Source organism: Pelobates fuscus, chromosome 2 (genome assembly GCF_036172605.1).
Source record: "Pelobates fuscus isolate aPelFus1 chromosome 2, aPelFus1.pri, whole genome shotgun sequence".
In the NCBI taxonomy this organism is placed as follows: domain Eukaryota; kingdom Metazoa; phylum Chordata; class Amphibia; order Anura; family Pelobatidae; genus Pelobates; species Pelobates fuscus.
The window spans coordinates 289,691,869-289,894,982 of NC_086318.1; the positions used below are offsets into that span (position 1 = coordinate 289,691,869).

The 203,114-nt window shown below is 41.2% G+C and overlaps 1 protein-coding gene across 5 annotated transcripts; it reads left to right on the forward strand.

Moving 5' to 3' along the window:
* Positions 1 to 23,416: 23,416 nt before the first annotated feature.
* IPCEF1 (interaction protein for cytohesin exchange factors 1) lies at positions 23,417 to 166,649 on the forward strand. 5 transcript variants are annotated; one of them, XM_063443430.1, is made up of 11 exons: positions 23,417 to 23,603; positions 88,985 to 89,035; positions 103,903 to 103,939; positions 105,041 to 105,210; positions 131,510 to 131,583; positions 138,605 to 138,676; positions 139,548 to 139,609; positions 140,585 to 140,676; positions 156,159 to 156,426; positions 158,866 to 159,044; positions 165,256 to 166,649. In XM_063443430.1, the coding sequence occupies exons 2-11, from the start codon at positions 89,012 to 89,014 to the stop codon at positions 165,454 to 165,456; spliced, it is 1,179 nt and encodes a 392-aa protein (XP_063299500.1). In that variant the 5' UTR covers positions 23,417 to 23,603; positions 88,985 to 89,011; the 3' UTR covers positions 165,457 to 166,649. The 5 variants fall into 5 exon arrangements, with proteins under 5 accessions (XP_063299500.1, XP_063299503.1, XP_063299501.1 ...); XM_063443431.1 differs by lacking the exon at positions 23,417 to 23,603 and adding an exon at positions 65,498 to 65,561; XM_063443433.1 differs by lacking the exon at positions 88,985 to 89,035.
* The last annotated feature ends 36,465 nt before the right edge of the window (positions 166,650 to 203,114 follow it).

The window sequence follows — 203,114 nt, forward strand, 5'->3', positions numbered from 1 at the left end:
AAACTGTTTCTAATCTTTTAGCACTAAACAAGACTCCTTGCCAACCCATCCCCTTTGCACTGCTCAGGCTAATTAAGAAACATTCTGAAGAAACATTAGTCTGAGCAGCAATGGGTGGTGATAATTGGATGAGAGTGTCAGCTGACCATATTCAGCCCATCCAAGCTGCCCATTCCTGGTAGGAATGCATTCTCTGTCTTAGCCACACACCCTGGTCAGGGCCGGTGGTACAGCATTTAATGTTAAAGTGCTTGGAAATGGTTTAACATTTCAAGGAGAGATACTGCCAGGGGATTCCAGACACTATAGCCACACTATAAGACACTATAATGAGATAATATGGTTATAATGCCTTGAATGTCTCTCTAATTTTCACAATAATAAAAAAAATATTGATTCCTAAGCATCATGGGAAATATAATTCAGAGACATCAGGGATGTCAACGTTAGTCATTTTTACATTGGACCTTACCTTATAGTCTCATTTACTAGATGACGTCACCTCTTAATAAATGTAAACCAGCTGTAGTGGTCAATTTGATATGTTATGAGTCTAGCTCATTGTCTCCAAATGTATCAGTACAGAAACAATGTCAGTTTGTTCAAGAAAAATATGTGAACAAAGTAAATGTGACTCTTATATACCTAAACTACATGCTCAGAGTATAGGAAAGTTTCAAAAATCAGTTTGAAATTGTAATTGCTCATTGTTCAAATTATATCCATATCATCTAACTTTAAAAGGCATTGCAGGCTATTCATAATCTCTCATAAACTTTTTATTGATAGTTCTGCAAATGCTGTAGTGGGTTATCTCTAAACTAGTTAACCTGGTAAATTGAACTCATATAACAACTGCAATACCCATCCCTTGACAAAGGTTCCATTAGACTGGACTGAAGTAATCCTATTTGTACAGACAATGCTGCAAATCCTCCAACCTAGCTTAATTCTGACTACAACTACCTACAACAGATTGTGTTAAAACAAAAACAAAAATGGTTGTCTGTTATTTCTGTTTTAAAACATGGTGCATATGAGATACCTTTGGAATGGTTTTTGCCAGTTTTTATGTTGCTATGATATCTTTTTTTTTTTTTTTTTTTCTGTTTCATTTTAAATTGCAATAATATTTAGTGATAAATATTTCAGGACTGTTTACCGGAACTGCCTTTGTTAAACCTGACATTTCAAATTTTTAGGCATTTTATGGAAGAAAAATGTTAAAATAAAAATAATAAAAAAGATTTTATACAAAACCTTAAGTTGTTTTGTTTTATTCTATTGTACCTGTCTCTGTTGGTTGAAAGGGGTTCTAATAAACTTATAGTTACAGCAATACGATTGTCTCCAGAATTACTTTGTCACATTGCTATTTAATAAGAATTTTAGAAGGTAATCAACTCATGCTTTTTCTAAAATCAGTTCGAAGAGATAATAACATTTAGGAAGAACATTCAGATAGAGGTAGCGAGGAAGAAGAGTGTACAACAGGAAAACTAGAAAAGTATTGTGACCATGACTGGAGGATATTATATGCAAAACCGATGTCACACATATTGGAAGACCAGGTTGGTAGACAAAGGATGAGCTACAATCTTGTCATTACAACTTAGTGAACATTTTAGACGTATTATAGTGCTGAAGATATGAGGTTTAAATAAACACAGTGGTGGAACTACCACGGTCGCAGCTGCGACCTGGCCTGTCACTCCAGGGGACCCGGCTGCCCTGCAGACCCCTGCGACCGAAGTGCCTGCTGGCTAAGTAATGTGCTGGCTGGCGTGGTAGAACTGCTGGGGCCCATTGGGTCGGCCATTCTGTTAGGGCCACCCGATGCAAAGTACTTCCAGGGGGTCCGGTCTTCCTAGCAACCATCGGGAGGAGGAAGTAGAGGAGGGAGTCAGAGTGGGAACTCTGTCTTCCTTCAGCCTGAGCCACCACTGGACCACAGGAGAGACCACGGGGGGGGGGAGGGGGAGGAGAGACCACTAGGGGAGGGGGGAGGAGAGATGACGAGGGGAAGGGGAGAGGCCACGAGGGGAGGAGAGATGACGAGGGGAAGGGGAGAGGCCACGAGGGGAGGAGAGATGACGAGGGGAAGGGAGAGGCCACGAGGGGAGGGGAGAGAGGAGAGACCCTGAAGGGAAGAAAGGGAGAGGAGAGACCACTAGGGAAGGGGGAGGGGGAGGGGGATGATAGACCAGCAGGGGTGAAAGGAGTGACCACTAGTGGAGAGGGGAGAGGAGAGACCACCAAGGGGGGGGGGGGGGGCAGGGGAGAGCAGAGACCACTAAAGGGGAACGTGAGAGCTCTAAGGGACAGGAGGGAGAGCTCTAAAGGAAAGGGGGTAGGAGAGAGTACTAAGTGAAGGGGAAAAGCATCAATGGACATCAAAAGACATACAAAGAGGGGGGATAAGAGACAAACAAGCAGCTTGAAAGAGATACACTAAAGGGGAATGTAAGACACAAAACAAAAAAAATTATATTAACAAAATAAATATAATAAAAATAAAGAGTTGTTCCTTTCTTAGCCCCTATCCTACCCTACAAACTCTCTCCACGCAAACACACCATGCTTCCCTTACACACAGAGAAACACACAATGCACCCATTACACACAAAGACAATGCATCCCTTACATACACAGACACACACATTGCATCCCTTACACACACACACACACACACACACACTGCTTTCTACAACTTACACAAAAACACACTGCATCCACCACACACACTGCATCGCGTACACAAACTGGCATACCTATACACTACATTCGATAAGCACACACATTAGATCCTCAAGAATAACACATAACACATCCCCTACACACTCGACTCCCTGTGAGCGAACTCATGAGTGGAACATGTAGGTGGACTTATGGGTGGGCCTTATGGGCATACTCGCCGTCAGGACCTGGGGGCCCAGACCTTGAGCTGTGTAAGGGGCCCCAAAAATGGAGCTGCTTCCCGTTCCCCCAGAACATTGATTTTTGTGACCACAGTTACAAACAGCCGCCAGAGAGCCTATTCAACACCAGACCAGTGGAGCCAGACTGCATCATCATCCTCAACTGGTTGTAAGTAGGCAATCTAGTATATTATTCGTGACACTAATCTCTAATTTACCTCACATTAAAGGGACACTATAGTCCCCAGAACCACTGCAGCTTAATGTATTGGTTCTGGTGTCTATAGCCTGTCCCTGCAGGCTTTTTAATGTAAACACACACTGTGTGCAGCACTGACGTTGGTTCATATAGCAGATCATATGGGTGGGGCATTGTGATGTCACATGGTGGTCACCGCATATGGGGGGGGGATTTTTCTTTTGCCTAGGGCGGTAAAAATCCTTGCACCGGCCCTGTGTCTGAATGCATGTATGTGTGTTTGTATATATGTTTGTGTGTATGTGTGCGTCTGTGTGTAATTGTGTCTCTCTGTATATGTGTGTGTCTATGTGTGTGTCTGCATGTGTGGGGGGCAAAACGTATGGGAAGGTGAGGATAGACTTATGGGGGGCCGTGTGGTTTCTAGTTAAACCTCCGAATAAACATATGAAACTGTAATGTTACTTATAGTACTTCTAAAGTGTTTGCATTAGGTTTTGCGACCTTTCGTGCTATCAACTACTTAGCATATGTCCCAACATTTCAAATGGACAAAGAGGAACATTTTAATTTTAGGGCTGTGAGTGGTTGTGTGGCAAGGTGTGGGGCTGTTCTGAGAAAATGTTGGTGATTTTATTAATAACAATATACAAAGTGAAAATATAATTTAGAAAAAGAACAATGTATCTTATTATCGCATTGTTTAAAAACAAACAAACCTTTAATTTAAGTTTAAAGATACATTATTGTGGGCTGCTCTTACGCAACTCACATTTTTTTTGGTCATTTGTGCAAATTAGAAACAAAGCCCAAAGGCCTGATCACACTATTATACACACACTTATGCTCCAATACAACTGGCCTGGGACGACTACACTATATGGACCAATGGGAGGCAGAGCTGGGCGAGGTTCTGGTGGGTACAGACTGGCAAAATATGTAGGAATATATGGGAGGCAAATGGCAAAACTTCCACTGCATGACAATGCAGGAGCAATCTTACAAAACAATGTACACCACTCCCGTAAAACTCTATCACATGTGGAAAGTCCCAACAGATTTGTGTTGGAGACTGTGTTTAAATAGGGGAACATACACCCGTATGTGTGGAGTTGCCCACAGGTGGCGATTTTCTGGGAGAAATAGGGGAACTTGCTTTACAGATATTGCATAAACAAGTGGATCCAAACTCATGAACAGGCCCGGACTGGCCATCGGGCATACCGGGCAAATGCCCGGTGGGCCGCGATGGCCGTGGGGCCGAGGCCGGCAGGGGAGATCTCAGGATCTCCCCGGCCGGCCCATGCAGGGCCAGCGCTATCCGAGCGCCGGCCCTGCTGTGTGTCTCCATGGGCCGGTGGGGAGATCAAAGATCTCCCTCACCGGCCCAGAGACACTTCCAGGCGGCCGCTTGCTGGGGTGTGGGGGAGAGAGGCAGGAGAGAGGACCGGCGGAGCTCTATCCAGCAGCTCCGCCGGGTCCTCTCGCGAGGTCTGAGCGTTGCCGCGGTTACCGCGGCAACGCTCAGATCTCGCGAGAGTGAACTCTAGCCTGCAGGGGCTAGAGTTCACTCTCACCACTGGACCACCAGGGAAGGAGGGAAGGAAGCACGGCAGCACGGATCCCCCCATCCCCTCCCAGGATAAAGGTAAGAAGGGAGGAGGGAGGGGGGGGGGGGGAGAATATAACTTTTTTTTTTTTTTTTTAAATTATTAATAAAAAAAAAAATACATTTTAAATAAAAAAATCACACTAAAAGCCCCCTCACACACATCACCCCCAGACACACACAGCACCCCCAGACACAAACACAGCACCACATGTGTGTCTGGGGGTGCTGTGTGTGTGTGTCTGGGTGCTATGTGTGTGTCTGGGGGTGCTGTGTGTGTCTGGGGGTGATGTGTGTGTGTCTGGGGGTGCTGTGTGTGTGTCTGGGGGTGATGTGTGTGTGGCTGGGGGTGATGTGTGTGTGTGAGGGGGCTGTTAGTGTGATTTTTTTATTTAATACAAAAAATACTTGCATTTAAATAAAAAAACAACACTAACAGCCCCCTCACACACACATCACCCCCAGCCACACACACATCACCCCCAGACACACACATCACCCCCAGACACACACAGCACCCAGACACACACACATCACCCCCAGACACACACACAGCACCCCCAGACACACACACATCACCCCCAGACACACACACAGCACCCCCAGACACACACACAGCACCCCCAGACACACACACAGCACCCCCCAGACACACACACAGCACCCCCAGACACACACACAGCACCCCCAGACACACACAGCACCCCCCAGACACACACACAGCACCCCCAGACACACACACAGCACCCCCAGACACACACACAGCACCCCCAGACACACACAGCACCCCAACACAAACACAGCACCCCGACACAAACACAGCACCCCCAGGCACACACACAGCACCCCCAGGCACACACACAGCACCCCCAGACACACACAGCACCCCCAGACACAAACACAGCACCACATGTGTGTCTGGGGGTGCTGTGTGTGTCTGGGGGTGCTGTGTGTGTCTGGGGGTGCTGTGTGTGTGTCTGGGGGTGCTGTGTGTGTGTCTGGGTGCTGTGTGTGTGTCTGGGTGCTATGTGTGTGTCTGGGAGTGATGTGTGTGTGTGGCTGGGGGTGATGTGTGTGTGTGGCTGGGGTGATGTGTGTGTGTGGCTGGGGGTGATGTGTGTGTGGCTGGGGGTGATGTGTGTGTGTGAGGGGGCTGTTAGTGTGATTTTTGCATTTAAATAAAAAAATAACACTAACAGCCCCCTCACACACACATCAGCCCCAGCCACACACACATCACCCCCAGACACACACACAGCACCCCCAGACACACACACACAGCACTCAAACACACACACAGCACCCAAACACACACACAGCACCCAAACACACACACCGCACCCAGACACACACACCGCACCCAGACACACACACCGCACCCAGACACACACCGCACCCAGACACACAGAGCGCACCCTCACTCACACACAGCACCCTCACTCACACACATCACCCTCAGACAGACATCACCCTCGCTCACACACACACACATATATATATATATATATATATTATATAAAATAACCCTCAGTGAGTTAAAAGACAAAGAAAATTAGAAACCTAGAATGTGATGGCAGATAAAAACACCCTCACACACAGCACCCCTCTTACATACACACACACTGCGCCCCTCACACATACAATACGTCCAAATATATATATATATATATATATATATATATATATACACACACACACACACACACACTACAGCACCCCTCACACTGCACCACTACACACATTACGCTCCAGATACACGCTAGATCCCTTACCCTATATGCACTCTTAATCCTCTATATACACACACACACACACACAAACAGAATCTCCTATACACACTCTTGGTCATTTACACACTAGATCTCCTACACACACACTGCACCACCTACACACACACTACATTCCTTGTCAGCAAACACATACAACATTCTCTAAACACACCCTCTCTACAACCCCTACACACACTACGTCTCCTACACACACACTACAACCCGTATGCACACACTCTCTACAACCCCTATAACACTATGCCCCCTATACACACACATATTACACCACAAACACAAATTAAATTGACCTATTTACACAATACCACACCACACTCTACACACATGCAATCCCACATGCACCATACACTTTCCTGGCCCTTTTGTCCTCTGGTATCTCACCTGTGGAGACACCAGAGACAATTTAAAAGCAAACACAGCGCAAGCATGTTATTAAATTTGCTTGCCCTGCGCAGAACAAATACAGGGCCTTTTTCTAATGCCAGAGCTCTTCAGCGGGGCTCTGTGTATTGAACCAACATGCTCACTTTGAGAGGGGGCGTGATTGTCATTAGTGATGACAAAACACACCCTCTCTGGCCCCGCCCCCTTCTTAGGGGGCCGCTCTGATTGAAAAATGCCCGGGCCTAATTTTTTTCCCAGTCCGGCCCTGCTCATGAACCTTTCTGTTATCTAAACCACTCGATGATTTGACATGGAGGGAACAGTCACTTCTAAAAAATCACCTTAAGAGTAGAAGGGAAGAGTGGAGGTCTTAGAGATACTCCCCCACCAACCCCAAAGCCGTCCAGGCACTCTATCCTCTTCTACCTAATTCTTATGAACAATCTTCGCTTCTGCTCTCTTCCTTCCCTTTTTCCGTCATTCACTTCTGTATCCTCTCCGACACTATTCAAAAAACATTCTTAGGTCGTAGGCCCAGCAATAGCCCGTATGCAATGCCAGACAACAGCAGATACCTTGCTCTTTAATAGTAAGTTGAAAACAATAGAGAACTCTCTCCACGCACCAACAAATAGCTATGTTGGCTAAATTACCAGAAGGTAACCCCAATTGAACAGCTACCTTACACCTATAATAGTTTAATTGTTAAGATACAATACTTATCAATGTGCTACAATAATTAAGCACATAAATCCGATATTACACATTGATTCGATGCAATATAGATTGTTGGTGTATTACGCATTATTTCAAATGTCTACATGCATATGTAATGCTAACCTACTGCCTAAGACAAAATAAAGAAAGTTAAAAAAAAGATACATTACTGTGAGTATTATTGCTATGAAGCTCTGTTATTTACTCAGACATGCTAACAAAATGGAGCTCTGAGAAAAAAAAGGACTGTCCCTCCTAAATGAAACTTGGGAGGCATGATTTAAATATGAGTAGAAGGCATATAATGTAATCACAATATTCTACTTACATTTTATTCTACTTATATTTACTACTTATATTTTTATTTTCAACGTTATGAAAGTAGGGCAAATAGTTTTAAAGAAGTACAGAGAAAGTAAGAGCAAGTATAGGATAAGGTCATCTTCGCATCACAGGAATAGAAGGAAATATAAAGAGTTAAAAGGAAAAGAAAAAGGGGGGATAATGTTGATTCCCCAAATGCAGGCATGCCTCCAGCTAAGGAGTTTATATCTTGGAAAACTGAAAAGAACCTCAAAGTGAAGCCGAGATTTTTTTATAGTTAAAAAACACAAGATTTTATGTGAAATTTTAGTGAAGGCACAGGTGTGCTCAAAAGTTTGCATACCCTTGGAGAACTGGTAATCTATATACCATTTTTAAAGAACAGGCAAAACACATTTCTTTTATTTCTTATGGGATTCATATTCAACTGTAGGTTATAACAGAATGGCACAATTATAAAACAAAACATGGCAACCAAGAGAAAAATGAAATTACCCCTGTTCAAAAATCGGAATACCCTTAGTTCCTAATACTGTGTATTGCCCCCTTTAGCAACAATGACAGTGTGCCATCTTTTGTAATAGTAGGCGATATATTTGCATGTACTGCATGTTTGAGATATCCCCAGAGTGGCTCAATAATATTAACCCCTTAAGGACGTCGGACGCGTTATGCCGTCCTTGGGGACGCGGCTCTAAACATGTGCCGCTTCACTATGGAAACAGATACGATGACGGCACATTATAGCATCACGTGGGGGTGGAGCTTTACTTGCACATGAGCACTGAGCACATTACAATGCAGATGCACTCCCCAGGACATGACGTGACGTCACGTGGGGGTGGAGCCTTGTTTGCACATGCGCACGGAGCACTTTAGAACGCCGATCAGAGATGCACTTCACCTGGGGGTAAGCTAATTTAGTTTATGTATTTGTTTATATATGTTTTCCTTGTTGATTATGTAGTTATATTGATCCTGAGGAAAGTCCTATATAGAGGACTCAAACTTTTACTATGAGCTAATAAAGATTTTAACTTTTAATTCCATGAGTGCTGCTACCTCTTTGGATATTTATATATATACACACACGTATATATATATAGATATATAATAATTGTACATATATATTTATGTAATAATTTTACATATTTAGGTCTTTTTATTAATTACAATTTGCGGGACCTGCCTAACAACCCAGGCCGAAAGTTCAGGGAATTTAATTTGCTAGCACTATATTTAACCATGTAACTTTCCAAGACACCATACAACCTGTACGTGGGGGGTACTGTTTTACTCAGAAGACTTTGCTGAACACAAATATTAGTGTTTTAAAACAGTAAAATGTATTACAACAATGATATCATCAGTGAAAGTGAAATGTTTTGCATTTTTCACACACAAATGGCACTTACACGGACGATATAATTGTTGTGATACGTTTTACTGTTTTGAAACACTAATATTTGTGTTCAGCGAAGTCTCCCGAGTCTAACAGTACCCCTCATGTACAGGTTTTATGGTGTTTTCAAAAGTTACAGAGTCAAATATAAGGCTTGCGTTCAGTTTTTTCAAATTGAAATTTGCCAGATTGGGAGAATGAAAATTACCCCCATGATTGCATACCATTTGCAATAGTAGACAACCCAAGGTATTTCAAATGGGGTATGTCCAGTCTTTTTTAGTAGCCACTTAGTCACAAACACTGGCCAAAATTGGCGTTCAAATTAGTTTTTTGCATTTTTCACACACAAACAATTATTAACACTAACTTTGGCCAGTCATATGCAGACCTGGCAGCCTCTACCATGACCAAATGGTGAGGATTCGCTAAAATTACCAAAATACTGAGATTTCCCACCATATTATATAGATGGGGCTACTCAACTAAATTGCTACTATGGAAGAATGGGGTGATTCAAGTGTTCCACACACCCTTGAAGGGCCATAGAATTATCCACTCATGGAATCTAGAAACAGAACATCCTCTTCCGAATACCACTTCTTCACGCAAACTGAACCTGGAATAGAAAGCCATGCACTCCTCTCAAAGACCCAAATCAATCATGCTTCAAAAAAGACTCTTAGAAGGCACTAACATATAGTTTTGCCATGTTTATAACCTGTAGGATGGTATGCATGTTTCTATAAAGGAGGAGACTATATTAAAAAGAAGAAAAACTACCACCACAAGAGGACATAGTCTTCAATTAGAGTAGCAAAGGTTTAAAAGTAATATCAGGAACTATTACTTTACTGAGAAGGTTGTGGATGCATTGAATAGCTTTCCAGCTGAGGTGGTAAAGGTTAACACAGTGAAGAAGTTTAACCATACATGGGATAGGCATAAGGCTATCCTAGCTATAAGATAAGGTCAGGGAATAATGAAAGTATTTTAAAAATTGGGCAGACTAGGTGGGCCCATTGGCGGATCCAGGGGGGGGGGGCAACGGGGCAATTGCCCCCCCCGAGATTCTCCCCTGCCGGCTAGTGCAGGGCTGACATTGCCCAAGTGCCAGCCCTGCATTGTGCCTGCAGACCGGGAGGGAGATCGGTGATCAGTGATCTCCCTCCCCGGTCCGCAGGCACATTACTGACAGCCGACCGGCAGGGGAGGGAGAGAGGACCCGGGAGCTGTTACCAGCAGCTCCTCCGGGTCCTCCTCTCGCGAGATTTGGAGCGTTGCCGCGGTTACCACGGCAACGCTCCAAATCTCGCGAGAGTGAACTCTAGCCCTGGAGCGCGGGCTAGAGTTCACTGGAACCACTGGACCACCAGGGATTCCCCACTGGGACCACCAGGGATCCAGAAATGTCCCCCCTCCTCCTCAATAAAGGTAAGAAGGGAGGGGGGACATAATATATTTTATTAAATACATTTTTTTTTAATTTTTTTATTAAAAAGCCTCCCTTCCCTCCTCCCCTCCCCCATACACACTGCCCAACATACACTGCCCCCATACACACACTGACCCCATACACACTGCCCCACATACACTGCCCCCATACACACACTGCCCCCATACACACTGCCCAACATACACTGCCCCCATACACACACTGCCCCCATACACACACTGACCCCATACACACACTACACACACTGACCCCATACACACACTGACCCCATGCACACACTGACCCCATACACACACTACACACACTGACCCCATACACACACTGACCCCATACACACACTGACCCCATACACACACTGACCCCATACACATACTACACACACTGTCCCCATACACACACTACACACACTGTCCCCATATACACACTGTCCCCATATACACACTGTCCCCATACACACACTGTCCCCATATAAACACTGACCCCATACACACACTACACACACTGACCCCATACACACACTGACCCCATACACACACTACACACACTGACCCCATACACACACTGACCCCATACACACACCATACACACACTACACACACTGACCCCATACACACACTGACCCCATACACACACTGACCCCATACACACACTACACACACTGACCCCATACATACACACACTGACCCCATACACACTGCCCCCATACACACTGCCCCCATACACACTGCCCAACATACACTGCCCCCATACACACACTGCCCCCATACACACACTGCCCCCATACACACACTGACCCCATACACACACTACACACACTGACCCCATACACACACTGACCCCATGCACACACTGACCCCATACACACACTACACACACTGACCCCATACACACACTGACCCCATACACACACTGACCCCATACACACACTGACCCCATACACATACTACACACACTGTCCCCATACACACACTACACACACTGTCCCCATATACACACTGTCCCCATATACACACTGTCCCCATATACACACTGTCCCCATACACACACTGTCCCCATATAAACACTGACCCCATACACACACTACACACACTGACCCCATACACACACTGACCCCATACACACACTACACACACTGACCCCATACACACACTGACCCCACACACACACTACACACACTGACCCCATACACACACTGACCCCATACACACACTGACCCCATACACACACTACACACACTGACCCCATACACACACTGACCCCACACACACACTACACACACTGACCCCATACACACACTGACCCCATACACACAAACACTGCCCCCATACACACAAACACTGTCCCATACACACAAACACTGCCCCATACACACAAACACTGCCCCCATACACACACTGTCCCCATACACACACTGTCCCCATACACACACTGTCCCCATACACACACTGTCCCTATATACACACACTGTCCCTATATACACACTGTCCCCATATACACACTGTCCCCATACACACTACACACACTGACCCCATACACACACTGACCCCATACACACACTGACCCCATACACACACTGACCCCATACACACACTGACCCCATACACACACTACACACACTGACCCCACACACACTGCCCCCATACATACACACACTGCCCCCATACACACAAACACTGCCCCCATACACACAAACACTGCCCCCATACACACAAACACTGCCCCCATACACACAAACACTGCCCCCATACACACAAACACTGCCCCCATACACACAAACACTGCCCCCATACACACACTGCCCCCATATACACACTGTCCCCATACACACACTGTCCCCATACACACACTGTCCCCATATACACACTGTCCCCATACACACACTGCCCCACACACACACTGCCCCATACACACACTTCCCCCTTACACACACTGACCCCATACACACACTGCCCCCACAAACACTGCCTCCATACACACACTGCCCCACAAACACTGTCCCCATACAACACTGTCCCACAAACACTGTCCCCATACACACTGCCCCACAAACACTGCCCCATACACATACTGCCCCGCACACACTGCACACCTATACACACACAGTGCCCTACACACCCTGCTGCCCCCCCATACACACATTGCCCCAAACACACACACACGACCCCCCCATACACACAGTGCCCCCCATACACACACTGCCCCACACAGACATACAGTGCCCCCCATACACACACTGCCCCACACAGACATACAGTGCCCCCATACACACACTGCCCCCTAACACACACACTGCCACCCTTACGCACTCACACTCACTTCACCGCTCACACACACACTGCACCTTTCACACACACTTCACCCCTAACACACACCACTTCTCCTATGCCCTATATCCCAGCAGACCCCAGGTAAGTTGTCAAACTGTTCTTAAACGGTATGACTACTTACTCCGGGGTGGGATCCTGGCACTACTGGCACCATAACTACTACACTGAGCTGTAGTGGTTATTGTGCTAGGATTATTTTTTTTAAATAATCTACAAGTGCCCCTCCTGAGATCAGGCTCTGGATCCGCCACTGGGTGGGCCGTATGGTTGAATGTGGCCCTGTGTTGTTTGAATGTGGATATGTTCCCTTTTTAGAGCTCTGAAATGATCTAACAATTCATTGTGAGCTACACATAATTCGTCCATCTTCCCTTCTATGTGGTCTGTTCTGTCCCAAGGACCTCTTGGAGGAGCTCTTATAATATAGATCTGAAGTTCTCCCCAATTATATACCAGCGTATCTGCAGTATATTGCATATTACGTATTTGTTTCTCTGAAGATGGAGAGAATTTCCGAGTCTGACACTGTGTCCGAGAGAAGGAATGGCACTTGCTCACGGGTGCCAACTCCGATTTTGCGCGTAGCATCACGGTGGGCCTGCAGGTATTGGCTGTGCCCCTTAGACTATATCTGTGTTTGCCCCGATGCCATCTGAGTGAGGGTGATTTGCCACTAGGCTGGTTTGGGCATATGGATATAGTGGATATAGTCTGTTAAAGAGCAGACCATAGGTTAGTTGTCAGATGTCCCCAAATGACTATTTCCATGGTGTTCACCACATGTGAAGATATGAGCCTTCAGCTCTTCATCCACAGAGTGCAGAATGGGCAGGGAAGATGTAACATAGTCTAGAAAGTGAGAGGTATGAGTGTGTAAGTGTCTTTCTGCAAGAGATGTGCAAACAGTTAAGCTGAATCAACATCTTTGATTGTTATACTTTGGCTTTAATTTGTCTGTAAACCCATTGTTGGGATAACTGACAAATGACAAAAATGTACATTCTAAAATAAACTTCCAACTAGAAAAAGAGATGAGGTAGCTAATTTCTAGAATACAGGCATTTATGCCTAATTAAAACAGCAATGCTAGTTACTAAGAAGTAGTTAGGAATGGACCTCTATGACATATTTTTACACATTATCTGTCTGTCTATCTTCCAAAAACAACTGGAGTTTGAGTCCAAAGGAAATATTCTTAACTTTCTATGTTATTTCCTGTCCTATAAACCAATGAACAGTATACTGCTGATGCTATCTCACTCTCACTTAATGAAGACATAGCCAGACACAAGCACATGCCGCATAGTCAGGTATTTAATGCTGCACAGCCACTATGCTACCTACCTGAGAGTTCACCATTAGGGTGGATAAGCAGTAAAGTTCTGTACCCCAGCAACCCTTTCCTTAGTCATCAGGGGAACATAGACCACTCCCTCTAAATTACCTTGTGTAGCACTAATAGGAAACTAATAAAGGACCACTGAAGGCACCTAGGCCACTTCATCTTAACAAAGTGGTCTAGATGCAGTGGACCTTTAATTTTAATCTTGCATTGTAAAACAGTGTAGTTTTGTAGATACTGCAATGTTTCCATCACCTCTAGTGGCTGTCTTTCTGGCAGCCATTAGTTGTGCTTCCCCTGTGAGAACCAAGTGAGACTTGTTATCAATCAAATGCTGATCCTTGAGAGCATATGATTGAGGCAGCAATTTCCTGCACATGTGCATTAGCCTCCTATAGGGAAACATTGGATTGACTGAGATCATTAGTTGATCATCTCAACTGTACATACAGTATCTCACAAAAGTGAATACACCTCACATATTTGTAAATATTGTATTATATATTTTCATGTGACAACACTGAAGAAATGACACTCTGTTACAATGTAAAGTAGTAAGTGTACAGCCTGTATAACAGTGTAAATTTGCTGTCCCCTCAAAATAACTCAACACACAGCCATCAATGTCTAAACCGTTGGCAACAAAAGTGAGTACACCCCTAAGTGGAAATGTCCAAATTGAGCCCAATTAGCCATTTTCCCTCCCCGGTGTCATGTGACTCGTTAGTGTTACAAGGTCTCAGTTGTGAATGGGGAGTAGATGTGTTAAATTTGGTGTTATCGCTCTCATACGCTCTCATACTGGTCACTGGAAGTTCAACATGGCACCTCATGGCAAAGAACTCTCTGAGGATCTTAAAAAAAGAATTGTCGCTCTACATAAAGATGCCTAGGCTATCAGAAGATTTCCAAGACCCTGAAACTGAGCTGCAGCACGGTGGGCAAGACCATATAGCGGTTTCACAGGACAGGTTCCACTCAGAACAGGCCTCGCCATGGTTGACCAAAGAAGTTTAGTGCACTTGCTCAGCATCATATCCAGAGGTTGTCTTTGGGAAATAGACGTATGAGTGCTGTCAGCATTGCTGCAGAGGTTGAAGGGGTGGGGGGGTCAGCCTGTCAGTGCTCAGACCATATGCCGCACACTGCATCAAATTGGTCTGCATGGCTATTACAGTTCATTGAGCGAACCCTAAATGCCAACATGTACTGTAACCTACTGAAGCAGAGCATGATCCCCTCCCTTCAGATACTGGGCCGCAGGGCAGTATTCCAACATGATAACGACCCCAATCACACCTCCAAGTCAATCACTGCCTTGCTAAAGAAGCTGAAGGTAAAGGTGAGGGACTGGGCAAGCATGTCTCCAGACCTAAACAATATTGAGCATCTGTGGGGCATCCTCAAACGGAAGGTGGGGGAGCGCAAGGTCTCTAACATCCACCAGCTCCGTGATGTCGCCATGGAGGAGTGGAAGAGGACCCCAGTGGCAACCTGTGAATCTCTGGTGAACTCTATGCCCATGAGGGTTAAGGTAGTGCTGGAAAATAATGGTGGCCACACAAAATATTGACACTTTGGGCCAAATTTGGACATTTCCACTTAGGGGTATACTCACTTTTGTTGCCAACAGTTTAGACATTAAAGGGTGTGCATTGAGTTATTTTGAGGCTACACTGTTATACAGGATGTACACTTACTACTTTAGATTGTTGCAGAGTGTCATTTTTTCAGTGTTGTTACATTAAAAGATATAATAAAATATTTACAAAAATGTAAGGGGTGTACTCACTTTTGTGAGATACTGTACATACATACATACATCTACTTCTGCTATGTTGTTCATAATATGAATTTTAGAATTCAGCTTCTGGAATCCTGAAAATGTATCTTCTGTAATGCTTTATAGTGGACAGTAAAACTACAGAATGCAACTTAGAAAAAGCTGTAAATCTGGGTATTAGCAGATTGCAATAAAACAAATCTGACATTTCATATACAATAATTATCTTTTTAACATTAATACAGGCTTCACTGTGACATCCAAGAATTTCAGAGAAACCCAATATGTAGGTGTATAGGCAGGTAGCATAATTTTTATAGAAATAAATATGCCATCATTGTCAAAAGATTGTGAGGTGAGTGCTGTTTGAGAAAATGTAGACAGATCAGGCCAGCCAACAAGAAAAAAGAAAGGACAACTTATAGGGATTAAAAGCATTTCTAAACCTTTAACCAGCAAGAAAGTGTGATATAAAGTTACACTAGACAACAAATTGAAAACTTTTTTTTTTATAATGTTGGTCATATAGAATTTTGGGTACTATATTTAAATGACTGTGAAAAACAAGCTCTACAAAACTGCAATGTTTTTCATTGCAGAGTTAAGATAACAGGACCTTGTACATTTAGACCACTTCTTTGAGATAAAGTGGCCTGCGTGACTTTATTGGTCCGTTAAATTAAAATAAAAAAACATTATATATCATTATGTTATAATAGTGGTAGCAGACCACTGGATATAAAGTAACAAATTAAATAATGTTGTAACATATATAAAGATCTATTTAAGAATAAGTTGTTCGTTTTTTTACTTTATGTGTCTTCCTTCTACAAGAATTAGCAATAGCCACCCATCATTGCTGGATCCTACCTGCCTTGGTATTTCTCCTCCATAGTTTAAATATCCAGGTGAAATCCTTTCCCTTACTCATCACTGACAGCTACTTAATTCTCAGATAAATAGTTGAGCTTGAGTGCAAGAAATATATCTTTAAAAACATTCAGAATACAAGATTACAATCATTAAAAAAAAAAAAAAAGATATTTAATGTGTTGATGGTAGTTTTCTTCTTTGTGATCCCCCAGTAAACCTGGACCACAGACGTGAAGGATTTCCATGCAATTAACTCCTTCATATTCAGTTTTCTACATATACAGTTTCATTCGGTATCTTTCTGATCTAAAGACAAACAAAGATCCATTTAATTTTAAAAACCCATTAACAGATTTGTCTATTTTTTTTTTTTTTTTTTACAAAGTTTTTCATAAACCTCAGATTAAATGAAAACAACACAAATCTGATGTTAGGTTATGGTTTCATGTTTTTTCCACTTGGCAATCAGTACTAACATTGGTATAAAAGCATTTAAATCATTGTTACAATTTGCCTAAGTGCATGGCTTGTACTTATAGCCAACAATGTTTGCATTTATGGTCCAATGCTCTTCATAGAGATGCGCATGTGCGGTGCATTTAAAATTTCCCATAGGAAAGCACAGAGTCAGTGTTGTCCTATGGGGCTTCTACATCACATGATCAAGTTTTACTTTGCCGGGTTAAGAGGACAGGGACACTGAACCCAAACCAATTCATTGAGATGAAGTGTTCTGGGTGACTGTAGTGTTCCTTTAAGACTAGCAAGCATCTCATCAATACTCCAAGTAGATATAGTGAATCCCATATTCTATGTTCTAAATACCTGGCACTTTTACATGAGCTGAGCAATACATTGAGATTGCTCTCTTAATTATTCCTGAATCATTTTTATTTAAACATTTTTTACTAGATAGTTTTTAAAATGTCTCAGCACTTTTAAACAGTTTTTTTTTTTTTAAACTAGCCTTTTTCATTTAGATGGTAAAATGATACTTGAGCACACTCTAGTGGACAAACAATAAAATAACCTGAGTAGTAAGCATCAAGTGTTCAGTAAAATATATCTATATATCTTTAATAATTATTTTGTTGTGGATTTTGGGAATCTACAATTGCGATATTGCAATTCATCCATATGTAAAACAGGAATGAGGGATCTGGAGTCTCTGCTATTGAGAAAGTGGAGCACATCCATTTTGTGTTTTCATGTTTTCCTATGGAATAAAGAAGTAATTTGTATTAAGTCTTGTCCAGCCTTGGTATTCATGAAATTAAACTATCTTTATCCAGCTGCTCCTGACTATTTTCCTGCTAAAAGTGAATCTCTAGGGAAGTATGTATCGTAGGTCAAAGGTCTGTAAAGGCTGCATTAAAGGGCTCCGCTTCTATCAGGAAATTTAAACATTTCCTACAGCATCAGCTGAGCAATCAGAAAGGTGATTTTGTTAGCATGCTGTTTTGACATGCCCCTCTTAAAAGAAAATGGTCAAGAGTGGACTGGATGACACGTTCCTGTGATGATGTGGCATAGAGGTATGAGACTTTACCTCCCCTCTGCTCTCCTAAGTGTGGTAGTAGTGGATAAGGTGCCGATGCTGGTAACTGGTTGTGCTGAATCAGACACAGCACCAATAGGCCTTCTGCTTGTCCAACTGGTTTCATTAAATGCAGATAGAGTTGGACATGGATAAAGTGGTGAATGTACAGAGGGTGCATAAAATAGTGGACTGTTAGCTATTCTCTTGAAAATTCCTCTGTATCATAGTAGATTTCCTCCTGGGACAGATTTAAACAAATGTCTGGAGTGGTGAGAGAAAAAGGAATATGATCATCACTAGACTCCTCACCACCACCAAGAACATACATTGTGGACACTACTTGTGTACTCTGCTCAACCTCTTCAGGAAAGAGTTGCCCTGATGGCACAGACAAAGTCTCTGCTTAGTTTTCCCTAAGTTGTTTCTTGAGGGGCTACAAGAAATAGTGGGTAACACAGGCAATGGCAACAAGTCCACTGATTTCACCATAAAACACATATGCTGTAATGCTTGAACTAGCCATGATAGAAGGAGCTGAAGTGGCAGCAGAAGTTATTGCAACATGAAATGGCATAGAAAAATGTACCATAGTTGTGTCCTGGGTGGGAAATCGAACTAACGAACTAACGAATTAACATGGTGTTAATCCCACTATTCTAAGGCTGATTACTACTAATAGTGGAGGTGGTGGTGACGAGGGCAAGGTGGCGGAGGACTTGCCCCCCCCTGCATTTTTCAGCTTGTTCTGATGATTTTCGTGTGAAATTGAAAATACAGTGCAATACCAGTGTATGGAGAGAGACAGGGAGAGGAAGCTGCATCTTATCCCTGCATCTCTCTGACTGCATCCGCAGGGGAGCAACACATGCAGCCAGAGACAGCCTACAGATTAGGTAAGTGAGGGATGGGGGGAGATAGCATATAGATTAGGGGAGTGAAACATATGGGGGGGGGGGCAGAGAGAGCCTAGAGAGTGTAATGTGAGAGTGAGAGGGGGGTGATGTGAGAAGGAGGGGGTGATGGTGAGTGGGGGAGGCTGAGGGTGGTGACGGAGGGTTATGCTGAGGGTGGTGATGCTGAGGGTGGTGGGGGGTAATGCTGAGGGTGGTGAGGGGTGATGCTGAGGGTGGTGATGCTGAGGGTGGTGAGGCTGAGGAGGGTGATACTGAGGGGGGTGAGGGGGTGATGCTGAGGGTGGTGGGGGGAGTGATGCTGAGGGTGGTGATGTTGAGGGTGGTGGTGGGTGGTGAAGCTGAGGGTGGTGAGGGGTGATGCTGAGGGTGGTGGGGGGTTATGGGGGATGATGAGGCTGAGGGTGGTGGGGGTGAGGCTGAGGGTGAAGGGGTAATGGTGAGGGTGGTGGGGGTGAGGCTGTGGGTGGGGAGGGGTGATGGTGAGGGTGGTGGGGGTGAAGCTGAGGGTGGTGGGGGGTGATGGTGACAGTGGTGGGGGGTGATGGTGACGGTGGTGGGGGGTGATGGTGACGGTGGTGGGGGGTGTAGCTGAGGGTGGCGGGGGTGAGGCTGAGGGTGGTGGGGGGTGATGGTGAGGGTGGTGAGGGGTGATGGTGGTGGGGGTTGATGGTGGTGGGGGTTGATGGTGGTGGGGGGTGAAGCTGAGGGTGGTGGGGGGTGAGGCTGAGGGTGGTGATGGTGATGGTGGGTGATGGTGGTGGGGGGTGAGGCTGAGGGTGGTGGGGGGTGATGGTGACGGTGGTGGTGGTGGGTGTAGCTGAGGGTGGTGGGGGTGAGGCTGAGGGTGGTGATGGTGGGGAGGGGTGACGGTGAGGGTGGTGAGGGGTGATGGTGGTTGGGGGTGATGGTGGTGGGGGGCGAAGCTGAGGGTGGTGGGGGGTGAGGCTGAGGGTGGTGATGGTGATGGTGGGGGATGAGGCTGAGGGTGTTGGGGGGGTGATGGTGACGGTGGTGGGGGGGTGAAGCTGATGGTGGTGGTGGGTGTAGCTGAGGGTGGTGGGGGTGAGGCTGAGGGTGGTGGGGGTGATGGTGGGGAGGGGCGATGGTGAGGGTGGTGGGGGTGATGGTGGTGGGTGGTGAGTCTGAGGGTGGTGATGGTGGGTGATGGTGGTGGGGGTGAGGCTGATGGGGTGATGGTGGGTGATGGTGGTGGGGGGTGAGGCTGAGGGTGGTGGGGGGTAATGGTGAGGGTGGGGTGATGGTGGTGGGGGTGAGGCTGAGGGTGGTGGGGGTGATGGTGGTGGGGGTGAAGCTGAGGGTGGTGGGGAGTGATGGTGGTGGTGGGGGTGAGGCTGAGGGTGGTGGGGGTGATGGTGAGGGTGGTGGGGGTGATGGTGGTGGGGGGTGAAGCTAAGGGTGGTGGGGGATGGTGGTGCTGGGGGTTGAAGCTGAGGGTGGTGGGGGGTGATGGTGGTGGGGGGTGAGGCTGAGGGTGGTGGGGGTGATTGTGAGGCTGAGGGTGGTGGGGGGATGGTGGTGGGGGTGAGGCTGAGGGTGGTGGGGGCGATGGTGAAGCTGAGGGTGGTGGGGGTGATGGTGGTGGGGGGTGAAGCTGAGGGTGGTGGGGGATGGTGGTGGTGGGGGTGAGGCTGAGGGTGGTGGGGGTGATGGTGAGGCTGAGGGTGTTGGGGTGATGGTGGTGGGGGATGGTGGTGGTGGGGGTGAGGCTGAGGGTGGTGGGTGGTGAGGTTGAGGGTGGTGGGTGGTGAGGTTGAGGGTGGTGATGGTGGTGGGGGTGAGGCTGAGGGTGGTGGGTGTGATGGTGGTGGGGGGTGAGGCTGAGGGTGGTGGGGGGTGATGGTGAGGGTGGTGGGGGGTGATGGTGAGGGTGGTGGGGGATGAGGCTGAGGGGGGTGGGGGGTGAGGCTGGGGGTGGTGGTGGGGGTGAGCCTGAGTGGGGTGAGGGGTTATGGGGAGGGAGAGCCTACCTTTCCCTGGTGGTCCAGTGGGCTCCCTGGTGGTCCGGTGGCCACTGCTCCCGGTCTGCAGTTCCGCAGAGCTGCAGACCATGTAATCTCGCAAGATTTCAGAGCGTTGCCGTGGTAACCCGCAGCAACGCTCTGATTGGCCAATTCTCGCGAGTCACATGGTCTGCAGCTCTGCACACTGCGGAGCTGCAGACCAGTGTCTGCGATGGTGGCCGGGCAGCCAGGAGGGGCCTCGCACCCGGCGGCATACCGGGCAAGCCGCCGGGCCCCCTCCTGGTGTCAGGTCCTTGGTCAGTGACCGAGGACCTGACACACTCAGCCCTCAGGCGGTTTAGGCGGCCGCAAGGCCCCAGCCAGCGCGAGGCCTTAGGCGGCCGCCTAAACCGCCTGATTAGAGAGCCGCCTCTGCAACTGTGTATATGGGTAACCTAGTCTCACACTAGAATAAATGGCAAGATCCCTGCCAAACTCCTATATCCCACTCAAAGTTGTTTTGAGTGCCTCTGGCAGTAGATGCTAGCTAAATGCAGCTGCAAGCTAAGCCTAAGTCTCACACTAGAATTAATGACACAGGCTAGTAAAGAGGAACTTTTATTTCCTTTGTAAAAAAAACAAAACAAAAACACCACACTTCCTAAAAGAAAGATTTACTTTCCTCCAAGCAGTTAACAAAAAACAAATAATCAAAAAAGCAACTGTACATTGACACTAGTAACATTTCACACTAGGACTAATCACAAAATGTCTGCCTGTCTCGTATTTCCCACTCAATGTTGTTTCAAGTGCCCTTGGCAGTAACCAATAGCTAGATACCGCATAAAGCTAAACCTTGTCTCACACTAGCTTCAGTTACATATGCTATCTCCCACTCTAACACAGGCACAGCAAAAGTAATCACTGCTGATCTGCCACCCCAGTGATCAAAGTTTCTAGAATAATCCTGCTTTGGAGCATAGTTGATTTATTGTTCCTCACCTTTTCTCCTCTATTGGTCATGGTCACCACTTGATCTGTGAATAAAATCAACATTCAGTGGCTGTCCCCAAACCATCAATCATCTTTTTTGCTACCTCTTTGCTACAGCAGATGCAGCCCACATGGTTGGGTAGATCTCTTGTCCAACAAAAATATCTGCTTATTTGAACACAGTTTGGCAGTTCCTTTAAGATTTGGGGGGCTTGTAAATTTTTATTTTGGCAATCTATAGTCTATAGGTTCTTATCGTGTATAGCTTGGAGGAAAGATGAGACGGGGACAGGGGGGAACAGGGGTGTATGATAGAAACATTTAAATACATAAAGGGAATCAACACAGTAAAGGAGGAGACTATATTTAAAAGAAAAAAAAACCTACCACAACAAGAGGATATAGTCTTAAATAAGAGGGGCAAAGGTTTAAAAAACATATTAGGAAGTATTACTTTACTGATAGGGTAGTGGATGCATGGAATAGCCTTCCTGCTGAATAGGTAGAGGTTAACACAGTGAAGGAATTTAAGCATGTTTGGGATAGGCATAAGGCTAAACTAGCTATAAGATAAGGCCAGGGATGTAATGAAAGTATTTAGAAAATTGGGCAGACTAGATGGGCCGAATGGTTCTTATCTGCCGTCACATTCTATCTTTTTATATTTACATGTTTCTATAGGATATAAAAATCTAACCAATAACTGTAGCCAAGTCTTTAACACACATTTTATTAGCTTATTTATTTATAATTGACAGGGAAAAGTTTAGTGAGTAAGGTTAGTTTAATAATTTGCTTTACTTAACAGACTTTTGTAAACTGCGTTCACATGTCAAACACACAAAGGGAGTGTTATCTTCCTCTTTCTCAGCCTGCTGTGCAGTAAGACTAGTGTTTTAAGGTTTCCACAGGAAATTAACTTATGGTCAGTGATATATGAAAGGACAGATATGATACTTTGCTAAAGATTACTTGCTTTAAGGCTGCTGCTGGGAATATTTGGACATCTTACCTCAATATTGATGAGTCCAACTGCACCAGAAGTCCTATGACACAGGGAAGAGAGCATTGCTGGTAGGTATTAATTTTTTTTGTATAAACACAAGAGAAGCAATATAGAAATTGTTCTATAAGAGTAGGAAACTACTCTTAGAAAGGCAACATGAAACTGAAAGTAATGAAATGTATTAATTTATCTAGAATGTTAACATTTTTATAAGTATAGATGCACAGATATGCAGTCAGTTAGCAGCCACTGTATGTCATCGCTTTACTAATGGTCTATGTTTACAAGTGCTTATAAAACGGTTATAAAACGTATAAAACTGATAGCACAGAGAAGCATATTTAAAATAAACGTTTATAAAAAAAAGTTGATAAATTCAACTAACAAATTATTAATCACAGTTGACTTTGTCACACAATAACTCATTTTAAACATGCTTTTACTTATGAGTGAAAAGTAAACATTGACCGTTAAATAAAACATTGATGATCAACTATAACTTTGTTAACCCTCATTTTCTGATGCTCTGTTAGCTCTGAATGAATATGAAAGATTTAACAATTTACATTACATTCTAGTTCCGATCAAGCACATCTAGGGCACAGATTACATTGGGGGAGATTTATCAAAGTGCTCTGTTCTAAAACACAGTGCAAAAATATAAAACAGAAGTCCCCAATGAATATGTCAAGGATGAGAAATAAATGGTAGTGCATAAAAATAACTGACGAGGAGCAAAGTTGATGGCACCCAGTTCCAGGATAGAGGCAAATGAAGTGGTGTGGATTTCTATATTTAATTTTCAGACCTCTCAAACACACCTATGTTAAATGTAGGAGACAAGCATGATAATAGAAATTCTGGGAGTGACTTTTCCCTTTAAAAAATGTGATATATATAAATGTCACATTTCCTCCTAGTTGTCTCCATCTTAGTTCTGCTTATTCAAATTCCAGCCGCAATGCACAATTTGTACAGGAGTTTGTTTATACATGCATCATGGGCACTGTTGGTATAGGGATTGTTTAAAATAGGGAATAACGGGGTACTTAGGTGCTGACACTAATTCGTTGTCGAAGGTACAGTATTTCAACAGAAGTTTTTGAAAATAATAGACTAGGTCTGCTTCTTCTGTTTAGATGTTAAGTTTATTAGGTGGAACAGCAAAGAAGGCTGCTTCACAGAATTACATACAGCAGGTAACTTCACAGGATGGATGTCAATTGTAAACTCATTATGAGAAGCATCCACAACTACACTAATATACACTTTGCCACCGTATCTCACAGACACAACATTTTTTTCTTATGATTGAAAAAATTTATTTGAAAATCTCTTTTTTACTTAAAATATTTGCACTTTTTTACACTATGACAGTCACTAAATATTGATTTTATTCAAGTTAGAAAGGACCAATAAATAAAAAAAGGAGGATCAGTAAAAAAAATAAAAAATATCATAAATAAATAATAAATAAATATATAATAAATTAATATACATGTATAAATATAGATTTTTTTTTTTTTTTTACTGCTGCTTCTCTTTCCCCCTCTTTCGGTTACTTTTTCTCAGTTTCATCTGTGAACCAAGTGGCTGGAAATATTATATCATGTATATATTTTTCAGTATACTGGTCTATTTTTGTGCCTGTTGGTTTGTCTGATTCATTTTTCTGAAACTTTTTTTTTTTGTTAACAAAATATGGCCCAGCCAAACTGCCTTATGGTCAAGATTTGGTCATCCCAATTATTTTTTTTCGGGTGGTATGGCTGATTCAATTTTATTTCTCTCTGGCATCTGCATGAGTCTGTCTGCTTTAAACTGTAACAAGGCCGTTGACAGGGTCATTGATTTAATTTCAGCCTATCATGTTAACTGGCTCCCAATAAGCCAGTTAGCTGTTCGGATTGATTTGATTATGGCAGTTAAAGACTTATCAGGATATTCGTTTTGAATATCTGATTTACATTGAAAATATTGCATTTGGTGATTTAATTCTACTTATTATGTATATGTATATATATGTATATGGCCTCATTGAATCTGACACCTAAAACTTGTTGATTAATGCATTTTTTTTTAACTATTTGCTCACTGGCAGTACTAGCAGCCAGTGAGCAAATTCTTAAAAAAAAACAAAAAAAAACCAACAGCCAGTGGGGTCAGTATGACCACTTCATATTAGTATAAGGGAGGTTAACCGCCGTTATGCCCCCACTCATCATTCTGTAGGTGGTGGCATCTCTACTGATATGCAGAAATGCCTACTAATCTAATAACAGACCAGCAACTGGGCAGCTAATAACATTACTGCCCCCTCCAAGGGCATCAGGCAGGGGCTATAATTTATTTTATGGGATTTGAACAGGTCACTGTACTCCCACTTTTCGCTGACATATTAGTGTACCAACCTACCTAAGTTACATAGGCTGAAAACAGACATGTCCATCAACTTCAGCCTTCCTCACATTTGTTTTTTGCTGTTGATCCAAAAGAAGGCAAACAACCCAGTTTTAGGACCCTTCCAATTTTGTAACAAACTATAAAAAAAATCCCTCTTGACCCCAGAATGGCAGTCAGATTTATGCTTGGTTCAAGAAGCTATTACTCTACATTGAAAAAATGATATCATTGAATATTCTGTTTTTGCAAGTATGCATTTAGTTGCTGTTTAACCCCTTAAGGACGGAGGACGGTTCAGGACCGTCATCGGCATTTTTCCATTGCCGACTGAAGACGGTCCTGAACCATCCTAACTTTAAGATGTACTTACCCGATCGCCGTCGTTTCCCCGGCGGCGATCGGTGGTGCTCCCATTGTGGGGAGACTGTCTGCAGCCCAGACAGTCTCCCCATGGCGGATTAGGACCTCTGGGGCCATGTGATCGCTCAACAGGGCGACCACATGGTCACAATAGGTGTCCATGTGTCTGCCTGCAGGGGGACTGTCTGTGCTGACAGGCAGTCTCCCTGCAACTGTAAAATCAAAGAAAAAATAAAGTTAAAGTTAATAAAAAAATAATAATTATATATGTGTATATATATATGATATATAGACATATATTATATCTATATAATATATGTCTATATATCTATATATATGATATATAGACATATATTATATCTATATAATATATGTCTATATATCATATATATATAATGTCATACTAAGTGTATTTTTATATTAATATGTACATATATTAATATAAAAATACACTTATAATTAAATTACACACGTATATATATAATATATAATAACTATATATTGTATATATATTATAAAATAATAAGTAATTTAAATAAAATTAAACATGTAAAAATAATAATAAAAATTTAAAATAAAATGATATAACTATACGAAATTTTATTCTAACTGTAGTTTGATATTAATATATATATATATTTATATCAAAATACACTTAGAATGACATTGTAAAAATATCTATGTATATATAAATAAATTAAAAGAATACAAACTATTCATATGTCCATATACAAAATTACATAAATAATTATATAAATATACACGTAGACTTCAAATATATAAATATGCATATATATTTAAATTCTACGTGCGTATTTATGTAATATTTTTACATAATTAAGTTATTTTATTGATTGCAATTTAAGGGACCTGCCTGCCAACCCAGGCCGAAAGTCCAGGGAATTTAATTTGCTATCACTGTATTTTACCCTGTAACGTTCTATGACACCCTAAAACCTGTACATGGGGGGTACTGTTTTACTCGGGAGACTTCACTGAACACAAATATTAGTGATTCAAAACAGTAAAACATATCACAGCGATGATATTGTCAGTGAAAGTGACTTTTTTGCATTTTTCACACACAAACAGCACTTTTACTGATGATATAATTGTTGTGATACATTTTCCAGTTTTGAAACACTAATATTTGTGTTCAGCAAAGTCTCCTGAGTATAACAGTACCCCCCATGTACAGGTTTTATAGCATTTTTGAAAGTTACAGGGTCAAATATATGGGTTAAATATTTTTACATTGAAAATGGCCAGGTTGGTTACGTTGCCTTTGAGAGCGTATGGTAGCCCAGGAATGAGAATTACCCCCATGATGGCATACCATTTGCAAAAGAAGACAACCCAAGGTATTGCAAATGGGGTATGTCCAGTCTTTTTTAGTAACCACTTAGTCACAAACACTGGCCAAAATTAGCGTTCAATTTAGTTTTTTACTTTTTTCACACACAAACAAATATGAACGCTAACTTTGGCCAGTGTTTGCGACTAAGTGGCTACTAAAAAAGTCTGGACATACCCCATATTGAATACCCTGGGTTGTCTACTTTAAAAAAAATATGTACATGTGGGGTGTTATTCAGCGATTTATGACAGATAATAGTGTTACAATTTCACTATTGATACATTTTAAAAATGTATGTTTTGAAACCGCAATATCCTACTTGTACTTATAGCCCTATAACATGCAAAAAAATAGCAAAAAGCATGTAAACACTGGGCATTTTTAAACTCATTTAGCAGTTTTTTTCATTCGCTTTTGTAGATGAGTAAAAGATTTTTCACATAAAAGTAAAAAAACATATTTTTTTAAATTTTTCATCATATTTTTTTCATTTTTTTAAAATTCAATTGCATGAGATTATATAAATAATGGTATGTAAAGAAAGCCCCTTTTGTCCTGAAAAAAACAATATATAATTTGTATGGGAACAGTAAATGAGAGAGCGGAAAATTACAGCTAAACACAAACACCACAAAAGTGTAAAAAGATGCCTGGTGTACAACATCGCAAAAACAGTCCGGTCCTTAAGGGGTTAAACATCTGCACGGACTCTGATAAAACCACTTCTTCAGGCAGAGAATTCCACATCCTTATTGTTCTTGCGGTAAAAAAACTTTCCTTTGCCTTAGAGTAAATCTTCTTTCTTCCAGTCTAAAAGCATGACCTCGTGTCCTATGTAAAGTCCTGTTTGTGAATAGATTTCCACACTATGGCTTGTATTGGCCACGGATATATTTGTATAATGTTATCATATCCCCTCTGAGGCGACGTTTTTCTAAACAAAAGCGATTTACATTTGTTAACCTTTCTTCATAGCTAAAATATTCCATTCCTTTTATTAAATTTGAAACCCGCCTCTGTACTCTTTCTAGTGCCATAATATCCTTCTTTAGAACAGGTACAAAATTCAAGGATTTTACAATTATCATGACGGAAAGTTATGATTTTATTAAAGACACGGAGGCGAGTATTATCCTATTATGCTGCACTCTTTCTTTAATACCCTCAGCAGCAAAGAATACATTATTGAAGAAAAAGAAACAGTTGAGTTGAACTAGGTATAACATCATAGTGACAATGTCCGCCTAGTAATATGACCATCCAATCAGTGCCATCCTTCTCCTATAGTAGACGGAGCATTGATGACCATTTCCTCTTTCTTTCTTGCGTACCCCGAAGAATAAACTCAAAACTCGGAACAGGAAAACCGGATAAACCAACGAACCGTAACAAGGCATGTGACTCCGAGAGGTCTTTCAACCCAGTCATGCTAGAAGAGACAAGAAAATATGGTAATGTCTTGGACTCATGGGTTTTATCATACATAGAGGTCCACACGTTTGACTAAACAGTGACAATAATTCATAGATGTAGTAAGAGGAACTACTAATCTGAGGACAACCGTGACAATGAGTCTCAAATTAGATAATGTCCCAACACACGTGATGGCCTCAATATCACCAAGATTGAACTTACCATGGAGAGGTCTTTAACTTACCTTGCCCCACCTCTAAGCCGTCCAAGGGCGGGTGGGTGGGATAATACTCGCCTCCGTGTCTTTAATAAAATCATGACTTTCCGTCATGATAATTGTAAAATCCTTGAATTTTATTAAAGACCCGGAGGCTCCTATTATGCTATTTCAAAGCTGTGATATCACGGCTTCTGTGAAATGCTGGATTGGTTTGAAATAGAAATTACGGAAGGTAGATTCCGCGGACCAATCAGCCGCCTTCAATATATCCTCCAAACGACAACCAGCAAAGGAGGCTTTAGAGGCCATGGCACCAAGAACCAAATGGGGAGAGAAAATGGAGGTATCAATACCTGCCAAGGACATGAGCCATTTCACCCAGCGGGCCAAGGTAGGAGAGGAAACTAGAGCATGCGGTTTACGGAAGGAGATAAAGAGTTGGGGGTCCGACCCAGTCCGAAGGGGTGTGGTACGAGCTTCGTACGCCCGAAGGCACGCTGCTGGGCAAAGGAGCGGCTTCGCAGGAAACGCTGGGTACAGGACCGCCCGGGATGACGATTTCGTCCTCCGTGAGATGTCAAAGACTACTCCTTCTGGGGAGAAGGATCGGGCATTGACATCGAGTGCTCTAACGTCTGACACTCTCTTGCATGAGATTAGGCACAACAGCATAACTAGTTTAGCTGATGTTAGCAGTTGTTTCAAGGATAAAGACTCGTTGTCTGGCCACCTAGTCAAGAAATTCAATACTAGGGAGACGTCCCATAGGGAGGAATAGCGAGGTTGGGGTGGCCTTGCAAAGCGAATGCCTCAGAGAAGACGACAGACATTTGGGTGTCATCCTATCGGGGCCCCATCAACGCCGGCATGGCCGGCCGATATGGCTGAACGGTAGAGGTTTACTGTCCTGTAAGCCTTCCCGTTGTCATAAAGGGATGTTAAGAATTGCAGGACTGTTGTCACAGGAGTTGATAGGGGATCCATACCCCGTGCCACGCACCAACCATCCCATGTGCGCCAAGCAGACTTGTAAGACTGTCTCGTGCCGGGTGCCCATGCACCCTCGAGAAGTCGGAGAGTCGATTGCGAAACTCCCTCGATCGACCAGGGTCCCCGGAAATCAGCCACGCCATGAGGCAGAGGAGCCTCTGACGGATCAGGGGGTGGGGGTTCCCATCGGGGTCTCGTAGTAGAGATTGGGCATCCAGGAGGCCATCTATGGCCATCTCCAGTAGAGGAGGGAACCAGGGCTGTGACGGCCATAAGGGCGTTATTATCACCAAGCAGCCTAATTGGCGCCGTAGGTGGAGAAGACACCGGGGAATGAGGGCGAAAGGAGGGAATGCATAGTTCCTGGCGGTTGACCAGTCTTGGGAGAAAGCATTCGTAGCCGAAGCCTTGGGGTCTGGCCTCCAACTAAAGAAGGTCGGAAGTTGGGTGTTCAAACGAGAGGCAAACAAGTCTATTGCCAGAGGACCCCACAGATCCCAAATGTGCTGGAAGATTTGAGGATCGAGGTGCCAGTCGCTGGAGTCTTGCAGGTGGCGGGAGTACCAATCCGCCGTAGTGTTCAACAACCCCGGAAAGTATTCTGCCCTGACGGCCATGTTGTGTTGCAGACAAAACTGCCAAAAGTCCCGCGCCAAATTCGCTAGAATTTTGGATCTCCGAGGTGGTTGATATAACGGACAGCCGATATGTTGTCCATCTTCAGTAAGATTGAGCATTGGTACAGTGTCGGGGAGAGGCTGCGAATCGCTAAGGACCCTGGAGGAGTTCCAAGCAATTTATATGCAGTGTGGACTCCGCTTCCGACCAGCGCCTGCCTGTGGAAATATCTCTGCAGCGCACACCCCAACCGTAAGAGCTCGCGTCCGACTCTATGACTACATCTGGGGCCGAGCCGAAGATGGCTTTGCCATTCCACGCCTCCATGTGTAGGAGCCACCAGCGGAGTTCTTCTTTTGCTTCTGCGTCTAGAGTCAGAGTATCCTTGTATGAGGCGCCGTCTCTCAGGTATGACACCTGTAGGCTTTGGAGGGCTCTGTAATGAAGGGGGCCCGGGAATATAGCCTGTATGGAGGCTGCTAGGAGCCCGATCACACGTGCCAGATGTTTGAGAGATATATGTGGACAGGTAAGAACTCGTCTTATCTCTTTCTTGATATTTTTCATCTTGGGTGTTGGTAAATACAAGGTTTGCATAACTGAGTCCACCAAGAGACCTAGGAACTCTATTTGTTGAGTGGGGGCTGGGATGGACTTTTCCCAATTTATGATGAATCCCAAATTCTGTAGCAAGGTTGTGGTGCAACCGAGATGAATATGGAGTAGTGAGACTGACTGGGATAGCAGTAGGATGTCATCTAAATATATGATTAGGCGTATCCCCCGACTGTGTAGGAGAGCAATCACGGGCTTCATGAGCTTGGTGAAACACCAAGGTGCGGAAGACAGAACGAAGGGAAGGCAGCGGAACCGCCATTACCTTCCTTGCTACGTGAATTGCAGGAAATCTTGGTGCCTCTGCGCAATGGGTACCATGAGGTACACGTCTCTTAGATCGAGTTTGACCATCCAGTCTGCTGGTTGGAGCAAATCTCGTAGGCAATGAATGCCCTCCATTTTGAAGTGATGGTAGGTTACGTAGGTATTTAAGTGTTTGAGATTGATAACTGGGCGGGATCCACCCCCCTTTTTTAGGACAATAAATAGGTTGCTCACAAAACCCGGGGTATGCATCGGGATTTCTTGAATAGCACCTTTGAGTGCCAAGTCTCGGACTTCCTCGGAGACGAGGGTCGTGTCTAGAGGGGAAAAAGCAATCTCCCTGGGTGGGGAGAGTTGGGTGGATAGCCCTGAGTATCCAGGCATCTGAGGTAATGAGAGCCCAGACATGGGAAAAATGTGTGAGTTTGCCCCCTATCGCCACATGTGAAGAAAATTGAGAAAGGTAGCTTACCGCTTACGTCTTCCGGAAGGAGTGAATCGTGTACCTCTCGACACCCATGGTCTGCCTCGTTGAGGGAAGAAGGTCGGAGCGGACCTTTGGTCAGGAAAAGGGGATCTCCCCACATAGGAGCCTCGGCTCGGGCGCGAGCCTCTATTACCTCTGCCGGACAGACGGCCCCTTGCTCTGCCGGCCCCACAAAAAAACTTTGGGTGGAACACCCTTTTTAGATTTGATTGTGCCTTGTCTAAGGCCATGAATGTTTGTACATAAGATCCCAGGTCTTTTACAAAAGACTCTCCAAAAAGATACCCTTTTGCTTGGGCTCCTGGCTCAGTAATTGCCATATTTACGAGCTTGGGTTCTATTTTAATTAGAATAGATTTACGACGCTCTGTAGACAGAGCGGTATTGGCATTGCCTATGAGGCATATCACCCTCTGAATCCAACCTCGAATAGTGAGGCAATCTAAGGCGTCATCTTGTGCCAAGGATTCCTCCACGGCTTCAAATATTTTGGTCACTGGACCTAGGATATCCAGGACTTTGTCTTGGAAATTATAAAGCGAAAAGTCTAGACCTTTCTTAGGTTTCCAACCTGTCTTGCTTAGAAATTGTATGATCTTGGGATCGACTTGGGGTGTCTTACAGACCTCGTCTGGTATGGTGGGGCGTGGGCATTCAGCCCTCAGTTTATTACGTGTTGCCTTGTCCAGAGGCTTACGGACCCGTGAGGTGACATATTGCGCCACATGCTCGGCTGGTGACCATTCTGCAGAGTGGGGGTGACGTAAGTCATCCGGCTCAAACAGTGGTTCGCCCTGCGGGTCAAGGATTTTTCCCTGTTTGATCAAATCGGAACTGGACGTGCTTGTGGTATTTATTTTAGTAGAGGGATTACACACCTCATCAATGCCATACTCCGAATCTAGGACGGACAAATCGTTAGACTGATCTGAGTCTAGGGTAGGGGCACTCTCCTCACCTGAACTGAGTTCTGAATCAGTGGAATCAGGTTGGGCTTTAGCCCACTTCCAATGCCTAGCCGCTTTTGCCCGGCTAGAGGCTCTTTTGCGCGGTGGATCAATATTCGCGCCATCTGTGACAGGTGTTTTACTGTCCATCGTTAATTTGGAGGAGTGCTTGGTTTTTGCCGAGGCTTTGCGGCCAGGGGCGTGATGGGTGAGAAATGGATGGTATCGCGACTGGCATGGCGGTCGGAGGGACCATGCGTTGGGCCTGTCTTAGTGCCTGGGTAAATGATTTTGAAATAGATGAAGACATAATGTCCATGGCAGATGCCAGGGCTTTAGAGACAGACTTGGACACAATAGTGTCCATGATAGCCTGAATTTCCTCTGATGCTGGGAAATCCAGTTCATCCCCAGAAACTACAGGGGGAAAACCCAATGCTGTATGAGGGTCAGCTGTTGTCCCTGAGGGACCAGGTAAATCATTAGCAGATTGCATTAGTGCAGTGTAACTGACAGGCAGGATTTAGGCAATGAAGTTACTAGCAAGCAATTTAACTGACAGGCAGGATTTAGTCAATTAATTTAATAGTTGGGAGCAGGGTTAAGTAACCCAGCTGAAAATACCAGAACACAATAAATAGTAAAGTAAAGCAGTACAATCACTTACAGCTATTTATCAAAATAATGGGGGGGGGGGGGGGGAAGGGAACCGTTCGCCACTAATACTGGACACCAACTCCGATCAAGGGACGGAGTGGGCGTTCCAGAGTGAAAGAGCGGGAAAAAAGCGAAAGAAAATGGCCGCCGCGTCGTCAGGAACCAAAAAGATGGCCGCCGCGGTTAGAAGCAGAATGTAAAATGCGGATGCGAGGTTTCCGCCGGTAACGGTAACTTTGATACACCGCCGCACGGGGAGGGAGAGGTGTAGTGAGGCTGGATGCGCGGTCAGAATTAAATCCGACCGCAGCAAACAGCCGAGGCGGAAGATGGCCGCTGGGGGCATCCTGACTGGGTGCGCATGCGCGGACGGGCCAAATGCTGGCGAAATTAAAGTGGTACCTAAAGACAGACCCCCAGACTGGCCAAGTCCCTGAATATCAGGGCAGTTAGAATAAGGGGTCAAGTCATGACAGAGTGGAATAGTGGAATAGGTTTGCAAAGTATTTAAATGTACAATAGGGGCTTGAAAGTTTATTTAAAGGTACAATCCAGTCAGTACCAGTAAAAGGTACCCATGAATGTAGATTAATATAAAGAAACAATTAAATACAATGAAGTACAATTAGCATATTGAATAGAATTAGCATTAAAGAATCCCACAGTGTTAGAGAACTGTGAGAGGTTTACTTATCTCAGGGTAGCAGCAAAGAAAGAGGAAATGGTCATCAATGCTCCGCCTACTATAGGAGAAGAATGGCACTGATTGGACGGTCATGTTACTAGGCGGACATTGTCACTATGATGTTATACCTAGTTCAAATGTTTATTTTTCTTCAATAATGTATTCTTTGCTGCTGAGGGTATTAAAGCAAGAGTGCAGCATAATAGGATAATAGGAGCCTCCGAGTCCTTAATAAAATTGCACAGCATATTCAAGATGTGGTCTTACCAGCGACTTATAAAGAGGCAAAGTGATATTCTCATCCCGAGAATGAATGCCCTTTTTCACGCATGACAATACCTCACTGGCCTTAGTCACTGCTGATTGACATTGCACATTGTTGCATAGTTTGTTGTGTTTAACAATTCTCAAATCCTTCTTGTGTGTTGTTTTTCCTAATTCGTTTCTACTAAGGGTATGAGTTGCTTGTGCATAACTTTTCAATTTTCAACATTACACTTTATCTTCCATTTGAGTGCCCAGTCCCCCAGTCTATCGAAATTCCTCTGCCGCAAAGTAATATCTTGCTCACATTGTATTACTTTACAGAGTTTAGTGTCATCTGCAAACATTGAAACATGACTTTCAATGCTTTTTTTCAAGATCATTTATAAACATGTTAAATAGCAGGGGCCCTAGAACAGAACCCTAAGGGACACCACTTGCCACCTGTGTCCAGCTTTAATTTACCATTAATGACAACTCTCTGTACTCAATGTTCTGCCAAGAACAAGAATTTTCATCTGGACTGATTTCTTGAGTTCGAACACTAATCTATTGTGTGGGACTGTATCAAACACCTCTGTAAAAATTAGATCACATCCACTGCAACACCCTGATCTATACTTATACTTACTTATTCAAAGAATGCAATTAAGTTAGTTTGATATGACCTGTGCTTCATAAAACCATGCAGATATTTTCTGATAACCACATTCTTCTCAAGGAATTCCTGAATATTATCCCTTAATAACCTTCCGAATACTTTCCCAGCCACAGAAGTTAAGTATCAGTATCAGGTTTGAAATCTCCATTATGCCCCCACTCATCATTCTGTGGTTGGGGGCATCTCTATTTAAACAGTACGCAGGCAGTGCCTACTAATTCTCATAACAGACTAGCAACTGGGCAGCTATTGCTGCTCATTTGGTAATAACATACAGGGGGGCCAATTACTGCCTCCCATGGTCAACAGACAGGGACTTCGAATTAAATGATGGGGTGTGAACAGGTCACTGTCCACCCACTGTCCCCTGACATCATAGTGTACCACCCCACCTAAGTTATTAATACACAATGTCCCCCATCCCTATCAGTGCTCAAGATGTTTTTTTAGTAGAAAACACTAAGTGCCTCCAGCCCTCACCCATAGGTGGTGGGTGGTAGCTATCATTAATAGCCCAGAGCTAGCAAATGTTCCCTCCAGCCCCACCCATGTGCGGCAAATTAAAGCTATTAATAAAATATAGAAGGGTTAGACATGACATTGTCCACCTCCCAAAATTATGTCAACTGTCTACCCACCATGATGACTAGGAGTCCCAATGCTCATAGCCACACTGCATATAACATCATTACTGCATACCTTTTTCATTTTAATAATATTGAAGGCGCCCAAGAAATATAAAAACCTGTAAAACAAATGTTATTCTTACCACCAGATGTCTTCTTTCTTCTACTATCTTCTTTACTTTAGTCCAAAAACTGCCTTTAAAAGGGTTTTCACATAATGCAAGTTCAGCCTGTGTCACGCTTTTACCCATCATATTTTTTAACTATCCAATTCTCCATTTTTTTGCATCTAGGTGTAATGGAATTTTATTTGGCCTCTTTAAAAACAACCAACCCCTATAAAAGAGTTGTCTGTTTGAGAAAAAAAACACCAATAAGCGTGCACCAGGAGCACATTTATCTTTCTTCTTAATGACTAACCCTGCTGAGCAGATGTGTCCTAAATGAGCTTTGGAATTTTGGCTGGTTTTTGGTACTTAAAACCCAACTGAAATGCAGCTAAATCCAAAGGCCACTACTCCATACTAATTCTTCTTGACCTCTCAGCGGCCTTTGACACCGTTGATCATGCTCTCCTTCTTCAAACTCTTCAATCACTTGGTCTCTGTGACTCTGTCCTCTCGTGGTTTTCCTCTTATCTCTCCCAACGCTCATTCAGTGTCTCCTTTTCTAATGATACCTCCTCCCCTCGCCCTGTCTCGGTTGGAGTTCCCCAAGGCTCCGTCCTTGGTCCACTTCTATTTTCTCTTTATACTGCCTCTCTTGGCAAACTTATTACCTCTTTTGGATTCCACTACCACCTGTATGCTGATGACACCCAGCTATATCTCTCCTCCCCGGACCTCTCCCCTGCCATCCTGCAACGTGTCACTGCTTGCCTTTCTTCCATCTCTGACTGGATGTCCTCCCGCTTTCTGAAACTCAATCTCTCAAAAACTGAGCTCCTTGTCTTTCCTCCTCCTAATACTGATCCTCCTCTTTCACTCTCCCTTCAAGTTTGTGGTACCAACATCAGTCCATCCTTGCAAGCGCGCTGTCTTGGCGTCATACTTGACTCTGGTCTCACCTTTGAGCCTCACATCCAGCATGTTGCCAAATCCTGTAGATTCCATCTTAAAAACATAGCCCGCATCCGCCCCTTTCTTGCACCAGATACTACCAAGGAGCTTGTCCATGCTCTGGTAATCTCCCGCATGGATTACTGTAACCCTCTCCTGATTGGTCTTCCCAAAAGCCGTACTGCACCCCTACAGTCCGTAATGAACGCTGCTGCTAGACTGATTTTCCTCTCTAGTCGTTTCTCTCACACCTCACCCCTCTGCCAGTCCTTACATTGGCTTCCTGTATGCTATAGGAGTCAATTCAAGGTACTAACTCACACCTATAAAGCACTGAACAACTCTAGCCCCTCTTATATCTCCTCACAGATCCATAGGTATGTCCCTTCTCGGTCTCTCCGTTCTGCCCGTGACCACCTCCTGTCCGTTGTCCGCACTCGTAGGGCCAACTCGCGCTTGCAGGACTTCTCGCGGGCAGCTCCCTTCCTATGGAATAGCCTGCCTACCGCCATCAGACTCTCCCCTAGTCTTGCATCTTTTAAGAAGTGCCTTAAAACTCATCTCTTTAGGAAAGCATATGGCCTCCAAGACTAACCCTTACCTCACATACCTGTCTCTTGCCCTCTCCTAAAGGGCAGTCCACCTTATTTGATTGCAAATTCCTGTCCTAATGTGTTTTACACCCACCTCCTATAGAATGTAAGCTCGATCGAGCAGGGTCCTCTTCAACCTATTGTTCCTGTAAGTTTATTTGTAATTGTCCTATCTATAGTTAAATCCCTTCTCATAATATTGTAAAGCACTACGGAATCTGTTGGCGCTATATAAATTGCAATAATAATAATAATAATAATAATAATTTCAGGAAGACATCTAAACGTCTTTAGCCTCACACAGGCTCTATATAACGGTTACTTATCATGTGTGGTCACTCAACCGGAAAATCAACCGATTGATCTGCGGCCTGGGAAGCGAAGAGAGGCAGCCGATGTCCGGCTTGGACCACCCAGCGAGCTGCTTGAATCACCGGATGATGCCCCGTTTCCCCTCTGGACCAGTAGAGGTTATTCCGGTCTGCACCTAGGGGGCATCCCTGCTGATACAGGGCTTTATTGCACTGTGATTTACTTGGTCAGAAGGCACAGCAATCTACCCAAGATGGTGGAAGCCATGTGCACATCGGAGCCCAGCAACTAAGACTTACTTATGTCCACACTAGACATAGTTTTTACAGACTTTTGGGTGAAACTGCACCGCTGACTGCACACACCTGCCTTGCAGAAGCCGGGCTGTAGCCACTAAGCGCTCTCCCCTTCCAATGGCCCCAACTTCAGGTCAAGGCCCGAACATGGCAGTGCCGATCAGCGCGATCCCCAGCGAAGATGGCTGAGTACCATCCCTCAGTAAATAGAGCCCTTGGAGACCAGGATGAGAGTTTTCCCCGGGGTGGAGGAACCTCGGAGAGAACCCTGCAGTCATTACACCTACCGGGCAACTTATATCCCCCAAACCTGCCTCCAATCCGGCACTCACTAGATCTGCCTGGCCTGGAGCTCTACCTGCAATAGCTGGACTATGTTCTACCAGTGGAGGGCAACAGCTGAGCAGAGCTTTGCTACCATGATCTACTCTTGCAGTTAGTTAGTCTCTACCAATTAGGAGCAACTAAGGAGAAAACCATTTTATTTGCAGAGTTTTCAGTATATTGCTAGTACTTTATATTGTTGTTCAACTGAGGCCTATATTGAGTATTTGCTTATTATATGTATACCTCAGGGGCTTTCTGGGTGATATTTTCTGCCGCTAACACGTGCTACTAATCTTCTGTTTTTTTTTTTTTTTTCAATAGTGAATTTAATTTGACTGACACTGATAATTTCTGTTATTACCGTTTTATATTTCATGCTGTCATGTCTACATCAAGCGTGTGTTACTATCTAAGCACTAAAAAAAAATTAAAAGGAAATACAAAAAAGTCTATGGAGATAAGTATGACCCTCCCATATTAATATAAGAGAGGTTTTAAACTTGTGTTCACACAACAGTTTTCACTAAATAGATGAGCAACTGGGCAGCTATTGGCTACTGGCACAGGTCTCCCTTTAATACATAAACTAATGTGCATTGGGTGTGGGCTGTAGAGGTCATCCCCCCTGCCCCAAGCTGTGATCAGTGGCTGGGATGTATTAAATTAAAAGGATGGAGGCAGAGGCGTAACTAGAAACCACAGGGCCACGGTGCAAAAATTGCCCTGGACCCCCCCCATATGTCTATCCCCTCCCCTCCATATGTCTATACTCCCCCTCCCACACCTTCCCCCCACACACATGCAGAAAAACAAATACACATGCAGACACACACATAGACACACACAGATATACAGAGACACACACACATACACACAGACCCACAAACACTCACAGGCACATACATACAAACACACATGCATACATACAAACACACATACATATACACACATAAATACAAACAGACATACATACATACATACATACATACATATACATACAAACACACACACATATACAGACATACAGACAGGCATACACACACACACACACACACAGACAGACATACACACACAGACACACAGACAGACATACACACATACATACAGACATACATACAGAGAAACATTCATACAGACACACATACACAAACACATACATACAAATACACACACACACACACATATACAAAATATTTTAGTCACCCTCCTGTTTCCTACCTTTTAGGGTGACTTCCCTGTGGTTCAGTGGTGGCTCAGGCTGATGGGAGTCAGAGTTCCCACTCTGACTCCCTCCTCTCTTTCCTCCCGCGTGGCTCCCGGTGTTAGCTAGGAGGAGTGACCGGGGCAGTCACTTCCTCCCAGATCTGATGTCATCACAAGGGGACCAGTCGTGCTGTTAAAACGCAGCAGTGCTGACTGGGCCCCCTGGATATTCATTGCCATCAGGTAGCCCTAACAGCATGGGCCACCCGATAAGCCCCGCGGGTTATACCATGTGGGCAGTGGGCGCATTACTTAGCCGCCGGGCCCGTGGTGTGACCACGGTAATACCGCCACTGAGTGGAGGGACATCCTAGTGCCCCCATACACCCACTGTGGGGGATAGTAACTCAATAATCCACTGAGAGATTTAGTGTCCAACCCCTGACCACTGCCATGACCCACGGGTCGAGGCTCTAATTGAAAGAAATTGGAGGGAACCTAGTGTTACCCCAGGCCTTTAACCACAGTGGGACAGGTGGGAGCTATAATTATTATAATAACAGCTGAACAGGATCTAATGTCCACTCCAGGTCCTCCTGATAATAATTAATAAAAATATTTTTCATGCTGTCTGTTTATGTATTTCAGAAAATCTACTGTACCGAGTATAAGATGAGCAGGTAGACGGTACCAATCATAATGCTTGAATAATAATATAATTGACTAGTAAACAACACATAATAACATGGGCGTAGGAACCGGGGGGGATGGGGGGGACACATCCCCCCCAGCAAATCATGCGGGGGGGACAGGTTATGGGGAAATCCCCCCCAGCTCCGCCGGCCCCCCTCATGCTGCAGCCGCCCGAGCGCTCTGTAAAGAGCCTCAGGCGGCTGCAGCTTTGCCCGGGCTGGTGCATCCATGAGGGCGCACGGCCCGGGCACAGCATGAGGAGAGGGGCTGACAGGAGGGAAGCGCTCAGCGCTCCCTCCTGTCACTCCCTCACTGTAGCGTGGCCGAGCCCTGTATGGTCTGCGGGTACAGGTAGCATCTGTCGCCTGTACCCGGCCGGACTAACAGGAAGTGCACACTGAGAAACAAAAGCTCCCTGTACCCGTGGACCATAAAGGGCTCGGCCACGCTACAACAGAGGTAGGGGAGGGGGAGGAAGAGAGTAGGGATGGAGGGGGGGAGCAAAAAGAGAGTGACAAGAGAGGGGGGGATGGAGAAAAAAAAAGAGTGACAAGGGAGGGAGGGGGAGAAAAAAGAGAGTGACAAGGGGAGGGAGGGAGGGGGAGAAAGAGTGACAAGGGAGGGAGGAGGGGGAGAAAGAGTGACAAGGGATGGAGGAAGGGAGGGGGAGAAAAAAGAGAGTGACAAGGGAGGGAGGGGGAGAAAAAAGAGAGTGACAAGGGAGGGAGGGGGAGATAGAGAGTGACAAGGGAGGGAGGGGGAGAAAGAGAGTGACAAGGGAGGGAGGGGGAGAAAGAGAGTGACAAGGGAGGGGGAGAAAGAATGTGACAAGGGAGGGGGGAAAGAATGTGGCAAGGGAGGGAGGGGGAGAAAGAGAGTGGGGAGGTTGGGAGGGAGGGGAGAAAGAGAGTGACAAGGGAGGGAGAAAGAGAGTGACAAGGGAGGGAGGGGGAGAAAGAGAGTGACAAGGCGGGATGGAGGGGGAGAAAGAGAGTGACAAGGGAGGGAGGGGGAGAAAGAGTGACAAGGGAGGGAGGGAGGGGAGAAAGAGTGACAATGGAGGGGGAGAAAGAGTGACAATGGAGGGGGAGAAAGAGTGACAAGGGAGGGGGAGAAAGAGTGACAAGGGAGGGGGAGAAAGAGTGACAAGGGAGGGAGGGAGGGGGAGAAAGAGTGACAAGGGAGGGAGGTAGGGGGAGAAAAAGAGTGACAAGGGCGGGAGGGGGAGGGAGAAAGAGTGACAAGGGAGGGAGGGAGGGAGGGGGAGAAAGAGTGACAAGGGAGGGGGAGAAAGAGTGACAAGGGAGGGGGAGAAAGAGTGACAAGGGAGGGAGGGAGGGGGAGATAGAGTGACAAGGGAGGGAGAGAGGGGGAGAAAGAGTGACAAGGGAGGGGGTGACAGAGTGACAAGGAAGGGATGGAGGGGGAGAAAGAGAGTGACAAGGGAGGGAGGGGGAGAAAGAGAGTGACAAGGGAGGGAGGGGGAGAAAGAAAGTGACAAGGGAGGGAGGGGGAGAAAAAAGTGACGAGGGAGGGAGGGGAGAAAGAGAGGGACAAGGGAGGTAGGGGGAGAAAGAAAGTGACAAGGGAGGGGGAGAAAGAGTAACCAGGGAGGGAGGGAGGGGGAGAAAGAGTGACAAGGGAGCAAGGGAGGGGGAGAAAGAGTGACAAGGGAGCAAGGGAGGGGGAGAAAGAGTGACAAGGGAGGGAGGGGGAGAAAGAGAGTGACAAGCAGTATAAAGATTTAAATCTAGCAGGGTGGTCCTCCAAGATGTTGTTTTAAGTTGTCAACCATTGCCAGAGTGAGCAACAATATTGTACCTTTTTTCATCAATCCATAATATTTTTTAAGATTACACACTCGTTATTAGTGAATTGAAGGCTTAGCAGCACCTGATAAAAGTAGCAATAGGGTTAGAACCAGTTGGTAAGGTCTTCGTGGGAGCTCTTGGCAATTTTTTTTTTTTTTTGCAGCGGCTTTTGGTAACTTCCTAATGCTACTAAGGAAATTAACAGCTGTTAAACTGTGGTGGAATCTCGGTAAAAATACATTTAGTAGGCCGAGATTACCACGTGGCATGTGTACGTGCATATACTGGTGTATCGGTCGGTTGGTTGCACGTGGCAAAGATACAATCAGTAGTGTACGGAGCATTTGCGAGAATACCGGATGTAGTATTCCCCTCCTCCATTGCGCTGTGCAAGCCATGCGGTCAAACAGGAAGTTAGTTCTTATTCGATTGATTGGGGAAGAGAATGTGTGGGTGGAGCTACTTATGGGTGGAGTTACATGCTTATATAAGGAGCCTACACTATTGTCCGGGGCTCAGAACTTGTTGTATTTTGGTGACATTAGTCCCCCTGAGTCCCGATCGGTGAACCGAATAAAGAATCTCTTCCTTCCTGAAGAATCCTGTGTCCATCTCTCTGTGCTTGGCTTCCGTCAATTTCTCTGGTATCATTTGGTGCGTTGGCCGGGAAGCTCATCGTTCAACGGTAGCTGAGAAGCAGAGGCGTGAGACGGTCTATCTTTGCCCACGTTCTCTACGGCTGCACCCCTGAACTTCTGAGTGGACCTCCCTTCGTCTCGGCGCCACTGGTTTGTTGTCCAGGAGATCATCGGCCTCTACGTAGTAAGTGCTGGGGTGTCGCCGTCGATGAGTGTGAACTCAGGTTCAGGAACGAGGAGGTAAGACGACTGCTGTTCTAGACGGCGGACCCACTAGGGGTATTGGATACTGATTGTGCGGTAGGCCCATAAGGGGTTATTTGGAATCTGCCCCCTCCAGTGGAGGGAAGGAGCGAAGGCGCACCGCTCAATTAAACGCCCTGTAGTCAGCCCGTTTAATTTTGGTTTGGAGTCAGGCGGGGTTCTGGTGTAAATAGCCCTAGCCGGACACCGGTGTCTTGTCTAGACTAGCGTTCTAGGGTGTATATTTCGTTCGCTAGGTCGGAGGGACCGGGAGACTAAGCGGCGCCTGTGTAAATTCGGTTCGCTAGATCTCAACCTATCTTGGCTAAGTGGGAAGGCGTGTAAATTTGGAACCCACTAGACCAGTGTTCCCCAACCCCCGGGCCGCGGACCGGTACCGGTCCGTGGATCAAACGGTACCGGGCCGCCCAGGGGTGTGCGAGCCTGCCGGCTAATGCAGGGCTGGCATTGCCCAAGTGCCAGCCCTGCAATGTGCCTGCGGACCGGAGGGGAGATCAGAGATCAGAGACCTCCCTCCCCGGTCCGCAGGCACTGTGCTGACAGCCGGCAGGGGAGGGAGTGAGAGAGGACCCGGGAGCTCTTACCTGCAGCTCCTCCGGGTCCTCCTCTCGCGAGATTTGGAGCGTTGCCGCGGTAACCACGGCAACGCTCCAAATCTCGCGAGAGTGAACTCTAGCCCTGTAACTGGGCTAGAGTTCATCTCACCACCACCGGACCACCAGGGAATCCCCACCGGACCACCAGGGACTAAGAAATGTCCCCCCTCCTCCCAGTAAAGGTAAGAAGGGAGGGGGGACATCAATATATTATTTTTAATTAAATAAATTAAAAAAAGCCTCCCTACCCTCCTTACTCCCCATACACACACTGCCCCCATACACACACTGCCCCCATACACACACTGCCCCATACACACACTACACACACAGCCCTACACACACTGCCCCACAAACACACTACACACACTGCCCCATACACACACTACACACACAGCCATACACACACTGCCCCACAAACACTGCCCCATACACACTACACACACAGCCCCACAAACACTGCCCCATACACACACTACACACACAGCCCCACAAACACTGCCCCATACACACACTACACACACTGCCCCCATACACACACTACACACACTGCCCCCAAACACTGCCCCATACACACACTACACACACTGCCCCGCAAACACTGCCCCCCATACACACATCGCCCCAAACACACACACACTGCAACTCTCACACACACTGCCACCCTCACATACACACTGCACCGCTCACACACACATACACACAATTTTGAGTCTATGTCTTTATGTGACTGTGTTTGTGATTTTCTGACTATGTATGTGTCTGCGTGTTTTTTTAATATATGTGACTGTTTTTTTTTTTTTGTCTTATTAAATCAAAACAAGCGGGCCACGGAAAAATTATCAAATGTTTACCGGTCCGCGGCGATAAAAAGGTTGGGGAGCACTGCACTAGACTATTGATAGAGTAGATAGACTAAGAGTGTTCTGTTGTAAATTCCGCCCTCTAGTTCGCTATATGTGGTGCTTGGGCAGTGTGGCTAACCAAAACGTATGTAGATAGTTTTAGGTAGTCCATCAAGGTACTGGCCAATAGATTAGTTGGGAATTGTATATGTGTTAAAGATTGTTGTAGTAGCGTGTATATCTTGCTAGATAGCGTGAGCTCTGCCGTCTAGCAAGAGTGTGAATAGTGTGTAATTGTATTATAGCGCACGGTACCATAACCATGTATAATTACTGACACTGTAAATAAGTTCTAATAATTGTCGTCTATGTTGCATGTTTAACACCATATCCACTACTAATTGTACTGTGACTTTAAATTGTACTTTAACCTATGCTAACCGTACTGTAACTACTGTTTGTAAAGACGATGTTACTGGGGTATGTTATAGACGGGTAATTCAAATATAGGAAATTATAGCGTGGGTGACCGTATAGTTTCGCCAAAGGGCACAGTATTAGTTACTTAGTGACTGGTGTAACAGCTGTGTGTGTACGGGAATTCCCTGAGTGTTTTGTTGTGTGCGTTTCACTTAGTAACTGTACCACGTGGTGCTGTTGCCGAGGGAACGGGTGTGACCGTTGGTAGAGTGTTTGTATAGTTTCTGTTGGAAACAACGCTCCATTGTTAAGTATGGGCGCGTCAGATTCGATGATTTTGGATCGCTTAGGATGTATGATAAAGAATTTTAAAAAGGGATATACAGTATGTTATTTTGGGGTAAAGATGTCTCCAGCACGCTTGATTACATTGTGTAGTAGGGAATGGCCTACTTTGGTTGCCGCATGGCCACCACGTGGCAGTTTGGATCCTAATCTGGTACAGCGTGTACACGTGGCTGTATCAGGTAGGCCTGAACTTTACGGCCAGTTTCCCTATATTGATTGTTGGAGGCAGGCCGTAAATGACTCGCCAAAATGGATCCGAGTAGGCCACGAGGAACAATGTCGCCTCATGGTGGCCAGGACTCGCTTGTCCACTAAGGCCGTAATTACGCCCATTTTGGACACGCCCCCTGAGTCTGAGATCCCTATGCCGCCCCCTGCTGGAAACGCTCCTCCCCTTGCCCCGTTGTCCCCACCTACTTCCTCCTCTAGCTCAGAGCCCAGCCCCTTTGTTTCAAACCCTCCCCTTCCAATACCTGCTTCCGTTAACTCCACATACCCAGATTTGGCGCCATATCTAGCTTCCGGTCAGGCTCCCCCTAGCCCGGCCCGGAATATTCTACTCACCAACCTTCCCCATAGTAAAGCTTCCCCATCCCCATGCATTACTACCCCTCGACCGGAACCCCTAACTGACGCCTCTCTACGAAGGCCCATATTAACCCGACAACTGACCGGTACTCTCCAACCCCGACATTATCAAATGCCACTTCGATTGACTCCTGGCCCGACACACATTAACGATGATGGCCAGATACAATATGCTGATCCAGTCTACGTCTATGTCCCTTTCACAACCACCGATCTCTTTAATTGGAAGACCCATAACTCCTCTTACACCGAAAAGCCTCAAGCCATGACGGATCTGTTACGGACCGTTTCAGCATAAAAGGGGAAAAATCTGTTTAGGCGATAATCCCCTTTTCACAAAAAGGCACAGCTACTGTAAAAGCACCAAAACTCACGAATTGGCTATAGGTGAATGCATCAAACTCCCGAACTGCATACAAGGGAATAAGGTAGCACTCCAAACTCCCGAACTGGAACCTCACGAATTGCTGCTAGCAGACGAACAGGAAAAGCAGACATCAGCTTACACTCCTAGCAGTCAATCTCCAGCAGCATACAGTGAATGCCCCCAAGAACGAGACAAGGCTCCGTGTTGAAGGTCAAGCAGTGGTCTGTTTATTCAGGGCTACCTGCCCCTGTATTTATGCAGGTCTCCCACCTGGTGGACACTCCCCTAGGGGACCAGATGGAAGACTGAAACAGCAGACAGACATGTATCATTTTTGTACACACAGCCACAATACTTTCCCACCATGCATCTTGGTTTCCTCCTCCCTGCCCTGGAGATAATTAATGAAGTAATTCAATTATCTCCTAGGACAAAGGCCAGACTCCATTATGCACATGGTGACACAGAAACAGACTATTACTTTAAAATACATACAGACACATTTTATACACAAAACATAGACATGTAACATATCCCCAGATAGCTCAGGTCTGGGTGCACATTATTAGGTGAATGGCACCCAGATCACACAAATACATTTTAATTGCCATGGAGCCAAAGTCTTTAATTATACGAACAGGCTCCATGGCAGGCTATCTGGGTTACTACAGTTCACATAGATTGGGATAGAAATTCAAAGTCCCGAATAAGAACCAGGGGGCTGGAGGCTCAGCGGTGCCTGCACGCAAAAGTGTCCGCTTATAGTGCAGGAAAGCCGGGCAGACAAGCGCTGGCTGCCCGGGGAGCTCCAGAACACCGCCATCGTGTGGCGGCTAGGTGTAAACGCGACCACCCAGTAACAATCAATTAAGCTGCGGTTAACCGCAGCTACTGGGTGGTCAATTGCCGGCACACGCTTGTTAAGCCGCGGTTAACCGCGGCTTCAGGGAGGTCAATAGGAGGCACACGCCAGCTTCTGGGTGGCCCCTTAACAATGCCGGCCGGCTTCCCACGGCTCTGGGGAGGCTGAAAAGAAGCTGATTGTTCGGTAGATAGAACGGCTGTGCAGAAAGGGAAAAATAAACCTTTCTGCACAGTAAAATTAACACTTTAGCTGCCGGTCCAGAGGCAGCAGGCGGGCAACCAGGCTCCTCCAATACAATGTGGCGAGATTGGTTTCGTCACAGGATCTGTTTACTTCAATAGTCCAGACACACAATCCCACTTGGGCTGATTGCCAGCAATTATTAATGACATTGTTTAATAACGAGGAAAGGACTAGGATAAATCAAGCGGCAATTAAAGCGCTGGAAGAAGAGGCCCGTACACAAAATCAGGCAAACCCAGCAGCATGGGCCACAGCCCATTATCCAAACACCGATCCAAATTGGAATGTCAATGCTTATAGGGTTGCTATTATTGCTGGCATGAAAGCTGGAGGAAAGAAGGCGATTAACATGTCTAAGATGGCTGAGGTATTGCAGAAATGTGATGAATCGCCCAGTGTCTTTTATGATCGATTATTGGAGGCATACTGCTTGTATACCTCCTTTAATCCGGAGGCCCCTGAGAATTCCCGGATGGTTAACTCTGCCTTTGTCAGCCAAGCCTACGGAGATATAAAGCGCAAGCTACAAAAGTTAGAAGGGTTCGTAGGGATGTCCATAACCCAACTAATGGAGGTAGCGAATAAAGTGTATATGAACAGGGAAACAGAGACGAAGAAAGAGGAAGAGCGCAAGATGCGTAGAAAGGCAGATATGCTAGCGGTAGCGATCGCAGGCGTAGATAGAAGGGAAAAAGAGGTGTATAGGGGAACAGATAAAGGCGATAGTAAGTGGAATAGGGAAACCCTGAGTAGGAATCAGTGCGCGTACTGTAGGGAAGAAGGGCATTGGAGAAGTGAGTGTCCACAAAGGGAACAATATGAGAGAGACAGACCTAGGGCAGGATATGGTAATTATAGAGGCAGAGCGAGAGGTAGAGGAGGTCCTGGAGGGAATAATGGTAGCAATAGAGGAAGTGTTAGAGAAGACAGGTATTATCCAGCAGCGCAGAGATCCCGCGATAGAGAAGATAGGGACTTTGTAGGATTGGCTGACACGGTCATGGAGGACTATTGATATCGACCGGGCTCTATCCCCCTTGGCCGAGCGGAGCCTATGGTCGACGTATCAATAGGGGGAAAAAGGAGTGCGTTCATGATCGATACTGGTGCTGAACATTCGGTGGTGACTGACCTAGTTGCTCCTCCATCTGGAAGAACCATCACCGTAATAGGAGCAACTGGAAGGAGTGCTGCTAAACCGGTTCTTAAAAGTCGACTCTGTACATTGGGAGGCCACGTAGTAAAACATCAATTCCTTTATATGCCTGAATGTCCAGTCCAACTGCTAGGACGTGATTTGTTGTCAAAACCAGAAGCGCAGATAACGTTTCTACCAAATGGAACAACATCTTTAAAGTTCAATGGACCTTCAGGTATAATGACAATATCTGTACCAAAGGAAGAAGAGTGGCGACTTTATACAGCGTTGACTAGCCAAAACCCTAAGAGTGATGAATCCTTGTTTAATATACCAGGAGTGTGGGCAGAGAACAACCCTCCAGGACTTGCTCGCAATATCCCACCAATTCGAATCGAACTGAAACTTGGGGTCTATCCAGTGAGCTTAAGGCAATATCATATCCCACAAAAGGCCAAGAAGAATATACAATCATATTTGGATAAGTTCATAAGGTATGGTATCCTAAAATTCTGCACTTCCCCCTGGAACACCCCATTGCTGCCTGTTCAAAAGCCCGGTACAGATGAGTATCGCCCTGTGCAGGACTTGAGAGCAGTCAATGATGCGGTCGTAAGTATACACCCAGTTGTGCCCAATCAATATAACCTGCTTGCTTTAATTCCGGGCGGGGCTACCTATTTCACTGTCTTAGATCTCAAAGATGCCTTCTTTTGCCTTCGAATTGCTGCGGAAAGCCAGTGTATCTTCGTATTCCAATGGGAAAATGCTGTAACGGGCTCGAAACGCCAGATGACTTGGACAAGACTGCCCCAAGGGTTTAAAAATTCACCTACCCTATTTGGATCAGCTTTAAGTCAAGACTTACTGGATTTCAAGTCCATCCCAGGAGAGTGTGTACTATTGCAATATGTAGATGATTTGTTGATAGCGGCAGTTACTAGAGAAATATGTCAGCAAGCAACACACGATCTACTACACATTCTCTGGAAGGCAGGATACAAGGTGTCCAGGAAGAAAGCTCAGTTGTGTCAGCCAACTGTCAAGTATCTGGGATTCCATATCTCTGAAGGTCAAAGAATAATGGGGCCAGAGAGAAAAGAAGCTGTATGCCAAATACCAATACCCAAGAATAGAAGACAAGTGCGGGAATTCTTGGGGGCAGCAGGCTTCTGTAGGATATGGATTCCCAGTTATGCGATATTGGCGAAACCTCTTTATGCAGCTATAAAAGGTACAGAACACGATCCCTTCCTGTGGACACCTGAACAGCAAAAGGCATTTGAAGATGTGAAGAAGGCTTTGATGAGTGCCCCAGCATTAGGTCTACCTGATCATACACGTCCATTCTACTTATATGTACACGAGCAAAGAAGAATGGCTGTGGGAGTATTGACACAGTACTTGGGATCATGGCAAAGACCTGTTGCATATATGTCCAAACAACTGGATGCAGTGGCCAGTGGTCTTCCACCTTGTCTAAGAGCCGTAGCTGCTGCCTCCCTGCTGGTAGCCGAAGCTGATAAACTCACTCTGGGTCAGGAACTCTATGTGCGAGTCCCGCACGCAGTACAGACGTTGCTAGACTATAAAGGCAATCATTGGTTTAGTAACAGCCGCATGACTAAGTATCAAGCTATGTTGTGTGAAAACTCAAGAGTGCATTTAGAGACTGTTAACACCTTAAATCCAGCTACCCTTTTGCCACAACCTACTGAAAGTCAACATGATTGCCTGGAGGTGATGGATGAAGTATTTTCAAGTAGACCAGATCTTCGTGACTTTCCCATCCAGAACCCTGATGTCCAGGACTATACGGACGGCAGTAGTTATGTGAAAGAAGGGATTCGCTATGCAGGATATGCAGTAACAACCATAGACAAGGTGATAGAAGCTCGCCCATTGTCAAAAGGAACATCGGCACAGAAGGCAGAACTAATTGCACTAACACGAGCATTACAATTGGCTGAAGGTTTAAGAGTGAACATCTACACGGACTCCAAGTATGCGTTTTTAACCACTCATGCCCACGGAGCTTTGTATAAAGAAAGAGGAATATTGAATTCAGAGGGTAAAGAAATTAAGTACGCAGCTGAAATATTACAACTACTGGAAGCCGTGTGGGAACCGAAAGAAGTTGGTATTATACATTGTCGGGCGCATCTGAAAGGAGATGGTGATGTAACCAAAGGAAATCGGATGGCAGATAATGCAGCTAAGCGTGCCGCTGAATCAGGAAGACAGGAATATGTGGAACATATAGCTGCACTTATACCGACTCCACTGTCTCAATGGACTCCAGTTTATACAGCTCAAGAAGAAGAGTGGTTAAAGACTGAAGCTGGGAAGTACCTGGAGAACAAATGGTATCAGTTAGAAGATGGAAGAATAGTTATTCCAGCATCACTAGCTGTAGAAATTGTCCAGAACTATCACAACGGGACACATTCTGGAAGAGCTAGTATGGAAGAATCTCTCAGAAAACATTTCTACATACCAAGATTGTCCAACTTGACTCAAGCCATTGTACGAAGATGTGTAATATGTGCTAAGAACAACGCAAGGCAAGGACCAGTGAAACCACCGGGAGTCCAGTATATGGGGGGACTCCCTATGTCCGATCTTCAAATAGACTATACAGTAATGCCTAAATCCGGTGGACATCGCTACCTACTAGTAGTTGTGTGTACCTATTCAGGCTGGGTAGAAGCATGTCCTACACGTACAGAGAAAGCAGGAGAAGTTGTACGATTCCTGTTACGAGAAATAATACCCCGATATGGACTACCATGCTCTATAGGATCGGATAATGGTCCAGCCTTTGTTCATCAGTGCCTACAACAACTGACTCATATGTTTGGTATTAAGTGGAAGCTTCATACAGCATATAGACCTCAGAGCTCTGGTAAAGTAGAAAGAATGAATAGAACTATTAAGAACCAGTTGGCAAAGATGAGTCAAGAGACTCAGCATAAGTGGAATGTTCTTTTGCCTATAGCTCTGTTACGTATTCGTAGTACACCTACCAGAAGGATGGGTCTCTCACCTTTTGAAATCATGTATGGGCGTCCACCTCCCGTACTTGGTAACTTAAGGGGATTTGAGTCAGTTGGGAGAAGGAATTACCCGGCAGCAGGTTGTAGAGTTGGGTAAAACTATGGAGGAGGTACAGAAATGGGTACAAGATAGATTACCTGTGAATATTTATCCCCCTGTTCATAGCTATCATCCAGGAGATCAAGTGTGGATTAAAGAGTGGAACAGTATACTGTTAGGGCCTAAGTGGAGGGGTCCTTATGTTGTTCTTTTGTCTACCCCTACAGCAATAAAGGTGGCTGAAGTGACTCCGTGGATTCATCACTCCAGGGTGAAACCAGCAGCAGTAGATTCTTGGCAAGCTACACCAGATCCAGAGAATCCATGCAAGATCCGGTTAAAGCGCACGACTCAGTCGGAGTGACGAGGAGATATTGGGATTACAATTGTATTTAAAGAGATCAGTAAGTGAGTGTTTTGACGGCCATAATAAAGCCTGACCACTTACCCACGTGTCATAGCCAGGGTGTCTCGAAGGGACCTCTGTGAAGAGAAGAGCAGAACTCCATTCCTTGCAGCCCTTGCACCTGGAAGCTGAGGTGCCATCGCACGGACGAAGATTGAGGATGAAGACGTCGAAAGAAGTGTTTTTGATAATGTGTATTTTTGTGTCTTTAAATATTCAGGAAGGTAGAGGTACCGACACACCTAGCTGTGAGGTTTGCATTAAGACTACTATAACAGGTAATCATATTTCCCAGACCCTAATTTGGCATTCACAATATGAGTGTAAAGGATATGTGTCTAGGTGTAGATACTTAGGTATAGAATATAGTGTATGCCATTTAGGAGTAGGAGAACCTAAGTGCTTCAATCCAGAGTATCAACCCCGTACAATTTGGTTGACCCTCCGGAATGGAGATCCACAGGGGACCCTAATAAATAAAACAGTATTAGAAACCGTACATTCTTCGGGTGTTCTGCTATTTGATGCATGTAAGGCGATATCAAGTGGTAGAAAGACGTGGAATGTATGTGGGGATCTTAAATGGGAGAGAATGTATGGGTCTAACGATAAGTATATTTATCCCAGTAGTAAAAATAAGTACGTAAGTCCAAAATGCCCAGATAGGGATTATAATTATTGCCCATATTGGTCTTGTGTGGGGTGGGCAACTTGGGGACAGACAGTAGATAAGGATATGATTGTTACTAAGTTTCCTACCAAACCATATTGTAAGTCTATGGAGTGTAACCCAGTCCATATACTTATTAATAATCCTGAACAATTTTTAGATAGGTTTGGTAACTTATTTGGGTTCCAGATATATGGGACGGGTCTAGATCCTGGGACAATATTATTTATAGGGATAGAGACCGATACCGTAGCATCCCAAACTCATCAGGTTTTCCATTCTTTTTATGAAGAGATGAGTGTAGAATATAAGATCCCCCATAATGCTAAAAACCTGTTTATAGATTTAGCTGAAAGTATTGCTGGTAGTCTTAATGTGACCAACTGACATGTATGTGGAGGTACTAACATGGGAGACCAATGGCCCTGGGAAGCAAAGAAGGTAATGTCCGGTTCTGAGACAATTGAACAAATAATATCTTCTCAAGCCGATTATCAAATGAGTGTTAGAGGTAAATCTGAGTGGCGATTAAAGACCTCCATCATAGGTTATGTTTGCATAGCAAGGAAAGGAATAATGTTTAATACATCTGTAGGAGAATTAACTTGTCTAGGGCAAAAAGCTTATGATGATAATACAAAGAATACAACCTGGTGGTCGGCTTCAAATGTCTCAGAACCACCTAACCCGTTTGCAAGTTATGCCAATTTAAAGGATGTGTGGTTTGATCTATCTATCACATCTAGTTGGAAAGCCCCAGCAAATTTGTACTGGATCTGTGGTAAGAAGGCCTATTCGGAGTTACCACAGGACTGGGAAGGGGCATGTGTGTTAGGTATGCTCAAACCATCCTTCTTCTTGTTGCCTATTGAAACAGGAGAGACTTTGGGAGTTAAAGTATATGATGTGAATCATAGGAAGAAAAGGGGACCCCTAGAGATAGGCACCTGGGAAGATAATGAATGGCCTCCCCAGCGTATCATAGATTATTATGGGCCAGCCACTTGGGCAGAAGATGGTACTTTCGGATATAGAACCCCAATATATATGCTCAACCGCGTTATAAGGTTACAGGCAGTGGTTGAGATAATTACCAATGAGACATCACAAGCGCTCAATCTCCTAGCGAAGCATAATACTAGGATGAGGACAGCCGTTTACCAAAATAGATTAGCTTTGGATTATCTATTGGCAGTAGAGGGAGGTGTATGTGGGAAGTTTAACCTAAGCAATTGCTGTCTTCAAATAGATGATGAAGGGCAAGCAATAGCTGAGCTTACTAGCCATATGGTTAAACTAGCGCATGTGCCTACTCAGGTATGGAAAGGGTATAATCCAAGTAGTTGGTTTGGTAATTGGTATGAGCAGTTTGGAGGACTTAAGGCATTGGTAGGTGGAGTCATGCTAATCTTAATGTTGTGTCTTCTCCTACCATGTCTTGTTCCTTTGGTAGTTAGGTCTGTGCAGGTCATTATAGAAAATATAGCAGAAAGAAAGGCTGCTGCAAAGATAATGGCCATATATAGATATGAGGCTCTAAATCAGGGAGAAATAGTGCAGGAAGAGGAATGTTGAGGGATTCATGTCATTAGTCGCAAAGTCTGGTCTGGTTCATGGCAACCTGAGGTATATGCAAACTAAGGTTAAGTGATGCCTCCGTAATTGTGAAAATATCAGAGGCATCAAAGGGGGGAATGTGGTAAAATAAATTTAGTAGGCCGAGATTACCACGTGGCATGTGTACGTGCATATACTGGTGTATCGGTCGGTTGGTTGAACGTGGCAAAGATACAATCAGTAGTGTACGGAGCATGTGCGAGAATACCGGATGTAGTATTCCCCTCCTCCATTGTGCTGGGCAAGCCATGCGGTCAAACAGGAAGTTAGTTCTTATTTGATTGATTGGGTAAGAGAATGTGTGGGTGGAGCTACTTATGGTTGGAGTTACATGCTTATATAAGGAGCCTACACTATTGTCCGGGGCTCAGAACTTGTTGTATTTTGGTGACATTAGTCCCTCTGAGTCCCGATCGGTGAACCGAATAAATAATCTCTTCCTTCCTGAAGAAACCTGTGTCCATCTCTCTGTGCTTGGCTTCCGTCAGTTTCTCCGGTATCAAAACCGCCTCTACTTTCTAAGAGTAGTGACAGTTACTATAGTAATTAGTTCCACTTTTACTGATTAGATATGAATGCACATAAATGCCATTTTCTCGTAACTTTTACCTGGAGCTAAGCATTTTTTAATAAATCAAGGATCAAATCTTTCTCCTAATTTTTGGCAAATAAAAGTCAAATATTGCTCTGATAATTAATAACCGTCTTCGTAATTCTAACAATTTCTCATTTGGGGCTCAATTCTTTTCTTGGTGATGCATATTTTTTAAATGTATTTTTTAGATAGGTAATTTCAAAGTACAAATTATATCAAACTTATTGGTTGACAACAATGGAGAGTAGGTGAGTGAAATCTATTATATTTCCTTAACAACAATAACTAAACTGAAAACACATAGCTGTTAGAGTACAACAAATTATCTTATCCACAAACTCATGTGCCTATTACAATGTTAAATCTTTGTTGTATGAATATAAATACTTTCCCCAGAAGCCATTAAATTGGTTTCCATGAGTATAAATAAATAAAAACAAATGGCATATTACTGGCACATGATATAGACAGATTACATGTTAAAAGAGGAAGCCAAGATGTGAAATGTGCAGTATTAGCAACAGGAAATGTTGTCAGCTTGATGTGTGTTAGCATATTTCATAACAGAACTCATCTGTACACAGAAGAGAACCTAAATGGACACTCATAGCATCAGAGGCATAACTAGAAAACACCAGGCTCCGGTGTGAAAATTTCCCTGCCCCTCCATGTATCTCATTCTCTCGCTCCCAGCCCCTCCATGTGTCTCATTATTTTCCCTCCAAACCTCTCCATGTGTTTCATTTCCCCCCCAAAGTCTCTCCATATGTCTCATTTCTACCCCACTGCCCCTCCATATGTATAATTTTATCCTCCCCAGCCCCTCCATATGTCACATTCCCTCCTCCCCCCAGCACTCCATGTGTCCTATTACCTCTTCCGATCCCCTCTATGTGTCCCATTCCATCTTCCCCCACAGCCACTCCATATGTCCCATTCCCTACTCCCCCAGCCCCTCCATGTGATAATCCCCCCAGTCCATCTGTTGTGTCCTATTCCCTAGCCCCAGCCCTTTCATGTGTCCTATTCCCAAACCCCAGTCCTTCAATGTTTCCCATTCTCTAGGCCCCAACCCCTCCATGTGTCTCTTCACCTTCCCCCACCTGCTCATCGTTGTGGTACCTGTCTGACAGGAAGTACTTTCTCAGGGAGCACTTCATGTCAGACTGCTCACCCATTCTACACGCAGCAGAAGGAGGGGGGCATTACAGCACAGTGCTCCCCTCCTGCTGTAAACCAGGCAACCGCGGGATCCGGCTCTTGGAACTGTGCATCGGCCCTGAAGGTATGCTGTCAGTCCACAGTTGCAGGGGGCGACTCTGTGGCCTGGCCCTCTGGAGTGACGGGCCCAGTCACAGTGGTGATCCCTGCGAGTGTGGTAGGTATGCCACTGCATAGCATCATAAAACCATCTCCTTTGGTTATGGTGTAAGGAGGCACCCTGCCTCTGCCATTCTTTTCCCTATTGGCTTTATATGCGTTTTTCACAAATTATAGCTTCATCTGTAATCCCGTATTAGTAATAAAATAATTTATACAATTCGTTCATTTATTCAAACAAATAAGCATTTCAATCTCAATATGATCTCTAGGTTGATGTAATTCTAAAATCATTGATTCTGTTCTATACGTGTGTGAAGGCAAATGATTCAATTATGTATAATGCTGATTTTGTGGTTTCCTAGATGGCTTGCAAAATGTATGTTGGTATCAGGTAGAAAAAGAGACCCTAGACTAATATCATATAATATTTTATATTATATTACTATATTATATATATATATATATATATATATATATATATATATATATATATATATAGTCAAAGGTGAAATAGGAGCACTCAAAAGGACTTTTTCGATGAATTTAATGTGGTAGAAAAAGTTTACAACCAAGTGTAACGCATATCAATCGACGTTTCGACCCCTAAGGGTCTTTTTCAAGATCAAACAACAAGTGAAAAAGCAGCATTTAAATATCAAATACACATGTATAACTCACCAATCGTGTGCAAGTGATTAGCCAAACCCGGAAGTGCCCCAACGCCTCACGTGGTACTGGGCGTGCGTGATGACGTGCATCATAGTTGCTAGGCAACGAAACTATACCCGGAAGTGTCCGGTCTTCATTCAGACTACTGGGCGTGTATACTGACGTGTATCCCAGTTGCTAGGTGATGGAGTGTGAACTCCCAGGGCTAAAATACAGAAAGCAAACCCTCGTGAAAATGCTCTACGCAAAATTGTTGGAAGATCTCAGAAGACGAGATCTACAATTGAAAAAATTGAAAAGTAAATAAAAGAATACTTAGTACGTATTCAATAAAAACTATTCTCACTATTTGTAATGTAAGAATGAGACAGCCGAGGGGTCAAAAAGTGCTCCCGCAGTGAACCATGTGAAAGTGTGTCTATAGTGACAGTGACACACACAAAAAAAAGTTACAATTCTACTCGGCAATTATGTCTCTAAAAAATCAAGGACTGATATACTTGAGCAAAAAATTGACAGGATTAGAAATAATTAGAAATAAACAATTGGCTTACTTAACAACCAAATTCCATGTTGTGTAACAATATATAACTTAATGGTTCAGCTATAGAGATATCTGATGAGGATCAAGAACTGTACTTAACAACAATATTGAAAGCGGGAAATTATTCAAAGGAACATCGTAAAGGAAATATATTCATTTAGTCCTTTTGGAGTGACAGTGTCCAATCGATGTATCCAATAAGTTTCACGCTGTAACAGCATTTTGGACCTGTCTCCTCCTCTGGGGCTTGGTGGGACGTGATCGATGGCTATAAACTTTAATGTAGGGAGTCTGTGGTTCAGTTGAAGGAAATGTTTGGCAACAGGTTTATCCGATTTTTGGTCTCTAAATGCGGTGGTGATATTTGACCTGTGTCCGCGTATACGTTCTCGAAGAGTTAAGTCAGTTTTCCCCACGTATGAAAGGCCACAGGGACAAGTGATTAGGTATATCACATGATTGGTCATACATGTAATGTAGTGGGTAATTAGAATTCGAGTCCCACTATGAGGATGGGCAAACGAGTTGCCTGTGTTCATGTGACTACATGTGACACATCCGCTGCATCGGTGACAGCCTTTCTTACTGGGTCCCATGGTTTTCTGATAGCAAAACGTAGGGTCACTTTTGACTAATAAGTCTCTCAGATTTTTATTCCGTTTTAGACTAATATTCGGTTTTTGGGAGAAAATCGAAGGTAGGTTCCTATCTGGTAGGTCCCACAACATGGAATTTGGTTGTTAAGTAAGCCAATTGTTTATTTCTAATTATTTCTAATCCTGTCAATTTTTTGCTCAAGTATATCAGTCCTTGATTTTTTAGAGACATAATTGCCGAGTAGAATTGTAACTTTTTTTTGTGTGTGTCACTGTCACTATAGACACACTTTCACATGGTTCACTGCGGGAGCACTTTTTGACCCCTCGGCTGTCTCATTCTTACATTACAAATAGTGAGAATAGTTTTTATTGAATACGTACTAAGTATTCTTTTATTTACTTTTCAATTTTTTCAATTGTAGATCTCGTCTTCTGAGATCTTCCAACAATTTTGCGTAGAGCATTTTCACGAGGGTTTGCTTTCTGTATTTTAGCCCTGGGAGTTCACACTCCATCACCTAGCAACTGGGATACACGTCAGTATACACGCCCAGTAGTCTGAATGAAGACCGGACACTTCCGGGTATAGTTTCGTTGCCTAGCAACTATGATGCACGTCATCACGCACGCCCAGTACCACGTGAGGCGTTGGGGCACTTCCGGGTTTGGCTAATCACTTGCACACGATTGGTGAGTTATACATGTGTATTTGATATTTAAATGCTGCTTTTTCACTTGTTGTTTGATCTTGAAAAAGACCCTTAGGGGTCGAAACGTCGATTGATATGCGTTACACTTGGTTGTAAACTTTTTCTACCACATTAAATTCATCGAAAAAGTCCTTTTGAGTGCTCCTATTTCACCTTTGACTACATATCTCAGACGCTGGTAGCACCTAAGGCAAGACAACTGAAAGTTTTTTAAGGGTGAGTGCCTAAATTATCGTTATTTTTTTATATATATATATATATATATATATTTGTGGTCGGTTAATATCGTATAGTGAAATACCTTGTGATTGGAATTAAGTCGGTGTGGTGTGCCGGAACCGACGTAGAGGGTAGGCCTGAAAAAGAGGGCCCCCCTGAATGAATTGTTTAAGAGGGAGAGGTGGGAGGGGTGACCAGCGTGCGTACGGCAGGTAGGAAGGGGGGGGAGTAGCGTTTATATGGAACGCTTAACTCCTCCCACAAATACAGGCCTTACGGCCTTAAACTTGTGGTCGGTTAATATCGTATAGTGAAATACCTTGTGATTGGAATTAAGTTGGTGTGGTGTGCCGGAACCGACGTAGAGGGTAGGCCTGAAAAAGAGGGCAAAAGGAAATGGCAGAAAAACACACTTATAGCACTATATAAATCCGTTGTCTTGCTACTCATGCGTTGGGAATGATCCTGTATAATATAGCCGATTCCTAGAGCCTCTAATTGTTTGTTCCGGCGTACTGCTACTGGATGTCGTGCTTATCGAATGGATGTGAAAAAATAGGAGCCAGTGGTCCTACTTACTCTAATGACAGGAGTGTGAATGTAGAATCGTATTTAGAAGTAGTTAGGGAATGATTAGTAGGTCATGTGTCTTGATTGTCTGGTTCGAATTTTGACGTGACGCGGTGTAGTGTTTGTGCCTTCTTAAATTTCCCTTGGGGAGACATGACTTACCTGTCTGATTAGTTGTGATCGTGGAGTTGTAGGGTTCCCGAACCCTTGTATGGTTTCAGGCACGTAGATTTAAGAACTGGTTGTGTGGCGCGAATGCTGTTTTTAGGGAGTCTGATACTGCCCGGTATTCCCATCTGTGTACGTACGTTACTGTAGAGCGATAAACCAATTATCTTTTGATATCTTGTGTAAAAACGGGGTATGGTTTGAAAGGCTTGTCAGAAACGTGTATGTCAGTTTGGAATAGTGCGATCGTGTGCGTATGAAGGTTTGAATAAAAGGAGGCAAAAAATGTAGAAAAGACTACAGGGTGATCAGTATGCCTGTGGAAGTCATGCTCCACTGATTCTTGGGAAGAATGTCATGATTCTGTTATATGTATCTTAGAGCAAATGAATAATGTTCTAGATGATAACTTGTGTCGAGCCCCAACAGCCGAGTGACCGAAAGGGGATGATAAAATGCGGATTATGCTTGAGAGATGTGAGTTGGGTGAGGTACGAGACTGAGCGACTCTTGGATAGTCGGCCCTAATAGACACGAAAATGCTGCAATCCCTCGTCCGACGTTGCCTTTTTAGGACATCCTGAAAAAGAACATGACAACAACAATGAACTCAAATAACAACAATACGGTTAAGTAAAATAGAACTGGCTGGCTAACTAGTGCCGAAGCGAAAAGCTCACTACCCCGTGACAAGTGCGGCCCTGCTAGTAGCCAAGCGGCTGGTGAGAGGCTCTACCTATGATTTGGGCGTGGGGCTCGAGCCACTAGCGTGGTGGTGGGGTGGTGGCCTCTCGGTGACAGTAAAGATCCAAAAACGTGTGGCCGTGTCAGGTGAGGCCCTAACTATAAACCCGATAGGTGGGCGAATGCGAGGCACTAACTATGATTTGGGCCGAGGGGCGAAAATCTCCGTGTTGAGATTGGGGAGTTGGCCTCGCGGGACCAGCTACGTTGTACAGCTAAGGCCAGCTCCTAACCCTAGATAGCCAGTTCTCTGGCCCTAGATGGGGGCTTGATAAGGGGGTAACGTAACGTGTTTGGTAACCCAAGTTGTGGATAATGATAGGTACCCGGAGATTCCCAGACAGAGACAACGAAGGGGGAGGAAGGAGGAAAAAAGAGGAAAGGAACTGAAGTCGAGGGAAGGAAAATAACGTGCCGTACAGTGAAGTACTATGTAGATATAGCCGATAGAACAGTATCGATAGACCCTGAGGGTGCTGAAGATTCTCGTGATGAAAACTAAATAAACCTGACAGGAGATGAAAGAAGGTGTTGTGCAGCTGACGGAGAGAGGAGGGTGAAATTAGCAAGGTAGTGAGTAACAAAACGAATGTTACGGGTAGCAAGTACGAATGAAGAGTTGTCGAGTGGAGCCGTGGCCTGATGAGGCAAGGCAGGAATCAAGCCCCCGTACCCCAAAACCCAATCGTGTAACAACGTGGCCTAATAGAGGCAGTTGTTTGGAAACAAAACGAAAGTAAACCTGATGGAAACAGGTGACAATCGATTGACTAACGGCCAATTGTGTAACAATTGTAGGAAATGTAAACAAAAACACATTTATACCTGTTAGAAACAGGCGACAATAGCGAACCAGTAATTGTCTACTGATAGCAGATGACAACAATAGTAATTGTGAAACTAATGTAGCGTTTGATTGTCACCTTCAATTACACGTATGAAAACATTTACCTGAAAGTCTTGCCTGCACAGTATAACTTACAGAGCAGTCCCCCAACTAGGGTATTACATAAATTACTACCCTAGCCAAAGCTGGGCGTACTAGGACAGGCAGTCCAATAACAGTGAAAGAATGGTTATCCACATGGTGAAGCGCCTGAATAATAGAAAACCTTAGTTATAACATTAATATTTGCGAGCTTACGTAATCGTAATTGAGACAGGCAATTGTACAGTCAGCTGATCAGTCTGAGTCAACCGTGATTTTAAACACCAACGGAATTACCTACAACGTAAGACCACAATAAATAAAAAAACATTCGAAGACCTGATTAACCATGTTATTTAATGTATCACACCGGTGTTTGGATGCAGCCAAAACAGTGAGACTGATGGTTACAGAAAATTGCAAAATTGCTAAGGAAAACGCTGAAATTCCATATGGAAGTGGTACCTGCAACAAACATAGTTTCGCATAAATATACAGACACAATTGATAATAAATACCAAAACAAATCGTCTGCTGAAATATAACCTGATTGACGGTCTCATGCTAATCGTGTTGTCTGTGAGTGTCAAGCGTTCATGAGTTAGACCGTTAGCGAGCTTGAGCGTATAAAATATAGGTCGATCCCCCATCATGTAACAACGTGGCCTTGTCGAGGCAGTTGTTTGAAATGTGGACGAAACTTAATTGTACCTGAAAGAAATAGGCGACAATAGCGAACTAGAGATTGTCTATTGATGACACCTGGAGACAAAACAAGCCAGTAATTGATTGGCGATAGAATGCTGTCATGAACCTGAAATCAAGGTGTAGTTAAAAAAAAAAAGAAAGGACACCCTACAATCCAGGCCTCTAAACGGAATCAAATTATGCCGAACATGTAAAAGGTAACGCCGTTGGTCATACGAGTAGAAGATAGTAGGGAATATTTGTTGAGCATTCCGTGATATTACATATAGAATAATAACCAAAGGTCCTGTGCATACAAAAGAGACTAAGGACATTAACTAAAATTCCCCTATAAGGTGACAACCCTAAAATAGTAGTATAGATGGAGGGAAAATGGTGAAGGAATGAAGGGTGTTACAGGAGTTTTAGGATGTTGGTTGCAAGATAGTGCGTTGATTATAACGTGAAACAAGTAGTCGAGTGACACCGTGGCCTGACGCGGCAAAGCGAGTAAACAACATTTGTATGTTAACAACCCCTGTAAGTTAATTATAAATTAACGGAGTAACAACCGAGTGGTAGTAAATGAATGAAAGGAGGGGATTTTAATCCATGCCCCATATGTTACTGTAAACTGTCCAAATGGTTGACAGAGAGTAATACATTACACACAGCAGTAGTCTTCATTGTCTAACTTAAACACAAAGTGTAGTAAATGCATGAATTGACTCGATTGACAAACGATATTACCAGACAGTGAAACGTTACACCAGTTAGTGATGGAAAATGGATTAACCCTTAGAATAACCGAACTAGAAATATAACAATTAATTCCTATGAATGCATAATCCAGAGCGGTGTCAGACATTGAGAATTGTTACATGGAAGTGCCAATGTAGATACACCCAAAACAGGACAGGCAAATTCAAAAGGGAATGCTCTCCCACCCACACAGCAATTGCACTATGTCCAAACGTATGCGAAGGAAATAGGCAACAGCGGTCAGCTGGGAAGCATTGATCGCTGTAAAAGAAAGCAATTGCAGGAAACATGAAAGCAAATCAAATAAAGTTGTATTGAATGAATAGAAAAAACTTAAAGGTTACAGTAATCACTGCCATAACATAGCATGGTATTATACAGAAAAATCACTCAAGGGGTTAACTGAAAGAAAATGTACTAGAAAAAAAACAATCACATATGCTCGTTACTACACATCGGAAAACAGCACTGAAAACCAGTCTGCAAATGACTAACATTGTAACAGCGTTCGCCTGTTAGTCCATTCGAGTGTTTGTACGTGCGAACAAGCAGGGGAAAAACCGTACGATATGAATGAGTTTTCTAACGGCAAAATAGCCTGAACGCGGCTATTTTGCCGATTACCTGACATTCGTATGTTTTGTCGGTTCGATTGCGCAGAACGGTGAGTGGGAGATCGAAGAGGACGCCGGGACTGGAAGTGCAGTGGAGGAGAGACCCGGATGTTCGACTGGACATTCATTCAGCGCTGAAGTGCTTCGGCTGAGTTCCCCCAAACGGAGGGGGAAGCTCTGAACTGGCGGGACGTGCGGCCGTAAACCGGAAGTGCGAGGTCATCGAGAGGGATCAGTGACCAGCGTGCGTACGGCAGGTAGGAAGGGGGGGAGTAGCGTTTATATGGAACGCTTAACTCCTCCCACAAATACAGGCCTTACGGCCTTAAACATATCATATCATTGGACTGACATTTGATATATCTAACATTATAACGCCAACAGTAAATTGGATTGTACAATGCCGTATTCAATTTTAATCATATGTATAGATATAGATATGTGCCACATAGAAATGTATAATTATACAAAACATAATCTGCTGCACACCAATAATGATAAGCACTGCTAATATACCTTTATATAACAGATTTTGCATTAAAATGCAGAACATTCTAAAATACATGCTGAATGTGACGATCAGAGTTGCATTTATAATTGGTGAGAGTAGACACCAGCCTGTAAGCGCATGCCTCTGGAAGTCAAGATATAAAGGGAGAGGGAAAAGAATATTGTACTTAGTAGGTACAGACACAAACATTGTTATACACCACTATGCGCACATTGACAAACACTGACACACACCGCTACACATACAATGACAAACACGGCTGCATACACATTAAAACACACCGCTACACACTTAAGGACACAATAATCAGACAAACACTTACCCATACATACGCACAAACATAGAAACACACATAAAACCCCACATTCGGTGTATGTGTGTGGATATAACATTTTGAATCATATTTTTATGTGGCGGGGTGAGACGTTCATGATCATGATTTATTCCTAGTAACAAGTGTAAACAACTTCAACAAATCTAAAAAATGCACTTTTTGACAATATTTTCAGGACCAGATTTGCCAGCAGCAGAGTAGGCAGCTGCCTACAGACAATTGTCTACTAAGAGTATATATCTTGATTACAAATATATGAACTATTTAAGTTTTAGATATATTTTCATATTAATTTTAATTTTGCTACATGATAATTGTATTTTTTTTTGGGTGAGGGGAGATGTGCTCCCTTGATTTTCTTTAGCATCCACTAAACAACAGAGGAAACACCAAAGAACAAGGGTATTGATAGGTGACAAAAAACCAAACTTTAGATATTGACTTGAACCCCTCTAAAACCAGCGAATTCAGAGTATTGCCTGAACCTATAATTATAAACTACAATCCTTTTGTATAACCCGAAGTCATGCTATATTAACCGTGTACTATACATATACATGTGTGTGTGTGTGTGTATATATATATATATATATATATATATATATATATATATATATATATAAAAGTCTTAGATCTTTGAGTTCAGCTCATGAAAATGGGGGCAAAAACAAAAGTGTTGCGTTTATAATTTTGCCTATTGTGTATATATATATATATATATGCTTTCTAAATAAGCATGGTCTCATGCGAGAACCCACACTGAGCTGTGGTAACAGTGAACGCATTTTGACGATCCGTAATAATCAGAGAAAGATTTTGTAAGTGACCAGTCACAGGTGTAGATGAAAATAGTTTCATAACTTCCCTTGTTTGAGAAAATATTTTTAAAAAATCTGGTCTTTTAATTACTATTTCAATAAAACTCACGTAGTGACGTTTCAGTGATGACTCTCACCACAAAATATACTGTTTTCCTCTTAAGCAATCTTTGTAATGAAACTGCTTTGTGAAAGGGTTTCCTGTCTATTTGAAATGCTTACATGGGATTGTAGAGCTAAATTGTTGTCGCTGCACTGAACTTCTGGGTATGTAATTTTAAATCTCATTTTATCTCCGTTCTTTTTAGCTTTAGTGTGAAATGTAAATTACAGGTTTGGGTTCATCTCCTCCATCTGACTCCAAATGTTCTGAAATTAGCTATTTTCGTGCATGTGTGTGAACAGGAGAGGAAATGGCTTACATATATTACCAGCGTGTGATGTGTCCTGTTTTACCCACAACAGCTAACCTAGAACAGTTTTATACTTTGTATTAAGACAGCATTGTGATCTTAGATAAGGTATAACTAATTTAAAATATATATTTTTAACTTTCCTTCTTCTTTTCTTCTGATTTATTTCATGCATATCCAATATATGAAGTCAGCAAATTGACTTAATTACTTAATATTTGTAAAGTGTTTCTCAACCTATACCACTAAGGGATCTGTCCAGTAAATTACTATTATTTAGCTTTTCTTACAACATTTTTTTTTTATTCTTTATTTTTGTTGTGCATGACAAAAACAGCATATTGGCAGTAATGACATTGCTTATTAATATGAAAAAAGGATCAACATATGAGCATAAACATGACAGGTGATCTGCACATTTTTTGTAAGGTAGTAAAATCATGAGTAGAAGAACACTTATTTATCTCTAGAAATAGCTTAGAACTGTAGAGAAATGTAAGTTACGTATATAAGAGCCACTGGGTCTTGATATTCACAGGAGAACAATTAGGGGACTGTGATAGATTTAACAACTGCAGGAACATTGCAAAATAGCATCAGGATTAAACCGACCACACTGCAATCTAGGTGTGTATACTGATTAGCCGATGCCCAATAAAGGGGAGTTCCTTCCTCTGCTGCCATCATCTGCCTGGATGGGGTCCCTCCGGTCAGCCCATGCATGCATGGATTGTGGTAGCCACTGCCACCGGATGACACATTTCGTCGGAAGAGCTTGCATCCGCATTCTGCGGGTTTTGAGCTGCTGGCATTGCAGGTGAGAAGTCTCCGTGAGAAGAACGCTTTTATGTTTGGGTGCCTGGTATCGGGATGTGCAGCAGTAAGTGTGAGGCTTAATGTTGCGAGGTGTGGACCGCTGGTGCAGGCGCCGTTTGTGAGGTCTCTTCCATGGAACCCATCCAGGAACACGTGGGGGAGGCCCGCTCGTGCAGCGCTGGCTAGATTTGTCCCTCATGCATGGAGGTAAGTCCCCGTTCACCTAGTCTAGCCAAAAAGGTCGCACAGATGCGGTCAAAATTCAGGAGTAGTGAGTCCAGTAATAGTGAAGAACGCAGGAGAGTATCTCCGGCTGTATGTCCCATCAGGGTAGCCATCTTGTGAACCAGGCTGCAAGCCTGCAATTCAGCTGTGGGCTGTGTGTCGACTTTACACCGATAGTTCACCAGTGGGGTCCAGGATACCTCCACCAGTCCAAAGGAGACATCCGCCTCCTCCTCAAGTGTTACTGCATGCCGCAGGCGGTCTGAACACTGCTGTATTCGCCAGCTACCAGTAGCTTGGTTACCCAAAAGCAGCAGGGCACTCCCCAGTGGTGCATGCAAGATTATTGCCAAGAATGGAGCAATTTTACCCTGGAAAAGATAATGTCTTCGAGGAGCTCCAGCACCTTGCGACCGTCCTGGTTGGCTGTCAGTCCCCGTCCCCTTTCTTACAACATTTTAAAACAAATTATCAGAATTATTGACAGTCAGTTGCTGAAAAGTTCATACATTTAGATGATTCTGAACTGAATAAAATGGGTGAGGAATTAATATTAATAATCAAAAGGACATTTGACTCTTATCTCATATTCTTGCAACTCCTGAGCTGTTGGTTTGGTTTTACTGATAGTGTATACATACCCAAAAATGTACAACTGGTTAACAAAATATTTAAGGAATTGTGACTACACAAGTTTAATGTGAAAGACCAAAAAGTGAAAATCCCAAACGTAATGCTTGTAAGGACATGGGTAAAACTTCACAAAAGGTAAAATGTGCAATGTTTGCCAATAGTAGGCTACTTGATATTAAAAATGCTATATAACAATTCTGATATGTGGTAGCTGTATAGAATAAAGTAGAAATAGTTTGGGTGTTTTTCTATGGACTGGATACTACAGGGAAGTTTAATGGATCAAGAACAAATATAAATAGACGACAGGCAGTGCTAATTAGAGTTTAAAAAAAGAGAAACCCTACAATGTTAAATAAAAGTATTTTTAATGTTTGAAGTTTTTTGTTTGTTTGTTTTTTTTTTAGTAATTTTTAATTTAAAAAAAAATAGTAATCTGACATCTAATTCAGCACCAAGACTGTCTTCACATCACAGCTTCGGTTCATCTCCAGAAGATCGTTATTGTTGAGCTGTGCGTCAATCCAATTCTTGTCATAGATAAGTAGTCACTACAGCTTAAAATGCTCACTCAAAGCAAGTAAGGCAGGATACCTGGTTGGCTGTTTGACAGACAGTTGTGAGGGTGCAACTGAAAACGTAAAAAAAAATAAACTACAGATTTCTGTTATAAATATTATAAAATAGGACTGCTATTCTAAAAATAAAAAAACTTGATCTAGTGAACAAACTCAGCTGAATTTGGGGGCATTCCTCACTAACCAATATCCTGTTGTGAGGGAACACAGACTTGCAAAATTTAGGTTAATACAGTAGTAATAGGAAAAGAAACATACGACTCAGATTGCTTAGATTTTTTTTTCTGCTCAGTTGTTTTCGCTGGAATGATTACACAAGATAAAAAGTAGCTTTTAGATTCAATTGATAACTTTAGATAATTTGAACTGGCAATATTAGAATATCAGAATGTGAATGCGTAGCAATGTTAAGTTTAATCTTGAATGTTGCGGTTAAAACGTTATAGTGCACTACCTAAACTGAGATAGATGGAGTACCATTTCTGTTGCTACCTAAATGGATCATACTACTTAAAGAGCTTCTGTAGTGTTAGGAAAACAAATCTGTATTCCTAACACTATAGTGCACTTTGCCCCCAGTCCCACCTCATGCCCCCCTCCAACTTATAGTTACTCACTTGATTTGAGGTACTCCGGGGCGGAGGGGGCCTCTGAAATCATCTGACGGGGGAACCTAATGTGCATGCATTGCGATGCTGCAAGTGCATTAGGCCCTCCCCATAGGAAAGCATTAAATCAGTGCTTACCCATGGGAATTTTACTGACGCTGAATGACCTCATGCACAGCATGAGGATGTCCAGAGTTATTTAGGGAACCTAGAGTAGAAGTGCTTCCGGGTAAACTCCTGGAAGTACCTCTACTGCCTGTCTGGTAGATAGCCACTAGAGGTAGTCTTAGTACTGAAATGCAAACTTTGTAGTTTCTCTGGAACCGCAATGTTTTACACTGCAGGACTAAGGGGGACATAGACAGTGCACCCACACAACTCTAATGAGATGAAGTGGTTGTATTTGTAGTAAAATACTTAAGGGGACTCAGGATGCTTAAAAATTCCAGTTCACAATTGCACAGGGTTAAAAGCAGATAAACCACACTGCCTTACCAAAAATACAAAAATCTCCTATATAAAAGTTTCAGGTTAACAGAAACATTGTATTGCATCACCTAAAATATTACATCTATGGTTGTGGGGTCCGATGGGAAAAAATAATGGAAACTTACAAACCCCCTTACAATACCCTTAGTCTTAAAGATTAATGAAGTAAAAGAGTGGAGGGTCATACTTTGATTGTTTCTACTTTCACTTTCTTGCTTAATCCTGCTTCTAGTCTTCTGAACTCTCCCAATCTTTCTTACCTGATCTCTGGCCTGGTTAATCAGATATCTCAGCTGATTCCAATGATAGCAGACAAGCTGATTTTCTGTGGCTTCTATACTTAAAAACCAGAGGAACCTATTGATTTCAAATGTAGCAATGATGAAAAGAAGTAGTAAAAAGCTGTGATAAAATAGGGAGTAAAATGTAGCTGTTCTTGTCTCTTTAGGGCTGTTTTAATGATCTCTTTCTCTTTAATTTAATTTCTCTGTCTATATTTCTGTATAATTGAAGAATCTGAAGAGTCATCTAATGTATGGTTAGTTAGAAATAACTTTGTGCTCAATGTTGGATTTGTTGGGGGTTTACCCATTTTATAACCTACGAGACGAAAGACTTAAAGGGACACTATAGTCACCAGAACAACTACAGCTTATTGTGTTTGTTCTGGTGAGTTGAACAATTTCCTTCAGGCTTTTTGCAGTAAACACTGTCTTGTCAGAGAAAATGCAATGTTTACATTACAGCCTAGTGATAACTCCACTAGCCACTCCTTTGATGGCTACGAGTGGTGCTTCCCAGGACAGTACTGCACATTGTGCAGTACTGCCATTCAGTGTCTCCACCCTCTGCATGCCAACACTGAACTTTCCTCATAGAGATACATTAATTCAATTAATCTCTGTGAACAAATGCTGATTGGCCTGGACTGTGTTTGACTTGTGCTGGCTATGCCCTACTTGACAGTCTCAGCCAATCCTTTGGAAAGCATTGTGATTGGCTCACGGAATCACTTCTGATGATGTCAGCTGTAAACAGGCAGATAAGGAGCAGAGGCAGCAGCTGCATAATTGAAAACAAGTAAGATTTCACTATATTTATGGAGGAGAGGATGCCAGGGAGTGCTAGATGGTGATTTGTGTTCCTGACCCTATAGCGTTCCTTTAATTTAAACCAAGTCTTTGAAATCTAATTCTTTCTACTATACTTGCATTCGTTTTTCATCACTTCCTTGCATGTTTTGCTTACTCCTTCACTTTGATTTAAGAGTCATCAAATTGACATTAAAAGTGACATCCTGGCTAATTTGATTCAACATTTCTAACCTCTACACAAGACTTGTTAAACTAAGAGCATAAATTTAAAGGTTTGACATTTATACATGTAGTAGCTAGAGCATAACAAATGCAAGACAGCAATAGTGCAGAAATTGTTGGGACACTAGTTGGGGAGAAGATGCAGAGCCAGAGAAAGAAACACTGAAAGAGCGCTGGAAGAGGTAGGAGGAGGACCAGGAGAGAGCTATAAAAGGATATACAAAATGTTAAAAATATGATTAGCTTTTCATTTACTCATGTTTTGGGATGTATGCCATATTGGAAGGCATTTATTATACCATGCACAGTGGTCATGTTGAGAATAAAGCAGAAGGTCCAATATCAATTTCAGAAATAGAAAACTCTGTATGTAATAGATATATGCCTCAATATTTTGGTTGTTTTTATGATTACGAATGCAAAACCCCAAAATGTCAACAGAATATAAAACTTACAATGGTATACATGTATTCTAAATATAATGTTCTTGCAACTAATTACAAAGACAGAATATTTGTTTTTAATATTTTTATTGATGTCGCAGAAAAGCATGAGCAGACATAATACCTGGTGATAGATGTAGTATATGGTTGCCTGCACAGAGGCATATATGTCAGAATATACAAGCATTTAATGAACTACAATGCAGCGTGCGGCACGGTAATCGTACATGATAACAGTATATGAGACAGGCGTCACGGTGCAATGAGCATGGTTATTGCAATGTTTAGAGTGAATCGTATTGGTGTACGTCTGGTAATGCAATCGCCTGGTTATTGTAGTAAACAACCATGTATTGCATATGCATTCTGAAGCTGATGCGAAGGGCGAATATGTAACAAGTAAGCCGTGACTTAAAAGGCGCATTGACTAAGCAATTAACAGTAAACTTGGCCCCTGTAGGAGCATTTTTGCAGTTTTAAACAAAGCAAATTGTGCAATTGCCGCTGGCAACTAGGCAACTTAAACAATTTCTACAGGACAGAGTAAGGAAATTTTAGCAGCAATCAAGAATTTAAAAAATACGTAGAGACAGAACATCCTAGTTTGCATCAAGAAACTCTCCTTTGGCGAGCCGCCATTTTATGATCGCATAGTCCGTCATTTATCTGATTCAGGATCTGTTATGGGGCAGTATACATGCGCGTATGAGCCATCCAACAGATCCTGAATTCTTCAAAGACATACATGTTTGTGTTAACGGTCTAAATAGTAAATGCCCGGAGACCATGTAGGCAGTGTGTTATTGGTACTAGATTATATATACGAATATAATATATATCATGCTGTTTTCGGTACAGTGCAGTTAATGTAAAAATTTAGTATTAACAACTTTGACTCTCGTAGCCACAACAGAGCTGGACTGTTCTCAATGTCCATTCGCTGGGGGCTGTTCATTGCACAACTGCCCTGCAGTCCTTAGGCCGCTGGGCCTCCGTCTGTCCACCCTGCAACAACCGCAGTCCGTCTCCGGGGCCCTCCATAGCTTTGTGGGCACTCGGGAGCAGGGGCGGTCCATTCGACTCCCACACCTAGAGTCCACGGGCCCCTCTCTCCCTGCACCTCCCCATCGCCACCCAGTGCCCTAGACTCAGAGGCGTGTGCCGCCCTCAGTCTCACCCGGTGCCGGCCACTTGCTTGGAGCTGGCGCGCACCCCCCCCCGGCCACCGGTCCTTCGGGGGGGTCGCGCAGGCCCGCCCCACCGGGCTCACAGCGTCAGGGACATGGCCCAGGGCACCCACACCTTCAGCGGGCCAGCAGTCCCTGCAGGGGATCCATCAAGTGCTCAGCTGTGCCCAAGTCCATTTGGGCGGTCTCGAACGGTCTCCCATGTTTTGCGTTCTCCACCTTCCTTCCTCCGACCCAGCAGTACTGCCTTTGTGGAGTATTTGCCATTGTTGAGGTAATCGCTGTGTGCGCCCGAGTCTCTTTGTGCCTGATCGGGGTGCTTCTGATGTTTCAGCCCTCCGCGGCGACTTCTTATGTTGCTGGCTGGCTGATTTTCGTGCAGCCTGTGCCAGTGCAGGCGGTCGGTATCCGGGCCGTGCGGGGACTCCCGTTGCGGCCAGCACTTCCGCCTGGAGACAAATACAGAATATTTGAATAAATGTATAATTTTGTAGATTATGGTAATCAATAAAGATAATGAGAGTTTCAAAACACAATCAGTTTTGAGATTTTAGTCATCAGTGTTGTTGAGCTATCTCTCTACCTCTCTTCCATTCTTAGTAATACCTTTCAAGTATTAAATTAAACAAGTACAATATTACCCGAGAGGAAAAGCCTTAACCGTTATGTACAGGGTAGCCACAGGCTGCCAAACAAGGAAGGGTAAATTAGGCTCAGAGAGATCAGTGGTACCTAGGGAATATGTATGGTACTTGCTATATGAGGTATGTCTGCCAAAGGCTGAACTAAAGCCCAAGATTAAACTCTGTTAAACACTATAGTCACCAGATAGCTGGTAATGTGTGTTGGAGAAAAAAACAATAATATAAAAAAGCCCCAAACAGGGCTAAATGATCCTAATAGGGGGGGGGGCAGAGCTAAGCTACTGAAGAAGAAGGTTGCATGGCCGCGGGGCTCCCGACATTAACTGCCCTAAATGACTACTAACCGCGCTCACACACGAGCCAGACTCACCCCAGGGTAAGCACTACACACCCAAGGGCACGATGGGTCGAAAAATGAAAAAACAAAGAGCGGATCAACCCCGGCTGGGCATGAGCATAGGGGAGCTCTGGCGGCAGGCCCACGATGCAGCAGACGCCAAGATGGCGTCCCTACACGGAGGCTGCACGGATTTCTCAGACGAGAACTCCGACGACGTTGACGATGTCTTGATACCGGCCCCGGCGCTGCCACTGCCGATGCGGGCGCAGACCCAGCCGGTAGGAACAAAACCCACCCCGGTGACCATGGAAGCCTTGAGCACGCTCATGGCGGAACACCACGGTAAGATAGCCGCGGATGTGGCCCTGATCCGGGGAGACCTCAAAACTATAACAACGCGGCTGGGAGCAGTGGAGGAGACATCCACCAAACACAACCGCCAAATCACGGAGCTCCAGACGGCCGTGCATAACCTGCAACAACAAAACTTGCATCACGAACACCAACTTTCAATGCTGGAAGACAAACGTCGCCAAACTCACCTGAAAATCAGAGGTGTGGCAGACACAGTACCAGAAGCAGAGCTCCCACACCTCATCAGAAGATTGCTCACCGCACTGTTGAACCTGAAGACAGCCAAAACCATTCTGATAGATGGGATCTTTCGGGTACCGCGGCCAGTCAACGCACCGCCTAACACCACCAGAGATGTGGTCATCCGTTTTCAAACCCTCAAAGACAAAGCTGCAATGCTGGAAGCTACCAGGGGTCACACGCCTACTCTTTTGAGGACATGACCCTGTCCTTCTACGCGGATCTCTCTAGTGGGACACTAGCATGGAGAAGGTCCCTACGTCAATTTACCACTGTACTGCGGCAACACCAACTTAAATACCGGTGGGGACCAGGCCGCACTTTACAAGTCACTGCCGGGCAAACTTCACATGTCATTCGTGACTTGCACGAGGCCGCGGAGGCCCTAAACAAACTCAACCTCCCGGGGAACTCACTTACAGTACCGGGGACAACGTCCGGACAAGGGCACTCCTTTAGCAGAGATTCAGCCGGAGCCCCAGAGTTCGTACCACTTCGCCCACCAGCGGCACCCTACGCGACAATTACGACCTGAACTTAAACACAGGGACATTTCTATGCCCGCACATATCGCTACCCCTCGGTCCCCAGGAAACAACCCGAGAATGGTGACTTCATTCATTCAATATTGCCGACGGAACCCGATTATTAGCCGGACTCTCTTCACACATATTTTTTTCTATCCTGCTCCACACATAACGGGGCTGCTGACAAACTGGGGGGGGGGGGGGGGGTGCCCCGGAGTCCAACGAATCTACGTATGATGCTCTGAATTAACAATCTATTGCATGAACCGCTCATGTTACCCTTGCATGCTAATTACATAGCCAAAACAGAGTGCAAAAGATAGAATTGTTTTTGTGGTGTCCTTATATTTGGATTGTCCTGCCTAACCTGACTTCTCTTATTTTAAAAAATTTGCTGAATATGATCGTCATATTACTGATAATACTGTTTCTAGCCTTATATCGTTGTTACTGTTGTGTATATTACTAAAGCAATGAAAGCATTTGTCTAGGGAGACCGCTAAGTGCAAGACAAGAATGCTGGCTCCACCTCTCTTTTTTGTAAATTTTGGTATACGGTGCCCACAACACAACCAGAATCTATAAGCGACCTCCAGCTGTACCATATGGCATGCTTGCTGTAACAGACATAATAATGTTATGCCACTTCTCAAACACTAAACTGCCCCTAGTCAGCTTGTCTATATATGTGTAAAAACTAGACACACAAAGACAGCCTACTTGTTATCCTTATCGCAAGGTATATTCTATGGAAGCAAGGAAAATCTTGGCTAACGAGGCCCGCTCAACATAAGACGCCGGGCTCCAGTTACCTTAATTTTAGTATCTCACACCTAAACATCACACAGTATGTATGATCTTTGACCTTCAGATGTACCATATTTCATTTCTCCTATTGTTAACGTAATTCTGTTAAGCCTTTACTCACAAAATGTAAAATGCGCAATTGTCTCTTCCACAGTTTCACCTGTTTTATTCACACATGTACGCTGTTGTGGCGTTTTATCGATATATTTGTACCCACCTGCGCAAAAAAATTAAGAATTTAAAAAAAAATAAAAAATGATCCTAATAGCAGCTAAGGTTCCTGGTGCTTGACAGAAAGAAAAGAGTAGTAGGAAAGAGATGAAGTAAGAAAGGTGTCCCCCTCCCCCCCTTTGCTTTAGCTGTCCAATAACAAAATACCTTGATCCTATAAGCTATGTGACTCTCGAGTGTTTAACAGAGTTTAATCTTGGGCTTTAGTTCAGCCTTTGGCAGACATACCTCATATAGCAATCACCATACATATTCTCCAGGTACCACTGTTCTCTCTGAGCCTAATTTATCCTTCCTTGTTTGGCAGCCAGTGGCTACCCTGTACATGATGGTTAAGGCTTTCCCCCCTTGGGTATTATTGTACTTGTTTAAATTTTGTGGTTTAGGCTATCTGTAACTCATCTTTTACCATAAAGGTTGCTTTTATATTCACTGCCTTCCCCTCTTAAAGTGTCTTAGTACACTTCAAGTGTTTTCTGTTTTGGTTCTATAAGTGGTTATTGTAACTGCACTTCCCCTTTATTCAGGCAAGTGCAGTTAAATGCACCCCTCAGTGCTGTTGCTCCGCTGCCCCTTGTGGATTTTTACTCTGGGCAGTGCACCAACAAATCTTTTTTTTTTTTTACTAATTACTACTTTAGCCTGAAGTTGTCTATTCCTTTCTCAATGTTCCACAATTACTAGTTTAGTGTATGAACCTCACTCACTGCATATTCATGCCAAACAACCTAAACCTACTATTTGTTAAAACCCTCTGGAGCAGGGGTTCTCAGCCCAGTCCTCAAGGACTCCCTAACAGTCCAGGATTTAGGGATTACCTGGGTGTGTCTAAGGTGTTTAGAAAAAGAAAAAAAAAAACACCTTAGACACATCCAGGTAATTCCTAAATCCTGGGCTGGTAGTGAGTCCTTGAGGACTGGGTTGAGAACCCCTGCTCTGGAGAGATGTGATGTCATGAATTTTCCATGTGTTTTGGAGGAACTTAAACCGTTTCAGATTTCTTTACCCAGGCCAGAACACTGAGTTATAATCTTTAAGCCAGGCATATATTATTTTTCTTTTGCACTTCTAATGATGCTTTATTGCCAGTTATTATTCTAAGGCAAAATGTATGCAATCTCCACTGACCACTGCTAAAGCGGTTTTCTCACAGCTCAGAGCATTTAGCTTAGTATGAATTTCATTGATTGTGAGTCATATTAACTTCTCATATTCTGAGGTGCAATTGCTTAATACATGAGGGTCTTGACCACATCAATTGCTGACAACTGTATAAACAAAAAAAAAAAAAGTTGTTACTGGCTCCCTCCTTGTAATTAGATTATTTAAAAATAGAAGCATTTTTCTGTGAGTCAGTGAAATTGGGGGTGTTATTTTAAATCTGAATTGACTAAAAATTTAAGGGGCAATCCCCAAATACAAAATAAAGAACAACTGTTTAGTAGATATAACCCAAATGAAAACGTGCAAGCACTTAATTATGCATTTTCCACTGGGGGCATATCTGAAAACAGCTTGCAAAATCTGTAATTCTCTTGTCTGTTGCCTTTGCAAGCCCTCCCTATCTAACCCCACCCTGACTTTCTGTGGCAATTCAATCACAGACAATGCAGCTCAATGACAAGTCTTTACAAGACAGGTGCGTTGAGCAAATGCTGTCTCTTGAGTTAAGCACCCCTCAGCTAACCTTGAAAGCCAGGGGTGTAACCAGGTTAATTTATAAAAGTATCAATTTCTATTGACATCTCCAATAAAATCTTTTTTTTTTTTTAAATGTCTTGTCTGCTGCCTTTGCAACTCCTCTCCTTCTAACCCTGCCCAGACTTTCTGTGAATGTCCAATCAGAGACTTTCCAATGCAGCTCAATGAGATGAAATCTCCACTTTTTTGCAAATGAAAAAAGTAGGACACACTCTATACATATAACACTTTTCAGCAAATTGAAATGATTTGGGGGTCTGGAGTGTCCCTTTTAATCCATGTTTATCCCCTTGAAATGATTTAGGGGTCTGGAGTGTCCCTTTTATTCCATGTTTATCAAGTGAAAGCTCTGTGCAGACTGAGCTTGCATGTTACGAACAACCTTTATAGGACAATCTCAGTCAGAGTTTTTTTGATTGGTGGGTTTGTAACAACCAATCACTGTATATGTTGTATTTTTTATTATTAGCCTTGACCTTCTGCCAATAGATGGGGGCTAGGTGGAACACCCCCCGGATGAATGATATTTTTTACAGCCCCCACCAGTCACCAAGGGCCCATTTGATTATTTTATTAATTGCTCCACTATGCAGTCATGGTCGCAAGTATGACTACTTGCTCTTAAGTATACATACCCATACCCATACAGCAGGTGGGGCATGAGGGAGGTCTTAAACCTACCTTATACCAGTACGAGGTAATGTTGATCTTTTATTTGGCTTTTGGCTTTTATTTGTCGCTTAGTTCCGTAGATATCTCTTGAACTAAGCATGCAGAATTTATGTAATCCATTATCCACAGCATTGGGTGAGGTGTCAGAACCCAGGGGGATTGGGGTAAGGAAGTGGGGGGATGATGTTTATCATAGTACACTAAAAACCTATGAGTGCAGACTTGACTGTTGTATGATTGTGTTTAGTTAGCAAAACTATCATGGAGAATACCTGAAAGAGGGAGCCCTAACTGAATATCTCCAAATGCCGGACAGGAGGGAGAGTATGGCCAAGTGTGTGTACTTCAATCGTTGCAGTGAATAAATAAACTAAAAACAATAAGCTAAAATCAACAAGCAACTAAAACATGTACAAATTGCTACATAAACCACCTCCTGGCAAGAGTGTCTGGAGGAGACTCACCCAGTCGTCTTGGGCTAAGCGATCAAGCCTCAAGGGGTCTCCTACACACAGCAGGAAGGCAAACACTTGTCTGGGAATACATCAGGGTTGGAACACCCGCCTTCCTGTTCCTGCCTTCAGATGAGCCGCTTGCGGCTCGTGCAGCAGCAGGACCGTGCGCAGACCCCGGCCGGCCCCTGGAAAGGGTCCTCTGTTCGAGCCGCGCGCGGTCCTGCTGCTGCACGAGCCGCGCGCGGCTCATCCGAAGGCAGGAACAGGAAGGCGGGCAGTGACAGCGAGAAGCGGTCACGTGTCTCGCCTGACTCTAAGAGCGCGCCGCGGGTCTCGGGCGCGCTCTTAAAGGGACAGTGGGAGCCTAAATTACACTTACACTTACCATACACTTACCTTTGGGGGCGTGGAGATGACAGGGACCAATCAAAATAGATATTTCGTTATTTATACTCACCTTTTTCCCTTAGTTCCTTGCCCTATCGTGGTTTCTGTTTCAGTTCCCTTTAGCGCTTGTTGTGTTCAGTTGTGTTCCTTCGTACTTGACCTTGGCTTTGTTTTCTGACTGTTATCTCTTTATCCTTATCTGTTCTGTTTGCCGGCTTGCTGTTTACTGTGTACCAGACCCCGGCTAGTCCTAGTTTTCGCTGTCTCTTTGTGCCCTTGACCTCGGATCGTTCCTGACTCTGTACTTCTCCTATATACGTCGAGTCCGGCCACTCTAAGGTCCGGTAGACGTATCTCCCCTCTGTGTTGTCTTCTGTTTAGCTGAATCCTGCGTGTTGGGGTATATTCTCGTTACATTATGATAGGGTCTATGGCCATACTGTCAGGGTGGCGGTCCGATGTCCGGAACCCAGACACAGTGTCCAGGCGGCGAAGCAGGACCGGGACCCAGTATGCCTGATGTTCAAAGTAGGAGTCACAGCGTGGAGGTGGATTAGCAGGGTCTGGTGCAGGGTAACTGCACGCCCCCTGGTGTTGAGCACCAGCGTTTGTGCAGCCACATACCAAGATCCTGAATCAGCTTCAGTGGATACTAGGAACTAGGAGCATGGAAATTAGCAGACCTCCCAGGAGCTGAATATGGAGGCTCTGCAGCAAGATTGTATCCAGTACTAGAAACAAGGCAAGACTAGAGATAGGCACCAAACATGAAAACAAGACAGAACTAATAGAACCCAGAACCAGAGAAGGATAGTAAGCTAAACCCAGAACATATACACAAGACATGAACATAACTTGGGCATGACTGAACAGGACTGTACATGGACTGGGTATACAAACTAAAACAAGACAAGATAACATAGGCAAAACAAGAGGAGAAATAACTAAGTACTACATATGGAAATCATGGGGATTTAGTCACACTATATGATCATACATTGCATAAGCCTGCCAACAACGCCAATGTACCCCATATCTGGCAGGTCCTGCACTGCCTAATGTATGCTAAAACAACCAAAAGACATATATAGCACTTATCTGCAAGAAAGGGCAGAAGCCTTGAGGAGCTGCCTGCAGGAACACTGAAACAGAGTGAATGAAGGAAAACAAGCGGGTGTGGCAACATAAAACAAACATTTAAATAAAACCTGGAGACTGGGAATCCCAGGGATAGATTAAAGGAATGAACCCAGAAATCCCAGCATAAAGAAAACCAGACATAGAATAGAAAACCAAAAACCAAGAAAAACTAAACAAGAATTGTAACAAGAGCACTGGATACTAGAAGCCAAGGCCAGACATCTCCACAGAACAGAGCAGGACGTGACAGCATCAAACAGTTGCTATCCTTGCTCAAAATAGGCAGGGTCACAAAATAAGAGTGAGGAAGAGCCACTTAAAGCCCAATCAATAGGAAGTAAAACCTAAGAGATAACAGTGTGTGTTTTCCTCATTTCTGCGAGTTAGTTTAGCAGATTTCAGTTGGTGCCACTTCTGTCTGTGCAGATGTGCCAATCAGCAGCCTCAGTTGGAGCCTGGTGATATAAATCCAGAGGATCAGGCTAATGCATGTTTATTGGTGGTAGCTGGAGCAGGTCACCAATAGCAACAAAGTCTTTGTGGGTTTGTGGAGGACTGGACATTTGGGTGTGAAGACCAATAGACTGGTTGGGACTATCCATCTATAGTGAATTTGCTGAGCAGCAAGAGTATAGGTGAGTGCATTAGATGCCCTTCTTTATTTAGGCACAAAATCAACAGGCTTGATCACTTTGAAATAAACAAATGAAGATCACTGTGAGAATGCCAAAAAGAAGCCACTCCCTTGATTCTTCCTGTTCAGACAGGCCACAAGGCCTTGGTTATCCAAACATCACTCTGTTGACAAGGTTTTTTATGTGTTTATGGCTTTCACATACCAATGGAACTTGGCGTCCATAAACTTTGCCTACATCCATGGACCCTGTTATTTGTAAATACATCTGCCTTGACGTTGGCAGGTGGGCTTATCCTCTCATGGCCATTGGAGGTCATTAAAAAACCTCCATTTGTTTAAAAATACATAGGGATTAAGGAGAGAGCGCAGGTAACTTGTTTTTCTTTTATTTGTAAATACATACCTACAGCATACATACCAGTTTCCAAGATTGATTAATGTCCTCTATATATGAATACCAACAGTGATGGTACCACTACTCTTAATATCATTGTTTGCTTACTCCTAGCAATCCCCTCTCAATAGAATATGTAACCAGATTGTCTCCCTCTTATCTATTGCTTATTTGATGAAAAGATAACAAGATTTTAATTTTTCACCTTCCCAGGTTAGAGGTTATGCAACACTACCATTATTTGATGCATGATGGCAACATAGACACATGTACGACTTTAAAGTGTTTCTTCAACCATTTTTGGTTATCTGAGAATAATGCCCTAACTGCATTTTTTAACACCCCCCCCCCCCCCCCCCAAAGAAATGCTCAAATTGATTAAGTGGAGGATTTAATGGGTTTCGAGTGCATGGAGGGAGAAAAAAGAGGAGCAGCGAGGGCAAGATTAAAAAATATATATGATATGAGGAGATAGGCTACAATTAGGGCTGGATTGACCCTACTTGCTGACCAAGGCCATTTTCTTCGATATGTTCCCCGCGATCCCTTAAATTATACATGTATGCATTCATACACTACATATAAAATATTAATATAATACACATATACTTATATACATGACTACATACTGTATATACACATGCATTATACTCTAGCGCACTTTAAAAATATTGTTTTTAAATGAAAACTTTTGCTTTTGAGAAGACTCATAAACACTCACTGACCCATGCAGACAGGCACATACTGATCCATGCAGATACACACACACTAACACTGACCCATAAAGACACACACTGATCCATGCAGACAGGCACACACTGATCCATGCAGACAGGCACACACTGATCCATGCAGACACACACACACTGATCCATGCAGACACACACACACTGATCCATGCAGACACGCACACACTGATCAATGCAGGCATGTGCAAGTGTGGGTGCCTTGTAATATATTCTCCTCAGGTTTCTGAGATGTACCAAAGATTTTTGATACTTCTCTTTCATATTTATCACATTTTACAGCAGCCAGACAATAAAGATTAAAATTACACTCATTCACATTTTAGCTGCACTTTTCTCGTACATAATATAATCTTCAACTTTGTGACATTTCCACAAACAGCAGGGATGCCTTCAAGAAGAGCACTTGCGGTTTTCATGAATTCTGCTGGAAGTTACAGAATGTTTTATAATGTTGTAATTTGAAAGTGCAAGGGTCAGTTTTTTTATGTCTTAGTACAACATCAGTTTCTAGGCAACAAATCAAAATAAAACCTTTTACAGGCTTGCATGAAATTCTGAAAATCTTGACAGTATGTAATGGTACACAACACAACAGTATGGTAAGTGTTATAATATAGCACATTTGAATACAGACACACATAACATATGGTAAAGAGAGAGAGAAGTATCAAAATAGTTTCATTTGCAGTAACTAAAAAAGAACAAGCATAGCAAATTGCACAATATGCAAATCAACGAATACAGGGTTATTCACTAAACATCAGATTTTGTCTGGACAACTATAACAATTTAAGAATGACAAAATACCCAAATTAACAACACATACAGGGTTATTTACTTAACACCAAATTTTGTCCGAATGGGAGCTGCTCCTCTGTTACCATTTTGGTAAAAGTTGTTCCCCAAAGGGTTTAAGATATATCAGAGGCAAGCCTTCTGGGCCAGGTGCTCTGTTTGTTTTAGAAAGCTTCATGACTTCTTATAATTGAGGTAGCGTTAGCGGGATGTCTAACTCTTCAAAGATCTCGGGAGTGATGGTTTTAGTGACATATTTGTATAGGTAGTTAGAGATTCTGTCATTTCACAGCAGGCCTTCCACTGATGCATGCAGGGTCTTCAAATAAAAAAGGTTCAAGTAGTGTGAGTGGAACTCTCGCAAAATGGTGTCCATTAACCTGGTTTCACTATCATTGGCTGTTTTGATTTTATGAACATGGCAATACTGGCTCTTACTTATGATGCATTTATGGGCCTCCCATGTTATCAAAGATGGGACCTCGGTAGAGATATTATTTGCTAAACACCTCCCATGCTTGTGCAACGTCTGCTAGGTCAATCAGTACATTTATGTTTAGCTTCCATTGTCATGTGGTTTATGTGCGGGAGAACTTATCTGTACTGAGACCGGAGAGTGGTCGGACAAGCCTGCTGTTTGGATCACCAAGGTGATCAAAAGTGGCAAATACTCTTGTAACATATGTAATCTACTCTTGTATATATGTTATGTACAGTGGAAATATATGAGTAATCTCTTATAAACCTTAAAACCAAAGAGAATATATGGTATAGAATATATAACAATTAGTGGAGCGCTATACAAATAAAACCTGTGCCGGGGTTAGCTTGACTTACCCTATCAATTTAGTGTAACAACAAACTTGAAGGTATATAAAAAAGAAGAAATAGAAAAAAATATGGCAGATAAAAAAACCTTATTGTAAGTATTACTCTTCTATTCCTTCTATTCCTTCTATTCCTCTCTCTAAGGGTAATTAGCAGTGTGCCACTTTTCTGGGGATAGCACTTCCCCAGGGCCGGATTAATATAGGGGCTGATGGAGCTGCAGCTCCAGGCTCAGGCCCAGGCCCATGGAATAGGCCCATTTTTTTTTACACACTACTCTTAGGTTTGCCACCTGACTGGTATTTTACTGGCACAGCTGGTATTTGAGGCTGCCTGGCCGTGCTGGTATTGCAGTAATAACGGAAATACAAATGCAGGTATTTTTCTCAGTATAAACGGAGATTACTCTGCAATACCAGCAGGGAGACATGGGGACACAGGGAGAAATGAGGACACTGGGAGACATGGGGACTGGGCGACATGGGGACACTGACACTGTGATACATGGGGACACTGGGAGAAATTGGGAGACTTGAGAGACTGAGACACTGGGAGCAATTCATCTATACAGCAGAATCAAACTGTGAGTAGTTTGTTGGTGATTTTACAGAATTTTCTCTTATGTCACTCCTTGTGATTTACATCATGTGAAGTCACTCATAACTAATTAATTATACAAAGGCTGGTATTTTTTTTCAAAGAAAGTTGACAACCTTAACTACTCTTCACATACTCTTGCTTAAAGGAACACTATAGGGTCAGGAACACAATCATGTATTTCTGACCCTGTTATGTAAAAAACACCTTCTAGCCCCCCTGGCCCTCTCTTGCCTCCCTAAATATTTATGTAATTTACCTTAAATAATTGTATCTCAATCTATAAATTGAACTTTAATCACATACAGGAGGCTCTTGCAGGGTCTAGCAATCTATTGACATGGCAGGGGATAAGAAAAATCTTAATTAAACAGAACTTGCAGTAAAGAAAGCCTAAATAGGGCTCTCTTTACAGGAAGTGTTTATGGAAGGCTGTGCAAGTCACATGCAGGGAGGTGTGACTAGTGTTCATAAACAAAGGGATTTAACTCCTAAATGGCAGAGGATTGAACAGTGAGGCTGCAGGGGCATGTTCTATACACCAAAACTGTTTCATTAAGCTAAAGTTGTTCAGGTGACTATAGTGTCCCTTTAATTATGTGGCAACTGGCCTGTGCTTGCTAGCCAGTTAACACTTTAAAAACAAAGTTAAAATAAATAAATAAATAAATGTTTTTAATGTGGCAGGTGGGGGCATTTATACTAACATGTTAAAACTAGTGACTGGGCCACATTCCATAGTGATGGGGCCTGTGAAATAACAGGCATGGGGAAATAGTCTCTCCCTAACCCTGCACATACCCCAGTATCCTCACCTGCCTAGTTGCTAATTTAGCATTCTAGTAGCCAGGCAGAGAATTGAGCTGTGAGACTGCAGGGGCATGATCTATACACAAAAACTGCTTTATTAGGCTAAAGTTGTTTTGGTGACTATACGGTAGCATTATTTAATATCTCTCCATCTAGAGTTTTTTTTTATTATTATTTGTTTGTAAAACTTTCATTACTGACATGTTACTGCTACACACAACATTCTAAATCTAGAATTTCACTCAATATTCATTGGATACCCAGATTGTCTAGCACAGAAACATCAGATAGCCACAGCAACTAGATTGCTTACAATAACAGACTAGTACAAAGATAACTGAATGATTTGTAAATAACCATGTGAGCATCAGTGAATTTAAATTTAAGATCAAAATAGTTTAACTGGCAATATTCTCTAAATCCATTCTATTTTAATTTGGTTAGTCTGGCCTTAGATTTGAAAATCTCTTTGAATTCTCCTTTTACTAAATAAATGTGTCAAACTTAACAGTTTGGCATGCCATACCCAGATATTACACGAAACATGGACCCAAATTCTCCTATCAAAAAACTGGGTCACTTGATGCCTTTAGAATCAGACTTTTCACATTCACAACCTACTTGTGTTTTTCTTTTTCCACATTTTTTTTTAAAGGGTGGAGGGTAGAAACCATTCTAACGTTGTTTGTTTTTGTTTTACTTGAGATTTTTTTTTCAAAAAAAAAATTCTTTATTTTATGTCGGCACATATTAACAAATTAGCGTGCAGAGCCACGACAGCAACTGCAAGTAATTCATAGCATTCCAAAGTGTGGCAGTTAAAACAGCACATTTTTTATAGTAACATGAGAATAACAAGGTTATGATTCTTCCATCGTTAGTAATGAAGAGGTTAAGCTATACATGAGTATGACAAAATGTAGTTATACTAAGGATCAGAGGTATTTGGCAGTGCATTCTTCAGAAGGATAAACAGTTATGTGTCATTTAGTAGGTTAGGACTTGCATTAGTATGCTATGTATGTGTTGTAGTTGTGTTGTCCTAACTATGTAAGTTGCTTGTACCCTTATGCTTTGAGGTGGCAAAAACTGTAACATGATAGTACATTCGATAGAACAAATAGCTCAACATAGTCCCCTGGGGTCCCCCAGGTGTTAGTCCCTTGCTGTGTGTGCCGTATCTGGTCTCCCCATCCTGGGATCTGCCTGCCAAAGCATCTTTAGTGGTTCACCCGATGCCGCGCTGGGGCTTAGCAGAACCCTGCTGTGGGTGCCTGTGGAGCTTCGTTGTGGTGCGGTGAATGAGCGGGCGTTATTGGGGTCGGCTGGACATGCCCCTTGGTCTGGGTAGGGTCTCCCATGATGAGGTGGGTGCTTGGTTGAGGCCGAGGCTTGTATTCCGCGGTTTCTTCCCACTCGCCGCCTTGCGTGAGCGAGGTGCATGCTTACTTCGCCGTCTCGTGGTTTTAGGCCCCATCGGGGCTGCAGGCAGATGCTGAGGGTGGGCGGCGTACGGTGTAGTAGTCGCGGAGCACCTTGTTGCAGCCTGATCTTGAGCTGGAGCCAGAAGTTTTGGAAAATCCTGTCTATGCTGGACAGGGGGTTTTGTGGTGTGGCTTAATTGTCTGCATGCCGTGCGCTCTCCGCCATTTTGGGCAGGCCTCTCAGTTCTCCGGCCATCTTCACGATTGTTTCAGTTGTGTTGGAGGGGACCACCATGGGTGGACTGGGATTACCCCCACCGGTCCAAAGGGGGGGTTGCGGGGTGTCCGCTTGTGGCAGTTGGTCTCCGGGTGGTTCCAGGATGGGAGATCGGCCGCCTTGCCCGCCCGCTGCTCGCAAGGCCACATGCCCTCGCAGGTATATTCTGCCTTCTGCCGTCCACTCACAGGCTGCATCACCGGTTCACCGTGAAGGTAGAGGGTTAGTAAGTCGCTTGGGGTCCTGTGGTATGGTTTATAGTGGTCTAGGGGTGCCTTTTTAGCCATTATTTCAAGTTTAGTGTTGAGCTCCAGCTAGGCACGTCTTCCCTCCATGACAGTCAGGCCCGCCCCCTCCATCTAGAGTTTTAAATAAACTTTTCTCTTTTACTATAGCCACAATGTCAGTATATACAATAAACACCTTTAACTTGGCATAGAGAACATATAGGGTATTTGTAAATTGTACTAAAGTGTGCAAGCTATTTGACTTATTTTGTTTATTATGTATAAAATCATATCATAGATTGTAAACTTATTTGAGCATAGACTTCTTCACCTCTCGTATCTGCTAATTATCTGTATGTCAGTTACTTGTAGTCAAATATCCCTTTTTCATAATTATAAAATGCTGCAGAATATGTTAATCCTGACCTAAAGAAAAGAATGGAGTCTTATCACAAAGATTCGAGATTAAACAGCTTTGGAGACAAGGAGGCAGTGATGCAGAAATTAAAGAGCAAATATCGGGTCAACATGAAATTTTTGGAAAACTAGGGCAATAAGCTGCTGGATAGAATTATAATATACAGTGTGTGAGATGATTATAGTGTATTCAGAGAAATGTTTTAAATTGGAAGGAGACTGTGTAAATGGCAAAGTATCATAGATTTAAACCTTTTTCTATTTATAATATTGTTGTCTGTTCTTTACTGCTATTATCTTGTATCTCTTTTTATATCCATAACTGAGTATTAATATATTATTTTTGTTGATAAGAATCATGCTATCAATACATACTGATATACAAGATTATATAAACATTACTTTTCAGACTACAGAAAAGGGAAATCATTATTTTTCAAGTCACCTCATAATGAAAGGTTTAACCTATTAAATACCCAAATAAAGTATACATGTTTTTATTTTCATGTATTTTGCAGTATGAAACCTAGTCCATAAAGCCTTTTTGATGGTATGGACATGTATCACCGTCTTGTATACCCTTTTCCCATAAAATAATATGCCAATAATGCACAGGTTCCAGTATCGCTGATGTCGCATAACAACCCACACATGAGCCAAAGCTTAATGCTGGGACAAGACTGGTTTAATGAGAACACAGGCATTCAATTTATACAGCACATAACTCCTCCTCTGAGCCAGCGAGATAATTGAGTTTAGAGAACATACTAAACTCAATTATCTTCTGGTCAGAAAAAGTAACATTTTTCACAATTTTCATAATTTCTTGAAATACCCCCAAATCACATAAGAACCCCATAAAAACATCCCTGGGTAGCTTGTCTCTGTGGGAGCAAAATATATCTGTTCGTGAGTTTTTTCCCGAAAACCGCAATAGGTAAAATATATCTGGTTCATGAAGAATGCTCCTTGTGTTCGGTAGTTTGAAACTCCCGAATGCTGTTCGTCTAAGTTGCTGGGAAAGAGAACGTAGCAGAGTTCCATAGAGACCAGGGTTCGTGCGAGTGCGTTGCTGAAAACAGTTCCAGGCACTCGACGACCAAGTCCCGCAGGCAGCGTTCGGGAGACAAGATGGCCGCAAACCATTGTTCTCACCATGTGTATTCGTATGCAAGAAATGGCAGCCACCTAGGAGCATTCAATTAGTCTGCGGTTTTCGTATAGATACATATAGATGGTGTTCTTAGTTCTAATTAGTCTCTGGGGTGGTCTCAGTTCGGGAACCGAACAAATTAATGAATGGAACAACAAAAGGAACGAATGACTTGGGAAGGCTGATAGAAGGGAGTGCAATTAGCTGAATGGTGATCCATTCACAGCCTCACTCACCCTAATGTATACTCTAGTTATAATTACCTTCTTGTAAAGGATTAAATTTTATTGCCAGAAGCCACCAGTTACTGATATAATGCATGTAAATCTGTTAAAAATGTAACCTCACCCCTTGCTTTCAAACAGTACAGGAAGTTTAAATGGTTCATATTAATCCTATAGTCAGAGAGAAGTGAATGGACGTCACCGTCAGAATTACATTAGCAGTCCAGAGACTGATCCAGATGTCTGCATGGGTCAATGTGCATGTCTATTGATGCATTTTTATTTGTGTTTTTAGCAAAACATTTGAAATATCAAGCAGGGTTTAGACAGAAAGACAAACAGACAGACACATAGAAAGAGAGATAGATATGTAGATATTTTTCCTTGAAAACCCTGCATATCAGAATGTATTTTGCATCTTATTTGAGTGTTTGTGTGCATGGGTCAGTTTAAGTTTCTGGATGGGTCAATGTGTATGTGTCTGTATTAGTTAGTGTGTGACTGCCTGTGTCTGCATGGGTCAGTGTCTGTGTGTTTGTTTTCATGGGTCAGTGTGTGTGTCTGTATGGATCAGTGAGTCTGCATGAGTCTTCACAAATGCCAATGTTTTCATTAAATAAACAATACTTTTAAAGTGTAAAAGAGTATCAAGCATGTGTATATATTTAGGCATGTATATTAGCATATGTGTATTATATTAATGTTTACACGTACTGTAAAAATAAGTTAAAATATTTCACTATGCATTTTCAATATATGAGGTCAAAAGATATGATACATATGCTGAGTGTTCCGTACTGGAAATTAAATTTAGATTGAATGTATGAGCTCAGTATAAAGCAAAATAAGTTTTATAGCTGTTCATATTTTTTATTGTTTTTGGAAGAACATCTAATTTGACACTCGGAGTGTACATATAATATGTTCTATGTGCTTTTGTGTTTGATTCTAGATCAATCCACATTTATAGAAGAGTCCAATGGCTTCTGATGGCAAGGATGATGTAAGTAAAATGCTTTTTTGTTTTAATAAAGGAAAAAGAAATCGAGGCTATATTGCTTTGTAATATAGGTCCAACTCAATTATTTTTTATTGGTTTACGCTGAAACAAAAAAAGAGTAACAAATTCCACATATACATGACTCTAGTACTGAAATGGTTAACTCCTACTAAATTCTAGAGCTTACTCTTATTTCGTTACTAATTCTGAGTTGGCACGTTCTGCCTACGCTTGCAGTTTCATTATGCCCATTGGCATTTTCCACCCTCCTCATGCTGCTTTTTACAAGCACTGTTTGTTTTAATATTTTATAGAATGTTTAGTCAACTTTTTCGTATTAAACCGTTTTTAACCATCAAAGCAGAATTAGATGAGTAGAAAGTATTACTAATGGTTGAACTGATGACAATATAGCAAAATATGTTTTGTTTTTCTTACTGTGGATCAGTGCACCTCTCACAAGGGTTTGTTTTGATCAGCTTTGAACGTCATAGTGTAGGCTTTTATTCTCTTTTCTAAAACAAGCTGTTTGTAAAATTTCCCTTTACACGCTTGCTTAGCATCTTAAGAACCCATGATTAGATTTTCTGTGTAATGATCTATGTAAACACTGCATATTTATTTGTATTTTAGCAAAACATCTGAAATATGAAGCAGGGTTTAGACAGATAGACAGGGAGATAGATATGTTTCCTTGAAAACCCTGCATATCAGAATGCACTTTCCATTTTCTTTGCATATTTATTTTTGGGGTTTTTATTTTACCCACTCTTTAAAGTGAAAGTTTCATGAACAGCAACTTTTTATATATTGCACCATATATTAACATATAACCTTACATTTTTGTACTGGCCATCGCCATTTCACAACTGTTCTTGTTTTTTGAGTGTTGTGTGGGGGGAGGTAGATATAACCTTTAAAGCAATACAGATAGATGGAGTAGGGCTGCACCAATACAAATAAAATAGTCCCAAAATAGAAAGTCTCACTAAAGCAGCAGTAGACAGTCAGGGATACTTTATAAAAAGTAGACTCTTCAGTGGAAATAGATGCGTCAGAATGTCTCAGGATGTTTTTTCGTTATATGAAAAAAAAACAAAAAACCAAGGCAACCAATAGTGCAATAAGTCTAAAATCCAAAGTGCAATAAAATAGCATGAAGTAGAAATATTACATTTAAAAGAGCTATGGCCAGCTCTGGTGTGAAGGGCGTACAGCGGTATAATCCCCGCTTATAGGATATATGGAGAAAGTGTGTCCGTCAGCTCCATCTGGTCATCCAAGGCTCCAGAAAGGAATAAAAAAAGGCAACAATAGTGCTCTCAATTGTGATAAAAAAGATAAAAAAAATAGATAAAATAATACTTACAAGCATAGAGCAGTGTCAGGATCGGGACAGGGATCCAACACGCAGAGTACAAACAGGTGGTAGGTACGTATACCGGACCTTAGAATGGCCGGACTTAACGTAAGGAGTAAGCAGAGATCAAGGGAACGAGAGGACAGGTAAGCGAGGAACAAGCCGAGTCAAAGGGTAACAGAGATAAACAGGGTAGTACAAACAAGCCGGGTCAGAACCAAAGAGACAACTAGAATACAAGAGCGCTGAGTGACTAGACAGGCTAGAACCACGACAGGGCAATGAGCAGATGCCGAAAGCCTTACTTTATACCTTGATTCTAGAGGGTAATCACGCCCCCGACGAGTCCTGATTAGTGCTCGGGACTTGACTGACAGGTCGACCCGGGTTGGCGTCATGACGTCGACTACTGAGCGTCGCGTCATATAAGGAAGTGGATCCCTCGCGGTCGGCTTGTAAATGGCCGAGAGGACCGCGAGGAACGGAGGAAACAACCCCTCTGGGAGGATAAACGTCTAAGTCTCTCACCTCCTCTGAGGCAGAGACTACAGGTACCCTGACAGTACCCCCCCTCTCAGAAACGCCCACCGGGCGGAAGGAACCGGGACGAGATGGAAAACGGGAGTGAAAAGCCCTGCGGAGGCGAGGAGCATGTACATCCTCCTGAGGTACCCAAGTCCTCTCCTCAGGGCCATATCCCTTCCAGTCAATAAGATATTGTAAATTCCCCCGGGAGATTCGAGAATCGATGATGGAGTTGATTTCATACTCCTCCTGACCCTCAACCTGAACAGAGCGAGGAGAGGATATAGTGGAGGAAAATCTGTTACAGACTAACGGTTTCAGTAAGGAAACATGAAAGGAGTTAGGAATGCGTAAGGCAGCTGGAAGAGCTAGGCGATACGCAACTGGGTTAATTCGAGCCAGAACCCTGTAAGGGCCAATGTAACGAGGGGCGAATTTCATAGAAGGGACCTTTAACCCCTTAAGGACACATGACATGTGTGACATGTCATGATTCCCTTTTATTCCAGAAGTTTGGTCCTTAAGGGGTTAAACGAATGTTTCTTGTACTCAACCATACCCTATCACCTGGAACAAAAACCGGAGCCGCCCTTCTGTGCTTATCAGCGTGTTTCTTGAACAACAACATGGAATTATGTAGGAGAATTTGTCGAGTCTGATCCCACAACTTCCTCAAATTGGCAACATGAACATCAACCGACGGTACCCCTTGGGAAGGAGAAACCGAGGGAAGAATGGAAGGATGAAAGCCATAATTCATGAAGAAGGGGCTGGAACGAGTAGAATCACAAACGAGATTATTGTGTGCAAACTCCGCCCAAGGAATCAAACCGACCCAATCGTCCTGGTGCTCAGAAACAAAACAACGCAAATATTGTTCAATCTTTTGATTGGTACGTTCAGCAGCTCCGTTAGACTGAGGGTGATAGGCAGAAGAAAAATTCAATTTGATGCCAAGTTGAGAACAGATGGATCTCCAAAAACGTGAAACAAATTGGGAGCCTCTATCGGAAACAATTTCGGAAGGTATCCCATGTAAGCGAAAAATCTCTCTCGCGAATATCTCCGCCAATTCAGGAGAAGTCGGGAGTTTAGATAAGGGCACGAAATGAGCCATCTTAGTAAACCTATCAACCACCGTGAGGATCACAGTCTGTTTTTTAGAAACAGGCAAATCTACAATGAAGTCCATAGCCAAACAGGACCATGGTCTCTCTGGAATGTTCAAGGGATGTAACAAACCACATGGAAGCGTATGAGGTTGCTTAGTCTTCATACAGACCTCACATGCTCCGATGAAATCCCTAATATCCTTTCGTAAAGAAGGCCACCAGAAATCTTTAGAGATCAAGGAACATGTCTTGCGAATACCCGGATGCCCAGCCGCCTTACTGTTGTGAAAACACTGTAAGAGTTCCAGTTGGAGTTCAGGAGGAACGAAATGCCTTGCCCCAGGGGTCTGTCTAGGAGCCAGATGTTGCAACTTCATGATCTGACCAAGCAACGGAGAGTGAATCTTAAGACTCGTGTTGGCGATAATATTGCCCCTGGGTACTATAGAAGACAAAACCGGCTCAGATATGGCAGAAGGTTCATATTGGCGAGACAAAGCATCGGCTTTAGAATTCTTAGAACCAGGTCTATAAGTGAGCACGTAATTGAAATGCGTGAGGAATAAAGACCAACGAGCTTGCCTGGAGGACAAGCGCTTGGCCTCCCCAATATAGGACAAGTTCTTGTGGTCTGTCAAAATAGTAACAGGATGTAAGGTGCCCTCCAATAAATGTCTCCACTCCTTTAAAGCCATGATAACTGCTAGTAGTTCCCTGTCACCAATGTCATATCTGCTCTCAGGACCTGATAGTTTCTTGGAAAAAAAAACACATGGATGTAAGGGCTTATCCACACCTAACCTTTGGGACAGGATGGCACCTATACCTGTCTCTGAGGCGTCTACCTCGAGTAGGAAAGGCAGAGTCGTATCAGGGTGAACCAAAATTGGTGCAGAAGCAAACAGTTCCTTGAGTGTTTTGAAAGCAAAAAGGGCTTCAGTAGACCAGTTCTTAGTGTCAGCCCCCTGTCTGGTCATATTGGTAATAGGAGCTATAATTGAAGAGTAACCTTTAATGAAGCGCCTATAATAGTTGGAGAATCCAATAAACCTCTGAATGGCCTTGAGACCCCTGGGTAAAGGCCAATCCAAAATGGACTGGAGCTTATCCGGGTCCATCTTAAACCCTTCCCCAGAAATCACATAACCAAGAAAATTTATCTGGGATTGGTCAAAGCTGCATTTCTCCAATTTGCAATACAGGCCATGTTGAAGAAGCTTGCGCAATACCCTTCTGACTTGTCTGTGGTGAGTCTCAATCTCTCTAGAGTGTATAAGTATATCATCCAGATATACAATAACGCAGTCATGTTGAAATTCCCTAAGAACTTCATTGATTAGGTCCTGAAATACTGCCGGTGCATTACAGAGACCAAAAGGCATTACTGTGTATTCATAGTGCCCATAACGGGTATTGAACGCCGTCATCCACTCGTGTCCCTGCTGAATTCTCACCAAGTTATACGCCCCTCTGAGATCTAACTTGGTGAAAATCTTGGAGCCTTTTAGACGATCAAAGAGCTCGGTAATCAAAGGAATAGGGTAGGCATTTCTAATGGTTATTTTGTTCAAACCTCGATAATCAATGCACGGTCTTAGTGTACCATCCTTCTTCTTAACAAAAAAAAACCCAGCCCCGGCAGGGGAGGAGGATCTCCTAATGAATCCTTTTTCAAGGTTCTCACGAATGTACTCCTCTAAGACTAAGTTCTCTTTAGTGGACAAAGGATATACATTACCCCTGGGAGGCATGGTACCAGGTAGTAGATTAATCTTACAATCAAAAGACCTGTGAGGAGGTAAAGTATCAGCATTCTTTTTGTCAAATACTGCCTTTAAATCCAGGTACAGAGGCGGTATTTGTACCTCTGTAGAGTAGGTAGAATTAATCGGTGTGTTAACTGCGCAAAGTGGTGACACTGTCCGTAAGCACCTGTCCTGACAACCCTGACACCATGAGACTATCTCCCCTAATTCCCAATCAATAATAGGGTTATGTTTTTTTAACCAAGGATACCCCAGGACTATGGGAACAGATGGAGACGAAATAAGCAATAAAGATATGTCTTCCTCGTGTAAGATACCAACAGTTAATTTAACGGGTATGGTTTCACGAAAAATCACAGGCTCAACTAAAGGTCTACCATCTATGGCCTCAACGGCCAAGGGTGTCTCCCTTAACTGGGATGGGATAGTGTGTTTAGTAACAAAAACTTGGTCGATAAAGTTCTCAGCAGCTCCGGAATCTATCAATGCCATAGTTTCTAATACTCCCTTCTCCCAAGTTAAAGAAACGGGTAGCAGAAGCCTGTGATCTTTATAATTATGATTAGAGGACAAAATAGAAACACCCAAGGCCTGTCCTCTAGAGAAACTTAGGTGCAAGCGTTTCCCGAGCGACTAGGACAATTTAGGCGTAAATGGCCTCTGACTCCACAGTACATACACAACCCCTCCCTTCTCCTGTACTGTCTCTCCTCTTCTGAGAGACGAGTATTGCCTATCTGCATAAGTTCTGGAAGAAGTGAGGTTGTGGATTCAGAACTTTGAAATGAAGGAGCTAGTTTAAAGGAAGGTCTACGGTTTCTCTCTCGAGTGTTCTGCCTCTCTCTTAAACGTTCATCAATGCGAGAAATAAAAGAAATTAAATCCTCCAAATTTTCAGGAAGCTCTCTAGTAGCAACCTCGTCAAGGATTATGTCTGATAACCCGTTTAAAAATACATCTATATAAGCCTGTTCATTCCACTTAACTTCTGCCGCCAAGGACCTGAACTCTAGTGCATAATCCACAAGTGTTCGGTCTTCTTGTCTAAGGCGCAACAGTAATCTAGCTGCATTGACCTTTCTACCTGGAGGGTCAAAAGTTCTTCTGAAAGCAGCTACAAAGGCATTATAATTGCATACTAACGGATTATCATTTTCCCACAATGGATTGGCCCATCTCAAAGCTTTCTCGACAAGTAATGTGATAATAAATCCAACCTTTGCCCTATCTGTAGGATAGGAGCGGGGTTGTAATTCGAAATGGATACCTATTTGGTTTAAGAAACCACGACACTTCTCTGGAGAGCCAGCATAACGTACAGGTGGAGTGATACGGGAAGAAGCACCTACAGTGGCTACCTCTAGACCTGAACTCACAGGAGAGATAGAAGTATTACGCATCTCCTCTGGTTGATTACTAGAGCGAGATAGTAACGCCTGTAGTGCTAGAGCCATCTGGTCCATTCTGTGATCCATGGCGTCGAACCTAGAGTCAGAAGGACCAACCTGAGTGTTTGTACCTGCAGGATCCATGGCCCTGTCGTAATGTCAGGATCGGGACAGGGATCCAACACGCAGAGTACAAACAGGTGGTAGGTACGTATACCGGACCTTAGAATGGCCGGACTTAACGTAAGGAGTAAGCAGAGAATAGTCAGAGACAAGCCGAGGTTAAGGGAACGAGAGGACAGGTAAGCGAGGAACAAGCCGAGTCAAAGGGTAACAGAGATAAACAGGGTAGTACAAACAAGCCGGGTCAGAACCAAAGAGACAACTAGAATACAAGAGCGCTGAGTGACTAGACAGGCTAGAACCACGACAGGGCAATGAGCAGATGCCGAAAGCCTTACTTTATACCTTGATTCTAGAGGGTAATCACGCCCCCGACGAGTCCTGATTAGTGCTCGGGACTTGACTGACAGGTCGACCCGGGTTGGCGTCATGACGTCGACTACTGAGCGTCGCATCATATAAGGAAGTGGATCCCTCGCGGTCGGCTTGTAAATGGCCGAGAGGACCGCGAGGAACGGAGGAAACAACCCCTCTGGGAGGATAAACGTCTAAGTCTCTCACCTCCTCTGAGGCAGAGACTACAGGTACCCTGACAAGCAGAAACACTGCTCTATTGGAAAAGCATTGGTGGTATGATCTCTACATCGGATTTCTTTGAGTACCGGAACAGTAAAATGCCAGGAAGAGATAAAAAATAATTAAAGTGCATAGAAAATACAATAAAAAGAGGATTGGCACAATGAAGTAACCAAAAGACTTTTATTGATCTAAAATACACATTAAAATAACCATAACACGTTTCACCATATGTGGCTTCTTCAAATGGGATAAAAGTAGTAACCTGGCAAACCTCAGCCAGCCACGCATGCTCTGTATGTGGCTGTCTGTTGCTTATGCCATGCGTGCTGGCCGCATGTGTACACCCTCTCTCTCCTTTTGCTGTTTGGCAAGTTCCATAGTCAAACCTTCCTTCTAAGCCGATCGCACATATCTGACGTGCGATTGGCTAACACCTCTGGGCGGAGGCACATGCTTAATTACATACACACTCCTTGTTGAACCCAGCCCCCTTTCGTCATGCCGACGGGCGTAAGAACTACCTTTCCTATACTCCCCTGATGCCTACTATTTCCGAGTGACTCTTTTCAATTTATAATTTCTACTCAATAGACCATCATTTTTAAATATACCTGTACTCTTAGCATCTTTCATTCATATATTTTCTATTTTTATGTAGAACAAATACAAATAACGCTCTTACTGTTGAAAAGTTCCTTCAGCAGGAGAGTGTCGGCTGGAAATCTTAATTAGCACAGATAAATAATAACAAGTAGATGAACAAATAGATAAATAAATGCTTATCAAACCAATTCCATAACCAAAAAGTGGTGGTCAGAACAGAAAAAAGAAAAACGTAACTAAAGCCTGGTGGCTGATCCTCCAAATGCAACAAAGTATCTACAGGCTCAAATGAACAAATGAGAGCTAACCCTTGTCAGGAAAGACTATGATTCTGTGTGAAAATATACAGTGATTATCAGTAAATATCAGACATTTGAATCAATAATCTAGGTGCCCCTGTCTCATTAGACATACTCAGACATACTCCTTCATTAAATTAAAGTCTAGACTGATAAGGAGGAAAAAAGGGGATAGAGTTAAGTGCTAAAGTGCAGAACCATGCTTAGAGTGCTGGTTGCCTGCACTTGTGTGATAGAGTGCCCTGTGAAAACATAGAAAATCCCAGATTGGTGTTGCAGTTCACAGGTAGGGAGGCCGTTTTTTTCTGACCCCCATCACCCAGTGACTGCTTTTCACTTATATTTTTATGTATCCTGCGTTTAATTTTATGTGTTCACTATAAATTAGTTCCTGATTGGCCGATCGTAATTTTGGCGCCAATTTTAACCCATTTGAAGAAGCCACATATGGTGAAACGCATTATGGTTATTTTAATTTCTGTATTTTAGATCAATAAAAGTCTTTTAGTTACTTTGTTTTACCTACACACGTTTTTACAATTTGGCAGAAACGATCATCCTCAGCTGCTTTCTGGCTCATTGGCCCTTTCCTTTGTCCCTCCTTGGAACAGTGGAGGTTATATATAATAGGCTATCACAGACCTCACAGTCAATCACATGGACTCCGTGCTACAAACAGCTCTCTAGTCAATGGAGGAAGGTTGTATCTACCAGCCTTTATGACCCTGGCACTCTTTGGCCACCATTGTGGAGTATTAAAGCAAAAGACCTGGCTGGCATGTTATGTTTTTGCACATCTTCTCTGGGAACCAATCTGCTCAATATTTTCTTGTGCCAGATATCACATGCAATTCTTCAGATGTAATGAGTAAAGCAATTACTGCATGCATCCGTCATCTATGAAAATTTTCTTGTGTCAGCTAGGAGATTGCTCTCTGCTAGTGTTGATTAATCACTTTGAACAGTGTCTACTCTGTCTGGGGGTGTATCCATTAATTATGCAAAGCTACAATGGGCTATATATTTTTTAATGATATTTATTAGACATTTGTCCTCCAGTCTATATACCTGACAATTGTATTTTGAATAAATTCACAGAAAAATATTAATTGGGGACTAGAGAGATATTTCATCATATATCTTTTTTTTTTGGAAGAATGCCTTCATGATTATTTGGTACACAAAATAAGGGTATTCGATTCATGTGCTATTGCTAGTGGATGTAACGACTGATCACCTTAACCCAGTACTGGTTAAATTTGTATTGTTTGTATTTGCATATTGTTTTATATGTATTTATTTTTGACATTTGCAAGCTATATGTTAGAACTTACATTTTTTTCTTTGCACATTTATAAATAAAATCATATTGGGACATATTATGTGTTATTATGTATCCTGAAGAACCTGTCTGCAAAGGGGTAAAGGGTTAGTTGTTGAGAAAGCATAGGTAGACGCAAACTGCATGCAGGCATTTTTCTTGGTTTATTCTATCTGATATTCCTCATACTTTTTTTTTGTATAGGTTAAACATTTTTACCTGCAAAGTTCCTTTATTGCTGCCAAATATTTTACTTCTTAATAGTATTTTATGAGGCCATTTTGTTTACTAAATAACCCACATCCAGTCTTGATCTCAGTTGGAGTGTGGAGTTCCATTTATACATTTTTATTTTAAAGTCTGGAGAATAAAGAATTACTCAATACTAGGCCACTGTTTGGGAATATTAAAGCAATCTTCGTTGGTTGCATATTCTTTTTGTGGTATATTATTAGTTTCTATATTTGTCTTTACTTCTTCTTTACTTTTTACTTTTCTTTTTTTTACCCTTCTCATTTCACTGCATCTTATATAACTACCCAGTTGGTTGGTTCTTTTTTCTCTATAAAGGGATGCCAAGGGCACCACGACCACTTCAGTGTACTTCCACCTCTGGCAGCATGACTTGGCTTTCATCAGCCGGTCTGGAATCAGAGTGTGAACACACAGTGTTGCACGCTATTTAATTGATTGATTTCATATTATCCATTGGTTGTATAGAGATGCATATCATACTAATGCTGCATCAATAATATTTATGGGTTCATATTCAGTATTTTTGGGGGAACCAAGTAAATTCAAACAGTTAGTGACATATTTAAACCATTATTTGCAGAGAAAGACGGTTAGCACTATTTGTAGAGTTCATTTGTACCACTTATCACTTGCTTGTCTTGCAGAGAATAAATACTACCTTAAAAATACACTGTCATGATCAGGTATCCGCCAAACCACCTAGACAATGAAAAGATTGTTTTGTTGTATACTAGATTTTGATTGTCACAGAAGCCCCCTTCTGGAGAGGCTTGAAGTATAGCCTCCTGCCCACAGATATGGGCCCGGTGTTGGGGTACATTGTGTTAATGTTGAGTTGAGCTGGGTTGAAAGCTATTGTTTTTATTATTGTAACATCTTGTGCAATGAGTCTTGGTGTCCAGCAGATTCAATTATCCATCTTAATCTAGTTATATCCCAGACACCAAGACACCAGGCAGTGGTTTGCATTGTTCTGGTATTGTGCGTAATGGTATAAATACATTTGTTTTCTCTGCAATAAACAAGTTACTTGTTTTACTCAATACGGGTGGTCTCGTCCACTATATTGGGGAATTTTACAAGGTTCCAAAAGAGCTATAATCACTGTATGCTGTAGCTGAATTCAGGACCAGAGGAGGATTAGAAAAGCAGTGACCAAGGAACCTAAGTGACCTTACTACCCGTGACATTGATGTCTCAATAAGTTAACCATATTTGTCAGAAACATTTTTATCACTATCACTATAAAAGGTTATTTCAAATTTCTTGAAAGTATTTTACTCATCTGTGCTTTTGAATAATTCAAATTTAATGCTTTAATTTTTTGTTATGGCTGCATGCTTTATGTTATGTGACTTGTCTTGGTTTTGATATTTTACATGGTAATCACGAAATATGATACGCTTTCTTTATTTTGCCAATCAGAGTTTTGTTTTAAATTCAAGAAGGCGGCTATTTTTTTATTTTTAGCAAAACGTCAATGTTAATTACAATGGTGTATAAAAAGATCTTATGTAACTGTAATTAGATTAAGCATCATATAGAAAATTCAACTATTAATATGTTGTTTTCTGAAATCACCTGTTACTATATTACAGCCAATACATCAATGATATTTACGATGTTGACTTTTATGTTTATTTTATTGTATTTTAAGTGAATTATTAAAATACCTTTTATTTTTAAATTGATTTATTTAATTATGTTAAACTGACTTTAATTTTTTTTATCTTCTTTAAATAGAAAGAGAAAATGTGTGTCCTCCATCATTAAGCATTTATCATAAAGACTATCAGAGCATATTGTATTTCAGATTGCATGTTATCAAAACAAAGCTCAGTCTTTGTTAAAACCAATATTGTAGTTGGTTAAAGTCTCGTATTTGTTGTATAAGCAATATTACTTTTGGATAATTTAATTTCACTTTTTTCAAATGTTTATAAAATCCTAAATATGATATACAGAAAGAAGGTATCAGGCTGAAAGAATTAGGGCATGAACCCCTGCAATAAATTGTACATTTCAATTCAGTTAAACTGAACAAGACACTTAAAAAGAAATATAAAAAAACAAACAGAATTCATGAATGTAATGTATCACCCAGAATTTCTTAAATCAAATATCTGTGTTTAGTTAATAGTTTACAAGATCAAATGTAAATCCACAAAATTTGAACTGTCTTAAAGTGTTTGTAAGTTTAAAATGTAGCTACATGCATCAATTTGATCCCATTTAACTCTAATAATAAATATATTTTTCAATTATTTGCAATGGACATAAATAAAAATAATATCTACAGTAATAATTAATTTTACTTACTGAAATAATTAAATCAACTAGTAAAGTTATTGAATTGTGAAAAATGTAATCAAACAACATGTATCTATGGTTGATAGTGTATCTCTATAGTTTTGTCAATCCTTTAAAAACAACAAAGTAAAAAATACGCTATTTTCAATCTCAGATCGTAAATATCGTATAATATCCATTTTTGGTAAAAAAAAAAATGTGTATGTTAGGTTATAGCTGGTTATGTTGGATTTTTGTCTTAGTCTTTTTATATTAGTAATAAAGACTTTGCCTTACCTACCTGACACTAAATTGGGAAATGGGAACTGTATATAGACTGGATTTGATGATTATTGCCTGCATCATGTGTTTTGACATGCCATTAAATGGTTTTCAGAGAACTTTATTTGAATAGCATGGTATTGAACAGATAATATGTGCAACACAAAGCTGACAAATCTACTGAATCGAGTAGGACATAAATGGGATTCTTTGGTAGGATCTCATTGAAGAAACCCACCCTCATAAATAAAATCCTCAGCTCCAGATTCAGTGGTGATATTAATTGAAAACATATAACATAGTCCACCATCAGGAAACATGGTCCACAATCATGAGGATGTTCTTCTTGCCCTTACTGATGAACTTTAAAAACAGGTCCAGTATATGTTTAAATCCACTTCTTCAAAGGGATTCTTGTGACAATCAGGTGAATTAAAGGCAAAGTAGGTGCTTGGATAAAAGTTTTCCCCAAGTGTCCAGTCAGGAAAATCATGTGACCAATCTGGAGGAGCACTCTTTGATACCTCTTTTACTATAAACTGTTCCAATGTAGTCTTCTTTAGAAATCTCCATCATTCATTCCACACTAGCCAATCTGCTGGTCAGTGGCAGGCAGTCATATGGGAAATGGATGCTGGTATCAGCATGCAAAAAACTAGATGAGGAAAAAAACATCCGAAATCTTACTAAATCAATTAAGTAGAATGAACAAGGTATCATAGGATGCTGCTGTATGCAACTATTTTTATATATGCCCACTGTTATATATCTAGTACGTCAAAAATAGTTTTCTCATGTGATTATCAGTTTATGCAATTAGAGCATATAGTATCACATTAAATAAAGCAAGATCTGTCTGACTACATCATATAGATGATCAGCATCAATTAAATCTAAAACAAAGGACCCACTGATGTCCGGTCAAAAAGTCTTCTGTCTGCACATAGTTGTGAGTTCTATTATGCAGACAGAATATGTAAACAGGAAATGTATAGACAGACTACATCACTTTCTAGCATTGATTTTTGTAAGCTTCATATTGCCTTTATCATGATTAATTTTTATCAATAACATTCATTGCAATAGGTGATTAAATTTGACTAATTATATGAAAATATAATTAGTAAAACAGATTTTACCAAGTTTGAAATATTTCCTTTGTACCAATTAAATATCTGATCTATATTGAATATCTGAATGCACTTAGCATCCAAATGATCATGATTGACTTATCTGTGAGATTCAGACATAGGTAACCTTTAGACTTAGAGATTTGTTTCATTCTGAACTGCAATTCTTCCAGATCTGAAGTGATCTGGGTGCCTATAGTGGTCCTTTAAGAGAAAGTGGAAAAACTGTAGTGGATACAGTAAATCTGGGTTTAAAAATCTTATCTCTTTTCTCAAGTGAAAAGTAAAGAGATAAACAATGATTACATTTGGTGTAAGCTGCAGAGTCATCATTATTTAAAGATGGTCAATGTATTTCAGTAAATAGTTTTACTGTATTGCCTATCTAACCTTTTTCTCAGAAAGGATATATACAGAGATGGGAAGGGGGGGATCTTGCAGGGCATAGGTAAAGGGCAATAGATTTGGATTTGGACTGAAAATCCAGACATAGCATGGAAGTCTTGTAAAGAATGCAAAGTGGAGGGAGGGTATAATGTAGCACATCGAAGAAATAAAGGAAATTGTCTGGAAAGGCCATTCATTTTAAGATTTTTGAACCTGTAGAGCACAATTACTTCAATGCAACTAATTCAATTACTAGTGCAAGGAAATTCTAGTTTGTTATACTAAAGAACAACGCAATAGAAAATAAAAAACAGAGACATTTTTGGACATCTTTATAGGTATACTGAATATTGTACACAGACATTAAAGAATCAGAAATACAGAATAGGTGTTTCAAAGAGTTAGATGTATTTAATTATTTTATTATTAAAGGAACACTGTGCACTACATAGGGACATCAAGGCTGCAGTGATAGGAATACCGATATATATTCCCTGTATAATTCAGGGCTCCTCACCTGTTAAAAAAAAAAAAAAAAAAAAAAGAAAAGAAAATGAATAAAAACAAATTACTCACATTTTCTCCAGCTCCAAGTCTCCCTCAGTAAAACCTTCTATCTACTTACTCCTCAAGTGACATCGTACTGGAGGATTAAGAAACTTGCTGCAATGTGCCTAAGATTCTGCCATAGAGAATTGTTGAATACAATGAATCTCTATAGCAGACCATGATGGCACTGTGCATGTGTGCAGGACCTCAACGTATGTTACGGTATGAGAGCCGGAAAGTAACAGTCCCGGCTCTTGAACCCAGAGTGCTTGGAGGCATCGCTTGAAGCCGCATTCCCAACCCTTCTGATTATTTAAAAAAAAAAGGGGGGTTTGGGGGAGGATGGGGGGTGGCAGGATTGAAGGCACTATAACAACTTCAATAAGATAAGTGTTCCTTTAATGACCTTTCAAATGTGCATTTTATTTTATCACAATGTATCATTATTTAGTATCTACATAGTACATAGTATGTTGTCTATGATACTATGAATGTGTATTATATTTGAAACATTTCTAATTATAGACAATACAATTTGTAGAGTTAATTGAGTTTATGTGTTAAGTACAATCATGATATTATCACAATCAACAGGAGTAAAGACATTCAACAAACCGAGAAACATATAAATATATATATATATATCTTCTGATACTCTGAATGTTTATTTCTGTAAACAATACACAATGTAAGACATACCAATGCATATTCACACACAGCAACCTCACAGGCATTTTAGTCTGCAGCAATAAGTAGCTTCCCTTTTTGTCAGTGTAAAGCTTGTGGTATAATCATCTCTTTCTGTTAGACCCTCCTTTTTAACTCCAGCCTTTCATTCCTTACGTATGATCACAATAAGAAATTTCCTCTTTCTCTTTCCTCTGTTCATTTCCTGACTGCAGGTTTCCTTGCGTACAAAGACAGCCAAGAAATCCAGAGGTAATGCAATCTTTAATTTTCACTCCAAATTCATATGATTTATTTTCAAGACTCACTTTTCTACAGAGAAGTGGTTTTTCAATGTAAACGTATTTAAAGAAACAGGATCCACAGTGTGATCTCGTTAACATGCTTTACAAGTGGATACAATAAGAATGCATATTTACTGCAAATTCTAGTAAAGAAAAAGCAAGTTGTCCATATTTTGGTGTTGTCTGCAGATTTATTAATAAATATTTCTAAGTATAAAATTATTTTTTCACTATTATAAGTCACACAATGTAATCTTGGTAACATTGGAAGTTTTAGGTCAATATACTTTATTTCACAAATATTTGTGATAAGGTCATTGGTAGTTTTAATTTTAAAAATGTAACACCTCAATTATATTATTTTATCATCTCTGAGCAATATGCATTATTGGTGAATATGTAGAAAATTTAGATTTTTTTTTTTACTGAAAACAGCGTGCTTCATTGCCTTTGCTTTTTATGCTTGCACTGTTTTCCCTTGCTGTTTTGTAACTGACAAAACGTCTCCCAATACAAACAAAACAGCAAACAATAAAATCACAAATTGGGAAGGCTGCTTCTAAGACTACAAGCAGTGGCACAATAAAGTGTATATTTAAAGCCCAGTAGGAGACAATAATGCGCACAGTAACATATATATTGACATTAAATCCAAACTTCCAAGTTAAAAACAAAAACATACCAAGTACCAAACTATCGCATGGATTTAATTACGATATATATAGTGCTGCATATATTATTATTTCCTAGTTATTCCTATTATTATTTTAAATGCATATATTATATTTGAGCCAGACACTGTTTTTGAAACAGACAGTTTTTAAAGTGTCTTGGTCCATACTGTGTGTTGCTTACGTAATGCAATATTTTGAAATCCTTGTTTGCTTTTTCTCTTATTTAAATCAATGTTTGGCAATAGCTTCACCTGGCTCTAACAATGCTTTATTTGCTCATTCAATTAATTGAAGTATACATTGTCAAACTGACCTACTTTTTTATGGTTAGTTCCTATAAGAATATTGTTATAAATGCCATGGGTCTTTTATTTAATTTTTGTTTTCATATATAGGGAGTATATTTATAATGAGCCGAAGAAGGATTTCCTGCAAGGACCTTGGTGATGCTGACTGCCAAGGGTGGATGTATAAGAAAAAAGAAAAATCTTTTTTGGTCAACAAGTGGAAAAAAATGTGGACTGTTTTAAAAGGCTCATGCCTATATTGGTACACAAATCAATTGGTAAGCTAGAATGCCTATAATTAATATAATATGTTTTATCATTTATTGCATTTGCATTGCCAAAGATATATTGTTTAGAAATGCTTTTTATTGAAAGTCTTTAACCTGGTGTCAGTGTATTGGTGAGAGGCTTGATTTGTAACAATGTATATATCATTAGGCCTATAAAACGTATAGTGCTACCTCTCATTTCCATAACCCAAGTTCTACCTGCCTAAAGCACATTGGGTTAACTCTTACTGGCAACAGTAATCGCAATAAGGCAGGTTAAGACCAGTGCACCTGTGAAGATGGATTCACATAGTAAGTTGTTCCTCCATTTACTATTACAGTTGTACACTAAAAAACTGCTAATTTACAGTGTGTGCAGCTGCTATTAGAAATAGAATATGCAACTGACAATGACAATGACAATTTAACATTAAACTGCTCTTTGGGATGGTCAAGAGTGCTTAAAAGATCAGCATCCTGTGGATAGTCCATAAAAATAGGGACTCTATCACGCTCTCGTGGAGAGGAAGTGATAGTAAAGTAATAGCGAAAAAAAACGATAATCTTGTATCCACTAAAGGAGTATGTATAAATAGACTGCTAGGCTCAAAGGAAGGTCTTTTGAGCCTAGGTCCTAGTTTGTTTCAAAATCGGAAGTGCTTCAGACTAAGTTTTTACCTTCTTTTGGATGAACAGCAAAAACAAATGTGAGGAAGGCTGAACTTGATGGACGCAAGTCTCTTTTCAGCTATGTAACTATGTAACTATGTAACTATATGTAAGTGGAACTAAAGGGTCCCTTTATGAGGAAAAAATTGGATTTGTATGATAATAAAAATACATCATGATAAGTACAGAAATAATTATGATTTTCTGCTTTGGAACGACTTCTGAAGGCACAAAACACTTCTGAGTTGGTTTTGTACTTCTTCCTGTATTTCTGAGCAGTGATGTACCTTTATCATATTAAAGGTCTCTTTTTTCCTATATTTCATGGATTGAGGTATTTTGTTCTCCTTGAAAAGGAATCTGGAAATTCCACATAACTCTAATGTTTAAGCAGTCACAGAACCTGCAACCACCTGGAATAAAAGTACATTTATGCGCCCCATATTTATTTGTATTTGTATTGGTTCCATTGATTTATTTTTTCCGTCATATAGACTCAAATGAAGCCAACCTGAAATGATAACCAGAACATTACTAGGGTCAAAAAACACCCATCTTGTTGGTTGATGGATTGTCCATTTAAATGCTCGATAATAAGATCTAAATAAAACTTTGGGAGATATGCAGATTTGCATTTGTGGGCAGTAATACACCAGTAATACAACTCATGTCACTGTTTGTGCCCACAATAAGTAGTCCTGCCCGAGAGAACTAAGGGGCATGTCTGGCCAGCCTAAAACCTGCAGAGTCCTCGAGCCCATGCACAACAATAGCCCATTTAATGATGTCCAAGGACAGTTTTCTTGTATCTCCAGATCTGGAACTGCGGGATTGGACCCTGACATCATGATTGTCCTGCTGAATTCGGTAAAGGAGGGGGGGCCTGAGAGAGACCCATTTAATGCATAGAAATATTCAGCACAAAGCCTCAGTTCTCTCTGGCCAAATTTAGCACATAGTCATACATCAAAAGTTAGCTGTTATAGGTCTTTAGTGGTCCTTTTAGTGGGAACCTTTAGAGTGAAGCTTTCTTAAGTAAAATCTAAAATACTCATGGTATTCTTAAATGTTTGATTGAAATGTGAAAATCATTTTGACTGTGATTATATATTTGCCACATGTGCTATTTGTTTTTATATTTTTGTTTGATAAAAGCTTTACATCCAGTCCATGAGATTTTCGTATTATTTGAAAAAATGTTCCTTTTCCTTTTCATAATGTTGAACTAGCTTTACTAGGCTCATGCACATTTGTGTTCTATGTATTTCGATGTAATTTTATACTGCTATCTGGGATATGAAAACGATTGCTTCTTCCTGAATGTGTTTGAGAAGTTAGGAAGGGGAGAGAACAACCTAAACGTTCTGCTGCACTAATCACTAGAACCAAGTACTAGTATTGGCTCTACCATATGCGAATTCCCTCTTTCTATTGAGTGCCAGGGCCAGATTAATATAGGGGCTGATGGAGCTGCATCTCCAGGCCCATACCCATGGAGTAGGCTCATTGATAAATATATATATATATATATTATTATTATTATTTTTACTATTCTTCACATACTCTTGCTTAATTTTGTAAACTTAAGAGGGATATAGGGGAAGAAAACCTGGAATGGTTGACAATTAGTTAAGGTAAAGCGTAAAGCTGACTTTGAGCACTATGCAAATATTCTTGCTGCTTCGATCTCTCTAACACTGTGACATATTCCCCTCTACACTCCCTACATACACCATTTCTCTGTCCCAGACTGTATACCAGGAGCTACTGCCTGCTAGTAAGGAGAGTGAGTGCTAGGTGAAAGTCCTTAGAAAGTGTGGAGCAAGGGCATCATTAGACGCATTTATGGCAATCTCAGGGTTCTGTCTGCACAGTATACCCTTAGTTGGCCAGCCTGCATGATTTGCAGGCAGCCTGTCATGCATTTACGCCAGGCTGGCCTTCCAATTCTTCAGGCACACACACCGCCTTTTTGGGCATGTTTGCCCCTTTGGGCGGTTCTGTTTATGTGAATCGCGTCAGTGGCCCACGTTTTTACACCGCACACTGGCATCCTGCTTCACCGGACACTGCTGTTAAGGAGTATGGATTTACTTGAAAGATGAAAGCGAGAGATTGGCATAGGGTATGTGTTTTCTTGTAGCTAAATCCTGTGAGTTTCCCTCCAGCACCACCTCCACCAGATACATGACGCTTGTTAGGTATGACTGTTTTTGTGTTTTCTGTCGATAAGATTCTGTAATTAGGCCCAGCCCACCATAATTGTCAGCACCAGGCCCAATGGGCTTTTAATCTGACCCTGTTGAGTGCGACATATTATTTTCTAGCTTTGTCTGCACTGTTGTGTGTATACATTTACATAATTTTCACTGTATATCAAGAGAAAATTATACACTTCTATGAAGATGTTATTAGATTACATAAGGGTGTTATAGTGGGTGCCATCTGTATGAATAATGTGAAAGGCTGAACTTGGTCTTTTTTTTTTTTTTAAATCCTATATACCTATATAACTATCACATAAAGCTTTGCAATATGTACAGAGCCACTGGTTCCTTTTGGAGCTCAATTGATCTCTAATTATGCTATGTCATGTCTGTTGAACGGGTTTGTGAATATTTGAGAGAAATACAAATTGGAACACAGGTAAAGTTTAAAGATATTATTCATTTCAAATGTTACTTGCTTATAAGAGTAGAATAAACAATTCCTTACTAAAAAATAATCAATCAATGTGAAAAAGGATTTACGGAGGGAAGAAATATTATGTAGATTATATAAAATGCAAATCTATGGATAAACACTAGGCAGCAGGAAACAAGAGACTACATGATTAAAATATAGAATTTAAAAATTGGTGCTAATAAAAATGCAGCTTTGAATTGGTTTCAGGAATATTTTACAGTAACAACAATAATTTATTTTAAACTAACCTTTCTACTGAGTTATTTTTATGATAAAATAAAATAAAACTAGATAGCTACCTAGATTTTGCACTAAAGAGCAAGTTTATTTCCTTTTTTATTTAAAAAAAATACAATTATGTTCTGTTTCAGAATTTTTTTTTTTTAAATATATTTTTTATCCTTTGCAAAAATATTATGTTTATAAAGTATTGACGATTATGCAGTGTCGCTAATCTTACAATGTATTATATGGGCTCAGAAAACAAAACATAATAATAAAAATGATTAGCATTTATATAATATAACAACAACAACAACAAAAAACCCTGTGCACTACCCTAAATTCCTATGCACATTTACACTGATCACTGAACTGAACTACATTGCTTATATTATAACAATGGCACCTGGCAGAGTAAAAGGAATTTGATTTGTTTAACACAACTGAAACAGATTTGTGCAAATTCCTTATTAGCTGCTGCTGCGTCACAATGCAATATTAAAATATATTATCTCACATGGTCATTTTATTATTATACTATATGCTAGTCCGGTATTAGTACAAAACATTTAATAGAAAACTCTATGTAGAGTGTGGTAGTATGATGTGCTGATTTAATCTCAATTTGGTTGTTTTTTTTGCAGCTGTTCCCAGTTCAAAAATACCTAGTTATCCACTGCAATGGAACAAAGCTGCTGGAAATATAAAAAGCTTCTGTGATCTTTTTATAGTTACTTAAACCTTAAATTAATTGAGATAGTGTATGAATGTGCTTGTTTTCATGGAATAACTGGAATAACGTTTTAAAGTTTTCTGGTTTATCATTTTTGAAAAAAAATCCTCCCCTTTATTACGTCGGCCGGTGGGCGAGACTGATCCTGCCCACCGGCCGGGGAAAACTAATGCGCATGCACGGCAATGCCGCGCATGCGCATTAGAGCTCCCCATAGGAAAGCATTGAAAATGCTTTTCAATGCTTTCCTATGGGGAATTTAGGGACGCTGGAGGTCCTCACACAGCGTGAGGACATCCAGCAATGCTGTAGCACAGGTTTTCTGTGCTATGATGCAGGAAGTGCCCTCTAGTGGCTGCCCTCTAGTAGCCACCAGAGGTGGAGTTAACCCTGCAAGGTTATTATTGCAGTTTATAAAAAACTGCAATAATTACACTTGCAGGGTTAAGAGTAGTGGGAGTTGGTACCCAGACCACTCCAATGGGCAGAAGTGGTCTGGGTGCCTGGAGTGTCCCTTTAACTTGGGTTTTAATTAGTAACAATTTGTTGTTTTGTGAATAATCACAATACAAAACACAATTTAAGCTTTATTAGAGGTGAAAGATCACACACATTTTATACTATTTTAGTTTATAGTATTTTTCATCTAGAAACACATTTCTGTACAGATATCCTGGAAACAGAATTAATGAGTAAAAAGAATTAATGAGTATGCTCACTAATGCTTCTCTATGGCAAAATAAAAGAGAGGCAGGGTATTATTGTTAAAGTGGATTTTTTTTAATTTATAATATTCAATTCAATTTCCTTAGAATTTACATAATGCATGCTGATAAACATTTAGGATTATCCAGTAAACGTTGAACTTTAGCAGACTACAATTGGCAACGTTGAGGCTAAAAAATACTCAACTCTAGTCCCAGCTTGGCTATTTTAGACTCAATGTTGCCATGCTGTGTCATTTGCTAAAATTCTCAGTTTAGTGAAAAACTTGATTAAATGAGATGACTATCTATAATAAACATGTGACAACATGTTAATTGTAAATTTTAGGGTTCTCTGGTAAAGAACATTTCTTACATGATATCTGGAATTCTTGAAAATAGAAATTTGTAAAATTGTTAGAGGACTCTCTTTGGGAAGAAGGCAAACTCCCTTGTGAATAGAAAACAATGACTAATTGTTCACTAAGCAGAGAATTGTGCAGAACTAACAAGGGAATTCCAATAATTTAAGCTAACATAGAGAAGTCTTACATTTATACCCAAGTTGATTCCTACTACAAGAGAACTATATTGTGTATTTTCCTTGTGTTTTTTTCCCTTTTACTTCTGTATTAGACACAATTGAGACAGAAAATAGTTAAATTTTACATTTGAAGAAGGTCTCAGCATCCATTAGATATGTTTTCTTCAAATGGTAATTTTTACACTTTTAAATTTGTAAGAATAAGTGTGGTATCTATGGCAACATTCACATTTTATTAGCCAAAAGCATACTGTTCAGAAGTATATGCAAATATTGTCACATATTTTCACATATCTAATGTTTCTTACGGTTTAGTGAAATAAACAACTTCCATACAGAAAGTAGTATAAAATTGCAAAATGAAGACAGATTATAAATGTTCAGATTATAAACTGCATGTTTGAGTCTAGAGAAATTGCAGAAAAATGACAGTGACTGCTGCTCCTGCTATATGGTAAAGCCATCAGTTACAGGTTCATTTTCTAAGTAGATCACCTTTAATTTAATCATCCAGTATACTGTTCAATTACAGTGCCTTGCAAAAGTATTCACCCCTCCCCGCCTTGGCATTTTGTTTGTGTTTTGTTGCCTCATGCCCACAACTTTGAACATGTTCTTTTTTATTATTATTATTGTGAAGCAAACAACAAATAGGACAAAATAACAGAAATACTTGTGCATAACTATTCACCCCCTTAAAGTCAATACTTTGTAGAGCCACCTTTTGCGGCATTCACAGCTCCAAGTCACTCTGGATAAGACTCTATGAGCTTGCCACATCTTACCACGGGATTTTGCCCATTCCTCCTTGCAAAACTGCTCCAGCACCTTCAAGTTGCATGGTTTGTGCTTGTGAACAGCAATCTTTAAGTCTGACCACAGATTTTATATTGGATTGATGTCTGGGCTTTGACTAGTCCATTCCGACACATTTACATGTTTCCCCTTAACCCCTTAAGGACCAAACTTCTGGAATAAAAGGGAATCATGACATATCACACATGTCATGTGTCCTTAAGGGGTTAAACCACTCAAGTGTTGCTTTAGCAGTGTGTTTGGTGTCATTGTCCTACTGGAAGGTGAACCTCCGTCCTAGCCTCAAATCACGCACAGAGTGGTACAGGTTTTGCTCAAGAATATCTTTCCCTCAACTCTGACCAGTTCCCCAGTCCCGGTTGCTGAAAAACATCCCTACAGCATGATGCTGCCACCACCATGTTTCACTGTGGGGATGGTGTTCTTTGAGTAATGTGATGTGTTGGGTTTGCGCCAGACATAGCGTTTTCTTTGATGGCAGAAAAGTTAAATTTTAGTCTCATCAGACCAGAGCACCTTCCTCCATATATTTTGGGAGTCTCCCACATGCCTTTTCGGAAACTCAAAACATGCCATTTTTTTGTTTTTTGCTGAAAGTAATGGCTTTCTTCTGGCCATTAGTCTTCATGGCAGTGTTTGGATCCTCATGCTTAGATGTTGCAGCCTCTGGGGCCTTTCAAAAAAGGTGTGTATATATAATGACAGATCATGTGACACTTAGATTGCACACAGGTGGACATCATTTCACTAATTATGTGACTTCTGAAGGTAATTGGTTTCACCAGAGTGTTTTATGGGCTTCATAACAAAGGGGGTGAATACATACGCACATGCCAATTTTCTGTTTTCTATTTCTAAAAAATAGTTTTATGTATATATTTTTCTCATTTCACTTCACCAACTAAGACTATTGTGTTCTGATCCATCACATAAAATTCTGATTAATAAAACATTGAACTTAAGGCTGTAATGTAACAAAATAGGTAAAAAGTCAAGGAGGTTGAATACTTTTGCAAGGCACTGTACTATACCAAGAATCATCTGGACAGGACAAAAGTAGACGAATGCTCAAATGAGTAAAATTATGTATTTTGTAGTCCAATGTTTGGCCAATTTTCACAACTTTTTGGTTCATCCAGATCTTTTTAACAAATCATTTGCATGGATAAATTTGGAGAAGCAGAACCAACAAATGTACAAAATTTGGTTGCATGCATGGTTAAGCTTGTGTAAGCATATATTTGGATTTGTGCAATGAAAGACATTACATTCGAACTAGAAAAATTATTGATTTTGCAGACACATATGAATTGACAAATATTTTTAGGAGATGACCCGTGTCGAATCTTTAGCTCCCTCCACAGGTTTTCTATTGGATTAAGGTCTGGAGACTGGCTAGGCCACTCCAGATCCCTCTCTACCCCCCTAACCCCTGTCACTAACCGTCTACCCCCGCTACCCCCTGTCACTGCCCCTCCACCCCCCTAACCCCTGTCACTACCCCTCTACCCCCTGTCACTGCCCCTCCACTCCCCCACATCCCCTGATACTGCCTCTCTACCCCCCTAACCCCTGTCACTACCCCTCTACCCCAATCCCTGTCACTGCCCCTTCACTCCCCTCACCCCCTCTCACTGCCCATCTACCCCCAACCCCTGTCACTACCCCTCTACCCCCCTAACCCCTGTCACTGCCCCTCTACCCTCCTAACCACTGTCCCTAACCGTCTACCCCCGCTACCCCCTGTCACTGCCCCTCCAGCCCCCTAACCCCTGTCGCTGCCCCACCACCCCCCTACTCCCTGTCGCTGCCCCTCCACCCCCCTACTCCCTGTCGCTGCCCCTCCACACCCCTATCCCTTGTCACTACCCCTCTACCCCTGACCCCTGTCACTACCCCCTACATCCCCTGTTACTGCCCCTCTACCCACCCTACCTTCTGCCACTGCCTCTCTACCCCCCTAACCCCTGTCACTGCCCCTCTACCCCCCCAACCCCTGTCACTACCCCCCTACCTCCTGTCACTGCCCCTCCGCTCCCCCACATCCCCTGTAACTGCCTCTCTACCACCCTAACCCCTTTCACTACCCCTCTACCCCCAACCCCTGTCACTACCCCTTTACCCCCACAACCCGTCACTGCCCCTCCACTCCCCTCACCCCCTGTCACTGCCCATCTACCCCCCTAATCCCTGTCACAACCCCTCTACCCCCCAACCCCTGCCACTACCCCTCTACCCCCCTAACCCCTGTCACTAACCGTCTACCCCCGCTACCCCCTGTCACTGCCCCTCCACCCCCCCACAACCCCTGTCACTACCCCTCTATCTCCCCTAACCCCTGTCACTGCCCCTCCACTCCCCTAAACCCTGTCACTGCCCCTCCACCCCCTTAACCCCTGTCGCTGCCCCTCCAACTCCCTACCCCCTGTCACTGCCCCTCCACCTCCCTACCCCCTGTCACTGCCCCTCCACCCCCCTAACCCCCGTTCACTGCCCCTCCACCCCCCTAACCCCTGTTGCCCACACAGTGCACCCCTCACAATCACACAAACTCTAAACCCCTCACAATTACACACACTGTACCCCTTACAATTACACACACTGTACCCCCCACAAACTGCACCCCTCACAATCATACACACTGTGCCCCACACACACTGCATTCCTCACAATTACACACACTGTACCCCTTACAATTACACACACTGCACCCCTCGCAATCACACACACTGCACCTATTTATATTTGTATATATATATATATATATATATATGTGTGTGTGAATGTATGTATATGTATGTGTATGTGTATATAAAAATACATATACACGCGGCGTGTGTTTGTGCTTTAAGGTGCACACCCTAATGCAACAGGCTGCGCACGCCTATGAATGCTGCCAACAAATTTCTTCCGTTGTCACAAACCACTTTGCCGATCTCCAGTTGCTGCGGAGTCAGCCACTGATCCACCTGTGCGTTCAGGACGGACAGGAGTGCTGGTCTGGTGTGACTCTCTGCTTTCAGGCAAGTCAACCCCAAGACGGCGTGACACTGCCATATGCGGGATGTGGAATAGTACCTGGGGAGCTGGGGGGGTGCCGTTGATGTGGAGCAAGACGCAGCAGCAGAAGAGGACTCAGACGAGGAGGTTATGGAAGAGGATGGAGTAGGAGGAGTAGAGGAGGTGGCAGCAGGAGTGCCTGCAAGTCGATGGAGGTGTCACCAACTCCTCTGCAGAGCCACGCGTTCCATGCTTGGCAGCCGTCAGCAGGTTTACCCAATGCGCAGTGTAGGTGATATACCTGCCCTGACCATGCTTTGCAGACAAAGTATCAGTGGTCAGATGGACCCTTGCCCCAACACTGTGTGCCAGACATGCCATTACTTCCTTTTGCACAATCGAGTACAGGTTGGGGATTGCCTTTTGTGCAAAGAAATTTCGGCCGGGTACCTTCCACTGCGGTGTCCCAATAGCTAAAAATTTTTGGAACGCCTCAGACTCCACCAGCTTGAATGGTAAAAGCTGGCGGGCTAAGAGTTCAGACAAGCCATCTGTCAGATGCCGGGCAAGGGGGTGACTTTGTGACATTGGCTTCTTACGCTCAAACATGTCCTTGACAGACACCTGACTGTGGGCAGATGAGCAGGAACTGCTCAAGGCGAGAGAAGGAGTGGCGGATGGTTGAGAGGGGGCAAGGAGGACATGTCAGGGTACCTGTGGTCTCTACCTCCGAAAGAGGTAGAGACTTAGCTGTTCCTCCATCCAGACGGCCTGATGGCCCCCTTCCCCGCGGTCTATCCGGTCATGCTAGGCCGGCCGCGAGGGAGTGACTGCCTTTTACAGCATCTAGGCAGGAAGTAGTCATCAGGACACTCCCCCGGAACGACCTGTCAGTCAATTGCTGCAGGACCAATCAGGACGCCTCGGAGGCGTGGTTACTGCTCTGAACAGGGTATTTAACAGAGCTTCTTTCATTAGCTCATTGCCCTGTCGTGGTTCTAGCTTGTTCTAGTCACTCAGTGCTTGTGTATTCTATTATCCCTTTTGGTTTTGACCCGGCTTGTTTACCTTACTCTGCTTATCTCTGTTACCCTTGATTCGGCTTGTCTCTCGCTTACCTGTCTTCTGTTACCCTCGACCTCGGCTTGTCTTTGACCATTCTATACTGTACTACTTACGTTAGTCCGGCCATTCTAAGGTCCGGTATACGTATCTGGCTACTGTTTGTACTCTGCGTGTTGGACATTACGACAGGGCCAATGGATCCTGCAAGTACAAACAGTAAGCTGGCTGCTCCTGATCCTAGGTTTGAAGCCATGGATCACAGAATGGATCAGATGGCGCTTGCGCTACAGGCTCTATTAGCTTGTGCCAATAACCCACCAGAGGAGATACGTAATACCCCTGTTTCTCCTGTCGGTTCAGGTCTAGAGGTAGCCACAGTGGGTGCTTCTTCTCACATTACCCCCCCAGTACGCTATGGTGGGGCTCCTGAGAAGTGTCGTGGTTTTTTAAACCAAATTAGTATCCACTTTGAATTGCAACCTCGCTCTTATCCTACAGATAGGGCAAAAGTAGGATTTATTATCACCCTACTCATTGAGAAAGCTCTGAGATGGGCCAACCCACTATGGGAGAACGATAACCCATTAGTTTATAACTATAACGCATTTGTAGCTGCTTTTAGAAGAACATTTGACCCTCCAGGTAGAAAGGTTAATGCAGCCAGATTACTGTTGCGCCTGAGACAGGAGAACCGAACACTGGTGGATTATGCACTAGAGTTCAGGTCTCTGGCGGCAGAAATCAAGTGGAATGAGCAGGCGTATATGGATGTATTTTTGAATGGCCTATCTGATGTAATCCTTGATGAGGTTGCTACCAGAGAACTCCCTGAGAATTTAGAGGATTTAATTTCGTTCATCTCTCGTATAGATGAACGTCTAAGAGAAAGACAGAACACTCGAGAGAGGAACCAGAGACCTTCTTTTAGGTTAGCTCCCGCTTTTCCAAGTCCTGACTCCACGATATCTTTGCTTACTGAACCTATGCAGATAGGGTATACCCGCCTCTCTGAGGAGGAAAGACAGCACAGGAGAAGAGAGGGTTTGTGTATGTATTGTGGAGCCAAGGGTAATTTACTCTCGAACTGTTCTAACCGCCCGGGAAACGCTCGCACCTAAGTCTCTCTAGAGGACAGGCCTTGGGTGTTTCTATTTTGTCCTCTACTCCTAATTATAAAGATCACAGGCTTCTGCTACCAGTTTCCTTAACTTGGGGGAAGGAAGTAGTAAGGGCTATGGCATTGATAGATTCCGGTGCTGCTGAGAATTTTATCGACCAAGCCTTTGCTAGTAAGAACAATTTCCCATCCCAGCTAACGGAGACACCTTTGGCCGTTGAGGCCATAGATGGTAGACCACTACTAGACCCTGTTATCTTTCGTGAGACCATACCCATTGATTTAAATGTTGGTATCCTACACGTGGAGAATTTATCTCTTATGCTCATTTCGTCTCCTTCCGTTCCCATAGTTCTGGGGTACCCATGGTTGAAAAAACATAACCCTATTATCGATTGGGAGTTAGGAGAGATACTCTCGTGGGGCCAGGGCTGCCAGGATCGGTGTTTGTGCAAGGTTTCTCCATTAGCTAATATTAACATACCGGAGAATCCTACTCAGTCCACAGAAAGACAAATACCAGACCTTTACCTAGACTTAAGGGCAGTGTTTGACAAGAAGAATGCCGATTCTTTGCCTCCACACAGGTCATTTGACTGTAAGATTAAGCTTCTACCCGGCACTATGCCTCCGAGGGGCCATGTATATCCTTTGTCTGTTCAGGAAAACTCGGTTCTAGAGGAGTATATTCGGGAGAATTTAGAAAAGGGATTCATCAGGAGGTCTTCTTCTCTGGCCGGGGCTGTGTTCTTTTTCATTAAGAAGAAGGATGGCACGCTGAGACCTTGTATCGATTACCGAGGCTTGAATAAAATAAGCCTATCCCATCCTATCCCACTGATTACCGAGTTATTTGATCGTCTTAAGGGCTCCAAAATCTTCACCAAGTTAGATCTCAGAGGGGCTTACAATTTGGTGAGAATCCAGCAAGGTCACGAGTGGATGACGGCATTCAATACCCGGTATGGCCATTACAAATACACTGTTATGCCATTTGGACTATGCAATGCTCCTGCAGTATTTCAAGATTTGATTAATGAGGTACTTAGGGAGTTTCAGCATGATTGTGTTATTGTTTACCTGGACGACATACTAATACACTCTAAGGAGATTGAGACTCACCATAGACAGGTCAGAAAGGTATTACACAAGCTGCTGCAACATGGTCTATATTGCAAATTGGAGAAGTGCAGTTTTGATCAGTCTCAGGTAGACTTTCTTGGATACGTGATTTCTGGGGAAGGTTTTAAAATGGATCCTGTAAAACTCCAATCTATTTTAGACTGGCCCTTGCCCAAAGGACTCAAGGCTATCCAAAGGTTTATTGGTTTTTCCAACTACTATAGGCGCTTCATTAAAGGATACTCCTCTATCATTGCGCCTATTACCAATATGACCAAACAAGGGGCTGATACTAAGTTCTGGTCTAAGGAAGCTCTTGGTGCTTTCAAGACCCTCAAGGAACTTTTTGCCTCGGCTCCCATTCTAGTCCATCCTGATACGACTCTGCCTTTCTTGCTTGAGGTCGATGCCTCTGAGACAGCAGTTGGGGCTGTTCTGTCTCAAAGGTTAGGGGTGGATAAACCGTTACACCCTTGTGGTTTCTTCTCTAAGAAATTTTCTGGGCCTGAGAGCAGATATGACATTGGGGAAAGGGAACTGTTAGCAGTCATTAAAGCCTTAAAGGAGTGGAGACATTTGTTGGAGGGGACCCTACACCCTATTACGATTTTGACGGACCACAAAAACTTGTCCTATATTGGGGAGGCTAAGCGCTTATCCTCTAGACAAGCTCGTTGGTCCTTATTCCTGACTCACTTCAATTATGTACTGACTTACAGACCTGGTTCTAAAAACCCTAAAGCTGATGCATTATCTCGCCAATATGAACCTTCTACTGTACCTGAACCAGTTCTTTCTTCTATAGTTCCGAAATGCAATATCATTGCTAATACGAATCTCAGGATTCATTCTCCATTACTGGCCGAGATCATTAAGTTGCAACATCTAGCACCTAAACAGACTCCTGCGGGCCGTCATTTCGTTCCTCCTGCTCTTCAACTGGAACTTTTACAGTGTTTACATAATAGCAAGATGGCGGGACATCCTGGTATTCGCAAAACTTACGCGTTGATCTCTAAGGACTTCTGGTGGCCTGCTTTACGGAGGGATATTGAGGAGTTCATCGCTGCATGTGAAGTTTGTACTAAAACCAAACAACCCCATACGCTTCCATGTGGATTCCTGCACCCCTTGGAGGTTCCAGAAAAACCATGGTCCTGTTTGGCCATGGACTTTATTGTCGATCTACCTATCTCTAAAAGACAGACTGTTATCCTCACCGTGGTTGACAGGTTTACTAAGATGGCACACTTCATTCCCCTGCCTAAACTCCCGTCTTCTCCCGAATTGGCAGAGATATTCGCTAAGGAGATTTTTCGCCTACATGGGATACCATCTCAAATTGTATCGGACAGAGGCTCCCAATTTGTTTCCCGCTTTTGGAGGTCCTTCTGCTCTCAACTTGGTATTAAATTAAACTTTTCTTCTGCCTATCATCCTCAGTCTAACGGAGCTGCTGAACGTACCAACCAGAAAATCGAACAATATTTACGATGCTTTGTTTCTGAACACCAGGATGATTGGGTCGGTTTGATTCCTTGGGCAGGGTTTGCACACAACAATCTCATTTGCGATTCTACTCATTCAAGCCCCTTCTTCATGAATTATGGTTTTCATCCGTCTATTCTTCCTTCGGATTCTCCTTCCCAGGGGGTGCCGTCGGTTGATGTTCATGTTGCCAATTTGAGGAAGTTGTGGGATCAAACTCGACAAATCCTTGTGCACAACTCTATGTTGGTCAAGAAACACGCTGATAAACGTAGAAGGGCGGCTCCGGTCTTTGTTCCATGTGATAGGGTATGGCTGAGCACGAGGAACATCCGTTTAAAAGTGCCCTCCATGAAGTTCGCTCCTCGTTATATTGGACCCTACAGGGTGCAGACCCGTATCAATCCAGTTGCGTATCGTTTAGCTCTTCCTAATACCTTACGCATCCCAAACTCGTTTCACGTTTCATTACTGAAACCACTCATATGTAACAGATTTTCCTCCACAATAGCCCCTCCTCGCTCCGTTCAGGTGGAGGGTCAGGAGGAGTATGAGGTTAACTCTATTATTGATTCTCGAATCTCCCGGGGGAGAGTACAATATCTGGTTGATTCCTTCAGGAATCCTTCAGGACTGTAGTGGACACTGAATACACTAGCCTAGCTATCGATTTCCCTATTAAATCAGCAGCAGCTACACTGTCCCTCCTCTCACTAAGAATGCAGCTTCCGAATAAATCTAAAATAGATGCTGTCCAGGAGGTGGGAGGGTCTGGGAGGGAGGGTCTGCTGCTGATTGGCTGGAATGTGTCTGCTGACTGTGAGGTACAGGGTCAAAGTTTACTCAATGATGACGAATAGGGGGCGGACCGAATATCGCATATGTTCGCCCGCCTCGGCGAACGCGATCAAGCTATGTTCGCCAGGAACTATTCGCCAGTGAACTATTCGGGACATCTCTAGTAGTGAATATAGTGTATGTAGTGGATGCAGTGTGTGTAGCGAATAAAGTGTGTTTGTGTAGTGGATGCAGTGTGTGTGTGTGTGAAGTGAATGCAGTGTGTGTTTGTATACATTTTTTCGGTAGAACAGGGGCTTTTGTGGGCAGTTACATAGTTACATAGCTGAAAAGAGACTTGTGTCCATCAAGTTCAGCCTTCCTCACATTTGTTTTTTGCTATTGATTCAAAAGAAGGCAAAAAAAAACAGTCTGAAGCACTTCCAATTTTGCAACAAGCTAGGAAAAAATTCCTTCTTGACCCCAGAATGGCAGTCAGACTTATCCTTGTATCAAGCAGTTATTACCCTACATTGAAAGATTATATCCTTGAATATTCTGTTTTTGCAAGTATGCATCTAGTAGCTGTTTGAACATCTGTATGGACGCTGCTAAAATCACTTCTTCAATAGTCACAATTAGAACAGGTAGGCACACTAAATGAGTTAATAAAGAATAAGGCCGTATTCCAAACAGGCCAAAAGAGTTACATTAATAACTTCAACAAGGAGCACAACCACAAAAGTATATAGAAAAAAATGTTTATTACATGGGTCAAAATAATAGGCTCTCATAAACAGTATCAATGCATAAAAAGAACAATAAATGTCCAATAAAGAATACAATGCAATATCTATCAGTTCTTAAGTTTGCATACAAGCCAACTGCATAATGCATAAAAAGTTATATATAAGTAAACAAGACAGCTATATGAGATGCCAAATTCAATAACCCCAAAATAATGATAAATAACAAAAAAATAAAGAAAACATACCAGACCTAGTGAGAAGAAGGACAAGATTATTGGTTGACTCTTGTCCTTCTTCTCAATAGGTCTGGTATGTTTTCTTAATTTTTTTTGTTATTTATCATTATTTTGGGGTACACTTTTCATACAGCTCCAAAATCACACCGCACTCTTAGGTTATTTCTTCCAACACATCTTCTTTATTGATTATCCAACAAAAGTATTTATATGATGAGGTTGACGTTTCAGACCTTAAACAGGACTTTCATTTAAGTCTGTTTAGTTTACAAAAACTGGTCTTCAACGATGATATGATAGCATTATGCAAATATATTCAGGGCCAATACAAACCATTGTCTGGAAATCTATTCATAAACAGGACTATACATAGAATAGGAGGTCACCCATTTAGACTGGAAGAAAGGAGATTTAGTTTTAGGCAAAGGAAGGGTCTTTTACAGTAAGAACAATAAGGATGTGGAATTCTCTGTGAGGTGGTTTCATCAGAGTCCATACAGATGTTTAAACAGCAACTGTATGAATTCTTGCAAAATCATAACATTCTGGGTTATAATTTTTAATATGTGGGATAACGGCTTCTTGATCCAAATAGAGATCTGTCTGCCATTCTATTTGGTTGCAAAATTGAAAAATAATTAAAACTGGGTTTTTTGCCCTTTTTTTAAACAACAAAAGCAAATGTGAGGGAGGTTAAACAACACAATATTTTCATGGTTTGATATATTGACTTTTTTTTTTTTTAGATATTATATGATTTTGATATTTGAGTATTTTGCAGAAATCATTCTAAAAGTTTATCCAAAAACATTAAATCATTAATGTTTAATAAATAATTAATAAAACATTAAATCACTTGTGTGAGACCCCCATTGTCATAGGCATCTGGGGTTAGCAGGCACAAAAGTTGCACAAAACAGGTATTGCTAGCCAAGAAGGTACTGCCAGCTTGCTTATTGAGCATAGAAGAAAATAATAATAATAATAATAACAAAAAAATAAAATATATATATACATATATATATATATACACACACACAGACACACACACACACACATATATATATTATTATTTATTTTATTTTATTTATTTATAAAATATTTTACCAGGAAAGATACATTGAGATTTCTCTCGTTTTCAAGTATGTCCTGGGTCCACAAAACATTGCATTGTTACATTAGGGTACAATAAAATACAAAAACAATATTAATACACAATATATACAAAATTTACCATAGAACAGGTAGGAAATATATAATCACCCATGACATGTGCATTCTGTTTTGAGGTATGTAGAGAGGGATATCTCTCTCTCTCTCTCTCTCTCTCTCTCTCTCTCTCTCTCTATATATATATATATATATATATATATATATATATATATATATATAGTTGGAAGTAAACATTTTGTAAAAAAAAGCTGTATGAACATCAAAATCTCCTCAGCATAATGGTGACCCTTCCAGTTAATTTACTGGAGTGCAGCTAGTTTTCTTCTCATTGAATTCCTGAATTAATTCCTAATTGAAATAATAGTGGGTTTGACATAAACAGACTGAGTGATCACAAATTGTATCTAAACTTGACTTAAAAATTTAAGTTTTGCTTCTATAAGTCACATTGTGGATTATACTTTTTATGTGTGTTAGGCTAGATTTTAAGTGTATTATACTTAATTCTTATAAATGATACAGTGCATTTATTTTGAAAATAGGGAAGGATCTCTAATATTTTGCTTGGTATTACTTTAGAAAAAAAGGGAAATTCTTGCAACAGGTTTATTATTTTGCACATCAAGCAGTAATACAACATCTCTCTTTGTGACTCATTACTTCCTCATAATTAATAGGACGATTCTGAATAATGTTATTATTTGCAAAAATATTTATACTAAATAGATTACCAAATTAATACATTGGAAACCTTTATAGCTTACTCCATGAAATTAGTTACTTAATTCTTTATTGCATTATTCATATGTCAGTACATATTATCAAAAGTACAATACAAAGCAATTTCTCTGTATTAAACATTGTGAGCAAAAACTTTGAAGGCTTACAGCAAAATTCCACATATTTCTCATAGTTTAACATTAAAAAAAAAACCTTTAGAAATAAAAATGCCATGTTTTAGTGTATAGATCAGAGGTGGCCAAACTTCTTGTCTATAAGAGCCTCATATTAAAATTTAGAAGATAGAGCTGCAATTACATTTATCGGAGTATTCAACAGAGTCAGATATTGGAATTATACTTTTTATTAATATAATTTAATTATACAAAAAAAATAACAGAAATCAAGAGAACAAAATGAATAAGTAAGAACAAAATCAATAAAACATTTTTTTTTTTTAGTCAGTCTTTTTTTGATTGAGGCATAGTCACTAAAAATATTTTTTATTCACTGAGCCGGTGCACCATAAGGTTGGCTAAAGAGCTGCAAGTTGCGAGTTGCAACTTGGTCATGTGTGGTATTGATCACTGCACAATTCTCTGCCATTTAAGAGTTAAATTATTTTTGTTTCTGCCTATGCAGTCCTAGCCACCCCTCCCCTTTAGTGACTCACACAGCCTCCATGGAAAAATGGTTTCATTTTCAAATAGTTGTTAACTTGCTTTAAAAGTATCTCCTGCTCTGTAAAGTTTAATCACACACAGGAGGCTTAGGAGCTAGGATTCTGTTAACATAGAAGGAGGTAACAAATTCTAGATTAAACATACTGCACAATACAGAAACCTAAAACATCTAGGTTATTTTTCGGGAAGTGTTTAGGAAGGCTGTGCAAGTCACATGCAGGGAGGTGTGAATAGGGCTGTATAAACAAAGTGCTTTAACTTCTATATAGGGTTTTCCAGGGAGCAGCGGCACATGGCTGGTAATTGGGAGTTGGAAAGGGTTAGGTGGAATGCACATCTTCACCTTCTGTAATCTCTTGCAAGTTCCTGTGATGGTTTGATTGTTGGGCATTCCTATAGTTATTGGACTGACCGGTGTGCTGAGGAGCGTTATTGTGGAATCTGAATCAGAATCTGGGTATGCCATTGTAGATTGTTCGTCTCCATTGACATGAGTCCGGGGTCTTCACTGCTGTTTTCCAGGTTTGGTCTTTACGGCAGTTGGTTTGCAGCCTATTCATTTTGGTTATTCCTGCGGATGGCAATGACCTGTGTCATGTACTTTTTGTAGATTTAGTAAGGGCTATAACTATGGATTTGGCCTGGTTTTCCCAGGTTACATTGGCTTGGTTAGAGGTTATAGCCCATGCGGGGTGGGTCTTCTTGAGTAATGTGATAGCTCTGGAGAAGGCAAGGTGCAATCTGAATTATATAGTATCACAGTTAGAGCATAGACTCGTGGGTTTGGTGGTTTGTCATTTTGAGTTGAAGGGGTAGAATAGAGACCTTGTGAGATGGGATGGGGTGTACCTTAAAGACATTGTTCTTGATAATACAGGCTTATAGACTGGGATTGAAAGGGCACTATCTGCGGGGGGGATGGAGGCTGGTCCTGTCAGGATTTGGACAGGCTGTGGTGGTGGAAGTTCATCCTGGCCAGCACCTGGAGAAAGGAGTAGCTCAGAGTTAGAGCAGTGGGAGAGGGGGTTCCTGCCAACTCTGGTTTAAGAAACCTGCTTAAAAAGCTGGTGCCCTCATGTTATACAACATGTGTCAGAATGAGATCAAATAATGTACACTCTGACTTTACATCGATATGAGAAGGCTATACGAATTGTACTTTGCTTGAGCCTGAGATTATTTTGCTCATTTCATTTGCATATTCAGCCTCCTTTTCTTAAATAAGTAGCATAATCTAGAAATTAATGAAAAAACATTGTTTTGATCTGTTTTAGATGTTTATATCATTTTTTTGTGGCCACATTTGGACAAATCTGTCATGGTTTGGATGATAGAAGAACACAAAAGATAGTCACCAATTGGTTAGGAAAAATTATTCTTGCAATTTGCACAGGATTGGGATGGTAATCCAAATGTAAAGATCAGGCACTCACAAACCCTGAAAACATTGATTTTTATTAGAAACCCACCAGCAACTATTCACCCCAATGAGGGTTTTTCTCAAGAAATGGGTCTGAAGCATTGCATGTGGTATTTCTGCGTTCCTTTCGCATTTATTAAGTCCCCTGGATTATATATATATATATCAAATCCTAAAATAGCATAATGGAAAATTAATAGGTAAAAAACTCTTGAAAATATCTTGTCATATAGTTGCCAAGCAACACACTAACTAAAAAACTTTTTGTACATGAATACTTTGTCAATCATTTTCTATCATCTTGCTGAACTGTGTCATTTCATGCACATTATAATTTGTCTTATGTAAGTTTTCTAGCTTAATGTTTATATATTAATCATAAGGTAAAAATCATAATGACCAATGTCAGTTGACTTTGCAAACAAAAAAATCACTACCTTTGTCGCAATGATTAGGTAAACAGAAGCTGTGAAATGCAATGTGTTTCATCCCTTTTCTGGTGCTCAGATTAAAAAGCATACACGATACTTATGACTTGCTCCCACATATAGGTAATTTTGTAGCTACTGCTTTCTTATTATTATTCCATATTGAAACCATTAAATATTCAGATAATGCCATTAATTGCTCTATCATTTATAATTAAATTTACATATCAGTCCAAGGCCTTCTTTAGACTACACGATAATGTCTCCAATGTCCATGTATGCAATTCATATATAAACATCACTCTTCAATTTACTTAATTTGTATTTAAAATGAAGAAATGCAAACAGTTTCCTGCAACTAAATAAAAGTATTGTTTTGTTTTTTTATTGAGAAAAAGTAAATTTCTTAGTTTTGAGACATCACTAGAATGTATCATACAATTAAGCATCAGTTAAAATATACAAGTGTAGTTCATCTTCTAGTTCTACATATAGGTATTTATTTTTATTTTGAATAAATACAAAAATAAAATAAAATAAACAGTCACACCACAGTGCGGGCTCTATAAAAGGAAGAGGTGACAGTCAGACAGGATTAATTATTGAAATAAAACAGTTATTTCAATAATTCAGGGCTTGACCACCACTTGAGTGGACAACAAAACTAGAGATAAAGCAAAAAAAAACAAAAAACGGATAAACCAGAAAAATGAAATGACAACACAACTAGAGATAAAACAAAGAAAAATATTAAAACAGAAACAAGATATGTCAACACAAGTAGAGATAAAACAAAGAAAACCATTAAACCATAAACAAGACATGACAACACAACTAGAGACAAAACAAAGTTAACTATTGAATCTGAGACCTCACATCACATCTGCCGACTTGGTAAATACAAAAAAACAAAATAAAAAGTTGATATATATTAAAAATAAAAATAAAACAGAATAAGTATTAAGGTGAGAGGGAAAGGGAAGAGATTAATCAAGAGAGAAAATATTTTTTTTTAATGGATAAGCGTGTGAGGAAAGAATAGAATTGCATAAGATGAGAGAAAAGGTAAGCACAAGTGTAAATTATTTAACGAAGTATGCAAAGTAGAAACAAAGCTCTGTGGCTGGGATTCCTAAAAATCCATACAGGATACAGTTCCAAAAGGAACTAACATGAATTTTTTTAAATTTTTACTCGGGACTAGCCTATATGCTTATTACATAAAGCTTTCTGTGACTGACTTAATAAAATACAAATAACCAAAACATGTAATAAAACATACAGGGAATTATAGTTACATAATAACATGTTTCTAAAAGTGTGATGAAGACAATAATTAACACAAATATATCTCTCCTGCCTGCAGAATTAGCAATATGCAAATCTATTTGAATATGCAAAATTAATAAGCATTGCTATTCAGGTAGTGCAAATAGCTGTTGCTACCACCAGAGGGTACTATGCAGGCTCCATAGCATCAGCAGGTCAGGAGAGCACACAAAACAATTAACCGTATGCAAACACATTATTAACACCCTGCTATAATGGGTACAGGGTGACTTAGACATAGGAGCAATTTAGAAACCTTTGTAAAGTGTCCTTCTGCTCCCAGTGATGGTGACTACTGTCACATATTTAAAAAAATAACTGCAAATTATGGCAGCAAAATCAGGTAGAGAATACATTTAGGCAACACAAATTCAAGTCACTGTATATATTTTGTTAAACTGTTTCATCACAGATCTTGTCAACCAAGGAGTCAACGCCAAGCTACATAGTAGGGCTAGCTTATGATCAAGATTTACTGGCAAGGTGAAAGGTTAACTAAAGAAAGCAAAAGCCCTTTTCCACAGTTCTGCTGCACATCCACCACACATGAAACAGCCTCAAACACAAAAGGGACAGAAAAGTGGGTAAATATGACTGAGCTTAAAAAGGTCAATGTACCACCTCGAAATACATTTTTACCATTTTCCTGAATTGTAGTGCACATTCCATGACAATTCTCAAAGATCTTCATCCATAACTCCTAGTCTCTCTTCCACAGTAATTGAAACAGCACTTTATTATACTCCAAAATTGAGTGTAACATACTCTGGACTCTCGAGATGGCATTTTTTCCAGAATTTTTATATTTAAAAGTCCTCTCATATGTGGTAAGAGTATTGTTGATTTTCAAAAGAGTAATGGCAAAAATCCAACCCAGCTATTAAATTGTCTCTCTCCAGACCCAGCATACCTAGTGTTTCCTTTTTAAAAAAGGCTAGGAATGGCTTTCCCCATGTCATTAGCTATATCTGTAAACGTAACAAGAGATTTGGAAGACCACCGATGAGAATCATTTCTCCCCCTCCAACAGCAGGGTTTTTCAATAATTGGGCTTTTCCAAAATTGTGACAAGAGAAACTGTCTTTATAATAAATTTTCTCCACAAAGTGTGTGCCTTTGATTGTAAAAGGTCAACCCTGGCCTTATTTCTCAAGTCAATTCAGAACAGATGTGAGATTTGAAATGGTGAACAAAATGATATGTCAAGGTCGACCCAATGTTTAGTACTCCTTTTGGAATTCCTCTTTAATGACTGATTAACTGAGCAAATCACAGATCCCTATACGATTTGGAACTCCAAACCACCACCACTGCAGTTTAAGCTAAGAATAACGCTGAAGAACATTCTAGTACTCTTTCAACACCAGACAAATCAAAATGCTTTGGTATTTTAAGGAGGTCATACATATTTATCATAATTCGAAGCTGAATAGGTACAGTATTTTTGTTAGCAGCATCATTTTCAAAGAATAAACTAGTCATTGATATGTTACATACTGTCCATCATTTAAGAACGGCATGACTTTTTTTGATAAGAGAAGGATTATTATTATTAGAAGGATTATTATTATTATTATTATATTATTATTATTATTATTATTATTATTATTAGGGTCTAATAAAGTATGTGCATCCCCTAAAAGTTTGTAATGACAGAAAATAAAGTTCCCTAATGTTAACATTATGGCTCACATCGGCATCTTGTGCACTCACCTAAATATTTATTATAGCATTATAATACTTATTATAGTGGAGTAGCAATAAGCATTGTGCACCAAAGATTAATTTGTTAATGACAAAGTGCCATATCTTTGATGGCCACGTGGCAGCCTTATAGTCCTGGGATCCTCTCCTCTTCTCCTCTGCAGGAGAACACCACGTGTCGTTCTTCCGTCTTCCTGGATGCCAAATGGTGTTCTCCAGATTGGGCTGTATGACTTACTACAAAAGTCACAGAGACCTAACCATGGCAACCCTAAAGTGCAGGCATCCTTAAAGTTACAAGACACTGCAAAACACTACACTTTTATCATTAAATGTTATTAGGTCATTATTAAGAGACACTTCCTGTTGTCACCCCCCCTATTTTGTGATCTGGAGATAATGCTATGCAATGATGTTTTAGTGCACCCTATGTATAGTTTCCTCTTTTGAGTGCCCTGCAGTGTTGTTTGTTTTCTGGCTTGTCTTCTCGTTTTGTGTATATCTGAAACATTAGTCCTCGACTTGTCTTCTTGACTTTGTTTTTTTTTTTTTAATTCTTTATTTTTGCAGTGCATAACAAGCCATACTTTGAGCAATAATTTTTAGGTAGACAGATGACAATGCATTACATGGTATGATTGGAAAACATTGGAAAACTGCACCATTTTTACGATTGTATACAACAAGCTAACTTAGGCTTAGATATTTCTGTAGGAGACATAATATGTTGTGGGTGTTCAGGTGTGTAGTACGCTTACTTGGTCTTAAGGGCCAATGTCACTTTATGCTGAAGGGATAGTGAGTAGGTTACGTAGCTAAAGTTTAGGCATACGTGCATGTAGGGAAGTTTGAAGTGAGGATGCTCTGGGTGCATAGAGGTGTTAACTCCCATTTGTGTATTGTTAGATGAGCTTAAGTTGATTGGGTGTAGCTCATCTTTAGTGCGGCTATGCATGCTTGTGGTTATACTCTATGCCTTGAGTGTAGGTACTCCTGAACAGGGGAGTTGCGATGGGGTAGGAGGATGTATGAGTTGCCGTTCTGTACGTTTGGTGGAACTATCTGATCCGAGTATGACTATGTGTATCTTTGTGTGGGTGTTTCCAAACTGGGAGAATCTGAGTTGACCTGTGCTGCGAACGTTATGTCATACAGTAACTGTATGAATGTTGTAATTATGAATGACTTATAAATGAGTTGACCCTGCCAGAAAGCAGGTCTTTGTTTGTACAGGGTATGTATGTAACAGCAGCTAGAACACAAATCACTAGGTTATATCAGCAGCTGTTGTTGAATATGAGAGAACATAATTTTGCTCACTGAAGTTTATCAAAGCATGCATAATAGGAACATTTTTATGTTTTTGTCATTGTTCTGTGTTAGAACAACATGCAGTAAATGGACAATTATTGTGCAGACTTAATTTATTTTTATATTTTGTTCAGTGCTGAATATTTCTTCAAACAACTTTAAACATTTTAAATCTATGTATAACATTTCTAGTTAATTATCTATTTAAATCTCTTTAATATATCAGTGTGTTGCGGATTTTCAATCATGGATAATATTGAACAGATTAAAAAAAGATATATCCAATGTCTTTTAGTTAATGGTTTTCTTTAGTTTGACAATTCTAGTTGGTAAAAGTTTTGTGTTGCTATGGAAACAAGCAGTATTCACAATTTGGATCATACTGTTTTTAATTAGGCTAACTTAAATAGTGCAGCAAAATATTTGCTAACCTAAAATAGCCACTTAGGCTGGTAACCCTTATAAAAATAACTACATGGGTGATTTATTATGTTCTGAAAACTGCCACAAAGATGTAAAAGGTATAAGCCATCAATGGAATGTAACTGATGGCCCTACTTGTTTCCATGGGGATTGCCCATTCTTAGTACATTTGCACCAATTTTAAGAATACAAACATTTGATCAATCTCTCCCAGTGTTTCTTGTTTGTATCCAATTATATTTATTATTAAGATAGGACTGATAGGCCATGCAAAAAAAAATTAAGTATGACTAATATAAAATAGCACGTTGCTAATAAACCTTGATGACAGTAGACTTATGTAGTTAATTGAGCTTTAAAGGTTCAGCTTGATGAACTTCCTCCAACATTGATATTTGTGATTAGTTGTCAACTAGACAAAATATATATTACTATGTTATAATTCATAAAAGCAAATACAAGATGTAAATGAAAATGACGAATGCACAAAATGCTCCCAATATAACATTATCCTTAGCTGCAGTTTTTTTTTTATGATTAATGAAGTCAGTAAATACATATTATTACTGTATCTGTGATTTAATATCTAACTATGGACAATTATAAAATGTGTATTTAAAGTGCTACTTCAACTAACAAATTGTGTTTTGTTAAAAACAAAATACGGGTAAAAACTGATCTCCGTTCCAGTACCCAATACTCCTCTGCTGATGTCACTCCCCCTCACTGGAGCAGGGTGGGATGTAGTGGGAGGACTGGCTAAAGTAAGGGCATAGGCAGCACGGAGGGCATAGACATGACTCCATGTGATGCCTGACACTGCTACGCTGTGCATGTTGATGTCATATTTGAAGATGCACAAAATGAACAATAGCCACCCAGAAATTTTGTTTTGTTCTGGCTAATGATGCTTCAATGATGCTTACAGAGGTCAATTACACACAGTTACAGAAGAGAGGATAAAATCAGTGTGTGCAGCGCCGCATAACAAAATGCTGTACATACAGATTACAGGAACCATGACCACTTCAAATCACTAAAGTGGTCATGGTGCTTGGAGCAACCCTTTAAATTAGATACACCACTTAATTTGTTAAATCAAAACAACTCGTTATGCACAAATTAACTTCAATTCTGATTATTTTTGGTTATAATGAAAATGATTTACTTTTTTTAAATTTCCATTGCAGGCTGAAAAAGCAGAAGGCTTTATCAATCTACCAGACTTCATTGTGAACCCTGCAGTGGAATGTAAAAAAAAGCAGTAAGTTTCAAATGTATTTATTAACCATATACAACATAGAATGCTTTGGGTATAAATGGAGTAATTAATGGGTAAATAAATAACAGACCTATTTCAGAGATGCTGTTTGCTACAATGCTAGATCTACATGCATCGAACACTATATCTGTTGCTGTAAGATAGCACATTTTATTTTGTAATGCAAGGGTCATTGACTCTGTTGATCAAGATACACTCTTACGATGCACTGTTTTTTTAAAGCACAGAGGCATACCTGGGATATTTGGCACTTGGATGAATTTGTTTTTTTGCTCACCCACTTGGTAGTTTAAGATTTAAAGGAATACCCTAATCAGCATGGTTACTATTGATTATATCACTAGGGTGATAGGAGGCTACAATTACAGTCCCCCTCAGTTTTGTCAATCTATTTTCAAACAGAAGTTTCCCTGGAACAGAAAGCCCTCAGCCTCTTACTAGACCAGCATAGACCAGTATATCACTTTTTTTTTTTTTTCTTTACTGTGCTCGCTTCTTCCTCTCTGCCTTCGGTCCCCTACTTGTTATGAACGTATTAATAGTTACATAGCTGAAAAGAGACATGCGTCCATCAAGTTCAGCTTTTCTGCTTTTGCTGTTGATCCAAAAGAATGGCAGTCAGATCTCTCCTTGGATCAGGATACTATTACCACTAATTAAAAATGATATCCCTGAATATTATGTTTTTGCAAGTATTTATCCAAGTGCAGTTTAAGCATCTGTATTCACTATGATGAAACTACCTGTTCAAAATTCCACATCCTTATTGTTGTTACTGTACAAAATCCTTTCCTTTGCCTTAGACCAAATCCCCTTTCTTCCAGTCTAAATGCGTGACCTTGCGTCCTATGTATAGTCATGTTTATGAAAAGATTTCCAGACAATGGTTTGTATTAGCCCCATACGGCTATCATATCGCTTCTGAGGTAATGTTTGTCTAAACTAAAGATATTTAAATGTGTTAGCCTTTCTTCATAAATGACATAATCCATTCCTTTATTAGTTTTGCAGGCCACAGCTGCACTTTTTCTAGTGCCATGATATCCTTCTTTAGAACAGGTGCCCAAAATTGCACAGCGTATTCAAGGTGTGGTCTTACCAGTGAAGAGGCAAAATTATATATTCATCCCTAGAATTAAGACCTCTATTTATACATGAAAAAAACTAAATGCCGATTGACATTGCACAATGTTGCCTAGCTTTTTTTCTATAACAATTCCCAAATCTATAACAATTTCCAAATCTATAACAATTCCCAAATATCTTAGGGTGTAAGTTGCTTGTACATTCTTCATCTAACTTTGCATTTTTCTGCATTAAATGCCATCTGCCATTTGAGTGCCCAGTCCCCTAGTCTATCCTAATCCCTCTGAAGCAAAGTAATATCTTGCTCACATTGTATTACTTTACAGAGTTTTGTGTCATCTGCAAACACTGAAACGTAACTTTTAATGCCTATTTCAAGATCATTTTGTATATGATAAATAGAAGTGGTCCCAGAATAGAACCCTGAGGGAAACTTACCACTTTTGCCAAGCTTTACAATGTACCATTAACGACAACTCTGTAATCTTGAAGTCAATGTTCTACAATAATTTTCCTCTACATCAATTTTGCTTTGGCAAAATAGTAGATCACATCCACTGCATCACCCTGATCTATACTTCTAATTGCTTCTTTGTAGAATGCATGAAATTAGTTTGATATGACCTATGTTTCATAAAACAATGTTTGTTTATTTAACTGCTTTTGCCAAGTAATTTCTGAATATTATTCCTTAATGACAATTCAAATATTTTCCCAGCCACAGAAGTTAAACTTACAGGTCTATAATTTCCAGGCAGAGATTTTGAAAGATTAAAGCTCCTTGAGCTTTAATCACGATCATGCCCTGAGGCTTTTTTCTTTCTTCTCTTTTGCCACCCACTTGCAAACCTTCCCGTTATTTCCCAGGTATGTTGCTTTCTCTTACTTTTGTCTTCCACCTTACCCCCTGTTTAGAGGCATAACTAGAAATCACTGGGCCCTGATACGAAAATTGCGAAATTGATAACAAAGAAAGAAAAAGAGAAGGATCTGTCCTTCAAAAATATATAAATTAATATATGTGAATGCAGTTAAAAATATATACTTTATTAAACAGAAAAAGAGACTTACATATATTATTGTCGCAAACCCTTATACCCTTAATGGAAGTGAATTAGGGATAACAACACACGAAAAGGACTTGGGAATTGTTATAGACAACAAACGATGCAAAAATGTGCAATGTCAATCAGCAGTGGCCAAGGCCAGTAAGGTATTGTCATGCATGAAAAAGGGCATTCATTCTCGGGACGAGAATATCATTTTGATCCTTATAAATCACTGGTAAGACCACATATTGAATATGCTGTGCAATTTTGGGCACCTGTTCTAAAGAAGGATATTATGGCACTAGAAAAAGTGCATAGGCAGCTACAAAATTAATAAAAGGAATGAAACATATCAGCTATGAAGAAAGGTTAACAAATTTAAACCTATTTAGTTTAGAAAAACGTCGCCTGAGAGGGGATATGATAACATTATACAAATATATTCGGGGCCAATACAAACCATTGTGTGGAAATCTATTCACAAACCGGACATTACATAGGACACAAGGCCATGCGTTTAGACTGGAAGAAAGAACATTTCGTCTAAGGCAAAGGAAAGGTTTTTTTACTGTAAGAACAATCAGGATGTGGAATTCTCTGCCTGAACAAGTGGTTTTATCAGAGTCCATACAGATGTTCAAACAGCTACTAGATGCATACTTGCAAAAACAGAATATTCAAGGATACAATATTTCAATGTAGGGTAATAACTGCTTGATCCAAGGATAAATCTGACTGCCATTCTGGGGTCAAAAAGGAATTATTTTCCTAGCTTGTTGCAAAATTGTGCTTCAAACTGGGTTGTTTTGCCTTCTTTTGGATCAACAGCAAAAAAACAAATGTGAGGAAGGCTGAACTTGATGGACGCAAGTCTCTTTTCAGCTATGTAACTATGTAACTATGTAACCCTAACCGTAGCTGCCTAACTCAATGTAACAAGTTAGTAGCCGTAGTCTACCGTAAGGAACATACAAGGAAGAAAGGGGAAGTGAAATATGACACAAATAAGTGAACAAATAAATACGATAAACTGTGCTAACTAATATATATATATATATATATATATATATATATATATATATATATATATATATATATATATATATATATATATAAAAACCTTGCAAAATGGCTAAATAGCTGATCAGGCTAAATAGCTGCACAAGGTGTAGAAGAATCACATAAAAAGGTGAGTACTTTACAAAATGATTACCGATGTAACAATATGTCAGAGATATTTCTTAGACTCTATAATGTAACACTTTTATGTTACATGAGATTTCAGATAATAATTTACAATGGTGTATCAAAGGTGCATGAAAAAAAATGCAACAATGTGATCAGAAAATACAAGATAATCCGCCACATACTTAATCTCTAAGAATAGTCTACTGATAGTAAAGAGGTTTTAATAGTCACTCAATCCTACTGTCAGTGCTAAAGCTTAAAGTAAGAGCTGGCTAGGCTACCTAATGGTAATAGGATTAATTGTAGATAGGGGATAATTCAGCTGCAAGCTAGCTCAATCAAATGATGATGTACATGAATTATATGCAGCGATATAATGAGATTGTACGATCAAAGCAGTGTATCTTTAGGGTAATCAGCCACAAGATTAATCTTTAGGGATCACCTAACACTTGCCAGGAAACTAAATATATCACACACAACTAATATCTAAACTCAAGATCAAAATACAAAACAGCCAATCTGGCTGATAGTGTTAGGGTTGATAATGCGTACAAATACACAAACAGTGAGCTAAACGTTCGCTGATCTGATTCAGTTTAATGCCGGGAACTGAAATTATCAATACCCGTAACCCATATGTATCATAAATGGCAGTAAAGCTATTAGAGCTAAAAGAAGAAAATGAGATAGATAGAATGGTGCCTTCGTGAACACCTGGTATAGCAAAGGGGTGTAGAAGAAAAGTCTAAATCAAATAACTGTATGTATGCTATAGTTGTGGTATAAAGGTCCTGCCGGTTTAGATTCATAATAAGTAAAGGACCCTGATCAGTATCAAAATTCCTGTTCAACTAAAGCGGCTTTTAGCCGTCTAGATTCTAAAGGTCCCACAGGGGCTGTATGATAGCGCCAGCGGAGAATATGATAATCAGGAGAAAGAAGGGAAAGGATGATGCCAAAGGAACAAGAATGACGGAAAAAATCGGGAAGGTGTCAAACCCGACGCGCATTTCGCCTGGATTAGAGGCTCATCAGGGGGAATTAACTCCCCAATTTGGTAGGGTTTCTCAGGAAATTCAGGGTGAAGAACACCCAGTGTTTTATTTAAGGTTGAAGCTGACTCCCACAGTGAAAAATTATTCTATAGTGGAGAAAGAATGCCTTGCCATAAAATGGGCCTTAGACTCACTAAAATATTATCTGCTGGGCAGAAAATTTAGGTTGGTCACAGACCATGCTCCCTTAACCTGGATGAGTCAAAACAAAGATAATAATGCCAGGGTGACAAGGTGGTTCCTCAGTTTGCGACTAAATTTGTTATCCATGGTCGCTCACCCCACTAGGTCTGAGCTGGGGGGGGAGGATATGTGACAGAGTGTTGGGGATGGTGGTCAGGGGTGTATATCTGGCACCCAGACTTTTGCGCAACCACTATCCTGACATGTGGGTAACCACATGCAGCCCCAAGGGAAAGTTAAGTTTAAATGTAGGTTTTTTTCTATGTTGTTATTTGGGTCCCTGGGGTGGAGTATTCAAAGAGCAGGTTGGGCCAATTCTCCACCCCCTGTCATGAGTCCAGCACAGGCTTTTCTGAGGAGTTCTTGCTCACTGCCTAACGAGGTCATTAGCCTCACCTGTAGGGGCTGTGAGCAGCTTTATAACTGCAGTTAAAGCAGGGTGGAGTGAGGGAAGTGTTTTGTGGAGAAAGAAGTTTTGCTGCCGGTTGTATCCGGTTGTATCCGGTTGTATCCTGCTACTTCTTAACAACAGAACATAAACAGGCCAGAGGCCTTTGAAACTGGACTTTATATTGACCTGACTGTCACATATTCATCCATACATACAAATGTGATTAATGGCATACTGTACTGTCCTGAAAGGAAAAGTTGTGCCGAGCAGCAATCAATCTACAGGAGGGTTTGTGCTGAGCAGCAATCATGCAAATAGGAACTTGGTAACTGCCTTCGTGGTCAAAGGCCGGTTACAACTAATCGGATCCACAGGCGGGGTATTTAGTTCTCCTCTTGCTCAGTGCCCTGTTGTGGTTTCCCTTGTGGTTGTCCGAGAGCGCGTTATTGATTCTGGTTATTCTGGTTATTTGATTTTGGCATTGATTTTGACTTCCCTGTTTTCTGGCATCCCTGACCCCTGGCTTTTCCTTATCATTGTGTCTCTTTCTGTGTCCTTTGAGCTTGGCTATTCCTGACTATTCTTTGGTACGTTAGTCCGGCCATTCTAATGTCCGGTATACATTACCTATCAGTCCTCTGTGTTACACAATTGTAAGTGCTGAATAATACTGTAATCCTAACACTGGCTTCCTTACCCTAAAGGGCTGTGCAGTTGCCAAAAGATCCTGGGCAAACACACACAGGGAAGTAAGTTTGTCACATTATATATATACATACACTGCCAAACACACACAGATAAACATACACACTAAAACATATCCTGATAAACACCCTGCTGCACAAACACAGACATGTACATTTATTGACATACATGCACAATGCCACACAAAACACAGATACACACACATGCATATATACACACAGATACACACTGACATACAGGTACACATGCACACTGCACACAAAGACACATGCACACACACTGACCTACAGATACACATGCACACAGTCACAAGAACAGAGATAGACATACACACTGACATAGATAGAAATGCACACTGTCTCACAAATACAGATACACACACATATACCCACATGCACTTTTACACAAATACTGGTAAACATACACAATGACATAGATACATATGCCATGCCACACAAACACAGATACACATGCACACTATCAAACACATATAGAAGTAATATGTTACATATTTTTTGCCACCCTCCTGTTTCCATGCCTTTTGGGTACAGGAGGGTGGCTTTGTTGGTGTTCTCTGTCTGCAGTAGTCACTTGCTGAGGTTGATGGGAGTCTGTGCCCAGGTTCTCTCCTTTCTCTATCCCTCCTCTTTCTGCCTCATGCATGGCCCTTTGTACACTGTGAGGAAGTGACCTCACTTCCACCCAGCATCGAACAGCAAATTGATCAGGGGTCCAGTCTGATATGTCTTTCTAGGTCTGTGAACCTTGGCCGGGCATCTGATCAGAGAACCTCAAACTTAGGTCCACCCGTGTCAATGCCCCCCCCCCCCCCAGTTTGTGGGTTGCACTAACTTGGTATCACCCAAGGTAGATCTCCCCACCACCCCTTATATTATAACTGACCTATCATTAATCCAATCTAAACCACTATAATATAAAGTAACACCAATAACTCATTGCTCACTTATTATAGAATTATAGTTTTATTTGGTGTGCTTGACCTGTGTAGCATTTTATTTTACTCCCTCTCTCTGTCTCTCTGTTGCATACTCTCTCTCTCTCTCTCTGTCTCTCTGTTGCAGTCTCCCTCTCTCTCTCTCTCTCTCTCTCTCTATCTCTTTTTTCCTCTCCCTCCCCCCAAAAAAAAAAATGTGGATAGAAAGAGGAGACCTTGACTAGCTTATGTGTTATGCTATGATTCAGGAATATCCCTTACTGTGTTACTGTTTTGATATGTTGTCTGTGTAAAAATTTTAGCTGAGTAGCAGATAATAGATTGGTAGGAAAATTAATTCTACTTTTTATTCTGCTTAATCATTCTGTGCTTCTTGTTTTTTTTTAAGTGCCATAAAGATCACACACCCGCAAATCAAGACATTTTATTTTGCTGCTGAGAACAGAGAGGAAATGAATAAGTAAGTTTCGGGAACATATTAACAGATTTGTGGGTAAAATACAGTTTATTTTGGCTGCTGTTTTATTACTAAATAACTAAACATTTTAGTGCATTGATTATTACCAATTAAATTATTAACCAATTATTATCAATTACAAATAATATCCTATAAAATTACAAATGTAACTGTCATGCAAAAAACTAATGTCTTAATTGTCTCAATCACATTTTACAATAAAACTTGAAATACATAACTTAATTTTAACATGCATAGCTATGTTAGTGCTTGTACATACAATGTCTCTTCTTAAACACACAGACATACAAATGCATTATTTTTCCATAGTAATTTCTGAATATATGGGGACTGACTTTTGTTGATAACTACATTTTTTTACTTTAAGATGAATGGTTGAAACCATAGTTTGTAGTAAAATATATTAAATAAGCATTATCTAAAAGTTATTTTTATCAGGCTTTTATTTCTTTATTTTACAGAAATCAGTCTAAAATATTATTCATTGTTTATATAATTTCACATATCTCACTTTTAAGTTAAATTAAGCAGTAATACCAATTGGAGATCTGGACGGTTTTTAGTTTTGAGGTAGTCATTTCAGAAATTCAGAAACAGTTACATTTTATATATGTGATGATGGTGCATGTATTATGTCTTACAAAAGAGCAACTAAACAAAAAAAAAAACTATATATGTATTTACTTGTGTCTGGTATTGCATAGACCTTAGCACAACACTATTTTGACTACCACAATTAGCCCAATATTACATCCTGATATTTCATTGTATTAGATCAACCTTCAGGTTTTTTTTTTGTGTGTGCAAAAATCTTTTTAGTTTTTGAAATATCTAATTTATTTACTTTCTACAGATGGTTAAATAAATTGGGACTCGCTGTAATCACACACCCAGTGGAAGAGAAAAAAGAAGAAGGTATTTAACATGCGTTATAAAGTATTTGAGTTGGGAATAAATGCTATTTCTTTGCAGGAGGAAGAAAGAGTAAAGAAAAGCTAAATTAGCTCCTCTGCCTGTGGTTTTAAGTTACAAGCAGGACGGACTGATAGTGGCTTCCTGTTGATGTCCCAGATTCAGTGAATAAACTCGATTAAACTCAATAATAAAAAACAACATAAAAAGTTCTCATTTACTTATGTGGGTTGTTCCATTTCATATTTTTTTCACTCGAATGAGAAGCCTCATAGTTTTTTTTATAAATGTTTTTATTTTCATGTTGGCAACACAGTTAAGGTTGAAGCATTAAATACGGTACTTGTATTTCACATTTTTGAAACAGAAACTGAAAAAAACATAAATACAAAGCACATTACAATTGAAAGAAGAACACTGTGAGGTACATAGCTGTTTGTAACAAGTCAACAGGAATCAGGAGTTATTCAGCTGTTTTTGGTCCTCCGCTGTGATGGAACCATTTGCTGTGCCAAAGTGCCCTAAATGTTAGTGAGGAAACAAACAAAAATAAAGAAAAATAGAAGAACCAATATGATCCTACTACTGGAAATAAGAGTTAGATCTGTAGTGCCTTTAAGTATGATAGTTGCCTAGGTTAGGACCCTACGCCTTCCTTCCCTGATAAAGTAGCCATGACTCTCACTGCTTTTTTTTTTCACACAGCCAGTCATTCGTTCACTGAAAAAGTATGCTTGTAATATAATGTATCCCTGTATTCTCAGTAATTTATCTATAAAATGTTCACTTATAAGTGAAAACATAAGTGTATATATGCATTTAATTAAAGTAAGTGATTAATCAGCAGTAACCCACAGTCCAATTTAAAGGGGTATGTAGGGAATGACACAAAGTCGCAAGTTTGTAAACATAGATATTGTTATACTATGATAACGCAACTGATAATATTTGGCTCTGTTTGCTATCTTGTTATTGCAGAATGCTGGAGTGAAAGTGAACATGATGATCAGGATCTAACAACAGATACGCCTCCCTCCACATGTCCTGTACAACACAAATGCAGTGATTCAGTAAGTGTCATAGAGATTTAAGAGTCTAAATTTGCTAATAGCTATGTTTATTTGAAGCACTGTTCTTTAGTATTAACCCCATTCACTACCAAGGACTTAGCACCACATGAATTGGAAGCAAGGGATGCATAGCTAGCATATAAACACATTAATGCAAATATATTTTGTGTAAAAATTGCTTTGCATTGACATTTTACATTAAAATTATGTAAATTTGCACAATTATTATTTTTCACCTATTCATTCAGGCTTTATGAAAATATTTGGGCATGTAAAGCTTTAGACATGATAAAGCATCATTTATCCTGCAATATTTCACATACGGTCTGAAATGTTAGTAGAAAAGTAAAACTACAATTTTTATGACATGCAGTAAATATGACAAAATAGATAACAATTGTCAAATGCCTTGTTTATATGTATTTGTAAGGACCCTAAAGGCATTACAAGCAGTGCAGCCTACTAAAAATGTCAACAGAATTTAATAAGAGCATACATTTGAGCATACTGCCCAGAGACCAATGAATACAGTTAAATAATATATTTGTAAAATAAAGGCATTTTAAAAATTGCGATCAATCCCTGGAATGCTAATGTAATTCTAATGCAATTTGCCTTCCCTGAATGTAGGAATGATGTGACATCTTGTGCTGTTTGAAAGCAGGGTGTAAGCAAAACATTTGACCAAATTTACAAACATATTAGTGATAAGTGGCTCTGGCAGACATATTTGCTTCTATAGTTAAGGTAATCATAACTAGAGTATAAACGAGTGAGGATTTGTGGATTATAATTCCTACAAGTAAAGTAGTCAAATTATCTGGAACTATTCCTGATCTAAAATGTCTGCATTATTGCTTGTACAATATATAAAATTAGCCACGATAAGGTGGGTATCAAAGTGGGTGGCACGTTTGGTTTTTACACTAATATGTGAAAAATGTAAATAAATAAAAAAATCATTAATAGGACAGTTTTATTTGTTATGTATATGATAATGAAAGCAATATAGGGATTTTAGGTACAAGTGGACAGAAAGAAACTGACCTAATAGAGTGGAAAAAATGGTGAATACGATAGAGACTAAATAGTGGGGTAACTCCCCATACAGTATGTTGATAATTTAACAGGTAGAATGCAAATCCACAAAAAATCTCAACTGGTATAGTTAAGCTCCCATAATAGCTTCAGAGATATATAGTAAAAAGAATAATTAAAAAAAAATCCTAAGCGTACCAGGAGATGGCTTGTGAAAAATGCAGAAGGATAAATAGTTACTATATTCAATGATATATAATACAACTCTTCAGAAAAGTAATAAATCTACACATTTGTAAGAACAAGTAAATATTGTATATCGGACCCACAGTAGGTATTGTCAAGAAAAGTTCTGCTCCTAACTGGAAAAACTGGGCACATGAACTAAGTATTGAATAAAATAAAATACATTGTTTTGGGATAGCAAGTGAAAAATGCTGTTGGAATATTAAATCCAGATACTTCCAAAATGATAAAGTTCAAATAAGTGAAAACATAATACCGAGTTACAGTCCATAAACGTTCATTGTAAAAAAAGCAGTCTTAAAAGTGTCTCTTTGCAACTATGTATCAGCTATCTGGATAGACATCTATGTTATGAACTAACATAAGCTGTAAATAGTCCAAAACAGTAATACAGAGTTTGAAAGGAGTACCCAGTAATCTGGAATGGATGTATCCTATGCTGAGATAAAATACGGGTAGAGGAAGTGCCTAATCACTTTAAGATCACAGTGTCAGATCTAAAGTGGCAGGATCTTCACTGTGCTCTGTAAGATAAATAAAGAAGCCATAGTGCTCTCTATAAAACCATTGTGATTTGTTGTAAATAAGATTAAAAACACTAACATAAGTTCAAACCAAATGGGCATATCAGGAGAAATATGGAGCTGCAGGATACGGAGACAAAGTGGTTAGGTGGAAATCCTCCCTCTGGCCGGCCGGAGAAAAAAAAGTCTTTGAGAAAAAAATGGAGAAGGATCTAAGATCTATAGGAAGTAAATCAGGACCTAAAGACAACCTCACCAACAAAGAGAGAACAGCACTCAAAAGCCTTATGGAAGATAATGCGATAGTCATTAGAGCAGTGGATAAGGGAAACATAGAAACATAGAAACATAGAATGTGACGGCAGATAAGAACCATTCGGCCCATCTAGTCTGCCCAGTTTTCTAAATACTTTCATTAGTCCCTGGCCTTATCTTATAGTTAGGATAGCCTTATGCCTATCCCACGCATGCTTAAACTGTCTTTATTGTGTTAACCTTTTCAAGACTCACCAGTACAGACTGTAAGGTTTTTTATTTATTTTAATCGTATTTGTGCACTTTATGGAATAAAGCACTTTAATAACTCCAACTGTATGCCTGTGATTGCAACAAAAGGAAGATTCCTTACACACAGAGGAGGGAGTGGGACCCCTTATATCCCACAAAGCTGATGATCTGAGCCGGATATTGATTGGCTCCTTGTTTGTGAGTGCAAATTTATTGGGATTTTATTGGGAATATTGCAATTTCCCCCGCCAGTACCAACGATACTGCACCATTATTTGTTTCTTTTGTTTTTTTATCCTGTTATAGGAACGCCACTTACACAATCTGAAATTCCACTGTTATGTGTATGTAAGATATTCCGTCTAATTTTTGTTTATATTCCATGCATCCACTACCCTCTCAGTAAAGTAATACTTCCTGATATTATTTTTAAACCTTTGTCCCTCTAATTTAAGACTATGTCCTCTTGTTGTGGTAGTTTTTCTTCTTTTAAATATAGTCTCCTCCTTTACTGTGTTGATTCCCTTTATGTATTTAAATGTTTCTATCTGGTAAGTTTTATCCTGCAATCCATGAACCAGTTTAGTAGCCCTTCTTTGAACTCTCTCTAAGGTATCAATATCCTTCTCAAGATATGGTCTCCAGTATGGTGTACAGTACTCCAAGTGAGGTCTCACCAGTGTTCTGTACAATGGCATGAGCACTTCCCTCTTTCTACTGCTAATACCTCTCCCTATACAACCAAGCATTCTGCTAGCATTTCCTGCTGCTCTGTTACATTGTCTGCCTACCTTTAAGTCATCAGAAATAATCACCCCTAAATCCCTTTCCTCAGATGTTGCAGTTAGGACTCTATCAAATATTCTGTACTCTGCCCTTGGGTTTTTACGTCCAAGATGCATTATCTTGCACTTATCCACATTAAATGTCAGTTGCCACAACTCTGACCATTTTTCTAGTTTACCTAAATCATTTGCCATTTGGCTTATCCCTCCTGGAACATCAACCCTGTTACATATCTTAGTATCATCCGCAAAAAGACACACCTTACCATCAAGACCTTCTGCAATATCACTAATAAAAATATTAAAGAGAATGGGTCCAAGTACAGATCCCTGAGGTACCCCACTGGTGACAAGCCCAAGCTTCGAATATACTCCATTGACTACAACCCTCTGTTGCCTGTCACTCAGCCACTGCCTTACCCATTCAACAATATTGGAATCCAAACTCAAAGATTGCAGTTTATTGATAAGCCTTCTATGTGCAACAGTGTCAAAAGCCTTACTGAAATCTAGGTAAGCAATGTCTACTGCACCACCCTGATCTATAATTTTAGTTACCCAATCAAAAAAATCAATAAGATTAGTTTGGCATGATCTCCCTGAAGTAAACCCATGTTGCCTCTGATCTTGAAATCCATGTGTTTTTAGATGTTCAACAATCCGATCCTTTAACATGGTTTCCATCACTTTCCCCACTACTGAAGTAAGGCTTACTGGCCTATAGTTGCCCGACTCCTCCCTATTACCTTTCTTGTGAATGGGCACAACATTCGCTAACTTCCAATCTTCTGGGACTACTCCTGTTAACAATGATTGGTTAAATAAATCTGTTAATGGTTTTGCTAGTATACCACTAAGCTCTTTTAATAGCTTTGGGTGTATTCCATCAGGTCCCATTGACTTATTTGTCTTTACTTTGACAGTTGAAATAGAACCTCTTCCTCTGTAAACTCACGTGTAATAAATGACTCATTTATCCTTTTTCTTAACTGAGGTCCCTCTCCTTCATTTTCATCTGTAAATACCGAACAAAAATATTCATTGAGGCAGTCAGCTAGACCTTTATCCTCATCTACATACCTTCCTTCTTTTGTTTTTAATCTAACTAATCCTTGTTTTACTTTTCTTTTCTCATTTATGTATCTAAAAAAAAGTTTTGTCCCCCTTTTTTACTGACTGTGCTATTTTCTCTTCTGTGTGTGATTTGGAAGCTCTTATAACTTGCTTAGCCTCTTTCTGCCAAATCTTATAGGTCATTCTGTCTTCCTCCCTCTGGGTTTTCTTATAATTACTAAATGCTAACTTTTTGTTTTTTACTATTTTGGCCACATCTGCAGAGTACCACAGTGGTTTCTTGAATTTTTTGCTTTTACTGACAAGCCTAATGCAATTTTCTGTTGCCTTCCGTAGTGCAACATTTAAATAATCCCATTTCTCTTGGACTCCATTTAAATTGCTCCAGTCTGATAATGACTCCTTTACACATATTCTAATTTTAGAAAAGTCTGTTTTTCTAAAGTCTAAAACTTTTGTTTTTGTGTGGTGTGACTCAGTCACTGTTCTTAAATTAAACCACACTGACTGATGATCACTGGATCCTAAACTTTCACCTACAGTAATATCTGATACCAAATCTCCATTTGTTAACACTAAATCTAGTATGGCCTCTTTATGAGTTGGCTCCTCAACGACTTGTGTTAGAGACAATCCCAGTAGGTAGTTTAGAATATGTGTGCTCCTGGCACAAGTAGCTAATTTTGTTTTTCAATTCACATCAGGAAGATTAAAGTCACCCATGATGATAACTTCCCCCTTGTAACGTTTACATAGGTTGATATGGAGCACAACTGCAGATTTCTTATTACTTAGATTGTTAATTAGGATACTTAGAGAATATAATAGGAACTGTGTATTCAATAATGGAAAATACAGGTACTGTATCTTTAATTACTTCGCTGTTGGTTTAATTGGAGTAAGCAGCTTCGGATATACATGCAATCTAGCACATTGGTGTTTGCAAGTTTTAAGGAAATGGAGGAAGTTAGAAATTAAGTTGTAACAGGAGTGATTCGTTTTGGAGTTAGAGATAGCAGGCCTGGGAGCAGCTGCAGCCTGAATGCTTAACGGACTTGAGAGCAAACTATGGCAGGAATGCTTAGCGGGTTTGAGAGAAGGTAAGCTCTTATCACAGATATGTTGACTTAGCTTCCAGAGGGTGAAAAATCAGGTTCCGGAGTTCTCCTCCGGGGAGGGTTGTTTCTCAGGCAGGATGAGGAAAGTCCAGATACTAGCCGTGGTCGAGGAGAGGAGAAGGAGGGTAAGTAGAATTCCAGTCCGGTTCGGTACACAAGTAGAGGTCGCAGAGAAACTTTTAGCTGGGTTGATTTCACGGTAACGCTGTTCAATAATCCAGCGTCTTGTATCTGGCGCGGTCGCATTATGTAGCGTGGGGAGACCGCGTCAGAGAAGGGGTGTGGCTAAACTCCGTCAACCCGGAAAAGACAAGGTATTACCGGTAGTTGAGGCATGACACCCCTTCATTGTCATTTTAGCTATTTCTTCAACTACTAGATTATCTAACTCTTCAATTTGTCCTGGGGGCCTATAAATCACACCTACACGAGTCACTGTGTGATTACCAAATTGTAACGTAACCCAAACGGACTCTATGTTCGCCTCACTAACCTTAGATTTTATGCCATCCTTCACATACAGGGCCATCCCTCCCCCTTTCTTGCCTCCCCTGTCTTTTCTATATAAAGAGTACCCTGGTATTGCTATGTCCCAGTCATTTTTCTCATTATACCATGTCTCAGTAACAGCGACTAAATCTACACTATCAGTTGCTTTTATTGCCACAAGTTCATGGATCTTATTCCCCAAACTGCGAGCATTTGTAGACATGACTCTAAGCTTATCACTTTTTAACACACTTGCTACAGGCACCTTCTGTCCTTGTTTTGGGGGACAATTGGATTGATGTTTTATCACCCTTTTACCCCCCCCCCCTCCTAGTTTAAATACATCCTAGCAAAACCTCTGAACTGCTCAGTGAGGACATTTGTTCCCTTTTGAGAAAGAGGCAAACCATCTTTTTTTGTACAGTTAATTTCCATTCCAAACAGAGCTACCATGAGAAATAAAGCCAAATCCTTGCTCCCGACACCATTCACCAAGCCACAAGTTAAAGTCCCTAATACACATCCGCCTGTCATTCTGAGTGTTATGCACAGGCAGAACTTCAGAGAATGACAGTGTGGAAGCAACCTGCCGTATATCATTGGCAAAAACACTAAAAACTTCCATAACCTCTGAAACCTCATTGCAAGCCAAATCATTTGTCCCTAAATGGACAAGTACATCCAATTCCCCTTCCTGCTTTGCTTGCTTAACAATATTACAGATACGTCTCCTGTCTCTGTGAGCAGTAGCTCCGGGAAGACACCTCACAAGACCACCATTGTCCATCTCCACACCTATTATGATGGAATCCCCCAACAACAACTGCTTTCTATTAGGCCTCACCATAGTCTTCAACCCTCTCTGCACAACACTACTAGCCTCAGTGCCTCTCTGCACAACACCACTAGCCTCAGTGCCTCTCTGCACAACACCACTAGCCTCAGTGCCTCTCTGCACAACACCACTAGCCTCAGTGCCTCTCTGCACAACACCACTAGCCTCAGTGCCTCTCTGCACAACACCACTAGCCTCAGTGCCTCTCTGCACAACACCACTAGCCTCAGTGCCTCTCTGCACAACACCTCTACCCTCAGTGCCTCTCTGCACAACACCTCAACCCTCAGTGCCTCTCTGCACAACACCACTAGCCTCAGTGCCTCTCTGCACAACAACACTAGCCTCACTGCCTCTCTGCACAACACCTCTAGCCTCTGCCTCTCTGCACAACACCACTAGCCTCAGTGCCTCTCTGCACAACACCTCTACCCTCAGTGCCTCTCTGCACAACACCTCTACCCTCAGTGCCTCTCTGCACAACAACACTAGCCTCAGTGCCTCTCTGCACAACACCACTAGCCTCAGTGCCTCAGTGCCTCTCTGCACAACACCACTAGCCTCAGTGCCTCTCTGCACAACACCACTACCCTCGGTGCCTGTCTCCATGACACCATTACACTCTGAAAGTGCAGTTATGAACCTATATGACTATGTAGCGGAGAGTAAGAGACTACTCAGCGACACTGATACTTACATTACATTACCATATAATCCATACAAGACTTCAAGAAATAATTACTTATACTCTCGGAAGAAGGAAGAGATAGAGGTATTCTGAATAAAAGGGACTTTGCATATCTAACATGTTAATTTCCTTAGCTGGTGGTGTTTTATCACCTGCCAGAAATCCATAAGAGGCTGGAAAACCTGCCAGGAAGACCGGTCATGTCGGGAATAGGCTCCCTCACATCTTACCTCTCTGAGTATGTGGATAAGTATCTACAGAAACCAGTAATGAAACTCAAGTCCTATCTGAGAGATACCACATAAGTAATCAATATTCTTTATGAAGTTGAATGGAAATGTGAATACATATTGGTCACAGCAGATGTAACATCACTTTACATGGTAATTGAACATCTTTAAGGCTGTGAAGAAGTACAGTATGCTCTTGCTACCCACTCAGAATTGAAAAATGACCAGATTGATTTTCTGGTCAAATGTGTAGGCTTCATACTCAGTCTTAACTTTTTTTGGGCAAATGATAATTTTTATCTGCAGATTGAAGGTACAACCATGGGGACCAGGTTTGCACCTAGTTATGCTTATTTGTTTATGAGAAAATGGAAGGACGAATTCATCAGATATATAGACAATGTCTTCATTTGGAACGGTGATTTTATATCACTCAATACATTTAAAGAGTATCTGTGTGAAACCTAGCCACTTCTGTGTGTAAAAGACTGAGTTGGTTCGACTATTTCTACTAAACGAACAGAATACAGACATGTTCATGAGTCGAACCAACTACCGAACTGGGAGACAATTAAGGATTGCAACACTTGAAAACCGCCACGTTACAAATGGTCAGATGGGTGTCCGCCGTTCGTATGAACGAACACGTGGTGGCGGCCATCTTTGCGCCCGAACGCCCAGCGGTGTTTTGTCGTCAAGTGCGTGGAACCAAAATCGGCCACTCAACTTCTAGAACACTGCTGGACTTCCATCTTGTTCGTACATGCGTTTCCTTTCGTCCAAACACAGTGGCGTTCGACTAAATGGAATGAACTACCATTAGACACACGACTACCCAGTTTATGAACGTTTACATTCGTTAGTTTGTTCATGAGAACTCCCGAAAGAATGACCGGTCAAAACAGTGAAACACATGGAACTGTTTTGTTGCTGCACCTCGTTGCTGACCGGTCCAAAACTTTACTCGAATGGCTTTCCTGTTCTACTGAACGGATCTGAATGGTATTTCGACAGATTGGGCGCTCAGATCCCTGCTATTCAGTGAAATGACTTTCGTGGAGTTCTGTTTAATATTATGGGAGTTATGTTTTGAAATATTGTTTAATGTTCTGTACTTGGAAGATAATCTAATTTAAAAAAATTGTTCTTGCGCAATTATCTTCCAAGTACAGAAAAGGATCATGGGAAATATGGATTTGTTCCCAGTCCTCCACAAGGTCCACCAGGGGGAAACCCCTGGAATGTCATTAAAGAAATTCCTAGCATGGGGAATCGCATAAAAGCCAGCTGTGGCTCAATAAAAATCAGTTGACTCCCCAAGCTGTGTTTTGTCCAGTTATTGGGGAATGAGATTGGAATTACTATGCTACACTTTATTTGCATGCTGATCACTTCTACCAGCAGAGATATTGCAGTTCACACTAGGGATCGACCGATATTGATTTTTTAGAGCCGATACCGATACCGATATTCTGTGAACTTTCAGGCCGATAGCCGATATAATTTGCCGATATTCTGTACATTTACCATTTTGTAAAATAAAAACAATTTCTAAAGGTAGATGCACAAAATATAAATGCCATGTGTAGTGGATGCAGTGTGTTTAGACAGGGGAGCTGTGTGTGTTTGTGTGTGTTTGTGTAGTGTGTGTGTAGTGGATGCAGTGTGTGTTTGTGTAGTGTGTGTGTGTGTGTGTATTGGATGCAGTGTGTGTTTGTGTAGTGTGAGTGTTGTGGATGCAGTGTGTGTTTTTGTAGTGTGTGTTGTGGATGCAGTGTGTGTTTGTGTAGTGAATGCAGTGTGTATTTGTCTAGTGTGTGTATATAATGCGGTGTGTTTGTGCAGTGTGCATTATATAAACACACTACACAAACACACACTGAATTATATAAACACACTACACAAACACACTGTGTATATAATGCAGTGTTTATATAATGCAGTGTGTTTATATAATGCAGTGTGTTTTTATAGTGTGTGTGTATATAATGCAGTGTGTGTTTGTATAGTGTGTGTATATAATGCAGTGTGTGTTTGTATAGTGTGTGTATATAATGCAATGTGTTTGTGTAGTGTGCATTATATACACACACACACTATACAAACACACTGCATTATTCACACATATACTATACAAACACACACTGCATTATTGTACACACACACACTATACAAACACACTGCATTATATAAACACTGCATTATATACACAGTGTGTGTGTGTAGTGTGTGTGTATAATAATGGAGTGTGTGTGTAAGGGGGCATTTTTTATTAAATATTTTTTTTAATTTTTATATTAAATTATAATTTTTTTATATATTTTATTATTTTTATTGTTTTTTTTTTATCCCGCCTCCCTGCTTGTTGCCTGGCCAGGGAGGGGGGATATAGCAGTCCCTGGTGGTCCAGTGGCATTGGCTGAGCTGGGGGCGGGCAGCAAGTGTTTACTCACCTCCCAGCAGCTCCTCCAGCTCCCCAGTCTCGCGAGGTTTACACTGGGGAGCTGGAGGAGCTGCTGGGAGGTGAGTAAACACTTGCTGCCCGCCCCCCCCCCCAGGACAGCCGGGCTTGTAATGAGCCTGGCGTTCCTGGGAGGTATTATCGGCAATATTGGTATCTCTATTGGCCGATACTGATATTGCCGAAAATACAGAATATCGGCCGATTATATCAGTAAAACCGATAATCGGTCGATTCCTAGTTCACACTCTCACTCCGCTACAGTATCTGAACCACAACCCCTATCATTTAAAATTCACGTTTAACCAATCACAAAAACATGTGGAGTTTCTGGACCTGGACATCTACATCAAAGAAAATACTATTCATACAATAACTTTTAAGAAGTCGGTAGATTGCAGCTTTGTCCCGCCAAAGTTATCACAAGAAAACCTGGTTGGACAACATCCCCTACAATCAATACAGGAGAATACGACGGAATTGTTCTGAACTAGAAGTGGCGAAGACGCAAATGGCAGAAATGACCAAAAGATTTCTAGTGAAAGGTTATTCGAAAGAATTCGAAAGAATTACTAGAAAGAGCATCAACACAAGCTTTAGATCTACCTAGGGAACAAACCCTGACTACTAAAATCAAAGGCACAAGTGAACAAATGGAGATTCTGGCTTTCATAACCAGCTACAGCAATCAAGCTCAACAAATCAGAAGTATATTTTCAAGAAACTGGAAGATCCTCAAAGGAGAACTGAGTTTGGACATGATTTTGAGAGACAAACCAAGAATAATTTTCTCCAAAGCTCCTAATTTGAAAAACATACTTGCTCCTACTGTGCGAAACAAGAAAAATACATCTGACACCCAACAACGAGGTTTCACCAAATGTGGAAAATGTATGGGATGTAGAAATAACACTCTACAAAACCCTCTAGTCAAGGAATTCATACATAATGAAACATAAAATCTTTAAGATCAAGAAAACGATGAATTGTGACTCCACGGGAATTATTTATATCTTAATCTGTCCATCTAACAAACAATATGTAGGCAGAACTAAAAGAAAATGTAAAACTAGATTAAGTGAACATATTCGGAATATCAAGATAGGATTATCTAGTCACGATCTCTCTAGACATTTTGATGAATACCACTCAAGGAACTCCCAAGGTTTACAATTTATGGAGATAGAAAAAGTAGATATCCACTGTAGAGGGGGCAATTTGGAAAAAGAACTGGACAAAATCAAGGCCAAACGGATTTCTATCTTGCCACCTTGGAGCCTAAAGACCTGAATGTTGATTTTGAATTAAATGCATTCCTTTGAATAAATAATGTCCCAAGGCCTGGCTCATTTTACACATCTCTTTCTTTTTAGTCTCTAAATTTAGACTCTTTATGTCAGTCCATTGCATTTTATCCTCACACAGTCTGCAATATGTTGTTTTTGTCCTTCTTAGAGAATGTACATTACTTTTCATTTTAGTTTAGTTTATTATCTTATCTCCTATATCACACCCTTTCCAATTTCTTCGCCAACTTCTTATCTTTAATGCTATTTCTATTCCCTTAAGACTTATGTCTTATAGTTCCTAATACTCTTCAGAGGATTAATCTCTCTTTGGTAGTGTGAGTAGCCCAGATCCACCCTCCTAATATACTGGGATAGAATCTATTTATGCATCATTATCTGTGTACATGATTGCCAGTTTTTCCTACGTGTTTCCATTTATTACATTTAACTAATCTTATGGAGTTGCTATCCACTTCATCTATAAGGCTTACAGACTTTATATACTTATAACTATTAACTTTGTACAGATGTTTATTACGTTTTTGTTGTTAGAATGGTCTCAGTCTTTCTGTTTAGATGCTATATATTTCATTTATTATTTTTTTATTTTTCTTATCTTTATTTCTTTCTTTCATCTATATTTGCAAGAAATAGAAGCCATTTGCTGGGGCTTAGTCCACTTAGCGCTCACCATCACCTTATATATAGTTGTCTGCATCAAGATACTTTTAGCTTTGTTTCCTTGTTGGGCTCAAGTTAATATTTATCCACTATATTATAATCCATCTTTATATAATGTAGATTTTTTTTATTACTACCTCTTTTCTTACCTTTAGATTATCTTTAGATTATTTTATTTTTCCTCATTGGCATTGCATAATAGCTATTTGCTGGTGATAAGTTGATGTAACATTCACTATCAACTTTTATATGTGTATTTATTCGTATTCGTCATACTTCTAGTTTTTTTCTATATGGTCCAGTTTACTCTCAATTCACAATACTATCACTAATTATCTATATTTATGGAGTATGCATGAAAGTTATGCACTTTTATTAAATAGGTTTTTTATATATCAATTTATTTTTACCTCAAGTTGTACTTTTAAATATTCAAATATAACAAGATATGTCTGTATTGAGAATTTAATTTGTAATGCTTTGTATGTTAAGTCATTTAATCTATAGTTATGAGATGTTATTTTATTCTGCGGTCATTAGATGTATCAAATTGCGAACATTCAGCTACTTTATACTTATTTTTATGCTTGATGGAGTATCCAATGGTAAATCAATCAGCTGCTGCTTTTATATGACTGATTTAGGTGTTTTATATGTATGCTGGATAGCTACATCCAGCTATCAGCCTTTGATGAAGTGACCTTGAGTCACGAAATGCGTAAGGCTTTATGGTATCCGTTTTTTTTTGGCTGGAGTGGAACGCACGTGAAGATCAGCAACATCGATCTCGGCACATCATCTCCTCTCAGCCGGCCAGAGGGAGGATTTCCACCTAACCACTTTGTCTCCGTATCCTGCAGCTCCATATTTCTCCTGATATGCCCATTTGGTTTGAATTTATGTTAGTGTTTTTAATCTTATTTACAATAAATCACAATGGTTTTATATAGAGCACTATGGCTTCTTTATTTATCTTACAGAGCACAGTGAAGATCCTGCCACTTTAGATCTGACACTGTGATCTTAAAGTGATTAGACACTTCCTCGAACCGTATTTTATCTCAGCATAGGATACATCCATTCCAGATTACTGGGTACTCCTTTCAAACTCTACATTACAGATTATATTATACCAGTTTTGGACTATTTACAGTTTATGCTACTTTATAACATAGATGTCTATCCAGATAGCTGATACATCGTTACAAAGAGACACTTTTAAGACTGCTTTTTTTACTAGGAACTTTTATGGACTGTAACTCGATATTATTTTTTCACTTCTTTGAACTTTATCATTTTGGAAGTATCTGGATGTAATATTCCAACAGCATTTTTTACTTGCTATCCCAAAACTATTTTTATTTTATTTTATAAACTGCTTAGTTCATGTGCCCAGTTTTTCCAGTTAGGGGCAGCACTTTTCTTGACCATACCTACTGTGGGTCTAATATATTATATTTACTTGTTCCTACAAATTTGTAGATTTATTACTTTTTTCAAGAGTTGTATTATATATCATTTAATATAGTAACTATTTATCCTTCTGCATTTTTCACAAGCCATCTCCTGGTACTTTAACCCCTTAAGGACCAAACTTCTGGAATAAAAGGGAATCATGACATGTCACACATGTGATGTGTCCTTAAGGGGTTAAGGATTTTTTAAATTCTTCTTTTTACAATATAGTGATTTTGAATAAACATCATATTGTTTGCTGACTCAAAATAACAGATTAATTAGGTTAATTAATTTAAACCCATTGAATATTCTTTCATATAAAGTCCCGGGATGTTCTGAGCCGAAGACATTACTTTGGCATATAGTAAGTGAAATAACATTTCTCTGAAGTAAAATTCACATAATAGCTAAATTTTACTTGCTGCTAAAGCTCCATAATAAATAAATGTATTGAAAAAGTAATAATTAAATGAAACTTACATTGTAGTCAATTGTCATGTCTAGGATTGCTTTTTTAGGGCATTAATTGACCTACATTTTGAGTCGATTTTTGTTCAGCCTGCTCTCCCATGTCTCAAATATAATATATATCAATGGAAATATTGAACTTTCAGATTGTATCTTAAAATACAATTCCTTATGACCCCTTTATCCTTCTTACTAATTTGCTTGCCTCTATTGATGTTTATATATTGTCCTTGTTCCAAATTTCAATATCTGGTGCAGACATTTTGTTCTCCTCTGTCCATAATGTCTGCATCTTATTAATTTTACTAATGGATTGGGTGTAAATTTGATTGGCAACTGACACAGAACCTTACTTAAGCAGGCCCCTTATCAAATTTTGTCAACTTGACTGGTATACATATGGAAAATTAGTCACCGAGGAACTTTAAGGGCTTGATTCATCCGTATAAAGAATCTTAACATGTATAGCTTGGAGGAAAGACAAGACAGGGAGTATATGATAGAAACATTTAAATACATAAGGGAACTGGTAAAGGAGGAGAGTATATTTAAAAGAAGAAAAACTACCACAACAAGAGGACATAGTGTAGAGGATAGTGGATGTATTTTAAATAGCCTTACAGCGGAAGTGTTAGAGGTTAACACAGTGAGGGAGTTTAACCATACGTGAGATAGGCATAAGGCTATCCTAGATATAAAATAGGCCTAGGACTAATGAAAATATTTAGAAAATTGGGCAGACTAGATGGGTCGAACGGTTCTTATATGCCATCACATTCTAAGTATCTTTGTATTGATATAGACCAAAAAAAAAAATTAAATACATTTTTGAAATTTTACAGATATGTTTCAGGAACACATTGCAGAACTGATATTGAACTATAAATGACATATGTCCTTCGAGGTCACATCTCCAAACTTATGCATGTCTGCATGAGGGCTTTTTATAAACAAAACCAATAATATTGCATTGATTTAGGGTTGTATAGTGACCTCTGATTATATTGTTTAAAACTGAAACTCACACTGCTGCTATTGTACTGCACAGTCTTTCCAATCTGAAACAACAAAGATTCTTGGTGACAGATGTAGTTATAATCGTTATAACTATAATAGTTATATAGTATTATAGTAATATATAATATTATTATAGTATCTAATATTACAGTTATTTAATTATTCAAGACAGTCAAGCATATCTGGATTTAATTTCCACTAAAATGTTAACCCTCAACCCTCTGTGAAAACTTGACTACAATATTAAACTTATTAAAGGCAGTATAAATAAAATACCACTTTTAACAAAATATTTAGACTGCTCTAGAACCTACAATATACTAAATCATAGGCCATTTTGTCCATATGGGCGTTATAAAATTACAAACCCATGGACAGTGTTCAGAAAGGAAGAGTCTTCTGATTATTGCTTAACCCCTTAATGACACATGACATGTCTGACACGTCATGATTCCATTTTATTCCAGAAGTTTGGTCCTTAAGGGGTTAAACTTTTCCAAATTAGTTTTTTTGTTTTAACATGATTATATGAATACTAACCATTTTTCCTATTAAATTTTATTTTGGAACAAAGACTCTACCAGATTCCTGTTCATTATCTTCAGAATTGACTCTTTCACTGTGTGAAGGTGCCCTTACTCTGAAATCGGTGTCCTCACTATCAACATTTGAATTTCATGAAAATCAATCAGATATTCACAAAATAAAACGTTTGTCAGCACCAGAAATTGAAAGACTCATTTTAATACAAAGCATATACCAAGAGAAGGATCCACAAAATGCATATGCAAATGATGGAACTTTAGATACTGTACCAAATGAAGATGTTGCAGACAACAAAGGTAAGACATCATTTTAATTTATTGGATAAATACTCAACATTTAATTTAGAATATTCATATTAAAATTAAGGCTAGTCCACTGAGCCTTTGTTTCATAGGTGATGAAATAACACACACTCCCACTTGCCTTACCCCGCTGAATTGGGTTGCTCTTTCTATAAAAAAATGCCAGGCCAAATGTTTGTCCAAGACTGGCCCTTTACATAAGTGGAGTGGTATGTGGTGGAAGCTTTCTCTAATCACCCCTGAACTCCCCCACCCAGCATATAAATTATATATGAACAGATGAGGAGAATCCTAAAAGGGATAAGTCTCACTTGATAACCATATGTGTAAAGCACTTCTTTGAGGAAAAAATGCATTTGTTTTAATGTAATAAATCAAATGTAACACAAAAATAACAAACAAACAAAAAAGCACAAAAACAAACATTCAGCCCTGTGTCAAAAAACGTAATTCAATTAAGTGATGACCACTGTGGTTTATAGTTTGGTTTTTAGACTTGCTACAATAATATAATACATTATAAGTCACTACTTAAATTCATTTCAAAAGATTTTACAAAGTTTCTAAGTGACAATTTGTTTCAGATTAGATACAATATGTTAGAAAAATAGTGACACTCCTAAGTCATTCAGAGTATACAGGTGGTCCTCATTTAGCGACCTACCTGTTTTACGATGGCTCGCACTTACGCCTGGTCGTAAGTACGAGCCGTCATGGGGATTCCCTGCTCTGGTGCGCATGTCTATGTTCGTGGAAACTTCCCCGAACATAGATGAATGCACGAGAGCAGAGAATCCCTCTAATCTATGTTCGGGGAAATTTCAGCTATGTTCAGGGAAGCTTCTCCAATCATAGACAAGCGCACCAGAGCAGGGGATCCATCAAATCTGTTTGGGTAAATTTTCCCGACCATAGATTAGAGGGGTTCCCTGCTCTGGTGCGTACATCTATGTTTGGGGATGTTTCCCCGAACATAGATGAACGCATCAGAGCAGGGAACCCCTTGAATCTAAGTTCGGGGAAATTTCCCCAAACGTAGATTTGAGGGATTCCCTGCTCTGGTGCGCTTGTCCCTTAACTCCTCACTTACCGACCAATTAGTTTTACGACTGAGTCGTAGGAACAGAACCCGTTCAGTAAGTGAGGAGTGTCTGTATAAGGTTTAAATGGGGATAGAGGTTACACATATTATGTGTGCAGGGTAGGTTGAATAAGTTAGATTATGTCTTATCCTCTACAAGGAGAGCATACAGTTCTGGATCAGCATTTATAGAAAACATTGGAGAAACCCCCTGAAGTAGTCAGATGCAAGTAAATTCTACCTTCCCAGATTGTACTGTTACATTGTTTAGAGATGTAGGAGAAACTTATCAGCTGACCAAAAGATTAACGTGTCTAACCTATTAAGGAAATTCCATTAAGGTGTTGCATCTATTTAAAGACACAGGTAACACCATTAGTGAATGAATGTAATTATGAAAATAACGAGTCTAGGGAAGATTTCCCTTATCCAGCTCTCTTCTGTCACACCAGTTACAATATTAAATTTAAGAGTTGAGAAAGGTGCCATTGTGCCAAAAACGTGTGACATGGGTGATTTAATTTAACATCACCTAACCCTGTGGTTTTTGGGCTATGTGATACTTCAGCTACAGTAGAACCTTGGAACTCAAATGTTCCCGTTCACAAAAATTTGGAATTTAAACTAAAATTTTGCTTTAAAAATGTCTCGGTCCACGAATGATCCTCGGTACCCGAACACATCACATGGAATTCACCTCTATCGTAAGCTCGTTGGTAATCTTAAGCAATGACACCTGCTGGTTCTACATGAGTATCAGTAGTCAGGCTGTATTCAGGCTGTATTCTGGAGAGCTTGATGGATACGGTGGACGAGCTGCTCATGTCGGGGTTTCGAATTTGTTGGGCAGTGCCCTTGCTGCTCTCTGCAGTGGTCTAAGATTTCTTGTCCTTATGTTACAGTTGGTCTTTTGGGAACTGATTTCAAAGACCTCTATCAATTTTCCACCATTTTACCAAATTTTCCAAAAGAAAACTAGAAATATGAAAACTTTTGATGACAACTGTAAGAAAAAAATCCACCTGATTATCATCTAATGATACCTTAATTCACATTAATTTATTTAGCATTGTTTTGGAACATTTTGAATTTCTGTGTATTATTTCTGTTCTACCCCAACAGTTTACCATGGTGGAGAAGTATCACATGATGATGGCAAAAACTCAGAATTTACCATAATCAAATACATTTTTTTTTAATTTTTTGTTGTTGTTGTGAGTGTATGTATTACACTGTACAGTTAAGAAAGTATTAATCCATTCTATTGTTAATTTTGCTCATGACATATTAATGTCCCATTTAAAAAATATATATATTTATGTTTTTTTCTTTCTTTTTCTTAAATATTTCAGATAATGCTGATGAAATGGAGAAACTGTACAAATCTTTAGAGCAAGCAAGCTTATCACCCATTGGAGAACGACGACCTTCATCTAAGCGTGAGCTAAGGAAATCCTTTATCAAACGTTGTAAAAATCCATCGGTTAATGAAAAACTGCACAAGATTAGAACATTGAACAGCACATTAAAGGTAGGTCGGTTTATTCCTCAGTAAATGTTTAATAAATCCAGTTATGAGGTACACATGCACATGTTGTTTTTGCTATTGTTATTGTGATTCTTAAACAACATATAACGAATTACTCTACAACAAAACAGATCCATATTATAGTAGTGTATTTTTAACCCCTCCCTGCATTAGAAAAACAGGAAGAGATAAGGTCATGGACCACTGATCCAGAAACAAATATGACAGCACCATCCTTTTTGGTGCATTGTGGGGATGATGTGCTTGTTACTGCTCATGTATAATAATTACAAAGAGACATGTTAATAATTACACAGCACAGATATACAACGTTTAAACTGCCTTGTACACAAAGAGGAAGGAGCCTGGAGGTTGTAGCTCACTGGTTTGGTTTATGATGGAACATCTGCTCCCTTGCTTCTATTCTCACCCCTGACTGTAGTGTTTTCATCTATTTCACATATAGAACGCATTTTGGATATAGATAAAAACATTTAATATGGAGTTTAGAAAGCAAGGATTATTTTTACATAATTTCCCAAATGATCAATCTTTTCTAAAAATATACTTGTCAATTTACTCTCTCCAACTTTGACAGCTCTTACATTTAGTAAAGGTATTTCATTTATTTATTTAATTTAAAATGGGGTTTAAATGGACACTCTAGGTCCCTTCAAAACCCCATTTCTGTGTTCAGTGTCCCTGTCCCTTTCACCCTGCAATGTAAAGCATTGCAGTTTACGAGGAACTGTAATGTTTACATTGCATGGATAAGACTGCCTCTAGTGATTGTCTTGCAGAGCGTTGCCGTGGTTTGCCATGGCAATGCTCCATGCAGCACGAATGGCAACCACAGCTCATGAGAGTAAGACCTATGATGCTGGAGGAGATGGAAAATCAGATCGCTGGGCTCCTTCTTCGCAATACACATTGGTGTGCCACTGAACCACCAGGGAATCTCCTGTCCAGCCTTCCTGACACAAGTAAGAGGCAGGGAGGGGAGATTACAAAAAACTGCATTGCTCCCCACAGCCCACAAACACTGCATCCAGTACATACCACTACACAAACACACACACTGCATCCACAACACAAACACAGACACTGCATCCACTACACAAGCACAGACACAGACACACGCTGAATGGATAGGGGTGTGTTTTGGTGAGTGTGGTTTAGCATTTCATGGGGCCATGCAGCACAATGTCTTGGGCCGGCCGGCCTGGAAGATGTATTTTCTGATTTATTTTGAAATCTGTAAGTAGTTACTCCAAGCATTACAACCACTACTGTCTAATGCAGTGGTAGTCAACCTTTTTCTTCCTACCGCCCAGTAATGCATCTTTCTTGATGAAAAGATTCCTTACCGCCCACCAGTTTTCGCGCAAGTGCAGAATATTTATCTTTTTATTTCTACTTAATGCATGTGTATAATGTTTTTAACTTTATAAAGTTTAATGAGAAAACAATAACGTAAATGGAAATTACCTTTACTAGTGATTAATGAGATTCTTGAGGTTGATGCTGCGAGACTAAATATTTGATATCTGGTTAGATTTTCGTAAGGAACAAACGAAGGTCTCCTCTTTCGGTGATATTCAGACGACTTCTCTTTTTGCGCATAATATGATTTCTCATCTGTGCGTCAGCTCCCCTCCTCTCCCTCCTCAATTCCCCTCCTCACCTTATTTTTTTCCTTTTTTCTATTTTTTAACCTTACTTATAGCAATGCCCAGTAGGAAGGCTGAGCTAGGTAGCCCATTTACTATAGCCCACTATAACAGACAGGCACACATACATGCAGACACACACACAAGACACACATACACACATACAAAGACACATACATACAAACAGACAGGCACACATACACACACATGACATATACATACAAACATACAGGCACACATACATACACACACACACACAGACATGCACACATACACACACATAAGACATACATACAAAGACACACACATAAGACATAAATAAAAAGACATACACACATACACACAGACACAAGACACACATACATACAGAAACATACATAAGACATACATACATACAAAGACACATACACACACAACACATACACACAAAGACAAGACACACATACAAAGACACATACATAAGACACACATACATACAAAGACACACACACACACACACATTATATTTAAGTCAGCCTCCTGTTTCATACCTTTAAGGTGCAGGAGGGTGACTTTCCCTGGGGTCCAGTGGTGGCTCAGGTGGATGGGAGTCAGAGTTCCCACTCTGACTCCCTGGTCTTCCCTCCCTGTTGGAGGAATGATCTTGCACTAGTTCTAGGTGGGATAAAGTGGTATAGCGGATGGATGAGTAGTTTGGTTCGTTTTAGAGGTTTGTAGAGAAAGTATATAGTGATCATGATTTTTAGCGATATCCAATATTTTAAGGTGGTCTCAAACAAACATAAAATGCTATATAAAATTTGTGGGAATATCGAATAGTCATGTACAGTAAATCAGAGAGGGCTCAGAATATCGAACCATCGATCGGTAACTTGGATGAAGTAGGGGGTATATCTGTTTTATTAAATACGCGGTAATATGCTTTTAATGGGATAGGACGTTAGGAAAGGTGTGTGATTGGGATAAGTGGTTGTGGCTGCATTTACCTTATCCTGGGACCGACCTGGCTCCTAAGCTTGAGCCGCGCGTGGCTGGATCACTCCTGCCTCCATACGAGCCGCAGTGATCGGTCACGTGGCCCGTCTGGCACTAGGCGCACGGCTCGAGTCACAAGCTCGCTCTTAAAGGGGCAGTGGGAACCAAAAGTTGATTCAGGCTCCCATTGGGCCACGTCATTCCAGCACCCCCACACACGAACGTTTTGGGGGCGTAGGCATGACGTGGGCCAATCAAATGTTAAAGGATATTTAAACTTCCCTAGCCCTATCCACTTTGTCCTATTGTGGTTTCTGTGTCAGTACCCTTTAGTGCGTTCCTTGATCTATTTTGTTTATTTTGGTATTGACCATGGCTTTGTTCTTGACTCTGAATTTATCTTTAACCCTTTCCTATCATGTTTGCCCGTGTGACTGATTACCATCTACCTGACTCTGGCTTGTTCTCCTTTTTTCGTAGTCTCTCTGTTACCATGACCTCGTCTCGTTTCTGATTACGCTTTATCTCTGTTTGACGTTTAGTCTGGCCATTCTAAGTCCAGGTAATAAGTTATATCCTAGTCTTGTCCATTGCTATCCTAAACTCTGCGTATTGGGGTATTACATCATGACATTATGATAGGATCATGGGCCCTGCAGGTTTAGGACAGCAAATGGCCTCCTATGAGGCAAGATTTTAAGAACAGGACCACCGGATGGCGAACATATGCGATGTTCGGTCCGCCCCCTATTCGTCATCATTGAGTAAACTTTGACCCTGTACCTCACAGTCAGCAGACACATTCCAGCCAATCAGCAGCAGACCCTCCCTCCCAGACCCTCCCACCTCCTGGACAGCATCCATTTTAGATTGATTCGGAAGCTGCATTCTTTTTTCTTTTTTTGTATTATTTTGTATTATTTTTTTTAGACAGAAGTGTGTTATATTTGAGCATGCTAGGCTGAACGTGCCTATATCATGGCTAGTTGCACTGAGTGTATGAATATATAGCAGTACATTGTTGTGAAAGATGGCTGTCATGTTTAGGGTGTAGCTTGCACGTTATCAACTGTGTATTTATATCAGCAGCTCCACCACTAGTTGTAAATCAAGTGTGAGTCGCCCCATGAGATGAGACTAGTAAATAACATAATACATGAACGGTTTAGGTAAAGGCATGTAAGGAACTACGACAATAAACTCTTTAGGAGGTGAAATAATGACATGTTTAAACGCTTGCTACTTTACGATTAGTTAATGTGCAGAGAGCAGTTCATGGTGCATGGTGTGGAGGATTGGCTATAGTGGAACATGCTTGCCAGGCTGCTGTTTACTGCTTGTGCTCAACCGATCCCTTCTGGGTGCATGGTGCAGACCCTGGGAGTCCCTGATACCTGGAACAACAAAGGCAAGTCTCTGGCTGAGTGCCGGGTTCGCGGCTTGAGGTGGTGGAAGCTTGTTTTGTCGGGTGGTCGGATCTGTCCCGGTGGTGCTTCATGTCCGGTGCGGGATTGTGGTGGCTTAAGGTGGAGGCGAATGCTTGACGTGGGGCAGGCTCTGCATTTCTGTTTGTGCCTTCGGTCTCATCTTCGACGCCTTTTGCGTTGGTGGATTTTAATGGGGACTGCTTCGCTTAGCTGTGGTGGAGCTTGTTGGGGCTGTGGTGGAGCTTGTTGGGGCTTCCTGCTTGTTATTTGCTTCCAAAATTGATTAAAGAGTTTGTACAGCTTAGACTCAATATCCTGCCATGCTTTGCTGGTACCAGGAGGACACGCGGCTGCCGCCATATTGGGAGAGTCGCAGATGAGTATGTCAGTCTGGGCTGCTGTGCTCTGTGCGGCCATTAGCTCCAGACAGCCTCCCAGGGGTGGACCATGATAACCCCCACCGGTCCGAGGGGGGGTAACGGAGCTCCTGCCGGGAAGTAGCTGCTCCAGGGCATCCCAGGATCGGGAGATTGGCCGCCTCTCCCGCCCGGTGAGCACCAGGCCACACTTGCCATGCGGAGGTAAGTAATACTCTGTCAAGTTGCTGACCGCTGTTAAGCATGTCGGGTTGGTCAGGTAGGAGCAACATTGCTGGGTCATCCCCTTCTGGGGTGAAATTCGCTTGTTGATAGCTGCTTAAAGTGAGATATTGAGGGAGCTCACACGAGGTGCGTCTTTCCTCCATGACAGCTAGGCTCCGCCCCCAGGAAGCTGCATTCTTAGTGAGAGGAGGGACAGTGTAGCTGCTGCTGATTTAATAGGGAAATCGATAGCTAGGCTAGTGTATTCAGTGTCCACTACAGTCCTGGAGGACTCATCTGATCTCTGCTGTAAGGACAGCACCCCAAAAAGCCCTTTTTAGGGCTAGAACATCAGTCTGCTTTTTTTTTCTGTGTAATCTAATTGCAGTTGCCTGCCTGCCAGCGTGTGTGTCAGGCTCACAGCGTATACTGTGCAACTCATATCTGTAGTGTACATTTAAAAAAAAAAAAAAAAAAATACAGGTGGCTTGTTGTCACCTTTCGGGGACCCTTGGTGTTGTACGTGGCTGGGTGGAGGAAGAGACCTTCAATGACATCAGTGAGGACAAGGAACGGGACATGGCTGGCTTGGTATCCAACCTTGTGCAAATGGGGAGTTTGCGGTTGTGCAAATGGACTGTTTGCGGTTGTTTGCGGTGCGTTAAACGGGGAGTTTGGTCTGTCACTGTGAAGCGGGCGTAACCCTTGCACTACCTGATGGATACAACAACATGTTTTAAAGCACGTTATTCCAAACAATTTAGGAATGTTAGGTGATTTATGCCCTTTATGGATTAAACCAGACTCTGCATCAACTATGTAATTTTCCATGGGAGTTTTGCCATGGATCCCCCTCCGGCATGCCACAGTCCAGGTGTTAGTACCCTTGAAACAACTTTTCGATCACTATTGTGGCCAGAAAGAGTCCCTGTGGGTTTTAAAATTCGCCTGATATTGAAGTCTATGGCGGTTCGCCCGTTCGTGAACGTTTGCGGATGTTCGCGTTCGCCGTTCGCGATCGGAAAATTTTATGTTCGCGACATCACTAAAATAATACATTTTTCCAAGCTAGTTGCATGGATTTTCTGTGTGTCTGTGCACCTGTTGTGGTATTCTTTTTAGAGTAGGCCACATATTTATGTTGTATATCAACTTTCTGACATGTCTGGAACATGTCATTTTTAACATCTACTAAAAGTGCTGATTTCAGTATGTGGAGTGGTGTCTTAAAAGAAGTCTGTGGGGATGGGGGTGGAGGGGGAGGGGAGCAGGACACTAGAGCAAGCTCTAGTGGTTATGGTGATTGGAGTCATGTACCTTTAATAGACCATGCACACATTATATATTATGTTTCACATTGTTAAAATTTTGACTGTCAAATATTTTGACAAATCTTATTGTACAGGTAGTGTATTGTAGTATATATTTGTGTTGCTATACTTTTTTCACAGTATGAAAAACATTTTATTATATTTATTTATATTTTGCCTTTGAATGCTATTTTCACTGTATAAGATATGTATTTCATTCTAATATTGATTTATATTTTTCTTTAAACAAGTGCAAAGAACACGACTTAGCTATGATCAACCAACTCCTGGATATTGGAGAACTAACAGCTGGAAAGTATAGAGAATGGAAGAATTTGAACATAATGTTATTTCCGGATATATATTCCCCATCTTGTGAGCAAGATTTCACAGACATTAGCACAGACGAAACAAGCACAGCCAATGCATCTACAATGCAATATAACTCCTAAGTCAAGGATTTTTTTTAAAGTAAATGTTTAATATTTATACCTAAAGTTTATACAAATTATGATCTGTCCTGTACATTAGCAAGTGTCTACTAAGGTTCTTGAAAATATGAAGTGTCACAAGTAAGTGCATCAAATGCAATGCAATTAGAAGCAGGGCATTTGATCATTTGCAGTGTTTTATGTAAATATATAAATATATATTGTGTATTTAAAACATTAATTTTCTATTTCACTGGATACAAGACAGAGATTGATTTGACTCAATATTTTTTTGTATACAAATTTAAGTATACCTGGAGTCTTCAATTCTATGACTGCCACAGTCAGTCTGCTGGGAAAGTATAGAGACACATTCTTGCTAAATCTTGCACCATATAGTATATCTTTTTAAGTATTACATTTCTGTGTCAGATCAGGTTTGACTTTGTGGAGAGACACTGACTGATAAAGAACTTTGAGCACACCTTAACATGACGTATTTTGGCAAATGTTGCACTGATTTTGCACTTTTAAATTATAGTAACATCAGCCCACCAAAATATAATGCTTGTGCAAACTAGAGCTAAACTTAGTTGCAAACATGTTTAACAAAATGTAAACTAGACTTCTATATTTAAATGTTAGAAATAAACGTATCACCTATAATGTGCTTTTGTCTTGAATTAAAAGACGCTATATTAGGAGCACAAACGAAAAAAAAATGTACATCTATTTCTCATAATCTCCTGTGTAGCCTTTTCTTATGCAAGCAACTGAGAAGCAATTGGGGTTCACTGGAAACATTCAAAAGCCATTACAAACATTCAAAAGCCACTAAAGAGCTGCTAGTGTCTACTTTACAACAAAGTCACTTGCTGTTTTTCAATCAGTAAAATAAAATAAAGTGAAACTGCTTGCACAAAATAGTGAATGGCATCAGTAGGTTTACATTTTGTTGTAACTATTTGCTGTGAGTGACTCTTTTGTGTTGCCCCTGCAAACATCTTCTTTCTAATAACCATGAAACACTTGCTTTTCCCCAGATTCTGCCTTCTTGGTTACAGTGAAAGAGACCAGAAGTGGCTTAGAATTCTTTCCCAATTCCAGGTTGTAGATGATGTCACTCAGTTGTGTTGGCTGGGTGTTTGAAACAAGATGGACATTTATTTTTTAAATATTAGCGTTTTTTTTTTGTTTTTTTTTATGCATAATACACCCACTGATTTTAAATCAGTTTAAAACGTCACGTGTGAATTTTTTGTTTTTTTTAGTAGGCAGGGAAATCTACTTACTAGATGTTCACCCTACTTGGTGTAGCCATGTTCTCATATTACCTAACTGTTCCATATATATATATATAAACTGCCCCCTACATTTAATATTTGAATGCTTAGCCAAAAAATATAAATATATATATATATATATATATATATATTATTATTTTTTTATTTTATTTTCGCTAAGCATTCAAATATTGTCCTTATAATTAATGTAGTCACATTTTAAGTTACTTGTGAACTTTAATTGTTAGACTGTTAATTGGCCAAACTATTTCCAACCTTCTCTTTATAGAATTATCTTATATATTATCCTTTACATGGAGACGCTCCGACTTGACTGTACAATAATAAATATAATTACATGCAAATAATACAGTATTTAGTGAAAATAACTGATACTTTTTACAGGCATGTGTATGCGCATAAATAGATTTTTAACACTGATTTATATGTATTATTCTTGTAAATACTTATATGTAAATATTTTGACTTAATGGATAGCAAGCTACTCAAATGTTATATGCTAATATAAATTTTTATTGTGACTCCAACTAAATCTAAGTAGATGTGAAAGTACACACATTGTATTGTTTTTGTATATTAAAGAATGACAAAAAATTTAAATCGTTTGTGAAATTTAAGTTAATATATGTATAGATACAACTTGCAGTATAATAAAAGTTTACATATTCTTACCAAAAGCAAACATTTGTTGGTCTAAATGTTGAAATCAAGTCAAATCATGTCTGGTATTTTTAGATTTTTAATAATAATTTGTTACCAACTTGAGATCATAGTCATAGTTGCCTCAGTCTTCAATGAGGCATATCATTGCTCACACCAATTGTACAGTTACCCATTAAGAAAGAAGGGAAGGAGAAAAGTGAGGCGATGTACTCCACTTTCAAGACTATAATCATTGCAAGATAGATGTGATATTACAATTATGCACACACTAACTAATAGTCTGTGGAGGCATCATTTGCTTTTATAGCAGCAACAGTAGCCATTGCCCAACTGGAAAATCCTAAAACAGTGTTTTTTTTTAAATTCTTTGCCAGATAGAGCAATATCATTTGTATTGTTATTGTGTTGAATGGTGAAGTAACTTTTTAGCTGTGGGCGTCAGGATTTGCACCTCCAGATGAACTGCAAGTCACACAAAACACACACGGTTAACTCTTTTCTGTAATACCCTCTATAGAGTGGAATTTTGTGTGGTGCCTCTATCTTTTTAACTGAATAAATGCTTTGATTTTACATGTTATTGGATTTTGAGTTCATTCGACATTTGCTCATGTGGAAGCTGGCAAGAGAGTGTCCGAAGGAGGTCTGTATGCGCCTTATAGGCATCCAGAGGCGGACTGGGTCTACAAATATTGGTTTCCAGGAGGCAGAGGGGGCCCACCCACAACTATGATTTCATTTTTATAAGAAATTAAATAAATAAAAAATACAATTGGAAAAAAGTCACCATTAAACATTTTTGTGGGAAAAAAAATATTTTTTAGTTGTTACAGTGTACATATAATGTAAATTGTTACTGGCAGTATACAGACGATACTATATGTAAATACAGATTGTTAGAATTTAATTTAAAAAAAATAAAAATTTTAAATGGTGGATATTTTTAATTTTTTAAAATCTCTATTCATTTTGCATCTTCACAGCAATTCACAAAAATATAAAAGTACAATTGCCATTTCAAGCTTTTGAAAAATAAATACCAAAGCATTAAAATATTATATTTGACATTTTTACATAACATATAGTCAAATCCTCTGATTACTTTAACAAAAGTATTGTAATTTCAATAAAATGGAACTTGAGATATAAAACAAATAGGCATATAAGTAGTATATTGCACATACAAAATGATGAACTGCATCTTTACCTCTATGATAACATATATCAGGTCTGTATATATGGCATAGATATCTACTACAGACTAAAGGTTGTCCAAACTCTATAACTCAAACGTAGAAAAACATAGTTAAAGGAACACTATAGACACCTAAATTACTTTAGCTAAATAAAGCAGTTTTAGTGTATAGATCATTCCCCTGCAATTTCACTGCTCAATTCACTGTCATTTAGGAGTTAAATCACTTTGTTTCTGTTTATGCAGCCTTAGCCACACCTCCCTTGGCTATGATTGACAGGGTCTAGCAAGCTATTAACATAGCAGGGGATAAGAAAATCTTAATTAAAAAGAACTTGCAATAAAGAAAGCCTAAATAGGGCTCTCTTTTCAGGAAGTGTTTATGGAAGGCTGTGCCAGTCACATGCAGGGAGGTGTGACTAGGGTTTATAAACAAAGGGATTTAACTCCTAAATGTCCCTTTAAGGAACGGTTGCAGTGTCTATTAAACATAAACTTTTTGTAGGGAGAGGTTTCCACTTCCCTGCATCGCCATGTATTGGGCAAAATAAAAACAGACCTAGGGTCATGTATATCAAATCCACTGAAGTAAAAGAATAAGAAAAAATCTACCAATAGTGTGGGTTTGTCATTGAGAAATTGTATGCAGTGAGCCTTTTGTAAATGTGTCTTCTTGGATTAGAATCTCCATTATTCGGTCGACCTAATAATGTTCACTTAATGTACACTTATCATAACAGTAAGGAATACAGAGAAAACAAATACTGCAGAGTCCTATACTTAAAGCGGCACTGTCATGCCGAATCCCTTTTTTTTTTAACCCCCCTCCCGCCTCCACTACATCCAATTGACCCCCTAGTCACCCCCAAATGCCCCTAAGCCCCCCATATTACCTATTTTTTATTCTTTATTTTCTGCCCCGATCTTTATTCAGGGCGCCGCCATATTTGTGTGGGTAGGCGAAGTCCCTGAGGGACACGTCATCTGCCCACACTAGACAGACTGTGAGATTCCCGCACATGCCCAGTGAAACACCTGGACATGCGAACGGGAATTTCACCTATTCATTCATTCATCAGACAGACGAATGAATGAATAGAAAAAATCAAACGAACAAACACCGAATATCAGTGTTCGTTTGTTTGTTCGGTTTATTACAAGGAGGGAGCTACCGGCGTGCAGCTCCCTCCTTGTAATATGTAAAGACAGAAGCAGCAGGGAGCTGTGCTCCCCACCACTTCATAAGCCCCCCAGGCCCCCTCACTATATGGGGGTCAATATGACCCCCATAATAGCATAAGGGAGATTAAAATCTCCTGAATGCCCCTACTCGCTATACCGCGAGTAGGGGCATGTCCACTAAACAGTGAGCAGCCTGTGGCTGCTCACTGTAAAAAAAATGGTAATATGGGTGGAGGGGGGACCTACTGTCCTCCCCCGGCCCCCACCCCTGGGCGGCAGGTGGGGGCCATAATGGTAATGAGGGGGGGAAAAACTACTGTCCTCCCCCCCAGCCCCCACCCCTGGGCGGTGGGTGGGGGCCATAATAGTAATGAGGGGGGCTACTGTCCTCCCCCCAGGCCTCCAACCCTGGGCGGCGGATGAGGACCATAATGGTAATGAGGGGGGGGACCTACTGTCCTCCCCCCGGCCCGCACCCCTGGGCAGCGGGTGTGGGCCATAATGGTAATGAGGGGGGGACCTACTGTCCTCCCCCCGGCCCCCACCCCTTGGCGGCAGGTGGGGGCCATAATGGTAATGAGGGGGGGGACCTACCTGGGCGGTGGGGGCCATCCAATAACAGTGCTCTGTGTCATTTTACAAGCGTGGGAAAGTTCTTTGGAACTTTCCCATGCTTTTAAAATGACACAGAGCACTGTGGTTGGATGGCTTGAAATCCATCCAATCACAGTGCTCTGTGTCATTTTACACAGCGTGGGAAAGTTCTTTGGAATTTTCCCACGCTGTGTAAAATGACCCAGAGCACTCTGATTGGCTTAAACCCACCAATCAGAGTGTTCTTAGCCTAATTGCAGGGCTGGGCAAGGCTTTATAAGCCTTCCCCCGCCCTGCGGAGCTCAGTCTGCGCGGAGCCCTCCATGGGTGAAGATGGATTATTTTTTTAGCACTCGTTTTTTTTCTTTTTCGTCAGGTTTTTTTTTTGCGCTCGGGTTTTTTATTTTATTTTTAGTTCGACTGGTATGATGGATTTTTATTTGGCCTTTTTGGGGGCTGAAGAAAGAAGATTTTAGAAAAAAGAAGACGTTAAATGGTAAGTTTAATTTTTTTTTTTAAAAGGTTAGTTATTTTATTCCCCCCTCACTATTTATAGGGTGAGGGGGGTAGGTAGGGGATAGTTTGTTTTGGGTGGGGGGTGGTGACTAGGGGCTTGGGACACCTAGTCACCTTGATTGTTTCATTTAGGGCCCGCACCCACAGCTCAGGGGTGGGGGCCGGGGGGGAGGACAGTAGGTCCCCCCCTTATTGTTTTATTAGGGCCCCCATCGCTCAGGGGTGGGGGCCGGGGGGGGAAGGACAGTAGGTCCCCCCATCTTTATTTAGGGCCCCCACCCACCGCTCAGGGGTGGGGGCCAGGGGGAGGACAGTAGGTCCCCCCCTATGTTTTTATTAGGGCCCCCATTGACCGCGCAGGGGTGGGGGCCAGGGGGGAGGACAGTAGGTCCCCCCCTTATTGTTTTATTAGGGCCCCCACCCACCGCGCAGGGATGGGGGCCAGGGGTGGAGGACAGTAGGTCCCCCCCTTATTGTTTTATTAGGGCCCCCACCCACCGCGCAGGGGTGGGGGCCAGGGGGGGAGGACAGTAGGTCCCCCCCTTATTGTTTTATTAGGGCCCCCACCCACCACGCAGGGGTGGGGGCGGACAGTAGGTCCCCCCTTATTGTTTTATTAGGGCCCCCACCCACCGCACAGGGGTGGGGGCCAGGGGGGAGGACATAAAACTAATATTGTTTTATTAGGGCCCCCACCCACCGCGCAGGGATGGGGGCCAGGGGGGGAGGACAGTAGGTCCCCCCATCTTTATTTAGGGCCCCCACCCACCGCGCAGGGGTGGGGGCAGGACACCAGCCGCGCGGGGGGGGGGGGGGTTATTAGGTTTTTTGTTTTTTACAGTGAGCAGCTATAGGCTATTATGACTACATAATGGGTCAGAGGGAATTACCCTATACAGGCAAACAAATTGTGACCACCAGGCAAAAGGGAGAGGTGAAAAACAAAGATTAAGGTGCCTCTATGTGCAGAACCATACTTAGGATGTTGGTTGCCTGCACATAGTGAAAGATAGCCCTAGTGAAGAAAAAGTGAAGGAAAATGAGCCCAGATGAGCCCGACGCGCATTTCGGTGCTGTGATGCACCTTCGTCAGGGGATGTTTGTTTGCCTGTATAGGGTAATTCCCTCTGACCCATTATGGGACCCAACTATGCATGATGAAAAGTTCCTTGTATTTATAGTATGTAACTTATATATGCTTAGAGTTACAACTATCTAGCACCAGTTTCGAGAGGGATTTATCAATCCTCTACATTTGCTAGACGTCTATCCCACAGGCAATATTCACATGCTGTCCCTCAATGCCGGTCTGGGCAATTCATTGTGCTGTAGTCTGAGTATCTACAGGCTACTAATCACATTAGTGTTATCACTAGCCACACGGCACTCCCTAACCATTCAGGCCACATACAGTGACCACATCCTGGATACCCTTGTCAGCTGTATGACATTCACCTACCTAATACGCTCATAAGCCACTGGACTTGACCATTTATATAGCCTAATAAAGTCACTAGCCAGTCGCATGTTTTGAGCATAATAGGATTAAGGGTACCTCTAGGCATATATAGAGGTGAGCCACTAAGGCAAGATTGCACTTTGTTTTAGATTTGATTCTATCATTTATTCACTATTATTATTATCTTCTCTTGATTACACAGCAATTATATTTAATATTCTCTATTTCCAGTAATATACTCAACCAGTCTGGTTCACTTCAGCTCTTTGAGTATTTCGTTTGTTTTCTCCCTAAATAGGGGTTAAGACCCAGGACATCTCTGGAGTGTCCATAAAGGTGTATTTCCACCAACGAGACGGTTCCGACCTTTGGACCCATTCTCACAGGTGGAAATTTCTTTGTTACATTTGGCCCTTATTTATTGCCCTATCGTGGTTTCTATCCTGATACACGTTATTGCTCATAGTAAGTCTCTCTTGTTATATTCTGATATTGACCTCGGCTTGTATTTGAATTTGTGTAATTCTGGTATCCTGACCCGACTTTTTTCTGACTTTGTGTATTTGTGGTATCCTGACCCGGCTTGTTATTCTGTTTAATTGTTCTTCTGTATCCCTGACCTTGACTATTCCTGACTCTGTCTTTATCCGTATTAACGTTAAGTTCGGCCGCTGTAAGGCCTGGTTATATGTCTATCTAGTACCTCTGTTTGTGGGATATGTAATTTCTGTACGTTGGGATACGACCCCCATGGCATTCTGCTCAAGGATGGGTTTGCCTATAACAAGAAAGAGGCCTACATCGAGAATCCTAAATAAAAGAGTTGCTAGTTGTCGTCACCTCAGCAGAGAAAGCAATAATCCTGTTTGGGACCATGTCATCAACAATATGATTAACAAGATGGGCACCATGGAGAATGAGGGTCTGCCAGGAGAATTTCCTTTCTCAATTCAGATCAGGCAGTCTTCTTCAACCAATCAGGATCCCACCGAAAGTTCATCACTCCCTACTATGGTGGCTCCACATAAAAAAATATCTTCAAAGGTTTGCTGAGGGATATCCTATGGGTCATTCTTACTACGGATGCCAGTCATTGGCTCTGGGGAGCATATCTGGAGTACAGACTTACGCAAGGACAATGGAGAATCTTAACAGCAAACTTTCCATCAAATATCCTGGAACTACTTGATGTCTTCAAGGCATTTAAGGATTTCTGTCCCCAGCTTCTTCACAAGTGAGTTAATGTTAAAGTTGACAATGCTCCAAGAGTAGCTTATTTTAATCATCAAGGTGGGACTAAGAGTCACAGAATAATGGTCATATTGAGGCATCTACTGTTCTGGGTACAGAGGAATCTAAAAGGCCTGGTAACAATCTGCTTACCTGTGCTGGAAAACTTAGTAGTGCACTAACTTAGCAGGGTACAGATGGATCCGTCTCTCCATCAGAGAGGATTTTTCAAGAAATCATTTCTAAATTCCAGATTTTACTATCCCCAGTCCGAGGGGAGGGATGCTGTGACATGTGAATGGAATTTCAATTTGGGATACTTCTTTCCCTCAGTTACACTATTGTTTCCCTATCAGAGGATGCTGTGGCAGAGGAAAGGGGTCTTCACAGTAAGAACAAAAAGCAAAAAAAAATATTGTATATAATATGGTAATCATTTATCATATCAATATATTTAGTTAACTATTATTTTCAAACTACTAGTACATAGTGACATCTAGTGGTCAATTTATATTCTTACTGTCTTTAAAAGACAACGCATACATATACAGGGAGTGCAGAATTATTAGGCAAGTTGTATTTTTGAGGATTAATTTTATTATTGAACAACAACCATGTTCTCAATGAACCCAAAAAACTCATTAATATCAAAGCTGAATATTTTTGGAAGTAGTTTTTAGTTTGTTTTTAGTTATAGCTATTTTAGGGGGATATCTGCGTGTTCAGGTGACTATTACTGTGCATAATTATTAGGCAACTTAACAAAAAACAAATATATACCCATTTCAATTATTTATTTTTACCAGTGAAACCAATATAACATCTCAACATTCACAAATATACATTTCTGACATTCAAAAACATAACAAAAACAAATCAGTGACCAATATAGCCACCTTTCTTTGCAAGGACACTCAAAAGCCTGCCATCCATGGATTCTGTCAGTGTTTTGATCTGTTCACCATCAACATTGCGTGCAGCAGCAACCACAGCCTCCCAGACACTGTTCAGAGAGGTGTACTGTTTTCCCTCCTTGTAAATCTCACATTTGATGATGGACCACAGGTTCTCAATGGGGTTCAGATCAGGTGAACAAGGAGGCCATGTCATTAGATTTTCTTCTTTTATACCCTTTCTTGCCAGCCACGCTGTGGAGTACTTGGACGCGTGTGATGGAGCATTGTCCTGCATGAACACTTTACACTTTATGGACACAGGTTTTGGGACACCTCATCATTAGTGATGTCCCAAACGGTTCGCTGGCGAATAGTTCCTGGCGAACATCGCATGTTCGCGTTCGCCACGGACGGCAAACATATGCGATGTTCGGTTCACCCCCTATTCGTCATCATTGAGTAAACTTTGACCCTGTACCTCACAATCAGCAGACACATTCCAGCCAATCAGCAGCAGACCCTCCCTCCCAGACCCTCCCACCTCCTAGACAGCATACAATTTAGATTAATTCTGAAGCTGCATTCTTTTTTTTTGTGTGTTTATTATACATTATCCTCCATAGCCAATAACCTGTGTTTATTATACATTATCCCCCATAGCCAGTAACCTGTGTTTATTATACATTATCCCCCCATAGCCAGTAACCTGTGTTTATTATACATTACCCCCCCATAGCCAGTAACCTGTGTTTATTATACATGATCCTCCCATAGCCAGTAATCTGTGTTTATTATACATTATCCTCCCCATAGCCAGTAACTTGTGTTTATTATACATTATCTTCCCATAGCCAGTAACCTGTGTTTATTATACATTATCCTCCCATAGCCAGTAACCTGTGTTTATTATACATTATCCTCCCATAGCCAGTAACCTGTGTTTATTATACATTATCCTCCCATAGCCAGTAACCTGTGTTTTTTATACATTATCCCCCCATAGCCAGTAACCTGTGTTTTTTATACATTATCCCCCCATAGCCAGTAACCTGTGTTTATTATATGTTATCCCCCATAGCCTGTAACCTGTTTTTATTATACATTATCCTCCCATAGCCAATAACCTGTGCTAATTATACATTATCCCTCCATAGCCAGTAACCTGTGTTTATTATACATTATCCTCCCATAGCCAGTAACCTGTGTTTATTATACATTATCCCCCATAGCCAGTAACCTGTGTTTATTATACATTATCCCCCCCATAGCCAGTAACCTGTGTTTATTATACATTATCCCCCCATAGCCAGTAACCTGTGTTTATTATACATTATCCCCCCCCATAGCCAGTAACCTGTGTTTATCATACATTATCCCCCATAGTCATTTATCGTTGGACCTAGGCAGCATGATGTCTTAGGCCGGCCCAGAGAGTGAGTGAGTGAGTGAGTGAATAATATAATATATATGTTCAGAAACATATTAGTAATATATGTAAATCGGGTTCATTTACAGAGGGTGAAAAGGTATTAAAGAAAAACACACTTATTGCATCAAATTTACAAAGCCAAACTTTTAAAAGCTTTTAAAAGCTTTCCTCATTTCTTTCTCGGAATGTAGACTGAGGATTTCCATCTGCCCAATCTTTTAATAATATGCACTAGAGTGTCAGTGTTAAAGGAGACCGAAGCTGCCCCTATTCTAAATGAAAGACCCGAGACATGGATACAACCCAATCTTAGGAGTAGTTTTCTGATGTAGAAGATGAATTTAGCCGTAGTCAGAGGGATTCAGTGAGAGTAGTGGTGAAATGTGTGTGGCATGACTGAGTGTGGGTAAGTAAGAGTCAAGTATTTTAACCGGTTCACTAGTTCTAGGTGGGATAAAGTTGTATAGCGGATGGATGAGTAGTTTGGTTAGTTTTAGAGGTTTGTAGAGAAAGTATATAGTGATCATGATTTTTAGCGATATCCAATATTTTTAAGGTGCTCACAAACAAACATAAAATGCTATATAAAATTTGTGGGAATATCGAATAGTCGTGTACAGTAAATCAGAGAGGGCTCAGAATATCGAACCATCGATCGGTATCCAACCTTGTGCAAATGGACTGTTTGCGGCTGTTTGCGGTGCGTTAAACGGGGAGTTTGGTCTGTCACTGTGAAGCGGGCGTAACCCTTACACTACCTGATCGATACAACATCATACCTGATTTTTTAAAGCACCTTATTCCAAACAATTTAGGAATGTTAGGTGATTTATGCCCTTTATGGATTAAAACCAGACTCTGCATCAACTATGTAATTTTCCATGGGAGTTTTGCCATGGATCCCCCTCCGGCATGCCACAGTCCAGGTGTTAGTCCCCTTGAAACAACTTTTCCATCACTATTGTGGCCAGAAAGAGTCCCTGTGGGTTTTAAAATTCGCCTGCCTATTGAATTCTATGGCGGTTCGCCCGTTCGCGAACATTTGCAGAAGTTCGCGTTCGCCGTTCGCGAACGGAAAATTTTATGTTCGTGACATCACTACTCATCATTATACCAACAGGGACTTTTATATTACATTCTTAATACATAGACATTACTATATGTAGTTGCCCCCACACCACCCCCACCCCTTTGCAGTTATAACAGTTTCCACTTTGCTGAGAAGGTGTTCTACAAGATTTTAGAGTGGTTTTGTGGGAATATTAGACTATTCATGCAGTAGTGCATTTGTGAGATCAGGCACTGATGTTTGACGAGAAGACCTGGCTCACAATCTCTGTTCCAGTTTATCCCAAAGGTGTTCTGTGCAGGCCAGTCAAGTTCTTCCACACAAAACTCATCATTAAATAACTCATTAATGCTAGTGAAAGTTTGGAACACTTCAGCTCTGGAATCAGCTAAGTGACTTTTTTACTCCATGCACCTCAGCACTCAGTGATCTCACGTGGTGACTTTTTGTGATCTTCGACTTCATGTCTGAGGTGCTGCTATTCTTAAACGCTTCCACTTTCCAATAACATTATTTACAGTTGACAGTGGAATATCAAGCAGGAATGAAATTTCACAAACTGACTTATTGCAAAGGTGTCCTCCTATAACAGTACCACGCTTGAATTCACTGAGCTCTTCAGAAGACCCATTTTTTTTCCACAAATGTTTGTAAAAGCAGACTGCATAGGTGCTTGATTTTATACATCCTAATTTAAAACTGTGCTGATGAAAATGTCAACATTTTGGGTTATGTCCTTCGAGGATGGCCACTTACACTGGTACTGTGAATGCTTTGAAAGTTCCTGCGCCTTTTCTCACATCTAGAAATCACCTGATATGGAAGTTTAGAATGTAGAATTAGTTTGTGAGAAATGATCTCTAGGACACAGTGGAAAAGTCCCTACCAGCAGCTGATGCAGAAAAAAATCCAGTGTGAGAAAAAGGGCAGAAAAGCAGAAGAGCTAGACTCATTTTTACATTGATTTATGGCACATCAAAACCATTAGCAAAGCCAAGGAGTTGTTGGAAGACTCTGAAGAATTGTGTGGACGTAGCAGTCTATATTAAAAATGTATTTATCAAGAAAACAGTTCGCCATATGAAGTTATCTGAGGGAGGAGACCAAGAGAAACATTTGAATTAATTATCAGAGTTAAATGCTCATATAGATTTCATTGGAAAGAAATTTGATGAAGAAGTCAAAATGAGTCAGATTTGTTTTTTTATCAACCAATCTTTATTTAGGCACACATGTAAGATACATCAATATATAACAGTGACATCAACACACCTCCATGGGTAGAGAGGATCAGGATACATGGAAACAACTTTCACAAAATTAGTATGCAAAAGATATGCAGCTAGGGCTGCATAAACAGAAAGAAAGACAACGGAAATATATGTGATAGCATTGTATGTGTGGTCACCGGGCTAAAATACGGGCTTAATTTTATATTCAAGAAAGCCTAGGACATCATATGTGCTTCTATCAATGTACAAAACGGAGATAAAGAGAAATGATGAACAAAAAGCACTAAACTATTGAGAACTATTAGGGTAAAACTAACCCTTTAGCAAGTCTAGTTGGGCAGTGAGTACTTGTTCTAGGATCCCCCATAATTCACTTTAAGTTGTTGGTATGGACATAAAATATTCAATGTATTATTGACTATATTATAAACTGTGAAATGACCAATGCCTGTGGATAGGTGGCTCAACTAAGAGATGCATGGGGGTTGGGAGGGGATAGTGAACATATGTCAGTGCTCACTGATAAAGTAACCACCATATATATCAAGAACCCATATTACCTGTGTGGGTAAGTAGCAGATAGACACAAATTAAATGGAGATTAAGTGTTCATGAAATCATGCAACTAAAAATTAAAAGGTAAACTAAAAATAAAATGTAGGAAAAGCTGTGATAATGCTCAAGTCACTGGATTTGGTCTCACTCTTCCTTTTGGGACAAATGAGGTAATTCTCCCTGGGTTGCATCTCTGTGTGGCAAAATAGGCAGAGAAGACCAGTGACCCTGTGTTAAGGCCCAGACTGGAGACTGGTCTCTGTTGGAGAGGACATTCGATGCATGGTTCCATCTTTGTCGACAATCAGGGACGTTGATACTGTCCACCAGTATATCATCCCTGCGTCTTGGAGTTGGCGTGTGAACGGGTCCAAAGGTCTCCTCCACTGTAGGGTGGACCTGTGGAATCTGGTGTCAAGACATTAGCAGCAGACTCTTTAACTTCTGCAAGTTGCGAGGTGGGGTCTCCATTGATCGGATTTGTTGTTCTTGCACATCCCACAGAAGCACAATCAGATTAAGATCTGTGGAATTTGAAGGCCAAGGCCATGCCTTAAACTCTTTCTCATGTTACTTAAACCATTCCTTAACAATGTGTGCAGTGTGGCATTATTCTGCTGAAATAGACCACTGCCATCAGGGAACAACATTGACATGAAGGGGTGTATGTGGTGTGCAACAATATCTAGGTTAGGTGGTTATCTAATTGAGGAGTGGAACTTCAAAGGCATGGTCTATACACCAACACTGCTTCATTGAGCTAAAGTTGTTTTGGTGTCTATATAGTTACATAGCTGAAAAGAGACTTGCATCCATCAAGTTCAGCCTTCCTCACATTTGTTTTTTGCTGTTGATCCAAAGGAAGGCAAAAAACACAGTTTGAAGCACTTCCAATTTTGCAACAAGCTAGGGAAAAAAATCCTTCTTGACACCAGAATGGCAGTCAGATTTATCCTTGGATCAAGCAGTTATAACCCTACATCGAAAGATTATATACTTGAAAATTCTATTTTTGCAAGTATGCATCTAGTAGCTGTTTGAACATATGTATGTACTCTGATAACACCACTTCTTCAGGCAGAGAATTCAACATCCTTATTGCTCTTACAGTAAAAAAAACCTTTCCTTTGCCGTAGACAAAATCTTCTTTCTTCCAGTCTAAACTCATGACCTTGTGTCCTATGTAAAGTCCAGTTTGTGAATAGATTTCCACACAATGGTCTGTATTGGCCCTAATATATTTGTATAATGTTATCATTTCCTCTCTCAGGCAATGTTTTTCTAAACTAAATAGGTTTAAATTTGTTAACCTTTCTTCATAGCTGATATGTTCCATTCCTTTTATTAATTTTGTAGTCCGCCTCTGCACTTTTTCTAGTGCCATAATATCCTTCTTTAGAACAGGTGCACAAAAATGCACAGCATATTCAATATGTGGTCTTACCAGTGATTTATAAAGAGGCAAAATGATATTCTCGTCGCGAGAATGAATGCCCTTTTTCATGCATGACAATACCTTACTGGCCTTGGCCACTGCTGATTGACATTGCACATTGTTGCATAGTTTGTTGTCTATAATAATTCCCAAGTCCTTTTTGTGTGTTGTTATTCCTAATTCGCTTCCATTAAGGGTATACGTTGCTTGTGTATTCTTTACGCCGAAGTGCATAACTTTGCATTTTTCAACATTAAATTGTATCTGCCATTTGAGTGCCCAGTCCCCCAGTCTATCTAAATCCCTCTGCAGAAAAGGAATATATTGCTTACATTGTATTATTTTACAGAGTTTTGTGTCATCTGCAATCACTGAAACATGACTTTCAATGCTGACTTCAAGATTATTTATAAACATGTTAAATAGAAGGGGTCCCAGAACAGACCCTTGAGGGACACCACTTGCCACCTCTGTCCAGCTTGAAAATTTACCATTAATGACAACTCTTTGTACTCTGTTTTTAAGCCAATGTTCTACCCAAGAACAAGCATTTTCATCTAGACCGATTTCCTTGAGTTTGTGTGGAACTGTATCAAATGCCATGGCAAAATCCAAATAGATCACATCCACTGCAACACCCTATACTTCTATAGATCTATACTTCTGCTTACTTCTTCGTAGAACGCAATCAAGTTAGTTTGACATGACCTGTGCTTCATAAAACCGTGCTAATTTTTGCTGGTAACCATGTTCTTCTCAAGGAATTCTTGAATATTATCCCTTAATAACCTTCCACAGAAGTTAAGCTCACAGGTCTATAATTTCCAGGCAAGGATTTTGAATAGTGATGTCGCGAACATTACATTTTACTTTCGCGAACGGCGAACGCGAACTTCCGCAAATGTTCGCGAACAGGCGAACCGCCATAGACTTCAATAGGCAGGCGGATTTTAAAACCCACAGGGACTCTTTCTGGCTACAATAGTGATGGAAAAGTTGTTTCAAGGGGGCAAACACCTGGACTGTGGCATGCCGGAGGGGGATCCATGGCAAAACTCCCATGGAAAATTACATAGTTGATGCAGAGTCTGGTTTTAATCCATAAAGGGCATAAATCACCTAACATTCCTAAATTGTTTGGAATAAGGTGCTTCAAAACATCAGGTATGATGTTGTATCGATCAGGTAGTGTAAGGGTTACGCCCGCTTCACAGTGACAGACTGCGTTAAACGGGACAAGCTCCCCGTTTAACGCACCGCAAACAACCGCAAACAGTCCATTTGCACAACCGCAAACTCCCCATTTGCACAAGGTTGTTACACCAGATATGAGTTGCACTGGTGTGACACTGTGCCCTGGCAGGCCCTGAAACGCACACGTGTGAAGGAAACTGACTGCTATTATAGTACAAAGTTTTTTTTTTTAAATGCAAGCTATTGTGACACCAGATATGAGTGGTGGCACTGGGAAAGTGGGCACAGTATACGCTGTGAGCCTGACACACACGCTGGCAGGCAGGCAACTGCAATTAGATTACACAGGAAAAAAAAAAAGCAGACTAATGTTCTAACCCTAAAAAGGGCTTTTTGGGGTGCTGTACTTACAGCAGAGATCAGATGAGTCCTTCAGGACTGTAGTGGACACTGAATACAGTAGCCTAGCTATCGATTTCCCTATTAAATCAGCAGCAGCTACACTGTCCCTCCTCTCACTAAGAATGCAGCTTCCGGGGGCGGGGCCTAGCTGTCATGGAGGAAAGACGCACTTCGTGTGAGCTCCCTCAATATCTCACTTTAAGCAGCTATCAACAAGCGAATTTCACCCCAGAAGGGGATGACCCAGCAATGTTGCTCCTACCTGACCAACCCGACATGCTTAATAGCGGTCAGCAACTCGACAGAGTCTTACTTATCTCCACGTGGCAAGTGCGGCCTGGTGCTCACCGGGCGGGAGAGGCGACCGATCTCCCCATCCTGGGATGCCCAGGAGCAGCTACTTCCCGGCAGGAGCTCCATTACACCCCCCCCCCCCCTCGGACCGGTGGGGGTTATCCCGGTCCACCCCTGAGAGGCTGTCTGGAGCTAATGGACGCACAAGCACAGCCGCCCAGGCTGACATACTCATCTGCGAATCTCCCAATTTGGCGGCAGCCACGTGTCCTGCTGGTACACACAAAGCGTGGCAGGATATTGAGTCTAAGCTGGACAGACTCTTTAATCAAATTTGGAAGCAAATAACAAGCAGGAAGCCCCAACAAGCTCCACCACAGCCCCAACAAGCGCCACCACAGCTGTGCAAAGCAGTCCCCATTAAAATCCACCAACGGAAAAGGCGTCAAAGACGGGACCGGAGACACAAACAGAAATGCAGAGCCTGCCCCACGTCAAGCACTCACCTCCACCTTAAGCCACCACAATCCCGCACTGGACGTGAAGCACCACTGGGACAGATCCGACCACCCGACAAAACAAGCTTCCACCACCTCAAGCCGCAAGTCCCGCTATAGCCGATCGTCCACACCATGCCTTTGATCACATGAACTGCTCTCTGCACATTAACTAATCGTAAAGTAGCAAGCGTTTAAACATGTCTTTATTTCACCTCCTAAAGAGTTTATTGTCATAGTTCATTACATGCCTTTACCTTAACCGTTCATGTATTATGTTATTCACTAGTCTCATCTCATGGGGCGACTCACACTTGATTTATAACTAGTGGTGGAGCTGCTGATATAAATACACAGTTGATAACGTGCAAGCTACACCCTAAACATGACAGCCATCTTTCACAACAATGTACTGCTATATACTCATACCCTCAGTGCAACTAGCCATGATATACGCACGTTCAGCCTAGCATACTCAAATATAACACACTTCTGTCTAAAAAAAAAAAAAAAATAATACAAAAAAAAGAAAAAAAAAGAATGCAGCTTCCGAATCAATCTAAAATGGATGCTGTCCAGGAGGTGGGAGGGTCTGGGAGGGAGGGTCTGCTGCTGATTGGCTGGAATGTGTCTGCTGACTGTGAGGTACAGGGTCAAAGTTTACTCAATGATGACGAATAGGGGGCGGACTGAACATCGCATATGTTCGCCATCTGTGGCGAACGCGAACAAGCTATGTTCGCTGGGAACTATTCGCCAGTAAACTATTCGGGACATCTCTAGTTAGGATAGATGCCACTGGAATGGGAGGTATGGGTTGAGATGGTACACATATTAGTGTCTCAGTGGCCAAATAAGCATTTCTTGACAAAAGTGTCTGATGGGCCTGGGCAATCTGGTCCATACGGTGATCCTCTTCTTAAAATCTTGCCTCATAGGAGGCCATTTTCTGTCCTAAACCTGCAGGGCCCATGGTCCTATCATAATGTCATGATGTAATACCCCAACACGCAGAGTTTAGGATAGCAAGGGACAAGATTAGGATATAACTTATTACCTGGACTTAGAATGGCCAGACTAAACGTCAGACAGAGATAAAGCATAATCAGAAACGAGACAAGGTCCTGGTAACAGAGAGACTACGAAAACGAGATCAAGCCAGAGTCAGGTAGATGGTAAACAGTCACACGGGCAAACAAGACAGGAAAGGGTTAAAGATAAATTCAGAGTCAAGAACAAAGCCATGGTCAATACCAAAATAAACAAAATAGATCAAGGAACGCACTAAAGGGTACTGACACAGAAACCACGATAGGACAAAGTGGATAGGGCTAGGGAAGTTTAAATATCCTTTAACATTTGATTGGCCCACGTCATCCCTATGACCCCAAAACTTTGTGTGTGGGGGTGCTGGAATGACGTGGGCCAATGGAAGCCTGAATCAACTTTTGGCTCCCACTGCCCCTTTAAGAGCGAGCTCAAGACTCGAGCCGTGCTCCTAGTGCCCGGCGGGCCACGTGACCGATCACTGCAGTCAGTGCACGTGGCTAAGTCAGAAGAGGAGATCAAGCCGCATGCGGCTCGTGTGGAGGCAGGAGTGATCCAGCCACGCGCGGCTCAAGCTTAGGAGCCAGGTCGGTCCCAGGATAAGGTAAATACAGCCACAACCACTTATCCCAATCACACACCTTTCATAACGTCCTATCCCATTAAAAGCATATTACCGCGTATTTAATTAAACAGATAGACCCCCTACTTCATCCAGGTTACCGATCGATGGTTCGATATTCTGAGCCCTCTCTGATTTACTGTACACGACTATTCGATAATCCCACATATTTTATATAGCATTTTATGTTTGTTTGAGACCACCTTAAAAATATTGGATATCGCTAAAAATCATGATCACTATATACTTTCACTACAAACCTCTAAAACTAACCAAACTACTCATCCATCCGCTATACCACTTTATCCCACCTAGAACTAGTGCCCAGTTAAAATACTTGACTTACCCACACTCAGTCATGCCACACACATTTCACCACTACTCTCACTGAATCCCTCTAACTACGGCTAAATTCATCTTCTACATCAGAACACTACTCCTAAGATTGGGTTGTATCCATGTCTCGGGTCTTTCATTTAGAATAGGGGCAGCTTCGGTCTCCTTCAACACTGACACTCCAGTGCATATTATTAAAAGATTGGGCAGATGGAAATCCTCAGTCTACAACCGATATATTCCTCATCCCGAGAAAGAAATGAGGAAAGCTTTTAAAAGTTTGACTTTGTAAATTTGATGCAATAAGTGTGTTTTTCTTTAATACCTTTTCACCCTCTTTGCATGAACCCGATTTACATATATTACTAATATGTTTCTGAACATATATATTATATTATTCACTCACTCACTCACTCACTCTCTGGGCCGGCCTAAGACATCATGCTGCCTAGGTCCAAAGATAAATGACTATGGGGGATAATGTATAATAAACACAGGTTACTGGCTATGGGAGAGATAATGTATAATAAACACAGGTTACTGGCTATGGGAGGATAATGTATAATAAACACAGGTTACTGGCTATGGGGGTATAATGTATAATAAACACAGGTTACTGGCTATGGGAGGATAATGTATAATAAACACAGGTTACTGGCTATGGGGGGATAATGTATAATAAGCACAGGTTACTGGCTATGGGAGGATAATGTATAATAAACACAGGTTACTGGCTATGGGGGTATAATGTATAATAAACACAGGTTACTGGCTATGGGAGGACAATGTATAATAAACACAGGTTACTGGCTATGGGGGGATAATGTATAATAAGCACAGGTTACTGGCTATGGGAGATAATGTATAATAAACACAGGTTACTGGCTATGGGAGGGATAATGTATAATAAACACAGGTTACTGGCTATGGGGGGGATAATGTATAATAAACACAGGTTACTGGCTATGGGGGGTAATGTATAATAAACACAGGTTACTGGCTATGGGGAGGATAATGTATAATAAACACAGGTTACTGGCTATCGGGGGATAATGTATAATAAACACAGGCTACTGGTTGTGGGGGGACAATGTATAATAAACACAGGTTACTGGTTGTGGGGGGATAATGTATAATAAACACAGGTTACTGGCTATGGGGGAGATAATGTATAATAAGCACAGGTTACTGGCTATGAAGGGGATAATGTATAATAAACACAGGTTACTGCCTATGGGAGGATAATGTATAATAAACACAGGTTACTGGCTATGGGAGGATAATGTATAATAAACACAGGTTACTGGCTATGAGAGGATAATGTATAATAAACACAGGTTACTGGCTATGGGGAGAATAATGTATAATAAACACGAGTTACTGGCTATGGGAGGATAATGTATAATAAACACAGGTTACTGGTTGTGGAGGGATAATGTATAATAAACACAGGTTACTGGCTATGTGGAGATAATGTATAATAAACACAGGTTACTGGCTATGGGGGATAATGTATAATAAACACAGGTTACTGGCAATGGGGGATAATGTATAATAAACACAGGTTACTGGCTATGGAGGATAATGTATAATAAACAAAACAAAAAAAAAGAATGCAGCTGGGAGGGAGTGTCTGCTGCTGATTGGCTGGAATGTGTCTGCTGACTGTGAGGTACAGGGTCAAAGTTTACTCAATGATGACGAATAGGGGGCGGACCGAACATCGCATATATTCACCATCCGTGGCGAACGCGAACAAGCTATGTTCGCCAGGAACTATTCACAAGCGAACCGTTCGGGACATCACTAATTTTGAACCCTTTTTGAATATAGGAGCCACATCTGCCTTCCTACAATCCTCCGGAACTCTTCCTGAAAGAAAAGAATCTTGAAAGATTAAAAACAGAGGTTCACTTATTTCTACACTTAGTTCCTTAAGTACTCGTGGATGGATACAGTCAGTCAGGCCCTGGAGCTTTGTTTATATTATCTTTCTTTTGTTGCTGCAATCATTTGCACATCTATTGCCATGGGTTCTTCCTTAATATAGACGGAGGAGAAATAGTTATTTATAATTCCTGCCTTTTCCTGGTCTTCATTAACTAACACCCCCGTTTCAGTTTTTAGTGTACCATTCATTTTTGGGGTTTTTAGAATGTATGTACTTAAAAAATGCTTTGGGGTTGGTTGTGCTCTCTTTAGCTATCATTTTTTCATTTTGAAGTTTAGCAAATCTAATTGCCTTTTTGCTTCCTAATATCTTTTATAAGATGCATCTGATTTGTCCAATTTAAATGCTTTAAATGCCCTTTTCTTATTTTTAATCTCTTGTTTTACTTCTCTACTAAGCCACATTGGTTTTAATTTGCTTCTTTTAGATTTATTTCCCAATGGTACATACTGAGAAATGTACCTTTCTAATATTTGTTGGAAGATGATCCATTTATCCTCAATGTTCTTTTCACTAAAGAGTTTATGCCAGTCAATATATTGTAAAGTTGCCCTTAACTTATTGAAATTGGCCATTTGAAAATTATATTTTTTTAGTATACCCCATGTGCTTTTGTTTGTTTTTTAGTTTATTTCACTATATTGTGATCACTATTTCCCAAGTGCTCACCTAATTGAATGTTGGTCAAAAGATCAACATTGTTTGTTAAAACCAGGTCCAGACAAGAGTCCATTCTAGTTGGTGCTTGTACAAGTTGTGACATGAAGGTGTCATTTAACAAGTTCAAAAACCTAATTCCCTTTGCTGAGCTACTAGTCCCTCTGTCCCAATTTATGTCCGGGCAATTAAAATCTCCAATAATTAAAGTGTTACCCAGATTTGCAGCTTTCACTATTTGCTCAAACAGCTGTTGTTCCTAGTCAATATTAACATGAGGTGGTTTATAACATATCCCAACCAATAGTTGTTTTTCCTTCTTTTCCCCCAAGCAGATATTTACCCATAAAGCTTCCACATTTTCCTCACCGCATTCCATTTGCTTAAGATTTGGCTTTAAATCATGGTTGACATACAAACATATTCTTTCCTATCCTTCCTAAATAACATGTACCCATTTAAGTTAACTGCCCAGTCATGTGTCTCATCCCACCATGTTTCAGTTATACCTATTATATCATATTGTTTAGTGTATGCTACTGCCACAAGTTCCCCCATTTTGTTATTTAGGCACCTTGCATTAGTAAGCATACATTTAATATCATGAGTCACTTGTACTTTTTGTGAATTATCAACATTACCTAGCTTCTCTGTTCTGAGCTTGCCCCTCCCTCCGTCTCCACCCCCTTATACTGTGCTAAAGCCCATCTCCTTTCTGTCCTATCTCCATTTTGTAGATTGCAATGACCCTCCCCCCTACTACTAGTTTAAAATCTCCTCCAACCTTCTAGCCATCCTATCACCCAGCACTGCAGATACTCTCCCATTTAGGTGCAATCCATCACTACTATAAAGGTTGTACCCAAGCGCAAAGTCGGCCCAGTGCTCGAAAAACCCCAAACCCTCCTTCCTACAGACTTAAGCCACACATTGACCTCTCTAATCTCCCGCTGCCTTTCCACTGTAGCGCATGGCACAGGTAATATCTCAGAGAATACCACCTTGGAGATCCTTTTCTTAAGTTTGCTACCTAATTCCCTGAAATCATTCTTTAGGACCTTCCATCTTCCTCTTACTTTGCCATTGGTACCAACATGGACCATGACCGCTGGGTCATCCCCAGCCCCTCCCAATAATCCATCCACTCTGTCCAGAGAAGCCACTCGCACACAACCGTCACAGAGGTATGGACCCTGGACGGGTACATCCAGGCATCCATACATGCAACAAGAGGTGCATTGAGTCAAACCACCAATCTTGCTAACACTCATTTCCCCAGATACAGAACAATAAAACAATTACCTTGTTAGTTTCAACCCCTTGTTAGTTTTATCTGCTGTTTTTTTAACTCCTACTTGAAAGAGTCTACTTAATAGAGTCTGCTTTCAAGTAATGTGAGCGAGCTCAGTGATTTAGGGATGTGCCTTTATGGGGATACAAATCCCACACAAGTGCAATTAATGAACACTCCCCCAATCAATCAAGCAGCAGCAGCAGCACAAAAGAGGGTGGGGAACCAGAACACAGAACTAAAAAAGAAATAGTGTCCCTTTAAGCTACAGTAGCTCTCCTGTGTGATCTAACCAGATGGGCTAGCCTTTACTTCCCACATGCATCAATGAACCTTGGGTTCACACTATCCTGACACTGGTACACCAGTTGTGCTATCTTGCACAACATTTTGTAGGTATTAACCACTGCATACCGGGAACACCCCCACAAGAAACCCATATTACTGTAATGGAGGTATTGTACCCTCATATGCCCACAACTGCCATCCTCAGGTGGGGCATGTCTACTAAATAATTAAAATTAATGAATTAATTTCCAGTCACTACAAGGTCCTAACGGGGAATGGGGGGAGGGAGGGGGCCAACCAGTCAGAGTGGTCTGACAGCCAAGTCTTGAAAGAGGGGAGACTTGGCTGACAGAGCGCTATAATTGGTTGGCTTGGAGAGTTTTTGATTATATTGCTAAATTTTCCCACTCTTTGCGAGAGCTGATATAGCCTGGGAATGCCTATGAAAGGGTTTTTCTCGCTGGGAGCACTCATTCTGTGGTGAACCTTCTATGGGTGAAAATAGATTTTTTTTTTTATTGTGATGTGGTTTTAAATGTTATGGTCTGTTATTTTGCAACCTTTTTTTATTTTAATTACTGGTGTCGGGAATAATGGATTTTTATTTAGCATTTTTTAGGGTTTGAGAAAAAGAATTAGAAGATAGAAGACTTCTGATGGTAAGTATCATTTTTTTACAGGTTTTAAATTTTTATTTGGGGGGTGGGCAATGGCATGTCACCCCTTTATAAAAAAATATTAAAGACCCTCTTTCTCTGGCATGGGTGGTGGCCAGGGAAGGGGACACTAGGTCCCCTCTTTATTCTAAATATTAAGGTCCCCAACTGCCAACATGGGTGGAGGCCAGAGGAGTGCACAATAGCCCCCTCCCCCACTAAAATTAAATATAGTACCCACTGGATGCCCACAATGCATAGCCAGTCACTAGTTTAATTGTTTAGCAGATATGTCCCCACCTGCTGGATTGCAGTCAGATGGGGACATATGGAGGTAAAATAACCCAATTTTAGTAATAGTGAGTTCTTATTCTCCCCTATATGATTGTTATATATTTTTTAAAAAACTTTTTCCATGTGGAAGGAGGATGGCTGACAAGCGCTGTCCAACTGCCACATAATTAACTAGTACTGCTAGCTGCCAAATTGTTCGGGTTTTTTAAATCCTGAGTTGGCATCGGTTTGGCCCAGATTTTTGGCCTAGCTTAAATCTGGATCAAATTCAGGCCTCTTAAGGAAGCGGCACTAAAGCCGCAGGGCGACATAGAATGCCCAAATCGTCCTTTATACTTACCCGGTCGCCGGCGATCCCACGCTGGCGATCGCGGTATGGGGACTCACCTGGGAGCCCAGGGAGTCCCCCTGCTTCCACTTCGGCCCCCCTGGGCCATGTGATCACAAGGTCCTTGCGAGGACCTCGCGATCACATGGACAGAATAGCCGTCCAACGCATTGCGAGCAGGGGGAGTGCAGAGCCAGTTTGCCATTTAGATCAGGGGTGAGCACTATTTGCACTATTCAACTAGTGTTCTTATGCTCCTATCCTTGTGCTTCCCTATGTATATTCCTGGTCCATCTCTGGGTCAGAGATGAGACTACTCTAGTGTGATATGCAATGTCTATGGCAAGTGTATTAAGCTAAGCAGACCTAGGTTCTAACTGGTATGGGAGACCAGCCTATGCTGACACTAATTCTATTTATCAGGTTCTATGACTAGTGGAGTGGAAGGTGGTCCCTTCTGACCTCAATAAGGGGACACATTGAGTTGGCAATTGTTTAGCCCTACTCCTGCAATATGCCACAGGTACAATGCCCTTCAGGTGGTATGCTGATGATACATAATATTGAAGAAGGAATCTCAAACAGGTCTGCATGTTCATGTGCATAACCTATTCACAGTTTCAAATGAATCGCTCAGTATATCATGGTTTAATGGACACTATAATCACTGGAACATTTTCAGACTATATCCACTACAGCTGGAATACCACTTTTTTTTGCCTGCTGGGCATTTAGGGACTGCCCGGTTAAGGTTTATTCACACAGTATTATGCTGTCTAAAGGGGTTGGCGTCTGGGGGTATCACAGGGTACCCTGAAGATTTACAGATATTTAGGGAACACTACCCTAACACTGGGGTCCCTTATTACCCATTTAGTCGCTACCCTGACCTGCTATGTCTGTGCCCCATAGATTGGCCAGCTATGTCTGTGCCCATTGATTGACCAGCTATGTCTGTGTCCATTGATTGGCCAGCTATGTCTGCGCCTCATTGATTGGTCTGCTATGTCTGTGCCCATTTGACTGGCCTGCTCTATCTGTGCCCTTTGTTGGGCCTGAGCTATATGGGCCTGAAAACCTTTTTGTCCGCAGGCCTGGGAGGATATCACGGAGAAGAGCCCAGTACCCACTATTGACATAGAGAGAGATGGGTGTCCAGGCAAGCACTGCTGCCTTACTATCCAAGAGGACACCAGTATATGGGCACCTAAATATGATTGGTAGGGTGAAGGCCCTAAACCTCATGCCCTGAGGGGCAAGGTTTTTTTATGAGGATCCCCGGACGCGACACCACGGTTTACACCTACCCGGCGGCGGCACATCTCCAAAGAGAATTTCGCACAAGCAGGGACCAGTGCTCAGGCGCCAACAGGGGAGCACGGGTGCCTTGCCTTCAGCAACTAACCATCTGGCTGCCTTCCAGGTATCCGTCTTAGGTATGGGTAGTTAGTCCTACGTCACGTTTAGCTCCTGACCTTTTCAGTTGGGTCTACTTGACTTGCTGTTCCAATCTGCTATTTGCCTTCTCTCCGAGGTACGTATTTAGCGTTATCTACATTATTTGTCGTTTCTTGGTTTTTGAGCCTTCCAATTGTCCTATCGCTCAGGTCGTTGAGAGGCCTGACTTGACCTCCTCCAACCTCCCGGACTCTCGGGGATTGCGGAGAAAGTCTCCAGCTTTTCTCAGGCTACCGACGGTCCTCCTGGATCCCGCACGCGCTCACGGGATCCGGGCGGTCAGTTGGTAGTTTCTATCATTGTTTCCGTAGGTTGCATTTTCTCACCATCCCTTTCTGTTATTAAGGATGGACATGGCCCGAGGTTGTATATAATTCCATCTTCCATCAGTCTGGGCTTTTACCAGTTGATTCCATCTCATTATTTAAGGTAAATTACATCTGTTTGAAAGTGATTTTGTTTTGATGCATAGATGGGAATTTTGTAATTTGTGTAATTTAGGTACTGTTTCAAAGATCATTGTGACAGTTTTGTCAGTGTTTAGGAAGAATTTGTTTTTTGTGATCCACTTTTCTACTTCTGTGAACTGGTCTTGGAGTACAGCCTCAAGCTGCAGTAGATCGGTTTTGCTTGCATAGAGTTCTCTGCGTGTTGTCTGCGTACATGTGTATATTTGAGGATTTCAGTTCTGGATTGCCGGTATGGGTGGAATCAGCCTGATATACCTACAGAATATGTTCTCTCTGCAATGGTACAACTTACCAAAAACTGTTTTGAGACCTGAGTGGGAATTTACTGAAGGGCAAGCTATAGAGTTTATCTAAGCATTTGTTGGTTCTCAGAGTTCTCATATCCTTTGTTTTTGTTAATTGGATTCAGCATTCCCCATGCATGCCCAGCAGGTCCCCAATGCTTCCCTGTCAGCAAAAAGAAAGTCACAGAAGGTGGATTCACCAAGGGAGTTTCAGCAGTTTAAGTAGGAACAGGGGCTCTATAATGATAAGAATACATGTTTGTATTCCTAATGCTATAGTATTCCTTTGCATTCACCTAGCTCTAAATTAAATAGCTAAAGCTCTCTCTGTAGTTATATTGGATGATTTTAGGATATGCACGTTGAAGAGTCATTGCTGAGCTGTTTGCTAAAGAGTCTCCTGCTTCTCTTATATTGGACTTCAGCTTGAGGTGCGATTTGTCCCAGTTTGGGTCGCTCAGGTGATTGATCGAATTCCGAACTCCAAAACTCTGAAATGTAACTTAATCATGAACTACATAATGGCTGAGTATGTTCATTTCTGGTTTGTGATTTGGAATTCTTCCGATGGTGTAAAAAAAAAAAAGAATATATACATATATATGCAGAGGAAAGAGCTGAGGAATGGGTGAAATGTGTCTTGAGCTGGGATGACCTGTGAACATAATTTATGTTTGTCAGTATTTGGCTTGTTTTATTACTATTTTATTTTATTTATAGTATTTTAGCCCTATTCTTAGTCCTGTGGACTCCTGATATTCTGTTTCCACTTCCTTGAGGTTTGTGACCCCTTTACTGGTACATATCAAGTTCTCTATAAGGTGAGCAGTTACCTGCACTTTTTTTTAATATTATTGTTTGAAAGTGTTACACTTGGAGTTTTGCTTGTTTCTGCTTTATATTCCTATTGCGCTCCTCTACATTTGGTATGGAAGAGGTCCTGGTATCACCTTGGTATACCATGCTGGTGTAATCTGAGCCCATGCTTATTGGACTCTGCTCCATGTAAGTGCATCATTATTCATTGTATACATTCCCATGTTCTGAATTTATTACACTATTTTTATTATCTCTTATTCCTATTAGATTTATATCTTCCCTTTATTTTATAAGGGTAAGTGTATTTTATTCAGCGTTCCACTGGGTTTACTTGAGTGAGGTATATACCACTCAGTTCATCTCCCCTTTTTTTGCATGAATGTGTCTTAAATGAGAGGCTACGTACACTTGTGTTGAAGATGTTCTTATACATGATTGCTTGGTGTGTAATTTTACTGTTTCACCAGTTTTCTTTTTCATCTATTGGTTATTTTTTCTATTTAAATGTTATTTATAACACACTGATTGGGTAATTTTCGTGCCCGTTTGGTTAGTCTGATTTGGTTATCAAATCAGTTTTTCACTTCTGAAGCTCTGCTGAGCTGAACCAACATGTGGGCGAATTTTGGGCGTCCCAAAACTTTTTCTACTTTAGTGAAAAATAGTACAGTTGAGCCAAAATTTATTATTGAAATATGTTTATTGAAGATTTTCAAATAACAATGTAAACATTTATACAATAAGATACAATAATAATAATAATAATAATAATAATAATAATAATAATATTAGTTAATACAGAAAACAACTTAATAAAACAGGGGATAAATTCTATAAGTACAATCATCCAGTTGGATATGAGTAATAACTTCTCAATTTATATGCACGATATTATTATATACAATCAAATATATACAACATATTAGCAATCATCCTGTCAGGAATGAACTACAAAATAAGATTATAATTGCTTCTGATGTTTTCGTCCCATAAAAGCCACTTTTGTTTAAAAATTTCAGTTTTCATTGTTGGTAAGCGGAAAGCTAGTTCGCAACATCTATTTTCAAATATGTATTGTATGACCTAATTAATGTGTGGTGATTTAATATCTTTCCAGTGTCGGGTGATAATTGTCATTGTGGAAATTAGAATATGGCCTAATGTAATTTTATTATAATTTGGTTCATTTATGGGAATTTGCTTGATGAGACAAAGCCAACATTTCTTACTGTGCACAAGTCAAACAGCAATAACATCAATGCCAAAATATATACAGATTAATTTAGTAGATCCTGCACGTGAAAAGCACTGTAATCACTTAAACAATACATGAACATGCTATTTATTTAATGACATATGTTGACTGATATGCCAGATTAAAATGTCTCTGTACAATTGTAAAAAAGCATTGAAAAGCATAGAAAAAATGTATGCTAATTCATATTTACTAGATGGACTATTAATCACATACACAAAAATGATATATGAGAAGGCGGAGCCTGGAGTTGTGGGAGGGGTTGCAGCCGGCCTATTTAAATCCACTACTCACCTTCATACCTTGCTGACAACGCTTGGTCACTTCCGGTTCCGGTCCAGACGGCGAGTCCCACTCACACTGAACGGCGGTAGCAGGTACTCGGCGGGAGTAACTTTTTCGGCGGGTAAACAGAGCGGTGTCGGCATCTCGACTGCCGGAAAGACGGGTCACACTTCCGGGGTGAACGACACTTCCGGGGTTAACTGGCCGGTAAATCGTGAGTACGGGCATAATTACGTTAATAAAAATGCTTACAATACGGCGGGTACAATTACTGTCTGACCCAAGCAACAGTACGGTACCAAATCATACGGGTTATAAATCAGGCTACCGCACAAATTCATTCAGCAATGTCAATACGGTTCAATACTGCCATCTAGCGGCAGGCAGCGTTATAACATGAAAAAAAAAAAAAAAAAAAAAAAAAAACTTTATAATGTAATTTGTATTTAAACTGGGTTAAGGTTAAGGAAGTTTAAAGTATGTCATATAAATGGATATATTTTATTAGGTCACCATGCATAATCCTTTTATGTCACACCAGTCACCACGTAAATAATAAAGTAAATGACGGTATGTTAAACTAGGTTAAGGTTAAATGAAGTTTAGTAATATGTCACATAAAATAGATTTATATGTAATTATGTCACCATGCATAAACCTTTCATTATGACTAAAATATAATACGGGACATATGGTAATAATTGTTATAAATGCACGGATACATCAACATACGATTACAACGGGAATAATAATTTAAACTAGATAATATCATGTCCTTTCAGGCGGGTTGCTAACAGTTACTACACGGGAGCGACTCAGTATTAAGGAAATCTGATAAATACGGTACGTTCACGGAATATAACTCTGGTGACATTAATAGTGGATTACTGTCCTAAAGTTTACACATCAGATATTCAAGATAATTATGCCAAACCTATAAGGGACGCTGCGTTACAAATTACCCTCATACGTTACAGAATCTTCAAGACCAACGCTGGTTATTACGAGTCGGCAGAATCGTAGTACATATTACACCTGGGCCAGAATAGGTGTAATAAATAGGACCAAACGCTTAGGTGCGAGACAGGTAATAAGCGGGTATTTACAGGTTATTTCAATAAGGGGAAGGGGTATGCTTAAACGGGTGTTTTACGTTGAATATTTTCATCATAGGCCAAGCAAACTAGGCATATACAAGGACAGCCGTAACCTAAACATCAACGCATCAGGTACGTATTAGTCAAATATTATACCTACCACTCGATATAGAATCTAACACGATAGTTGGGTATAGATAATGTACTGGTAATTTTATAAACCTCACGACGATTAACGTCTAAATTACACTCAATACGGTGGTAATTTCGTTAGCCATAGCACTTAGATAGATTCCACGGTACTCAACCCAAAGTACAGAGAGGGCCCCACAAGTCACTCCCAGATCACGTAATACGACGTACGAGGCCCACCTTCCTGCCACAACGCTTCGGTGGCACATACATACGACAAACGCTAAATAACAGGCCAATCGTCCCATCGGCAAGTAACATTACGTTAACAGCGTCAGTAGCTACTACTAGTTACTGACAAGTCGCTTCAAACACTTGTGTCATTTATATAGGATGTCTCACGCATCTGACATAGCAGAAGACGTCTCCCCTCCCAGCACGCCTGTTAGGCCACCCACCCCTTTGATGGCCCCAGCAGCAGCCGAGAACTCAGATAGTCCATGTTCATTGAGGTCATGGACTATTCCGAAAATTGCGGCGGAACTAAGACGTAGGGGTGTACCATACCCGGCCACGGCAAGGAAAGCTGAACTGTATAGGATCATGATGACAACCCCAGAGGCCCCTCAACCAGGATCCAGCTCACAGGATAATATGAATGAAACTTTAGCTGGACTACAAGTCACCATGACTTCGATCCTAGCGTCAATTAGTAATATCAGCCAGAGAATGGACAGGCTGGAAGCACCCGAACCAGTTATCTTGGCACCAGACATCAATCTCACGCCAGAGGTTGAACACATAGCGGCACAGGGTAATGTGGCAGGGGCACAAGTTGCACAAAATCCTACCACTCATGTCATCACTCCAGCACACTTGGTACCTCCTAACATTAGGAAAGACATTTTAGAAGGGAAAGATGTCAACCTTATTTCCCTTCTTATAGCATCCCAAGATGTGATAGAGAATAAGACCTTTAATTATGGTGATCTGTCAGTGGTAATGAAAGCAAGAGACCCCAGACTAAGTAAAAAATTAACCATACCGGAGTTTGTCCTAGTTTTCGGGATTTATAGAGATGTGGTATGCACCAGTTTTCCACATCGTAGGGAAGAACTGGACTTGTATCTACACAAATTGGTGGATCTGGGACACAAGTACGGTGGCCATACCTTCTTTGAGTACCACAAGTCCTTTTCGGCTAAAGCAGCGGCAGCTTTGGTACAGTTCAACATAAGGACAGACTGGAGGCATTTAGATACGGAACTTTTTTGCCGTCATTTTGCTGGGCTCGTCCCACCGTCTTGTGCAATTTGTGCATCCAGTTCCCATTCCACCAATTTGTGCCCGAACGAACCAAGTCTTCCTACTACCAGCTTTGCAGCTCCAGGTACCAATAGTACGGACCAAAGGACATTCAAGGATAAATTAGGTAGGCCAATAGTTTTCCTAGGAAAGGCGCAGATATGTAATAACTTTAATGCTGGTGGATGCAGCTTCAGCGCTTGCAGGTTATTACATGTCTGCACCATCTGCCACAGAGCTCACGCTAAAACGATGTGCCCCAACCGTTTATTCCCTAAGAAATGACTGACGGAGGTTAATGTAGATACACTGGCATTTTACCTTAGTTCACATCCATCCAGGGACTTGGTACAATTTCTAATCACGGGTTTCACAGAAGGGTTTCACACAGGGTTGGTAGCACTGCCTTCAGGCACTATCGAATGCCGGAACTTACAATCTGCCACTACAGATCCAACAACAGTAGACGAACTGTTGAAAACCGAAGTAGGGAATGGTTTCATGTTAGGGCCATTCACGAGGCCACCATTCACTTGATGGAGAACCAGCCCAATAGGCGTGGCACGGGGCAAATACAACAATAAAGCACGTTTGATTATTGATTTGTCAGCACCTCATTCAAGCACCACACCAAGCCTAAACTCACTCATACCTTCATCCGAGTTTTCATTACAGTACGCCACAGTCGATAATGCGATACAGGCCATTCTGGGAGCAGGAAGGGCAGCGTGGCTAAGTAAAACTGACATTTCTAATGCATTTAAACTGCTCCCTCTGCACCCCTCTCTATGGCATTTGCATGGAGTTTGGTGGAAGGGATTATACTATTTCGCTAACCGACTGACATTTGGGGCTAAAAGTAGCCCCAAATTATTTGACGTTTTTGCAGAGACACTGTGTTGGCTACTGCTGAATATCTGCTGTTGTCCAGTGGTGATACACTATCTGGACGACTTCCTTACAGTAGAGAAACAAGACACGATACCACACAGCATTAACAAGACGGTGGCATTATTCAAGACATTAGGCGTACCCGTGGCCGAGAACAAGACCGTGGGTCCCACCACCAAGTTAACCTTCCTAGGTATTGATTTAGATTCAGCAGCCATGCAAGCCAGCCTGCCAGCAGACAAGGTTCAGAGAATCCGGGTAGAGATCGGGTCATTTCTCGATAACGGCACAACATCGAGGAAGGATCTTCAGTCACTCCTGGGTTCTCTGAACTTCGCCATGAGAATAATACCACAGGGACGAGCCTTCATATCACGTCTCCTCAGGTTATTACCCGATTTACCCAACGATGACAGCAGGGTTACACTGGACAGTCAGGCTAGGGCAGATCTGACCATGTGGCACCATTTCCTGTCAGACTGGAATGGGAGGAATTTGTTCATCCCACCTCTAACATTAGAGTCCCCAGTGTTATGGACAGATGCCGCAGGTCAAACAGGGTTCGCAGCCATCTTCGAGAATAGATGGTTAAGGGATGCTTGGCCTAGCGAAGCAATAGGCTTACCCGCATTTACTAAAACTTCGGCACTTTTTGAAATCTACCCCATAGTGGCAGCAGCAAAAGTCTGGGGCTACTTATGGGGTGGTAAAGCTGTCAAATGTTACTCCGACAATACAGCGGCTTGCGAGATTCTGAACAAAGGCAGGTCTTCATCACTGATCATCATGAGCCTGGTCAGGAGACTTACATGGTTGGCAGCCACACACAATTTTTTCCTGACTTGCATACACATACCAGGTCACCAAAATACAGCAGCTGACGCACTATCCCGTTCAAAATTGCAGGTCTTCAGACAACTACACCCAACAGCGGAGGTTTGGCCAAGCAAGGCACCGCAGTTCAGAGACCTCATCCTGGACTAAAAACAATCATGGAACATGGGAAAATACTAATACAAGCCTCACTATCCCCAAACACCAGACGCACATACAACCGTGCCTTAATCTTACTGCATAAGTTCATTTCCGAATATGGTATCACGAATCATTACTGTTTAAGTACCTTAGTGGCATTCACCTCTTTTTGCCATCTTAATTTGAAACTGGCACACAACATCATAAAACTTTATTTAACAGGAATACAGCATTATGTAAGTAACACATATCCTGGTTTAAAAAACTTCCTGTCCGCACATCCCATAAAAAACATGCTAAAAGGCATACAACGCCTAGACAGCCCTAAACCCACTACACGGTTACCAATTGACGCAGAAAAATTCAGGGCCTTATCAGACATGTTAGACACCAAACCCTTCGACAGTCAAACCAACAACACACTTAAAACAGCCATATACTTGGCCTTTTATGGGTTTATGCGTCCTAACGAACTCACAATTAATAATATCAATAACAAGGGAAAAATGCTGCGGATATCACACCTAAATAAAATAGGTGATCACTACACCTTGTCGTTAAAACAGTCAAAAACCAATCAAGTAGGGCCACCTCTTGACATTCAGTTCTACCCAACCGGCAATCAGTGGTGCCCCGTACACTTGTTCAATTTATACATGGCAGATAGAGTGGACCAGCCTAAACAAGCTCCTCTCCTCACCATACACGGTCAACCATTGACTACCTCAAAGTTCGTCAAATACGTTAGATTACTATTCACAAGAATCGGGTTCGATCCCGCAGCCTATACGGGCCACTCATTTCGTATCGGAGCAGCCACATCCGCCTCCAGCCAAAACATACCAGTTCACATTATTAAAAGGCTTGGACGGTGGAAATCTTCGGCATACCATCGTTACATACCACAACCAGAGAAAGAATTGAGGCTTGCGTTCACACAATTGGCTAAATGATGAATCCGTTGTTAATGTTATATGTGCATACGTAATAAAGTGTGGAATATAAATTCTCTTTTTGCCCTCTTTATTTACAGGCCAACCCGTACGTCGGTTTCGGCACACCTCAACCGACTTAGTATATTCTAATATGTTTATAGATATAAGTTGCAGTATACGGCCTTCTTCCCCGACCACAAATGAGAAGGCGGAGCCTGGAGTTGTGGGAGGGGTTGCAGCCGGCCTATTTAAATCCACTACTCACCTTCATACCTTGCTGACAACGCTTGGTCACTTCCGGTTGCCCCACCCACCTCTCCACAAAAGGAAGCTATTATATGGTTAGCCCTCTTTATTTACAGGCCAACCCGTACGTCGGTTTCGGCACACCTCAACCGACTTAGTATATTCTAATATGTTTATAGATATAAGTTGCAGTATACGGCCTTCTTCCCCGACCACAAATATTTTATATAGACCCCATGCTTTCTCAGAGCATTGAGGGGAATTGCTGTGTATTTTGGAGCAAAAAAGGCAATAAAAATTTCCACAGCAGGAACTACTCTTACATGACCTGCCCTTTGATTATACAGGAATGCATGGAAGCTGGAGATGCACAGCTCGCTGAAGTCCCCATAGTGAATAGCTGGAGAGCGGTGAGCCATGTGCTGATAGAATGCGGAGAAGTTCCCAGTCTGAGCTTCCGGATACTTTGTAACTCAGTGAGCAATGAGCCGCTCATGCGCACTGACTGCCAGCCTGACTGATACCTAGTGTCGGTATTCTGGCTGTCGCATAGCAACAAAGTGATAGGAAGGTGCATCTTCTGCTGAACACTATCAGGGATAGTCTGCAGGCAGGAGGGGGAGAGGGACTCAGGTACACAGTGTGGGAGTGAGAGAGTGGAGGGTGAGAGGGACAGAGCAGGAACAGAGAGTGGAGGGTGGGTGACAGATGTGGAGTGTAACAGAGAGCAGGGATAGAGAGTGGAGGGTGAGTGACAGAGAGGAGGGACAAAGAGTGGAGGGTGAGTGTGAGAGAGCAGGGATAGAGAGTGGAGGGTGAGTGTGAGCAGGGATAAAGAGTGAAGGGTGAGTGGCAGAGAGGAGGGACAGAGAGTGGAGGGTGAGTGTGAGAGAGCAGGGATATAGAGTTGTGTAATTCCCTAAAAAGGTGTGTAATTCCCTAAAAAGAGAGTGGAGGGTGAGTGACAGAGGTAGAGGGTCGGGGGTGAGTGACAGATAGTGGAGCCTGAATGTGAGAGAGCAGGGATAGATAGGCAGGGCTCGAGTCCTGCAGGAGCACATGGGAATGATGGCATTCTAATTGGTGTTCCTGCTGAGGAAAAAGTGGGCAAAGCAGTACCAGCCTACATAGGGCTCTATGTAGCTTAATTGGCTGGTGTGGAGATCAAACATCTCCTTTAATAGCCCAGCAAACTTTGATATTGGGTGCGGTGTAATGCAAGTTCTGGTCTATCTGGCTTTTAGAACGCTGTTCCTCATTTGACCAGTGGGGGGCACTGGGCTGGGAGGAAGTTCTAGAAACCTACCATCTCCTTTTTGCTACAGATATACATATGTCTGTGTAATATAGCTTCACACATTTGAGATACACTGTTTTCTCTTTGTGATCCTCTTTTGGATATTAACAAAGTTTATTATTTTTATTTCTTTTTGAGCAAACCTAAAAACCTTTTGAAAGTATCTCTCCACTTGTGGGAGAATGCTTTCTCTTTGTATTAGTTTTACATTTCACAAGCCGAGTTGTGTAATTCCCTAAAACACCTATTGTTTAAAATCTAAGCACCGTGATCTCTTAATATCTTTTAAATTTATATAGTAAAGAACACCAAATGTAAGCCTGCTGTTTACTTGTATCTCCACACGCTCTGTAAAAGGAGAGAATTGGGCATCTGTACAAAATATGTGATTGGATAATGTCAGCAAATCATATCCTAAATTACTTCACAGATACGTTCTTTTGCATTGGATTATTTCCTTTTTTATTAAACAAACAACAAAAAACCCAACCCTGTTGAGCAGTAAAAGAACCAAATGTATTATTAAAATTGAAGACTACAGGTAAGGCGTACATTATATGTGCGATTATGCTTTTATACTTCTTATAATAAACTCTACAGCTTGTTGTGCACAGGTGTTCTCATTGTCTGTGTCTTGCAGATATTTTTTATTATTTCATCAATATCTCAGGTAATATGTGTTGGTTTATGTGGCGAAACCAACTTCGCCACTGTGGGCTGGAGAAGCCTGGCTGCTAGCCTCCTGCCCTGCGACTATGGCCCCTGGACATATTGCACTTTAAAGACTATATTTGGGCATGTATAATTTATATTGCTGCTACTGGCCCTTTAAAATCAGCGGTGGACATTTTGGGACTAATGTCCCTTTAAGACTTTGTAACATATCACAGTAATACTGTCTTAAATATTATGTAGGTATTTGTGTTCAGTTAAACTGGGGATATGTAGAAATGTGTGTTTTATGTGTTAAATGTATCAGTATGTAATTTTATGTCTTTTACTGTCTTTTTGCAACCATGTGGTTAATGGAGTCTGACTCTAGTCCTAGATAATTGGATTACTTCTCCAATTATCTCCAGGGCAGAAGGGAGGAAGCCGGGATGCATTGTGGGGGATGTTTTACTTCTGTTTGGGCCAGATTGTGCCATGCTGCAAGCAAGGGCCCAAAAGATACTTTTAGTAACTTTTAAACCCCTGGTCGGATTCATGCCATTTTTAATATGTTGTTCCCCTGAATGGATTGATTGTGGATATGTATTTTTATGTGAATGTGATGTATGGTTTTAAAGTTATGAAAGTTGTGTAAAAGTATATTTTACTCTGTATGCATAATGGGATTATGTGTCACACTAAGGGGAGGGGATGTGTGGGAGGTAACATCTATGTCATTGGTTCTTTTATGCCTCCCCCTGGGTGTGGCCTGTATGTGTGAGTTGGAAATAAAAGCCAGACTGGGTGTCCCAGTCTAGAGTTCCTGCTTAACCCTCAAAATGAAGTGTCGTCTCGTTCTTGGGGGGGATTGGATTGTAAGCTGACTGCCAAGAGTGTAAGCCGATTGTATGCTTTTCTTGTTCAGCTGTTCCAGTTCGGAGTGTTATTTCGTATCCAACTCGT

Bases quoted from the DNA above. Each gene is read 5' to 3' on its own strand.
- IPCEF1 (XM_063443430.1), top strand. From the start codon at position 89,012: ATGGCTTCTGATGGCAAGGATGAT. The intron at 89,036-103,902 runs GTAAGTAAAATG...TCCTGACTGCAG, and splicing joins CTTCTGATGGCAAGGATGAT to GTTTCCTTGCGTACAAAGAC. The intron at 138,677-139,547 runs GTAAGTTTCGGG...TACTTTCTACAG, and splicing joins AACAGAGAGGAAATGAATAA to ATGGTTAAATAAATTGGGAC.